The 288,358-nt window shown below is 40.3% G+C and overlaps 15 protein-coding genes across 32 annotated transcripts in view; 9 read left to right on the top strand and 6 right to left on the bottom strand.

Annotated features, from left to right (window-relative positions):
• The window catches only part of foxn2a (forkhead box N2a), a 37,893-nt gene extending 34,471 nt beyond the window's left edge, over nt 1–3,422 (bottom strand). Inside the window, exon 1 of the mRNA XM_077496408.1 lies at nt 2,652–3,422. Within this exon, the coding sequence (XP_077352534.1) occupies nt 2,652–2,667 (16 nt within the window). The 5' untranslated portion in view covers nt 2,668–3,422. The remainder of the gene's footprint in view (nt 1–2,651) is intronic.
• Nucleotides 2,691–12,361, top strand: fbxo11a (F-box protein 11a). 3 transcript variants are annotated; one of them, XR_013278608.1, is made up of 22 exons: nt 2,691–3,092; nt 4,704–4,828; nt 4,919–5,000; nt 5,426–5,570; nt 6,325–6,454; nt 7,058–7,141; nt 7,217–7,349; nt 7,434–7,540; nt 7,622–7,733; nt 7,822–7,928; nt 8,092–8,229; nt 8,333–8,550; nt 8,864–9,044; nt 9,165–9,287; nt 9,537–9,622; nt 9,723–9,799; nt 9,892–10,035; nt 10,213–10,323; nt 10,399–10,506; nt 10,580–10,630; nt 10,775–10,873; nt 10,968–12,361. XR_013278608.1 is itself a non-coding variant. In XM_077496405.1 (22 exons), exons 1-22 carry the CDS (start codon nt 2,999–3,001, stop codon nt 11,095–11,097), a joined length of 2,643 nt encoding a protein of 880 aa, XP_077352531.1. In that variant the 5' UTR covers nt 2,692–2,998; the 3' UTR covers nt 11,098–12,361. The 3 variants fall into 3 exon arrangements, 2 of the variants coding, with proteins under 2 accessions (XP_077352531.1, XP_077352533.1); XM_077496405.1 differs by having other exon boundaries at nt 2,692–3,092; nt 10,580–10,688; XM_077496407.1 differs by lacking the exon at nt 2,691–3,092 and adding an exon at nt 3,505–4,192 and having other exon boundaries at nt 10,580–10,688.
• msh6 (mutS homolog 6 (E. coli)) lies at nt 11,630–19,498 on the bottom strand. Its single transcript, XM_077496404.1, has 10 exons — nt 19,130–19,498; nt 18,529–18,734; nt 17,838–18,010; nt 15,184–17,752; nt 14,535–14,821; nt 13,417–13,534; nt 13,251–13,340; nt 13,024–13,178; nt 12,724–12,923; nt 11,630–12,641 (listed from the first exon to the last, which is right to left on the bottom strand). The coding sequence occupies exons 1-10, from the start codon at nt 19,387–19,389 to the stop codon at nt 12,560–12,562; spliced, it is 4,140 nt and encodes a 1,379-aa protein (XP_077352530.1). The 5' UTR covers nt 19,390–19,498; the 3' UTR covers nt 11,630–12,559.
• Nucleotides 19,499–31,513: 12,015 nt separating this feature from the next.
• kcnk12 (potassium channel, subfamily K, member 12) lies at nt 31,514–66,488 on the bottom strand. The gene is made up of 2 exons (XM_077495412.1): nt 65,489–66,488; nt 31,514–33,780 (listed from the first exon to the last, which is right to left on the bottom strand). The coding sequence occupies exons 1-2, from the start codon at nt 65,826–65,828 to the stop codon at nt 32,903–32,905; spliced, it is 1,218 nt and encodes a 405-aa protein (XP_077351538.1). The 5' UTR covers nt 65,829–66,488; the 3' UTR covers nt 31,514–32,902.
• A 20,648-nt stretch (nt 66,489–87,136) lies between these two features.
• golga4 (golgin A4) lies at nt 87,137–113,603 on the top strand. Of its 6 annotated transcripts, none has more exons than XM_077496083.1 (26): nt 87,137–87,356; nt 88,277–88,354; nt 89,036–89,065; nt 91,090–91,191; nt 94,260–94,328; nt 94,677–95,003; nt 95,076–95,123; nt 95,200–95,256; nt 95,350–95,448; nt 95,576–95,720; nt 95,813–96,000; nt 96,878–96,961; nt 97,121–97,268; nt 97,362–97,540; nt 97,688–97,786; nt 97,877–98,032; nt 98,350–102,026; nt 102,200–102,321; nt 103,017–103,147; nt 103,370–103,456; nt 108,551–108,577; nt 108,962–109,030; nt 109,366–109,441; nt 111,244–111,341; nt 112,404–112,490; nt 113,017–113,603. In XM_077496083.1, exons 1-26 carry the CDS (start codon nt 87,279–87,281, stop codon nt 113,032–113,034), a joined length of 6,279 nt encoding a protein of 2,092 aa, XP_077352209.1. In that variant the 5' UTR covers nt 87,137–87,278; the 3' UTR covers nt 113,035–113,603. The 6 variants fall into 6 exon arrangements, with proteins under 6 accessions (XP_077352209.1, XP_077352208.1, XP_077352210.1 ...); XM_077496082.1 differs by having other exon boundaries at nt 95,810–96,000; XM_077496084.1 differs by lacking the exon at nt 89,036–89,065 and having other exon boundaries at nt 95,810–96,000.
• Nucleotides 113,604–114,934: 1,331 nt separating this feature from the next.
• Nucleotides 114,935–171,920, top strand: itga9 (integrin, alpha 9). Its single transcript, XM_077496095.1, has 28 exons — nt 114,935–115,359; nt 115,544–115,671; nt 117,349–117,455; nt 119,089–119,212; nt 121,360–121,427; nt 124,486–124,615; nt 124,696–124,781; nt 124,862–124,924; nt 126,037–126,174; nt 126,364–126,469; nt 127,920–128,014; nt 129,129–129,219; nt 129,515–129,560; nt 129,657–129,808; nt 132,080–132,240; nt 148,101–148,253; nt 148,798–148,874; nt 150,468–150,615; nt 154,846–154,932; nt 155,035–155,114; nt 162,200–162,283; nt 162,685–162,793; nt 162,870–162,977; nt 164,939–165,064; nt 165,140–165,259; nt 165,358–165,453; nt 168,077–168,196; nt 169,219–171,920. The coding sequence occupies exons 1-28, from the start codon at nt 115,184–115,186 to the stop codon at nt 169,315–169,317; spliced, it is 3,078 nt and encodes a 1,025-aa protein (XP_077352221.1). The 5' UTR covers nt 114,935–115,183; the 3' UTR covers nt 169,318–171,920.
• Nucleotides 171,921–172,336: 416 nt separating this feature from the next.
• Nucleotides 172,337–184,159, top strand: LOC144001607 (uncharacterized). 3 transcript variants are annotated; one of them, XM_077496090.1, is made up of 8 exons: nt 172,337–172,626; nt 172,724–172,907; nt 173,256–176,495; nt 176,774–176,944; nt 177,024–177,196; nt 177,308–177,425; nt 177,508–177,718; nt 183,781–184,159. In XM_077496090.1, exons 1-8 carry the CDS (start codon nt 172,433–172,435, stop codon nt 183,804–183,806), a joined length of 4,317 nt encoding a protein of 1,438 aa, XP_077352216.1. In that variant the 5' UTR covers nt 172,337–172,432; the 3' UTR covers nt 183,807–184,159. The 3 variants fall into 3 exon arrangements, with proteins under 3 accessions (XP_077352216.1, XP_077352215.1, XP_077352217.1); XM_077496089.1 differs by lacking the exon at nt 183,781–184,159 and having other exon boundaries at nt 177,508–183,458; XM_077496091.1 differs by lacking the exons at nt 177,308–177,425; nt 177,508–177,718; nt 183,781–184,159 and having other exon boundaries at nt 177,007–177,186.
• On the bottom strand, nt 178,012–187,081 carry zc3h6 (zinc finger CCCH-type containing 6). 3 transcript variants are annotated; one of them, XM_077496093.1, is made up of 13 exons: nt 186,794–187,080; nt 186,585–186,695; nt 184,902–185,127; nt 184,710–184,832; nt 183,725–183,968; nt 183,507–183,655; nt 183,310–183,435; nt 181,688–181,802; nt 181,500–181,609; nt 181,191–181,414; nt 180,698–181,101; nt 180,439–180,624; nt 178,012–180,364 (listed from the first exon to the last, which is right to left on the bottom strand). In XM_077496093.1, the coding sequence occupies exons 2-13, from the start codon at nt 186,668–186,670 to the stop codon at nt 178,938–178,940; spliced, it is 3,420 nt and encodes a 1,139-aa protein (XP_077352219.1). In that variant the 5' UTR covers nt 186,671–186,695; nt 186,794–187,080; the 3' UTR covers nt 178,012–178,937. The 3 variants fall into 3 exon arrangements, with proteins under 3 accessions (XP_077352219.1, XP_077352220.1, XP_077352218.1); XM_077496094.1 differs by lacking the exon at nt 186,585–186,695 and having other exon boundaries at nt 186,794–187,081; XM_077496092.1 differs by having other exon boundaries at nt 186,585–187,080.
• A 665-nt stretch (nt 187,082–187,746) lies between these two features.
• Nucleotides 187,747–202,892, top strand: fbln7 (fibulin 7). The gene is made up of 8 exons (XM_077495609.1): nt 187,747–188,091; nt 188,829–188,991; nt 190,382–190,558; nt 194,052–194,177; nt 195,164–195,301; nt 197,247–197,384; nt 197,722–197,860; nt 202,209–202,892. Exons 1-8 carry the CDS (start codon nt 188,017–188,019, stop codon nt 202,579–202,581), a joined length of 1,329 nt encoding a protein of 442 aa, XP_077351735.1. The 5' UTR covers nt 187,747–188,016; the 3' UTR covers nt 202,582–202,892.
• A 5,697-nt stretch (nt 202,893–208,589) lies between these two features.
• On the bottom strand, nt 208,590–217,435 carry tmem87b (transmembrane protein 87B). 2 transcript variants are annotated; one of them, XM_077495646.1, is made up of 19 exons: nt 217,248–217,435; nt 216,188–216,248; nt 216,000–216,091; nt 215,787–215,921; nt 215,640–215,693; nt 215,384–215,552; nt 215,213–215,274; nt 214,955–215,138; nt 214,787–214,886; nt 214,607–214,700; nt 213,137–213,207; nt 211,914–212,023; nt 211,754–211,812; nt 211,581–211,684; nt 211,432–211,505; nt 211,277–211,344; nt 211,135–211,187; nt 211,012–211,042; nt 208,590–209,934 (listed from the first exon to the last, which is right to left on the bottom strand). In XM_077495646.1, exons 1-19 carry the CDS (start codon nt 217,413–217,415, stop codon nt 209,893–209,895), a joined length of 1,731 nt encoding a protein of 576 aa, XP_077351772.1. In that variant the 5' UTR covers nt 217,416–217,435; the 3' UTR covers nt 208,590–209,892. The 2 variants fall into 2 exon arrangements, with proteins under 2 accessions (XP_077351772.1, XP_077351773.1); XM_077495647.1 differs by lacking the exon at nt 213,137–213,207 and adding an exon at nt 212,903–212,974 and having other exon boundaries at nt 211,914–212,022.
• A 510-nt stretch (nt 217,436–217,945) lies between these two features.
• Nucleotides 217,946–233,708, bottom strand: mertka (c-mer proto-oncogene tyrosine kinase a). The gene is made up of 19 exons (XM_077496021.1): nt 233,448–233,708; nt 232,277–232,595; nt 231,368–231,468; nt 231,126–231,296; nt 228,297–228,383; nt 226,783–226,898; nt 226,517–226,706; nt 225,765–225,910; nt 223,276–223,411; nt 221,592–221,742; nt 220,970–221,058; nt 220,678–220,773; nt 220,508–220,588; nt 220,332–220,424; nt 220,136–220,254; nt 219,945–220,054; nt 219,669–219,828; nt 218,831–218,967; nt 217,946–218,740 (listed from the first exon to the last, which is right to left on the bottom strand). Exons 1-19 carry the CDS (start codon nt 233,533–233,535, stop codon nt 218,299–218,301), a joined length of 2,832 nt encoding a protein of 943 aa, XP_077352147.1. The 5' UTR covers nt 233,536–233,708; the 3' UTR covers nt 217,946–218,298.
• Nucleotides 233,709–234,916: 1,208 nt separating this feature from the next.
• On the top strand, nt 234,917–246,355 carry sft2d1 (SFT2 domain containing 1). Its single transcript, XM_077495681.1, has 8 exons — nt 234,917–235,177; nt 236,022–236,108; nt 237,202–237,284; nt 239,258–239,339; nt 239,548–239,583; nt 239,668–239,726; nt 242,694–242,723; nt 244,650–246,355. The coding sequence occupies exons 1-8, from the start codon at nt 235,112–235,114 to the stop codon at nt 244,687–244,689; spliced, it is 483 nt and encodes a 160-aa protein (XP_077351807.1). The 5' UTR covers nt 234,917–235,111; the 3' UTR covers nt 244,690–246,355.
• A 1,157-nt stretch (nt 246,356–247,512) lies between these two features.
• Nucleotides 247,513–249,094, top strand: prr18 (proline rich 18). The gene has a single exon (XM_077496098.1). It carries the CDS (start codon nt 247,685–247,687, stop codon nt 248,393–248,395), a length of 711 nt encoding a protein of 236 aa, XP_077352224.1. The 5' UTR covers nt 247,513–247,684; the 3' UTR covers nt 248,396–249,094.
• A 14,420-nt stretch (nt 249,095–263,514) lies between these two features.
• tbxtb (T-box transcription factor Tb) lies at nt 263,515–267,656 on the top strand. Of its 2 annotated transcripts, none has more exons than XM_077495519.1 (8): nt 263,515–263,730; nt 263,805–264,069; nt 264,154–264,288; nt 264,428–264,489; nt 264,772–264,833; nt 264,938–265,123; nt 265,405–265,531; nt 267,036–267,656. In XM_077495519.1, the coding sequence occupies exons 1-8, from the start codon at nt 263,522–263,524 to the stop codon at nt 267,301–267,303; spliced, it is 1,314 nt and encodes a 437-aa protein (XP_077351645.1). In that variant the 5' UTR covers nt 263,515–263,521; the 3' UTR covers nt 267,304–267,656. The 2 variants fall into 2 exon arrangements, with proteins under 2 accessions (XP_077351645.1, XP_077351644.1); XM_077495518.1 differs by having other exon boundaries at nt 265,402–265,531.
• A 2,575-nt stretch (nt 267,657–270,231) lies between these two features.
• The window catches only part of pde10a (phosphodiesterase 10A), a 60,105-nt gene continuing 41,978 nt past the window's right edge, over nt 270,232–288,358 (top strand). For 2 of the 5 annotated variants that reach the window (XM_077494963.1, XM_077494966.1), the window contains exon 1: nt 270,527–271,140. In XM_077494963.1, the coding sequence (XP_077351089.1) occupies nt 271,068–271,140 (73 nt within the window). In that variant the 5' untranslated portion in view covers nt 270,527–271,067. Of the gene's footprint in view, nt 270,357–270,524; nt 271,141–288,358 lie in introns of those variants that run through there. The other 3 variants (XM_077494964.1, XM_077494969.1, XM_077494965.1) reach the window with 3 other exon arrangements.

Raw genomic sequence — 288,358 nt, 5'->3', positions numbered from 1 at the left:
AGCATTTATTAAATAACTAAAACTAATAAAAAAATAACAGAACCACCATCAAAACTAATTAAAACTAACTAAATTTAAAAAACAAAATTCAAAACGGAATAAAAACTAAAATGAAAAATTCCAAAACTATAATAACCCTACTGCTATATTACAAATAAATTGGTTTACATACTGTAGCTTCTAAATATGCAACAGCAGAAATACATTATTTGTACAATTATTTAGGACTAAACACAATTTCTCTTCATAACATTATGTGGCCCTTGCATCCTTCTGATTTTCTGTATGTGGCCCTCAAATGAAAAAGTTTGGACACCCCTGCCCTCAGGTGACGTGGAAGAAAAAGACAAGAAAATAAAAAAGAAAAAAAAAGAAAGAAAAAAAAAAGGTTGGAAAAAATGTTTGGTTAGGTTTTATTTTGGGTCCCTCGCCCCCCCCCCCCCACGTCCCTTGTTTGTGCCATACAAAAAAAAGTAAATTAAGTTTTGCAGCTAAGCAGTCATCAGGTGTATAATAAAATTGTAAATCAAACAGGCAAAATTAATTTTAGACTAATCTGGAAATTTTTTAAATCTGTCATAAAGCAGTCGAGCAGTAGTTACAATAACAATAACAATAATAACAATATTAATAATAATAATAATAATAATAATAATAATAATAATAATAATAATAATATCACTGAATCCTCATCTTAGGAGAGTTTTTATCGATCACCAATAAGGAAGGCATCTCCCAGACAATAGACTTTCTCGATTGGATGGAGAGCTGGCGACAAACACATTGTTGGTTTGGACCACAGCTACCATGTGACACTCATTTCATTCACAACATCTGGTGAAAAGCGAGAGGAGACATCTAGTGGGCAATGAGTGCACATAAATTGAGCTATGGAGAATTAGAGCGGCGGTTGTTTGTTGGTATAATGCCGTTAATCTAAAGAAGGAACTCGATTACTGCACTATAGAGCTGGATCTGTTTTTAACATCTGGCATTAAAAAACAAAAAACAAAAAAAACCCGACATATTTAATAGTGTCCCATGAGCAAGCATAATAGAGACTCTCTTGTTAGAAGACCATAATTAAGTTTCCCTCCCCCAAAGAAATGCACACAGTGAGAAAAACATACACAGAAAGTGGAAAAACAAAAACAAAACCCAATACAAGTTAAATAAGTTACCAAAACTAAACGTGAATAACACACAATGAATAAGAGAAGTACACTACTATCATCTGGTGACAGTATCTCTTTGCTCTGGGTTACATGCCATCCACTCAGGCTCAAGAGCGCCACCATTAGGACAAAGCAACATCTGTTTCAATACAATCAGGCAGATAGTTTTCCCAATTCACCAGTTGACACCTTTCACTAAACAGCACATTTTCAACTTGACATGATGATCAAATCAATAAAATTGTAGTAGATTAATAAAATTGTCACTCCATGCCACATGACGAAGACTACATTAAGCAAACTAAAACCTATTCTAGCTTACTTAAGTCGAGAGGTGGGGTACACCCTGGATTAGTCTCTGGGCACAAATACACAGGAATTCACACTTAGATCTGTGCCTATGGAAAATTTAGAGACATTAAGTAAACTAATGTGTTTTTAGAATGAAGGAGGAAGCCAAAATCCGCACAGGAAGGCCGAAGAGGCAGACCTTCTAAAGAGCATCAAACAGTTGCATCACATTCAGAATGCTGCACCTCAGGTTCTAACCAAAACAAAGAGATCAACATATCACTCCAGTCCTAAAGGCCTTACATTGGCTCCAAGTCAGATTTCAAATTTATGCTACTGGTCTGTAAATCACGGAATGGTTTGGCTCGACATTAAATAAATGCTGGTTGAATATATAAACCTAGTAGGGCTCTGAAATCTGTAGACTTGGTCAATTAATGGAGTCTGTGCACAGTTCAAACATGTTGAAGCTGTATTTAGCTGTTATGCTGCAAACAAATGGAATAAACTGCCAACAGAAGTGAAGCCAGTCCAGAGTGTAAATGCTTTTAAATCCAGGTTAAAAACATTGCTTTCCCCCCAATCATATTTGATCAAGGTCTTCTAAAAATGTTTAAATCATGTTTGTATTTTAATGTTGTCAATGTATGCTTTTTGTCATTTTTGTAAACTACTTTAGTCTTCTCTGCTTTGCTTCGGAATGTCATATTTGTTTAAGCTGTGTTGTGATTTTGCTTGTGTAAAGCAAAATGAGTTGCCTTGTGTATAAAATGTGCTATAGAAATAGAATTGCCTTGCAATGGCATATATCCATTAGACTACAGTGCAGTCCAAAACTAAACAGCTTGTAAAAAATGACTGGTCACAAATTTATAATGTGTCCTGAAATTGTAATTGACATTTTACAAATATAATATATTGGTGCAAAATCAGCCATAATAATAGGTACACCTGAATAATCCTACAAACAGAATCAAAATGATTTTCTTTCAAGTGATAATAATCAAGTAGGATATAATGGTTTGTTATATTTGTCTGCATGCAGCGTAGTATTGTTTTAGACTTGGCAACAGCAGCTTTATTTTTTCAAGGTTGAGTACTTCATTCGACTTCTGTATTTAGATATCTTTAAATTGTTAAAATTTACTCAAAATAATCACAATGACGTTGAGCAAGGCATCTTACCTCCAAACGGGAGCATTCACTTGAGCTTTGACTTGAACTTGGATGTAGTTGGTGCATGGATGTGAGAGGACCATGTGACAGGGAGAGGTTGTCCCATGTGATGCGACCGATTCCTGGCGGACGGTGCTCGTCTGTTATGGCTCCTCCTGCCCCAGTGGTTAGGCCGCCGAGACGTAACACCAGCGCAGGGCACCGGGAATAACCCGACCACCGTGCGATTTTGTGGAGCCCAGCGCGGAAGATGACGGATCTCGCAATGCTCCTGGAAGAGGCATAGACTATGCGCTCGACGTCGCCTCTTCTGCTGTGAAGGCTTCGACATTTCTTCCCGATTAACAACACCCCAAATGAACTCCGTCAGAGCAAGTAACGTTAGCAGAAGACCAAGACGAGTGTCGAGGCCGCGCCCGGTGCAGCCGGAGAGGAACCACCGGGAAAGAGGTAACCTCGATATTGATGTGGGAAGCGTTAACCTTACTTCTGTCACTCGGTTAATACTTAGTTGGAAGTGTATTTATTTAATTGAATGGGTAAGTTCGTCACTGTTGTTTCAGATCCACAGAATGTCGGTTGTTGTGAAACGACAGGTACCATATAGCAGGCGTATACGTCGGCTTTTGTTGTCAGGAAACACCGAGGCTTTTGTGTTCCCAGCTAGCATTCAGGCCGCGCTTTGTTTTGCTGTCTTTTTTCGTTCTGCGTGGGCATTTATTTGACTTTCCTTGGTTACCGATGTTGAAAAGTGTGTTTTCCCACCGACTAACGTTTGCTATGATGGCGAAATGACGAGTTTGTTGCTGGGGTTGCTTGTTTCGCGAGAGTCAAACGTAGGAAATGGTGCACAAAGTGGTTGTCGTAGCATACTCAAATCAACCCAGCCGTACCAGATGCTATTATTAGCATGTTTGGCTAACTAGTTGAGCCCAGGTGTTTCGTATCAGACCAGTTCTTGTCAATGAAGGAATACAACTTTTGGGATTTGATGTTTTGACTACTATGGTTTGGCTTAAATTTACACCAACGTAAATTGACTGTGTAATGTAGTGCATGGAGTACGTGCTGCGATTGTGAAACGTAAACATTAGTTGGTTATGCTCTGGAGTCTTATTTTGTTATAGCTGAAATGCGTTTGATAGAGAGGCCACCTTTCGGTAGTGATATAGTAATTAGGTGCTAGTGGATACCATTTAACGTCATCTTTCACCTTGTGGGTCTCATTAGATGCTCTCATAAAATATATTGAAGGACATTTATTGCCCATTACACATTGTAACAAGGTGTATGCAGGTTAGTCTGCAATTTCTAGCTGCTTTAACTGACTGATTAGTTTGTTTGCGTTTTTGGTGGTTACTGGCCCACTAGCTTGGGAGAGTCATCTTTGTAACCAGAGCAACAAGCAGACAAGGCTTTGCATCTCCCTTCTGGGGTAGCTAACAACCCATCATTGCTTAGCATATAGCTCTGGGTGAATGCTCTATTTAGGCTTGATTGAATCCCCTTCTTGATGGGATCTGTATTAGTTTCTGGAGCGCACAGAGTAGGTAACTAAATCTTTTTGCTACCTATGTTTTCATTTGTTTGTTTGTGCTGTTGCTAGCGTTGGAGAACTTGACAGAACCTTTGAGACTGCATCAATATAACTGTTTACATAAATGTTGTGCCACCTGCACTTCCTATCTGTCAAAATTTGGTAAGATCAGCTGATATCAATTCTGATACCGATCACACGCTCAAGTCACATGAAAGCTCCACACGGCAACATGTTTGTTTGGTTTGCCGGCACCCTTGCATTGTTAAGAAAAGGGGGAGGGGCTTCTACACTGCACAGGGTTGACTTTATAGTTGGCTGCAGGCTGCACAAGACAAGCTATGGGTGATCAGTTTTTGTGATCGGCAATGAAAGGCATTCATGGACATATGTCGATCACATACGATTCCAAGGAAATCGGCTGATCACGAGTGGAGCTCGATCCATTGGAGCACCACGAGTCAATACCCTATGTGTGTGTATTGTTGAATAGCTTGATTAAGCTCTATCTCTACCTTTACCAGATGAGGACGTTCCTGCAGATATGGTTGCAGAAGAATCTGGTCCAGGAGCTCAGAACAGTCCATACCAACTTAGAAGAAAGTCTCTGCCCAAGAGAACAGTGTGTCCGACAAAGACAAACATGGAGGTAAAAAATAAAAATAAAAAATCACTATGCAATGCCTCATGAATGCAAGTTTGTTTACTAATGTTTCCTTTTGTTTTGTTCTTTTCATAGGGTGCTTCCACTTCAACCACAGAAAACTTTGGTCACCGACCAAAGCGACCCAGGGTTTCAGGCAAATGCCAAGATATACCATGTAACTATGCACACTTGAGTGTACTGCATTTTTGTTTTTATTTAATTTAGTTTGAATCAGGCTAAAATACATTTTAAGGAACTGATAATCAACAACTTTCTTTTTATTGGGTACTATTATTTTATAGCATAATGACATTTTCTTTAACCATTTTCTTTCTTCTTTACTTGCGCTCAAACTTGGTCCTAATTTCCAACCGTGATAAACTGAACACTAAATCAAAACACCTGTAAGTAAAATGGCATTAAATCATGCTGAATTAATTTAGCTTTCAAGTGGGAATGGCATCTTTTGATTTAAAATACTGTTATATTTTCTGAAATGTGACAACCTGGCATGTCGCTCTTTGCCATGTGACAACCTGGCATGTCGCTCTTTGCCAAACAGCTCATCACTTCTCCATTTGGTTCATTCCCTCCTTTCAGCAGCTCCAGCTGAGCAGTATTTGCAGGAGAAGCTTCCGGACGAGGTGGTGTTAAAGATCTTCTCATACCTGCTGGAGCAGGACTTGTGCCGCTCGGCATGTGTGTGTAAGCGCTTCAGTGAGCTGGCAAACGACCCCATCCTATGGTGAGTTTCTGGTGGTGTGTTATATCATTTAAAACACTTTTTTTCTAGGATCTTTTTTTTTTTTTTTTTTAAACATTGGATTTCTTAAGGAAATGTACTCATAAGGATTTGTTAATATTTTAATCAAGTTTGTGCTAGTTTATGATATTAATTGGTCTTTTTGCCACACAATATTTGCACAATACCAAACTTATGATTAAAATGTAGACCTTCGCATAACTTGAGGTCCACCTCATTTGCAGCCCCCCCCCCCCCCCAATATTTTTTCCAAACATTTTCTACAATATTTTCATGAAAAACACATATTTGCAGTATATCCACACCAATTCAGTAAAGTTTATTTTTTGTTTTTTTCTCTCAATGCAATTGTAAGGTGTCAGTTATTCATGGATTTGCGCAATACAGTATGTAGCCCTGTCCGGTCCCTGTCCCTCATGGGGTACGCTGTATGAAGCACTTCCATATCGATACTAAAACTATACCATGACAAATCCCCCAAAAAATAGTAAAATCAATGGAAATGTTCAAATTCTTTGTTATCATAACTGGGACTAGGAATTAAAAAAAAAAAAAAGAAAAAAAAAAAAGCTTGTTTTGCTGCTAATTTGGAGATTTTTTTGTTTGTTTGTGAAGACCAAAACGCGTGATTTTGTTGCATATTAGGTGGCGAGGTTTTGCGGTACTATTTTAGTAACTATAAAGTTCAACCCTATGTCACGCTGATGATTTTAAACAATTATGCATCTTGTTTCAGGAAAAGACTGTACATGGAGGTTTTTGAGTACACGCGACCCATGATGCACCCAGAGGCAGGGAAGTTCTACCAAATAAACCCAGAAGAATATGAGCAACCAAATCCCTGGAAGGAAAGTTTTCAGCAGCTGGTATGGTCTCATTTCATTAGATTTTTGCCTTGTCTTTTTTTTTTTTTTTTTTTTTTAAAGTGTTTTTATTTAAAATATTTTAATTGCATCACTGGCAAATTCAAATGCAAATTCGTCCTTCATGGAATCTATGGCCACATAAGTCCAACCACACTATTTTCAATGATATTAGTTTCACTTGCTTCATGTACAGTAGTTAAAGTGAATGCCTTTCAGTGCAGTCCAGTGCACTTCAGCTGGCACAATATAGAACATATTGTTAAAGAAATGACAGATATGCTTTTAAAACATGTCTGTCTTGCGCTACGTTATTGAGTCCTCTGTGTTTGGATGGCGAATGTTATGTACAAGGACAACATTTGTCGACTTCCATTTGCAGGGTGAAAGAATGACAGTTTAATTTGTGTTCCTTTGGGCTTCATTAACCTTGAAGGTTTTCCTTGAACAAAAATATTTCTTAAATATTTTCATGATCGCTTCACCCCAGCTCATCTTAATCTTAATACTGTCATACTTCGACTATGCCTTTTTTTTTTTTTTTTCCCCGTAAGAGATCCTAATTCCATAATGGTTAGTAATTGTGTGATTTTTATTTTTTGGCAGTATAAAGGCGCTCACGTTAAGCCAGGTTTTGCAGAACACTTCTACAGCAATCCGTCGAGGTATAAAGGGAGAGATAACATGTTTGTAAGTGACTTCACGCCAGTGTTTCTTGTTCCTTTTCACTATGTAGCCATTCATCTGACTTATTTCTCCCCCCAGTACTATGACACCATTGAGGATGCCCTTGGAGGGGGCCAGGAGCCCCACTTTGACGGCCTCATATTTGTTCACACTGGTATTTACACAGATGAATGGATCTACATCGAGTCACCTATCACAATGATCGGTGCTGGTACGCATCTCTTACTTTTCACATTGTGTTCTTTTTTGTGAGTCTGCACTCTACTCTAGTTTGACCCTTTCCGTCTGTTTGTAGCTCCTGGAAAAGTGGTAGAGAAAGTCATCATTGAGAATACCAGAGACTCCACGTTTGTGTTCATGGAAGGTTCAGAAGACGCCTATGTCGGATACATGACCATAAGGGTGAGCTTACTTGTTTAGTATTGTTGTGTTTCCTGATGTCAAAGACGAAGTGATAATCTGCGCTCTTGTGTCCACTTGTAGTTTAATCCTGACGATAAATCCGCCCAGCATCATAATGCACACCATTGCTTGGAGATTACTGTCAACTGCAGCCCAATTATTGACCACTGCATCATCCGCAGTACATGCACAGGTGATTAAGCATTTACTACTTTGATCGGCTTCAAGTGTGCGTTCGTACATTACGTTGGTGTCAATCCATGTTCATTCTGTTTTTTCAGTGGGATCGGCAGTTTGTGTTAGTGGCCAGGGTGCTTGTCCCACAATCCAGCGCTGCAACATAAGTGACTGCGAAAATGTTGGGCTTTACATCACCGACCATGCACAGGTACTATATTCACACAAGTCTGAGAATGAACTTCTCAGTAAAGTATTTATTGTAGTGGTAGACCGATTATCAGCCAGGCCGATTGTCAGGGCTGAGCAATCAATTGAAAAATAGGTCATTTTGAGATGTAAAGTACTCCACTGACAATTTCATGTTTTTCCAGGGAATATATGAGGACAATGACATCGCAAACAATGCTCTGGCTGGCATCTGGGTGAAAAACCACGGCAACCCAATCATCAGAAGGAATCACATTCACCACGGCAGAGATGTCGGAGTTTTTACATTCGACCACGGCATGGTAAGTGGTACATTTTCAAACAACAAATCAATCCCAGTAAGCGGTGTTCTCGTACCATTACTGCACATTGGTTGTCGAGGTAAATTCTCTGCTCTGTTTCCAGGGTTACTTTGAGAGCTGCAACATCCATAGGAACCGCATCGCTGGGTTTGAGGTGAAGGCGTACGCCAACCCGACAGTGGTGCGCTGTGAGATCCATCATGGCCAGACGGGGGGCATCTATGTGCACGAAAAGGGTCGTGGGCAGTTCATTGAAAATAAGATCTATGCAAATAACTTTGCCGGCGTATGGATCACCTCAAACAGCGACCCGACAATACGGTCAGTATGGCCACCTCAATATCAAAATGTTGACATGTCTGTCTACTTATTCTTTTTTTTTGTTCTGTTTTGTTTTTTAGTTGTATCGTTTTATTTCCAAATAGTTCAAGACATCACAAAAATACTGTATACAGATAGAGTTCCAAAGTGTAATAATAAATCAGACAATGATGGCACAGCACTCAGTTTCATTATTCTTATTTTCTTCACTTGGCTAAAAGAAACATTTCACAGGGGGGTACATCACTGAAAAAAGGTTGAGAACCACTGTACTAATGTATCACATTCTAAAATGTGCTGTGTTTTAATACAGGGGAAATGCTATATTCAATGGCAACCAAGGTGGCGTGTATATTTTTGGTGATGGAAGAGGTCTCATTGAAGGAAATGACATCTATGGGAATGCCTTGGCTGGGATTCAGATCAGAACAAATAGTTGCCCTATTGTACGACACAACAAGATCCACGACGGTCAGCATGGGGGCATTTATGTGGTAAGATAGAGATTTTGAAGACTTTGAGGCTTTTGAGACTTTGAAATGTGGATGCGATTATTGAGGCACACACATTTGTTTTGTTTTGTTTTGTTTTGTTTTGTTTTTTGCATCACACAGCATGAAAAAGGACAAGGTGTCATCGAGGAGAATGAGGTGTACAGCAACACGCTGGCCGGAGTGTGGGTCACAACGGGCAGCACGCCGGTACTGCGGAGGAACAGGATACACAGCGGCAAGCAGGTTTGAGTATAAAGCAATGAGTCGTAAAGACCAAATATTGTCTTAAAGGGTGGGGGTCAGTGTATTTTTTTTAATTTATTTTTGTATTTTTTTGCCATCTAGTGGTGAACTGATAGAATGCAAAAACCTAAGATTTTATATGTTATGTTGATATGGAACTTTTTTTTTTTTTACAATTAAAAAAAATCTACACAGACATGAAATGATCTTATCAGAATATTGAGATTCATCACTCTTTCATTCTGACAGGTCGGTGTCTACTTTTATGACAACGGCCATGGTGTGTTGGAAGACAATGACATTTACAATCACATGTACTCCGGAGTTCAAATCAGGTTTGAATGAAGATAAATACTTCACATGCTTCTCCAAAAACTTGAAATGTGTTGTGGAAGTGAGCTTGAGCCCTAATTTTCTCCACCCTCCCAACACTAGAACCGGCAGCAATCCCAAGATCAGGCGGAACAAAATATGGGGAGGTCAGAATGGCGGCATTTTAGTTTACAACTCAGGTGAGAAGGGGACTTAATGTTTTTATTCATTTCTTCTATTTAATGGTATGATGACCCAAATATCCTTGAAATTGAAACGTTTTGTTTTGTAGGCCTGGGCTTTATCGAGGACAATGAGATCTTTGACAATGCTATGGCAGGCGTGTGGATTAAGACAGACAGCAACCCCACCCTGCGAAGAAATAAGATCCATGATGGCAGAGACGGCGGAATCTGCATATTTAATGGTGGAAGAGGTAATGTATGTATGTTGTAATGTAAGATGAGTTTGAAATGATATTCAAGTATTTTGGGTTTTTTTTTTTAAATGTCATCGAATTTTATTTTGTAGTTGGAAAGAAAATTGTGGAATAACAATAGCTTTCTTTGGTATTTTAAAAAGTATGTAAATTGACATTTGTGCCTCCTCTCAGGATTGCTTGAGGAAAATGACATCTTTCGAAATGCTCAAGCAGGCGTCCTCATCAGCACCAACAGTCACCCCGTCTTGAGGAAAAATCGAATATTTGACGGCTTTGCCGCAGGTCAGTTCATCTGAAATCCAGGTTTGAGTGTTAAAAAAAGATTATTTATATGTTAATCCCGTTTGTGTTCACCAGGTATCGAGATCACCAATCACGCCACAGCGACTTTAGAGGGCAATCAGATCTTCAATAACCGCTTCGGAGGACTTTTTCTTGCATCTGGTGTCAATGTTACGATGAAAGGTACTAGCTTGGACTGACAAACTTTCATGATCAACTGTTATCAAATGACAATTGTAATCTTTTTACCCTGCAGATAACAAAATAATGAACAATCAAGATGCCATTGAAAAGGCTGTGAGCAGAGGTCAGTGCCTGTACAAGATTTCAAGTTACACCAGCTATCCAATGCACGATTTTTACAGGTAATTTCATGTTAGAGAGCCAGATAACGACATCACCCGCTGTTTTTGTTTTGTTGACTTCACGGCTCCCATTTGGCTCGCCACAGGTGCCACACCTGTAACACAACAGACCGCAACGCCATCTGTGTGAACTGCATCAAAAAGTGCCACCAGGGACACGATGTGGAGTTCATCAGACACGATCGGTCAGTGTGCCCAACACAATTCTTTTCGTAAACAATGCTTCCTGTCATTCCCCGATTTGTGATTTTCATCCTTTTCATATCTCACCACCCGTAGGTTCTTCTGCGACTGCGGTGCAGGGACGCTGTCAAATCCTTGCACTTTAGCCGGAGAGCCAACGCACGACACAGACACCCTCTACGATTCCGCGCCTCCTATAGAGTCCAATACGCTGCAGCACAACTGAAAACCACACCACGAGTCCAGTTGCGCCTCAGCAGTAATGGATGCTTGGGACCGCAGTAGAGGACGAGGAACCCAAATTTAAATACAGACTCTCACAGAGCATTTACAATGGAAAAAAAAGGCTTGGACATAAAAGATGCCTAGCTTTTCTGTTCCTTTATTTTATAATAAAAACAGGTGACATCAATGAAATAAGATGCATAGAGGGTTTGTGGGCATGTCAAATTGCCCAATGAGTGGCAATGACAATTGGAGTGGATCATTACGTTGGAGGGGGTTTAAAAAAAAAAAAAAAAAAGGCAGTCATGTAGAAAGTTGTGGCAACGAGATGCTGCGTTCTGGTGGAGTAAATGGCGCGAAAGGCCACAATGCTTCCATCGCTGGGTGACTGAGCAGCTCATACGATAACGTATGAGAATATATGAACTAGCACTTCCGCCTCTCCAACATCCAACTCAACTATTCATTTGATTTTAATGCTTTTTGTGTAGTTTTGTATTTTCATGAAAAAAAAATCTTACTGTACTTGAATGTCTTTATTTTATTAAATGTTATTTTTTTTTGTTTTATTATATCCCAGAATTGCTGTAATTATACTCATGTCGCAGTATCTAACTTCTTTCTGTGAAAGAGCTGAGAAATGAGAGGGAAACACTAAGCCGTTTCTCCTGCAGCACTGGCACATTTGCAGCACAGACTGAAATGTATTTTCACAAACCATGTATTACTTCACATCACTGCATGCACCCCCCAATGAATTGTTCAGGGGTGTCTGCATTTTAAGTAGATGAAACCACAAAGAGAAGTCTGCTTTTTTTTTTTTTTTTTTATTCTTTTTTTTTTTATTTACCCGTACAGCTATTTGTGGCTTTTACATGACCAAAAATCCCAACTATTCCACCTCGTAATTTAACCATTTCCTTGTTGCCACTTAATTGGGTCCCAGGTCTTGTGAAATCGTTTTCAGTTTATTTCACATTTGTCAATGTTGCAGGAAAAACCAATAGGCTTTTTACTCCATTGAAGCTGAGACCAGTATCGACATACAGCACTATATAATTTCATTATCCCTCCCCAATTCATGTGTACTGGTGATTGTGGGTTCTAATTCAGACTGAAATGTATGCATGTATCATAACATCTAGACTTAATATATTGTGAAGTATTCAATAACCGTTAAGTAGGCGCTAGCTTGAATTAAAAGGGTTTAATTTCCTAGGTGAACATTGTCTCTTTTTTTTAATAAACTTTATTAGATCACAGAAGTAGTGTTTTTTTTTTCTCTTACAGAACAAAGGATGCCCTTCACAAGTGCTGTTTGACAAGTGTGAGCACTCTCGAAATAATCCACAATGTCAGAACAGTGACATAACTGCATATGCAAATATGATCAGGAGGTCAGTGCATCGTAAGTGTGATTTGTACTGAAGCAATGTGAGTGAAAAGAAAAACAAGTTTCCGAATTATGTGGTCTGCATCATCTGAACAAGTGCAGCAAAACGGGTCTTGTCCTGCGTGGTGTCTTCAGCAAACTGACAGAGCTTCCTGTTGTGAGAAGAGAAAAGACATCACAGTGAGCTGAGGAATGACAACTTTGAAAAAAAATAAAATTACACTAAGAACATACTTGAAGAGTCTAAGACTGATGGTGCTCTTCTCAAACTCTCTGGCCTTCCTGTGCCCGGACTGGATGACCTTTTCTGGTAGGCTGGCAAGTCGAGCAGCGTTGAATCCGTAGCTCTTGGGACACGCCCCAGAAATGAACTTGTAGAGGAATGTGATGGTCTCTTGGCTTGGATCTTCGCACTCGTTTTCCACCATGCACGCCTGAATGAGATGTGTTGTACAGCATGTAGGCGTTGAATTATGTGCATGTGACTGAAATTGCGTACAAATTCAGGTTACGATTACATCGCTAATGACATACCATGTGGCCGAGGCGCACCGCTGGATTATTGGCATAGTCCTCCACCAGGGAGTGGTAGTGTGTGGAGAAGAGTGTGCGACAGCAGATCTTTTCAGCAAGTTCCTTCACAACAGCGCAGGCGATGGCCGTGCCGTCATATGTGGCCGTGCCCCTTCCTGCACAGAGTTCACCATTGAACGGTTACACAAATGCATGCAAATACTAACGTCAAACGAGCGAACGTTTACCTAATTCATCCAGAAGCACGATTGAGTGTTTGGTGGCATGGTGCAGGATACACGCAGTCTCGCTCAACTCAACGAAGAAGGTGCTCTCTCCTATAGTGGACAAGATGATTAACAGCCATAAAAAGCAGCAGAAGTGGAAAAAATGTCAAGTATTTGGATACTTTACCAGCCATGATACGATCAGAAGCGCCGAGCCGAGTGAAGACTCTGTCGACCGGCGTGAAACGCAGACTCTCGGCAGGAACGAAGCAACCCAGCTGAGCGAGAACAATCACGAGTCCACACTGCAGAAAAGAACAAAGTGTTGAGTGCATATGCAGCATGGCATCAGACTGGGTAGTGAACTGGTCAGAAACCTTTCCTGTCAAAAAGAGCCATTTTAGGCCAAATAAATAAAAATTCTGTCTGAAGCTGCAAAACATTTTTTTAGATTGCGATGACAGAAACAGTGTGTTAGTGTTAGTCTAATTAATGTAATGGGAGTACAAGAGCTAATTAGAACTGTACCATAACAAAAATATGACGGCAGGAATCAATCTTTCATTTATTTATTTATTTATTTATTTTTTGGTAATTTTTCATACCTATTTGCACCTGTTCTGCCTTTCTGTCAAATTTCTGACATTTTGGTAAATTTTCTGAATTTCATCTTCCTTTTTTGGTGGACATGTTATGGATTTATTTTGCGTTTATAAATGTACTTTTTTGCTATTAATTTTCTGTCATTTTTGGCAATTTTGTGGACATTTTATGGTAAATTTCAGGATTTCTTCTTTTATTTTTGGACATTTTATAGTTACGTTTGGAATGGTTTCTTATCTGCTTTTTTTTTTTTTTTTTTTTTTTTTAAATTAAGCAAATCCAAACATTTCCTGATCATTTTCTGCCAAATACTTTGAAATTTATTTTCTTCTACCTCATTTTCTCTTGTCTTCAGTTTATTTTATTTTTTTGTGCGTGTGTGTAATTTTTAAGCCTTAGTTTTATTGGAATTTTTTTTTTAAGGTAAAATTTTACAACTTTTTCATCTACCTTTCATCTCTCTTTTTCTCACAACTTAGAATTGTGGAGTCGTTTTTATTTCAAATCATTAACTGATTTAAACAAAACTGCAGCTAAAAAATACAATTAAAGTTGTAAGAAAATTTCTACTAAACTTTTTTTGAAGCTCCACAGGGACCACATGAGAAGTACTAAAGAGCCACATACGGCTACAGAGCCGCAGGTTGCAGACCCCTGGCGTTGTGTCAATTCCCTCCCAGCATGCAACCACAAGTGACCCACCTGTCTCATGAGAGTGGACTTCCCGCCCATATTGGGCCCTGTGACCAGTACGCAGGAGGCATGACTTTTTTGCTCGTTGCTGTCCTCGCTGCCACTCGGGCAGCCGATGTAGATGTCATTAGGGATGAAGTCGTCGCCAAAAAAGGTCTTGGTAACACACGGGTGCCGAGAACCGGCGAGCTCGAGGAAGGGTGCTACTTGTTCATCGCCGTCTGGGAGAACAACCTGCGGCCTCGTCATTGGGCCGTCTCCCCCCTGGCTGTAGCGTGACAAGGCCAACAGAACGTCTGAAAACAAAATGACGATTAGGTTAGTTAAAGGAAACTCATTTGTTTAAGGAGTGTTTTTTTTTTTTTTAAACCAAATTTAATCTGTACAAGACCCAGAGCCTAGTTATTACATATTCTCTATGTTTTTTGCGGTATAGTGATAAAAAACGGATAAATTAATAAACACATAATCTCATTCACTGCCATTGACGACTATAGACGTCAAAGATTTAACTCGGCTCTTAAAGCAAATTTAAAAACAAAAATAATTTCACTAACACAACTTGGGAGAAAGCATAACTCAAGAGTTCCTCAAAATTTGTTCTAAAATCTGATTTATCCGTTACTAGAATTCTTTATAACTAAATAAATGTTTATACCAAGTACAGCCATGCACTCCACCGCAATCTTCCAGTTGCTGTAGTTCTTGTCAAAGTTGTAGAAGAGCCTCCTCATGCAGTCTTTCAGGGCAGCATCTCTCTTCTCCTCAAATCCTTGTAACTCACCAAACAGTTGCTCAGACTCTTTGGTCACGTAACGTTTGTAGCCTTTCTTTGTCGACTTCACCTCATACTCCTCGGGAATATTCCTCTCAGAGACGCTGTCGGGCACTTCCATCTGAAATCGATTTCGCCCGGTGCCCCAGTACGTCATGTTCTTGCAACCAATTCTCTTTTTCTGTCGGTCCAGATAATCCTGTAGCTTTCGATTGCAACTCTGGATGCCGACTAGAGCCTGGTCGTATTCTGGGTCGAAGCCCTCCTTTGGGGTAATGACACCGGTGGTGCGAGCTTTTTGGTGGTCAAAGGCCATCTCCCAGCGCTTGAGTTCAGCAGAGAGGTCAGGAAAGAGACCGTCATTGTCACCTTTAAGACTGACTACTTGGCTGAGTAATTTGGACTGAAAGTCGGCAGTAACCGATGCGAAGACATTCACGATCTCTTGCATTATTTGGAAACCTTCGAGTGCTGAAAGAAAGTCTGCTATTTTCCTCTTGCTGTAGGTGACCTCCTCGTAGAGAACCGCCCTGCTGTCCGGGTGGTCCTGACCCTTCAGCGGTGTACCAATGCTGTGAATTTTACTCAGGAGACGCTCCAAATCTGGGAGCTTCTTAAGCAGGTCTGAAACTTCGGACACTTGTGCTTGCGCAGCCATTAGGTCTTCCAGCGCATCAAGTCGGTCCCTGATTGATGTTGGGTTACAGAGAGGAGCACAGAGCCACTGCTTGAGCAACCGCTTACCAAAAGGGCTGGAGCAGGTGTCTAGGCGCTCCAGCAGCGTTCCCTCCGTACCTCCAGAGCCGTTCTGAAATATCTCAAGGTTTGCCAGAGTCACGCCGTCCAAGACCATACGCTGGCGAGTCCGGGCAAAGAAACTCTCCTGTCCGGGTGCTTTCTCCATTTCCACATCGACAGGGATGTATTCTTCAAAGTTGGCCATGGAGAGAAGCTCCTGGTCCACGAGACACTTCTTCAAGTAGAAGATACAAGCACCCAGTGACGAGAGTGCCAGTTCGTAGCCCTCCTTGGGGGTAAGACCGAGCGAGTCACTCTCTGAGGTCATTTTTTGGAGAATAGCAGGTAGGAAGCTTCTCCCCGCCTGGTCCTTATCGGCACTCTCTCTGAAGTAGTCCTCCTCTGAAAGGTGTTTCAGCGTCTTCTGAGCATCCCAGAACTGAGTGCTCGCATTCAGTCCCTCCTGCAGCGCCGAGGACAGCGAAGCCTTGAGTATTTTACGCGATTCCACAGACGGGTTCCCCTTTTCGAAAAGCACTTCAGCGGGCGCAAAGTGCGCTATCAGGGTACGCAGACGTGAACAGTGCCGGTCGTCTGGAAACTGTCCAACATGGAAGAAGCCAACCGAGGTATCAACAAAGCAGACTCCATAGGTGCGGCAACACCCACCCTTTGCTTCGTCTTCAGCTTTCTCCTTTAAACTTAGCAGAAACTTGCTCTGACTCTCAGCAGGAGTCCCGTCCAAGACGCTATAGGTTTGAGTACCTCGCGTTATGATCCTGCACACTTCTCTTTTCACAACACGGTCAAACTTGGTGGGCTTGAGTAGAGTCTTGCATCGCGCTTCCATCATCTCTGGGGTTTCAGTCTGCTCCACACGTGCCACCTTGTAGCCCTTCTGGACCAGCACGTCTGAAAAGCGTGCAAAGCCAATCTCCGGAAAACCAGAGTGCGCCCAGGTCCCTTTCATAAAAGTCAGTCCAAGCTCATTGACGCCGATCACAGCATCCATATGGTAGAGTTCGTAGAACTTCCCAACCTTATAGAAAATAACAGTGTCGAACATCTGGGACTTGATGAGCCACCACTGACGCATACCAGGAGTGTTTCGGTTGATGAAGTCTTCCGGCACATACAGGGTGGTCGGATCATATCCTTCATCTGTCACTTTCCGCCTTTGACCATCTTTCCTCCTATGATCCTGTAACCACTCCAACTTCTCGTGGTCCCAAATTGTGGATCCTCCACCTGTGGCTGACGCGTTGGCTTGGCTTTCAAAGGTGTCAGGAGCTGAAAAGGCGGATAAACGGGACTTTGTGTCGACAGATATCGATGCCGGAGGACGTTTCAATGCACTGGAAGGGGTACTGGTTATTTTTGGTTTTGCCGTGGCAGGCTTCTGCACAGGACGTTTACGCTTTACAGGCTTAACTGGGCTTTCTGCTTCAGACTCTTGCGTGCTCTCTGCTTCTTCGACATCACTGCTCACCGTGGGTTCTTCCTCTTCATCCTCACTGCTGCTCGCGGCTTGCTCTGGTTTGAATTCGTCGTCAGATCCATCACTATCTGAGGCCACGATTATACGCCGGCGCTTGGCTTTATTTCCCTTAGATCGGGTTGGACCTGGACCGACCTTGGATGAATTTAATTCCTCATTTTTCTCTTCATCCTCAATGCTGACCTCATCATCATCAGTCACTGTCGATTTGTCAAGCTGATAAAATTAATAAAAACAAATGTACATATTGTTAAAAAGAAAGGCACGGGATTACATCCAAGAAGAAAACAAATTGTGTCACCTCCATTTCTTCTTCCTCCTCTTCCTCATCAGATGGATCTGTGCAGAGAGGCGTCTTTAAACGTTTTTCTGGGCTATCAAACAAGACTTTGTCAGCAAGCTCCATTGCACGGCGGATTTCAGGCTTCCCACTGAAAAACAACCCTCCGGTTTTAGAGTCACTACTGTCAGAACCTGCAACACAAATGAATGAAAAGTCATCATTTCAAATGTAAACATTAACAAATTTTCAAAATCAAAAAGTACAGCGAATTCCAAGTGTCAAGCGGCAACTTTATAACATTTAAATAACTACATAAAAAAATAAAAAAGTTCCCTGAGGTTAACCCAGTTTAAAATTAATCTCTTAAGCTGGTATATAAGTGAGCAACAAATGCACGCGAACATAGTAAAGGCATAGTAGGTCTGCTCTGAACATGTTTAAAATTTATTTGCGACAAGTAAAAAATGTCTGTAAACATCTTTACCTTCTTTTGCAAAATTTTACAAACCCTAATGAAAAAAACAAATTCTCTATTTTGGCAAGCAATTGCCACAAGATACCAGCTTTATCGGCCTCCAGATATGTAATAACCTGATACTGATATTGGTCAAAATACCAAATATTGGCATCGACCCGTCTGTAATTATTCTATCTGCACTAGAGAACCAAGAGTCACAAAATGTTAATAGATAGACCAGTAATGGCTAACCTTGGTACTCCCTAATATATTTGGTGCTGACCCAACCCCGTGTGGGCGGTTCGTCAAAAAAATGGACATGTAAGCGCTGGGCAGGACCACGGCCTCGCATCTGCTGTCCAGTCAGTGGTTGGGGTACCACCATGCATGGCCACCACGGATGTCCCTCCAGCTTTGCCCACACAAGAGAACCAGCACTGAATGAGCATGTGGCGCGCCTGAAAGCAAAAATGGCACAATGATACCTAATCATACATTTGCGTGTCTCTGTCATTCAGTGTGGACAACTATAAAGATTTAGGATGGTACGCTTATAAAGCGCACCTCCTCAAACATGTCAACAATATTGTTTGTTGTTGCTACTTTTATTCTGAAACGATGACGAGTAGCAAGTCATTTAGGATCTAGAGAACTAGTGCGCTTGTGATCTATTACCTAAATGTGAAAATACTATATTTTACATAATATTCATTCGCAAGTGCAGCATTGCATATGTGAGTATAAAAATAGAAATGCTTAACTTTCGTGTATGTTTTGTTTCCTTTACTAAAAGCATACACGAGCTAACTGGAATTTGAATAAGCCAAATAAAACAATGACAATAATAACTCACACGTCTTTTGCTGTTGACGCCTTGTCACCGAACAGCTTGTTGAATCCTCCTTTCGCATTCTCCTTTCGCACACTTTTTGATTTAATTTTGGTGGCCTTGCTCGGAGGTAGTTTTTGGTTAGCTTCTTCTTTTGGAGACGAGTTGAACTTGTCGACAGAGGAAGGCAAGTCGGCCTCCGCCGGGTGAGGGCTGGGCTTCGGCTTGGCCACCGGCGGTGGAGACTTAGAGAAAAAATTAAAAAGTGAGCTTTGCTTCGCCATGAAAGAACCTTGTTGGTTACAACCTTTAGCTAGCGCTAACTTAAGCTCCCTACGCCATAAACACGCAGCATGAGCCGCCTGTGTTCGCGGGAAAGAAGCGCGTCAGGAGGAAGGCGCGGCTACAATCATTCTCATCCAATGACAAACGAGTACTGGAGACCTGGGTGATCACGTGGTCCAAACATCACTGTAACCAGCCAATGACATGCATGAAACACGGAATCAGAAAGCGCGCCATGCTTGACTCAGTGGTCACAAATGAGAATTGCAAGCATGATAATAATAGTTTGAAATACTCAGCATATTTTTTCATCCATAAATATCAAAACCCATTTATATTCATTATATTAGCCTCCACATGAAGATCATGACATTTTACACGAAAATAAATAGGTTGGACAGGTTGTTAATTCTTTCATAACGGCACTAGTTAAAATTTTCTTAATGGAAATTGAAGGTTCCTTCAAATTGTTAGAAAATCCATTAGAGAAAATACAAATAGTAGCTCATCGTTGTGGACTAGGGCTTTGAGGGTTTCACTCCAAGTCCAAAATAATGGCAACTAGATGTTGGACAAGTGCTTGCTCCCTGATCACTTTCGAGATTCCTATGAGCAAGGTTGTCACCATCCCCAGAACTCAAGATGGGCAGCACCGGACCCGCACAAGTCTGACATGTGTAAATGAATATGTTGCCTGCGTGGTGTGCAAAATGAAATTTACCTTGGGGAAAAGAAAGAAAGAAAGAAAGAAAGAAAGAAAGAAAGAAAGAAAGAAAGAAAGAAAGAAAGAAAGAAAGAAAGAAAGAAAGAAAGAAAGAAAGAAAGAAAGAACCGGTGTTGTTGTGTCTTAACTGTGCTAATAGTCGACTTCCAGAAGAGGGCAGCAAAATAAAATAATACACCAAAAGATGAGCTTCACTTTTACAAATACAAGTTCTAACAAGAGCTGTCAATTTTATTTTATTTTATTTTATTTTACGCGCAACTTTTAATTTTTTTTTATTTATTTATTTATTTATTTTTATTTATTGATTTATTTATTTATTTATTTTTACAGCAAACCCATTAATAACTTGGGCATTCGTAACTTAGAGCACGTACCATAAGTGTACTGATTGTTTTCAGGACCAGTTTGAATCCACTTCAATTATGTAATGGTACTGGGCACATCTCTAATGACATTATCAGAGTGACGGGTTTTACCCCAGATACTCTCACACACTTGTGACACGGGGGATCAGGTCCTGAATTGTTCACAGATCCTAGGACCCGATGTAGCTACTGGCCTGTGAAGCCTCTACAACCCACATTAATGGACTCACAGGGGATTTTCCACCAATTCCTCTGACACGCAGCCACCAGGTCAGCATACTTGGCCTTCTTCTGTTTCTACACTATCTGAGTTTCCCATGGGACAGTTGGATCCCCTTATACCACCTGCTTGCTTGCCTTAGACACAAAGAATCTAGTATTATTTTGTTCTTCCCCCCTTTTTTTTTTTTTTGCACAAATAGTGACATAATTTTGAAAAAGCAAAATAACCAAATGTCCACCCACATCTGAATTTTTTGGCATGGGGTGTGTGTGTGGGTGATTGAAAGCGTCTAATTAAAAGAAAGGATTATGAAACCTTACGGAGAAGTTGTTTCATGAAGCTGCGTTTGGTAACACTGCGCTTTAAAAAAAAAAAGACACAAAGTCTCGCTATCTTATAGCTTTCATGGTCGGCGTAAACATTAATTGACTGCCACAAGTCACACAAAACAAAGACTCCTAATTAATTTTACGCGGCTATGCAGACTGAAGAACACAGATAATACTAGCGTTCATGTATAAGAAACAACAACATTAAAGTATATACATCCGTTAGTCACTGTGTTTTACTGCCAACACAAAATAAAGTGGTTGCTGAGTTGTTTATGGGTGACATCCTGTGTCTGTGCTTGTGTTCTGTTTAGTTGGACAGCCTGATAAGATTGCTAAAGAATTATATCCAGTAAAGTAATAGTAGTCTCTAATCTTAATAGAATCCTGTGTGGGATTAGTTGAGCCCCGGAGCACTTAACAACATTCCTCTAAAATGGCAACATTTCCTCACTGTATGTATAAGTAATCATGTGGTTCTGTTGTATTAATTTAGTCCCCAAAATGTGCTTGAGCAAACCCGCAAATTAATGAATAGATCGAAGAAGGTCAACTTGTTCATGAACGCTGTTAATTCATGTGCTATTTCTCTTTGTCCTCTTCATTGCAGACAAAAACAACTGCAGGGCCCATTGCACTCGAGCTGCATTAAGTATTTATACTCAGGGCATACATACATTATTTCCTGAATTATACCACCGTGTCAAATGATTTAAATGAAGTAGGTAAGCAGGAAAAGCTTCAGCGGATCTTAAATGTCCAGTCAAGTTGCACCAAGAAATATTTGTATGCAAAAATTCTCATTAACGTACATCACAAATTAAATTTACAGAAGCTGATTTAAATGTTTCTCCCCTCTCATTGACCTAATGCAGAGAAGTGTAAACATGGCTCACTTGTTTCTTATTGGATCTTGTGAACAACTTTCGAGAAGCTACGCTCGGCACCTTTACCTGTCATGTTAATGACAACAACATCTTGGTGAAGAATACCACATTTGCATTTTCCAGCAAATTTAGTGGTGGAGCTTCAAAAAACAATTTACATAAACAGACTTTCTTATTGAAGATGCTGCAACAATCTTGGGGGAGGGAGGAAGGGGAGCTCCTCTTGTGGTGTCTTTTTTTTTTTTTTTGTCTCTGAGGAGCGAAAGCAAAAAAGCTGATGAGGGCAAACAGGACTGCATGTACACTGCTCAAAAAACTTACATGACATATCCAGGAAATTAACTAATGTAATTTGTGTCAAATATTCAACTCAACTGAATCAGGCTGTGAGCAAAGTGGTGGAGATTCTGTTGTCCAATCTCTGATAGTTTGGACAGAAGAATGCACCTGAATGACCTGCTGAGAGTCTTTTTTTTTTTTTTTTTTCTTTTTTAAGGCACTGGCACCGATCCACATGGTCATCCCAACACATCGGAGCAGATAGCAGACCGCTCCAACTCTTCTGTGGTACTTGCCTTTCTTCTGGTAATGTATGGCACAGAAAAGAGGCGAACTAACATGGTTCCACTAAAACCAGAAAGGCCAGAAAGGAAAAGACAAAGTCATTCATAAAGCAGAAAATACATACAACCTTTTATGTATTTATGTATTTATTTATTTATTTATTTAAACATTAAAACCAATATTAAAAGAAATATTACTACTGTATAATTTATAGATCAAGCAGATGCAATTTCTTCTGAAAAAACAACAACCTTGTGTTCTTCTGTATTAAATTAATGTATTTTGTGTCCCTTATCACTACTTGATGCACAGTATATTCTCATATTATTGCAATATTCTTTTGTAAGTTTGCTGGGGATGAACTCAATTTCAAATGTTGTTTTGGAAACTTCCTGTAGGGCATTTGTCACCTGTCTCTGCTGCAAACTCACAGGACTCTTCTAATGAGGAGTGTGCATCATGCTCATGGAAAGTGATCCCCTGACCAGGTTTGGGAGTATATATTGAGAAAACATGAAATTCTACTCTACTTAACTTTTCCTTCCTTCCTCATACTTTATTGCTTTGGGTAATGATGATACAGTGGAATCTCGGATTACAAATTTAAGTCGTTTGTAACGCAAAATGTTTGCAAATTAATGGAATGTTTCCTGATTGAAATGAATGGAAATATAATTCATTTATTCTAGGCCCAAATTGACATAGTCACCTTATTTTTTCTCAGGGTCATACAGCACTTTAGTGTTTATATTCGGATACAAAATTGCTGACGGAGCATTGTGTTGTAGGATGCAGTATGGATATTTATGGTGAGTATACAATTGTGTCATCACACAATGAAAGATGGCAAATTAAAATGCAAGAAAGGGAAGAGGATTTAAGGGCAGACTTTCACTTTTCTGGCTGGGCTCGGTGCTTCCACCTTGAGCTTGTGATTTGTGAATTTACGACTGCCCCAGCTACAACCATAAAGGTTCATGTGGTTGTCCATGTTCAGCTCGTTGATGGCTTCCTAACAGTATCGCCTGCAGTGTTAATTTTCTTACAGTATGAGCCTTTCTGAGGGCTAACTAAAAGCAAAAAGATACAGCAAAGATACAGTAGCTTATTTGCACACAGCTGTTTGAGCCGTCTGCGTGTCTATATTAAAATGGTTCACAATCAAAAATATAGGGTAAATAAAAAAAAGGGAAAAAATTGTTCATAAACCAGGTTGTTTGCAGCCTGTATTTTATTTTCCATTCATTTTCCTCTTCAATAAGCTCGAATAAAGAGAGATGGATGAGCATGACATTCTTGCAACCAACCATTTTCTTATTCTTTCTTCCTTTCTTCCTTTCTTTCTTTCTTTCTTTCTTTCTTTCTTTCTTTCTTTCTTTCTTTCTTTCTTTCTTTCTTTCTTTCTTTCTTTCTTTCTTTCTTTCTTTCTTTCTTTCTTTTTATTTTTAAATGACATGTGACCTAGGTTTAGTTACATCAATCTAGTGCCAAAGTGGGGACAGCCACTAATGGTTGAGCTATGGTTCAGTCAGCAAATAAGAGACTAACAGAAAAATGACTCCTTTGAGTAGCCACAGATTGAAATTAAGACGGGCATTAAAATAAGCAATGCTATATACTATCTGCTCCGTAGTGCTGAATAGGGAATTTGACCCATATGGAGATGTATTTTGCTGCAGTGTTAGGAAAAAATCTTATGTTTGCCACCCCCACACGCAAAGCAGGAAAATGTGACCGTACTGCACCAATTCCATGACAATGTATTAAACATTTTCCGCAGTAATCTACCGGAAGCATGTCTTTAATGCTCTTAAGTGTTTTCTGTTTGTTTGGCAGAGATAACGACAAGCAAATTGAAATTGAGTTCATTTCCGCATTGCATGTAAGTGAGAGAGGTGTCCAACGCTGAAAGCTTTTCCTCTCCAGCCTGATCAGTATTCATTCGAGTTTATCTGATGCAAACTGCGCCGAGGTTTTATTGCATTTGAAGCTGGCTGTCACTGAAGAATTTATGCAATGATAAACACCCCTGTATGCCGATCAGTGAGAGAGACAAATCATAATATACTTCATTAACTGAAATGGTGAGTTTCCCTTATCTATTAACCCCTCTCTCCTCCCTATCTCTCCCCATGGTAATTGAAAGAGCAGATGTCATAAGCTAATTGGCTCATCAGTCTCAGGCTGCTCAGTCCGTTTACATGTGAAAGTTGGGTTTCCAAATGACTTCACATTTTCACTTTAACCTGCACACTGTATGAGCTCTCACCAGGTACCATGAGAGCTGCAGGGAACTGCCAAAGTTGAATCTAATTTCAAAATCTTTAGAACAATTTTTTAAGCCATTTTAAGGCTGTAGTGTATCATGACACTGCTTTTAAGAAATTGCCCTTTTCACCTCTTTTGTGTACATTGAAAGCACACTGGATTTCTCTTCTAGCAAAAAGTCATTAGACCCCTTGACATTCAAGCCTCTTACACAGAGATACTGAAAAACTGCCGTGTTGACTTTGTCCCCACCTCAATTTATGTTGAACATTAACACAAAAAAGGTGGGGGGAAATGCCAGCTTTTGCACAGCCTCTAAATGAGGCTATATTGACATCATTCCACTTATGTCATGGCTCTGAAAATGCATCAGAAGGCAAAATAAACTGCCGGGTTGACTTTCTCCCGCCGTCCCGTGTCAGTGTCGTTTAAGTCCATCATTGTAAAAGGTGGAAACAATACTGGCTTTAACAGTAGCATAAAAGGGGCTACACGGACACCACCCTGCCTCTGTTCAGACTTCTAAAGGACAACAATTGACAAACTTTGTCCACTATTCCTTGTAGAAGAGTGTCAATAAGTAAGTAAAAGGGGGTACACAGCTCTGATGTTATGTCGTGTTGACTTTTTGCCACCATTTGTAAAAAAGCAGGAAGTGCAAAAGGCTCTTTTATTATAACTCTTCCAGAGACCCTCAAGCCAATTTAACTGTGTTAACGCTGGGACTGATCTGTTCAGCTTGACAAGCTTTTTATTAAGAGGAGATTATTTTTAACAGCTTGGCGACCTAATCACTTGCGACAATCTTAAAATGAAGATGTATTACAGATGGCCATGAGTGTGGTACGTTTTAGTACGGCGAACAAACTCCTTTGTATCCTTAATGCAATGCCAGTAGTGGAGCAAAACCAGCAGTGGCAAAGCAAAGTGAGAAGAAAAATGGCTCTTATACTTTGGGGTCAGATTATCACCAAGACTAATTTACTGTGAGCTCACATGTGGGAAACATCCATCCATTTTCTTGACCGCTTATTCCTCACAAGGGTCGCGGTTGGTGCTGGAGCCTATCTCAGCTGGTTCTGGGCAGTAGGCGGGTGACACCCTGGACTGGTTGCCAGCCAATCGCAGGGCACACAGAGACGAACACACATCCACACTCACAAGCACACCTAGGGACAATTCGGAGCGCCTAATCGACCTGTATGCATGTCTTTGGAATGTGGGAGGAGACCGGAGTACCCGGAGAAGACCCACGCAGGCACAGGGAGAACATGCAAACTCCACCAGGGAAGGCCGGAGCCTGGACTCGAACCCGAGTCCTGAGAACTGGGAGGCGGACGTGCTAACCAGTCATCCACCGTGCCGCCCAGGTGGGAAACAGAGAATACTTTTTTTTTTTTTTTTTTTTTTTTTTTTTTTTTTTAAATAGCTCATCTCTATAATCAAGGAACAATTTTTGGTCATGCCGAAAATTGGATTAATAATCAGTTTCTGGAAAATGACATCACTGGAGATCGTCAGAGAGCATCAATGTGTTTATTCATTAAAAATGTCCACTTCGATGTTCACAGTGACATTGTGGGACACTTCATCTGCACACTGCTTTTAACCCCCCAGCATTATGATAATGTATGCTCGTCCACATTATTTGCTGAGATTAGACTGATTTTCTTAATGAATGCAACTACAGAGCCCTTCTTTATGACTAAAATTCTAACTGGCCCATTACTGAAGAGTCGACCCGTAGCTTTTACTCCTTCAGCATACTTTTTTTGTTCTAAATGTAAATTAAATTTACAATTTTCGATTATATAGGTCGACAGCAATTTTAGGCACATGGCAACAGTGTAATACAGTTAAACCATAAACATAGGCGAATCATCATCATGTCCTTAAGAAAGAAAATTTTTGATCATTATATAGTCATATCCCTTATCTTGTTGAAAATTTCTCAGGAACCATAATCATTCGCACAAAATGATGGTAACTGGCCATATTATACCAGGCTGCACAGATTGAACCAAAAATATTTTCTTGATCATCCAGATCTGAAAAAAGCTTTTGTCAAGTATCATGGCTCATTTGGTAGAGTGGTTGTCTCACAGCCCGAAGGTTGTGGGTTCGATCCTCAACCCTTGATAATGTTGAAGTCTTGTTCAGCAAAGTGCTGAACCCCCAGTTGCTCCTGATGCTGCTTTATCAGTGGGTAAAATGAGGAGACAGTATAAAAGCGCATTGAAAACTAATACAAATGAAAGCCCATTTGCCATTCAAGATCAGGTGCATCCGCCTGTGCCTCTGTAAACATCTCAAATGGCTGATAATAAGATAGTAACAAGAGTAAGCCTGCACGCTAGCACAAATGTGTCTTTGGAGAGCATCTTCGGAAGGGAAAAAGAACAAATGATGGGAAAACAAACGAGGAACTGTGGCGACCGGCTCTTCAAATGAGGCAATAAAGCCTACAAAACTGCTTCGTCACATCGAGACCATCAAGACAAGCCTGGGATTCAAATCTAATGCCTTGCCAAAGATGACGATGACGGAGACCAAAACAAAAACACGGACCAGACAAGTTACACAATTCAGATGATGAGAAACAAAGGCAGGACTCTCACTGCATTAATTGCTGGTTGATTGTGTATTTAATATTTTGTTTTTATTTGTATATATCAAAAACATTGGTTTATGTTAAACTGTTATGTATTACTGTATTATTAGAATTTTAATCAGTTGTAGATTTACAACATTGGATGTCCCTGTAATGCATTTGCATGTAATGTCTTGTGAAAATGTAATAAATGAAAATAGTAGTATTGTCAACATTTTACCACCCTTTCTAACTGACTTGTGACATTTATGAGACAATATCTATTCATCACTTGAACAAACAAGGCAAAGTTTGGCTTAACTATGCATAAAATGCAACAACCAAGCTCATGTTTTCATGTTAATTCACAACCAGTGGCATTACAAATTACTGCATTTGTGGCTTAACTTTGTTGTGAGCTTTCTCTGGAGAATTATAGGATCTATTTACTCATAGAATGTTAAAAACATGAGCCAAACATAAATTTTGTTGAGCTGACATTATCCCAAACATTTCTAATTAATAAGCTCAACCACCAAGATCTCCTTAATTTGATGAAAACGGATGCCAGGAAGATGTTATTAATTAATCAGCTTTATGCTGCTATAAGTCATTTTTGAGTAATTAGTCAGTAAACGTGCCTTGCATAACAACACCACTGAAATATATGATGCAAATGGAGTTGCCAGAAAAGTAAATACTGTTGATAGTAAAGCTTCAGCTAAAGTGTATTGTTCAGTGTCATTAAGCCGTAATGATGAATGCTCACTGTGTGCCTTTTAAGACATTCTGTTCATATAAATTGATGATTCAAGCATGGGCTCATTGGCTATAGATGGTTTCTTTTTAGAGCTTTTATTTTTTATTTTTTTTTAATTATTGTTATTTTACGTACACTTCTCAAGGTCACCAATTAAGCGAAGAATCAAAGAAACCTCACTGGCTAGCACTGATTAATGGAACCCAAGAGCATAGGTCTTGTGTTTAATTGCATAAATATAAAATTGCAATCATTTGTATAAATGTGCAACTTGTGAACATAAATCATTTGCATACATGAACTGGATGTTACGCCGCATTACAAATGACACGAGATGAGATGTAAATTTCATGTCAATAAAGGTGTCAACAAATTGATGGATCACACACATTTCACCGGAAGAGTCTCTCCTGGATGATTTCATTCATTGGCTCTGTATCATTGCCACTGCAGCTCTGGAAATCAAGTTCCAGATCAAAAGGTAATGCTGAGATTACAGTCACACAGCAGAGGCAAGCAGACAATAAATACATCATTCTGTTATTGAGACGTTTCCCTGCCTGCTGCTTTCAAAGCGCTTCAGCCAAATGAATCCTGAAACAAGTGCATGCAACAGGGTTTGTACAATGTATCTCATACTGTGATCATCAAGGAATAACATATTTATTGAATTAATCAAAAAGTAGATAGAGCAAGCTCAAGAAGAATATTTAAATGCAGATTCGACTCCTTTCCAATTTGGGATTGGCTTTCAGATATGTTAAAGTCCTGCTTCCTCGTTAGAAGATGTATGTCTCGAGTACAAGAGAAACTAAGGGGGTTGATCTAAACAATTTATAGTAAGACAGTGATGCAATGCGAGCTTGCAGTGTTCCCTTTTTATCATGGAACTCAACGTCGTTTGAAGTGAATTCTGGGCAAGAAGATGAGAAGAAATTGTTTGTAGCCAGTAAAACAAAAAGACACATTTTTAGGAGCGTCTCACAAATTCGCTTTACAAGCTATGAGCAGCAAAACTAATAGATCTGTCTCCTCCTACAGGTAGAGGACAATGCAGCCCTTAAATCCTTTGCAATCAAAATGATGTATAATGCAACCCATGGGTAAGATGAATTATTTAACTTTGTTTATGCATGGCTGTTGATTTCAATATGTGCAATGCATCCTTAAGTGAGCTTAAAAGTCACTAACACTATTGTTAAATTTTATTTAAAAAAGCTTGATGTGTATTTTATTGAATCAAATAACCTGTGGGAGACTTCAGTTGTGGGAAGCATTCCATTGTTTCACTGTACTATACTTTAATTCTCCCTTCCAGCCATTTTACGCTCATGCGTCTTGCTGAAGGTTAATGACCGACTGAATCCAAAAGCTCTGCGGATAGCTTGTAATCCTAAAACCTCTGGCCCTGTAGACTGAAGCCGCATTGGGGAGAAACAAGGTTGCATTATGTAGAATGTAATACTGACTTGTTCAGGGGCAAGAAGAAGAACACGGTTGCTATACGACGCCAATATTGCCGCTTATATGCCTCCGGGACAAGACATTTTTCCATGTCCAAGGTCACAGCTGTCAGAGGTGCGTCAACACAGCAGCAAGCTTAATTGTGTTAAGGTCTACGAACCATCTAGGACTTAGATATTCTTACATAAGTCTTGTCTGTGTGCCGAATGAGCATGTAACGAGCATTCCTTGGCAAAACGTTTTTTGTTATTTAAATGACAATTGTATAAAAATACTATATATCTAAAAAGACCTTCTTATTTATACTGCAAATATTGACAGCATGAAGGAAAACACAAGACGTGCATGCAGTTTTTACCACCTGAGTCATTTTCTGCATTCTTTTATTCTGATATTAAATAATCCATAAAGTAAAATTATATGCAGATAGGAGCCTGAGTCAACGTTTGTCAATTCAAATTGCAATATTTCCTAAGGGAAAAGTATGGTACACTAACTTAGATATATGTAATTTTTTTACATGACAAAATCCCATTTACTTTTTTTTTTTTTTAAGATAATTTTAATACAAACCTACCAAGTAAACCTTATATGATACATTTTAATTATATAATTACTCTAAATTAATAATAATGAGAGAATTTATTTTAAATACAAAACATATATTGTTTGAATTGCATAATAATCAGGCTACCTATGTATCATAAATAGCACACCGTCGCTGCTATGTAAAACAAACAACAACAACAACAACAACAACAACAAAAGTCCACTTTTTCACTTTTTACATTTTTATGTTTTTGGGATGAAACTGAATGCAGACATCCCAAAAACGTAAAAATAAAAAAGTAATTATACTTTATTAATACTAAATACATAAACATGAGGATTATGCATTTCAAATAAATAGGCTTTATTAGACTTGTGAATATGAATCATTTAAGGTTTATTTGGTAGGTTTGTATTGAAATTATCTAAAATAAAAGTAAATGGGATTTTTTTTTTCGTCATAAAACTACATAAATCTTCAAAGTTAGGCTTAAATATTTCTGTGCTGTATTTCTGTCAAAATTTGAATTTTTGCTTAATTTGCTACATGCATGTGCACTATAACATCAAACTGAGTTTCTTCCTCATCTGTTTTAGACTGTACATTAGAGAGAAATTTAAATCTAATATGAAACAAAAATACATTTAAATATTCCAATACCTTTAGACTATTCATGCTAATCTAATCAAGTTATGAAATGTGCTTATGTTCGCAGAAAGGCAAATGAGCATGAGATAGGTAAGACAATGAAGTGTTATGGTGCTATGTGTGTCAATGAATATAGTGATACATGTGGCCTATGATTTTACGTTGACCAAATGCACCAGAAAAAAAACGAGCCTGTGGCTGTTGATTTGCAGTGGACATGAATCTAGAACTGACAGGAATGTTTTACTGCACTATCGCCCCCGCTGCCACTGCCCCCCCGCCACTTCTGTGTAAACCTCTTCTGTGTCTGTCTGCGGACATCAAACATAATCGCGCAGCTTTAAATCACGGATGCCTTGGAAAAGACACTCGGCGGCAATAAGGACATTGATCGTGAAGTCTGACAAGGTGGCACAATGTACTCTCCAAACATCCTGAGCCATTAATACTTTGCAGCACATTTACACTGAAATCAGCAGGAACAATCAAGCTCTGCAGGCTTTTGGGTCATCTTTCTTTGAGAGAGAGAGAGAGAGAGAGAGAGAGAGAGAGAGAGAGAGAGAGAGAGAGAGAGAGAGAGAGAGAGAGAGAGAGAGAGAGAGAGAGAGAGAGAGAGAGAGAGAGAGAGAGAGAGAGAGAGAGAGAGAGATGTATCTGCAATGATACCTCCCTTGACGAAAGCAGCAAATACCCAGAAAAAGAGAAATCAATGCGAGTGAGAGAATCCTTCAGGGTTTTGCTTCCCACTTTAGACTGGCCCAGCTTCTTTCAATCTGCATCATTCAGCATATAATGTGCCCGCAGCATAAACCCACTTACCTCCTCATAATCTCCTTCAGACAAACAAAAACTTATACATGTCATTTATTCTTATACATTTCCTCGGTACAAAGAGTGATTAATACATTGCAAGTCTTTAACATTTGTTTTCCTTTCAACACATCGCTGTGAGAGGACAGAAGCAACATTGGAAGGTACCTCTTACCCTTCAAGTCAAAGTCTTTGGCCGCAGAAGCGTGTTTAGAGCTGATAAGCAGGCTGGTTACTCTCGAGAAATGGACTTTCGTTTTTTGTTTTTTTTAAACCGCGGTCTTTTCTCCATTGCGAGTAAGAGAGAAAAGCAAGACGTCTCTTTGTTGCCTGTTGGTGTTACACACTGTAAGCCCGCTCAATGCAGCCCCAACAAATATGCTACATCATGCTTATAAAATGCTTTCCTGCCATTCTTATGTCAAGATAACATGTGAAGTCAAGAGAATGTAATAGACAAGTTGCAAAAACAATACATATGATGTATAATGCATAGATTGGTATGTGCTGTATCATCCAGTTATTATGCTCATGTAGGGGAAGTCAACTAAAATAAATAAATAAATAAATAAATAAATAAATAAATAAATAAATAAATAAATAAAAAATAAAAATAATAATAATAATATTTTTATCCATCTCAGGAGGCGGCCATTTTGCAACTTGTTGTCCATTGAAAATGACATCACAGTTCTTTAGGGTTCAGGTGACCAATCACACGGCTCACCTGTTTTCTGAGTTTGGTCATGCGACCTTTGCAAGCTGAGCCGCGATTGGTCGTTACCTTAGCCCTAAGCAACTGTTACGTAATTTTTAGTGGACAGTGCGTGACAAAATGGCCGTCCTCTGAGATGGATAAAAACAGTTGGATTTTCCTGCTTAATTCATGTCCCACAAATACAATATTTATCAGAATATTATGTTTAGATGAGTTGGGCTGCATAGAATATAATATTGTAAAGAAATCTTTTGGGTTGACTTCCTTTAAATGTTAATATCACCACTGATTATGGACATTCATATGTATATACACAAACAAACAATAGACATTGCTCCAGATGATCCCCTTGGCTCTATTACAGTACATGTCAGTCTCATAAACAGAGCGTGCGGATTCCATTTTGGGTGTTTGGCGGTTGTCACTTGAGAAATGTACCCTGCTGCTTGATGTTTCTTCATTCCATCAGCATTCAATAGTCAAAAATCCCTGTCATCACAGTGGAGATTTGAACCACATGAACCCATACATGTGCATTGGGCTTAGCATGTTGACTTCACAATAGAGTTTCTTCCAACGCATCTGCTCCCACAGTGTATTGGTAATCCTCTACCTGGAGTTACTGGTCTCTGCCAGTCTGTTGTTCATGATGCCGAGGGCACCCACACCCCCAGAGAAACCGTTATGGCGCGAACTGCCGCAAACTGTCCTGGGATACCCGTTGGCCGACTCGGAAAGCTGCTTCTGCATGATGGCCAGCGACACCTTGTTGGAAGCAGCCAAGTCTTTCATAGATATCATCTCCCCGGACATTCTGCGTCCCTCAGTGTCACTGTCACACTGTCCGTCCATGTATGTCGGATGGCGACCCTTGGAACCTGGCCGGATGGCGTTCCGTCTGCCCAGGAAGGTGCTGGCCTTATTGCAACGCTGGCAAAACAAGCAGCTCATCTTCTCCAGCATCCAGTTGAGCACCTGCTTAATAACAATGGAGATGACATTGAAGAGCGAGTAGATGCAGCACACTCCTGTTAACATGAAAAGGAAGTTGGCCACCCGGTAGAGGCCTTGGTATTCGTAAGCTGCAGTTTGACTGCTAACAAAGTCCCCAAAGCCGATGGTACTGAAGGTCACGAAGCAGAAGTACAGTGAATCTAAGTAGGTCCAGCCCTCCACGGGGGTGTACATCGCCGAAGCACAGCAGGAGATGGTGATAGCCGATAAGCCTAGAATCAGCATGACATGGTAAACGGAAGGTTTCCACCCGGGGAGGCAGAAAGCCGAGAAGTCCCGTTGAACTCCTGGTGGGAGGAGGCCACTGTTTCTGATCCGCCTCTCCCTCACAGCCTTCATGACAACGGCCAGCAATGTGATTATGCGCTCCAGGAAGAGATTAAAGAAAAGGATGGTGGCAGCGCAGCCCAGGAGCCCGTAGAAGATCAAGAACACTTTGCCTGCAACTGTCACAGGGGTTGTCATCCCAAAACCTGCAGAGACAGAAGAGAAATTCCACATTAGGAGTCGAATTCTTTCTGCGGTTCGACTCCTGGGTAGTGTTAAATCAAGTCCTTCCGCAGGTCAGAATGAGTTTTAAGAGGCTTAAAAATCTTTGTGCTTTCGAGAAAATTAGACTACAAGGTCGGGGAGGTGTTGAGTATTTCAAGTAGATAGACGCCGGTTGAGATCCCTCTTAATTACTCCTCAGAAGTTTAGGAATAGGAACTATTAGCTGTAAGGCCCTCTGTTGTGTGGCCCTTGGGATGGGGACTCCTGTGTAATGGTCCCTGTAAATGGTTGAGACATGGAATGATTGGAACAAGGCATCTATGTGTCAGCTTGAGGGGCATGATCTGCCGATCATGCCAAGGCTGTTTGGTCTTGTGTCAGTGCACAGGTTTTTCAAAATCAATGAATTCAAGCTCAAATCCGGATTGTTTTCATAGTTCATTTGGCACTTATCATGTAGTTTTGATCTGCATTTATTTTCAGACTCCCCCAAGTTTAGATCATATTCATGTTTTTTCCTGTCCATCTGATGTCACGTTTTCTTAATCTTGTCTTTTAAGTTTCATCTGGTCATTTCAGCTATCGTTCAGTATCTGACGAACGACTCGTGATGCTGTGGCTGCTGAATGTACGCTTATACTATTGGTGGGAAGGCAAAATTCAAGGACAAAAGGTCAACGTGGGGAGACAATAATGTCTGTAAAACGTCTTAGCTAAGCTTATTTCCCCCCAGTTTTAAAGTATGGCTCCCTACTATCATCTGATTTCTGAGTCAATTACATTAAGTGTTCAAGCGGAGGAGACGCGTGCTTGTCATTCTCAAGTGTCACACTTAGGTAACCTCTATGTGACAGATTTTTGAGAGCAGAAATGTTCCTTAAAATTTCATTGCTAATTTGTCTTCATACTGTTGTTGAACTTAGTCGTGTACTTGAGGATTAACTGCAAAGAAGAAGAAAGAAAGAATATTAGTAGAAGAAGAAATAGGACAGGGTAAGCTAAATGTTTGCTTATCTGGTAACTACACTGCGGCTAAATTGTTTTATTGTGGCGAATATCATCTTTGATTACACCTCAGCATGGTGCTGTAGAGTATCGAGTAGTCTGAAAGAAGAAAGAGTATTAGTAGAAGAAGAAATTGTGCAGGCTAGGCTAACTGCTTATCTCGTGGTCATACGACACTGTGGCTACAAACTCTTTGTCATTTTTTGCTGTGGTGAAGTCTACACAACCAAATCTTCTATTTGTGTCCAGCAAAAGCACGAGTCAGGGCACTGCCTTATTGGCTAATGCTGAGTTCACGTCACAATCATGGAATCCGGTTCTCGATCGAAATAGGTGTTGACCAAACACGCATTAAGACTTGGATGAGCGAATTAGTGTGGTTTAACATTTAGCTCCAATTGGTTTCTGGGCACCAAAAGCCCAGGATGTTCTTTCAGATACATCCGACACTCGGGGTATTGCTGAGCTTTGACTCATTGTCAAGGTAAGTGAGGGAAAATGGTCAAATTTTGGCTAATTGTTGTTATGAGTGTACCGCACTAAAGGTGCGAAACAAGCTCACAAACATTGAAGGGTTGAACTTTGAGAAAGAATTAAAAAATAACATGCACTCTAATCACAGTAACCTTAAATTATTAAAATCACATCTGCGAAGTTTTAATAAAAGCAAACGTCAAATATCAATTGGAATATACACGTATTGAGCCTTTCCATTGAACAGCACACGGTACATTTGTCAAGAAATAGATCCATGTTTTGAAATCAACATTACCTTGATCTTTATCACTTCTGGGCCAAGGTCAAGTGTCAGCTTTTTCCATAATGGTGATCCTTCATTTGACTCCCCTTTTAGGGAAGCCTTTTTTTTTTCCTTTTGGCATTGAACACCTTTATAACCTCCCTTGGCCAGTCATAAATGACATCTATATCGAGACAGCGCTTACTTTATGGTACCCAAAATGGCTTTTTCGACCTTATCTTGCTCAGCGACAAGCACTCTCGTGAGGGCTGTTGACATGCTGGGTCATTTAGATCACTACTGATTGACACAGATGGTTTCGAAGATATAACAAGGAATAAAACCTCACACGGAACACATGGGTTAAGTGTACATACTGTATTGCGGAAAAGCAACAGCTGAACTAGTCAGCAGTATGTTACTGGTAAAGTCCACTAACAGACAATGAGGGAAGGTAATGGCCAGCTAGCTATTCCCTAAATTAACCTCTGAGACAAAAACCTTTTGAGTTCCATATTTAATTAATTAGCAGCCCAATTCTGTTGCAGCCCAAGTGAAAACTTAACATCTTCTTCTAAGCGAGCAGAGACCATCTTGCGCACCGTCTCTCATTACCAAGCAAATGACCTAAGAGAGGCAAAGGCACCAGGCATCGATTGAGCATAGCCTTACAGAGCTATTACTCCAGAGTAGAGTGTCAAGATGGATTAGCGACAACAGAACAAAAACAGAACGCAAAGGACAGGCATGCTGCAGCTACACCTGAATGCTTCTGGATGACTTTATTCACCAAGATTACTGATTAGATGTGGAAGTCGACAGCAGAGGCTAATGATGCTGCCGACCTCGGTATAGTGGTAACATACTCTCTGCACCAGCCAACAATGAACCGTTTCAGAACCCGATAAGAAAAACACAAGTGTGCTAATTCCACCAGAGCCCATAGAAGCATATTTATTCATTACCATTAACTATGTTCATCTCCACAAGAGAATTGTCATGGTTTGGCTCTCAGGCCTCTGTTTGTTTCTTTCCAGCACCCAAGTGATTGGTGGGCGTTTCCCACCTTAATGACCGCACCTGTTCCTCGTGGACAATCAATGGACTTTAAAAGCCACTGCGCCACTACTGCTGACTGCCAGATTATTCATCTTGCTCACTGCTGTGCTGCCAAGTGTTTATTCGAGCGTTTTCATAGTCTTTCATAGTTTTTCACGTGTCATGTATTACTACGTCGCCCTTTGTTGTACTTTGTAAAATGTTTGGATTTTAGTTTCCGTTCTCTCACCTAGACTTGTAGTGTTACCTTTTACGTGTGCGCTGTTGGCCACGTTTTCTTAAGTTGAACTTTCTATTTCGTGTTGTATGATGTTTGTTGTGAATCCTTGCTTTTTGTAAGCAAGTGTTTTTCGTTAATCACAATTTTTCTCCTTGCCTTTTGCAAGTGTTTTCGGTTGAGTTGTTTTTGTACTGGTTGTCTGACCAGCTTTTTCGGTTGTTTGTTTCCGCGCATCTCAGCGGAATAAATTCCTTATCATCCTTCCTCTGGTCTGCGTATTCTGGGATCCACTCTCGCCGGCTACCCCGGCCCCCCATAACAGAATAATCTGGCCATGGATCCCGCAGGCCCGGAAGAGGTACGTCACGCTTTGGCCAGTCAAAGGAAGTTGGTGGGGCAGCATGACAAATCGCTGCGTGATATGCAGGAGGCGATTTCCACGCTGGCCCGCCAATTTGGGGAGCTTTTGACCCGGGTCGGTCAAGCAGAAGCATACGCTTCTCCCCGAGCTAGCTCGACTCCTGACTTAGAGCAAGCGCTGCCTTCTAATGTTGCTATTAGCGAGCCTTCTCTGCCACATCCGTCACGTTACGGAGGAGAACCCGGTATGTGCAGTACCTTTTTGCACCACTGTTCCCTGATTTTTGACCAACAACCGCTTACGTATGCCCTTGATCGCTCCAAGGTAGCATTTGTTATGAGCCTTTTGACTGGCCAAGCAGCCTCTTGGAGTATGGCCGTGAGCAATTCAGCACCTGAGCTCCGGTCTTCCTTCCCCGATTTTGTTCGTGAATTCAGATGCGTGTTTGATCATCCTGTGACGGGGAAGGAGGCCGGAGGCCAGTTACTTGACTATGTGCAGGGCCGGCAATCAGTCGCAAACTATTCTATTGGATTTAGAATCCTGGCCGCAGAAAGCGGGTTTGACAATCGAGCGCTTTGTTGTATATTCCGGCGAGGACTTTCACCCGTATTGAAGGACGAGTTGGCAGTTCGCGACGAAACCACGAACTTGGAAGAACTCATAGCCCTGAGTATTAGACTGGATAATCGTATCCGGGAAAGACGCCGAGAACGGGGCTGCGAGCAAAGCAGCCAACGCAGAGACATGTCAGGATCCGTGACTGACGCCGGAGCGGACGAACCCATGCAACTGGGGAGTGGTCGACTTCACCCAGCAGAGCGGCTGCGCCGATCTCGGAGTGGGGCCTGCTACTACTGCGGTCAAGTGGGACACCGCGTCGCCGGCTGTCCAGCCAGAGCTTCACGGGGGCAACAAGGAACAACGCTGCTCCGCTCTCTACAAGCCCCGGCTGATACCCCGGTCTCGTCATCTACACCACAGCGTGAGTGCATTCGGACGGGGGTAGAGAAGAGTATGGTGGGTTCTAGAACTGTCAGCCACACTAGGCTCGAACTTCCAGGGGAGGTAACGGGGCCAGGAAATACTGTTACAGTTATAGCGCTTATTGACTCTGGGGCCGATGAGTGTTTCATGGATCCTGGTATTGTTGAACAGTTGGGTTGTCCCTTAGAACCCCTTAGGGAATGTAAAGAGGTGCTGGATCTTGACGAACGCCTCCTGGCCGCTATTGAAAACGTTACGGCTCCGGTTGAGTTAAGGTTGTCAGGTAACCACGTGGAGCGTCTTCGTTTTTTTGTTATGCCGTCCCGTTCGGTACCCATTATTTTGGGACTTCCGTGGCTTAAGAAACATAATCCAGAGATCGACTGGTCCAAGCCGGCCTTGGAAAACTGGAGCGAATTCTGTCATGCTAACTGTCTAGTATCCGCCGACCGCGATAAACCTACCTCTCCGCCTATGTTTCTGGAGGCAATCTGCCTTGACAATGTACCGAGAGAATATCATGATCTTAGTAAGGTTTTCAGTAAGGACCGAGCCCAGTCGTTGCCACCCCATAGACCCTACGATTGCGCAATCGACTTGATTCCCAATGCGCCACTTCCTACCTCCAGATTGTACAGGGTTTCGCAACCGGAACAGGCGGCCTTGCATGACTATATCTCTTCCTCCTTGGCCGCCGGCTTAATCCGTCCGTCGACTTCACCGGTAGGATCAGGGTTTTTTTTCGTCGAGAAGAAAGATAAGTCGTTACGGCCCTGTGTTGATTACAACGGTCTCAATGATATTACTATAAAGAATAAATACCCCTTGCCCTTGCTTGATTCAGCGTTTGCGCCACTGCAAGCCGCCACAGTTTTTACAAAACTTGATCTTCGGAGTGCATACCACTTGGTTCGGATTCGGGAGGGGGATGAGTGGAAAACTGCTTTCAAGACCCCGCTGGGACATTTCGAATACCTAGTAATGCCGTTCGGACTAACTAACGCACCATCCGTGTTTCAGTGTTTAATTAACGACGTCTTACGAGATATGCTGGATCAGTTCTGTTTTGTTTATCTTGACGACATCCTGATTTTTTCACGCGATCTCAAAGAGCATAGGATTCACGTACGCAAAGTACTCCAGCGATTACTGGAGAACCGGTTGTATGTAAAAGCTGAGAAATGCGAATTTCACTTAGACTCGGTCCAGTTTCTGGGCTTCATAGTGGAGAGAGGACAACTTAGAGCAGACCCAGCTAAGATTCAGGCTGTGGTGGATTGGCCCTCTCCATCGTCTAGGAAACAGCTGCAAAGGTTCCTAGGGTTTGCTAATTTCTATAGGCGCTTTATCCGAAACTATAGTCAAAGGGCACAACCACTTACACGGCTTACATCTGATAAAGTTCCATTCCAGTGGACTCCGGAAGCGGAATTAGCTTTTTCTGAATTAAAACAATTGTTTTCTACTGCACCAGTGTTGAAGCATGCTAACCCAGAACTTCCTTTTGTGGTCGAGGTCGACGCATCCAGTTCAGGAGTGGGGGGGGTCCTTTCCCAACGCTCCCCGGATGACCAGAGGCTGCACCCCTGCGCGTTCTTCTCAAAGAGGCTTAGCCCTGCAGAGGTCAACTATGACGTTGGGAACCGCGAACTTCTGGCCATCGTACTGGCTCTACGGGAGTGGAGACACTGGCTGGAGGGAGCGAAGGAACAATTCATAATCTACACAGACCACAAGAACCTGGAATATATTCGTGCAGCCAAAAGAAAGAACCCACGGCAGGCAAGATGGGCTCTGTTTTTTACTCGTTTTGACTTTGTGCTGACTTATCGCAGGGGAACTTTGAATCAGAAGCCAGATGCCCTTTCACGCATCTATGACCACGCCACAGAAGCCATGGTTCCTGAACCTATTCTGCCCGAACGCTGCATCGTGGGAGCATTGCAATGGACTATCGAACGGAAAGTTACCGACGCACTGGCCGGTATCCAAGTACCGGAAGAGGTTCCTCCTGGGAAATTGTTTGTGCCCCCTCAGGTACGCCCGGATGTTCTACAATGGGGACATGAGTCCAACCTCGCGTGCCATCCTGGAGTCCACCGCACGCAATACCTGGTGGAACAACGGTTCTGGTGGCCGGAACTCAGTAAAGACGTCTCAGACTTTGTGAGGGCTTGTGTCGCATGTGCCTGTGGAAAGGCGTCCCACCAAGCCCCTGCTGGGCTACTACGGCCCCTACCGGTACCCTCTCGCCCTTGGTCCCACATTGCCATGGACTTCATCACGGGGCTGCCGGTGTCAAGAGGTAACACTGTGATTCTGACCGTAACAGACAGATTTTCAAAGCTTGGCCATTTCGTGGCCTTATCAAAGTTGCCGTCTGCATTGGAGACGGCAAAACTGTTGATCAAGCACGTAGTTCGGCTCCATGGCATCCCCCTCGACTTGGTCTCTGACAGAGGACCACAGTTCGTGTCCCAAGTCTGGAAGCGGTTCTGCAGGGCATTGGGAGCCACCACGAGCCTGTCATCGGGCTACCACCCGCAAACCAACGGCCAAACGGAACGCCTGAACCAGGAACTGGAAGCGGCGCTTCGCTGTGTGTGCCTGCAGTCCCCCGCATCATGGTCATCACACCTAGCCTGGGTTGAGTACGCACACAACACGTTGGTCTCCTCAGCGACAGGTCGATCTCCGTTCGAGGCTGCTTACGGTTACCAACCCCCGCTGTTTCCATCCCAAGAGGGACAAGTAAACATCCCGTCCGTGCAAATGCACCTTCGCCGAGCCCACAGAGTCTGGCGGGAGACCAGAGCGGCCTTGTCCCGTACTGCTGCCCGGAACCGGGCCATCGCTGATCGGCGCCGCCGCCCAGCACCGACCTATGCCCCGGGAGACAAGGTATGGCTATCCACCCGAAACTTACGGCTAGCAGGCGGGGCCAAAAAGCTGGGGCAGCGGTATGTTGGCCCTTACGAAATTGTGACTGTGGTTAATCCCGTGGCCATGAAACTTTGTCTCCCGCCATCCATGAGGGTCCACCCAGTCTTCCATGTCTCCCAGCTCAAGCCTGTTGTCTCCAGTGAGTTAGCTCCCGCTCCAGTGACTCCGCCGCCTCCACGACTGCTCGACGGTGACCCTATCTACACAGTCAGAGAAATCCTGGACTCCAGACCTCGCGGCAGGGGTGTCCAGTATCTGGTCGACTGGGAGGGCTACGGGCCGGAGGAGCGGCAGTGGGTCCCCCGCTCCTGGATCTTGGATCCGTCCCTCCTGCGGGACTTCCATTCAGCTCACCCCTCGAAACCAGGTGGTCCGCCAGGGGGCGTCCGTTAAAGGGGGGGTACTGTCATGGTTTGGCTCTCAGGCCTCTGTTTGTTTCTTTCCAGCACCCAAGTGATTGGTGGGCGTTTCCCACCTTAATGACCGCACCTGTTCCTCGTGGACAATCAATGGACTTTAAAAGCCACTGCGCCACTACTGCTGACTGCCAGATTATTCATCTTGCTCACTGCTGTGCTGCCAAGTGTTTATTCGAGCGTTTTCATAGTCTTTCATAGTTTTTCACGTGTCATGTATTACTACGTCGCCCTTTGTTGTACTTTGTAAAATGTTTGGATTTTAGTTTCCGTTCTCTCACCTAGACTTGTAGTGTTACCTTTTACGTGTGCGCTGTTGGCCACGTTTTCTTAAGTTGAACTTTCTATTTCGTGTTGTATGATGTTTGTTGTGAATCCTTGCTTTTTGTAAGCAAGTGTTTTTCGTTAATCACAATTTTTCTCCTTGCCTTTTGCAAGTGTTTTCGGTTGAGTTGTTTTTGTACTGGTTGTCTGACCAGCTTTTTCGGTTGTTTGTTTCCGCGCATCTCAGCGGAATAAATTCCTTATCATCCTTCCTCTGGTCTGCGTATTCTGGGATCCACTCTCGCCGGCTACCCCGGCCCCCCATAACAAGAATGATGTCAATAGCTAATGATTCTTGCAAATGTAATTACACACCAGAGGTTTGAGCAGGAACGGCGATTGGGCCATTTGTATCAATAATTTACCATTTGACAGATTTAACAGCAAAAGAGGATGCTGCTTTGCCTATCAGGCACAAGGAGGTGAAATGTAGTGTTGGAAAATAAAGCACTTTTCTGGACTGTAGTGATTTGGTCATCACGTGCTCAGCAGCAATTCGAGAGACTAAGCAGTTTACAGCAGTTCTCCCTCTCGCTAGCCTATGGGAGCAGAAAGGAATTACACACCTTCATCATCTTTTCTCAGATAATAAGTTTATATCGTATACAAACTTGGTCCAGAAATATGAAATAAAAAAGGGAAATTTCTTACATTATCTGCAAGTTAAAAATATGGTTAAGAAACAAATCCCAACACTTCAGGATACGCTCCAACTGCCTGTCTTAGCTAAAGATATTATAAAGCTTTCTCCAACAACAATAAAGAAAATATCAAAAATATATAAGTTATTTTTATACACAAATAAAACGTATTTACCGACTTTAAAATGGGAAAAAGACTTGTCTATAGTTCCGGAACCAGACTTTTGGACCCAAATCTGTGAAAATGTATTTAAAATGACCAAACAGACAAATTTGCAACTTATCCAATATAAGATACTTCATAGAACATATATTACACAATATATGATGAAAAAAATGGGACTCTCTGACTCCGACATTTGTCTCCAGTGCTCACAAAACACTGCCGATACTTATCTTCATGCTTTATGGTCATGTACTCCAGTGCTGCATTTCTGGACTAAAATCTTGGAAAAGCTCGCTGATATATTAAACTGTAGGCTTCCTTTATCTCCAAGACTGTGTTTACTAGGTGACTTAACAATAACTGAGCTACCATGTAAACAATCTCAATCTATACTTATAGCCCTTACTATTGCTAAAAAAATAATCCTTGTCAATTGGAAAAATAAACAATCTCTAAATATCGACCACTGGTTAAACTTACTAATAAATTATATCTCAATGGAAAAAATCTCTGCCTTAAATAAAAATCAAGTATCAAGATTTAAACAAATATGGTCTATGTACATAGAATATTTTAATCTCAATTTGGCAACTTAATCCTGCCAAGATTCTGCCTGTTAACGAGAGCCACCACATCGTTACAACTTCTGTTTTCGCTGCTCCTGTATTTGGTATTTTGTATCTGATTGTTTTTATTTTTATATAGTCAGGAACCTAGTTGCTGCTAGTGGGCTCGAGCATACCACACTATACGACACTATACTCAATAACTCCTTAAGATCTATTTCTAGTGGGCACTAAGCATCAACACTTGGTGTTACTGCATGCTAATTAGTCAATTTTCTTGACGCCGTCCCCTGTGGTCGGGCGGGGGTGGTTCTGCCCCCCCCCCCCCCCCCCCCCCCCCCCCCCCGTTGTCTGCTCGGTGGCGGTTGCGTCTTGGCCGCTCCCTGGGCCCCCTGTGGGGTGCGGTGTTGGGGTGCTTCCCCTGGTGCCCGGGGCGGTGCCGTCCCGGCGCGGTCCGCTGCTCCGTGCCCGGCGGCGCGGTTCGGGGTGGGTGGGCCTCCGGTGTGCCCCGTGGTTCCCTCTCCCCTCCCCCTTCCTCCCCCCCGTCGCCTCTCCCTCCTCGCCTCCTCCCGCCCATCCTCCTCTGCCTCCCGGTCCCTTTTCCCTTGTCGCCCTCCCTCCTCCTCTCCCCCCCCGCCTCCTGCCCTGCAGCCGCCCTTTCGCCTTCTTGTCGTCTTCTCCCCGCTTCCCCCGCCCCCCCCCCCCTTCCCTGTCTGCCCTGCGGCCCCTCCCCCTCCCTCTCCCTGGGCCTGGGGCTCCCTCCCCGGCCCGGGCGTCGGGCTCCGGGGGCCGGGCGAGGGTTTGGGGCCTGCCCCACTCCGGTATAACTCCTGGCGCCCCGGGCGGGCTCCGGTGGCCGGTGGGCTGTCCGGTAGCCCTGCTGCGCTGGCTGTCCGCCCATTGTGGTGCCGGGTGGATGAGGTGGGGGGCGGCAGGGGGTGGGGGTGCTGGGGGGCGGGCGTGCCACCTACACCCGCCGGGTTGGGTGAGGCCCCGCTGGTCGCTCCTCTTACTCACTTCACTAGCTTGCACTATACACTTTGTAAATATACACATAGGGCACACAACACATTTCTTGGTGGGGTGGGGAAGGGTGGAAACACCGTCTTCACCCTTCAACTCCCCTCCAATTTTAATGCACCTCACGTCCAAGGGGAGGGGTGAGTTGGGGCGGGGAGCCATCAGAGGGGATGGACTGCAGTGCCTGGCAGCGCTGTGGTCCCCCCCATTTGTGTCCCTGCCCCACCACTTTGTCCCTCCATTCCCTTTTTTAATGCACCACACATATACATATTCATTTTTTGGGGGGGGATACGGGTGTGTCGGAGTAGGGGAAATTTTTTCCCTCTGCTCCGACTCACCTGCTCCCAATTTTAATGCACCACACGCACACACTTGTATATACACTGGGTGGGGCCACATTCACGGTGTAAGGGTAGAGCTCGCCAGTCGGCGAGCTGGCGGACTCAGTAACAGGGTTAGGTGTCACTTGTACTCTGGCGTGACGACCGGGGCCTCTCCCCACCGGGCTCGGTGTTCTGGTGTTCCGCCTTCTCCCCTGGTGCTTCCTCCTCTGCTTCCCCCCTCCCGCCGCTGTGCAAATCTCGCGCGGCTGGAGGTGGGGTGGGCACATCTTCCCTCTCTGCGCTGCTGCCCGGTGCCGGTTTCCGGGGGGGGGTGGGGGGTTCTCGCGGGGGGCCGGGTTCGCGGGGGGGGGGTGGCGGCCGTCGGGGGGGGGGCGGCTTGTTTGGGGGGGGGTGGAGGTATGGGTGGGTGGGGGGTTGGGTGCTGGGGGTCGGGGTGTGTTCGGGGGTTTGGGGGTCGGGGGTGGTGGGGCCTGGGTCGTGGTGGATGGCGGGTTTGGGTGGGGTGCGGGGGGGGTCGTGGGGGGATGGGGGCTGGGGACCGGTGGGGCGCTGTGGGGGCCCGCTGGGCCTCGTTCTGCGGCCTTGGGCTCGGGGGTGTGGGCCGGGGCTGGGGCGGGGGTGTTCCGGGTGTCTGGGTCGGCTCGCCGACCGGTGTCCGCTCGGGTGGCTTGGGGGTGGCCTTGGTGCTGCCGCGGCCTGGGGATTCCGGGGGGGGGTGCTCGCTTTGCTGGACCGCGGTTGACGGCTTCTTTCTTTGGTGGTGGTCCTTATGCATGCCAGATCCGTCGCACCAGCATCTACTGAAACTCAACAGAAGTACCCTCTCCCTCCCACAGCCCCTTGAATCAGTTGGTGCTGGTGTCTGTGGTTCTCACTTTGCTTTATCTATCCTTCCCTCCTTCCTCTCTTTAGTTTTTCCTCTGGTCACTTGAGATCTTAATTTATTAGAAGTATGAGGTTTCTGGGGTTGGCATAAGACTCCGGTTTTGTAACCACGCAGGAGGGGTCTTGTTGGTGCTGGACTTCACTTTGATGGATTGGATGTACTGGCTTCTATTGATCTCACTCTGCCTTATCGATCCTTCCCTCCTTCCTCTCTTTAGTTTTTCCTCTGGGCTCTTGAGATCTCGCTAAATTTGCTGGAATTTAGAGGCTTCCGGGGTTGGCGTAAGACTTTGATTTTGTAATCATGGGGAAGGCAGGAAGTGTTTGGTCGGTGCTGGATGTCACTTTGATTTACCTTTCTTTTCTCTTTATTTCTTTTTTTTTTTCTGACCTTTTCTCTGGTCTCCTGACCATTTAAATCTCACGACTCTGGCAAGATTCTGAAGTACCTGGTTAAGGCGAAGGGTAATGGGATATTTATAAGGTTTTAGGTGAATGAATGAGTATAAATTTATACGTATTTGCACGCACGCACACGCACGCACGCAAACGCACGCAAACGCACACACGCAAACGCACGCACGCACGCAAACGCACGCACGCAAACGCACGCAAACGCACGCACACATACACACACAAAAAAAAAAAAAAAAAAAAAAAAGAAAAGAGCAATGATGACAAGACGTTGAATCGGTAAGACTACCGAATGAACAATTCTGAGCTCTTAAAAGAAAAAAAAAAAAAAAAAAAAAAAAAAAAAAAAAAAATATTAAAATCACATCTGCGAAGTTTTAATAAAAGCAAACGTCAAATATCAATTGGAATATACACGTATTGAGCCTTTCCATTGAACAGCACACGGTACATTTGTCAAGAAATAGATCCATGTTTTGAAATCAACATTACCTTGATCTTTATCACTTCTGGGCCAAGGTCAAGTGTCAGCTTTTTCCATAATGGTGATCCTTCATTTGACTCCCCTTTTAGGGAAGCCTTTTTTTTTTCCTTTTGGCATTGAACACCTTTATAACCTCCCTTGGCCAGTCATAAATGACATCTATATCGAGACAGCGCTTACTTTATGGTACCCAAAATGGCTTTTTCGACCTTATCTTGCTCAGCGACAAGCACTCTCGTGAGGGCTGTTGACATGCTGGGTCATTTAGATCACTACTGATTGACACAGATGGTTTCGAAGATATAACAAGGAATAAAACCTCACACGGAACACATGGGTTAAGTGTACATACTGTATTGCGGAAAAGCAACAGCTGAACTAGTCAGCAGTATGTTACTGGTAAAGTCCACTAACAGACAATGAGGGAAGGTAATGGCCAGCTAGCTATTCCCTAAATTAACCTCTGAGACAAAAACCTTTTGAGTTCCATATTTAATTAATTAGCAGCCCAATTCTGTTGCAGCCCAAGTGAAAACTTAACATCTTCTTCTAAGCGAGCAGAGACCATCTTGCGCACCGTCTCTCATTACCAAGCAAATGACCTAAGAGAGGCAAAGGCACCAGGCATCGATTGAGCGTAGCCTTACAGAGCTATTACTCCAGAGTAGAGTGTCAAGATGGATTAGCGACAACAGAACAAAAACAGAACGCAAAGGACAGGCATGCTGCAGCTACACCTGAATGCTTCTGGATGACTTTATTCACCAAGATTACTGATTAGATGTGGAAGTCGACAGCAGAGGCTAATGATGCTGCCGACCTCGGTATAGTGGTAACATACTCTCTGCACCAGCCAACAATGAACCGTTTCAGAACCCGATAAGAAAAACATAAGTGTGCTAATTCCACCAGAGCCCATAGAAGCATATTTATTCATTACCATTAACTATGTTCATCTCCACAAGAGAATGATGTCAATAGCTAATGATTCTTGCAAATGTAATTACACACCAGAGGTTTGAGCAGGAACGGCGATTGGGCCATTTGTATCAATAATTTACCATTTGACAGATTTAACAGCAAAAGAGGATGCTGCTTTGCCTATCAGGCACAAGGAGGTGAAATGTAGTGTTGGAAAATAAAGCACTTTTCTGGACTGTAGTGATTTGGTCATCACGTGCTCAGCAGCAATTCGAGAGACTAAGCAGTTTACAGCAGCTCTCCCTCTCGCTAGTCCAAAACAAATGCTTCGGGTAAAACACAACTATCGATTAGAGATTATTTGTAGCTTGTGAAGGTTAATAGCATTATTGAACAATGTTGTACCATTAGGAATGTGTAATTATGTGAGCAAAAAATAAATAAAATAAATCCAAGTGCCCAAAGATAGGCGTTTCATCATGTGAGTTAACATACATTCACAAAGGAAATCAACAGTCCCAATATTAGTTACATTTAAAAACTTTCTATACTGTTTTTGATGAAGCTGTTTTTACATTCTAATTTGTACATGGTTTTTATTCAGTTTTTTTTTTTTTTTAAAGCTAAGTGGCTGCAATGGAAATACCTACAGGATTTTATACCTAGTTTGCATTTTGGCATATGAAGGGGACTACAAATGGACTGGGAAGGCAACCCATTGCTAATTTATCTCTGTATCTCCGACAACCAGCCGTAAACTGTATTTGTGGACACATCTGACTAGAGCAGTGTTGGGCAAACACGGTCCTTGAGGGCCGGAGTCCTGCAGGTTTTGGATTTTTCCCTGCTTCAATGGAGCTGATTCCAATCAACAGGATTGTTATCAGGCTTATGCAGAGCTTGCTGATGAGATGATCATAGATCAGCTGTGTCTGAGAAGGGAAACATCCAAAAACTGCAGGACTCCGGCCCCAGAGGACCGAGTGTGCCCACCCCTGGAGTAGAGGAAACATTCCCTGTCAAGGGAAGGGAATAATTGATAACATACTGTAACTAGTTTCTCATTTGGATGTATTGAGCCTGGAACTTTAATGTCTTAGTTCCCTCTTTCTTCCATTTATGTTTATTTTCAGAAGCAGCAGGAAGCTCTTTAGTATAAAAATGGTGCCGCAGAACCTGCTGCGTCTTAATGCACCACATAGAGAAACAAAGTGCAAAACATTAACTGGTGGTGGAGTACTTAGAAGGTAAAAATGACAGACTTTTCCCTCATGTATAATACCAGAAAATGGTGTTCATTGCTGAAGAAGTAAGAAAAACAAAACAAAAACAAAAGAAAACACTTCTACATTATATATAGTTATTATGGGAATGTTTCTTAGACACAGGTACTGTATTTTTGCAATTGGCTTCTGAACACTGTTTAGTTTTTGTTATCAAGGGTGAATTAAAAACATCCATCCATCCATCCATCCATCCATCCATCCATTTTCTGAACCGCTTGCTCCTCACAAGGGTCGGGGGGTGCTGAAGCCTATCCCAGCTGGCTATGGGCAGCAGGCGGGGTACACCCTGAACTGGTTTCCAGCCAATCGCAGGTGAATTAAAAACATGAAAACAATTTTGTTAGGGTCTGTTCCCAGTTGGAGTTTATTATATTTTACAAATTTACATCATCCAACCCCTGGCTGTCAGCTGTGTTCACGTCCACTATGGCACAAAATGCCAATTTAAAATCATGTCAAACTGGGCGCTTAAATACCAAAACAAAGTCTAGCCCGCCCCTGTGCAGATTTTCACTGCACCTTTTGCCAGACTTACGCTGTTGATGAAAATAGCATTCTAAATGTTCATAATGTCTTTCAAAGTCCAACATTAATGCTAGATGTGAGTTTCCGACATCTTATTTTAGAAGCTAAAAATAAAATTGCACCTACCCTCACCATACAGAAACAGAAAAAAAAATATTAAAAAAAATAAAAATAAATAAATAAAATGATTTGTTAACAAACTTTAAAAACAATAGGGAAAGTGGCAGCACGGTTAACTCCAATGTATTTGGACATGCTAATAATGTGGTGAAAATGGGAAAGAGAACCAAGAGTGACCATTCAAGGGTTTTGCAACAAACTGTCCAAATTGTTCCTTTCATTGGCACCCTGTGTCTTAATTAAAGAGTGTTGCAAACAAGCTCCCAGTCCAACTGGCTGCTCCCACCATGCTCCTTAATTGGTCCGAAGGAAGAGGGAGAAGAATACGGCAGGCGTGCCCACTACTCTGATGATTTTGTTTCCATGACAAACAGGAAATCATTAGTCATGGGGCAGCAAAGTGGGGGTCCGTGGTGGGGACAGGACAGAGTGGCCAAGGAAGAGATGACAAGCGACATTATTACCAGACCATCTGCGGAGGAGCTGCCAAGATTCCTGGCACTGTACTCTATTTAATAAGAGGAACATTCATGCAATGCTAGCATATGTAATAGGTCACAATAGGATGTTTTTTTTGTTTTGTTTTTCAATGAAAATACAAGGAAACTGCAAAAGTCAATCAGTCAGTTTCATGATCCTGGGTGATTCCAAACACACTGTGTAATGAAAAATATATAACATTTCCAGTTCTAGTTCTGTTTCTTAGGTTATAAACCTGTCCACCGCAACACAGGATTGTTGAATGAAAACACAAATTGTCATTATTTTGGTATTTGCTTCTAAATTGACCTTGATTTAAAAACAACAACAACAACAACAACAACAAAACTGTTGTACTTTTTTGTATAAAATGATTATTCTAGTGCAAGATCTGCAACTGCAAATGGTGACATGAATGTGTCCTGAAGAGCAATTCAGCCATCAGATTAATAGCTTCCCTCTGATAGATCCGATGGCCTTGTCCTTGGCTCTTTCATGACACCATAGGTGCCCTCCATGTTTGAATATGAGCCGACTGTCATAAAGCCTTGTGCTATTATCCCCACACTGAGCAAACACACCTGTCCTGATGGAGCCTTTGAAACACTGGCACGCTGAGATCATATTCAGCAGAAAAGTCGCTGATACAGCATCTCTGTGATCATACATAGAATGTGAAGACTTGCAGGAATCTCTTGAACAATATGAAAAACAGGCCTGTCAAAACTTGCTCATGTAAGAAACAGACAATGACCGCTAACTTTCAAAATGATTTTGTGTTGTAATGGTGAAAAACAGCAAGCTGGCTCGGATAGATTATACGGCAACGCTCAATCACCAGTAAATTGAATTTTAACTCTCTCATTACTCACTTTGTTTTATTCCCAGTCCGCAAGCTGGAAAATATCCAATAACAGATTTGCTGGCTGCAATGTTAGATTCGCCTACTACACAATCTGAGCAGAACCGATGCAAAAGCTGTATCAAAAATTTTCATTGGCTGTAAGTTTATTTACATACAAAGTCAAGTCAAAACTTTTCTTCACGATATGTTCTACGTGCCCCCATTTGTCTAAATATGATGGTATCCTGATTAATATTTTGTTCGTGGATTATGAATTAAGCAGAAAAATCCACCCGTTTCATCCATCTCACATTCCAAAAACATGCCTGACTTTAAATTGTCAATGGGTGTAAATGTGAGTGTGAATGGTTGCCTGATGTATCGCCCAGCGATAGCTGGTAACTCGCCCTGGGAAGATCTTGCCTCTCACGCACAGTGAATTGAAACATCTCCAGTGACCTGCTGAGGAAAAGTGCCATCTAAAGTAGATTGATGGAAGCCTAACACTACTGTGCCTCCCATGCGCATGTTCTAAACTTTACAGAAAGAACTGCCGCAACACACTATACAAACATTTTCCACTGACAATGCTATTATTCATCATACTATAAAAGCAATTGTTTTTTATAATATCCATCAATACAACACGGAAGCTTCTTCAAGGAATCTTAATCGACTCACTTGACATGTTGGTAATTTCTCACGGGAAGAAGCAGACTTAATTACAAAAATTAAAATGCCTTCACTCTGAATCCGTTTACGGTCAAATGTAGAGTCTTAAAGAGTTTAATTAATTTGCATTGTTGTGTGGGAAGAATGCTTTCAACTCCTGCTACTGCAGCTGAGCTACACAGTATCAAATCACAGAGAGGCTGTTTAATACAATCACTGATTTAAAAGAAGAATAAATACAGCGACCAGTGATGTTGTTGTTTCTTTTGATGCAAACAGTTACATGCTATATCAGCAGCTGCACTAATATAGTAGTTTAACTGAAAACGTTCTCATGCATAAAATTCAAATGCCAAAGCAGTGGGCACAATTCATCTCCCTGCTACAAGCAAAAATGAATATGTACTTCATCATGAGGCACAATATTGACGGAAAGTCCCTCCCTCCGCATTACATTTTAATGAAACAAGGGCCTGGGAAAAAAAAAAAAAAGTGGAAAAGTTCCACTTTTAGCAGGCAGTCTCAAAGGTTTTTGATGAACTATGTCTGCAGATTTTCATATCTGTGTAATGATGTTATGGAATATGATCCACTGCTGAACCCACAACTACCAAAATATAGCTCAGGTGTGCTTATCCTTTTATGGGTGTGTATTTCAAATTTAGAACAGTTTTGCTTTCTGAATATGGATTTCCCAGCTCCTTTTCAGCAAGTCCAGGTCCAGAAAGTAAAAACCCTTCCACAATTGGGCTTTTCACGCTTTTCAACAGTTTGGTTTTAACACATGTGCTTCTACTCAACCAACAGGTAAACAAGCTTTACCTGCTGGTTGAGTACAAACACCTGTGGCTAAGCCACCAAACTGTGACAGTTTTTAACTGGGCCTGGATTTCCCATCTCTCGTTTTGAGACAGTTGAAGAAAAGTTGTTAACAGTAGTAGGGTTTTTACTTTCTTTACATAGACTTTATGAACCACAGATGGGAAATCCAGGTGGTAGTTTTTACTTTCTACACCTGGATTTCCCATCCTCCCAAAACTGTCACCTAGATTTCTCATCTCTGTTTCAGAAAGTCCAGGTCTAGAACATAAGAACCGAGAACAGCCAAACTATGGCAGGGAAAGTTAAAACCCTTACCACAATTTGGCTTTTCATGGTTTTTACTGGACTTTGTGAACCATAGATGGGAAATCCAGATCCAGAAAGTAAAAACTCACCTGGATTTCCCATCTCTGGTTTGCAAAGTCCAGGTTCAGAATGTAAAAACCCTGAACAGACAAGCTGTGGCAGAAATTTCCCATCTCTGGTTCACAAAGTCGAGGTCCAGAATGTAAAAACCCTGAACAGACAAACTGTGGCAGGAATTTCCCATCTCTGGTTCTGAAAGATAAGGTCCACAAAGTTAAAAATCTTGCCACAATTTGGCTTTTCAGTTTTTTTACTGGACTTTGTGAACCAGAGATGGATAATCTCGGGCCAGAAAGTAAAACTGTCACCTAGATTTCCCATCTTTGGTAGAGAAAGTCCAGGCCCAGAACGTAAAAAAACCTAAACAGCCAAACTGTGGCAGGGATTTCCCATCTCTGTTTCTGAAAGATGTTCAGGAAAGTTAAGAAAGTTGGCCTTTCGGGATTTTTACTGGACTTTGTGAACCAGAGACGGGAACTCCAGGTCCAAAAATTAAAAACGGCCACCAGGAAATCTCATCTCTGATTCAGAAAGTCCAGGTTGAGAAAATAAAAAACCTGAGCAGCTGAACTGTGGCAGGGATTTCTCATCTTTGGTTCTGAATGATAAAGTCCACTAAGTTTAAAAAAAAAAAAAAAAAAAAAAAAAAAAAAAAACCTTGCCACAATTTGGCTTTTCAGCGTTTTTACTGGACTTTGTGACCCATAGATGGGAAATCCAGGTCTAGAAAGTAAGAACTGCCACACTTGAGCTTTAACCATAGATGCTTCTACTCAATGGGCAGCTAAAGAGCTCTTTTACCTGCCGGTTGAGTAGAAGCACCTGCTGATGCGCTGTATTGCACTGAATTGCAATTATATTGAAGGATTGTTCTATTTAGTTGTTTGTTTTGCCTAGAGGAAAGTACTTGTCTGTAATTGTTTGGCTTGTTTCAGATCATTTCATAAGCTATCTTCTGTTAAACTACACTGTTATTGTTGTTTTCATCAGCTGGTCGCGTCACACAACCGCTCCGTCTTTCTCATTTCAGGGCAAATGGATGACTGCCAAATAGTTCTGTTTGGCAACAGCTGCTGCCTTATTACCACTGACACCTATTAAAGGTGACCCAAGGAGGCAGTTGTACTCACTTGGCGTTCTTGTTTTTTGTAAAGGCACATTTTTTAGATAAAATATCAGACGAGAGTGTTTTGTATCATTTGAGCACAGCTGTCCAGATAACACAGAAATCAGCTTGCATCTCAACCTCCAAAATCGTCCTCAAGTCTGCAGAGATTACATTTTTTTGCTTACTATGCAAAAGGTCATGTGGGCAACTCCGCTTTATGATGTGGACTGCACCATCTATATTGTTCATGAGTCCCAGGATAGATTAATCTTGAACAGCAGAAAAACATCTTAACTTGCTGTCCAGATTAGAATGGATGAGGAAAAGGGTCAGGTGACCGCGGGGTACAAAACACACACAGAGAAAATTGTCTCTGCGCTCTGCTGATGCAGAAAGCAGAATCAGTGAAACTCTAATCATTTCGAAGAGGAAGAAATTCAGAAAAATCTGCTGTGTCCTCTAGTCTAAACTGTTCTTGGGATCACTTCACTGCCATGATTTGAGTCTATGAGTTACAGTATGTGGGCGGGTGGACGCCCTCACTAGTCAGCATAGATTTATGTCCCGCAGTGATGCTGCAGAGGTGTGTGCAGATGCATATAGGGCTTTATTGTGGAACATTATTGAGTCCTTTAAGGTGGCGTCCACAATTTTAATCTATTAAACGTTTTGTCATTTTCAGCATAGATTTTCCCAGGTGCATCCTTTGCTTCCTAGCTGTGATTTATGGGGATGCCCGACGCCATTCCAGCCAATCAGGAGCAGAGGCCAACATGATTGCAGACGGTTACATGATTATTGCTACTTTATTTGAGTGGTTGCTGCCTTAGAGCAGAAGATGGTTTGATACTCAAACCATTCTGTGTGACTATCTGAAAACTGGCGGTTTTGGTTCAAGATTTGAACGTGAGTGTGAATGGTTGTCTCTGTAGGGTGTTCCCACCCCACCAACCTAAATCAGCTGGATAGATTTAAACTTCGTAGACAGTACATGACATTCGCTAACAGCTTTAATGCTTTTTTTTCTTGTCGTAATGAAATTTTGAAGACAAAACATTAAAAGATTAGGAGAACCTCTGGCGGAACGTTTAGCTCATTTTCTCCCAAAAACGTGTAAACACGTTCTATTTTAAACATTGCTATGGTCCCCAAAATGTATTTAGATGTTTTTTTATTTACATTTTTTGATCCTTTGATGCAGCCTCTGACCTAAAGAGGTCGCTTAAAGCAATGGTAGTTATTACAAAAACGGCCAGCAGGTGGCAGCAGAGTATAATAGATCAACCAGGGCCATATTGCAACAAGCTTTTTTCCAGTGTTTTCAACAGGTTTGTGAATAATGATGATACTTGGGTTGCTTCAGTGAAAATGGTTGGAAGTGAATGAGTTAGAGATTGTTTAGCGAACATTGCAACCTCGAATGAACCTGACAACAAATCAACATTTGCTAGCTTTGCAAATGTTTATCTCTAGGTGGGATACGGACTTTAGATAATAGAAAAAGAAAAAATGGGGCAAAACCAGACTCAAGCTTTGTCCCTTTAAAGAGGGGCAAAGTGTAAACCTGAAAGAAAAAAAAACCTCAGGGGTATATTCACTAAGAATATGCTGCGTCCGGTAATAGTGCGAAATATTGCACCACAACTGCACCCGCAGTCTGCGCCCAGTTACCCACCTATTCACTAAGGATATTGCTCTAATCATATACCGGCGCAAAACTGACAGCTTGGAGCAAATTTGCACCTGATTTACCACACATGGCAATGGATTTGCGCAAAAAACATGGTTGTTATAGTAACAGTTGCGAGAAAGATGATATTATCAGAAAACGAGGTTGGACCGAGAGTAAGCGTTTAGAGCGCCATTAAGCTGTACATAGCAGAGAGAACGACAACGACGTCATTCATTCATCCATCCATTTCCTTGACCGCTTATTCCTCACAAGGGTCGCGGGGGGCGCTGGAGCCTATCTCAGCTGGCTTTGGGCAGTAAGCGGGGTACACCCGGGACTGGTTGCCAGCCCATCGCAGGGCACACAGAGACAAACAACCATCCACACTTACAAGCACTCATTCATTCATAAAGTACAAATTATTGGTGCGATCATTTAAAAAAAAAAATAATTTCAGAGGTTGGCCGTGGGTGTACAGTATGCATCTGGCACGTAAAAATGATTGTAAAATGCCTCCCCGCCATTGCCGATCAGCCCGGGTTACGTTATGTGTCCTAAACCAACATAGAAAAATCTCTCTCTCACTCTCTCTCTCTGCCTTGCATCTTGTGCTACAAATGGCATGCACTGCTGTCATGATCCCGGGATCGAGGTTGCGGCAGGTTTATACATGCTTTCCATAAACGTTATTTGCGTCACGCAAACTACATGTGGCTATTTGCGCTGGCGTTAGTGAATTAGACACTGTATATCAATGAGTCTCATTTGCATTGGGGTGGGCATATTTTGCGTCAAATGTATGCAAATTACCTAATTTCATGTTCACAAATAAGACTGAAGCACCGTGGCGCAATCTGGAGCAGCGCACTTAGTGACGGATTTCCCCATCTGCGCGCGTGAATTAGGCGCTCCCAGATTGCTCCATTTTTACCGGTTAGCACCGTGCAAAGGCGACGCAAACCTTTAGTGAATAGTACATGAAGCCACAAAATAAGACTTTACAACAGAAGACTTGCACATGTGGGCTGGGGAAAAGGGCGTGGGGGAGTGGACAGCACAAAAACTAAGTTATCAACCAAGAAGATAAGGGCAAGAGATCAAACTCCTCTTAGATCAGGCAGACATACAGTAGTATGTACAGTATTAGGGGACAAAATGGCTGACAACTTCAGATACGTGCAGTATTTATTCAGATACATCCTCATACTCCATACCACATACTTCTTTTACTTGTTAACGTAATCTACTAGGTGTTCATTTATAATCCTTGTCATCTGTGATGGTGCACACTTGCTGCTGATCAGATGGTTTGACGGAACTCTGCATTGCACCATTGCACACGTTGTATTTTTTCCATGAATTACTGATGGCTGAAGTTGTTCAGACTTTGAACATTTTCACTTGGCCTTCCAGCAAGATTGATTTTTATGGCCTGCTGTGACCCTTTCATTGGCTTTTCACTGCACGTCCATGACTTTAACATGAGTTGGCTTTTGTTGTCATAGTTACAATAATAACTTTTTGCCTGAAAAGTCACACATGGGCTTCGAAATTGCACTGTCATTTCATTTTGTCTTTGATTTGTTAGTCAAACAAGAGCCCACCCGCTGTTCGAAATGAATTAATTTACTCAATAGTCTTATTGTAAACAGAAAATATATTAATATTTTAAGTTAACCAAACAATACAGCCATCTTGGATTACTACACGTACTATACTATTTCATTTTGTCTGTCGTGTTTAAAGTTCACTTCAGAGAAGTCAGCTTTAAAGCAAACATTTATTATGCCTAACTCTGATGAATTCTCCTTTAATGTAGTTGCTGTTCTTCTTCATTGCCTCCTCTATACGGAAAGTATTTTATGCTGAGCTCAGGACTGCACACTATCTAAAGAGACCCCCAGTGTTGTTGCTGCGACTGCAGGTCCTCTGTTGTCCATTTTTAACAGTGACATTTCGTCTGAGTCTGTCATTTCACAGAGCAGCATGGAACATCTAAAGACACTGGAGGGCAGAATGACGTGCGCCAAGAAAAAAAAAAAGGTAGTTCATATTGAGAAGCTTGTTAAAAGGAACTGTAAAATGTACTGTACTGCATGCTGGAGTATACTAAGTTAGTTCAATTTCAATTCCATTAAACAAATGTGAACTTTTTGTTATTTAACTTTTTTTTTTTTTTTAATTGGCTCTGGCCTACCAGTAACCCATTAACTCATCCACTCCCAGCCCTTTTCATCCCGGTTATTTTACTGGACTTTGACTGATTTTGCAAGGCCCACAGAATATTGTGTTCTACTGCTATAAAAACATGGAACATACCAAAAGAAAGATTAGAATCTCTTCTTTCATCAGGAAAAATATTATATTTGTATATGTTTACCTTTTGTAGCAATTAGCATTAGAATATAGTTATGTTTGATCAATATTCACATTCCTGGTGAAAACACTGTCAAAAAGAGCTTGTTGCAACATGGCCCTGGCAGATCTCTTATACTCTGCTGCCACCTGATGGCCGTTTTTTTGTAATAACTACCATTGCTTGAAGCCACCTCTTCACATCAGAAGCTGCGTCAAAGCCTTCTGTATGCTCTTGCAGTAAAAAATAAAAAATAAAAAATAAATAAAATAAAAAAATAAATAAATAAATAAAACAGTGTAACTATGTTTTTGGGAGAGAAGAACAAAATGTTAAAAACGTCTTTACACCTTTTTGGGTTAGTTCAGAAAAAGTAGTATCGAAAATTTGTTTTAGAGTCTAACAGTTGTATTGCAACTCAGTGAGGAGCAGATGTACTTGCATCAAGACAAATCCAAGTTGGAAATGGCCTCTGGGATTGCAGATTACTGTTAAAACCTATCACAAACCACATTACAAAATCACCTCATTGATCACAAGCACCGCCAGTAATAACCACGTAGTTGCTTTATTGTCAGCAAGGAAGCGCTGGACCGTTTAATCTTAATCAGTACATGAGTCATGTGACCTATTAAATTGCTTGAGTGCCAAAATGCACGAACATTGAAACCATTCCGTTTTTTTTTTTTGGAAGGCCCTGGTCATGCAAGCGTGTAATTGTCACACATACCTGAGTAAGCCAATTCATTGCTTTTTAATGAATGTGGATAACATTGCTTATGTGAGCGCTCTCATTGTTTACTAACTGTGATGTTCCTCATAAATGAAGTATTATGATAGAATATACATAGGAGTCGAGTAACCATTTTATGTTGGCACTATTTCTACTCTTTGGCATAATCGTGCATTTATGGTGTCAGTGTCACTCGATATATCATGTGCCATGTCGGCTTTTATTCGTCCAGTTATTTTTTTTTATTGGCGTTGTGAATATACTGTAATATATATGATAATTAGTTTTATTGCCCTGTCAAACTATGACATGAACTCATTTCCTTAAACTCTCTAGTCGTCATCTTTATATGTATGGATCGTCTTAGTTGTGTTTTATTTTCGCCAGCTGCTGAGCGACGCGATACCGGTGACTCTTTGTGGCCCAAGAAAACACAGCAATGAAATGAAATACATTTGTCTGTCATCGCATGCCCCAGTTAAGTTGGTATTTCCATGATTTTGTCTTCCAAAGTCAGTGCCACTGAAACGCTCTATACACATCATCATTTACACATCATTATATGAAATGCTATATACTGCAGTTGCGGCACCGTGCGCAAGCCACAGGAACATAAAGTGCACATTACAGTGAGAGCCATTAGCCCGATGAGACCACCTTAATTACTTTATTATAGCATCCACCTGGATTCAGCTGACTGACGTGCCGAGCACCTGGATTCCAGAAAGGCTCCGTCATTATGCGGCTGCATCACATCCCCAAACAAGGGCTTGTTTTACATGAGCTTACCTCCTACACTCCATTAGGTACACCTGCACTGCCTATTGGGATCCATTGCAAATCCTTGGCATAAAATTGGCTTGAAGTTTTAATGTTCACTGTCAGACAGGTTTTGTTTTCACACTGATGGCTGTGTTTGTAATTTGTTGTGATGTAGGATTGAGAGAATAATGCTCACTCAACTCATATTTATTTATATGGCAAAGCATAATAACATCATGTATTTTAATAATGACATATTTACCAATTAGATGATTGGTTCATACATTTTCAAGTATGCCTCTATTTGTAACATTCTAGGCCCCCTGATTTGGTATTTATCAAATTAATAGATAGCTATTTTATTTAGAGTAAACTTTTGGAGCTATTGTTTAACTTGAAATTGTCCAAATCCTTTGATTTCAGCCTCTTAACTGTAACAATTCTCTGATTTCTGTCCTCCTTCATGAAAGCAATATAAGTTTCTTTTGTGTTTAATCTGTTTTTACTTCACTGACCAAACCAGAAACTGAATCATCTTCATTAGTTTGGTGAGTACATAAGTCTCTTTCATGTACTATTTTTTATGATTGTGTTTTTGGGTTGGGTCATGGAGTCATTCTGTTGATTTTTGATGTTATAAGTTATTATGCAGTTGCTTTGTTCCTGTATTAATCACTATTTTTTTATGTAGTTCATCCTATTTTGTCACATAGGCCTTTATTGTGTCATATAGAATAGTGTGATTAAAATATATAAATAAACCTAAAACTAATCAGCTCATAAACCGCAATCAGGGAAAAAAAAAAAAGATTTCTAATAAACCTTAATGCAAAATAAAATTGCATACATTTATTCAATTTCTCGATGGTATGACAGAATAATCAATTCTAAAAATATTAAATAGTGACAGCAATAACCACAAAGTTTGTAACTCTATTGCCTCTAAGTAGAAAACAGAAGGCGGAACTATTGATAAAAATTAAAATTTACAGGGCTTGGTATTTGTGATTGTTTGTTAGCTAGGAAGTTGCTTAGTAGCGATATCGAGCACAGAAGCACGACGCTATTATGATTCTGGGGGGGTTGCACAAATGTACTTGGTTGTTCCTTTATGCACCATTCCTCTACAAAATTTAGTGGATGTTAGTTTTATATTCATTTGTCAAAGTCTACTGTGGCTTATTATGTTTTATAAGTCATAATGGCTGATGTGAAAAAGGGTCATTTATATAAAACTAAAAGCTTGCGGTGACTTTTGTTCAGTACTGTAGGCTCAATTAATACCACTCTGACAGTGTCAAGCAAAAGGTAGAATTTTGGATACTCTGTATGTAATTGTGCATCTGGCCAGTGAGCCCTTCGATGCTTTTTGAACTGCTCATCTGTCCCTTGTCTGCACTTGTGATTTCTCAGCGTGGGTGGGTGGCTATAGTGTGACCGAGTCTGCAGCATTAGCCTGCCAGGGATAAAAAGAGGAAGGACAATACGCCAATGTACAAACCTGCAACTGATTATGATATGGAAAACTAGTCTAATTGGTTTGACCCTGCTCATCACCCAGCACACCTGATTCTGACTCTGAGTACTTCCGAATGACAAAGAACATCTCCTGGATGCCACTGAAGCACGAAAATGAGACAAAATTAGATCTTGAGCCCCATAAACAGATTTGAAGAGCTGTTCTAATTGGCAGCCATCAGCTATCAATCAGTCTCAAAGGTTATAAATAGCAGATGTATTAATAGAAATGTCTGTTTACCGAACACGCTCAAGTGGCCTCGTTAATGAACCGTGAATTCTCTTTGAGTGAATTCAAGGTGGGGCAACACAAATGTGTTGGATGTAGAATAAACAGCAACTCAGGCTTATATAAGAAATTCTATAAGAGACAATGAACTTGAATAAGTGTTATTGTTTGTAGAGCTGTTAGCTCTCATGTAACTTCACTTATCGTTATTATTTTTGCAGAACTGGGGGGCGTAAACATTAGTTACTGTTTGGGAGCTTGGTGGACTCCTTGGCTGATATTTTTATGGAAAATAAGCAATGTGTTTGCCACAAGGACCAGAGAGAATGCTGCGATTTTAACTCATCCTAAGGGGAACACCAGCTTCACTGCCAAGACGGAGAATAGTTGACTCTGCATTGCCTCCTCTGGGTGCCATGAATATGTTCTTATTTCCATGGTAATGCATCTAGTATGAATTATTTGCTGCAAACCAATCATGAATCAAAAGAACACCTGGCATTTATTAGTCATTGCGCCTTATTAAAGCCAATCAAATTGTTCTGTTTTAAAGCAGGTCTGTGACATCTTTTAGATGAAACTCTTCCAGTTCCTCTTCCAGTACACTTCCTATTCAATGTGACAGAAAATATCAATATAATCATTTACGATTTCATCAAAAGAGAGCAGACTAAATCACAAGTTTACACCTCGAAATGCTCTGGAGTCTTGAGCTTTTCCTATATAAACGTAAGGGGTACCAAAAAACTATAAATGACCATAATTATGAGAAAACTTTGGAAATGTGGAACTGCCAGTGTGGATTAATCATTATTGACTGGCTAATACATTTGAAACTTATCTATTTCATACATTCCAACATATGTGCATGTCAAATGTACTTATGTGTAACATACAGGGATGGACTGGCCATCTGTTATACAGGGCAGATGCCCAGTGGGCCGGTGTCTTTTGGGGCTAATGCGGTGCTATTCAATTATTATTATACTCCATTTTACCAGACCACAATTTAGAATATCGAGAAGGGAAGCAATAAACATCAGTGGTAGAAGCTTTGTGGTAACCAAGGGCAGTCGGGAATCAGGCTAGGCCGGCGGGCCCAAGTCAAAATGCCAGGGCCGATTATTTGTGCCAGTCCAGTCCTGAGTACATTTGAATGTATTTGTTGGCTAAATGCAGGGGAAAAAATTATACCGATTATACAATCCATGACACCAACATTATACCAAGATGTTCGACAATTTAGCAAGTAAACATTGTTTATTCATTTATTATGTGTTCAGTGCGTGGCATTTTTTCCCCATACTACCATGGGTTACTGACATGTACATGTACATGTTGAATGTATTAGTAGGCCAAATGCTAAAAAAACAAAACAAAAAACAAGCATTTAGCCTACAAGTATTTGTAAGTATGGTAAGCAAGTAAACACTGTTTATATGTAATTTTTATGATTTATTATGGCTCAGTGCATGATTTATGTTTAGCATTTTTTCCCAGAAAATGGGCATTATATGGAAAAAAATGCTAAGGTATTAGCATTTAGCTTAAAAGTATGTTTGAATGTATTTACAAACACGTTTAATTAAACGTACTTGCAAAAATGTTGAAATATTTGCAAGTATGTTTAATGTAGTTGCAAAGATGCTCAAAGCTATTTCAACATGTCTGAATGCATTTGTGAATACTTATTAATATATTTGCCAGTCAAAAATGTTCACTCCACATTGGCAGTTCCACACTTCTGTAGAACATTAAACTCAAAGGGTTTATTTAAAATTCTTTTTAGACAATATTCAATCGAGTTCATTGGTATTATGAAAAAATATTGTTTTTATTATGAGTGACACATAATCGTGGTCATTTAGGCAAAGCAAGTGTGGATGCATGCAGGCACAATGATGCATGTCAGTCCATCCATCCATCATCCATCCATCCATCCATCCATCCATCCATGGGTGCCCCTCAATCATCAAATGGCTGTGAACAGCCCAATGACACACACAAAAAAATGGTCTGTGATGTTCATTTTGCTAACAAATAGTCCGCAAATGTGTTTTGGCCTTATTTGTGACAGCTTTAGCAGAAATTCTTTATTCCATAATTGTGCTATTCCCCCAACTTGGCAAACGCACCAAGTGCAGCTCGAGTGTAGGCTGCCCAAATGTAGGCAACTTTCATCCAAACTGCGGTGCCACACGAAGGTGAGAATCACTGTGGAGCCGAATCCTCTATGACAACAGAGTAGGAGCCGAAAGTGCTTGTGAGGATTGTCTTGAGCTTCAGGGGGATGCCGCTGTGATAACACCTTGTGTGGGGAGGCCCCATATCCCTTTCATATCAGCATCTCATGCCGCACACCAGCCAAAGGGGTAGGGGGTGGTATGCAGATCAAAGCGAGATGGAAATCCAAACAGAAACCCATGCAAGCCCATGAAACACTTTGGAGAGAAACCTCCGAATCACCTCTTTTTTTCCCCCCACCGCCAGACAGAGACGGCTGAGTCAGTTTATGGGTTCTGTTTGTCAGGGGGAAGCGTGTGCGACAAATGAAGCACAAAGGATTTTAAGCAGACACACACAAACACAGCGAGATGAGATGAGATGAGTGCACGTACTACCCTGGAGCTTTCGCTTTGTGTGTTTTGTGTAAGAAGTTGCACAAGAAGAAGATCGGATGAAAGTAAACATCTAATAAGTTACCTTACTGTGTGTGCGCTCTACAGTATAGGTATGTGCAGTGCAAGGTCAGACAGCGACTGCCCCCCTGACATCACCCGAGCTCACCTCCTCCATCATTTAACTTTATGCTCCGGGTGGGACAGGAACAGCCATCACACATGCAGGCCATCACCACAGCATTGGCCCGCGGGATATCCTGCGAGGGACACTTGCTCTTTTCTGACCTATTGCACGAGTAAATGTTACAGGGGGTGCGTTGGGAGGGGATGCACTTGATGACATTCCAGTTGGTTTGAATGGAAATGTGGCTGCACCCATGGGTGCTGTCCTATAGCTCCAAATTAGTGCGCTGTTCCAAATGGCAGACAGAGTCAGATGTCAGCCCCTTGCCAAAAGCCCCTCACAGCCAAAATGTAACACATGACTTGGGGAAATGACAGCAATGCTTGCATCTGTTATATTCTGCATGCAAGCCAGTTTAAAAACAGCCGATGGGACAGAAGCCCATACCGGTCAATAATGACATTCTTATTGTTGTTAGCATACATTGAATATAGTCATTTGTGCCATGAGGGATATTTTTGTTTGCATACCTAAGGCTCATTTGGGACAAGTTAGTGTTGCTGAATAGTTTACAGACAGCATGCTTGATTGTTTAATTAGATAGATAGATAGATAGATAGATAGATAGATAGATAGATAGATAGATAGATAGATAGATAGATAGATAGATAGATAGATAGAGAAGGAGGGATGTTTGTTGCCACATTTTTCAGATCAACACCATTAGCAGTAGTAGTAGTAGTCACCGATACGATACCAATTACCGATAACACTAACACTTTTGATACAAAAATTTTCCCCCAAAAATGATAATTTTAAAGAAATAACTATTAAAGAAAACTGTATAAATCCAAATATAGCATTTTTCCTTAAATTAATGGCAATTTTTGATTTTTCTGATTATGAATTTCTAGTCCCTGATCAGAAAATGGTCATAAGAGAGAGGCCAATTTTGTTATCGGCCACCATCGCAAGTACCAAAAATGGGTAAGTACCAATACCAGATATCAGTATCGGACCAATACCCAGCCTTATTTCAAGGTATCCGTACTTGTGACGCCATAAAGAATAAACTGCTATAATGGGATATATAGGTCTTTCTATATAAAACTATTCATTTTTGGGAGGCAGAATTTAATGCATCTTGTGGTATCGGTTAGTGTTGTTCCGATACCGATACTGGTATCGGCAGAGGTGCCGATACTGCATAAAAACAGTGGTATCGGTATCGGTGACAACTCACAAGTAACATGCCAATACCATTAATTCCAACGCTAATATAGGATTTTGGATGCAGCATCTTGTGTCTTGCTTGTGCACAACATTCACTGATATATGACATGTTCACTGCATGCCAATCTAAGATATCCTATTGGCCCATGAATGCTCTGAACCAATGGCAGGACAGCTTTTTCATGTTGAGGGAAAAAAAACAAACTCTTAAGTATCGGTATGGTATCAGTATCGGCCGATACTGCAAAGCTGGGTATCGGTATCCAAAAACGGTAGCGGAAACAACACTAGTATCGGTACTTGGTATCGTGGCCAATCAAGAGTTGAGTACTACTGAACCTCTTCGGCAAATAATTTAATTTCATTGGTTGGAAAAGTATTTATTTATGAAATATAATTTATCTTATCTATGAGCAATGTATATTGACAGGCAGAAGAATTACATGCTCTCCAACTAGATGGCAGAAGGTGCACGTTAATCTTATTTTCACTTTTTGTACTATTTTTGTTTGGTGGCATTCCATGATATTGTTTAAATGTAAAATACCTGCCTTGGCTTAATTACATTTGGAGAAAACTGGCCAAAAGTGCACAATAATAATCTCACATTGTTTCTTATTGATGTGTTTGTCAGGAAGTTATGAACCATTTAGGATGCAAGGGTCAAGGAAATGACTTGATTCCGCATAGATGATCAATCATAGATCATAAAACACCCACCTATGGTTGACACCACAGTTCCAACAAAGTAAAAAGCCCCTGTAAAATCCCATCGCGGTCGAAGCGCATCGGCTCGGATCCCAGCGGCGATGGCTGCCTCGTACTCCCGCAGGAAAGAGTTAAGCTCCCCCAGGCTGATATTGAAGGTGTCGCTGAAGTTGCGGAGCGTCCCGTTCCAGCGGCCGTGAGCCCGCAGCTCGGAGGGCCTCTCGATGGCCGAGAAGACCGCAGCGCCACACAGCAGGTAGAAGATGATGAGGAGGGCGAGCAGCGCGAAGCGGCCGTTGTCCTCGTTCAAGTGCAGGGAGCGGCAGCCTTGCAGACGACGGCCAGGCATCATCCAAATTTCAGCACCACTCGCGCGTCGGACAGCGACAAGCTCCACATCGGAGGAGGCATCAACAGCAGCGGGTGCGGGCGCTCAATGCACCGCCGTCACTGCACTTCCCCGGGATGCCTCTCCTTGAAGTGCTTCGGCACCCTGTCCCATGGTGGAGTGGGCACCCAGGAGGCTCCACTTGGGGAAATCCACCACTTTGCACGGAGCCACCGAGGAGCAAGAGTTAAGGAGGAAACACGCCGGCGCATTGTGTCATGCTTGATACCCGCACGCAATCGTTGCACGAATCTAAACGGGTGTCCGAATAAAAGCGAGAGCGAGAGAGAGAGAGAGAGAGAGAGAGAGAGAGAAATGTTGAATATTGAGGAGCTTTCCACTGCGCAAATGTTTCACACAGTCTCATATGTGGGGAAACGCAGGAGCTGCAGACTGCACACTGGGGCGCAAATGGCGAGTTTACTCCACGTTGCTATCTCTCCACATCTCTCCACTATACTCAATCGCCGTTTTACTCGACTGTTTTGTTGTATGCAGGTGTGAGCACTCACCACCCTTTTAACCACCGCGGGCAGAAAACAGGAAAGTGAGAAGTCTGCCCAATAAGCTGTTTCAAAGTTTTGCAGGAAGCTCAATTGGATAAATCTAAACTATTCAAGTAGCTGAAAATGACGAAACATGCCCAATTTATACGTTTATATAAGTAATTGGAATTGAAAAGTGATTTTCAAAAATGTGGTAGGGTTTTGTTCAACGTTTGAAATTGTGAAAATGTCATGTTTCAGTTTTGCTTGGGTTGGGTTTTGCTTTATTGTGAGAGTTTGTCTGGTGTTTTTGTGTATTTCACCTGTTTCGTCACCGTTAACCTTGTCCACCTGCGTGTGTCGCCCCTCCCTGTTTGTGTGACCTAATTAGTGCTCTCTGCCTGCTGTGTTTTCCAGGTGTGTCTGGTTATTGTCTCGTTAGTGTTGGTATAAGGAAGTGGTGTTTGTCTTTTCTTGTTCAAGGTTGGCATTTCCTGTCCAAGTGTGCTGCTAGTTTACGTTTGTTCCAGTTTCCCTGTGGTTAGTTCTCCCCACGTCTGGTAAAGTTTTACTCCGTCATGCCAAGCCTTCATGCCCTGCCAAGTCTGTCCACATTCATCTAGCCAAGTCATCTCCACGTCATGCCACATCAGTCCACGTTCAGTCTGATCAATAAAGTTCTTCTCATTCCTGCCTTTCTACCTGCCTGGTTTCTCCGCTTTTGGGTCCATCCACATCCGTATCATAACAGAAAACATGCTATAAGTTCTTGTTTAATGTCCTTTAATGTTTCTAAAATTAATGAAATACTGTGAATTAGATACTGATTAGGTCATGTTTCACATCTTAGGTTCAGTTTCATTCCACTTGAGTGGCGAATGGTTGTCTGTCTATAAATTGACGCAACCAGTCCAAGGTGTGTTAATCGACCATTTGTCGGATGTAATCATAGGATAGGTATGAAAATGGGTGGATGGCTGTTTTTTTTGTTTGTTTGTTTTTACTGTCAATAATTAAATATTCAACCAAATAAATAGTCCAGTGAGTGCATAATTAATTCTAAATATTCTTCTTGCGCTCTCGGATGATTTTTCTCTGCTTACCTACTGCCTTATCTTCCCTGCTTGCTGCCTTAATGTGGCTTTATGTGCTGAAGTTTTTTTTTTTTCCATATTCATACTATGCCCCCCTTTTAAAGGGGCAGAGCTTCAGCCTTGTATTTTTTCCCCCCTCCTATGTTTTTTTTGTGGTTTCATCTAAGAAACTTGGCAACCCACCAGGCTTCCTGTTGGTCATTATTTTTGTGTTTCTTTGTGTTTGTTGGCTGGGAGAATTGCCCTTTAAGGGAATAAATAATTAATCTGAATCAGAATTTATTTGGAAGGGGGTTTCCCAGCCACATCCCTAACTATTACATTTTGATGTATTTAATTTGAGGTTGTACAGCTATACTCAATGGAGTATACCTAGTGGTTACATTAATCACATATTTTTGTTTGTCTCATATGCAGGAAGACATGCAAGCTATTGCTTGTCATTCTACTATATCATACCATAAGAATATGATCCAACTTCTTACATTGATTGTCAAGTAACATAATACAAGTGAGCCACAATATCAGAGTGAGATGAGTCCTGACAAGATCAATGGTGTCCCCAAGTGGCTGATCCTTGAAGATGGCCATGAAACTATTGATTATTGCTTTCAAAAGTGTAAGTGAAAGCAGTGGGTGTATCTGTTCCAAGAAACTCTCACCAAGGAACGAGATGATCAACTATGCAGTGTGTGTTTGGAAGAATTTAGAAAATTGTAGAAAATTATAGCTTGCACATTTGTAAACTCTGCTTTCGATGTTAGGAGTCTCTTTGAATAAGGAATGGACCTGAGTACTCAGTCAGGTTGCATAATAGGTGGTTAGATTGATTGCATTTTCAAATCTAATGAATTGGCTTGCACAAAACAAAGCAGAACATAAAGAAAGAGTGACACACTTGTCTTGGCTGTGCATTGCCACTGTCTATATCAATTCATTTCATTGACTTAAAGTACTGATGCTGATATAGTGAGTCATTTGGTAAGAAAGGTGTTCCATATTTACTTGTTTAACTGCTGCATGACTGTTTTGGTTTATACCAAAAGATTACAACATAACATGATGATGATGATGATGAAATGATGATTAATCTACATGTCATGTTTAGGTTTTGCCGTTTTTGTAGGCATTATTCCTTTCGCCATTGTTCTCCATTTGTCATTGGAGCAGCGTTGCAAAATTGCCACCTGGCAAAATCTCAGCGCCAGGTTGAGAAGTTTTATGGCTGTAACAGTACCAACGCAGAGTATAATCTTTCAAAGGCTTTGAGCGTTATGATGCTCAACAACCTGAAGTTGGTAAGCTTTTTGTTCATTCCGAGTTCCAGTGGAGCCTTCAGGATAGACCTTGCGTGAATGCCTGCTCTAGGAGTTCTGTGTTTCTTTAGTAGTGGTGATAATATTTGATTTATTTGTTCATTTTTCCTTTCGGACAGCATTGTGACAAACAAACATTTCAACATACAATTTTAACATATGATAACCGAAAAGAAAAAGGGCTGGCAGGAAGAAGCATAAAGCTTATACAATATGGCTTCTGATGCATGGTTTCTCACCAACAGATCCTGTTGAGAGGAATCTACCATGGATAAGATAGGAACACTGTGGCAGCCATTTCTAAACTGCCACTGAACTGGCTCAAAATTGTAATAATGGAAGCACACGTGCTTGCTTACAAAGTTACTCATTTTAAACTTTGAATATCAAACCTCCAAGACGGTGAATGCACTACTGTTTATTTTTCCAACATAGCCTATCAAAATTTAGTCACACACAGTCCATCAAAGTAAACTGGTATCGGATTGGAATTTGCTTAGCAAAGTACTTGACTATTCTCTGCTTGGAGCTTTGACACATGTATCAATATTTGTTGAGAAGGACCCATTTGCAAGACGCATCTTTCAGCAAGTGCCAACGCAGGCAGCTGTAAGCAGCCCAAGCACCCGAACCGTCATTCTGCACACCTTAAGTGTCTCTGATAACAGGAGATACAGAGGACATGTGAGCTTGACAGAGGAGAGGCTATCCTTCAAAATGCAGCAGCCCCTCCACTGCATAATGATGAGGAAACAAGGAAGGACGGACACACATGCACTTACACTGAGAAATGAAGCAGCCGAATGAGTGAGGGATTTCCTTTCACCATGCTTAGCGAGAGCAGCCTCGCCATCATTTAGAACATAAGGTGGAAGCGATCCTTTGTCATGCTCGAAATACTTGTGAGACGGGGACGTTCAGCGGTGGAATGCGATCTGATGAGTCCCATGAAGTTCTCTGATGGAAGGTTAGGACAAAGCGCCTAGTCACATTAAAATAAATGGGAGTTTATTGATTTAGATCTGGCTTGACAAAGCCAATTAAGCCAGCACAGTCCTCTGAGTCGCAGGAAGGACCCCACACAAAGTAATTTGTCACAGAGCTTTGAAGTAAAACGTTAAATAGAGGTGCACGTATGAGTAAATAAAAAACAATAAAAAATCATGTGCATCATTATTTTCCTTATATGAATTTAAACCAGTTTAAAACGTCATTTGCACGTATAAAACCGCCTTAAGAACGGTTCTGAATCTAGTGAAATTGTAATCCCGCCATCACAATGTGAATGATGTTCCTCATTTCTGATTCAAGATGAGTTTTAATGTAAACAAACAACTGTAGTTTCCTGACTGTCAATAATTTGTCAGGTTCATGAGTAACACATTTTTCCACCATCTGAACATTTGGAGAACTTTTCAGTTTCCCTTGGTAAAATTCAAGGCCGTTTTTCCACCAACAACAATTACCAGGGTAATTAAATTCACCAGGGGGCATCCAAGTACTATCTCAGCAGCAGGGTCTTGCTGAGCCAGGCAGGAACTTTGAGAGGGCGGGCTGCAATGACCATGGCTGATTGGTCAAATTTGGGGGCGTTGTTTTTACATCAGCCAGACTCAATCAAACTCATTTGAATTAATTACCGAGAACTCGAAGGCGCTGTGGAAACACAATTCTAAATTCCCTGCTGAACTTTTACAACCAAGAACTCCCTTTACCCAGAACTCAAAGTTCTTGGGCTTGTTGGTGGGAAAATGCCTTATATACAGAAGGACTGTTTCAATTCTCCTGTCATGTTTAGTCCTCTGTCTTGCTTCCCTTTTCTTAATTTTAGCGACAGCCAAAAGGAGTTCTCAGCTTCAAAAAGGTTGGTGACCCCTGGTGTAAAGTGTAAAATCAGGATGAAGAAGTACAAATTCAGGAGAAAATTAGGGGTAGCTACAACTTGAAGGTAATGTTTGCTTCCTTGAAGACTCTAAAGTGGTCTTATATGTGATTGAAAGTGGAGATTGTCTACTACTTCTTGGGTACTAATTCATGTGAAGGACTTTTTATAATGAATGATACTCATTTATGTGAAGACATTTATCATGTTTCTGATTTCTCACATTAGGAAACATAAATATCAATAGTTCACATTTTCAAATGATCACTTTTACAACATTCCTGGAGCACAATGCCCCAGTAGTGACTATTTTTAGAACAAGCCCCCAGGCTACTCATGTGGAACGTGGGAACTACTTGGTGCTGCGGACACAAATTTATGAGGTACACAGGTTTGACAGTCTGGATCCATCCTGCCATCCACTAATGATTCACGTTGCTTCTGCTGATGAAATGGTGACATGGTGTGAGGGGCATTTTTGACACTTATCACTAATTAAGCCTCTTTTAAATCAACAGAGTCGAACTGAATATTATTGATGTTCGTTACCGATATGACAAGATGATGACTGTTTTCCTGGGGTAAAAACATATCAGTATGTAATCTCAAACTATTTTTTAAATATTAAAAAATGTGTCAAAGCCAATTAATACAACTTTTGCAATCTGTAAAACATTTTGCAATGTAGTATAGCATATTTCCTATAAAGCAACCATCCAAGTGGGACTTGAACCCTCAATCCTGAGCTTAAAGTGACAATGTGTTTCATTTAGCGCCATCTAGTGGTGAAATAACAATTCATTCATTTTTCACACAGGTCTAGTATTATATAACATAGGTAGCGCTGCGCCTTACAGGAGGCTGACATGGTTCACCGGCGTCTTTCAGCTACGGATAGGCCTACCCGGAGGAGAAGAACTTTGCGAACGTAGTTAGCCATTAGTGGTATTTGGAGCTCGTGTCGGAAGCAATGGACCGACCACCGCTTATCTTCCACAGCTGCGACCTGCAGATGATTGTTGCTGAGTCCTGTGATTCAAGCTCCCGCTGCTTGTCTCCCTCGGCTTTGCTCATGCTAGCTTCTCCCGCCAGTTGCGCTTGTTAGCCGCTCCAGCTAGTTCTTGCTAGCAACTCTTGCTTCTACACACTGTACCTTTAAGGGACAAATTTTCCACTTCACATATGTTTTTTTTGTTTTTTTTCCTTTTCTCATGGAATGTCTCTGAAGAAGGACACTGGATCAGAATCAGTATTCAATCAATATTTAAAGTTAATTGTTGGAAAAGTGTAGCTCACTATCACCAGTTACACTTATAATAACGAATTGGTACACCCAAATGCTATGTTATTTGTCCTAATTTCTAAGCAGTGAGCACTCATAAGTTTGAAGGCCACCTACACTCAATGTGGGTACATTCTTTTCACTAACCTTTAAATGTAGAACTATTGAGGGAAAAAGACAATCTAACAACCTGGCCTGTTTTGTGGAGTAGTAACACTTTGTTCCTCTAGTGGCAACCGTGATTCATCAGCGTGAATCAGCTAAAAATGTGTGACTGCATCGCTCATAGGTTGTCATCTCTTCCTGGAGCTTCTCACCTGTCAAAGAAAATGAAATGAACGTTCCCTGGTGTGTGCGAATTCAGCCAAGGAAGCAAAATTTTGCATTTCTATTGAGTTTCTCACGAATCTATGCCTGAATGCAGCATGTGTGTTTTACAGTTTTGTGTTAAGCGTCTCTTGATGACACACTGTGCGACCAGAGTCCAGTGAAAACATGGAGGTGGACATTGGAAGGTTTACTGCAGTGTTACATCTTACATCCACCCACCATTTCTACAGCTCCCAAGAGTAGCCCAGAGGAGAGGAATTACAAAACTAAACATTTCTTGACTTCCTGACAAACAGTGGGGAAGCAGACATATACTGTACTGATATGCAAGCTGAGTTGTTGACAATGGATCAGCAATGATTCTTTTTTTTTTCTTTTCTTTTTTTTCTTAGATGTGATTCAAACTCACTTTGATGAAGCACAGTACCTGGGCTAATTTGCATATTTTGAGCAATGCGCGCAAAAGAGGTCAAGTAAGGTTAAGATGTACCCTGAGATTTTTCTAATTTGAGGGAAAAAAGCTGATGGGACAAGTTTACAATTCCCGGGCTGCACCAGTGGATGCTGTGATTTTCCTGAAGCAGCAAATGTCTCAGTCAAGTAGTTTTAAGTGGCACTTTACGCAGACACAACAGCGCAGCTCTCCACTGGGTCTTTATTTGCCTACAAATTTAATACTAAGCATCTGTATTAGTAATATTGGATGAAGCAGGAGCATGCTGGAAACTGTTGGGTATAGCTGCATCTAACGGGATCTATCACAAGAGGCAGTTCAAATATATGACCTGCTAATATATTATAATGCTGAATTTATGACTGGAGCTTTTAGTTTAACAATATTTGTAATGACAGTTGTGGTTTGTAGGGTTGTAGAAGTGTATGACAAACTGAGTACTGTTTCTAATCTTTTGGTTACCTTATTTAGCTTACAACAACATGCCATTCTTAGTTTTTACATTAATACTATTCTATTCTGCATATAGTTATTTAGGAGTAGAGGTATATTTGTAATACAGCTTGTATTGGAACTAATGAGATTATGCTATTGTATCTAGATTTGTTTCCCTCTCACTTCTTTTTCAGAATAGGGAATTGCCCACGGGAAAACAAAAATCAATTGGAACCTATGGATTCTTCACGATGTGAGAAGAGTTTCTATAAGCTTCGACTCACTTATCCTACAGAGACTTTCAGTTGTACAGTGAAGGAAAACTAACTTGGTCCAATGCATTCATCATGCTGACAGATTCCAATAGGTTTCCTCCCCTTTCCTTCTACGGGATTTTTCTTTCTGCACAACTTTTCTCATTTAGATTTCCAGAAGTGGTAAAATCAGCTACACTCTCTGTTTCGCCGGAACATCAGGCAGAATTAATGGCAAGTCTCAACCTAGGGTTGTCATACTATATATTATCATGAAGTACCATTTTTTGATCTGCTGCTTTCATCCATCCATCCATCCCTCCATCCATCCATCCATCCATCCATTTTCTTGACCGCTTATTCCTCATAAGGGTCGCGGGGGGTGCTGGAGCCTATCTCTGCTGGCTATGGGCAGTAGGCGGGGTACACCCTGAACTGGTTGCCAGCCAGTGGCAAGGCACACAGAGACGAACAACCACACGCACAAGCACACCTAGGGACAATTCGGAGCGCCCAATTAACCTGCCATGCATGTCTTTGGAATGTGGGAGGAGACCGGAGGACCCGGAGAAGACCCACGCGGGCACGGGGAGAACATGCAAACTCCACCCAGGAAGGTCGGAGCCTGGACTCGAACCCGAGTCCTCAGTACTGGGAGGTGGACGTGCTCATCACTCAACTTCTTTCAGCCAATAAAAGAGAAATTGAAGGGTGGCAAACATTTACAGTACGGACATAATAGGATATAATATAGTGTAATAAAATACTGTACATACGGTATATATATACTATACATTTTATGTTTTGAGACTTCAATAAATTTATAACTTTTATCAATACAGTACTGCCAAATACTAGTGATAAAGTGCTATAGTAAATATACTGCGGTTTATACCGTAAGTCATAATCTGTCAGGGTCCGGTTGGTGGAGGGCCCAAATGCAGAGAGAGACAACAGGTGGATGGAGTGATGAGGGTTTATTAAACAGAAAGCGCTGTAGAAGGTAGCAGTCCAAGGAACGAGTTGTTGATTGACGAGCAAGGCCAGAAGCGGAGGGAGTCTAGGCAGGCAAGCGGCAGGGTACACAACTGGGGAGAGCAAAGATCAGGTAAGTCAAATGCAATAGGCACGCAACAAATGACTAGATAGCTAGAAGCACGAACTCTGACGGAGTGTGTTGATCTGGCGACGAGGTGGAGTTGGGGACCAGCTTAAATACACAGCACTTGATGGAGATGATTGCTTGCACCTGGTCCCAGCTCCACTCGCCGCTCCAATCCTGCTCAGGGACACACCCACACTAACACGCTCAAGGGGCAGAGTCAGGAGACCTGACAGCACTCCCCCCCCGACGGGCGCCCCCTGGCGCCCGACCCAGGCGACCAGGATGCCGACGATGAAAGTCGCGGATGAGCGACTTGCACAACACCTGCCGGGCGGGGACCCAGCTCCGCTCCTCCGGCCCATAGCCCTCCCAGTCCACGAGGTACTGGAGGCCACGTCCCCGACGTCGCACGTCCAGAAGCCTCCGAACAGAGTAAGCGGGATGCCCGTCGATCACCAGAGGTGGAGGAGGGGGCGGCATAGGGCGGGACAGGGGACAAGAAGACACAGGCTTGACCTGGGACACATGGAAGGTAGGGTGAACCCGAAGAGAGGCAGGTAGGTTGAGACGGACCGAACAAGGGTTCACCAGGGCAACGATTTCAAAGGGGCCAATGAAGCGGGGCGCCAGTTTCTTAGACTCCACCTTGAGTGGAAGGGTACGAGAGCTGAGCCAAACCCTCTGGCCAACACTGTAGACCGGCGCAGGAGTGCGACGGCGATTGGCCTGGACCTGCGACCTTGCTGAAGCACGGAGCAGCGCAGCACGAGCCAACCTCCAGGACCTTGCGCACCTGCGCAGATGGCTCGTGACGGACGGGACGGCGCAATCTGCCTCCTGAGAGGGAAACAATGGGGGTTGATAGCCCAAGGAGCACTGAAATGGAGACATGCCCAGGGAGGAATTAGGCAGAGTGTTGTGCGCATACTCGACCCATGCAAGCTGAGCGCTCCAAGTAGCCGGGTTCGCCTGGGTCATACAACGAAGGGCAGACCCCAATTGCTGGTTGGCCCGTTCTGCTTGCCCATTCGTCTGTGGATGGTACCCAGAGGATAAGCTTACACCGATGCCCAGACCTGTGCAGAAGGCTCTCCAGACTTGAGAGGTAAATTGGGGGCCCCTGTCGGACACAATATCAGAGGGAATTCCATGCAAACGAAATACATTGTTTATCAGAAGCACAGCAGTCTCTTTCGCTGACGGAAGCTTTGGCAGGGCAAGGAAGTGAGCAGCCTTGGAAAATCGGTCCACAATGGTAAGGATAACAGTATTACCTTCTGAGGGAGGGAGGCCGGTGACAAAGTCTACCGCGATGTGCGACCAAGGACGGCTGGGAATGGGGAGTGGATGGAGTAAACCGGAAGTGGGTTTCGAGGAAGTCTTACTCCGAGCACACACCGTACAGGCCGAGACAAAAGCTCTTGTGTCTTCATCCATTGAGGGCCACCAGAAGCGCTGTCGGAGGAATGCCAATGTCCGGCGGATTCCAGGGTGACAAGTTAGGCGTGATGAATGTCCCCACTCAAGGACCTGGGCACGGACAGAGGCAGGAACAAACATGCGGTCACTGGGCCCCCCATCTTGGTCAGGTTGTCCCTGTTGGGCCTTCTTCACCACCGACTCAATCTCCCAGGTGAGTGACGCCACAAAGCAAGTAGGAGACAAGATGGGTTCTGACTCAGACTCCCCGCTATCCGGTGTGAATTGGCGGGACAGTGCATCAGGCTTGACATTTTGGGAACCTGGGCGATAGGACAATGTAAATGTAAATCGGTCGAAGAATAATGCCCACCTTGCCTGCCTTGAGTTCAGGCGTTTAGCTGATCGGATGTATTCAAGGTTTCGATGGTCCGTCCAAACAATGAATGGCTGGTCCGCCCCCTCCAGAAGGTGTCGCCATTCCCCAAGGGCAAGCTTGACCGCCAAGAGTTCCTTGTCTCCAATGCTGTAATTGCGTTCGGCCGGGGATAGCCTCCGAGAAAAGAATGCGCAGGGATGCAGCTTACTGTCCAGTTCCGCTCGCTGCGACAACACAGCGCCCACACCCACGTCTGAGGCGTCCACCTCAACAATGAATTGCCGGGTGGGATCGGGGTGGACCAGGATGGGAGCCGAAACAAAACGCTTCTTCAGTTCTTTGAAGGCCATGTCAGCATCGCTGGACCACCGGAAGGACTTTAGGGAGGATGTGAGGGCCGTGAGAGGGGCGGCCACACGGCTGTAGTTCCTTACGAATCTACGATAAAAGTTTGCAAAGCCAAGAAAACGCTGCAACTGCTTACGGGAGCAGGGTGTGGGCCAATTGGCTACTGCGGTCACCTTGGCTGGGTCCATTTGAAGCTCCCCCTTGGCTATGACGTACCCCAGAAAGGTTGTCTTGGGGACGTGGAACTCACACTTCTCAGGTTTGACATATAGTTTGTTCTCCAGAAGCCTCTGAAGAACTCGTCGCACATGTTGCTCATGTTCAGCCCGGGAACTGGAAAATACAAGAATGTCATCTAGATACACGAACACAAACACACCTATCATGTCCCTCAGGACATCATTAACAAATGCCTGGAAGACTGCAGGGGCATTTGTGAGACCAAATGGCATGACTAGATACTCATAGTGGCCGCGATGGGTGTTGAAGGCGGTCTTCCACTCGTCCCCCTCCTTGATGCGGACCAGGTGGTAGGCTTGGCGAAGGTCCAGCTTAGTGAAGAAAGTAGCACCATGGAGTGGAGTAAAAGCAGAGTCAATAAGGGGTAACGGATATCGGTTCTTTATTGTAATACTGTTAAGTCCTCTGTAGTCCACACAGGGACGCAGTGTCTTGTCCTTCTTGTCTACAAAAAAGAAGCCTGCTCCAACAGGCGAAGAAGATGGTCGGATGATTCCTGCAGCCAATGATTCGGATATGTAGTCCTCCATAACTTGTCGTTCCTGCCGAGAGATATTGAACAGTCGACCACTGGGGAGTGGTGCACCGGGCTTGAGGTTAATGGTGCAATCATATGGTCTGTGTGGGGGCAAAGAAGTGGCACGATGTTTACTGAACACAGGCGCTAGGTCATGATAACAAGTAGGAACGTGAGTTAGGTCTGATTGCACTTGTTGATTGGGGCTACTGGAGGTTCCAGCAGCTGACCCCAAACAGTTCTGGTGGCAGAAGTCACTCCAGGAAGTGATCTTGCCTCTTGGCCAATCAATGTCGGGGTTGTGGAGCTTTAGCCAAGGCATACCAAGCACTAAGGGAACTTGTAAATTATCAAATACATAAAAACTGGTGACCTCGAGGTGGTTACCTGACAGTGTGAGGGAGACCGGAACTGTCTCTTGGTTTATGCTAAAGAGTAGCTGTCCGTTGAGGGCCCGGGCTTTGATGGGGGCCGATAGTGGCAGGAGGTCGATGCCCATCTGCTGCACTAGACTGCGGTCTATTAGGTTGTCATCTGCACCGGAATCAATAAGAGCAGAGAGAGGCATCGAGATATTTTTCCAACAGAGGGCAGCAGAGAGCTGGAAACGACCTGGGGACGGGGAGTCAGAAGACGTCAGACTCACCCTCCGTTCCTTGTTGGTGGATGGACCATACCGTCTCGCGGGTAGCGCGCTGCATTTTGCGACAAAGTGCCCGTCTCCTCCACAGTAGAGGCATAAATTGGCAGCGCGTCTACGCATTCGCTCCTCTTCAGTGAGTCGAGCACGCCCCAACTGCATCGGCTCGCCGTCAACCGCCGGGGGCGATATGGGGGCTGGAACCGGTGTGCCAAACGAGGAAGCGGAGGACGTGCGTTGACGTGGGAGGGGAAGTTCAGCAGGCGAGGACTGATATCGCGAACGTTCCCTCTGGCGTTCACGAAGCCGGCAATCCAGTCTGATGGCAAGGCTAATAAGTTGATCGAGGCTCGAGGGCTCATCTCTAGAGGCCAGTTCGTCTTTTAGTGTTTCGTTTAGCGCACCCCTGAAGACCTCTTGGAGCGCCTCGTCGTTGAAGTGGCTTTCGGCTGCAAGCGTTCTAAAGGTAACTGAAAATTCGGCCACGCTGCGAGATCCTTGCCGCACTGACATAAGCCGCCGAGCAGCCTCCCTTCCCCGGACTGGGTGATCGAACACCTTCCTCATCTCCTGTGTAAAGGAGGAATATGACGCGCAAACTGGGGACTGTCGCTCCCACTCTGCGGTGGCCCACGATAGCGCGGGACCCCGAAGGCAGCCAATGAGGTAAGATATTTTTGCTTGCTCTGTAGAATAAGACAGGGGTTGCTGGCCAAAAACTAACGAGCATTGCACCAGAAAATCACGGCAGGCGCCCAGGTCGCCATCATACGGGGCCGGTGCAGGTACGAAAGGTTCCTTTAGCGTTTGCGTCGGGAGTGTGGGTGGTGGCGGCGTGGGCTGGTCCTGTTCTCGGATCTGCAAGGAGGCCAGTTGTTTCTGTAGGGCAGAAAAGGCTTGTGAGAACTCCCGTACCTGGCTCATTAATAAGGTAATTGCCTGGTCGTGCTGGTCCAGGAGGGCTCCTTGCCCAGCTAGCCTCCGGTGGACAGGATCGGTCTCTGCTGGGTCCATGTGGCCAGATCAAGCTGTCAGGGTCCGGTTGGTGGAGGGCCCAAATGCAGAGAGAGACAACAGGTGGATGGAGTGATGAGGGTTTATTAAACAGAAAGCGCTGTAGAAGGTAGCAGTCCAAGGAACGAGTTGTTGATTGACGAGCAAGGCCAGAAGCGGAGGGAGTCTAGGCAGGCAAGCGGCAGGGTACACAACTGGGGAGAGCAAAGATCAGGTAAGTCAAATGCAATAGGCACGCAACAAATGACTAGATAGCTAGAAGCACGAACTCTGACGGAGTGTGTTGATCTGGCGACGAGGTGGAGTTGGGGACCAGCTTAAATACACAGCACTTGATGGAGATGATTGCTTGCACCTGGTCCCAGCTCCACTCGCCGCTCCAATCCTGCTCAGGGACACACCCACACTAACACGCTCAAGGGGCAGAGTCAGGAGACCTGACATAATCATATTATTATATTATCATTGCACTTTGACTTACAGTATAAATTTACAATAAAACCCTATAACATGAATATTAATAAAAAGTGTAATGTGGCTGTAAATGCACAATATGCAACACTGTCCATAAACTTTATGCATGACAGTAAATAGTGTAGCTAGCAGTTTTTAATGTTTTTTTTTTTTTAATTGCAAATTGCACATGAGAATGTTGAAAATGTCATGCAAGCAGCTCGTTTATTCTAAATTTGGATGACTGTTACTCAGCGGCCAGAACAGCTCAGAATCACAAACTGAATGTTCAGCAGATGTGGAGGATCCTGAGGGAGTTGAACAGTATGTCATGTCGCCGTGGCATGGACACTGTGTCTTCATCAGCCGATTGTGAAAGCTCGCTGCCCAAGGGAGGAAAAAAGATTTTGACAAAACCGTCAGTGGGATCAATTCACAAAGCAATGAGTTGGTATTTTACACGGTGCTGTGAAACGTGAAAACGTCACAAAAAGACCTCTATTCAGAATTCAGTTTTTACAAAGATTAATTGTAGGTATTAATTATAAACTGCATTCATTACTGTCAATTACTTTATGACACTATGAGTGTCCGTCAAAATGGGGCTTTTTATCATTTACAGCTTCTTTCTTTTTTGTATTAGATATTAGATTTTACAGGAGGACCCATTGTCAATATTATTTTGCAATATTATTCACTGCAATTGACAGCTTATACATCAGAGATTCATTGAACAAGGCTGGCAGTGAATGAGTTAAGTTGCAGTGTTGAAACTGTAATAGCAACTGTTTTAAAATGTCATGCTAATGTAATGTTAATAGCAGCAAGAAATCTTTGAATATTTTCTCAATAATAATGTCCAAAAAATACCAAACTACAGTAACTTGGATTAGTATAACATTATGCATCTCAAGAGAGTTATACTCATTATAACAAAACATAAACACAAGTATGGCATCTTAATTTGCGCAATCACTAGCACTTCTCTGGGACAAAACAAAAGGTTTTCAAACAGGTGAACGATACGGACAATAAAATGCCATCAGAAAGAGTATTGTGGTTCTTCTTCCAAAAAGCGCTCGCTTGTAATTTTTTTCCCATTGAAATGAATGGGAAATGCCATTAATCCATTCGATGCTCCACAAAAAAACCCACACATTTTTGTAATGTGATTTTTAATATGAAAAATAGCACCCTATTTTATTGTACTTTATTGAAACAGAAAATATATAATTATATACAATGTATAGAATTATTCAAGTGGTTACCAAGCCCATTCGTGGCCCACCAAACATTTTTAAGCGGCCCATAGCGTACAGTAAAAATGACATCTGCTACTACTACATTTGTTTTATATAATGTAGCTTTTCTAAATATGCTAATGAACTATTTACCATTAAACAATTAACATTTTCTTCACAAGACTGTGGTGAATAAAGCAAACATTTTTTTTCACATTTCACTCTTAGCTCTGTTAACGGTCCAAATTGTGAAACTATCACATGAATGATTTCCCAAGTAACTGTTTTAAAAATCGTCAGCTTACGATAGATAGCCCCTGTTTTGGTCCTGAATGTTGAGATGCTGTTCAGTTCAGTGGCTGATATTTTTTGGTGGGTTACAGGTTCTTGACAACACCACAATGTTGCAAAATACTAAACTATTTGCCTTTTTGAAAGCTATTCAGGTAGCAGTTAAAATAAAATACCGTAAAATATATAAATATGCAATTAATTGAGGGAGTGATTTTGGTGTGCTTGATAAATTAATTTCAAAGTGACCCTTGTGTCTTTTGATTTTTCTGAATGTGACCTTTAGAAGAAAAAGGTTTGGACACAGTTTAAACAGTTTTGTACAATATTTACTTCAATTCAATTGGCATTGTGCTGCTCCTTCTGCTGTGCACCTTTGGCTACCTTGGGGTATTTTTATGAGTATTATTATAGTAATATTAGTCATCATTTGCATAAGTTAAATAATAATAGCTTGAAGAATTGTTTATTTTCACCAAACTGCTGTTAGTTGAGTTCACTACCACTATACAGTGCCCGTTTTTAAAAATTGTACTTAAAAGTCAGAGTAAAAATTTGATCAAACAACGACATGTATCGCGAAAAACTCAGGTCTGGTCACTCATATCTGAAGTACAAATGTAATAAATCAAATATTGGGTATGTATAGTGGCAGCAATGATGGAGAGTTAAGATTGTGACGGATGTTTTGTTTGACCCTACAGGACTAGTGTCCCTCTTCTTATTCAATAGTTTCTCCGTCTCACAACCGTTGTCAGAAGGGGGAAGGTGGAGAAAGAATCTGTTATCAGTGGGATTGACTTTATCCTCTCGCACAAAGCATCATTTTATTACCACTGGCATGACGATGAGGGCACAGATAAGAACTCTGCTCTACCATTCCAAAGCCACAAGTGCAGATGTTCTCTCTTTGTCCAAGCCGTACTGCAACAAGCACGAAAAAGAGTCAAGACAAGTGGAGACGTGAGGTGGTGAGAGTGACGGCTGGCCAACAGACGAGCTTGTATCTTTGGTGGCAGATGCCTCGTCGTATCCCCGAACATTGGAGTGTATCTGTTTGGACATGTGTTCATGTCCTTGTACAAGCTAATTGGCGCTCTCGTCCTGGGAGATAAGTACAAGCCTGAGGCCAGCAATCATTTTAGTCAGTTACTTCCTCCTGTCACACTGTCGTCACATATTATGTCCATGTTGTAAAGATTTCACGACCCCATCTTTCACTTATAGCATATTTAAGACAACAATCAGCACACTTTTTGCTGCAGACTTGTCACTGATGACTTAAAAACAAATATTACGTTGTTCTTCCTGGTAATTCCACGCAGAATTCAACTTTATTGTGTTTTCACAAGCATAGCTAGCTGTTAAGAATTTTAGGGACACATTTCGGAACCAATGCAGGAACTCTTGCACTTCCCTTCAGGTCATCAAAGGTGTATATGCACTATTTATTGCTTTTCAGTTTTATCATCATTTAAATTACACTTGTATCATTGTTCAAAATGTTAAAAGTTGTGTAAAAATTGCCTGTACTATAAATTTAAGTTTAATGATGGTGAGAGTTATACCCTTGAACTGAATTTTCATAATTTCCTTGGGGAACAATTTCCTCTAAATCCAAACTAAATCGAGAGTGAAAGATGAAAATCAATAACTTGGGCGAGGATGAAGGCCAATGAATTAAAGTGTTTTTGTAAAATGACTATGAGATTAAAAAAACTTTTATTGAAGGAGACTGTCTGATAAAAAGTGTCAGCTTCACACGGCGAATTTGTGTGAGTCGAGTTTGCGTTGATCTTTAGGATGATTAGAAACATTTGGGCGACTGTCCAAAGTGAATGAGACAGAGTACACAAGTGAAGATTAGCGCTAATAGAAAAAACAAACGTTTGACTTTTGATACTTGATTTGACAAACACACTGACATGGTAATTTAAAAAACTGTGTCTATTTTTACTTTTGTAACTATTTTTAATTTAGTGATCACAGATTTTATAATTTAAAATAACATGTGCTGTCTATGTTTAGTCTGTTATGTAGCCAGTAAGTGTATATGCACTATGCTAATGAGTTTGGTGGCTGAGAGAGGCGGGGATGAATATGCAGCTTTTATGCACCATGGTGTTCATGCCATCTGGAAATGCCACTGGCTCTGTCCACTGAGGAGGATGGCAATCCAACTGCTAGGAATGAGTGTATTACTGTGACGAGTGCAGCCTCGTGAGAAATTGATCCCTGCTTCATAAAACATCTTCATTTACCCATTTCTTCTCAAGAAACTGAATATTTTAGCTATGCAATGCATATGCACTCCATCACTCAGAAATCCAAACAATTCTGAGAAAAACAGCATCCTTGTATTTTTCAGCTCTCTCTCTCTCTCTCTCTCTCTCTCTCTCTCTCTCTCTCTCTCTCTCTCGCTCTCTCTCTCCTTTTTTTTTTTTTTTTGCCCTCTATTACAATGCACCAAGACAGCAAATTGCAGTAGCCAACTCAGCACTGCCTATGAGGAAGAGTCATCCTTTCTTGCGTCCCACTGGAATTATAAAGAACGTTATTCTCCTGATTGATGACACAAACGGTAGAATCTTAAAAGGTAATTATTTCCTACGGGGGGAAGAAACTGAATATTGCGAGAATCCCCATTGTGGGAAATGCGCTCTTCCATTCCTGGTAAAAGACTGTGATTTATCAGTTCACCATCATAAGCTCCTGATTAGTTTTCGTGAGCATTTGAGACTGGCAAGTTATAAAGATCAGCAACCATGTGAGGTACAACTTATAGTGAATGTTGTTCCTTCACATACTTACTTCCTCTCCAGAGGGGGATTTGCCTGTGAACATTCATTAGAGTTGTCATACGAAGGTGTGAAAGTAACAATAATGTGTCCCGGTGGGACATGAAGCATGACAGTAAGCCAGCATGAGCAACAAGACGGCACCCTGAAGCTCAAACAGTAGAAGTCATTACGGGTTGTAAGATATATAGTTGTGTTACTATAACTGTCACAATGAAAAATACTTTAAAGCAAGTATTCATAGAAATTTAATAACTGAATCTCACAGAGCGGAATCGTCGCCCCCAACTTTTAACACTGTGTGAGGAAAGAGTTTTTAGTCTGACCTTTGTTTTTTTTCTTTTCTTTCACTGTTGTGATTATGCTTCTCGTCACCTCTCTTTAACAGTGGGCACGACATTGTTGGAAAACATGTTTACATGGTCTTCTAGAACAGATGCCATTTACCGGTATTGCAATAGTTTCATGGCGTGTCTAATATTCGTTTGCTTTTCTACTATGTGACTAGTGCAAAATGTGCAATCTGCTTCTCTTCAAAACTTCATGGCTTCATGGCGTTGGAAAGGAGCTTTGTTGTTTGGTAACATCTGTGATGTCCCAAAATGACAAATTAAAAATGGTTACAGACGCAGTGGAGTTTTTTTTTTTCTTTTTTTTTCTTCTGGATGACAATGTTTTTGTGTTTATTTTACTTATCCTGACTGGCAACAACCACCTGCACAAATGAATAGAAACCAATGCAGTTGATTGACAATTTCTGCTTTAAATGATAATAATATCAATTTCTTTATTGTGATCATGGTTTGTTGTGGCACAATACATTATACTGGGAGTTGTCTTTATGTCTATACTTTGATCCTCAGGCATCTAAATGAAGTTGCAGTAGTGCAAAAACTACAACCACACAACAAAAACACTGCTAAGATACAACAGTATCAATCAGAACTGAGCATTATTATATTTTTAAGGGTATAATATTTGATTTGGCTATTGTATTGGATCTCATTAAGTTGTGCAAGCAACCATAATGTTGTGGACAGACATGGACGGTGTATTTATTTATTTATTTATTTATTTATTATAAATATCTGTATTTTTATCTCCTGTGAACATGCACTGTGATAGTCTACTTTGTAGTTCAAATAGTAAAAACAAAATCACATGTCCCTAATAAAGCTACCAGTAGTTGTTGTATTTAAATTGTTTGTCTAAAAGATGCTTCCAGCGGAAATGCTTGGCATCAGCCTGCTAACATTTGGCCTCCATCAGTGATTTCCATTTGGCAAAGGCCACATGAACATTTATCCAAATTAACATAATTAGTGTTTGCACCCCATTTTCTCACCCACCGCTTTCTTGACAATGAGAATGATGGCCTGCCAGTCACAGGGCATAAACTGGATAGACAAACAACCATTCTCACTCATATTCACAACTTTGAGCAATTTAGTCTTCAATGAATTTCAGTGTGCATATTTTTGGAATTTCAGAGAAAGCTAATGTACCCGGATAAAACCCATGTAAGCAGAGGGAGAACATGCAAACTCCACAAAGCAAGCCCATATAGATAGATAGATAGATAGATAGATAGATAGATAGATAGATAGATAGATAGATAGATAGATAGATAGATAGATAGATAGATAGATAGATAGATAGATAGATAGATAGATAGATAGATTATTTTACTTTTACTAAACGCGCAGGCATACCAGAATGCAAAAAAACAAGTCACTCTGTTATGAAGTCCAGCATGATACCGCCATCTAGTGGACCTTACTACCTTCTCCTCAACTACCAAGTTACCTATGGGAAACTACATTGCTCAATGCTCACAAATAATAGACTTGCAATAGTGCATTTGAGGTCCACAAAAAAATGGATCAATAATAATAGTCAACACATATCATTGGCGTCTCTGGTCTGGTTTTCATCTCAAGTGGCTTTAGTTTCATGCATTTCTATTTTTCATTCACTTTTCATTTCATTTTTTCAATATAGGATAATTTGCTACTTTAATATATTAGTAAAACTACAAACTATTGACTCTGGTGTCAAACCTTTAAAATAATATTTCGTGAGAGAGGTGTTTATTGAACAATATCTTTATCACTGTAATGAAGAGCAAACCTGAGTATTATTATCATGTCAGGTATATCAGGTTGCCATTCGATTGTGCAGGTGCACCGGATGTTTTTTTCATGCTAGAGAAAAATATGGGACAAATGAACAACTGATGAAATCCTTGGCTTGAATCGCAGTGACAGAAGGCACTGGCACTTACCAATGATGACGCCATATGAGATGCTAAAGAGTTGGTCAGTGTATCTTCCCTTAATTACTAAAATAATTTCCAAAACAGTTGGTGTGCAAACTTGAGCAACAGATGCTTGCAATTTGTTCCAACCACAAAGAAAAGCATCGAATAACAATTTGGAAATACACATGATTGTGCTTTTGTGTTTTGTGTACACAAATGTTTGAAAATCATTTATTGTATTTGTATGAATCTCTGTTTAGGCCTTCTTGTGTGGAGTTTGCATGTTCTCTCGGTGCTTGAGTGCTCCCAATTTCCAAAGACATGCATGGATCCAAATTCTAATTTGACCAAAAGTGTTAATGGTTGTTTGTGTGCCTTGCAACTGACTGGTCACGATGTACCCCAAAGTCTGCTGGGATAGGCTCAAGCACAGTGAACCAAATGCCAACAAGTGGCATAGAAAATGGGTGGATCTATATGAATTGTGGATAAATGAGCAACATTATATTGTGATAAAACACACTTGCATATCATTTGACAGAAGTTGAAAACAAAAGTCATAAATCAGACATGAAGCAGACGCATTTTATATACTTCAGCATGGTACATTAAGTGCAGCATGGTGCAGCAGAGCTCCTTCATTCAGCCATTAACCACCCATTGTTCAAACAGACTGTTCCAAGACCCTATAAGTCTTATGTATAAGAACGATATGCGAATTAGACATAATGTGATGCCTTAGGGCCAAGAAATAGTGTAATGTTTTCCCTACTACAATGAAGTCACTATGTTTGCAGATGGCCAAGTCTAGATCAAAATTATTTTCTTTCCCACCAGCTTCCTGGCCGAGTTTATTAACACCCAAGAACATTATGACGGAGATGAAGAAGAAAAGCACCAAAAAAAAAAAAATGGTTATAACTCCGCCCAGGGCGTTTTCTTTTTTTCTTGTCTTTTTTTTTTCTGTGTGTGCGTGGCTGACTTGACAGCTGGGACTAGTCCTTTAAATCTCTGACGTGTCAATAGTGCTCCACGTTGGCCGCACATGCGCAGTAGGCTCTGTCACCTGCGCGAACAAGGAAGTCAAGGAAGCAGCATTGAATGTGAAATCAAAACATATCTCCGACAGATAGTCGTCATCTGCTCGGCAACTTTTTGGTAACGTCGACGTGGCAAGATGTTCAAAAAACTCAAGCAGAAGATAAACGAGGAGCAGACGCCGCAGAAGAACGCGCAGACTCCTCAACAGGCCCAGGTTAGTTGTTGTGCCCCCGGGAGCTAACTGGCTAGGCTAACATCTGTTTACTGTGTGGACTTGTGGCCTCCGCGAGATGTTGAAGAGAAAAGCGTTCGTGGCACAGGGATTACTATTTTGGTTATCTCCCTTGCTAAGCTTATTAACATGTAAACGTTTCCCTGAGCTGTATTTTTAGATACCCTGGTGTTTGAATGTTAACAGCATGCTAACAACTCTCATGCTTACTTACAAGCAAGTTATTTACTAGTTTTGCACGCACCAAAAAAAAACTTGTAACTATTCAGTCTTGTTGTTTTAAGTATCAGGTAGTGCGTGACTCAGGAGGGAATACGGGATGGGGGCTGGAATGTTTGTGGGCGTGGCTGGTGCTGTCAGTTGGCTGCAAGTGGATTTTTAGATGGCCAGTTTTATTTGGTTCATTGAAATCCCGTCGTTGCACGACAGCTGTGTGCTTTTGAGTATGCACGAAGATGAGTGTAAATACTGCAGTGCATAATATTGACAGTATCAACAAAGGTGTTGGCAAATGATGAATATAAAATGCAAACGTCGGCTCCAAAGCTTCAGTTTGCCTGTAGGAAGTGGGTTACTTGTCTGTTTGTGTGGTTGAACTCCTGAATATGGTGTTTTCACATTTATTTGGTTGTCTAAACTGTTGTTTTGCGATATGAAAAAAAAAAGAAAAAAAAAGGCTTTGTCATGCTGGACATTACGATTTTAATCCAAGCAATAAACCGTGCAACTTTTATTTAAAGAACGATCCTAACAACAGCAGCCTTTAATAATCCAAAAGGAAAATGTATTTATTTATACACAACCCGATTTCACGAATTAGCTAATTTTGAAATTGAGCTTCCTTTTTGTATTTTGTATATTTTTTTTTTTTTTTTTTTTTTTTTTTTTTTTTTTTTAACCAGGCCGTGTCTGTAGACCGCAGGAGCAGCCAATCCCATCCGCTTTACCATGATGGTGTTCCTTCTCCCAGTGACAGAGAGGTGAGCATGATGATGATGATATCTGATCGATGGTTACAGCTATTTTTAACATCTCCCCTGTTTTCTGTGCAAGATAATGTTCAATATTTTTGTGAGTTCAGTCTGTGTTAATAACAACTCCTCAGCTAATAAATGTAACCTCGCTACCCTGCAGTGCTTAAAACTTTTAAAGATGCAGCCATTGAATCATTATACTACTTATCCTCAATGATCGAGTCATGTTTAATTAAAATCTCTCCATTTTAATGTTCCACACGTGTCACAGTTTGCTCAATTAATGTATGTCATTATTTTCTGTATAACAGCCCCTTCATTACTTTAACCCTGATGACAAGCATCATAATGACTTCTCCCTGCTGCAGAGCAGAATTATTGCAATGGAAAGTCATATGATTAATTACGACTGTTATGATGTTTGACTTTACAAAATGAGGCCAATCATAACAAAATATAATGCAACAAAGCTCGCTAATATCAGTGGATGAACAAGTTTTTGTTTTGTTTTTTTGCATTGTCGTACCAGATCCACCACAGAAGGTTTCTGACTTGGTAGCATTGCAAAGGATGTTGAATGGTGCAAAACAGACCACCTTTTAGTGTATACATTTTCATGAATAATTAATGCACCTCAAGTGATTTCTTTCCCTGGTCAGTTGTTGTGTTTTCTTTTCTCCCGAGCAGTCTCAGTTTGAGGATACGGACAAGACTGAGGTAGATGATAATGCGATGCTGCAGCATCCTGTTAAAAGGACATTAGATGTGTAGAATACTGTATTAGTCCTATTTCCATCATAGATTGTCTGCACCAAGCATTAGATTAGTGATGGTGCCTTTTAGAGTTGTGCTCCTGCTCTATTTTCATACATCCAGGGGAAATCAATTGGAATTTAGGTCCTCCAGTCCTCCATTTTGAGGCATCTCATATTGTCGGTGTCATTTTCACCTCATGAATCTCCAACACTTTGACATCCGTGGGAGTGTGTTTTCATCTTTATCACTGAAGAATTTTGTTGATTTTTGTTTTCTTCCAAGAATAATTGCACATTTCCAAATCAAGTGCAACAATGATCAATATTGTTTTCCTGCCAAGCCCTTCAAATGTTTTCCTCTGAATAATTTAAATCAGTTTGGCAGCTGATTTATTATCCACCATGAAGACCACACACTTGGATGTTAAACTGTTAGTCGTGACATTAACATTTACGATTTCATGTTCCCGCTTCTCTTGTTTTTCTTGCTCTTTCATTCTTGCTTATACTGTGGAGCCTCTTAGGTTGAGAACCATCCAAAATCCTGGATATGTTCCAATTTGTTTGCCTTTTATTTTAGTGTCAAACTGTCAACATCATTGTAAGTGTAAAATTAACTGTTACAGTACGGGCAAGCTCTGAGTAACACTGTTTTTAAAAAAATCCCAACACTGTTAATAAGACTTAAAAAGAATAAAATGGTCGTAATTGTGCAATGCTTTTCAGGTATGCCTCTGCCTGTGTAAAAGTCATACTAGTGTAAAACAAGATGAACTAGTACTGTAGAATGTAAAATCAATAGCAAAAATAATTGGTTAATTGATTTTAATGGGGTATATGCCACGGAAGAGGCGGGACTGTTTTTGCACAAGAGTTTGTTTCCGGTTCCTGTTGTGACGTAATTGGCCGCGTCCCAAAACTAACGACACGACCTTAGACGCCTGAACGCGCAATGGGGTATATGCCAATGGACTTCTGGTGGAAACAGTCAATCAGAGGGGAAAAAAAGGTAAAAATGAAAAAAGTGAATAAATATAAGCATAAGCATAAAACAACCACTTATACTCAGTGTTGCTGTGTCCCGTTGTGTGACGCTACCGCTAGATATAATGGCATACTCTGTTTTTTTTTTTTTGTTTTTTTTTTTGGGGGGGGGGGGGGGGGGGGGGGTTCTCCCCCCCTCCGACGCGGAGACACAACGTCGGTGGCTTGTCGCCATCCGCCGGGAGCAGTTTGCTATTACACGCCACACATGCGTGTGTAGTCGGCATTTTTTGAAAGAGGATATACTGGAGTCCACGTCAGAGAAAGGACGGCGTTCGTTGACAAGAAGAGCCATCCCGGGGTTGTTTGAATGGAACACACGTATAGCTTAAATCCTTACTTTTTTTTTTTTTTTAAAGCTGACGTGGATGAATGTGCTTTTATTATACGACTTACGTCCGACAAAGCAAGGTGAGGTAAATCGAGCAGAGAACGAGTGAAAAATAAAGCCATTTTGCTTGGATAGTGGCAACCAGAAACTGCAGTGCACACGTCACACTTTTGCCGGAAGTGCGTGAAGGTAGAAATGTGAGTATTGGGACGCGGCCAATTACGTCACAACAGGAACCGGAAACAAACTCTTGTGCAAAAACAGTCCCGCCTCTTCCGTGGCATATACCCCACTATGTTATCATTATTTCCAAATTAGCCCTGTGGTGTGTCTGTCCATTTTAACAATTTTATTTGAGCATGAAAATTTGCCCCCCACTGTAGGGACCAAAAAAAAAACAGTCAAATTATGAATTACAAAATTTCAAGGGCATTCAACTGTAGAGGTTTCGCTGTAGCTGTAACGAGATTCCCTCTTTCTATCATTCTTTCTCTTTCTCACACTCCCCACAGCGCTGTTCCACTCTCATGGTGTTGTTTTTTCTCATTGCTCTCTGTGTTCCTGTCGTCCCCCCCCACCTTTCGGCCCGTAACTGCACTGACGGGGGTCAGGTGCTGGCCGGGATGATAGCAGAGCCCGCTTTTCTCTCTGAGTATACTATCTTTGCTCTGGACCATTCAAAACGACCCAAAACGGCCCAGGTAGCCAGTGTGGTGAGTTTGTCCTCACGTCCTGCCTCTTCTTCTTCCGCATCGCTGCTCCTTCTCCTCCTCCTCCTGCTCTTGTCCTTCCTCCTGATTCTGTCCCCATTTGGAAAACCGGTAGAGGGCTGCGGCCAACTTAGGGTTGGCCGGCTTGTTCCCTGCTCTTCTGTCGCCCATTTCCTTTTGGATTTAGCAACAGGAAGGCATCTCCTGTCAGGGCTAACGCCGCATCTGATTAGAGTTATGGTTTTATATTGTGGTATAGAAGCCTGTCTGCTTTTTGCTGTATGTTTTATGCCCTTCTGTTGTTACCACTTGTCCCAAAATGTGCCCCTTGTCTTTTGCCCTCAGCTGCCTGCCTTCTTTAGACCCCCATCTAAAGCATAGCATCCTCTTTGGTTGCCTGAACGACCTTGCCCCTTTCTCCTTACAAGTGTTTATTGAGAATGGAGAGTTTGTATATTGTAAACCTTGGATGGGAAATTGGCAGCTTGTGGGCCATATGCAACCACATTCTGAGTGGCCCTTTGATTAATTAAAAAAAAAAAAAAAAAAAGGAAAGGGAAAAAAAAACCTGTTGTTTGCTTTCTCTATGACAGTGGACCCCCAAATACTCTAAGAATACCGTTCACAGATTTTTTTTCTAATAATAATAATCATAATAATAATCATAATAATAATAATCATAATAATAATCATCATAATTATTATTGTTATTATTATTGTTATTATTATTGTTATTATTATTATTATTGTTATTTTTATTTTATTTTTATATTAGGGGGCGGCGGTACGATCATGGAAATGTATATTTAAGCGGTTTATCAGTGTTTTTTGGTAGAATTTTGGGTGTTTCCAAAATATAACATTCCAATGCATACAATGGGGAGCAACTATATGCAGATTTTTTATTTTTATTTTCTATTGGCTGGCTGGCCTGGTCTCTAGTCTGGTCACCCAACGAAAAGTCGGGTTCCTCTGTGTAGTTATAGGTTGTAATATCACCATTCACCAATAGATGTCAGACATGACTTTAGTTGTGCTTCCTTTGCCAATTTGGAATGATATGTCTCAATAATAATATTGTAATTTTAAGTCAATTGATTTTTGTGAGAGAGAAAAAATGCACACAGTTGCACTTAATGTTGGTTAGCTGTTAAATTAAGAAGTTTTTTGTTTTCATTGTATGGTATGGGAGTGCCCTTTACATTGGGGAAAAAAAGAAAAGAATGTTTGTCTGTAGAGATCATTCTATTTTCTTATTCTATATTTTTGTTCACATACTGCACCATTTCAGTCATAAGCTCTTTGCAATGGAAACTATTTAACCGCCTTAAAATATTGTATAAAGCCTACCGTGAAATTCTACCAGTTAATATAAAAACTAGATTTATAAAAAGGGAAAGTGAGTATAAATTAAGAGGAATATATATTTTCTCTAAACCTAAATACAGAACAAAACAAAAAGAACGATGTATTTCAACTCAAGGTGTCAGTCTATGGAACAATTTGGATTGTAAAGCAAAATCTTCTCAATCTATTTGTATTTTTAAAAAAATGTATAAAATCATATTTACTGCAAAAATATATATCATAAAAGTACATGCAGTTGAATTATTTTTGAATTGTTTGGTAGTATTGTAACACCAAAAGCGTCTTGACCTCTTATTGATTTTGTGTTGATTCTTTTTTGTGTGTGTTGATTAGGGCAGACAAAATAAGTTTTACTTCTTTCTGTCCCCTTTCATTTCTTTTATTTTAAAGAGTGAAATAAAGTGATTTGATTTGATTTGATATTTAGCGATTCTAAATATTCAGTTATCTTTAAGCTTATTAAGGTTGCTTGCACATTGTGGGGCTTGAATGACTCTTTGGAATTGGATACTTAAATGTAACCTATTAATGTTACAAACAACAATTAGGAGCAATTAAATATGCTCAAATTCTATTCATATATTATATTATATATTATTCATATATTATATTGTACTATGTGTTTTCTTGTATTGTGGGTAAATGTGAATCTAGTCAGAAAGGCTATTGAATGAATGGTGTTAATTGTTGTGGCAGGTAATGATTTACCTATTTCAATCAGAGATCCTCCAAAACCACATCAAATCTATCAGAGCCCTTTATACCCGTCAGTGAAGTGGGAGATTGCTCTTTCACACATTGAGATGGAGAAAGGCAGACATTCCAACTTTTACAGGCGTTGTAAAAGGGGCTGAAGGCTGCAGTGCTCATGGCTTGGCTGTGATTAGTACATCCATTCATCCATAATATCTATCATGTTCCATCTGCACTGAGTCAAAATGTTGTCATAAGGGCCACTCAAACTCTGCAAAAGTATGCACGAAGCTATTCTTGCGATCGACTTGGTTGACTTTTTTTTTTTTTCCCAGCCATGCTGTAGATGTTAGCATGCACATTGGAACACACAGTGAAGTACCATAGTGAGTGCATCTACATTTTCCCAAATAGTTTTTGTTCAGTTAATTCTTTAAAGCTTTAGCAAATCATGTGTTCACGTTAACAAACATTTGCACATTGTCAGAAAATTGCTTTTCTCGCACACCTCTCTGTACGTAGCATCAAAATATCTACTACACCAAATTTGTGGCATAGGAGTTTAAAATGTTGTGTGTGCCGAGGCCAGGGAAGCTTGGAGCTGGACAAGTGAGGAGAGATTAATTTGCTTTGCTGAATCTGCTTCTAACCAGTTGACTAAACCAGCTGAGCTGCTGAACGTTCAACTTGGCCCAGTTATTACTCTCTTGTGCTCTCTTGAGGCTGACTCTGACTTGAATGTAACTGTCTGTCTGTTCTTACCTCAGTCGAGTTTTAACCCTTTTGTTTTGTAGAGATGCCTTCGTTTTATGTCTTTAACTCCTCAGTTTTCCCCCACCGAGTTGCATGAGGGTGCCCAATGCCCCTGCATTGCTCCCAGCAATACTAATATTGCGCCCTTCAGAGTAATCAGGGAGTCATGCGGGATGTGGATAACTAACTTACCCAGGACACCAGTTCACATGACTTACGAGGAGCCACTCTCTTTCTAATAAATGTTATCTCTGCAGAGTGCCTCGAAAGGGCCAACCAGGTCTCCCGGAGGAAGTATCAATGGGGATGGAAGTGTGTCTCCTCCTGTGCGTTAACACACTCTTCACTCATCTGCATAAATATACTCAACAAAAATCTAAACACAACACTTTTGTTTTTGCTTCAATTTTTTATGAGTTGAACTCAAAGATCGAAAACGTCTTCCACATGCACAATGTCACAATTTCTTTCAAATATTGTTCACAAGCCAGTTTAAATCTGTGACAGTGAGCACTTCTCCTTTGCCGATATAAACCATCCGACCTCACAGGTGTGCCATATAAAACAAAAGTGTTGCATTTATATTTTTGCTGAGTGTATATTTATTTTAAGTACACTTTCTTACATTTTCATATCTTTAAGATCATTTGCCATTTGGACCAACTTTCTGACAGAGAGAAGAACCACAATCCTTTGCCCAAAAACTACAGCTGAAAGTACCCTCAATGGAGTCCATAATTCGAAGTGGCGCCAGTAGGGCTGAACACCTCTTCCGCTCGCCCTCTAAAGAAAGCCTGGTTCGGAGCTCATCACGCGAGTCCTTGACACATTTGGGAGAAAGCGAAGCCTCTGGTGCCCCTACATATGACCCACCTTCAGACATTGAGAGTGAGGCTGAGGAGGCGCCAGGGAATGCAGAATCTCTCTCCAAAGAGCAGCTGCTGCACCGTTTGGTCAGAGTGGAGACGAGCCTGGGGAAGTATCGCGGGAAGTACTCGGAGGTGAGTCACTTTCAGGTAATTCAATTGTCTAACAGTTGATTGGTTTATTAACTCAACTTGTTTCCCTTGCAGCTGGTTACCGCATATCGTACAGTGCAACGAGATAAAGAAAAAACACAGGTTACTTCTTGTAAAAATCTGTCGTCATGTTTTCATTTCACAATTTATTTGTACATGTCTGCTTTCCTTGTTGAAGGCCATCCTCAGCCAGTGCCAAGACAAAGCTCTGCGCAGAATAGGAGAACTACGAGAGGTTAGGCCATCTTGAAAAATTGTGTCTAGGTTTTCAATTATTTGTTTTTAGTTTTGTCTGGTTTAGGGATATTAAACTCTAGCATGATTTTAGGAGTTACAAATGGACCAGCAGGCAAAGAAACACCTTCAAGATGAGTTTGATGCCGCCCTGGAGGAGAAAGACCAGATGATTACTGTCCTGCAAACTCAGGTAACTTCCTCACTATGTACGGTGTTTTGACTGTTTTTCTATTATATAAGCATACTTCTTAGCCAAAATAGGTTCACTGAACACTAAATTTTGAGTTTGTTTTTTTCCTTCCTCCTCTTTGAAACAGGTTGCTCTGCTGAAGAAACGAGTTAAAGGAGTGCCTGACGGTCCTTTGGGTGCTGAGGGTGAGCTGCCCATTTCTACAGATACTGCAGAATCCAAATCCACCAGCCCTTCAAAGGACCAGGAAGTAGAGCCTGAATTACCTGAGGGTGTGCATACATTTTTATCTTTATAAAATCAAGTTCAAGTGTAGTTGATCATAAACCTTTTAAAAATTGTGTTTTATATGTTATGACAGAAGAGGGCGTCAGTGATCCAGCTAAACTTATGGAAGCGCTGCAGAAGCGAGTGACCAGGCAAGAGAACCTACTGCACAAGTGCAAAGAAAGGATACGTATGCACCAGGAGCACAGTGATCACATTAGTAGTGAGAATGAAACTCTGCAAGAGCAGCTGCAGGAGAGACTACAAGAACTGGAAAGAATGAAGGTGGTGTATATATTATGTATGACTTCAACTGTATAAATCAAGCACCTAGCTATTCTCTCTGCAAATCTCTTTCAATGAATGGGTCACTCCAAATAGCTCATAGCTCATGTCACAGTTACAAGTTGGTTTGTTAATAACCATCCCAAAATATTTTCCCACGTAATATGTCTGTCAGGTTTATGTAAAGCCACTCAGTGCAAGTAATTAATAGTTTCTTGAGAAATGCTCCCTGAGTCAATAGTACACGGTCTTTTGTGGGTGCTATTATCTTGTTGACACAGTGTGTGTGTTGCTTTGTCGGTCAGTTTGAACACCCCTGGGTTCAGCTCCAGGATGTTTGCTAATGGCATGTCGCTGTGACATGCCTGCAATGTCCCCCACCCCCGCCTAAATTTCACAACATGATGATTGCTGGTCATTTCTCGGATGTTTTCTAAGTGTCTAATAACAAACAACAGATGATTTTGCAAGAAGTATGACAAAGGGCAGTTTGCATCGTTAAATTATTTTTAAAACCGGATTCTATTAGTACTGCACACCATCAGTGTAGCTCTTAATGCTCATAAGCTCAAAGTTGGGATTCAGTCCTTCCTGAATGTGTGTAGGTAGCCACTGAATGCACAGCGGTGGGAAAAACGCATTTCTTCTACAAGCCACTGCCACTAAACTGGGCTGTAATTTGGGTCAATGTTTTGGGTTTATCTGGTTTCATGCGGTGGTATGGCTTGTGGGTGAGGCATTGTGGGTGGTGGAGCAAGTGAAACTTATCAGAACAACTTAGATTTTATAGTCCAAAGATCAAAAGTAACTGTGAACAATTTAGGTGGATTTTAAAATTACACTACTTGTACATGTATTTCATATTTTTTTTTTGTAGGAGCTGCACATGACTGAGAAGACGAAGCTGATCAATCAGTTGCGTGATGTCAAGAACCAAAATGAACAGCTGGAGCAGGACAAGGTGAGTGTAATGCTTTTTGATTCTTGAAGATTAAAGGTTAACTTTAAAATACAATTGCAACATTTCTGGTTTTGTTTTTCTATCAACTTTTCCACTCATTGTTGGCATTAACTTTGAGACAAGTCTCTTCAAAACATTACTGATCTTAATGGCTTTCAGGGTATGGTGATTGCTGAGACAAAGCGGCAGATGCACGAGACTCTGGAAATGAAGGAAGAGGAGATTGCACAGCTCCGGTCCAGGCTCCAGCTGGCTAATGCCCAGAATGAAGAGCTGCAAGACCAGAAAGAAAGGGCTGAGAAATCTGGTGAAAGAAAAAAAAATAGTTCCTCTTAGCACATGTTGTGGAAAATATTTTAATAATCTATTCATGTGTTTATTATTTGTGCATTTACTGTAGCATTTGAAGAGCTTGAAAGGGCATTGGGTTCAGCACATAAGGCCGAGGAAGCACGAAAGCAGCTCCAGGTTCAGATGGAGGAGCAAATGAGTGAAGCGGAAAGAGTCAATGAAGAAGAGAGGAAGAGTCTACAGCAGGAGCTTACACGGGTCAAACAGGAGGTTGTCACAATCATGAAGGTCAGCGCACGATATCTACACATATTCAGTTCCTCCATCCACATGCCCAATTACACTTGATTGCACCTCCATCCATGTTGTGGTAAATCAATTGAATTACTGACTTACTGAGTCATAGAGTATCAAATCTATTTTTCTCAACATAAGAAATCATCGGAAGAAAGAGTGGCCAACATGCAAAAATCCCACAGTGAAGCCCTGGCTGCCAAAGAAGAGGAGATAAGTGGCAGAATAAGCAAAGCTGTGGTGGGTGTCACTTGATCTTTTCTCACAATCAGTTCTAATGATTCACCACAAAATGTCAACATGTCTTGGGATTGTGGCATGCCTTTTCAGGAGCAGTGTAAAGAGGAGTTTTCTCAGCTAATTAAGGAAAAAGAGCAGCAGGCCGGTCTTGCTCTGGAGGATGCAGAGTTACAGAAGACAGCTGTTACTGCAGAGGGCGAGAATAGAGTCAAAGAGATGCAGCAAGAGCTGGAAGTAGCAAAGACTGTGAGTCCTGTTGTTTTGATGATCTATATTAAAGGTTGTGATATGCTAGCATAAATCTTTTATGCAGGACAAAGCACTGAGGCTCAAGTCTTGATTCAATCGTCCTGTTTTTACATTCTTATCTGACCAAGGCATTTTGGTAGTTCTATGCATCCAGCTCTATGGGAACAGAGAGGTCCTTTTCTGCTCCACCATGGCAGTGCCCTTTAATGTATAATAAATAAGTAAAGTGTATCATTATTGACACAACAATATGTTGTGATTGATTAATTAACTATATTTTTTTTATATGTAATAAATCACCCCTGTGCCGTCAGAGAATCATGGAGTTGGAGAGCTCCCTGGAGAAGATGTCCCAAGATGGATCAATGCTGTCCCATGAACAATCCAATCTACTGGACCAAATGAAGGATAACCACAAAGAGCAAATGTCTACATTAGAGAGAGAGCACCAGGCACAGCTGGAAAAGCACAAGGACACCTTATCCCAGCAGCGCAATGCTGCTCTGGAAGAGCTCAAGGAAAAACAGAGGGCTGAATTGGAGACACTTCTGAAAGAGAAAGACCTGCAGATTCGTACGCACGCAGAGGAGATGAATCAGAAATTGGATGCAAAGCAAGCAGAGCATGAAGCACTTTCAATCGAACTTTCTGAACTTTTGAAGAGTAAACAACTTTTGGAACTGAAGTTTGTTGAAGTACAAGATGCACATTGTTTAGCTCTGCAGGATCAGGTGATAAAGCACAATGCAGAAATGGAAAATATTAAGCAGGAGCATGAACAGTCACTTGGAGGAATGGAGAAAACACTGAAGGAGGAACTTAATGCTTTGAAAATTATTTTAAGGGAAAAGGAAAATGAAATTAAAGAGATTATTCAAGGTGAGAAAGTGTTAAAAGAAACATCACATTCCAATGTAGAAGAGCTAGGCGTCAGAGCAAAACAACTGGAGGATTTGCAGCAATCATTATCACATCTCCAGCTGGAAAATTCAAACTTGAAAGACGCTAAAGAAGAATCAAATAAACTCTTGAATGATCTTGTTCAGTCTAAGAATGCCTTGGCAGATATGCAGCATCAGCTTGAAGTAGCAAAAAATGACTGTCAACACAAACAATTGTTACTTGAAGAATTACAGCAGCAATTACAGCAGAGCAAAAATGAACTCTCTGAGCAGGAGAAGTTGCACAGTGAAGAGCTTAACACTAAAAAGGAAGAACAAACACGCCTTCTGAAACAGTTGGAGGATGAAACAGCTGCTCATGAGAAGAAGCTGAACAACACTGTAACAGAGATGCAAGATAAACTGAAAACACAGGAAACAAAGATGGAAAAGATCAAACAGAAAGCCAAAGAAATGCAAGATCGCTTTAAGAAAAAGATCCAGCAGATAGAAGAATCCATGAAGATGGCACTTGCAAAGAAAGATGCAGAGCTTCAAGAAAAAGAGCAGCAAGTTCAGGAGAAAATTTTAGAAATGGCCCAAAAAAATTCCCAAGGCTTGAGCAATACATTATCAGAGCTGCAGGCAAACCATTTGGCGGAAGTGGAGAAACTACATGAAATCCAGAAACATGAAATATTGGAGTTGGAGCGCCATTGGCAAGAGAAATTAGGACAGCAGGAGGAGGAATTAGTGGAAAAACAGTCGCACATACTGCAGGAAAAGATAGAAGAACTGCAGGAATGTTCTCTAAAACTAAACGGGAGCAAAGAAGATAATGAGCAACTACTTACTGTATTGAAGAACCAAAAGGAGGAGCTTGCGATTCAAGAAACAACTGTGCAAAAGCTTAAAGAAGAGCTTCACGATGCAGGGGTAAAGCTTGAAAGTTTGTCAACAAGTGACACTTTGCTTAGAGAGCAAATGGAGTCTGTAGAGCGAAATCTCAGCCAGGCTATGAATGAGCGAGACGCCCTGCAGGACAAGCTCAACGTAACAGAGGAAGAGAGCCGAGAGAAATTAAAGACTTTGTCAGACAATTTGGTGGACATGGAGAGGCAGCTTCAAGCCTTTGACAGTTCCAGACGGAAGGAATGTGAGGACTTGCAAAATAAATCTGAGGAAGATGCCATTCAAAGAAAGCTTTTGGAAGCCCAGTTTGAACAGCAGTTTGTTATGATCAGCAACCAAATGCAGAATTACTGTAAGGACGTCCAGTGCAAAATAGTGAATGGAACCTCTGAACTTTGTCAGAAAGTTGAATTTAGAGTATCTGATTTAAAAGAAAAACTTATGTGTAGCCAAGAAAATATTGTGCACCTTAAAAATATTGTCTCTAGCAAATTAGACAGAGTTTGCACTTTAGAGGAGAATCTTCGCCAGAAGAGTGAAGAGAATAACAATCTATGCATTTCTTTAGAACAGATGACTGCTCAGGTAAATGCTCACATGGAGCAAATCAAAGCCTTAACAACTGAGAATGAGGACAATTCTCTTACTCTCGGTGAAAAAACTCTGGAGATTGAGGAGCTGGGTGAATTAAACAGAGTATTATCAATGAATTTGAAAGAAAATGAGTTGCAGGTGACTAACTTGGAAAGCATCATCAGTGACTTGAAACATCAAATAGAAGATAAGGAGAAAGCCATACTTGAACTGAAGCAGCAGCACGAAGAGGAGAGGCAAAAGGCCTTAGTTCAAATGGAAGAGACCATTCATCAGGCGCGAGAGTCCACTTCCGAGCAGGCAAATGCTCTCAGAACCAGTCTGGCCGAGAGTGACAGCAATGTAGCATCTCTGAAGACCAAGCTCGAAGAGCTGGAGCGCGTCGTCGCGGAGAAGAACGAAGCTTTGCAAAGGCTCACGGTGAGTTTTGACAATCAGTCCATCAGCAAGTCTGAGATGGACCAAGTTTTAAGCGAGAAGGAGCAGAGGGTGAGCGGGCTGACCGCGGAGCTCGAGAACTCCAACCGTCGTCTCTCTGAGCTTCAGGAGCAATTGGCCTTGAAGATAAAAGAGTGCGAACAACTCACATGTGACCTCAAACAGCAGCACAGCATCAGGGAGAACGAGAGGAGAGAATTGGCTGAAAACCTGCAGCAGAATGGCCACTTGGAGCAAGAGCTGGTGGAAAAACTGCACCACCTTGAGGAGGAGAACCAAAAGTGCAAAAGTCAACTGAAGACTCAGGAAGATGAATTTGAAAGGTTGAAAGATGAAATGGTGAAAAGCAAAGAGGAGTGTGTGAAAGAAACCGAAGAGAGGTTGACAACAGAGAGCAATCGTAAAGTCTCAGAGCTAAAGAAGAAAGCGGAACAAAAAATCGGACAAATTAAGAAGCAGTTAACTTCGCAGCTTGATGAAAAAGATGACCTCATTAAGAGTCTTGAGGCTCGCCACGAGGAGTTCAAGAAAAACGAAATCTCCAGTAAAGAATGCATTGACACGTTAGAGGCAAAAACCAAATCCCTTGAAGAGGTTCTTGTCAAGCTCAAAGAAGAGCAGGAAAGCCAACTGGAACAGACTCAGGCTGACAACAGGCGGACAATGGAGATGTCTTTAGAGGAAGTGAGAATTATGTATGAAGAGAAGCTGTCTGCTCTTCAGCAAGATTCATTACATCAAACAGAGCTCAAACAAGCGGAAACACTTGAAATTGAACCGAGGCTTAAAGATGCAGAGAAGCAGAAAGAAGAGCTCCTTGAGGAAGTTAGTACTCTGAAAGAAGAAATTAGACAGAAGGTTGTTCAGTGTGATCAACATCAAGCTTCCTTGATGCAGGCCCAAATGTCAGTTGAACCTAGCGGGAAGATGGAGCAAAATAGTCTCCAGCAAACAAACAGCATGTTGGAAAACGAGTCAGCCAATCCAGATGAGGATTCTCTTCATTCTCTCAGGAGCAAACTAAATCACATGAAGAATGACAAGGAGAAAATTCAGAAAGATTTCACCAGGTTACAGAAAGACATCAGATTAATGAGGAAAGAGCACGAGCAGGAACTTGAATATGCAAAGAAACAGTTGTTGGAGGAGAGTGAACAGAAGCTTAAGTAAGTTTTGGCTTCAAAACGTCTGCAAAAAATGTTAATTGTACAGTATATATGCACCCACCTACCATAATATATATATTTTTTAGCGTTTATATTGAATTTCATTTGATTGTTCATGTGCGCCATGAACTAACTGTACTGTATACATATCATGCTCCTTTTTGATCCAACAGATTGGAATTAGAAGACATTGAAATGAAGCACAACTCAGCAATCAAGCAATTAATGAGGGAGTTCAACACACAAATGGCCGTAAAAGAGAAGGAGATAGACACAGCAGTGAAAGAAACCATTGGTAGGATCAATTCGACTTCTTTCTTACGACATGTTGTTACCACTTAGTGCACCAATGGAAGAACTTAATTGCATAGACAAATTTCAAATAGGGCTCAAACGTGCATTGAAATGTAAATGAGAATTCTCTTCCCTTCCCTTGTCTAATTTAAATTAGCAGGTTATTGTTGGTCTACAGTTTCCCTCCATTATTAAAGAGGAAGTCAACCCCCCAAACGTTATTGACAATATGCTCTATGCAGCCCCTCTAGTCTAAATACAGCATTCTGGCTAATATTCTGTTTGTGCAATATGAGTTAAGCAGCAAAATCCATCAGTTTTTATCAATATCAGAAGGCGGCCATTTTGCTACTTGCTGTCGAGTGAAACTGACAGCACAGTTGCTCAGATCTCAGGTAACAACCAATCACAGGTCAGCTTCAGAAAACAAGTGAGCTGTGATTGGTTCGTTGCCCGAGCAACTGTGATGTCAGCTTCAGTCGACAGCAAGTGGCAAAATGGCCGCCCCCTGAGATGGTTAAAAATGGCTGGATTTTACTTCATAACTCATATTCCACAAATGTAATATTAATCAGAATGATATGTTTCAACTAGTGAGGTCACATCAAAAATATTATTGTCAAGAAATGTTTAAGGTTGACTTCCCCTTTAAGTAGTGTTTCATGAAAATATAAATCTGCTTGTTACCCATTGCAGGTAAGGCACAGGTTGTGGAGGCAGAGCTTCTCAGTAGCCATCGAGAGGAAACCATCCAGATGCAGAAGGCGATTGCCCAGCGGGAGGATGAATTGAACAGAACTGTTCAGAAATATGAGCAGGTCATACAGGTACTGAAGACCATTCAAGAATGTCTTTCTATTCTAATCAGATTTGCACACCACTAAACTGATTTAGATTTTAACAGATTTTGTATGGGAAAATATTCATGATCAGGATGTTTTAGAGGGTGGGAGTTTTGAAATAAAGCAGTGACGTGACCAACATACTTGATTTATGATGCTTTATTGATTCATAGGAAATGACTCAGACGTTTTTGTTGTTTTGTTTAGAGTCGAGAGGAGGAGATGGGGACTCGAGTGTGGCAGGTCCAGAAAGAACTGGAGCAGCTACAAGCTAGGAGTCATGGCACATCTGAGGTACTTTATGTCTGTGACCCAAAAGTGTCATGCGTTGGTCTTTAAAACTCTCAAATACATTTACTGTATGTTAAAAGTTGCCAAGTAGTTTCATTACATTTTCCTTTAAGTTCATGGACCATTTGCTCTCATACTTCAGTCTGATCCGTTTCTTTGGCCTCAGTCAAGTGGCGACTCGCCAAAGTTTGCCGGAAGCTGTGGAGCTCATTTGAATTGTTCAGGAATGTTCATTTTTGCAAAACAAGTGATTCCGAGGCTGAGGCCAGACTCTGTCCCTGCTCTTAATTATTATTCTGTGAGGTGACTCAAGGCCCGGGCCTCATTCAGCAACAAGTAAATGCACATTGGAAAGCAGCCAGGTAGGACAAAAGCACCTCAGGGAGATGATTGACCCAGGTGATGTTACATTGTGAGAGCCAAGTGCTGATTTCTCTATCTTTACCACACATGCTCAGATACACAAGAATTATTTTCTCTATGGCGTATTTCCCCTGTGAGGTCATAGCTTTATGGATGGATTGCATGGCTTTATGCTCAGGGAGGCCTTCTCCTGTAAAGGGCCTCAAAAACCATTTGTCATCGGAAGAGTGGGTCAGTGTGTCTTTCCGCAGAGACTGCACACCATCTCCAGTTTTCAAGACTGACTTAGTTCCAAAACATGCCTTTTCAACATTCCTTTTAAGCAGAATGTGCAAATAAATAAAGTTGGTGAGTCTGGAGTAGCTTAGTCACAGATGAGTTTAGCAGGAAAAAAAATCTACTTAGCAAGCAGCTTACAAACCCACCGATTTCCACTCAAGATGTGCATTGTGAAAATGGATCACGACAGTATGCTCGGGTTGTTAAAATAAAAGCAGCTGGACCCTTAAAAAAAAAAAAATCTGCACATATTGTAACGTGGGATGTTGTGTTTGTGTGTGGGACTGTCTGCAATTGTGGCACTTAATTGAGGTTTTACAGCTGCAGAATGGTGCATTTGGGAATGATTTTATGGCTCGTCTGCAAGAGTTGAAGTTGAGTTTGTGGTTGTGGTAGAGATGTTAAAAGGAAATTATAGTTTATCAGTATTCTTAAAGGTTGGAGAAAATATGCTGATTAGATAATTCTTTTGTATTAAAATGTATTATGAATGATGCCTGTCTTGACAAAATATTGTACTTTTTAATACAGTACTTTAATATTTTATTTTTAATTTTTGGTAGTGCATCAATTGAAAGCTGCCAGTTTAAAAAAAAAAAATACATTTTGGGCTTGAAATTAACTGTGAAACATTTAACACCCCCCTCCGTGAGCCGGCACCTTAACGTGGTGGGGGGGTTTGCGTGTCCCAATGATCCTAGGAGCTATGTTGTCTGGGGCTTTATGCCCCTGGCAGGGTCACCCATGGCAAACAGGTCCTAGGTGAGGGGCCAGACTAAGCACGGCTCAGAAGACCCTTTATGATGAACGAGATTAATGGAGGCACGTTTCCCTTGCCCGGACGCGGGTCACCGGGGCCCCCCTCTGGAGCCAGGCCTGGAGGCGGGGCTCGCTGGCGAGCGCCTGGTGGCCGGGCCTGCACCCATGGGGCCCGGCTGGGCACAGCCCGAAGAGGATACGTGGGTCCCCCTTCCCACGGGCTCACCACCGGTGGGAGGGGCCAAAGGGGTCGGGTGCAGAGTAGGCTGGGTGGCAGCCAAAGGCGGAGACCTTGGCGGACCGATCCCCGGCTACAGAAGCTGGCTCTCGGGACATGGAATGTCACCTCTCTGGCAGGGAAGGAGCCCGAGCTGGTGTGTGAGGCTGAGAAGTTCCGACTCGACATAGTCGGACTCGCCTCCACACACGGCTTGGGCTCTGATACCAGTCCTCTCGAGAGGGGTTGGACTCTCTTCCACTCTGGAGTCGCCCACGGTGAGAGGCGCAGAGCAGGTGTGGGCATACTTATTGCCCCCCGGCTCGGCGCGTGTACGTTGGGGTTCACCCCGGTAGACGAGAGGGTAGCATCCCTCCGCCTTCGGGTGGGGGGACGGGTCCTGACTGTTGTTTGTGCATATGCACCAAACAGCAGTTCAGAGTACCCACCCTTTTTGGAGTCCTTGGAGGGTGTGCTGGAGAGCGCTCCCCCTGGGGACTCCCTCGTCCTGCTGGGGGACTTCAACGCTCACGTGGGCAATGACAGTGAGACCTGGAGGGGCGTGATTGGGAGGAACGGCCCCTCTGATCGGAACCCGACCGGCGTTCTGTTATTGGACTTCTGTGCTCGTCACGGTTTGTCCATAACGAACACCATGTTCAAGCATAAGGGTGTCCATATGTGCACTTGGCACCAGGACACCCTAGGCCGCAGTTCGATGATCGACTTAGTAGTCGTGTCATCGGATTTGCGGCCGCATGTTTTGGACACTCGGGTGAAGAGAGGGGCGGAGCTGTCAACTGATCACCACCTGGTGGTGTGTTGGCTCCGATGGTGGGGGAAGATGCCGGTCCGACCTGGCAGACCCAAACGTATTGTAAGGGTTTGCTGGGAACGTCTGACGGAATCCCCTGTCAGAAAGAGTTTCAATGCCCATCTCCGGCAGAGCTTCTCCTTTGTCTCGGGGGAGGCGGGGGACATTGAGTCCGAATGGGCCATGTTCCGCGCCTCCATTGTTGAGGCGGCCGATCGGAGCTGTGGCCGTAAGGTGGTCGGTGCCTGTCGCGGCGGCAATCCTCGAACCCGCTGGTGGACACCAGCGGTAAGGGATGCCGTCAAGCTGAAGAAGGAGTCCTATCGGGCCTTTTTGGCCTGTGGGACTCCGGAGGCAGCTGACAGGTACCGGATGGCCAAGCGGAACGCGGCTTCGGCGGTTGCTGAGGCAAAAACTCGGACATGGGAGGAGTTTGGTGAGGCCATGGAAAGCGACTTTCGGACGGCTTCGAGGAAATTCTGGTCCACCATCCGGTGTCTCAGGAGAGGAAAGCAGTGCACCATTAACACTGTGTATAGTGGAGATGGGGTGCTGCTGACCTCGACTCGGGATGTCGTGAAGCGGTGGGGGGAATACTTCGAAGACCTCCTCAATTCCACCGACACGTCTTCCTTTGAGGAAGCTGAGTCTGGGGACTCTGAGGTGGGCTCTCCTATCTCTGGGGTCGAAGTCACTGAGGTGGTTGGAAAGCTCCTCTGTGGCAGGGCCCCGGGGGTGGATGAGATCCGCCCGGAGTTCCTAAAGACTCTGGATGTTGTGGGGCTGTCGTGGTTGACACGCCTCTACAACATCGTGTGGACATCGGGGACAGTGCCTCTGGATTGGCAGACCGGGGTGGTGGTCCCCCTTTTTAAGAAGGGGGACCGGAGGGTGTGCTCCAACTACAGAGGGATCACACTCCTCAGCCTCCCTGGTAAGGTCTATTCGGGGGTGCTGGAGAGGAGGGTCTGTCGGGAGGTCGAATCTCGGATTCAGGAGGAGCAGTGTGGTTTTCGTCCTGGCCGTGGAACAGTGGACCAGCTCTACACCCTCAGCAGGATCCTTGAGGGGGCGTGGGAGTTCGCTCAACCAGTCCACATGTGTTTTGTGGATTTGGAGAAGGCGTTCGACCGTGTCCCTCGGGGAGTCCTGTGGGGGGTGCTTCGGGAGTACGGGGTACCGGGCCCCCTGATACGGGCTGTTCGGTCCCTGTACGACCGTTGCCAGAGTTTGGTCCGCATTGCCAGCAGTAAGTCGGATTCATTTCCGGTGAGGGTTGGACTCCGCCAAGGTTGCCCTTTGTCACCGATTCTGTTCATAACTTTTATGGACAGAATTTCTAGGCGCAGCCGAGGCGTTGAGGGGTTCCGGTTTGGTGGCCTCAGCATTGCATCTCTGCTCTTTGCAGATGATGTGGTGCTGTTGGCTTCATCAGGCCGGGGGCCTCCAACTCTCACTGGAGCGGTTCGCAGCCGAGTGTGAAGCGGTTGGGATGAGGATCAGCACCTCCAAATCCGAGACCATGGTCCTCAGTCGGAAATGGTGGAGTGTCGTCTTCGGGTCGGGGAAGAGATCCTGCCCCAAGTGGAGGAGTTCAAGTATCTTGGGGTCTTGTTCACGAGTGAGGGTAGGATGGAGCGGGAGATCGACAGGCGGATCGGTGCAGCGTCTGCAGTGATGCGGACTCTGTATCGGTCTGTCGTGGTGAAGAAAGAGCTGAGCCAAAAGGCAAAGCTCTCGATTTACCGGTCGATCTACGTTCCGACCCTCACCTATGGTCACGAGCTGTGGGTCGTGACCGAAAGAACGAGATCCCGGATACAAGCGGCCGAAATGAGTTTCCTCCGCAGGGTTTCCGGGCTCTCCCTTAGAGCTAGGGTGAGAAGCTCGGTCATCCGGGAGGGACTCAGAGTCGAGCCGCTGCTCCTCCGCGTTGAGAGGAGCCAGCTGAGGTGGCTCGGGCATCTGGTTCGGATGCCTCCTGGACGCCTCCCTGGGGAGGTGTTCCGGGCATGTCCCACCGGTGGGAGGCCCCGGGGACGACCCAGGACACGCTGGAGAGACTGTCTCTCGGCTGGCCTGGGAACGCCTTGGGATCCCACCGGAGGAGCTGGTTGAAGTGGCTGGGGAGAGGGAAGTCTGGGTTTCCCTCCTGAAGCTGCTGCCCCCGCGACCCGACCCCGGACAAGCGGAAGAAGATGGATGGATGGATGGATGCATTTAACACCAAAATTTTAACACCCTAATTTTTGCTGTGCATGTATGTAACGGTCTTAGCCTCAAAACACAAAATGTAGAACTTTAGACTGAAAATGAATATATATTTGTCAAGTTTTATATTTGTTTTGAGAAAGAAAAGCCCCACCTAAAAATGTAATAAAAAATGTTATCACAGTATCAGTCAAGATTTTTTCTTTATTGCATAATTGTTGAAATGATTACATAGTTTCATGACATTTTTGATTGAGTTAAATGCAAATTTTATTACATTTTCAGGAAATTATTACATTGTAGGGTGCTACACACCAGATTTACCTGAGCTCTTAAAAATTTCAAATTATTTGATTCTACATTTTACAACTACGGTAAACATAGTGTTTTTAAACGCATAAACATTGTATTCCATTCCAAACTGTCTAAATATTTGTGTTCTTTTGTCTTATAGATGCAAATGAGCTCAGAGGAACTACAGGTATGTGGTGTGTTTCACTGTGTTTAGTATTATCTTAGACCCTGGTTACATTTTACATTCCGCCAAGAGTATGAATATGCCAATATTTGGACACACATTGTACAGAATATGGCAGCTTTATTTGCATAATCAGTAAGTGGTTTTAGCTGTTCCCAATTGCATTCTTAATTTTTTTTTTTTTAGTAGATGAGATGTAAATCCTTTATATTATTATGGATTTTTTTTTTTTTTTATTCGCTGTATCAGTTAGGGTTAAATAACTTGCTACCAGCTTTTGGCTTGGCAGTGTTTTCCATTAATGAATAAACATGATTATAATAACACACATGGCCTTGCTCCCTGTTCTAATGTGGAGTTCCATCCTCTCATCCCTGTGCTCTGCAGGCGCAGCTTGCCGAGAAGACGACTTTGCTGAGCGAAGCTCGACTAAAGGAGCAGGGCTTCATCGAGAGGGTGACTATTTGGTCCAGCGTGTGCTCTTTTTCGGGACGAGTGAAAGGCAATAAGCTCGTGCAGTGTGTTCCCATGCGTTGGTGGCCTCCAGCCAGCGCTACTTGCTCTCCTGCTGCATCATCCTAATTAACTGCACATCTGTTTACATTTGTTGTCGGCCATATAAACAATCAGAGCGACGCCTCCCACAGTTTCACTCCCATACATCATCTTTCTCACAAACATCCCCAGGGATGTGATTCTCATTACCCGACATATCAATTAAGATAATGGAGCGACTTAGACTGCTGAGGTCAAATAGCTTCTTTTATGATTATTTCTGTGCTTGTTTTTAGATTCACTCGCTCGAGGACAAGATTAAATGTTTCCACCGGAACTCAGTCGTAACTCATCTGGGGAGCACGTACAAAGGTAACACTGTGAATCGCTTAGTTCTGCTTCTGGAGTGCATTTCCCCCTTTTTTTGTTCTGTCACCCAAAGCTTTCAAAACTGAACTGCAGCACCTACACTGGAGCATATGCATATAAGCTTATCTGCTACCGTCTCCTTAAACATCAAACCGGACACAGGATGTGCAGAGGTATTATGTGGGGGTGTTGTGGCGCGTTGCCACGTGTTCTGGTTTAGCTATGCTTCAGAGAGTAATATGGTCAAGTATGATTGAGGCCTCAGATGAGCTCTGCGGTTTGAGCTGGGCTTTGGTCAAGGTTAGCACAAGGTATTAAGGTTCGACATACAAGATCTGCGGCTTAAACCCTTGGGATTGTAAATCGGTGCCATGTCTTCATGTATACTGTAATTTAAACCTATCATGGGATGAATTACTCTCGCCTTTTAAACTTTCCCTGCTGCTGCTGCTGTAATAAAGTGAAGCTGCTGTCAGAAGGTGAAAGGTGGAGGGGGTGTCTGTGAAGCAGCTATACATGGAAATAATGACTTTTGCAGGTTGGGATGTTAAATTATTGTACAACCGCTATTTTGTCGACACACATTTTATTAGAGTCTTCATTCTGGACTGTGTTACCTTCTGGATTTGATTATTTACTTTTTTAAGGTACACAAGCTCAATGATGTAATCACATTTAATATTTGTCAGTGAATGCACGTTTTAAAAATCATACATTAAATATGAAATGCTTAGTACTGTATGTGTTAAATGTAATAATAATGTCACTAGTGTACTTAATAATTAAATGCTATGAGTATATAGATCGATACCATAACATATTGGTAATTAAATCCGCTCTGACAATGACCTTATTGCACAGGTCAATCTAATGTAGTTGAAATGAAAACATTTGAAATATATTTGTAAAATATTACATAGCTTGCAAACTCAATCATGTTGCTAAATGAAGGTCCACCATGTGCTCATTAAATGTTAGCCAGGACTATCCACCATATTAGCATCTACTACTTAAGACAATGAATAGGAAGTTCAATGGAAAATCTCGACTCTTTTTATGGTAAAATGGAAAGTCCCAAAGGCACATTATGGTAATATTGGCTCCTCTACTGGCACCATTAGTTGCACAAAGCACACATCCCTTTTTCCAATTCTGTCCCTGTCTTCATAAATTTCTTGTGCCGGTGGATGTCTTCCATGCTTAATCATGTCGTTTTGCTGAGTCTGCATAGGCAGTTTTTCTTTTCCTTTTTTTTCTTTTATTGAAAGCACCCGTAATACACAAATATAATTTCATTAAAAACTTTGATAACCACTGTGTACAGTATAAAAAAAATCTGACCAATATATCTCATAAGTTGCTTTTCTGATATATTATTTTGTTAATTATAAAGCGACTTAGTGGACACCCTGAATGTTGCCATCTAACTATTACAGACAGGCACAGAGCAAGTGAGTGACAACTGAACTGTGCTCATAAAAAATATTTGTATGCCAGTGGTAAAAGTGTTAGCAGCCTGCACCAACAATAAGCCTTCAATGATTTTAAAGGTTTAATGTATACACCTTTAGGCGAAGACTTAAAATGCTCATTCAGTCTGTTCACGCTGAGCTTGGACTCACTAAGCCTGCATTTTTATTTAGTGTTTAATTAGCAGCCGTGCCACTGTGCAAAGTGGCCCCATTAATTTGGCCGTGCCGGGAGGACGGGGGTCTCTAACAAGCTAAATTTGTAACAGCTTAAGGCATGTCATCAGATCATTAGTCTCAGTCACGTACTGTATTCACTTGACTTTCTCCACCCAGATGCTGCGCTCAACCAACCTGAGTCGCTCTCAGAAGCCACTGAGATGGAGTACCTGAAGAAGGTGCTGTTTGAGTACATGATGGGACGAGAAACAAAAGTATGATTTTATTTTTCTTTCTCTCTTACATAATTGTGCACAAACTATGTGAATCAGTCTTTTTCCGTCTGCAAATTGTTGCTGGACTGAGTTGTTGGCACTGAATCGTAGTTCAGTTATTTCCTTGTTTTCTATTGCTGAAGTGTGGTTTGTTGTATTTTATGGATCTATAAAAATATTTGAAATAAACCAAACTTTACAAATGTGGAAACTATAAAATGTGGAGATTAAAGGGAAAAAAAATGAATGCAAACCCCCACTGATATTTCCAGTATTTGTTTACATGCTTTGTTTTTTTTGTGGTAAGGAAATTTCACATCATGGTAAAAATTGGTAATTTAGTTATTAAACATCAACTTACGAAATGTGTGCAAAGCTGTACACAACAACAAATAGACATAATATGTAATCAATACCAAAACTCAACATTTTCTTCAAAATGTTGACAAATTCGTCCAATATAGCAAGTTTTGACTTTATAGGAACATTACGTAACAATCCAAGATTGCCGGACGGCCGTCTGCAGCACACAATATGTAGCAACATCTAATTGACATTGATCTCCCTAATTAACTGGGTCCTAAAGTCAATGGGATTTTCCCAGCAGATCCCAGAGAGACCATGTTAATAGCAGCATGGCGGCTTTGGTTGTGTGCAGGATGTCCTGCAGGCAGACCGCGAGCTCATACGTGTTGCATGACGCACACGTTTAAAGACGTGCTGGCCTTGTTTATTGTTCACGAAGCAGTTGGGCTCCTCTGTGCAGCAGCCCTGTTCCTGATTATTCCCGTGTTTATGGTGCGGTGCATGCACCCTGGTAGATAAACCTGGTGTTGATTAGGCACATGAGTTTTTCTCATTTAATCATCTCTGAAATTTTGTTCGGGGTTTTTTTGTTTTTTTTTAATTGCATGAGTGAATCACATGCATTTTATCTTGTGTTTATGGAAAATCTTTTTTTTTTTCTACATGTAATATAAAACATAGATTTGCTGTTATGCCAAACTAAAAATCAAATGAGTTAAAAAAAAATTATTTATATTTTTTTGTTGTCACTCACAGACGATGGCCAAAGTGATAACGTCCTTGCTCAAGTTTCCTCCAGACCAGGCTCAAAAGGTTTTGGACAAAGAAGAGTCCAAAGCAATGGTAGGGCTGCTCTTTTATTTTTATTTATTTATTTATTTTTAACTTAACAACTGGTAATATTTCTAACTTGTATATGAAATAAGGCAATCAAGAGCACAGATCTTCGCCAAGTCAGGCTAAAATGTGCACATCTTATAATTATTGTTGTATACTGTATCTGACAGTGGTGGGAAGTAACAAAGTACAAATACTTTGTTACTGTACACCAGATAGTACTTCATACTCCTTACTTTGTTTAAATAGTCTCATTACTTTTTCCAACCTCTGCAAATGACGTGACTTAAAAAAGGACACAAATTGAGAATTATTTATTTATTTATTCATTCATTCATTCATTCATTCATTCCTAACTCCCCCTTTAGGTACAGTGTGAGTACTTTTTCCACCTGTGATGTGAATTGTAAATGACAAGAGCCTGATAGTAGCTTGTACATGACTGTAGACATACAGGACTATAATAGATGCCAAATGCTTTGTTACAGGATACAATACACATACTGTAAATAGAATTTGTTTGTCTCTGCAGTATTGGTTGAGCGTCTGATGCTTTGAGATGAAAATCATGCTGTTGCTGCTGCTGAAGGGAAAAGACTGCCAAGGATTTGATCAAGCCCTTCTCTCTGCATTACTTATGTATTTGTATGTATGGGTGTATGAATGGCTGCACACTGAGATTTTAGTGTGATTTGTATAGTTTGGAATGTGTCAAACACTACAATTATGAGGGAATTCAAATGCAAATCTTCCATAAATCTGCATTTTATTTGAGATTAATTTGTGTTTTAAGAGCTTTGCTTTTTATTCCTTGTTTATACAGATTGGCGTGTGCAATAAATGGTACTCTTATCACATAGCAGTTGATTAATAGGTTTTCTCGTACTGTGTTGTCGTCTGGTTCACTTCCTCTGCAAACCTGTAAATGACCCTTTACCTCTGCCCTCACTACATATTTAAGTTAACTACCTGTTGACCACTTTTTTCTTCCACAAACTTTCCCTCACCCCTACCCCAACGACACTGTAATTTGTATTGAAATGGAATCTGTACTATAGGGCTCTATATTACTTGCTATACGTTTTCTGTATAACAAATTAAAATCTTATTTAAAGAATATCTTTCTGCCTGGCTAGTCTCTTGTTCAACACTTAGAATAATTTTACAAAACATCCATGACGTCCATGTCAAAAAGGTCATTGTTTACTGTTTTTTCGTCTCAATCGACCTGAGAAACAAAATTCTATAGCTCAAGTGTGTCATCATTGAGAGAATATGACGCTGGTTCTCAGCTGCCTTCGATATAGGCACTCACAGCGGGGAGCAAATTTACAGCAGGATATAAATAAACCCATAAAGCTTTTATAGAAAGTATGCACTGAAAAGAATTACACCCCAAACACCTGTATATTATTCAGGCTTGAGTTCACTTGGTGGAAGAGGAATGCATGTTTTCCAGTGTCTGCAGTATATAGTTCAGAAGTGCCTTAATATGTAAAAGCAAACTAAATGTACCGGTTTTAGGTGTTTTATAGCAGTCCACTGCTCTTTGTCTTGCATTTGTAGATATTCAACCGTTGGACTGCCGAAAGTGTTAATACAGTATTTCTCTGCTGTTGTTGTCATAATGGTCTCTTACAACATTTAATACTGAGTGTTTATATAGGAATTAAAACAAGTAGGTAACATAAGGTCCTGCTCTGTTCTTTAAACCAACCTGCCTATCCACTCATTGGTAAAATAAATCATGATAGCTTTCATTAAATAATCTGTTTATAAATTATTCTGAGAAGTCCTTGTCAGAGGAAGAATTAAAAAGACCGTTATCAAAAACCTTATGCAGAGGAGACCATTCCATTATTAACATTTGAGACTCCCAAATTGGGAGAATTATTTTTTTGTTCATTATGTTGCACTTGCGTAGTTTCGTGTAAATGAGTGTGTAGTGTAGTCATCATTCCTTATTGTGGGGTGGGTGCATTTTACAGCGGAAGCTGTTTTTGATCCTCCTGGTTACTGGTTTTAGACTTGAGTATTCTGTGGCGTTTTTAATTCTGCATTGTGACATATCTCTCCCATCCATAGATCCCACTCACTTTCATTTTAGTTTCAATGGATGGAATTACTGCAGTGAGTTAAGGGGAACGTTCACGCACAGTCAATGTATAACCGTTAGAGGGCGGCATTGCGCCCTCAACGCTGTGCCAAAGAAATGCACTCCCACAAATGCGACCCTCCAAAGCTCACGTGTGAAACTAAATACGAAGGTACACGTTCCTTTTTTTGTCCTTTCAAAATAAAACTAACCACGACAACCCACCGTCGTCAAATTCACGAAACACTTGTGCTTTTACTTTGTTAAAAACTTGTGCTACTTCCTGTCCCGCCTCTACTAATTCACGTAAGTTTGACGTTAGATGTACCGCGTTTATCGCCGCGACAGGCTGCCAGAGTGCAGCAACTTTATCAGATGGACTCAGAATGGAGAGAAGCTGACGCACCGTTATTCTGTGGACCGTTAACTTTCCTCCGAGAAGCTTTTCCTCATGCCATTACAACTTACGTGCTACGGTAGAGCGGGGAAAACGCGCCACCTTATTTTGGAAACTTTTTGACTCGCGTACAACCGACATATCCTGATTGTTTTTCCACTCTATTTGGACACATACTGCGTAATTACGCACGATACGCAAAAAGGAATGGCTCCTCGTCGAAGGCAAAAAACGGGAGTACAAACAATTTTTCATGTATGCCTCTCTATTTATGTGGTTTTCTCATACAATATAGACTTGGAACATCCCTTGGTGTTCCGTGGACCTAATTCTAGTTTTTTTGGCTATTCTGTGCTGGAGCATTATCATGACAACACACGCTGGTGAGTCCCATTTGTTGCCAATGCTGCTGTTTTACCTTCAGGTGAACGTAAGGAAAAAAAATATCACAGCTGTGGCTGTATTTTGGAGCTATTAAAAAATGTTAAAGACACAAACATTTCCTGCATGCTTTTAATTGGCGGTGTAATAACCATTCCTCATCCTCCCCCCTCTTGGTGCGTTCAGGGTCATAGTAGGGGCTCCCAGGGCCAACTCTACCTACAGTAGTTCTGTGCACGCTCCTGGTGCTGTTTTCAAGTGCAGAGTCCACAGCAACCCGGAGCGCCGCTGCACGGAGATGGACTTGGGAAGAGGTCAGTTAAGCTTTGCAGCATCCAGACCACAGCCACGTGTTAAGTTGGGACAACATGCACCCACACAAGAAAATCATCCACCTTCTCACCTTTCAAAATCTACATAAACTCCCCCAAACATCTGTTTTGTTTTATCATAATAATACAGCTCTTTACTAGTCTTTTCTTTTTAGTACATAACCTGCGAATAATATTCGCATGAGATTTCTGTGCGGAGGTTTTCTCACTACTTGGCTGGATAAATATGATTTATTCCCTGGCTAATATTTCCTGTGCGTACAAGCCATAAAAGCTGAGCTTCCACCACCCACCGTCTGCCCTCATTTTCTGTTATTGTGGAGAACACCGGGGTGAAAGAATGACTTTGATGTAATCAGTGTGTCACTAAAAACACATGCTGACTTACAGGAAGTATCATCTTCATCATTTTGGACATGAAAGTGTCAAAACATGAGTAAACCTAGCATTATTCTCAAGAAATTTGGATGTACTTTATTTACGTGGAAATGTGTTTGACGGACAGGAGAACACAGCAACACGTTTTGAAGCAGTTTTATCCATCAGGAATCAAAGTTAGCCACTAGGGGTGTTAAAAAAAATCGATTCGGCATATATCGCGATATTACATCGCGCAATTCTCGAATCAATTCAATAGGCGGCCGAATCAATTTTTAAATATCCATTTTTGATGGGAAAATATTCACGAAAACGTCTTAGGGTTCACACCTTAAGCATGGAAGAATGATATATTAATGGAACATTATGCCTTAATATTTTATTTTAATGCTGTTCCAACATGAAACAGATTACAACCTGTATAAGACTGAAGTTTCAGATAAATAAATGATAGATTTTCATACAAATCTTACACTGTACAAAATTACTGATTAGAATTTTCTAAATAAAAAAATAAAAAATAAATCGCAACAATCGACTTATAAATTCGTATCGGGATTAATCGGTATCGAATCGTGACCTATGAATCGTGACACAAATCGAATCGTCAGGTACTAGGCAATTCACACCCCTATTAGCCACTGTTGAAGAAAACAAAAATAAAAATACCCTTCAAGAAAGTCATATATGGAAAGAAAAAAATGAATCATTTGTGTCCACGCTAAGCTGACATGTGGTCATTAGTTTCGCATTATGCTTATCTTCATGCTATTTATCTTTGCATCTGTTTGGTAAAATTAGCTTGTGGATATAATGTAGCATATATTTGGTAAATTGTGTTGCTCATTTTCTACCGCACAGACATTCATTTATCATCATAAGATTCATTTAATTCATAGCCTTCCATAGCATCACAAAAAACTAAACACACTTTCGGAGATAACTTTTTTTTGTGCTTTTGTGTTGACATCTTAGATTGATGTTAGATATGATGATGATTTAAAGTTTGAACCCATACTGTCTTATATTTTGTCTTAAAATTGTGCCACTTTAAGAGATACTAATATTGTACACGTTATCTCTTGGCTTGCAGCTGTGCAGCTACCTAGCGACTACATTTAAACAAACAACTTCCCTGTTTTTTAAGCGTCATGATATTGTTTGCCAAGCTGACAGGACGAGACCCAAAAGTCTGACAATAGCGGACACGTTTTTTTTTTCTGCAAGGCATCCTTTGTCCTGATGTTGTGACGTCTGCAAACTGCTCTCATTGTCCACCAGGAAACAAGCCGCGAGAGTCGTGTGGGAAGACGTGCCAAGGGGACAGAGATGACGAGTGGATGGGAGTGAGCCTGGCGCGTCAGAACAGAGCCGACGGCAAAATTCTAGTGAGTTGATGAATGAGAACTCAGCCTGATTAGTACAGCAACATCATTGATTAAAAAAAAAAGTAGTCCCAGCATGTGGTTTCTTATCACTTCTTGGGATTTTCTCTCATTAAAACAACAGTTGCTTTCTTTAAGTTGCTTTTTTTTTTACATGCCTGAGGCGGTTTTAGTTCAAATCAATTTTATTTACAGTACCACCGATTCATAATTAAATGTATTCCAAGGGACTTTTTTTTTTTTTTTTATCATACGGTGTATATGTAGGACTGTGTTCCTTTTGTCAAAATTTGAACTAAACCTCAATTTGCGCTAGTACTCATCTGAAAATGTGTCTTTTCTCTATCCATTTCTGGTCTTATCTTAAAAAAAAAAAAAGACAAATGGAGTTAGCCTGCTCTCGTTCTCAGTGGTTCAGATATTGTTGCTTGCCTTGACAAAGCTTAAAAATCCTTCTCAGCTTGGATGCATGAAAGAGAATGAGAGGATCCAATTTGATGGCGATGATAGAAGTTGCCTGTAACCACTCCCACACCGACACACTGGATCCACTAGCTTGTGCTCGTCTGCAAAATTACCAACACTGGGTCTAACATGCCTCTGCGCAGATATGCCACGTGCTGGGCAGGTGCCAGTCACAAAAATAGAGACCAGTTGGGTTGCTACAAAAAAAAAAAAAAAAAGTGAGATTTTGCCATTCAAATTAGAGTAAGGACGGTCAAAAAATAATAATTTTGTGTCTGTACACAGCGGCAATAATGTTTATTTTAATAATCAGTTAATCTGACAATTATTCGGCAGTTAATTTATTAATAAGTTTGACAATAGAGTGTTTGTCGATTAACCAACCACTTCCCATGATAGGTAAGCAGCTTTGTGTAGGCTTCAACCTCTCTGTGGTGGTCCTAATTAACCTCGAGCCGCTCTCATAATGGGAGGATATCAGTTAGTCAAGCAGAAAAGTTTCAAAATCATTGTGAGTCACTCAGATTTACTGTAAATACTCATTGGCTCAAAAACCCTTCCACCTCACTTCCTCCTCAGGGAGGAAAAATTACAGGAATCATTTCTCTCTCGGAGGATTTCCGGGTCCTTCTTGGGACTGTTTAACCTGTATGAATGTTTTATACAGTCTGGCGGAATGTATTGGCATGATTTTGCATCATCCTATTACTCCTGGCCCCAGTGTGAGGAATGCTAGTGAGAAGTTACGCAACCTTTGGCTGCAACGTGTTTCGACTGTCTCCATCGGTATATGATAAAAGAAAGGTGCTGACTTTTCATAGCTCACGTGTTGCTTAACTGCTCTAAATCCCTTTTTTCACGTTTTTTTTTCGTTCTTGTCATCTGAATGAGCTCACGTTACGACACATGACACATGCTTGGCAGATGTTTCTTCCGAGGCGCTCACTGAACACGAACATGACAGTAAACTGTGGCGTCATTTGCAATGTCTTCTTTTAGGTCACTCTATTGCCACAAGCAGAAACTCTACTACATGAACATGCTGGTGTAAAATACAAATTTTTTCAATGTTATTTTAAGGTCAATTTTTTTTTGTTGCTTTAAGCTTTTGTATTCATTAGATGCAATTTGTCCACACTGCATGTTTAAAAGTAGTATTTTATTCCCACAGGCCTGTGCCCACCGCTGGAAAAACGTCTACTACGACTCGGAGCACATCCTCCCGCATGGATACTGCTCAATCATCCCCTCGAATCTCCAGGGCAGGACGCAGCCCCTCATCCCGTGTTATGAAGGTACAGCGGAACAATTGACATGATGTCATTTCTGTTGCAACAATTCTCCCCGAGTCAAAACGTTGCCATGATAGGCCAAACATTTTCTTTACAATAATATCTTCTGGTGTAAACAGTATTCTGATCAATTTTGTGTTATCCACCTGTTTTTATCCATCTCAGGGGGCGGCCATTTTGCCACTTACTGTTGACATTGTATAAACTGCCATACCAGTATTGAGGCCATTTAACAACGTTGTCATAAAACTAAAATAAAGTAAAACCACCTATCAATTGAATACACCTGACAGACACTTAAAGGGATACTTGACTCATTTAGCCATTTTTTGCAGTCAAAAGTTAACATTTTGTCCAAAATGAATTTCATAACTTCATTATTTTTCGTGTACTATTAATACCTTAAAAAATAAATAAAATCCACTTGCTGTCAATTGAAGATGACCTCACCTGTGCTTAGAAAGTAAGTAACGACCAATCATGGCTCACCTGTTTTCTGGGTTTGGTCAGCAAACGGAACCATGATTGGTCGTTACCTACTTCCTCAGCACAGGTTATGCCAGCTTCAGTCAACAGCAAGTAGAAAAATTAGTTTTTAAAGTTATCAATCGTTCATGAAAAATATTTAAATTATCACATTAATTCTGGACAAAATATTAATGTTTTACTGCTGAAAATGACTCAATGAGTTAAGTATCAGTATGGGTTGATTTTGTTACTTTTGTCATAGCTCAGATTTAATTTTGGTTAAGTTTGATTTTGTCCTCACATTTCTCTAACTTCAGTCATGAGCTATGTTTTGCGTTGTTGCCCTTGTGCGCCCCCTAGTATTGTCAAGCCTTGTCTAGTTCACCTGTTTGCCTGCCCTTCCTCATGTGTCAACCAATCAGCATCCTCTGCCTCTTGTGTCTTGTCCAGCTGTGTCTAATTGTGTCAATTAGCGTGTGTGTATTTAGTTTCTTGTCTCCCCGCTGTCCGTTGTCGATTCATTGTTATTTCCTCCTGACATGCTGCCGGATTTTTGCCCCTTAGTTCCTCACAAGATGGCCTTTCCTGACTTTGTTTGTTGTTTCTGACTAGTACCTCCTTTACCTCCTTGTTTTGTTATATTAAACCCCTTTTTGGCTTCACCTCTGCCTCCTTGCCCTGTTTCCCTGCATTTGGGTCCACCACCACACCTCAATCGTTAACAGTATCTCTTTAAGAGAGGAAACAGGAAGTTGATTGCGTTGCAATACTGTCACCTAGTGGTGTTTCATAGGTATTGCTTTTGGCTACATGCTAGTTCCACATTAGCATCTCCTTGCTGAAATGATTTGCAATGTGTACGTAATTGATGTGTAACTCATTTGTATGCACAGCTATAAGTTCTATTGAAAGTTGTATGGTTACCATTACATTTTGCTATCGTTAAACTTTGCTTCTATGATATTGTTAGACGGTTGATTTATATTCTTCCAGAAACTCTGGGTTGAACTCCAAATTGTACCATCTCTGGATTCATTTACCACTGTATTGTACTATGATAATTATGTGATTCGTGTAATGCCTCTATTAGAACCCAAGGGTATTATTTATTTATTTTTTAAACCCCTCAGTCGTCTTGGGAGCCAACTTGTTTACTACTCGTGAGCGTGCAATTCCATTTTAGTCACGTGAGCCGTCACAGAGCCGCACATCTGCTTTTGAGCTTCTGAAAACCGGTAGCGTGAAGTTTGATCTCCCCTCCGCAAGTCCAACAAAAGTACACTTACATAGTTGAAAGTATGTGTTGGTTTGGTCAGTCGTTGATGGAGATTTGATAGCCCAGGGAAAAAAATGTCATTCACAGGGTCTCTCGTCCTTCCATAACTTCCAATCTGCAGCGACAGACTTGTGCTTTGTGTTGTATTCAACTTACTGTGCATTTTACGCTGATCCAAGTTGAGCTTTTTTTTGTAACCTGAGAGCGTCCCCCCTCAAAGTGAGTGGTCTCCTTGGATGTTGCACGGCTCCTTTCTGCCTACGCTCTGCTCCCCCAGATTCCTCTTGGATGTGACCAGCTCCTTGACTAGCTCCATATGGAATGCCGGCAGAGAGAGAGAAAACTCCAGTAAATGTTGGATCAAGCACACAGTGAAATAATTTGTGGTTTGTTTTTTTGTGTTCAGATTATAAGCAGAAGTATGGGGAAGAGCACGGCTCCTGCCAAGCTGGGATAGCGGGAGTTTTTCGAGAGGTCAGTAACAGTGCTTGTTCATCTTCTTAATCTTCTTCACACATCCAGTGGCCAAATGATGTGTATTTAATGTTTTCATCGTGTATACTTAATATGACTCCTTACCTAATTGCTCTCCTGTAAGCGTTTTATTTCAACATTGCAACAGTCTATTTTTACTCCTTGACTCTGTGGGATCATGAGAATATTTTTCTGTCTGTCGTCTTTTAAGATGTGAAATGATGTGGAAAATGGAACATGTAAGAAAGCAAGGCACAAATGTTGCCCAACAACTGCAATCTTGTGTTTCCTTTGGCTGCATCTTCACCTCTGGGGTCCTTCCCCGAGATAAAACGATTAAGAAAACACACGTTTCCCTTTTCTGAATGCAGAGAGGATGCACTACTGACCGATGACATCATCCACTGTCGTACAATAGCTTTTTGTATAGCACTCCTTTCTTAAACCCATGTGGCAGAAAAAATAGGATTTTTATATGCATACTTGTTACTGAGTGAAAATGCTTTAGTGTGTCACTTAACAAATCTTAATTGTCATACAAGTTTACCATTAATATTAAAACTACGCTTTACACGATCAGGATTTTTCAACTGATAAGTGATCATCAACAAGTTTGAAAAAAACGCTAACCGATCACTGACTCAATCAGAAGATGAAGCAATATAGCAATTAAAAAATTTTTTTTTTAAATGTATATTTACCGCCGACATTTACAGTGGAAAGGGACTGTAATAGCAAAAATTAATTTATACCAATTGAAATGCATGGGATTTTTTTATGTTTTAAAACTCCAATAAATGCTGAGAAACTTGAAATACAATATGAACGCCGTCATTTTTTCAGATTTTTCAGGAAACACCAAAAATTGAACCATTGAATGTAAGATTTAGGCAAAAAAATATTTTTGCAAAAAAAGACTTAGGCTATTATTTTAAGAGGGCGACGATATGTAATGTCTCATTGCATGGAGTCGATGACCGGTTTTGCATAAAATACAAAATGTCGGCCAATCTCGATCCAGCCGATGAGATTGGTCTAAAGCTTGGTTAAGTCGCTTTTTATGTCATTTTTAACATTCATTTTTAAGTGCAACAAGAATGTAACAGTGGCATAATGAAAACAACAATAAAACATCCTACAATAACATTAATAATTGACTATTTTAATTGAGTATTTTTCCAACTAAACCTAACCAGGTCCAACAATAAATTTGGAAAAGAGTGGTTCAGTTCCATGGAAGACAATACAGATTCATGTGTGTATATGCAGTATTTAGATCAAATATTTTACTGTATAATATTTCACAGATGCAATACGAATAGTATTGTTTCGAAAAACATTGTTCATTTTGACTTTTTGTGTAAATTCATACGAAAAATGTGTTTTTCAATTAGAAATTGGAAAGCAGAAAAAGCACAACTGCTTACGAAAAGTTGCTTGAGCATGTTTTCGATATTTCTGATATCCATCTTAAGGTATACACTCTTTAATCGTCATTAGTAAGAATATTCAGCATACTAGTAGAACAACTGTGTCATACGAATAAAGTTGTTTTTTAATTTTTTTTGCCCCTCCTATATGTCAATACTGCAGACAAGTACAGCGTTGGCATACTAGTAGGACAACTACATGTTACTATCGTGAGGCAAAACTAATAGTGCTAATAGTAGGTACTGGGATGCTACTAGTGTATGACGCATGACTATTAGGTGGACCTAGTGCAGCACAGTAGTTGACTAGTAAGGTTTAATTGCATACTAGTTAGCCAAAAGTAGCTCTAGTAATGAAAGAGTCTGCCCTGCTCATTCTACTAGTGTGCTGAAGACCGTACTAGTACACACACTGTCAAACATTTTGGCCATGATTGTACAATTTGTGTTTTTATTTCATATGAGAGTGGAGGATGTGGTTTTAAATGAGAAAAGTGAAATCATCAAGTGCTTCAGTCGACAAAGGTTCGCTGTTGAGGCATTTGAATGGCACTAACCCCCCTACCGACAAGCCCTCACTCCTGAAAGAATGTATGGAATTCCTTGAAAAGATGTCCAACTGTTAAATCTTGGCCTCGTCTGCACCGAGATCCGTGGGCTCACCGGTCGCCAGATGTTTGGCATCTGTGACTGATTGCTATGACCGTGTGTGTGCGAATGTGTGTGTGTGACTGGTCTAGCGTTATGTGGTGTCATAGGTGACACAATAAGGCAGGATGTTGCCTAATTCAATTTAAAAAAAAAAAGCGAGAGACTGGAGAAGAAACATTTTAACCCAAAACGTTTTTTTTTTTTTTTTTTATAATTTGTCTTGCATTTCCAAAAACGCATTTATATTTTTTGTTTTGTTTTTTTCAATGCTAGCGCATACAGAAGGCTTTTATACAGCTTCTGACATGAAGAGGTCGCTTAAAGCAATGGTAGTTATTACATAAAACAGCCATCAGGTGGCAGCAGAATATCAGAGCTCAGCCAGGGCCATGATGCAACAAGCTCTCTTTTTCCCAGTGCTTTCAACAAGTTTGTGAATAATTATGAAACTTAGCTTTGATCTAATACTAATTGCTGAAAAACAGAAACAGATACAAATATACTTTTTTTCCTGATGAAAGAAGAAACTCTAATCTTTCTTTTGGTATGTTCCATGTTTTTATAGCAATAGAACAGAATATTCTGTGGACGATCTAATATCAGTCAAAATCCAGTAAAACAAAGCAAAGGGGGTTGCTGCGTGTGAATGAGTTAGAGTAAAGTAAATATATCTTAATTTTCATTCACCGATCTACACTCTGCTACAATGGCATCAAACTGTCACAGGGCAAAGCTGTGAGGAAACAAGTCATCCTACTACAGCTGTCAATTTTGCACGCGCTCTGCATTCCTCGTCACAGTTCCTGGCGTCCGGCCGGGTGGCTTTTCACAGCAGATAGCACACAACCGTCTGTGGCCTTCGGTTAACCAAAATTTCCCCCTGTGGCACTTGTGTGCTCAACTTGAGCTGCCCAGATGAAAGGTAATTCACGGGTGAGAGAAATATGTGAATGAACGTGGTGGGGGTTCATTTTCAGGAGCTGGTGGTGATGGGGGCCCCGGGGTCTTACTACTGGACTGGGACAATTAAGGTTTACAACCTGACGTCTGACACCTTCTACAGTCCAAACAAAGATGATGTTGACTCACACAGATACAGCTACCTTGGTGAGAAGCTGTTCATATGAATTATTGTGGAAAATATAAAAAGGTTAACAAACCAAAGACCTGCATGTGTGCATGTGCAGGCTATGCTGTGACTGCTGGACACTTCTCCTCACCTAATGTGATCGACATAGCCGCGGGGGCCCCTCAGCACAACGGCAGCGGGAAGGTAGTGACCTCATCTTTCTGCTTTAATTTCTAGCTGGTGCCGATCACAATTTATCATGTCTTTTTTTCTTTTATTTCCAGGTTTACGTTTTCAAAATTGATGGCATGTCTTTGGTGAAGAGTTTTCAAGCCTCAGGGAAAATGGTATGGCTTCAAATGTGGTTTAAATGCACACACTGACAGGCCTGTTTTAAATTATGGTGTAGTGGCTACGCGTCATGAATTTATGTGATGTTTTTTAGACAATCTTTTGCTGCAATGGTTAGATCTACATTTAAGTGACTGGCTAATATTTTCCATACAGAGACCCTAAGTCTCCTTAAACACTCAAATTTGAACCGGTGGATAAATAAATGTAAATTACAGTTGTTGTTGTTGTTGTTGTTGTTGTGTTTTTTTTTTTTTTTTTTATCTTTTAGCTGGAAATGACACAAAAAAAGTAACAAAAGCCTTTTCATATTATGTATAACTTTATCGAATGATAGCTATCTACTCACCAAATAAAAATTCAACAAGGTTTCTGCGGGTCTTTAAAAAGCATTAAAAGTCATTAAATGGCATTATAAAGCATTATAAATGATGTCCAGAGGCATTAGAAATTAAAATAAAATTGACGGTCATGCTTCATTTAACATAGTGTTTTGAAAAGGAATCTCAAAAATGCAATTTAGCAATAATAAATATGATAATTATATATTTATTTGTGGGGACGAGTGACTAGTTGCAATTTATAATGAACAAAATGGCCTGGTCATCTTCCAAATACCAATTGCTCTGAATTGGAAAGGAAAAACATACTCTTCCTGTCACCATGTCCAACATGAAATACAAATGACACCTAGTGGCAGAAAATTACATCAACACAAATGTATGACTCAATGTTTTACACTCCTTTTAACTGTTTAGTGTATCTTTTTAACTTCAAAAACTATGAATTACTAACTATAAAATTACTGTATCAGTGGTTGAAAAGATACAACCGCTTTTGTATTTGGTAATCATATTTGTCCACTCATATATTAATTAACAAGAGTATGAAAAATTTACAGGATGACATGGGCAAAGTTGAAAAAAACCCAACAACTTTAAATTAGACTTGCTGATACCTGCAGAAATCCTGGTGAACTATTCCTTTGATGTCAGTGCACCTTTGCGAGTGAACATACATCACTCAGACTGTCTGCATGTCAATGATGAAATAGAAAGAAAAATGTCTGTGATCTGACCCAATGCTCTGTGGCTCGGCTTGGTTCCAGATGGGCTCTTACTTTGGCTCCTCATTGTGTGCAGTTGATCTGAACAAGGACGGCCTGTCAGACCTGCTGGTGGGGGCACCCATGCACAGCCAGCTCCGGGATGAGGGCCGCGTATTTGTGTACCTCAGTAAGGGCAATGTAAGTTGGCGTCTCCTGGATTGGCATGCAGCTGCATGAGTTGTTATACATTTTTAAGAAATCTGACATTGGTTCCACAATGTAGGAATTCATTGCAGTGTTTTTTCCTACAACCACATATTTTGTTTCGGAGTGCTGAATGATCCCATCATGAGCTTCCGTTTAACATCATGAGCTCTGTGTTTTCAGGGTGTGATGGAGGAGCAAGCCGTTTTGAGTGGGGACAATGCTTACAACGCCCACTTTGGAGAGTACATTTCCTCAATTGGAGACATCGACGACGATGGCTATGAAGGTCAGTGTAAAGTAATAGCATCACGGTTCACTTACTCGGTGGCTCCAGGGCCACCATAGGGCAGCAAGGCTCAGGTGGTATAGTGGCCATCAAGTAATTGCTACTTGATCCATATCACTTTTCTGACAGTGCAGTTATGTATGCTCATTGAAAAAATAACAAATATTGTGTTCTATTGCTATCAAAAACATGGAACTTACCAAATGAAAGATTAGAAAAGGTCTCTTCTTTCATCAGGAAAAAGTATATTTTTATCTGCATATCTATTAGAATATAACTAAGTTTAATCATTATTCACAAATCTGCTTTGAATTGTGGGAAACAGCTTGTTTTCATCATGGCACTGGTTGATCTCTTATACTCTGCTGCCACCCGCTGGTCATTTTTGTAATTACTACCATCTCTTCACCCGTTCTCTGCAGTTGAGAGGCTGCATAAAAGCCTTCTGTATGCTCTAGCATTAAAAAAAAATTAAAAAATAAAAAATAAAATAAAAAAATAAATAAAAAAAACGTATAAATACGTCTTTGGGACACATGATACATTTAAAATAGAACGTATTTATACGTTTTGAGAAGCAAATGAGTTAATTGTGCAATTGAGGAAGTATTTCACTAACTTTCAATAACTACTCTTGTTGTCCTTTGGCCAACGTACACGTTTCTAAAAGTGGGTCAACGGGTGAGAGTTCAGAACAAAAAAAGTGTTTGATCAACTCTCAAAGTTGGTTATATTGTCCGGTTTTGTTGACTTAAAGGCAATACGATGTCATAAATGTCGCTCAAACAGTCATGACATTTTATTAATCTGTACAAGCTGTCCTTTTTCCTGGCTCGGCTCTACGGGTTTGACCCGACTCACACCATACTCATTCATAGACTCGGCCTGCAGCCTGGCACAGTTTTTGTTTGTGAGGGGAAAATGGCCGCGAGCAGTTATAAGTCATGTTATAACCCATCATCATTATAAGCCTCTTAATGGTAAAAAGAGCCAGACTGACTGACAGAGTGACACAGTTACCATTTAATTTCAAGGAACATATGTAGAAATAAGAGTTTTTTATTAAAATAAATGCCTTGTTGAGTCATAATTAGTTAATTATTGCATGTTAGAGACTCAGACGTGCCATCTCCTTTTATGATTTCTGCTTCAATATGCTTCACTGCACATTGAAGCTTATATGTGGCTCTTTTTCTGTGGAAATGGGATATGGTAATGTTATTTAACCGCTCTTGCCAGCACTTTATAGTCTTGTTTCCACTCTCTCAGAAGTCGCACAACTTTATGTAGCCACTAACAACATTTAATTGTCTTTTAGGAGTCTATAGCCAGCTGTTTGTGAACCTAGTGTGTACTGTACGGCCAAAAGCAAACACACACTAAAGCCTCAATGCTTCATAAGCATACAGTCTGCCATTGTTGTATTTCATTGTCATATATTCCCCGGCAGATGTAGCCATAGGAGCTCCGAAGGAGGATGACTATGGAGGAGCTGTTTATATCTATCACGGGGATGCTACAGGAATCGTTAAAAAATATTCCATGGTAAGACATTGCCATTAATGTGCACACATGCATGTGTAATGTAGGCTACATACTGAATCATAAACAGAAAACATGTGGTCACCATGCATGTGTGTCGAGTAACAACTCTTGAGGTAACAGAGAATTGTGTGGAGAATGTAGTCCAGGGTATTAATGGTAGTCCTCCAAAGCTTTCCACAGAGCTATGACTATATGACCCACAATACATTTCCATGCTGAAAATCTTGTGTAACCCCACAAGCCATTTTAGACAATAAAACTGTAACCGTAATACTGCTGAATAGTTACAATATCTTTACACACAAATGAGTGGTGTAGGCTACCGTATTACAGTAATATTCAATTTGTGGATTAGACTGACAGTTTTCATTTTAGTGATCCTAATCACGACTAGCTAGCTTAGCCTAGTGTTAATACTTGTAACTAAAAAATGTATGGTGTGTTTTTGTTGACTCCTTACAACAGCATAATGTATTTATTTTTTTTATGTATGTATGTATTTATTCATTTTATTTTATTTATTTATTTTTTTCACACTGATATGCTGTGGGGTTGTCAGGAATGGATGTAGCATAGGCTAACTAGCACAAATGTGTTTCCTTGCTACAAGGAATAAGCCAGACCGTGAATACAAGCCTAGATTCTAATGACGGTCATGTAAATATAAATGAAACTCGGGATTTATTTTGCACATAAAGATTTTTTTCTTCAGTATCAGGGTGAACTGTATTAGCATGGTGTATGCCTGTAAGTGATGTGAGAGTGTTATTATTAGCTGCAACAGTTTGATTAGCTACTTAGCCTGTCCCTTGCTGAAATATTGAACTTCATGATGGGATTTCAGTAAGTAACTAGAAAAATATATGTGTGTATAATTTAAGTACTGAATTTGATCTACCAGTTGTTTTGGAGAGAAATGTAAAAGGCAACTTTGAGGACACTCCAAATTTTGACATGTTTTGATAATTATTCTTTATTAATGACTGCTCTCTGACTCGACCCCAAGTGCTTTTAAATCTGTCACTGTGGAAAAACAAACACAAAGCAAAGTGGTCTCACAGTGTTCATGTTAGCTTGAATTGTGTATTTTAATGGTTGCTATCTTGTGCTACAGAAAATAACTGGGCGTAGCGTCAATCCTGGTCTCCAGATGTTTGGACAAGCAATATCTGGCGGTTTGGACATGGACGGCAATGGATACACAGGTAGGGTCATATCAGATGGGATTGAGGTTTGCCATATTTCCCCAACCTCAAAAAACAAAGAAGAAGAACATTAAATATTTGGGGATTTTTTTTTTTCAAAGTCACAAGTCTCCTCATTCTCCTACAACAGCCTCACGAAAGACTCGTGACAAAGGCATTTTGTTGACAACATTCCTCAGACAATGTTCAGTCTGAATCAGAATGACTCTTTCTTCAGTGCTTCTTGGTTTATCAGTTGCAGGTGTATCGAGTGATGTCATACACAGTATTTTGCTATGATCAATCTTTGTTACAGATGTCACAATTGGAGCTTTCGTGACGGATAGTGTGGTGCTACTCAGGTGAGGAATTGTTCCACATCAATATAATATAGGTCAAGCAGCAATGTCTCATTTCAATATAAACTCACTCTTAATCCCTGTCCAATGCGGCGCAAGGTCCCGGCCTGTCATTACAGTGGACGTCTCCATCTTCTTGCCTGTGTCCATCAACATTTCTGTACCTCAGTGCCACGAAGGCCATAACATAAACTGCTTCAACATCACGGTCTGCATGCGCTTCCATGGAAGACAACTTCCTGGACAAATAGGTGAGGATCGATGATTAGTAGGTTTCACTCACACAGTCCACTTACCAAACAAATGTCAGCTACTTAAAACGCTTGGAGTTGTTTCAGCTTGAGATCAACATTTTTGCACCCTGCCTGCTTGCAATTCAGCACATAATGGGAAAATAATGGAGAAAGCCAAAAATTCCATTTGGCGTTTCCTGGTGCTGTTGCTCAAGTAAAATTCTTGCTTTCTGACCTTTTGATGGTCATTTAAACAGAGGAACCTTTGAAAGAAGAATAATACAGGAAGAGCGTCTGTGTGCTTAGCCTTTGCTGAGGTAGAGCGCTGAGGTGCTGTCCTGTTCCAGTGTTTGGGTGCGGTCTCTCCCAGCTCCCACCCCCTGGGGAGTAAGAGCCGTGTTGCATAATGACCGCGTACTAGCTTGCCGGAATAAAGCCCCTCTGTTTGGCCGTCTGGCAAAACGCATGGAAAGTGGGGCGCCATGTGTTTGGTGACGTCCACAATGAAACCCTCCTCGAGAGTGAGCTCATGTGGCTCTACCTCGACCGGATGGCGGAAACAGGGTGGTTCGGTCCTACCTGGGTGTGTTTGCCACCCCGCCCAGTGTTTTACCAGCGTAACACCCTGTGAAGCAATTACTACATACTGAGGCTGATTCATTCATGGTACTGGAGTTTGAATGACAAGAGACCTCTCACACTTGTGATTCCTCTTCAAAATACAGTCGATGTTCATTTTCTCCATCACTCAAGCCAGGGGTGGAACCAGCAGGGGTGCAATAAAAAACATGGTCTGCTTGACCAGCTGGAGGATCAGTTTCCTTTTTACAATGTTTTTCATCATCTTCTCACCTTAAAATGTAATATTACACAATGTTCTGCTTCATTCATTTTGGAATAAAAATAACTCCTTTTGTAAGCAACCTAGAATTTGGCTCCTGTAGATGGATATCTTAAAATAATATCACCACTCCCTCACCAAGGAGGGTTTTTCCTGCTTACTACTTAACTCATTTGCACAATACCTTCTGAATAGGTGGACTATGGGTGAATGTTATCTCACATTTGTGTGTGCATTTGGAGAACTTTATTTTCTCAGTAAATGATAGAGATGTAACGATAACGGCAATATCGTGACATTGCGATATTAAAACTGCCACAATATATCGTCGTGGTCATGTCACGATATTAAAAGCGGCATCTGTTAAAAAAGTCAGCTTGATTTCCATTTGTGCAGTTCTACCACCCTCTGGTGGCTAGTTTTGTAGTGCAGTTTAATTTCACAAGGCATGTTTTGGCTCTTCTATGTTTAAAATCCACACTAATGGTCAGATGAAGGGGAACGTAATATGCTTATGAATAGGGGTGTTAAAAAAAATCGATTCGGCGATATATCGCGATACTACATCGCGCGATTCTCGAATCGATTCAATAAAAAAATCGATTTTTTTTTTTTTTTTTTTTTTTTTTTTTTTTTTTTTTTTAATTCAACAAAACGTCTGACTTCGGGGTTAGGATTCACACCTTGAGCATGGAAGAATGTTATATGAACGGAACATTAAGCCTTAATATTTTATTTTAATGCTGTTCAAACATGAAACAGATTACAACCTCTATAAGACTGAAATTTCAGATAAATAAATAATACATTTCCATATAAATCTTACACTCTACAAGCTTACTGATTAGTATTTTCTAAATTTGAATGAAAAAAATCGCAACAATCGACTTATAAATTCGTATCGGGATTAATCGGTATCGAATCGAATCGTGACCTGTGAATCGTGATACGAATCGAATCGTCAGGTACTAGGCAATTCACACCCCTACTTATGAAGCAAGACAATGTGTGGAGGAACTCAATGTGTGCTTGCATTAGCAAGTGCCTCAATATTAAGTGTTTTTAGAGATTTTAGGTTGTTTATATGCATTGCTGTAATGTACAAAAGCACAATTTTGTGTGTGTGGTTTTTGTTAGCATGAGCTCGTTTTTTTTTTTTTTAAATAATATTGTGACATTTTTTGTACCCCCAACCTCCCCACAATATCGTGATAATTATCGTATCATGACTCATATTGTTATAATATCATATCGTGATGTTTGGATAACATTACATCCCTAGTAAATAAGTGCAGGTCTTAATGCCCATTTTCATTTTATGTGCTCAAGTCTTTTCTGCACTCTACAGACTGCCATTCACTTGCCAAAATGACATTCAGAAGTAAACCTAACCATTCAAAGCAATGCCCACTGGATTCAATTGAAACTGTGTTTGTGATCCGGTTCAGAGCTGCTGTACAACCTGACAGCCGACGTGGACAAGAGACAAAAGAGCCTGCCATCACGGGTCTACTTCATTCAGAGCGGCTCTCAGATCAGCCAGAAGAGCCAGCAGCTCAACCTGGACATCAACAAGGACGAGTGCCAGCACTACACTGCCTATGTCAAAGTAAGTTTAGACTGTCTGGTCTTTTTGTTGGCTTGTTTTCGTTGCCGCTAACTCCCTTAAATAGTCCCTCAAGTTTGTTTTGCTTCCCATGACGGAAACACTCATCATGTAATGTGACATTAGAATTATTTGCCTCAGAAGTTTGTTTTTTTATCTTCATCTGTTTATTGGAGAGGCCAAGTGCACACTTTTCCAGTTAAATTGTTTATGCTGGTTAATACAAACGAGCAAAATACACAATAAAGGAAGCAACGTCACATGAGAATATTGGCGCCCTCCCTACCACCAGTTGCTGAGGTTAATGTAACAGTCACGCGCCTGATGGCTGGTGAAATCATGCTGCGCGTTATTAGCCTCAAGTGTACTCATCTCAGAAAAAAGACAGAAACAAAGTCTCCTTTGTCATCACAGTCCCTCTATTGTGTTCCGCTGTGATTAAGCAGCGCAGCCGCAGGGAGGGTCCACGTCCTGAGGGCACCAGCCATGCTTTCCTTCCTTCATGGAAGCCTATAGTGCATGCTTGTAAATTTCACGACCATTTTTTACGGAGCACTCCTGGTACTTTCTCTCTGGGAGGCTTGGCCACTTACTGGGGAGGGGGCGGGGAACATATTTCTCCTCAGTGACCCACGGACACAATAACGAGCATCACAAACTACAGGTGGAGCAATGAGCTCCTTTATCAACTTTATTTTGATGTGTTCAGGGTTTCCCACGGCTCATTAAAAAGCTTTAAAAGTCATTAAAATGTGTTGTGTGTTGCTAAAATTAAGGCCTTAAATGGCATTAAAAATCATTAAATACAATGTTCAGAGGCATTAAAAAATTAATACAATTAAAATTAAAACGTTATTTTACTACAATGTTGTACAAAGGAGTTACTAAAACATAATTTAGCAAATAATAAATGTGATAAAATAGTGTGTGTGTGTGTGTGTATATATATATATATATTTGTGGGGACTGGCAACTAGTTGTTCTTTCCAATGAACAAAATGAGTGCACGAGTTTATGTGCTTCACGTTCCAAATACCAATTGCTCTGAATTTGAAAAGAAAGACGTACTGTTCCTGTCATCAATGTCCAACATGAAACACTAATCCCACCTAGTGGCAGAAAATTATGACTCAGTTATTTACACTCCTCTTAACTGTATAGCATATTTTAGTAATTTCAAATAACTTTATGGATTACTTACTATAAAATTACCGTATCAATGAATGAACATAGGATGGCTAAAATGTTGATCCTTGTTTATGTATAGTCTACTGTAAGAGTAAACAATCCATACTTCATAATCACAATGTTGATATTTTTTTCCCCGGCTATTATTTTGCTTGGTTTATTTCTGCTGTATCTGAAACATATAGCCTTTGGTTGTTTGTTTGATGGGATTATCACCAGTTGTGCTAATTTCTCATAAAATGCTAACGATGGTCATATGAAGTTGTTTGATTATGATTATGATATATTGATGTGTCCACTCCTAAAGGTCAATTAGGTCAGTGAGGGATTGGTAGAGGCGATAGTTCGGTGTAATGAATTCTATTGTAGTGGAGAACTGAAATGACAGTCTTAGCTAGGCTAGGTTAGCTAGGTTATGTAGGTTGCCTAGGCAAGCTAGGCTAGGTTAGCTAGGCTTAGCTAGGTGTGGCTGTGTTGAAAATGAAGATGAAGAGATCTATGACTTGCTGTGACTCTTTATTCTTTTCCAGCATGTGTTTGCCCTAAACTTTAAAGAACTATCATTATCACAGGTGATGTAGTTGCCCTTTCAAGGAGCCTTCCTGACCAGGGGCATCATTTATCTTTTTCACATGTTTCCCCACATCAACCAGTCAATATTCCCATTCCCCAGCAAAGGTATGCTAATAGAAAGCATCTGGTTTCCCAGTTGCATCCTTATGGCTGTTTTTTAAGGCTCACCAGGGAGTCTTTGTATACAGTAGAAGCGCCGAACAGGCGTGAGTGCCTCAGCAGGGTGTAAGACTTGGGTTGCTTTTATGTCGGCTGCACGCCAAAGTTGATTTCTTGAGCTGTGATGTGTAAGAGTTGCTGGACATTGACTTCAAGCTATCAAATGAGAAAAAAAAAAGATACTTGCAGCTACTCAAATCGTCTGTCAGCCTTTTTTGTTGACCAAATAAATTTGTTTTAAAGGCCGTTTAAATGAAACATAATAATACGCTGTTAAAGTTGAATTTGTTCAGCAAAATGCACACGACTGGAACACACATGCTCAATTTCTACCATCTGAGTTCAAGTGAAAGTCTAGACCTAGTGGCTCAATAAATTACACTTTGAGAAAACATATAACATAACAGCAGGTATGCCGCACGCAGAGGCTCATACTTCAACACATATTCGGTATTACCTCCTGAAATTATGCAAGTCTTTCATGTTGACCATTTTCAACATGTTTTCATTGGCATGGACCTGCGGCATACCAGCCGTCCAGATGGTCCATGTTTGGTTATTTTCGGCGAAATCAACCGCTCACTTGCTTTTGCCCCTGTTGGAGGGGAAAAAATGATTTTGCACAGTTATGTTATGAGCAATTAGGATTTAAATGACCAGAGGTGCTGTGTGCCACTGAGTCATTTTGTCAGGCAAGCCAAAGTCTTCAGTGTGATTTGGAATAATGGACATCGTTTTCTGGTGTGGTGAGGTTTCGATGTATTGTGCCAGAATAAACTCTTCTTGAAAGTTTGGCAGAGGAGGACATAGAACTAACAATGAAGATATTTTTTTCTTTATGAAAGGTACCGGACATTTTAGGTGACAACATACTTAGACATCCAGCATGTTCTTGTGAACATTTAGTAGGAAACCCCATGGAAAGTTGGACACAGTATTTGTCCAACTGGATTATTTTACTAAACCAGTTTTGTTAATGCTTACTGGTAGTTCTGTGTGCATGCAAAATAGCGTGCAAATATAGTTTGAAATATTAGAGGGATGATTTTAAATTATTATTATTATTATCATCATCATCATCATCATCATCATCATTATTATTATTATTATTATTATTATTATTATTATTATTATTATTATTATTATTATTATTATTATTATTATTATTATTATTATTATTATTATTATTATTATTATTATTATACCAGGTATCGGGCCTTATTTCAAGGTATTGGCTGTCCTTTTGTGTACAAGCTACGCTTAGAAACTACAAATTAGAAACAAGAAGAAAGGAAAATTGCCATTAATTTACTACTATTTTAAGGAAAAATGCTATATTGGGATATATAGGTCTTTCTATAAACTTCTTTGGGGGGGAGGGGTATCTGAAAAGAAACAGGTGCGGTATTAACATTACATTGTTATAAACAGTCTCACTATGAGATAGTTATCATTCATTATGTCCATGCATAGAGTCAACATGGCTTGCTTTGCTTTGATTCATTCGATTCATAGCTCGTCCAAGTAAACAAAGCCCTTAAACAAATCCCTTTTTAGGTATTCTGCACTTCTGCTGAACTCTGTCTTCGGTCGCATGTCATGCTTATGGCTTGTTTACATCTACTGTAAAGTGTCCATCGTCATATATATGTTTTTATTCCAGCATGTGTGCCTTGAAATCACAGCAAGAGCATTTATGAACATTGACTGGCATTTTGTAGTAGATACATCTCTGTCTCTAAGGAGGAGCTAAAATAAGCTGCTAAAGCCCTGCCTGCAACAGTTGTCCGTTTAATTTAGCTTGTAAGTGTCCTGCTTTCAACACCCCAAACACGTGCACTTTACTCTGGCCTATATTCCACTGCCCCACTAACATTTGCCTGGAAATTGTCTTTGCTTCTGGTCACGCGGATGTTGTCTCATCACTTCTCATTGTTTTGAGTCACGATCAGCTCGTGAGCAGCTTTTTTCAGGACAAAGCACTGCATGCATTTAGCTAGTAGCATTTTTTTTTAATAAACGGTAAAGGTACTTGTAGCAGCTAAAGAACTATAATCAGGATCTAGCGTTGGCAAAATAGAGTAAAATAGGAATTGGTTTTAAATTACTGATAACCACAAAGTTTATGATTCTCAACATTATTTAAATAACTTTTTAATTTTGTTTAATCTCAGTTTATTCCAAACGGCAATTGCAGCTTTGATTCCTTTTGTAGATAATCTAAACAAACTAATGATTCTCATTTCATACTCCAAACCAAAACATCATATTATGTGGTACAAAGTAGTAATTGTTTTCAGTGATCTGGGGTGTATGTTTTCCCTAAGCAAGAACATTCTTACTTTCTTCCACCCCAATCCACCAGTAGATTATATTGCAACAGCCACGTGAAAGTGCTGATAAATGAGTTTTCTCTGTAGGGTGACTGGTCTGTTTTACTTCCCCATCATGCCGGCATCTATGGTATGTGACGCGTTGGGACTCTCGTATCATTCCGTTTTCCCCACTGTTGATGAATGAGGGCCTTTGGGAACAGGCGTATGATAAACTCCATTAATTTTGACATAGCCACTGCTTATTCTCACCGCTTTGATTTACTGTTGGTTCGTGATTAACAATATGATATTACGAGCAAAGACAAGACTTCATCAGTAAATGATCTCTGATGTTAGACATAATTCTACCTTCAATTTGTCAGATTTGTAAAGCATTTTCCCAAAGGAAAATATAAATAATCTATTAGCAGGTCAAATTGTTGCCATCATAAAATCTCCTTTTGATATTGGTTTTGGGAATAGCTGTCACAAAAAAAAAAAAATCTGCACTGCAATCTGTAGCAGATTGCACTCTGACCCTTGTATTCCGCATCATTTGACCTTAAGGGACTACTTTCACTTTTGGTGCTTTTAGGCCATGTCTTTTATTGAACAAAAGCACCATTCAAGGCAAAACTGTAAAGTGTAAGGTAAAAGTTGAATGCGTGACCTATGGATTTACCATCTAACTCATTGTGTATAGTTATCAGCATTGCCACAGTTACCTTAAAGAAATCAACTTAGTTTTTACTGATTACTTCATTTTAAAGGTAACTGCATTAGATTGCAATTTACTTTCAATTTTATATTATTAGTTATATTCAGCAAATACCAACAACCCTGCTTAACATAAAAATGATACACACTTAATTGGAAGTGCATTTTTAACTGAGGTTAAAGCATACAGTTTGCTTATATTGAAGCTAAAATAAAAACAACCTTTTTGACTTTTGCGTGCGTGAAAGAGGCGCAGTGTGTGAGAACTTGAGAAGAGTGTTTTTTTGTTTTGTTTTTTTTTTCCCATTTAACTCTGGTCAATTTTCATCACTGGTGCTTTTGTCAAGTGTAGCATAATATTGTACACTGTCCCTTTTGTAGTAGCCATTTTTTAAAATTAATCAAATTCATAGACACTTTGAAATCCTATAATCCACTCCTTTAAGTGAGTGTTCAAATGTTCCATGTCAATTGCACCTGGCAGCTTTCTCTTGACAAACAGGAAATCCTGGCGAGAGAAAAGCAAACCAGGAGTTCCTGTAACAACCCCCCAAAGAGTCCCCCCGTGTGGATAAAGTCCCAGAGACGCCATTGTGCGGCACGTGGAAGCCCGGAGCTGGGCCTGCTGTCACACTGCCTGCTTTGTTTGCCGCTTTACAGACAAAATACAGACTCGCCCGAAACGTGCAGTTCCCTTGATGGTTTCATTTACCAAGAGAGCTGATAGAGTGAAAGTACATAGCTTGAAAGTAATCATATCCAGCTGTCTTCTGTCACACGCGGCTGCACGTCAAGCATCGTGTCAAAAGAATATAATTAAAATGTGCTGTAACAATATCGAGAGTGGAAAACGTTAATGGCTAATACTCGGTGCTTTGTCCTGAAATTCCGGCTGTTTATATCACCAGGTAGTAAAAGATGAATTATTCCAGTTAAATTTAGCAAAGACTAATATTTTCATCAGGATTTCCCTACATGGTCGTGCCAGAGGGAACGTGAGACAGTTCGTCTTCAGCCTTGTTTTGGGAGTGCACAGCCAGCAGACTTTTTCTTACAGTAAAACATCTAAAGTTGTTCTCATAAACGTGTAATCGAGTCATTAATAAGGTGTTGTTACTTCCATGGATCATTATACTGGCTAGCGAGTCTGTTTATAAATCCGTCGCCATATCGGACTGACCAAAGGTTGCACTGATTGGATGATTTGTTGCCTTTGGCAGCCCAGCACACCGGGCAAAATGGTTATGCAGGATTTTGGCAGTCTCCCTACCACACGATGCCACCACAAGGAAACATTAGGGGTGGCTAAGCCTGACCGCAGTGAAGGGGATTCTCTAGCCATGTTTCCCCAACTTCCACTGCCGAGGAAAGCACAGCGTTGTTATCCTATGGAGGGGAAAGACAAAAGGCTGCCATTACTTCATCACTTGGCGTCTCCGTGACACTTCCCTGAGAGACCGTGTTGTCATTTCCCACTTGTCTTTCTTTATGGTTGTTATTTTAGACGTCAACATCATCCTCTGCTTCCTGCATTAATAGCCAACGTCTGCAGCAAAGTGAACATAAAAATGTATACACTAGATATCTGTTTATATCCAGCAGAGAGAGCTCATTTAGCGCACAATTGGGTTTGTGTGTTGCAGCTCTATCGGGGTTGGGCCCGTAAATAATGTTTCCAATGACAACGGTAAAGCAGAAGTGGCCAAAGGCGTTTGCGTTGAGTGACGAAATCAGCTGCAGGAAGCATCTGGAGCCTTCTTCCATCATCAGGATGAGAACAGTCTCAAACACAAACACTGCACTTTTTAGGCCGCCCCTCCCTGCTGTTTGCTCTTGCATTTGAGAGCTGTTAGTTGTTAGATTAGTACATTGAGGCGACTTTCAAAGAAATTCAACTATAGCAACGGAATCATTTTAACAGCATTATGGGACCATCCTCAGCCGAGTTTAACTGGGTGCGCGAGTATGGGGATAATAAGCTTCCTGTTTATGGATGAAAGTTAATTGCTTTGTTGGAGGAAGTTAATTTCTCAAAGTGAGGAAGTCTTTAGAGGGCTCCTTTTCTAAACAACAACACAATCTTGGCTCGCTCGGCGAATTATTTTACAATGAAAGTGCCTGCTTGCATGCACATCTAAATGTTTATTTGGATACAATTATTTAGTTTCCTTTTTTATGGGGCTCTTTGAGATACTTGCTGCAACGGTGACCTGACTATTTGATTACCCGTTGTTAAGAACCCAAACTGTTTCCTTAAAAGGATTGCAGCTGGACTCAGCTTTTTTTTTATTTTTATGAGGTTTTGTTTAGTTTCTTGCATGGGACTCCACAGTACACCAGCCATGTTACTGTAGCGATAATTCAAAGGTTAAAGGTACTAGACTGATGATGATGATGATGATGACGGGTAAAAGTTGAGTTAAGAATTTGTGGAATGTAGAAGCTGTAAACGTAAACCTTTTGACTAGCCCACCTCTTGGTTCTGCTACTGTGCTGCTTTGGGGTCATTTCCAGAATTAAATCCTGTGATCCTGAAAATAGAACAGAAAGAAAAGTCTGATAGAAAATAAAACAATGTGGGGAGGATCGACTGAGAAATCTGTGAGAAAAGCCATCTGTGTATTTATAGGCCATTGGCAGGCTTTCACATTCAGATAGTACACAACTGTGGTAACTGGCGTTGAGTCAAGTAGCTGTTGATAGAACGTAGTAAAAATAACAACACAGATGATTTTGGTATGTTTGACCGGTAAGCTTATTCCATCTGCCTTTTTCAAGCAACGTGACGCACCTATCTCTCCACTTTTATGAAACCCAGCTGTGGTTTTCACTATCCGAGGGTCAAATGTTGAATGCCTTTTTCATGATGCATAAGAGTAAGGTGACAGACATCCTGGGTTAACCGGGACTGTCCCCCGGTTTTGAGCCTTGTGTGCCAAGTCCTGGCGGATTTAGCCAGCCCAGTTGTTTTGGCCATGTGTATATCAATCCCACTGTTTTCAATACCGATCCATATAATAAACCAATTAAAAAGGAATTTAACAGTTAAATTCCTTCATATTTACTTTCACATTCATGTCTGCGTTCTCATTCTCACCTGCGTCTAATTGCCAGCAGGCATGTTTTTGTCATACTGGAACTAGAACTACTTCCTGCTTCTGTGTCCCACGAATCATTGGAAATTTAGCCTTACTAGCCTAATGCTTTGGGCGTCGAAATTGAAGCTGAGCTTTTCTGGCAGCATATTTCCAATGCGAGATCGGCACAAGGTAAACAGCACAGACAGTTTCCAATAACTGCCGGATAATGGTGACTGCATTGACTTGTTTAGCGCTGTTCAACTCTCAACGAAGATAGCATTTAGCACTAGACTAAGTGCAATTTCTGGAGAAATTGCGTGAGAATGCTGAAACATGAATGCTAATCTGAACGCTTATGAAGTAAATTGAAAAGATAAATTATGTGAAAATTACAAAGTTTGAATTGAAGTTGAAAGATAAATGAATACAAATAAAACTTGAACTGCAATCTGTCTAAGGTGGGAGTGAATCATTTCAGAGAAATTATAATCCATTTCCTGATTTGATAGTCATTCGAAATATCGAATGTACTAAAATGTGGTCCAGGCGGGGTTTGATCCAGGTCCTCTGTGGGGGAGGCAATTCCTCTAAAGGACTGAGATAACTTGGCTGGCAACCAGTTCAGGGTGTAGCCCGCCTACTGCCCAAAGCCAGCTGAGATAGGCTCCAGCACCCCCCGCGACCCTTGTGAGGAGCAACCAAGTGCTCTACTGAGCAGTATCAGAGAGCTGGTAATGATGTTCAGTTGTATGTATGGAAGTGGGCGTGGAAAGTGGAACTTGGAAAAAGTTTGTCAGTCCCATTGAAAATGAATAAGGAAAAGTTGATATTTAACGTTAAATTGTGCGAGTACTGTAAGTAATGTGGAATCTGACGATATATACCCCAGAAGGCGTGAATTTTTTAAACAAGTTGATATTTGAACGGTGTAAATCTTAAGTATTATGTGGGAGTTGTTTCTCTGTAAAAAAGTGAGAAGAATAAAAATCTGAATAACATATTTGGGATGCGTTCATCATTCCTACAATTAGCTAACGTGATAACACAGCCACTGGTCACTAGATTGACTAGCAATTATATTTGCTATATTTTCTGGTGAGAATTTATTGTATAGTTGATTTTCTGTAGCATCATGGTTTTTATTGTAGAAAATCTGGTGACCCAATAGAGGCAATAAAAGTTAAACGTTTGCATTTTTTTACAGTCATCTTAAAAAGTGAAACTGACTTTAAATTGCTAATTGGAAGTACTTTTATAAACTAACAATGTGACATGCCTGATATTTCACATGTTGAACGGCTTCTGGCAGATGCCGTCTGTTTCCCGTCTGTTCAGTGATGGTCGTCTGCCGTGCTAGCAGGAGGAAAAATGTTTGCTCATGGGATGTATTTCAACACAGCTATACAGTGATCTGTTTCGCAAAAATTTCATTTGCAGTTTCATGGATAATGGCAGCCAAATGAAGTTTCTAAAATGTATTTTGTTCTGTCTAAAAAAACTAAATATGTTATTTTTTGTTTTGTTTTGTGGGGAGTGCAAAGGTAGCAGGACTGTGCCACAGATCAAACCTTATTTGGGTCAGACAATGATTTAGCGCAACATAATTTAACTGCGCAAACAATTCAAATGAAAACAAAAGCATTCCAAGAGCACATACCGCCACTAATACATAAACATTTGTCACAGTGATGACTGCGGAACTGGTTATAATCTGCGGTTAGGTAGTGGTAATTTGAAAAGTGCCAAACATTTAAGGAAAGTGAAGACATCTCCGTCATATTAAAGGAAACAAGAGTTTGTATTTAAACAAAAAAAAGGCGAGGGGGAGGGGGGGTATCAAACAACCCCAGTTTGTGTTATAACGGGCTTTCTTAATCATTTTTACATGATCTTTCAAACAATCATATACAAACAAACCAACCATTGTGGGTTGTTTTTCTTGTTCAAATTTAGAAATTCCCTAAGTTAATAAAAGGATGTTCTCTCAAAAATAAATTGCCTTGATGAGTTGATTTAATAACACATTTGAGAAGCTAACAAATTGACTTTTGCAAAAGGGACAATGTGCAATAACCTCTTCAATGCTGTGTTTGTTTGGAGTGTGTCAGGTTTGCTAGTATGTTGTGATGGACAGCAGGTTGTGGAGGTTATCAGGTTAATGCCTGAAGCTGGACAAACATCTCTGCCTACCACGGCCACTAACATCAGACAGACCGAATGTTTGATCGCGTGTTGGATGTTTGTTGAAGTTTTTCCCGGCATACATCTGGTGTGAGCTGTTCTTTCCAGTGACTCTCAAGCTTCCAAAGTCCAAATGCATGTTTTGCTGGCTTGTAAGCGTTTTTGTAATCAGACTTGCAATTAGTAGCAACATTGTGATTCTGCAGACATGATTCTTTTCCTTGAACTTTGCAAGGTGTCATGTGAAAATTTCTCTGCTTTGTGTGGAGTTGTCTTGTAATCAGTACCACTTTATAAAGTGCTTTTAAAAGGGAAATTCACCTTCCAGACATAATATTTCCACAAAGCAAGTAGGAAACTGAGCGGTCATAAACTCATACAAATGTATGTGCAGAATTTGGAAATATGCCATTATGTCACAAACAATAAGCGGAATAAGGTCATAAACAGCTTGAATATAAGATGTATCCACCCAGTCGCTCTGTCCTTGACTCTGACAGGACCGCCCAACTGTTGCGTGCAGGTGGCTGCTATTTGCTTTGACATGTATGTCAATTCATACCGATTATCGTATGTACTGGCACAAAATGAAACAGATCACAAATTTATGGCTTCACTTCATTTTGAGTGGCATGTGGAATTAGCAATGCGCAGCACTGTGATCTGACATTTTCTGGAAGGTGACTTACATAAATGTGTATTTTCTGTAGCGCTGCCATTGGGTCATTGAAGTAGAGTGTTTCATGTTGGCAGGAGATCCATTCTCCTTAGAATTACTGGTGAGTAGTCTGGACTTTGTTTCGGGACAGAACTTGCCACTGTAGAGTGACAGGGTAAAATGGTGAAATTTGATCATACTTGACTATTTCCTAGTGAATTCTCATGAGCACAACTTGGCCAGTCAGTTACACACCTAAAGACCTTCATAAGCCGAAATTCATTTTCCCAAGACACCACTTCTCATTCCTACTTTAGTCCCGTCCAAACTTCTCACCTCTTCAAACCCGACTGTGGTTCCTGTGGAGCAAACCAATTCTCGTCACATTTCTGGATATTGTGTCATAGTACAGTATATGCTGGAAGCATTCTTGCAAGTGATGCCCGTCTCATCAGGCCCACATCTCATGCGAAAGTTGGACAGGCTGGCTTCATTCATCACTTAACTCAAAAGGTTTTTCCATTCGGGCTAAGATTCCCTGGCGTTCAGCCGTCCAATGAAAGGGCCTCAAGCTGCAAGTCATCCAAACGGCTATTGTCCTAATAAGGAGTAGCGTGTGTGTGTGTGTGTGTTTCCCTTGCAAGTTAATAAAACTTCCCATGAGCAGAATCCAACCATATGCTTTTGAGGGTTTGGCTGAGAGAGGAGCTCTTGTGCATTTCAGGCAATCATGAGGCGTTTAAAGATCAGAGCCCCTTACAGCCTGACGTCACTCCTCCCATAGAAGCACTGCGGTGGAGCTGCACTAACCAAAGGGGTCCCGGGTTATTAGGTGGGGGGCTTGGTTTGTTACCATTATGTTGATTAGATTAACATGTGAGTATCAGCGCTTCTAGAGAAATTTAATATTGCATTGATCTAATAAGTCTCATTCATTGAAATCTTCTATGTGCAAGCATACATTATGTTTACATATGGATGTAGAGTGAGCACATATCAAAATTCTTGGCGCGGAGTGTGAACATAAACACCCAGCATTGGCTCACACTTTGTTCCAGAGTGAGGTGGTGTTATCGATAAAGCTCTGTGGCACAGCTGTTTTCTTTCACAACACAACGACTGGCAGGCTTCACTACATGAATACAAAGATGGCAAAGAAAGGAAAACACAACTGTAGTAACATGTACATTTGTCATTTTATATTTGAGAATGTACAGTCGCCAAAGGATAGTGGGAAAGAAAACACTTCCTATTGGGTTACAGTGTGACTGGAATCTTAAGAAGTCATTTGTGAGAAGGTGATAGGGGATTACTTTCACCATGTATTAATTTAATGATTTATTAATAATGTACGGAAGAATGAATGTTAAATTAATGTTTTATAGTCATCTTGTTTGGGTGTAAAGGTTCTTCAAATGGCTCTACATTTGGAACAATTGATGTCTTTTTTTTAATTTTGTTGTGGTACTCCCTTGATGAAATGTCAAAATGTCAGCAGTGTCGCTGCCTCTGCTCAACAAGCGATGGAAGTCTCTCTCTTCCTCTCTGTCGTGTTTGCATGCTGCTGTGTCAGCCAGGGATAAAACGGTCATCCTATTGACTGAGGTCAAGTACCATGTTGCAGGAGTTGTCAGATGATCCGGCAACAAAATACCCCCCAAAAATTCCGACACGCTACACTTCCTGTGCTAAGATGTTTGAGAATGTCATATATCATTGTGTCACTACTGAAGCTAATTGGCAACAGAAGTTCTTCTGTAAGGATGGTCATGGTTTGAGTTGTGAAAAATGGCAAATGCTAGTCTGTTCTTGAGCAAGGCATCACAAGCTCCTAGCTCAGGATGTGCAGCATTGTTTGTGCAGCCCTTCATGGTTACGAGGCTTTATTTACATGATCAGAATTTTGGAGCTGATCATTAATCAGCAAGTTAGAAACAAAAACAAACGATACGCGATCCAATCAGAAAATGGACCAGGTTATCCAATCTATTTAAACAACTTGTTTATGTAGTATTGGTGGGGGATTGGGTCCTGGCCTACAAATAGAAAAAATTTGCTTTTTTTCTTCACCATACTAGAATCAAGTGTAATTGCACATCCACTACGTTAGGTGGCAGCGGCACTCCCATTCTCAGAGCGTGTGTGAAGAGCATTAGCGCCTCTTCACAAGTGTACTTACCACAATTTTACTGACAAATGATACTTTTTATCGTCGCGGTGGAGAGGTGGGTGGCCACAAAATATTATTGTTTCTTTTGGGGGCTTAAAAATAATTGTGGAGCCGATCAATGACATCATTGATTTATGGGCAAATTATGACATGACAATTGATGACTAATTTTGCTTAAAATGCTAAATATCTGCCAATTACATCTCTCCTTGCATCCATATGTATGATCTAGTTATCTGTGTAGTGTACAACAAAAATTATGTACATTGAATTTCCCCTTGAGGTATTATGATCAGAATAATAAATTATAAATGACAAATTTCATGACAACCAAGTCATATCAGACCAAGAAGTATAGGAGCCTTTCAGTCTTTGCATCTTTTAACTTTTTCAATTCCAACTTATTTCCAACTTATTTCATTTAATAATAAAAAAAAAAAGAAAAATTCTCAGGAATGCTGTCATCTGACCTTTACGGAGTCCTTTGATGTAAGAATGGCCTCTCACAAGATTTCTGTTGTCAACTGTTTGGAGTCAAACAGTTGTTGATTATATTTCCATAAACCTACCCTGCAGTTAACACGATGCGAGTTGCCTTTTTCAGTTGGTGGTTTTCATTCTTGTGTGTGATGTTGGCGCAGGATCCGTGGGGGGAAGGGCTGTGGAGGCAATTGGGAGCATTGATGAAACGATACATAAAATACGGAAGACTTGCACAGTATTAATGAACAGCCTCCAGCACGTATGATGTGGGCCTCCATAAGCACTGGGAGTTAAATGTCGTCCGGCTTGCGTATCGTATATCAAATTGCCTCTAGTTGCGAAATAAATGCATGTTCTGTTAAAAAGAGATGTGCAAATCCCTTTCACAGCTCAGTCCTTTAATAGAATAATTAGGCCTATTTCGTCATCCAAAATTCACTCCTTCACCAAGCAATTGCGCAAAAGCTGAAGTCATTATGGCCCATTCCCCCTTAAACCCTTCGTTCTCATGTGGCTTGTGAAAACGTGAGATAAGCAGTGAGATTTTAGGGGCCTACAAACCCGAGCAATGAACTCCCAGGGGGTTCAGTTCACGCAGGGGCCAGTGGACAGGGCCCATTTGAAGCATGCTGCTTTAATGGCTATACTGGGGTGGAGACTTTTGCTGGCAAGTCTGCCGCCATTTCTCGTGCTGACTCCAACGCTGGTCATGTTACCACCACTTCAACTTGAACAGCAGCTCAGTCCGAACAACAAAATCTCTGTCCAAAATGGCCTGAATCTTCGTCCACTGATGGATTGGAGTCTGACCTCTGTCTAGGGCCAGCTGCTTTATTGTTATTGATCAGTAGTACTATGGAGTGTGCGCCAACATTGAGGGAGGATCAATCACTATACGAAACCCTTTTTTTGCACTAGCAACTCAGTGTTGTCGGCAACCAAATAATGACGTGATATCATCTCCAAGGCCAGCGCTTTATCTACGTGCTACAGCGCTTCCCAAAGCAGACCCAAATCGTCTCATTCTGTCTGTTCGCGTCCTGCTCTAACGAGCGCTGTTTCCTGCTATTACTCTCTCACTACTGATGAGCTGGGTGGGTTCGCCACTCGTGACGCTCCAAGCCCGAACTGGCTGCGTGCCTGTCTGAGTAAAGAGGATGGGTGGGTGGTCAATGGAAAATGTTGTGAAAGTTTGTAAAAGTAAGTGTGCGATGCCCGGAAACGAAGGGTGTTTTCATTGTGGATTTTGGCTCACTGTCGTTAGATTACTGATGAAGCCTCTGCGTGGTTATAATGTTGACTTTGAGGCGGTGCGACCTGACCCACTCTTTATATATAAAACGGGCAAATGAGATAAAGTTTTTTTCTTTTTTTCCGTATTATTCTGTCATCTAATGAAGATATGAGACTTGATCAAATGTAGCACTATTTTCTTTTCTCTCAGCATGTTTCCAAAGCCGATGCCAAGGCAAACTGTCCTCCCATGGTTTCTGATTAAGCCTGCTGAATACTCAAGGATGGTTCTCATAGGCACAACTATCTGAATTGATCCAAAGTGAATATATTACTTGATATATTCACTTTGGATTAATGTAATTCAATTGTGTGTTACCAATTGAAGCATTTTTTTTTAACATTGGTCAACAATTCTGTTTTTAAACTTGATTTGGTTCAACAATTCTCTTTTTAGAGTGTACCCGCCAAAATCCAACAGTCTTTACAGTATTTACGTGTAATCCACATGTACACATGGCAAAACATAGTTGCTGTAAAATTTACAGTATTAGACCAATGATTATACATCAAATTACTGTACTTTGTTTTCATCCATAATGCACTTTGTTTTACCCATAATATATTGTGGTTTACAATTAATTACTGTAAAATTAAAAACAAGATAATGCTGTAATATTTTACTGCACATTTTACAGAAATTTTTTTACAGTGTATTTATATTATTAAAATTCAGAACTGTGAGGGAAATAATTTTAACAATAAATCAATTAATTAAAAAAAATATCCTTAGTTTGCTGTATCATGAACATGCAAAGTGCAAACATGTCTCACTTATACTGTATTTGTTTTCTTTTTTAAAGCCAAAAAGGTTTTGTTTATCTTGAGACTAGTTTCGGCATCGACTGCCGCCTTCCTATGAAACCTTTTTTGTCTTTAAAAAGAAAAACAAAGACTGTATAGATTAGATTAGATTAGATTAGATTAGATTAGATTAGATTAGAAGACAAGATGTTTTTTTGTTTTTTTTTACCATGTCTTACGGTCGGACAGAATTTACAGTAACATCCATTTATGCTTCTTTTTTTGTTTTGTTTTCTTAACAGAAAGATGTGAAGGACGTGTTCACGGCCATCACGTTTGAGGTGGCGTACAGCTTGGGCAAGCATGTAATAAGTGGACACCAGGAGCGAGACTTGCCTGCTCTCACCCCCGTGCTGCGATGGAGAAAAGGAAATAAGATCGCAGTGAGGAACGAGGTATGACTAAGACATTGTAGTATTTGGGCATTCTCACCACAGTCGACTTGAGCTAGTCAGGAAAAGGGCATCTGGTGTAAAAAACGATGCCAAATAAATAATATGAGTGACTGGTTGTAGCAAAAGGTAGTCACTTCTACTTTTTCTTCTTCTGTGGTGGTTACCAACTTGTTATTGTCCGTGTTCGGTTTTTTTGAGGGGTATCCAAGAGACAGATTCATTTATTTTCACTGTCACCACCTCCAACCTTCCCCACATGTTTCCAAGATGGGCTGCTTTTCTAAGAAAAAGGAAGGATTTGCATCTTTCAGCACCCACAAATTCCATTTATCGGAAATTAATCAATACTGTAACATAAAAGACCAACTTCTAATCTGCTTGTCTTCTCAGTATGGATTATCCCGACTATAGAAAGATTGATGAAAAAGTTAACGATCCGGAGTAAATAACCTGACCTTCCTATTGATGACAGTCCAACATCAACACAACACTGCCCCCTAGACGGAGTAGAGAGTTATTGTGAACTTTTGTGTTTCCTCCTCAGACTTGGTTTGAGAAGAACTGCCTGTCAGACGACTGCGCTGCAGACTTGCGTCTCCATGGGAAGCTGTTGCTTTCTGGGTAAAAACAAAGCTACTACCTCATTGTTCTGATTCAGTCTGTTTTGGACTTAAGCAAGCGGAGACATCAGCCCTGTGGGTGTGGGTCCATGACGCATGTTTGGAAGATGTCCATATGTTTTTCCATGCACAGGGAGTTCCCTCTCTTTTTATGGAGTATTACTCTATGAACACTCACTCACAGTCTTTGGGGTTGATTATTATTATTTTGTTTAATTATGAAGTAATCGCCACTGAAATGTAATGAAACAGCCCTACATCAATAGTCTCTCCGAGAGCTCTTGCTAACTTTGCTTCAGATGTTCTTTTTTGTCATTTATATTATTTATGGAGCTGTGGAAATTTTATTCCGATGGTCAGACAGATGTTTTCTTACTTTCATCCTCCCTTTTTTTACATAAGTGGAAACCACCTGTTGGCATGCAGGAAGATTAGACACCTCCACAAACTGGAGCCTTCTACAATGTTGCCGACTTAGATTAATGCCATTGAATTACCATATTTTTCAGTCTAAATCACACTTCCGTAGTTTGGCTGGTCCTGTATACAGTATATTAAAATTAGAGGTCTCAAACCCAAAGTCCCTATTCCCTAATGATGCTGACGGCAGCAATCGAGTTCTGGTTGGATTGCACGCTTCTGCTTCTAACGACCTAAAAGTATTTCTTTTTAGTTTAAAATGGCTTACCTTAAGGTGAAGGTTGTGGTAATGCACCGAAAGTATTTGCCAACTGCCCAAGGAAAGTACAAGAAGAAATGGAAGAAGTAGTAGTCATGGAAACTAATATGTGACGTATACAAAGCTAGTTTCACATGTCCATCCATCCATTTTCTTAACTGCTTGCTCCTCACAAGAGTGAGTGCTGGAGCCTATCCCAGCCGGCTTTGGGCAGGAGGCGGAGTACACCCTGAACTGGTCGCCAGCCAATCGCAGTAGTTCCGCATGGTACAGTCAAAATATTAAAAAGGGCACTGCATTGCAAAAAAAAAAAAACTAAAACCACAAAAATATACATAATGTTAAATTATGTTTAAAGTGATTATACATTGAGAGCTCACATCATCCATCCATCCATCTATTTTCTGAACCGCTTGCTCCTCACTAGGGTTGTGGGGGGTGCTGGAGCCTATCCCAGCTGGTTATAGACAGGATACACCCTGGACTGGTTGCCAGCCAATCGCAGGGCACACAGAGACGAACACGCATCCACACTCACAAGCACACCTAGGGACAATTCGGAGCGCCCAATTAACCTGCCATGCATGTCTTTGGAATGTGGGAGGAAACCGGAGTACCCGGAGAAGACCCACGCAGGCACGGGAGAACATGCAAACTCCACCCAGGAAAGCTGGAGCCTGGACTCAAACCCGAGTCCTCAGTACTGGGAGGCGGACGTGCTAACCAGTCAATCCACCGTGCTCACATCGTTATCTTTGTAAATTATCCAACTATTGTATTGGCTGTCAGTATTGTGCATTATGCAGTGGCTGATGAGAAGTGAATAGCCTTTCACAAATCCTGTGAGATTTCTCAGAGTTGTTGAGACAATAGTTTATTGGCTGAGTTACATTGTTTACTTTATGTTTCAATCAGGACACACAGCCTGCCCCATTTGGCCCTGGGAGGAGTAAGGAACGTCTCGTTGAACTTGACCATCTCCAACGCTGGAGACGACGCCTACGACACCAACGTCTATCTCAACTTTTCCCGAGAGGTTTTCTATATCAACTTCTGGCAGAAGGTCAGTTAATCACCTCACACTTGAACATATATATATGCTTTTTTTTCTCCCCCACTTCTTCCATTTACCTGTCAGGCTAAAACATACAATAAAAGGTAGGGTAAACAATAAGAGATAAAACAGACCATATTGCAGATGGCTTTGCTTTATATTCCCATGGTGCTTCACAATATACTGCATCATCATGTAAACGAATATAAATTAAAGAGCTATTACACATAATGGAAATTCATCTCCTTTACAATAAAATTCAACCCACTGCCATCTCGTGTGATACCTGGCGAAGAGATTTTCTTCAAGGCAAATGGCTTTCACAGTGGCAACCTCTGCACTACCTCCGCTCGCGTCAGTTGGAAGAGGAAGCAAGCAAGTCTCCTCCAACTCAGAAACGAACCATCAGTTTGCTTTTTAGATGCTACTAAAGACCACATCCTGTCAGCAGGCTCACATCAGATCCAAGTGAACGATGAAAGCTCACATCTGATGACATAAAGATTAAATTAAATTTCAACAGACCCTGATGTATAAATGAGTGTTATTAGAAAAGCAGATTTGGAGTGCCCTTGTTAATTTAATGTCCCCTGCTGACGTCATTTATCAGGTTGCCAGCATCCACAGAGTCTCATTTGTTGCAGGAACCCGATAGTTCGGGTGACCGGCTGCACAGAGGAGACAGGAAGCCAACTTTATGAAGAGATGACAAACAATCCATTGACCAAATTTAATGCTCCTTCCTAGAGACATTTCTAATTACTACCGGAGAAGACCAAAGTGATGATATGCGCTCGATTTATGTGAAGCTGAGGCCAACTCTGTCCTCCCCAGAGGCAATTTCCTCCTGTAAACCCAGCATGAACTTGTCTGCCCCTCAGATTGAAGAGTGTGGGGTCTTAGCTGGCTGTTGTTGTTGCAATGAAAGCTGTCAGAAAGCCTGTGGAAGCCAATTGCTTGGACGAGGCTGCTGGGACTCCTGTGGGGCTGCAGCAGCTTCACTGTTTCTTTTTTTTTATTAATTAACTCTTGGAAATGTTTGCGTTGTCAGTTGTATTTTATTGCATTCTATACAATAGGAAGATTTGTCTTAATCCACCAAGATTAATTTGTAATCTCTGTCATGCTTTTTTATTTTATTTTATTTTATTTTTTTATTTATTTATTTTTTTAGGTAGGCCTATGCGGTGTCAAATGGAAGATGTGCATTTAATTTAAAACTGCCAGAGGAAATGTAACAAATTTTTAATGAAAATAAAATCTTAATTTAATAATTTTACGAATTAACACAGAGAGCCCTGTATCAACAACTGACAATGCTGCATTTTCCAGATCAATATAATAAAAATAATTTGTTATAGTATCTATTTTATTGATAGGCACTTTTCTGAACATGTTGTCCATGTTGCGGATGTCTGGGCAGAAGTTATAATTGGTGTTATATTGACAGAGAATATTGCCAAAGAGAAGAAGATACATTATAAACACAAGGGGGACATTATAAGAACCCTGTGGAACACCAAAAGTGATTGGAGATATGAAAAGATATGAAAGATTTGAGCTGGATGACCTGAGTTTGATAAGACGATAGATTTGAAATAGTCATAGAGCATGTCTACAAATTTGTCGAGGAAGATGCTGCACTTAATTTTTAAGAGTCTAGAGTGAACTGCCATGAGGAGGTCATATAAGTGATTTTTGCAAGGACTTTCACTGTGCTATGGAGGGGCGGAAGCCAGATTAAGAAAAAAAAAAAAAGCATAGCAAAAGAACCAAATGGTTTAAAAATGTCCATGCTGGGAACGTGACACTAGTTAGGAAATCAAAATGTATACACATACCGAGGCTGATGTGATGCCAATAAACAGCACCACCTGTGAATTGTCATCCTGATGTCTTTCCTCCATTAGAAATTCAGGATGAGACTAAAGAACACTAAACAGTCCCAGTGACACTTATGGACCTGACATTTGTGAGTGTGCGCGTGTATGTTTTCATATGAGCCCCCAAAAAGTAAGCCAGCGACAGAAAGTGAACAAGTGCTGAACAAACAGTCTTGCCATTATTCTCCCCATGGAGGCACCTTGCGCCTTAAGTCTGTGCTTTGCTCTTGCTCAAGGACTGCCAGGTGGGTGATGAATTAAACAGACAGTTTTCCCTAGTGCACTGCATGAGCAGCCTTACGGGATGGGCGGTGTTTGCAAAGAGGAATACAGGAAATAGAGGACATTCCATCATTGCCAATTGTGATTGGTCCTCACCCAACATCATCTAAAGAGAGAAGCAGTCCTAGTTAAGTTGCCTTAATTAGGCGGGGGTACCCTGATCATAGATATATGTAATTATCATTTGTAGAAGTGGTTTCACTGCAAAAAGGACAGTAGAAAATTTAAGAAAAAAAATATATTAAAATAAGAAAATTATTACTCCAAGTAAGCAAAATTATTTGCCAACAGAACAAGAAAATTTTACTTAATTTATCTGGAAAATTTTGAAAAATAAGAAAATAATACCCATATCAACCATAACAGTCTTGAAAATAGTATTTTTAAACTAAAAAAAAAAAATAAATAAAAAAAAAAAAAAAAAAAAGTAATATTGATTTTTTTTCAAGCTGTAATACATAGAACACATTTCTTAAAATACATGCATACTCATTAATGTTTGGCCAACTTAGCCAGAGTGTCAAGCAGAGATGTAACAGGTCCCATTTTTATTGTATTTGGTATAACTCAGCCAGGACTTGAACCCACAACCAAGTCTGAGGCTAGACGCTCTACCACTAGACCACTGAGCTGCTACTGTACTTACCGGAAAGAGGAAAAATAAGCTTAGGAAATATAACGATACGAACCACACACTGATGATTTTTACAAGAAAAAAATAGCTATAAAGTGACAATAAAGACTATAAAGTGCTATGTTGCACTTTTGTCTGATTCTTTTCACACGTATTTTTCACATTTATATTATTACTAGATTATGCAAAAATCTTAACGTAATATAATTCAATTTATGAAACCCCAGCTCAGGGCCTTTGACGTTGGTTAGTCATTTTAAAATGTGGAAAATGTTTGTTTTAAGCCTCACAGTTCTTAAAACTTACTGTTAACATTTTTCATTTCATTCATTTCATTTGTTCATTTATTTCAGGCAATAATCAACATTAACAATATATAAATTTTTTATAGACAAATTTTTCTAAACGTAGCCTGAAAAGGAGTGGGAGGAAGAAAAACGTATTAAGTCCCACCCCCAATATCGTTAGTATCAAAACAAATTTAGCTACTTTCCTACAAACCTGCACTAACCAACAGCGGTTGGTTCATTCAATGCCATTCAATGCCAATACTGCTCGATCAAATATAATTAAATAATAAGTATCTTAAAATTAGCGGAATGATCTTGTCTGACAATCTTATTTTAAGTCAAATAACTTGGAAAGCTTACTTAACATGTCAGTTTTTGCAGTGAATTCAACAAGCTTCTTAAGCCGACATCCTCCAAGGCTACACCCCTGCAGAATGTTCCGGGAGGGCCAGGATGTCTTAGTTTTGTCTCTCTGCCCTCGTCCACAACACAGGCTCGGCCAAAAAGCCTCCCAGTGAACCTTTGGTTGAAAGAATCCTTACTGCTCGCAGGGTCAGGGCCTGAATGTTTACACAGTACAGCCGGTCGAGCTCCATTTTGTTTAGACAAGCTTCCAAACACGCAGCCTGGAGCTTGGCCAACTTACCCACCCGCCAAGATTAGTGTATGTGTGAGTGCGTGCCATCTCTGCTTTGTACATTCTTTGTACAATGTAGGACTTGTATAAAATTAAACAATTCATGAAGAATATACAGCATACCAGCTAAACACAAAGGGGGCCAAGATCAGAACCTTGTGGAACTCCCAAAGTGACTGGAGATGAGTGAGATTTGAAAGATGTCAACTGGATGAGCTGACTTAGGTTAGAAAGATACCACTTAACGAACAAAGATGACCACTGACACACTCTTCAAATTTGTAGAAAGTCTTCCAGAATCTTTTATTTTCACTTGCTGAAGGTGCAATGTGCAGGTGTCCCAACACTATTGTCTTGCTGCCACTGACAAACTTCACCCACTATCAGAAGCGATTGCTCTGTCACGATTAGAGTCTTGCCTTTGAAATGGCTTCCTTTTCACAATTCCCGTGTCACCTCCTCTGTCTCCAGCCCGTCTGGCTTCCCAACGACTCTGTCTATCTCTTTTTGCAGGAAGAGAAGGGCATTTCCTGTGAACTTGTCGACTCGGACTTCCTCCGATGCAGCGTGGGATTTCCCTTCATGAGAGCACAGACTAAGGTGTCTCCTAGCAAGTTGTGATTAAATTCTCAGTGTCAGTGAAGAGGTTCACGGAGTCAGAATTCTCAAAATATTTGTATTCTCTATGCTTGTCTTCTTTAGTATCATTTTGCGGCCCTTTTTGACACAAGTCAGATCTCTGGGGAAAATGACACTTTGCAGTTCTTGGTGCAAGCAAAGAGGTATGTTCCAACCAACCATCAGGATAGACGAGCTGTATCAAAAATGGTGGCATTTGAAAGAAGTAATGATCATGTATTAAAGTGGAAGTCAATCTTAAAAAGTTTCTTGACAATAATTTATGTTATATGTGACCTCACTAGTCTAAACATGACATTCGGATTAATATTCCATTTGTGGAATACGAGTTGTGAAGCAAAATCCAGCCATTTTTATACATATCAGTGGGCGGCCATTTTGCCACTTGCTGTCGATTGAAGATGATATCAATCCATCAGTGCTCAGGCTGTAAGGACTCGACCGAGTCGATAAAGAACAGATCCCAAAAAGGCAGGCTCGGAGGAGGAAAACAACCTCGATTTATTCTTTTGGAAAAACCGAAAGCACAAAGCTTGCGCGCAGGCAAGACAACGAAATTTTCAGCGGTGCCCCTGCACACAGGCGAGGGACACGGCAGTAACAAAGGACACTTGCAAAAGGCAAGGAGGAATTGGAAAACACAAAACTCCTGCAAAAGGCAGGGAACACGAATGTAACAAAAAGCGCTTGCAACTGCAAGGAAAACTGACATAACCAAAATCGCTTGCAAACGGCAAGGAGAACTAACGTAACAAAAAACACTTGCTAACAGCAAGGACTAGAAAAACTTAAATCACTTGCACCCGGCAAGGACGACACGAAATGTACACGGAATCAATCACACGAGAATAACAACAAAAGGCGACGCGGAAACACACACGTGAATATAAGTAAACTAAAGACGACGGCAGATTCAAAAAACTTTACCAACAAGGAAACGCGGAGAACACTTGGACACGAAGATGAGCAAATAATAATCCGACAGCGTGCAGTGCTGCTAGGAGTCCTTTTAAAGTCTTGATTGCCAACTTGATGCAGGTGTGGGGCTGGGAAACGCCCCCCTCGTAATTGGCACTGAAAACACACACACAAGAGCACAACAGGGCTGAGAACCGAACCATGACAGTACCCCCCCCTCAACGGACGCCCCTTGGCGGACCACCTGGTTTATCAGGATGCGCAGCGTAGAACGTGTCGAGCAGAGACGGGTCAAGGATCCAGGAGCGGGGGATCCACTGGCGCTCTTCAGGTCCATAGCCCTCCCAGTCGACCAGGTACTGGAAGCCCCGGCCCCTGCACCTTGAGTCCAAAATTTCTTTGACCGTGTAGACAGGGTCCCCATCGACCAACCTGGGAAGAGGCGGAGCAGGAGCGGGAGGATTCAGTGGGCTGGGGGTCACAGGCTTAAGGAGGGAGACGTGGAACACTGGATGCACTTTGAGGGAGAAGGGCAGTCGGAGCTTTGCAGTCACAGGGTTAATCATGGCGAGAATCTCGAACGGTCCAATGAAGCGTGGACCCAATTTCTTAGCCCCACCAGCCAGTCGCAGGTCCCGGGAGGAGAGCCAAACCTTGTCCCCAGGTCGGTAAGCCGGCTCTGGCCGCCGCCGGCGATCAGCAATCTCTTTGTTGCGGTCAGCCGTGCGGGACAACGCCGCTCTGGTCTCCCGCCACACCTTGTGAGCCCGCCGTAGATGGTGTTGGACCGATGGGAGTTCTATGGAGCCCTCCTGTGAAGGGAACAGGGGTGGTTGGTACCCGTAGGCCGCCCTGAAAGGTGAGTGTCCCGTAGCTGAAGACGGCAAGGTGTTGGTGGCGTACTCAATCCAGGGTAGATGCGTGGACCAGGATTCGGGGTTGTGCAGGCAGACACACCGGAGGGCGGCTTCCAGGTCCTGATTGGCCCTTTCTGTTTGGCCGTTAGTCTGTGGGTGATACCCCGATGACAAGCTGGCTGTGGCTCCCAACAGTTTACAAAATTTTCTCCAGACCTGGGCTATGAACTGCGGCCCACGGTCAGACACCAAGTCCACCGGCAGTCCATGTAGCCTGAACACGTGCCGGATGAGGAGTTGTGCTGTCTCCCAGGATGAAGGCAGTTTGGAGAGAGCTATGAAATGTGTAAGCTTGGAGAACCGGTCCACCACGGTCAAAACTACTGTATTCCCTCTTGACCTAGGGAGGCCAGTGACGAAGTCTAGGGAAATGTGGGACCACGGCCGCGAAGGAATGGGTAGAGGCCGCAGTAGTCCCGCCGGAGGCTGGTGGGAAGATTTCCCGCATGCACAAGCGGTGCAGGCCTTGATAAACTCGGTGATGTCCTTCCTCATTTCCGGCCACCAGAACCGTTGGCCGATTAGGGCGAGAGTCCTATGAATACCCGGATGACAGGCGACTCTCGAATGGTGACCCCATTGCAGGACCTCCGCCCGCACTGGGTCCGGGACAAACAGTCTCCCGGCTGGGCAGTCCTCCGGGATGGTGATTCCCTCCAGTGCCTCCGTGACCCTCTTCTCCACTTCCCAGCATACCGCGCCCACAAAACAACGTTCTGGCAGAATAGGTTCCGTCCCCGTCTCGGGAGAAGCCACGTCATGCATACGGGACAAAGCGTCCGGCTTCTGGTTCCGGGAACCCTGGCGGTAGTCCACGACAAAGTGGAATCGGGTGAAGAGTAGGGCCCAGCGTGCCTGTCTGGAGTTGAGTCTCTTAGCTGACCGGAGGTACGCCAAGTTCTTGTGGTCGGTCAGTACTTGGAAAGGTTCCTTTGCGCCCTCCAGCCAGTGTCTCCATTCTTGAAGCGCCAGGACGATCGCCAATAACTCCCGATTCCCCACGTCGTAGTTGCGCTCTGCTGGACTTAGACGCCTGGAGAAGAAGGCGCAGGGGTGGAGCTTCCCAACTTCTGGCGACCGCTGGGACAGGACCGCCCCCACTCCTGAATCCGACGCGTCAACCTCGACCACAAAGGGGAGATCAGTATTAGAGTGGATCAATACAGGTGGATTTATGAACAACTGCTTAAGTTCAGAGAAAGCCTTCTCGGCGCTAGGTGTCCACCTAAACGAAACTTTGCTCGACGTTAATCTAGTCAGTGGGGCGGCCCGTAAACTATAATTCTTAATGAACCGGCGATAAAAGTTGGCGAAGCCCAAAAACCGTTGCAACTGCTTACGAGTTGTGGGACTCGGCCACTCGACCACGGCCTGTGTCTTAATCGGATCTGCTCGCAATTGCCCCCCCTCAATAATAAAGCCCAAGAACTGTACAGACTTCGAATGAAACTCGCATTTTTCCGCTTTGACGTAGAGTCGATTCTCCAATAGGCGCTGGAGAACTAGGCGAACATGTTGTCGGTGCTCGTGCTCGTTTCGCGAGAAGATTAGAATGTCGTCTAAATAGACAAAACAAAAGACATTCAACATGTCCCGGAGGACATCGTTAATTAGGCACTGGAACACCGCGGGCGCATTCGTTAACCCGAAAGGCATGACGCAATACTCAAAATGCCCTAGGGGAGTCTTGAACGCGGTCTTCCATTCATCTCCGTCTCGGATGCGAACTAAGTGGTATGCACTACGCAAATCTAACTTGGAGAAGATTCGGGCAGACTGTAACGGAGCAAATGCCGAGTCCAACAGCGGAAGCGGGTACTTATTCTTAATGGTAATATCATTCAATCCCCGATAATCCACACAGGGACGAAGGGTCTTATCTTTCTTCTCTATAAAGAAGAACCCCGCCCCCACGGGTGATTTGGACGGACGGATCTGACCATTGGCCAGCGAACTCGAGATATATTCCCGCAGGGCTTCTTGTTCCGGCTGGGATACTTGATACAGGCGCGAACTCGGAAGTGGCGCATTGGGGATCAGTTCAATCGCACAATCGTATGGTCTATGGGGCGGCAAAGCTTGGGCACGGTCCTTACTAAACACCTTCCCTAAGTCATGATATTCCTCCGGAACCTGATCGAGGCAAAGAGCTTCTGGAGCCGGACTTACCGGCACCGTGGTTGTCCCTTCTGCCGACCGCAAACAGTGGGCGTGGCAGAAAGGACTCCAGTTCTCCAACGCGGGCTTATCCCAATCGATGTCGGGATTATGAGTCTTTAGCCAAGGGAGCCCCAATACTAGCGGAGCAGCGCGGGATGGCATAACGAAAAAACTCCTTTTCTCAACATGATTCCCCGACAGTCTCAAGGTAAGTGGACCGGTAACATGACGGACCTGTGCTAGTAACCGCCCATCGAGGTCAAAAACCTCCTTAACCTTTTCTAATGGTTCCACCGTGCTCCCCAACGCCTCGACCACACACGGGTCGACGAAACAATCGTCGGCCCCCGAATCTATGAGTGCCTTAATCTTTAGATTCATACCGCCATCGGACAATTCCCCTGACAATTCTAACCGTCGAATCCCACCACTAGTCCTACACGAAAGGCTGGGTTCGGTTCTCCCCGGTAAGTGCTTACCCTGGTTCGAGTCAATTCCGGACTCCTGGGTCTCCTTGGCACGTCCCCCCAGTCGTGTGGTCGGTTGTGTCCGACGTTGTGGTTTCGCGGGGCAGGAAGCCACCCGATGCCCTGGTTGACCACAATAGAGACAGGCTCCCGTGAGCCACCGACGGCGGCGCTCCTCGGGATGCAGGCGTCCACCTCCGACCTGCATGGGCTCCCCTGTGCCAGCTGGGGTGCCCGGAAGGGAACGTGCTTCCGCGTGGTCGACAAGGCTGAGTCCAGTCATGCGGGGGTTGGCGGATGGCCCATGCCGCTCACTGATTCGCTCTCGGTGCCGCTCTTGTAAGCGGTTGTCCAACCGAATGGTGAGCTCAATAAGTCCCTCGAGAGAGTTCGTATCGTCACGGACCGCCAGTTCATCTTTGAGTACAGAATTCAATCCCCGACGAAAGATACTTCGCAAAGCACAGTCATCAAATCCGCTCTCCGCGGCCAGAATACGAAACATGATCGAGTAGTCAGCGACGGATCTTTCTCCTTGCACTAAGTCTAACAACCGACCTCCGGCCTCCTTCCCCTTGACTGGATGGTCGAACACACGTTGAAATTCAGAAACAAAAATCGGGAAGGAGGACCGGAGGTCTGGTCGTGAGTTGCTCACCACCATCGCCCATGTAGCGGCTTGACCAGACAGGAGGCTCATAATAAAAGCAATCTTAGATGGGTCACGAGCGTAGGTATACGGTTGCTGGTCGAAAATAAGCGAACATTGATGCAAGAACTGACCGCAACCACCCGGCTGTCCGTCATAGCGCGACGGGTGGGGCAAAACGGGTTCCCTTGGAGCTGCTGGGGAAGCCAACGTGGCTGAGTCCGTTCGCAGAAGTTCCGAGTCTAGTACTCCGCGGGAACCGAGCTGCTCGAGCCTCGCGAACATCTGCTCGCACCGGTGAGCAAGCCTGCCTACCACCTCTTGGAGTCCTACCAAGGTGGTCTCGGTTTGCCCAACCCGTTGCCCCTGGCTGGCCAACGCCTGTCTCACCTTCTCCGAGTCGGCGGGATCCATGGTCGGATTATTCTGTAAGGACTCGACCGAGTCGATAAAGAACAGATCCCAAAAAGGCAGGCTCGGAGGAGGAAAACAACCTCGATTTATTCTTTTGGAAAAACCGAAAGCACAAAGCTTGCGCGCAGGCAAGACAACGAAATTTTCAGCGGTGCCCCTGCACACAGGCGAGGGACACGGCAGTAACAAAGGACACTTGCAAAAGGCAAGGAGGAATTGGAAAACACAAAACTCCTGCAAAAGGCAGGGAACACGAATGTAACAAAAAGCGCTTGCAACTGCAAGGAAAACTGACATAACCAAAATCGCTTGCAAACGGCAAGGAGAACTAACGTAACAAAAAACACTTGCTAACAGCAAGGACTAGAAAAACTTAAATCACTTGCACCCGGCAAGGACGACACGAAATGTACACGGAATCAGTCACACGAGAATAACAACAAAAGGCGACGCGGAAACACACACGTGAATATAAGTAAACTAAAGACGACGGCAGATTCAAAAAACTTTACCAACAAGGAAACGCGGAGAACACTTGGACACGAAGATGAGCAAATAATAATCCGACAGCGTGCAGTGCTGCTAGGAGTCCTTTTAAAGTCTTGATTGCCAACTTGATGCAGGTGTGGGGCTGGGAAACGCCCCCCTCGTAATTGGCACTGAAAACACACACACAAGAGCACAACAGGGCTGAGAACCGAACCATGACACAGGCAACGACCAATCACAGCTCACTTGTTTTCTGAAGCTGTGCTGTGATTGGTTGTTACCTGAGCAACAGTGATGTCATCTTCAGTCGACAGCAAGTGGCAAAATGGCCGCCCCCTGAGATGGATAAAAAGGGCTGGATTTTGCTGCTTAACTCATATTCCACTAATGCAGTATTAACCGTCCATCCATGCATCCATTTTCTTCATTTCATTTTCTTATTCCTCACAAGGGTCGTGTGGATGTTGGAGCCTATCCCAGCCAGCTTCGGGCAGTAGGCAGGGTACACCCTGAACTGGTTGCCAGCCAATTGCAGCAGTATTAACCAGAATACCATATTTAGACCAGTGGGGCTGCATAGAACAGATTATTGTAAAATAAAATAAAATAAAAAAATAAAAAAAATGGGGGGTTGACTTCCCATTTTAACAATACATTTGTTATGGTTAGATTGCAACTGCTATTTTAGTTTGTAATGTATGCATGATGTGTTTTAAATTCTTAAAAGGGGAATTAAACACAAATGAATTCTTTACAAGAATATATTGTACACACTCCCACTAGTCTTAATATGACATCTTGATAAATATGTTTGTGGAGTATGAATTGAGCAGTCAAATGCACCCATTTTTAAACCATCTCAGGGAGAGGCCATTTTGACACTTACTGTCAAACTGAAAATGACATCACAGTTACTCAGCGTTAATGATCAATCACGGCTTACCTGTATTCTGAGTTTAGTCATGTGATGTTTGCAGGCTGAATCATGATTGGCCGTTAGCTGAGCATTTGTAATATCATTTTGAGTGGACAGCAAGTGGCAAAATGGCTGCCGAGATAATAGTGGGTGGATTTTGATGCTATATTCGTATTCCACAAAGGCAGTAATAAGAATACAATCTTTAGACTAGTGGGGCTGTATAGAACAGATTATTGTAAAGAAAATTGTTGGGTTGACTTCCCCTTTAACTGGATAGCATCTTTGTTTGTTTTAGTGCCAATCCGGAGCACAAACTCAATGACAACTTTCTGGATCTGTCCATCCCACTGATTCATGAGACTGACACGACAATCACCGGGTAAGAACAATAAAAAATAAATGAAAAACACACAATATTAATTCTAATACCTTAAACTTGCAGAATAGCCATATAGCATGAGTGCCTGCTTGCTGGCTCTCAGGAAATAAGGGAGTACTGACTGTTGTCACACATCAACATGAAAGGCCTTATCTGGGAATGTTTTATCACGGGGCGAAAGGGAGAGAGATGTAAAACGGCTTAAATCCGCCAGAACTTTGACATCTGATAAGGCTGCTTTGTCTGCTGTATGTAACGCAAAGGGAGGCGTCAGAGCGCATCTGGCTCTTATCTCAACTACTACAGTATACAGGGGTGCTCATATAGCGCTAATCCTGCTATGAATCACACACTTGTGTAAAAAAAAATAAAATAAAATGTAAACATGACTTCTCCTGCAGTGTGGTGACACCGAGCTCGTTTGTGTATGGAAACTCCATCGACGCCTCGCGCTTCGTCCAGCTTGAAGGCATGGAGTGCAGCTTCCAGCCTCTCAATGTCACTTTCCAGGTACACACGCACACGTCATCTGTGTTTATTTATATTCCCGTGTGTGCTCATGTCTTTTCTTCTCCATGTGCTCCAGGTGATAAATAACGGGCCCAGCCGGCTGCCAGGCTCCACTGTGGACATCAGAATACCCAACCGGCTGGCTGGCAATGGCGCTGATATGTTCCACATTGTTGAGACACAGGTGCATGGCGACACTGATTGAATTTCCAGACCAAACCATTGATTGTTTGTTTATTCACCTGCAGCCAGCCACATCTTTAGCTCATTGTCTGTCTGACTTCTTGCGGTGGCGCAGCTGGGTGTTGAGGCGAAAAGTCAAACTGTTGATGTTGCTACTGAAGCTAGCCAATCGTTTGCTTTCACAACATTTTGCATTTAGATAAAGGAACATAATATCCCCAGTTGGCTTGGATATTTTCTTAACCCTTTCATTGAGGTAGATCATGGGGTAGCTCAAGCTGTTAATTTACTATGAATGGGTGGACGGGGTTGGCTATATCCCACCCTGCTTGAGCCCATCTGGAATCACTTGTAAGGGATCAGACAGCCTGCACGGAATGGGAAAGGGACACCTGTGGAGCGGGCTACTGCGCCATACCATCCTTAGCTTGGGACCACATATCAAAACACCTTCAAATTGTCGACCAGACAAGTTGCACACTTGTATTTCCTGGCCATATATGATTACTTTTTACACATCCATTCGTTTTGATTATGACATCCACTTTCGTAGCTCCTGCCCCATCCATATGTTTCGAGTTTTCCACGCAAATCCCTCAATCTTGCTTATTTGACGTGTAAATAGGGTTTTCCCGGGGAAGAATCCAGCAGGTTTAGGGCCGATGAATCATCCCGGCAGCGATGGCAGGATGAAGGCAGCACATGAGAAAGCGATGTCGTAAAGTGCGCGGTCTGGCGTGCTGGGTGGTAGCAGAGCGCACGTTTGAAAAAAGGGCTCATTCATACAGTATGTTGGATTTTATATATAAAAGCGTCTAGTATACTGTGCATTGATTGTGGTGGGGTAATTGAGAGTCTGCTATATTTATTATTAAGTCAGTTTTAAGAGTTTTCTTGATGATTCACGCCCTGACAATGGGAGAGGTTCACCTGAAGAGAGGGGAAATGGGGACGTATTCCCTGAGGGGGGCTTGAGCTGTAAACCAGCTGCTTCTAAATCACTCTATATAAGATACATTATGTTTAGGAAGGGTGCAGCTTGTCCTTTGGGAAAACATCCTACTTTCCCAATGGAGTCATGCCAAATTACCCATTTGGTTTAACCAAGCAGATTTAGATTTGAGTGAAACATGGTGTACTTGTTGATAGTGACGGCACAACACTAAATCTCAAATTTTAGGTCAATCGGAGCAGGGGTATGGGAGCTGTGGTCCACCGAATTTTGAAATTTTTGTCAAAAAGGGGCGTGGCCACCTTCCTTTGAACCCTAATATCTCAGAACGACGAAGTTAATCATCACAAAACAGGTATTGTTAGTAATTCTACAAGGATTCCAAATGTGTGCATATAGTTGCTGCTATTTGAAAAATACCAATGTCCATTTTATTTTTTATTTTTTTTAAATGTTTTTAGGATGTTTGCATTCAGTTTCATCTAAAAAATGTGCCCATTTTTTTTTCACGTTTTTGCGATGAAACTGAACGCTTCATCTAAAAAATAGAAATAAAGAGTTTTTCACATAGCGCTGACGATATATTAGTAACCTTTTGACCTTTTGTTAAGGTCATGTGTTCATCTAGGTGAACTTAAATAAAAGGCTACTAAAATCTAAAAGACTGCAGATTTGGAATCCTTGTTGAATTCCCAACAAAGTTCCTTAAGGTACAAGGGTTCAATGGACGAAAATGTGAAAATTCGTCTGGCCATAGTCCCTAAACCCCTTCTCCAGTTGACCTACAATTTGAGATCTAGTGTTGTGTCATCACTATCGAATAGTACACCAAGTTGAATTAAAACCAAAATCTGCTCAGTTAAAATTTTGGAAAGCTTTTTCGGAAAGTTTTTGCAACTAATTGATTCTAGCTCATTTCCTTCTAAGATGATATCAATTTGATTTTCTGATGCTCAATAAGGAAACATCTTCCCTTCCCTATTAATCTTTTTTGTCCCTTTCTTTTTCAGGTGGCTGACAACCGAGGAAACTGCACCCCACATAAGAACCCGACACCTTGCACAATCCCTCAGGATCGTGAGAGCATCTTCCACACTATATTTGCCTTTTTCACCAAATCAGGCCGTAAAGTCTTGGTAAGTTTGCACCATGCTCACAATTACATGACTCATCTTGTCTGTTCAACCAGTTTCCTCTTCTATCTGTATCAGGACTGTGACCGGCCGGGAAGAGCGTGCATGACCATCTCCTGCAGCCTGGGGCCGCAGCTGAAAGAAGAAGCTTTGAATATAGACATCAAACTTTTACTCAATACTGAAATTCTAAAGACGGTAAGAAGTGGTTGACCACCACAAGTCAGTCGCTTGCAAGTTGTTGTGACCTTCACCAAATGCTCACTACAATTCTGTATTTTTTATTTTTTTTGCAGGATAGTTCCTCTATGATCCAGTTTGTGACACGAGGCCATGTGCAAGTAAATGACAGGACGGTGGAGGTGCCCAAAGGCCTGCCAGAAGACATCTCTGTGAGTATAAATATGCTGAACATATACCATTTTTTTTCCATTTCATTTGTTTTTTTATAACCAACAGAAGAGGCTGCTGTGAAAATATGTTTACTTAAACTCCAATGAGAAATGTTCACAGTGAGGTTTGTGGCTTTGAAACTCTCGGGAGATGCATACCTTCAAACCTCACCAAAATGAAACATCGGTTCATGTTGTGGGAAATGTTTTAAGCGAATTGTACGTTTGAATAGCAACCAGTCTGGAAATGAGGACAAACGCTATAGAATATGAATGGATGGACAAATAAATAGACCTTTTCAATTGATAGCCCTCTTATTTTTATATATTTGTGGTCCACCATCTATTTTTAACTCACTCTCAGCAACCCCCTCCATTCCCAGCTGTTTTACTGGATTTTGACTGATTTTGCAAGGCCCACAGAATATTGTGTTCTATTGCTATACAAACATGGAACCTACCAAAAGAAGATTAAAGTCTCTTCTTTCATCAAGAAAAAAAGTATATTTCTATCTGTTTCCATTTTGCAGCAATTATCATTAGAATATAGCTAAGTTTCACCATTATTCATAAATCTTATTTAGAATTATGAGTAATTACGCTTTTTTCAACATGGCCCTGGTTGATCTTCTTTGCTCTGCTGCCACCTGCTGGCCATTTGTGTAATAACTACCATTTCTTCAACCGTTCTTTGCAGTTGAGGGGCTGCATCAAAGCCTTCTGTGTGCTCTAGCATAAAACAAAAAAAACAAAACGTAGAAATACATCTTTGGGAAACTTAAAAATTTTTAAATAGAACGTATTTGTACGTTTTTGGGAGCAAATGAATTCAGAGGCCCACAGCATATACTTAAAGTGACATCTAACACAGCCAGTAAGGCTAAGGTTAAAAAAAAAAACGGAGGAGGGTAGAGGGAGACGGCAGGGTGTTAAAAAAAAAATGCCACTACTAATAAAATAATTTTTATACTACAGAGCTTTTCTATTTGCTTTTCTATATATCCCAACTGGCTTCGAGCAGTAGGCAGGTTACACCCTCGACTGGTTGCCAGCCAATCTAGGCAGAGCTTATCTAAATATGCAAAAATATACACAAGCTATTTATAATAACACAATTTCTCTTCAAAGCACTGATTTTAGAAGCAAAAAATAGTTTCTCAAACTTTCTGTGCTGTGTCAAAGATATCACATTATTGATCCTCAAGTAACTATAGACTGTATCCACCCCAAAATCTTGAAAAATTCGTAACTATCAAATGAACTAGAAAATATAAATAAGATATAATTTTAAGAATTTTTAAGTTCTATATGTGGCCCTCAATCCAAAAAGTTTGGACACCCCTGGTCTAAATCCACATAAAAATCTAAGTCCTCTGTCAGATATAATGTGTTGAGCCGTGCACACAGCAGCTGGGGCCCTTCAGTATGTGGTGGTCGCGTACATAAACAAGGCGCTTCCCCCCGCTGTTGGTTGCTGACTGACTGAATGGCTCAGAAGATCAGTCATGATTAAATTGAGCACCCAGAATGCTCTAGGTAGCATCTCTCAAATCATTACATTAGTGCCCAAGCAGCAGGCTTTCTGACCCTGAGCTTCAGACATGCTCACATCCAGTACAAAGTCTGATTGGTGGTCACAGGTTGCATTATTTGCAGCTGGTTTCACGTCACTTATTTTATGTAAACACACCAACGTAAACCCGTGATGTATGAACTCGACGTTGAACCTCACATTGAGCAGATTGCAGGTCCAGAGAAGAGCATTTTTCTGGCCATGCAGTTGTTGAATTCCAGCACTATGAGTTGGGGGAAGGTGTTAATCTGAGAAATTTTTCAAAAGAGATTATCTGCATTTTATGTCCTCTCGCCATCTCGCACTTCAGAGGCAGGCAGCTGCCTTTATGATGACGTCTTGCTGATCGTTCCTGTGGGCCTGGCAAAATTTGCATTTGTTTGAGATCATTTTTGCATAAATAAATAAATGCATCTTGTGAGCTTCCATTTGATGCCTGCATGCTAACATAAACACAAGCTAAGTTGTTTCAGAAGAATGCTATTTTTCACTCAAGCTAATGCAGTGTAAATACATGAAAGCAATCAAAGTAATCATGTTGGAAATGAAGCAAACACTCTCATCTAACTGGTGGAATCAGAAGTAAATATGAGACCATTAAACAACATTCCAAGAATTGGTTTCTGTTAAGTCCATGCAAAAAGCAGCTTTTTGGACTTGCTGACAAAGATGGATGATCCAGGAGGTCAATGCAGTGGGACGCAACCTAAACCTATGAGCTGGAAGGAAAATTTAGTTTTGATATGTGGAGACTCTAAATTTAAAAGGGAGTGGATGATTTAGAGATACTCTGACCTAAGTTGATGAACGTTCATGCCCTTAACATGTGTGATCATTTCGATGAAACATTGAAAATATTAAGTTACATATTAGGAAATGGTCACCGAAAACCACCTTCATTTATCAGAAATACTTTTCAGCTCAAGAACTGTCTTTGAACATGAAAATACATCATGTACTGATGTAATATTGATACGATGCACATGAACTAGTAATCTTTATTAACATCATTAACAAGCTTGACCTTAAGTGCATGAACATGTGTTACAGCTGATCTTCGAGGCGTTGCACAGTCAGGAGCCCCGAGGCTACGTGGTGGGCTGGATCATTGCCATCAGTCTGCTGGTGGGGATTCTCATCTTTTTGCTCCTGGCTGTGCTGCTCTGGAAGGTAAAAAACTTCATGATTGTACTTTCTGTCAAAGGCATTGTCTGTGTGTTTTGTTATTATTAACTCGTGTCAGTATTAATTATATATTTTTGTATCATATCACCAAGCAGAGGCATGTAGATGGTAAACAACAGAGGGACAAGTATTGATCCCTGCGGGACTCCATAGCTAATATTGCAATACTCAGAGGTCATATTGCCATAACTTAACCTGTGGCTCTTTAGTCCCTCTCCTATGGCTCTTTATGGCTATTTTTTTTATTATTATTTTTTATAGATAAAACATTCTTTAAATTAATTCATGATTTAGATTTAAAAAATAATAATTAAATATTCAAAAAGGTCAGACTAGTGCAAATTTCTCAATTGTCAGAGACAAAAGGTAGTTGAAAAAGAAAAAAAAAATGTCAAAAAACTAAAAAAAGTGACCATAAAATGTCCAAAAGAGGAAAAGCAAATTAAAAAAAAAATATATATATATATGTAATTGGCAGAAAAGAAAACGTTTAAAAAAATAACCATAAAATGTCCAAAAACAAAATCAGAAAGGCAGAAAATTTCCAATAAAACGTCTTTGGAAATGAAAAAAAAAAATTACAAATAAATAAAAATAAAATAAATAAATAAATAAATAAATAGATAAATAATACAATATTTTAAAAAAGGCAGAAATGAAAACGTTCAAAAAGTAACTATAAAATTTCCCAAAACAAAAGAAGAAAGCCCCCAAAAATGACCATAAAATGCCCTCAAAATTGCCAAAAATATCAGAAAATTGATAGCAAAATTTAGCCACAATTGTAAAAAAAAAAAAAAAAAAAAAAAAAAAGCCATAAAATGCCCCAAAAAGGAAGAGAGGCAGAAAATGACCATATCTTCATAAAGTTGCCAAGCTAAGATCTAACCGAGAAAGTGTAATATTTATATGTGTAATATTTGTCAAATAGTTTGCAATTTTGTAAGTACTGTAAACGTAAATAACACTGCAGCAGTCCAACATGAATATTTGTTGTTTTTTGACAGATGGGCTTCTTCCGTCGGCGGTATCGTGAGATCATCGAGGCCGAGCGGAACAGGAAGGACAGCGATGATAGCTGGGACTGGATGGAAAAGAACCACTGAGACTCGCGGTGGCGACAAAAAGATTGTGCCGCCCTGGTGGCACCAGACCCATCAAAGCCTTCCATATGTGGAAGAAGAAGAATATTCTCCATATTTTTTGGAGACTTGGTATGTTTTTGAGGGTGGGGGTCCAGGAACTTGCGAGGTGACAGCATGGCATGGCAGAGGACGAAGAATTACGATGATGTCCGGCTGCCGCTTGAAAGTCCCAATGTGGATACTGGTGGACAACAAAAACCTCAGGGCTGTGTTACATAGCAACTTTATTTTTGTACACTTTAAGCCATATTGTGCAGAAGTGGTCTTGGAGAGGAGTGGCGGCCATTTTGTCTGTCCGATGTTTTCCTAAAAGCACTGATGTCTGATACGCCTGAACGCCTCCGCTACAGAGTATAATCCTGCCCACAACAGATTGGACATGTTCCTCACATTGGGAGTGGACGATCATTGAAAGCTAATGTTGTCTTTGAGACACAAAAACACACACATGGTTTAAAACACTGTATCCTCTGTTGCTGCCTGCAGAGTTGGCCCACAAGTGCAGTGAATATCCTGGCTGAGGTCATTACAAATATTAACACTTTGTGGGTCATGTTTTTTCATCTTCTATGCTCGTGTTTGACAACATTTATTGAGCCAAGGCACATATTTGACATTCATCTTTAATGACATCACCATTGCTAATCAAGTAGTTCACCTTCATTTTCCATGATGTCTCATGTGAAGGATTATTTTTGAATCAGAATCAGATGTATTGACTAAGTATGTGAAAACACAAGGAATTTGTCTGCAGTCACAAACAGCCTCTACTCAGCGTCACGAGTTTCTTTGACAGGAAAATAGGACAAAGATGAAGAAAGGGGGAGAGAGCCCAATCTGTACTACTTTAAAGGGGGCACAGTATGAACCTGGAGAGGAAAAAAAAACTGAACATAGCAACACAATGATGACATACATTTCATACCTCAATATGAAGATGACTGACCCAAAAATTAGTAAATAAACTCAATGGCCACAACATTAGGTACACATGTATGTATGTCCATTCTAGCTGCTTCTGTGGAACCTCCAAAGTCCGTAATATTGTTTTTTGTCATTTATCTGGTGGTGACATCATAAAAAAAAAAAAAGACTAAATAAAAAGCCAGCGATCTTCCAAATTCTTTAAATTCTCACAAATTGTTTGGTGAAATTCGAGTTTGGAGGTTCTGCTTTATTAAAAAGTGCTGCCTTATATTTAGAACAAGCCAGTTTGGATTCACTGTATTAGATTAGTATTAGATTATAGTGTAGGACTAGGGATATTATCATCTAGTCCTACACTATAATCTAATACAGTATGAACAGCTGTCAGCGCAAACAACGATAATAAACAGTTTCTTTTGTAAAGTCAGATCAATTTCATTGCGCTGATGTACCTAGTGTTGTGTACAGTACATCATCTAAATTCTCAATGAAATGTTTGACTCAAGGTCATGAGATAAAATGTGATGTGCGAGCTGATCCCAAATCGACAACAGCTGTGAGTATTAAGTTTTGACTATGATGTTATAGTATACTACTGTATACTATAGTTCCAGTATCATATGGCCACTGGAGTAAGAAATGTGATCTGCAGGGACCTCCACAGCCAGATGTATGCTACACTAAATCACTACACATACTGGAAATGAACTTTTGGGGACTTATTGTAAGAAACCGTTAACCTAACCGTTAAGTCATTGAAAGTCAAATTGCCTCAATTCTACACTTCATGACTACGAATTCGAAATGATAAACTGAATGAAAATGGGCTCCCCTCAAGTGTTTAACTGCCCCCAGCCATGTCATTGTGACCTAATGAAAAATACAGTGAAAGGAAATATCCCACAAAAATGGTTATAACATTTTAAAGTATTCTAAAGATTTGAAAATCTCTATTACAAACCGAAATGTGGAACTCTTGTCTACCCAAAAAGGCTTTGTGCTATTTTTCACAGGTTAATGACTCCCTTTAAAAAACAAAACATATCCACTGTATTTGAATGAAATGGTTTGTGGAAATTAAACGTGCAATGCCAAAGATCAATGTATATAGTTAGATGCAATTCAGACTTTCACCAAGACTGTAGTGCTGAGAGGCTCACATGATTTTTAACTTCCTGTTGTGTTGTATTGATTGGACGGGCCACTTTTTTTTATGTTACAAATGAATTCCACTGGCATGACAGCATACTTTGTAAACCTAAATGCAGATACAAGCGACACTTGACATTTTATTGGGGGTCAATTTGAACTGTGGTTTGCTTTCACCATTAGTTACACTTTTGGGGGGGTGTTCTCAATATACTACTGTCACGGATTGTCATTGCCATTATAAAGTGTTGGGTGTTTTTAAAATGGTGTTGAAGTTGTGTATTTATCAAATGATAAAAAAAATTTAGAGTGAAAAATGAATGTTGTTTTCATGTAGTTGATTCGTGGTGTGTGGCGCCCTCTACTGGTTGTTGCACTTTAATCGAACAGAACACACGTTCACGTTTCATACTGAACCAACCACGTTTTAATATATTTCACACTTCCTCAAAAAAATAAAATAAAAATAAATACAGCTCATTTCAAGAGATACTTGCAAACAATTTTTTGATTAACAGAAATAATCGTTTGTTTTACTTTTTAGGGATCAAAGCAGTACTAAATTGATGAAAAATATAACACTTTACAAAGTAAACAAATAATGAAGTCCATTAATGAATATATAAGTATAGTAGTGTCAAAAGTAACATAAAAACAAATAATTTGAGACTGATTAGACTGCTAAATTGTTTTGTTGTTGTTGTTGTTGTTGTTTTGTTTTGTTTTGTTTTTTGTTTTGTTTTGTTTTGGATGAACATAAAATTGTGTATTAAAAATTTCGGTATCTGCATAAAGAGCATGCAGTGACCAAAAAAAAAATCTTTTGCACATTTTCACTATTCAATTGGGGGGGGGGATCTTTGGCTGGCTGTTTGGTCATGTGACCCCCGTTGCTTGGATACACTGTCATCGAACACATGCTGCTAGCTAGCTGCACTAAATTATTAACAAACCACATATAACTTTAATGGTTGGACCAGCCAAAAGCTCTCTGTAGGCTATGTCTTCATTACTGGACCACGACCTGATAAGGACAGCGGTAGCGGACCAGGTAGTCGCCCCATTTGCATGTCACCTGTGTCATCTTGTGCTGCTGTGTGACAGCCTAGAGGAGGCTAAACACTTCAGCCGGTTAGAGGAAGCAGCTCGGACTGTGGCAAAAGCTACTGGCAACATGGCTGCAGTGGCCTCCAGGTGTGTATTTTGTGGATTTATTATGCAACTGTGGATTGGGAACCACTGGTGTTATGTCCAATCACCACTAAATTAGCGCCAGTTTGTCCATTTTCAGGCAAGTTAGTGACACTGATGACGATGTGCTGCGTAAGGAGATGGCCTCCCTACTGGACCACCTCACGGTGTCAGGCCAACATGTGCTGCTGGCGGCTCAGAAGCTCAACATCCAGCCCAGTTTGACGGCACACAAAGAGGAACTCATTGCTGCTGCGCAAACAGTTTTCCTGGGAGTTGTTAAAGTAAGGTTGGAATAGTTGGATATAAGATGAGAGCCATTTCTAAGAGAGTAGTATCTTGACTTATAAACGACTAGACTTACGAGCTTTTTGAGACATGAGTCATTGCTCCACCGAGCAAAACAGAATCTTCCAAACACGTGGAGGGAATTATGAAGAGTTCAAAATACAAGTCAGTATTCATGCTTCAGATTGAAAGGAAAAAAGGGGTTAAAGGTAATCATATGCACATTAAATAGTCTCAAGTGTTGTTAAAAGTGAAGACAGTTGTCATCGTGGGCCAGATCTGGCCCCTGGGCCTTAAGTTTGACCCCTGCGATTTAAGTGATCTTTTTGTTTTTCCTCCCTCAGGTTCTGTTAGTGCATGATGACTCTACGGTGAGAGAAGTCCTTGCAGCTGCTGCTGAAGTGTCCGAGCAGCTCTCCGAGTTTGCCTCCTGCTCAGACATTCAGTCCCTAGTCAAAGTCTTTCAGGCGTTCTCTGATGCCTTGCTTCTCCTCAGCCGCCTGACCGCGGACAGAGCAGACTCCTTAAAGGACCCTCGACAGGCTCAAAAACTTACAGACTCCCTAGAGACCTTAAGGAAGTGCATCCCCATGATGCAGACTGCGACCTGCACCACCATCAAGCACCCGACGAGCAAGGAGGCTCAAGCTGCCAAGAGTTACGTACTTGACAAGGTGAGGAGCACGGTGGATGAAATTGTTAGCACCCTTAAAAGTGAATGTCAAAGAGGACCTCTGGGACCTTGTGGCTTTTATTCCGAGAAGAGGGAAAAATTGTCACAGCTACTGGAAAGTTGGTCCAACTCATCGGTGCTGCCAGGTCGTGACTTGGACACCCTGGTTCGAGATCTTGTCTTTCACTGCATAACCGTGGCCAACTGTTCTCAAAGAGAATTCCAGCAAAACCTAGTGCTCCACAGTCGACACGTTCTCCACTTGTGGTCTGACATAAAATTAATCTTGAAGTCCCCAGACAATCATGAGGGGCAGCTTCAGAACATCTGCTCTTCGTTGGAGGAGCTACTCGAAGATCTCGAGAGAGCAATGATGGCCGCCATTCTTCGTCAACTATTAGACACATTTCTGGTTGCAGCATCTACATTCGAGGAACTTTCTCGAGTGGTGAGAGAAACTCTGGTTGCTGATACCTCCATAGAGACCGATCTGAGCTTTCTTCAGTCACCAGTGGAAGAGCTCATATCCTACTTGGATAGAATGATCCAAGTTGCCAGCTTTTTCTCAGCTGCAGCCAAAGATGCAAAGAGCCTGGAGAACATGGAAAACTCCCGAATGGGTCTTACCAGACTTCTAGCCCAGATTAGTCCTCTATCTCTGGAACTGGCTGACAACTCAATGGAAACGCTTCGAAAGCTTCATGAAATGTTTCCCATATGGGAAGAAGAGATTAAACAACTCCAGGATGCTCTCAGTGACGTGATGGATATCAAGGAGTTTACTAGTCTCACCATTAAAGAGATAGCGAATGACCGTAGTGGTTGTGACACCGCATATAGACAGCAAAGCTACGATCTCTTTCGTGAACACGCAACCAAACTAATATGTCACATGCAGATAGTGACACACTCAGTCAGGACACACTTGGACCACAGTGAGGACCCCATCTACAGGAACGGCCTCCTGGTCCTGCTGAAACAAGCTCAGCTTTGTCAAAGCAAAATGAACCAATCGGTCAGTGACATGCTTGTTGGTGGCAGTCTGAACGTGGAGCACTATTCGACCTTTTCTGACAATGCTTCTGATGCTATTGGCCATTTCAAAGTCCTGAGGGAGGGACTGGATGGCCTCCAGCACCCGCATCTACTCAGTCCTCTACGGGAGGGTGTCCGTCTGCCTGATTTTTCAGACAATGAGTCCTGTGATCTGAATGAGGATCGTGGACTGAGAAGTTTGGATTCCTCAATTCTGGACATGATTGAGACAGAAACAGAACATGAGGAGGAGTCAGATGGAGAATGTGTGGAACTGGAGATGTCACCTAAATGTGATGATGGTTTAGACATAGATAACATCTTAGAGGAGCCCAAAACAATCCAGATGCCTTTCAAATTTGAACTTCTACCCCTCCTAAATGAAGTTGTGACTGTGACTAAGGAAAAAGATGTTGCAGTCCTCAGCCAGGTGTGCACCAGTGTTCTTGAGCTCTCAAACTGCTACTCCCAAGCAACCAGGGAAGCTTTAGCCATTTTAGATGATGTTGACGGTAAGACTTTGGAAAGCTTTCGGGCTGAACTGGTATCACTGACGCCTCTGCTGGTCCAGACGGCTCAAGAGAGCGCAATGAGCTCATCGCCAGGCACAGAGACTGTCTCCAGACACTGTACCCAGTTTTCCGACCTCATCAACAACATTCACAAGGTTCTGCTACCAGGAAGTGAACCCTGGTTTCACGTCGTTTACACTGAGCTGAGGCGTGCTCAGTCAGCTCAGACAGATGTGAAACAGGAACTCAGTGAAGTGATGAACTGGTGTGCTGACACTGTACAGCTGCTCACGTCATCACATGTAACCCCTCAAAGTGAAAACCAGGAGACGCTGACTCTTTTACACAACAAACTGAACAAAGCCCAGAACAACACAAGACATCTGACAGAGTTTAAGGCCTCGTCAGGTGATCCACTAGATCAGCTCGAGGGTCTGTGTATCCTCTGGGGTCTATCCGTTCGCATTTTGTTCAATTCTCTGGACAGAATTTTAGGAATGTCCGGCGCTATGAGCCACCACACTCCTCATAAGCAACTTTCCATCTTATCGGAGAGCTCGCTAAGAATCCAGGAGGCTGCGAGGCTCACCAGTCTAACTTGTAAAAGTGCTTTTAGGTCAAAAGAGTTGACGGCTTACCAGGTTGAGGTGAAGACGCTGACTGAGCAGTACCTTCAAGCTACGGAAGACCTCGGTTTAACACCTAGTGTCATGCAGCTCACAAAGCCAGAGCTCCTTCAGAGGAATCTTATCATTAAGATGAGAGAACTTTTGGGGCTTTTGAGTAAAGCAAATACATTTTATGACACTCCACTCCATAATATGGTCAGCATTGCTCATTTGGCAGCAAAGCAAAGTGAGGAGAACAAATCAGATGAAGCACAACAAAGACTTGAACATTCTGCTACCTTACTTCTTGAAAATGTAGAAAACGCCACCAAAAAAGTGGAGGAGAGCTTCAATTATATGCAAGATTCCCGTGAACGTGCCAACCTGCGCGCCATTAACACACACCTGTCATTTATGATGTCCGATATCATCAGCTTGGTGCGCCTCATGGCGCAGACCTGCTCGATTAGTGACACTTTCAACCTGGAGGTGAAGATTCAGTGCTGGTCAGCCAAAGCTCACTATGTGGTGGAGGAGATCAGTAAGCAAGATGGAATCCGCCACCAGGTCAAGGAAAACATCAGAGCAGGTCTTCAGGGCTCTACAACAGGTGGATGTATCCAGAATGTCTTGATGACACCCAATGAAAAGAGATATAAAGATACAGCTAAAGGTTCTTGGCTAGCATGTGACGATGCTGCAGAATCAAAGATGTCAGCTTGGATTAAAGGTCGATCGACAAGTACTGAAAAGGATGTAAGTACAGTATTTCATTTTCAGGTCAGATTCTATCTAAACTGAAAATAACCTCAGGAACGTTTGTATTAGTGATTGTAGCCTAGCTGTTAGCACAAATAGCACACCTACCTTACAGTTTTGAGACTTGAATCTCCCCATTTGCCTTGTGTGGCGTTTTCATGGTTGTACTTTAGTGGATTTGCTCTAGATACATCGCCTGCCTTCCTCCCACATTCCAAAACTGTAACTGTTGAGGGGCTCTCTTCAAGATTCATGTCCTCATCATTTCTCTGCAGGTTGCTTCTGGTCCCAAAAAAGTGTCTTCACTGACCTCCACCTCCTTTTTGCTGAAGCAAGAAAGCACCAATTGGGATCCCCAAGACAACAAAATAGTCCAGGAGACCAGGAAGATGGCAGACACACTTTACCACATGACCCAATACTTAAGGAAAAGAGGCCCAATACTGGTAAGGGCCACTGCGGGGTCCCTTTATGACTTTTGATTTTAACTATCATGTCATTGTGTCAGCTTTGCCCCCCCTTTAGAACAAAGCAGAGTTTGTGAGTGCAGCCAAAGATGTGATGTCAAACGGCCAGTCGGTGACCAACTTTATTCAAGTCATAGCCAACCACTGCCTGGATGCACAGTGTGCACTTGAGCTTTTCCTCATAGTTGAGCAGATTCTCACCATCACCAACCAGCTCAGCATCCTTTCAAGGTCAGATTATGCAAAGTAAACAGGCTAAAAAATAAATAAATAAATAAATAAATACATTAATAAATAAAGACTGAAAAAGACAATGTAATGAGGTCACCTTTCATACTGCAGTGTCAATTCTGTAACACCTGGCTGTAAATCGTCTGATGAGATCTTGGTGAAGAACACACAGAATCTACTCCACACAGTCTTGAAGGGGGTTCACGCAGCAGAGACCGCCTGCATCACAGTAAATCGGACAGACCTGCCTGCATGCATGTATTATGGAAAGACTTCAAAGGTGATTTAATGGTGCATCATTTCTGTTTGAGGGTTTAAAGCAGCCAGAGCCAAACTCGGATGGGGCTGAAGCGACCGCTTTGTGTTTCCAATGGAAGAAGAACCTGGAGATCCATCGAGCCCAGCAGACATCAATCCCAAAAACGGATGAGCTGGGTTTGAGGAAGGTTTCATCGCACTCCGTCGGACCGAGTCTCGCGTCTCCGGTACAAGATGGCTCCAACTTGATGCTTCAATGGAAAGGTTACTATACAGCTGTACCACAATATATGCTTTAAGGAGATAATACCTCCTTTGACACTGTCCCAGAAGGAATTCATGTTTTGTTTTTTACAGTGCTGCATTGATTCATAGCAACATAAGCATTTTTTTTTAATACAGTGTAGCTAGCTAACCAACAAAACAATAAGCCTTAAAGAGACTTACATACTGTATGGAGAGAAACAAAGTATTTCATGTTGCAGTGTAGTGGTTCACATAACCAACTGTCACGTAGCTGCAGTGAAATTGAATCCATGCAATTTTGTCAGGTTTGGTGTAAACATTTAATTCATAAGATATGGACAGAACACTGTATTTAAAAGCCGATGAAATGTACACAGAAAACAAATACACAATCCACAAATACATGTTTTAAAAGGTTGTGAAAATACAAAAAAAATCTCCAATATGGCTTAAAATACTCACACAAGCTCATTTTGCGGATTGATATCAAAACACATTTAAAACAAGTGTTAAGCTGTTATGCATAAGTACAGCTCAGTAAATGTAGTACATACTTCGATGAGGTAAACAAATTCATGAAGCACAGGAAAATATCTTTAAAAAAAAAATAAATTTGACGATCATACGTAATATTCCCATTTTTTTAGTTAGTGACTTGGGTTTTCATTGGCTGGAAGCTAATGTCAAAATTTTCAAACTTTTGGATCTGAACTACAGAGGGATATAAATGTATTGAGATACACTATGGTAGATTATGCTTAGCGCTACTTACAAGCCTGTCACTAGAAAGTATTTTATGAAACATTTAATGGACTTTATAACCCGATTGCATGTAAGTAAGCAACCTTCATTGTAGACAAATATTAACAGAATAATCTTTAAAAAAAATAATAATAATAATAATAATAAAAAAATCAATTGAGACACAAATTAATGTAGTAAAATGTCACCTCACACTGTATTTGCAAATACGCTGTAGGGAAATGGAAAAACAAACTGATAAAAATCTTTTTTTATTATTTTTTATTTTTTTATTTATTTTTTTTAAATTTGGCGTTTCTATCAACCCATATTAGCTTTGACAAATCAACAATCAGAGTTGAGTATTTTACAAAAATAAACAAAAACACAGATGTTAACAAGTGCACTCCCATGACTGTGTATAAAATTAATGGACATAAATAGATTTAGAGCTAAATGACTGGCATGTGTCACCAATATAACAATCCTATGCAGTTTACTGGGAGAAAGGAGAAGCTGTGGGGTCAAAGGTCTTGAAGACTTCTTTGAGAGTCTTGTCTTCGAGCTCCTCCTCGGTCATGGGCTCGGGATCCTCCATGAGACCATCTTTCTGCTCCTTCTGTTCCTCTGCATTCTCCTGTGCCCCTGCAGAACCTGCTCCTGCCAGTTTGGCCTGCCGGCCGTCAGCATACTGAGGTCGGATCAAGCCTGCCAGAGCTTGGACGGGCAGATTATGCACTGCGTGGGGGGTGGTGATGGAGTCCTGGGGAGGTAGTGGTGGACTATCGTGTAGGGTCTGATCGTGATCAGAGCCAGCGTCTGTGGTTTTTGTCTCCTCCAAAGAGACACGGCCTTGACTTGGTGAGGTGGATTGTGTTGGAGGAGTGTCCTTCTTCGCTGGATGTTTGAGAATGCCCGCTTTTTTAGGAGGGTCGACCTGATCCTTTGGAAGCGTCTCGGTCTGATTACGCGGATCGTACAGACTGATGCCTCCCAGGATTGTCGTGGGGCTTTCCAGGACCCCGCCAGAGGAAGCTAGCCGTGGTGCGTAGGGCGGTAGCCTCTCAGAGAGGGAGGAGCTAGCGCTCGTCTTTTGTAACCCGGGTTCTAGAACTTCCTTCTGACCCAGCTGCTTGGAGTCCAAGCTTCCTGTACGCTTGATTCTGGGGTCTAAATTCTTTTGCTGACGTGGATCTACAGGTCTGTCCATTGAGGATCCAGACGGCAGACGAACACGACGCTCCTTTAAACGGGCAGCCGCCAGTCTGGGGTCAGTCGGCGGCGGGCTGGAGGTAGGGGGATGGTCGGGCACACTTGTTCTGTTCATCTGAGCGTCAGCAATTAGCGGTGGAAGGGGTAGATTGATGGAATGCTCCTGTTTGGGTATCAGAGATGGGATCAGGTCTTCAGGCGCCCAGACCACCGTTTGGGCGAAGGCCGGACGTTGAAGCAGAATATCCACGCGAATGTGGCTGAACTGCTTCAGCTGGCAGCGGGGGTCCCGCAGCACCACACCCGGACTGGCCTCCAATGGGATCAGGACCGCTCTGTCTCTGAGTTCCCTCTCCCCTTCATCGTCCTCATCTCCAGGGGGCTTTTTTGGGCCAGTCTGCTGGTTTTGCTGCCGGTAGGAGCTCGACTCCGTCGGTCTCGGTTTCCTGGGGTCCCTGGACAGTCGTGGATCCAAACTGGCATCAGACTGCTTTTTCATATCAGGAAGTCTCTGGCGAGGGTCTGCTTTCACACGCGGGTCACTTGGTTGAGTTCTCTCCTTGACAAGTCGAGGGTCACCAAGAGGTGCTGCAGGTGCCGGTGTTGGCGTCTTGGACTGCTGCATCTCACTCTGCCTCTTGAGAGATTTTAGGATGGATACGACACTACTTCCGCCCTCTTCGTCACTGGAATACCAGTTTGTTGTTTCATCTGTAGGAAAAGATAAAACAAGTTGGATTTAGTGCTTTCGATGGAACATCTTACGGATCAGAAGGGACACTTGCCTCGGTTCGTATTCTTATCATCTTGACTCTCTGCTTTCTGTGCATCGCTCTCATGAGGCTTTGATTCTGCTTGCTGCTGAGTCAGATGTAGAATGATGGCTTTCTGTACCGCTGCAGGTAAAGACTGCAACTGGACATCTAGACCGATCTGCTGCTGTAGGTTCTGGACCTGGTTCATTCCGGGTTCTACTAACAAAGAACAGTAAAAAAAAAAATCCATCGTACTTTAAGTAACAAAATTCATACAGGTGATACAAACCATGATGGCCCACTGGTTTGTTTTGGAGCAAGCTGCTGAGGATCTCTAGTGGGTTCTGGCCCAACGATGGAAATGGGAAAATCCTCTGCAGCATCTGTAGTTCTGGCATTGCAGGTAATGGAGGCCTCTGCATATTCATCTGCTGGTTTATATTTCCATGAAATGCTGGCGGCTGACCAGGTGGAATTGCCTGCTGCATTGGGTGTCCGTGTGGCAGCTGCTGTCCAGGAGGGCTCTGGGCGCTCATGGGTGGTCCTGTTGGGTAACCCACAGAACTTGGTGACCCTAAGGAAGGGATTGTGCTCGTCTCAGAGCCTGAAGACACCAAAGCTCCACTTTGGGTTTCCTCTGGTCCGCCACTAAACTGGTCATTGCCTTCATTGGGATCCTGGTAGTTGGACTCACTGGGAATGAGATCAAATGTACTTCAAATTCATTTGAATTTGACTGAGAAAAAAACAACAACACTTTACCGGCTTTTCATTTGCCTTACGTTAAGGCAATTTTCTGTGCCAGGTCGACTGTAGGTTGAACCTTGATTTCGAAGAGGGAGGGGATCTTCCCTGCCTGAGACTCATCTGTCGGGCTGCTCTGACCCGGCGTGGGGAGCAAACCCACACCTGGAGGTGGCTTCGGAAGTGGGGCGATGCCTTGTTTTCTCAGGTCCTCTAGTTCCAACTCATCCTCGCGGGCGTTCTCCTCCTCAGTATTAATGATCTTATCAAGTGTCCAAAGAGAGAAACTCTTTATTTTTGGATTCCCATTAGTTGTGGTTTTGTTGCGTTTTGAATATATGTCTCACCTTACTGAGCAAATCTTTTGTCACATCAGTCAAAGCATCATGGGAAAATTTGCAGTTTTCCCCTTGATAGCATTTGGCTCCGGTGTGAAAAAACTTGCATGGATATTCACGTTCAAACGCAAGTTAAGGAAGATGAATGCAGGCAGATTGCTTTTACAAGGTTATGTATGATTGTGACTGAAGGATATTGTGCATGTAAATGCAATGGTCTCCTTTGCTGCAGTATCCCTGGAGGTAGAACTTACAAAGTTCCTTCTTCTTATCTGGGATGACCAGCTCATGCTCAAACTTGCACTGCTCCCCCTACAGGAAGAGAGGAGCACTTAACTTTTCAGTTTAATGTTTTTGACCCTCCTGTTATGTTGCGGGTCAAAATGACATACCACTTTCAAGTTAAAGAACAAATATTAGCTATGCACTATCAAACTTGACACCAACGATTCAGTTTCAACAAATTTGCAATGAAGACAGTTACTATAAGCAATAACAATATTTCTCTTAGATGCTTTTGTAACATTGAGCATATAACGGCTCAAACTGACCCCCAGGGACCCACTTTATTTTTATTTATTTATTTTGTGCTATAAAACTTCACAACAAAAGACTATCAGAAATGATTCATTTTGATGCAATAAAAATGGTGAATAATAAGCTATAAACATTATTTATTGGGTTAGTTTTGGAATGTTAAGCATTCCGGGTCAAACTGATCTATTTAAAACTGAAAAAGTATGAATATGTTTTTTATTTTGTTTTTTCCCCGATGAAACATCTCATCAACAGACAATTACAATTGTTCACTTTGACATTTGCAATTAAAATGTTAAATATTTATTGGAATGCTTTTGGAATGTTAAACATAGCCTTAAGAAAATTCTCAATTAAAACAGTTGACTGACATATTTTCAGTTAAATATTTACCGGAAAGCTTTTGGAACATTAAATATCGTCCGGGTCAAATTGAAATTTTAAAAAGAATAAGATGAAACATTTTGTCAACTGGTAATTAAAATAGTTAATTTTCATATATATTGAAAACTGTTAATCATGAGCTGTAATTCATTATCAGGGCACTTTTGGAACATTAAACTTAGCCCGAGTCAAACTAACCCCATTAAAATTTAAAGAACTACAAATAGCATTATGTCATGATGATTTTTTTTTTAAGGTTAATTTGAAAGATTTGCAACAAAAGTGGTTAATAATAACATTTATTGGGATGCATTTTTATCATCAAATATAGCCTGGGTCAAGCAGAACCGGGAACAATTGCTGTTAACTGTGTTAACCATACAGTTAGTATACAGTAGTGAACCCCAGCATGTTCACACTTTGGCATTTACAAATTTTGGGTTGTAACCAATCCTTCACTATGCATTGTTTTTGTGCTTGGTGTCAATGAAGTACAGTATGTGACAAGTAAGTTGAGGCGTTTCACCCAGACATTCGTAGTACTTTGTGGAATCAATAGGCAATTACAAAACTTTTTTAGGGGGCGCTGAAATCACTCGCAGATTTTTGTCAATCACAGCAGAGGTTGATCTATATCCATGGAAATAGCTGGGGCTCAGTATACATAATGAATGAAACTCAGTGGAAAAGAGGCTAAGCTGAACTACGTTGTTACAACTGCAATTGTCTTTTTAAAGTGTTGTATAAATAAAGCTGGGTTGAGATTATTCAAGTGCACCAAGAAATAAGGAACTTTCCATGCTGACAATGGTAGTTAAGTTATAAAATAAAAAGGAAATAGCAAAAATTTCAAACAAAAAATATGGCAAAACATGCTTATAAGAAGTAGGTAGCATACCTTGATGCATCGACCCTCCAGAAAGTACTTGCAAATGTATCTTCCATTGTGTTCCACTGTGTGTTGACTGATGAATTCTTTGCTCATAATCAGTCGCTTCTTCTGAAAGCCAGAATTTTTTACATCCTGTCAAATAAATGGAAACATGTTAGCGCCACATGACAATTTGCTGCAAATCAAAGAGTTTCTGGGCATACAGGAGCAGCATCGTCCATGTCTTGGTCTCCCCCTCTGCCTCGTCCTCCGCGTCCCATCCAGGGTTTCCCCCCTTTCTTCATCTTGTTCTTGTTGAGCATCCCTCGTCCTCTTCCAGGTCCACTCCCTCTACCCCTCCCTCGCTGCCCAACTGCAGAGAAAGAAAGTGTTGGTTTTTTTGCGAATTAATGTGTGTTAGATGAAAGAAATGTTTTCTCACATTGTTGTTTCATTCCCCTCATGTTTCCCCTTTTCCCCATCTGCTCCTTGGAATAGCGGCCCTTTCCCATGCCAGATGTTGAATCTTTGGACTGGAGGTACTCGGACTCATCGTCATAATGATCCTCCTCATCTTCGTAATCATAGTTGTCATCGCTGTAATCGCTGTATTTGTCAAAATTGCTGCTTTTGTGAGGCGGCGACTTGTGCAAGTTGCTGCGTGACGATTTCTGTTCTCTTCCATGCTGGAAAACCGACAGTGACAAGTGACAATTTTATTTATTTATTTTTTTAATCATAGACCAAGATAAGCATGTTACATATGACACAAATTCAATTAATGGTAACACAAACAGATATGACAAGGATTAACATCCTTATAACGTCATTAACTCATTTGCTTCCCAAAACGTATAAATGTGTTCTTTTTTAAATATTAAGAGTGCCCCAAAGACGTATTTGTACGTTATTTTTTATTTTTTTATTTTTATTTTTTATGTTAGAGCATACAGAAGGCTTTGATGCAGCCTCTGAACTGAAGAGAACTCTTGAAGCAATGATAGTTATTACAAAACCGGCCAGCAGGTGGCAGCAGAGTATAAGAGATCAACCAGGGCCATGTTGCAACAAGCTCTTTTCCTCAGTGTTTTCAACAGGTTTGTGAATAATGATGAAACTTAGCTATATTCTAACACTAATAGCTGTAAAACAGAAACACACAAATATACTTTGATATTTTTGATGAAAGAAGGGACTCTAATCTTACATTTGGTTGGTTCCATGCTTTTATAACAATAGACCACAATATTCTGTGGGCTTTGCAAAAATCAGTCAAAATTCAGTAAAACAGCCGGAAGCGAAGGGGGTTGCCATTGTTTTTAAATTATATACCATTATTTTACCGATCCGGCCCACTTTGTAATACATTTTCCTCCATGCGGTCCCTGATCTACTATGAGTTTGACACCCCTGGTGTAGGCACTCACCTGAGTATTCTGGATGTCACAATCGCGTCCAGATCCGTGACTTGGCCTGTTTTTGGGCTTCTCTGGACGGTCGTAATCGGAGTCATAGCTGTCAGAACTGGAGCTGCTTGAAGATGAGTGATGCTGAAACGGGAACAGCAAAATGAAATAATGGAGCCAATGCAACTTACACTGTGAGGTCAAGTAGCTTACTTTCTGTCTGTCCCGTCTCCTCCTTTTCGACCTTCTCTTCTCTCTGGTCTTTTTGTAGCGTTTCCTGGAGTGCCTGTGAGACTTGTCTTCTTTTTCTTTTGCTTTGTCCCGTTCCTTCTCCTTTGCTTTGTCTTTATCTTCATTCACCTCTTGGCTCTCTTTGTTTTCTTCCTCTATCCCGATTCCCTCATCGTCTATTTCCCCATCTTCCAACTCACCATCCTCTCTGAAAAGTCATTTAAAAGGTGAGTACTATTTAATCATTCAATTCTAATTAGTGGGATTTTTTTCTGAACTTTTCCTGCAGGTGATAAGTGTCATTAAGCTTTTGAGGAACAATACAAATAGAATAGAAAGCTGTAAATTTGCAAAAGACAAAATTGTATGACATGTTTTTTGCTGGACAGCAAGGCTAGAAAAACCAATACAATGTACAAAATCATTTGCAGTCAATTACAGGGCACAAATAGAAAAACAATAATTCATAGTCACATTCACACCCAAGTACAATTTTGAGTCTTCAATGAAGCCTCGTAATTTTGGATTGTGACAAGAGAGAAAAGCCATACAAGCACAGAAACATGCAAACTCGACACAGGAAGGCCAGAGGCAAGATTCACGCACCATGCGGCCTGTGCAAAACACACACAAAAACTCATCAATGTACCATGTGTGATAAATACGAGTTTTATATTCTGGGTGTAATGGTTAAGATATCGGTACTCAACGCCGGCTGATACTAGTATTGGCCGAGAAAAAAAAAAAAAAAAAAACATACAAAAAAACCCCAGAAAATTGCCATTAATTTCATGCAATTTTAAGGATTTGGACAGATTTACATTGGGATATATAGGTCTTTCTTTAAAATGATCTGTCATTTTTTGAGGGATTTATTATTATTATTTTTTTAAATAACTATTACTGGTATCTGTGACTACTCAAGTCTGAAACGATTGAAAAAGTGGTATTGAACATTCCTTATTTTACGTGATTGTGTTTGTCTAATAATTAAATAAATCAGATAGATATTTGGAGCTCCTATTTCATTCAACGTAACTCCCACGTTCAATGAGCAAAGGGGAAAAGCTTGATTATTAATCCTATTAAGTAAATGTATCTCAACATATTATGTATTGCACAGAAAATGGTTTGAGCGTTTATCCAATATGACCTTAAGTTCCATGACTATTCATCAGCCCCAGTAGAACATCATTGTATGACATTTCTGCACTAGTTGACATTAAGTGCTCAAACATCTTTCCATCATCATCATCATCATCATCATCCCTGAGTAGACATGGCTCCCCTGCAGTACCGCCTAGCGGCCAGCAGCGGAACCTCGTTACTATAATGGGCGTGTCATTACGTCATCTCTGCCTGCAGATTGCAACAACGCAGCAATGGATTGGATTCATACCAACATTACACATAATGATAATAATGTCTGCCATCGCATGGACATGATCGTGAATGAGTCGTTTCGACAGAGGAAGGCAGGAAAGCTACAGGCGATACTTAAAATGCACTAAAAAGACATGCAAGGAGTGTAAAAAAGGGGGCACCAGGAAATGTATAAACTGCAAAATGTATGATGCGGGGGGGACAGAAAACAAGCATGTCGAGGCACAGCACTGAAACGCACAGATGATTGTGTTAAGAATTGCATTAAGATTGTTACTCGACCTTTCGTCCCCTGCCAGCTCAGAGTCTGTCATGTTTTTGTCAAAAACGGGGGCTGGGGGACTGGAAACAAGGCTCACAGAAGCCATTGGAAATCAAATCTGCTTCACTTCTCTGTCCAGTACAAGAGTGAATTTAAGTCAAGCAGTCAATGAGACGTTGTGTTGTGACAGATGCTGGAAGATGTTCAGTCTGCAGGAAAAAAAACTCACGGTGTTTCATGTCTCGACAGAGACAGTGTACAGACACTCTCCTCTTTCATACCAATGACGTTTTAACTCTGTGAGCACAGCTCGATACCCCGCTTTGCTAATGTCCCGTCGGTTGACAGCTGCCATGGTGAAAGAAGAGAGGAGACGGGAGAAACAATCTGTGTTGTAACCATGTTCGTTGATTTCAGCATCTTCGCGGGATTTCTCAACAGCGATATCATCTCAAAATGGCTACTTTGCCCCGTCGCGCACATTCCCAATCCCAAATAGTGTATTCGTCCGCACGTTTGAAACCCATTGCGGATCTAACCAACTGGAGCATACAAAGCGCCGTCTGCGATTGGTTATATTTCGATGGCGTCATTGTTACGGCGTTTGTCATTGGATCAAATTGCTGTCAGTTATTTCCCTCATATTTTCCACGTGAATGCGACGCTAAAACTTTAAATTGTTCATGGGGAAATGTGTATTTCCCTAAGTTGATTGCAGTGACAAAGTTTGATTTTCGTATTGTTTTTATTTTGTATTTCTTTTTAATTCACAATTACGAATGTGTACGTGAACGCGAAGACGCGCCCTATTTTTTTAGACGAGCTCGGCTGCAGGCACTTGCGCATTACACTTTGACCACTAAGTGTCGCTGTAAACCTCCAAACGACGTGAATCGCATTGTATCGCAAGCATCAGTCGGGTTGTAAGCCCCAAACCAGCCGGAAAATCTAATAATTAAATAGAAACTAGTAATGAACCTTTTTTTTATTATTTAACTTTTCAGAATACACAGATATAATTGGTCCTACTGGGGTAATACCGAATACCAACTCTAAGCTCTCATCAGATGTCATCATCACACACAAAACCTTAACGTTAAAATTACAAAATATATATTACGTTATATACGAAACACCTCCAAAGTTATTAACTAATCATATGAATGTATGTCCATGCCGTAAGAATGCTAGAAAGTGAAGATTGTAGCCAACATTAGTGGGAGGGATTCTTGCAGCAGCAGGCGCAGGCGACGTGTAGAACTCAAGAGACCAAACTTTCCAGGAGCACCGATCCATCTTAGACACCTGATGAGCATCCCACTAAAACATTCCGAGTCCAACTGAAGGACGCTTGTTATAATTGTCATAAACCTAACTGTTGGGTGCCGTAGGGTCTGCCTAAAAGAAGAACTTTTTTTTTTGTTTTTTTTTTTTTACTGGACTTGTGGAGATATGGGGCTGTCATTTTGGTGCAGGTGTTTGCTTTTGCTGTGTTTGACAGCTGTTCATGGTCGTGCCGCAGTTCAGGTAAGGATAGATTTATCTGTTGTCTGTCATGATGTTTGGAAGTATTGGTTTAGAGCATCTTTTTGTGTGTGTGTACACATTTGTGAAATCATACAAGTGACAGTGACAGGCAAAATTAGGTTTGCTGCAGCATCTGGATGGAAGATTGGGAGTCCTCATGTCTTGTCAGCTGGAGGCATTTCCCCTTAGGAATTTGAAGCAAAGCATTACCAACTGCACATTTCAAAACTATGTGCATAATGATTTTTTTTTAATGTCTGAGAGCTATAGTTGCTGTTGTAGCAAGCCCCCCTCCTTACAAATAGGAGTAAAGGAATTCAAGGTATGCCGCTCCTGAGAAATTGCTTCAATGAGCATGTGATTAATAAACCTTGCAGGAAGGATTAAATGCAACTTTGTACTGACTTGGCATCTTATTTTTGCTCAACTAACTGTGGCATCCATGCATTCACCTTTGATTTTGGTCATTCAGGATCACCCAATAAGCTTAAACTGTCCTGCTGCCATGTAAAATATACAAAGGAACAGCATTTGGACTCATGTCGTACAGACATCTGCCAGACAGATTTTGTCTTGCTGAGTTTTGGTTGCACTTAGAAAAGGAATAGTTTGCATTTGTATATCTTTTATCTGATTGAAAATAGTGGATTATGTTGAATACAAGGCATTTTTGTGTCAATTACAAACATAAATAACGCACATTTCCCTCAATATATAATCGCTCGCTCGTTCCACAGACTTGCATGGATAAACATCAAGTTGTTGGGGTGCTGCGACAGATGGAGAAGTTTCTGAAAGGCCAGGAGCTTCGATTCACAGAGGGCTTCCGAATCATGAAGTCAAAACTGGCAACTCTACAAAATTCGGTCTCAAAGTTACCTCAAGCAGACCAGTCAGCAGGTTAGTAATAAACCGTCACATCATCATCATCATCAAATCATCTCTAATTGTAGTTTGTAAAATCTGTAGAACTGTACTGTGCAATTATGACATTTTGGTTATGAAAAGGGCAAAATATTAGAAATATCTGGGGACCATATAGGTTCAAACAGGGTTATTATTATTCCAGGCCTTCTCATAGACTTTATAGTGAAATTTCACCAAGGACACCCTCATGATCCAAATGCCAATTAGACATAGGAACATTAAACAAATTCTAGTTCAAATTAATTGCAATATTTATCGATTGTCGCAAGCTAATGAATATTGTTTGCACTAAGAACATGACTCTGAACAGAGAGTAACTAGTTTACAAAAGCAGTCGTATTGCCAACTTGGGGTTTTACCGCTACATTTAGCGTTCTATTTGTCTTTTCAAAAGCATCTAGCAAGTTTATTTCCACATATGAAACAGATATGGAACATTTTTTTCAGTATAAATCACATTGGAAGGCACAGTCATGTTAAAGCTTTTAGTTAGCCCAAATTTAAACCAGAAATGAGTAATTGATTACAACATTATAGCATATAAATAAAAGCAAATGTGAATGTTGCATCTGTTTTCAGCAATTTGTCAACACTATCAAGGGAACTCTTAAAACAAAGTCGACATTCGGTTAGAGTCATTTGATGTGCAAATGGCGCAATAGACATTCTGTGTTGTGCTAAAATGAAAATAAATCATAGTATAGAAAAGGTGCCTAACAATACGGAATACACATTACAGTACATCATGATGTATGATGCATTCATTATTTTGTCGGCTATGATAGCAGATGCCTGCTATTGTGGGAAGTTCAAGGTCATCTGTCACTACGGTGGGATTGATCTCTGCATAGTTTTTAACCGAATGCCAAAATTAAAAAGGAAAATTGTTGAAATAAGGTAGGTAAAATGTTGTTTTAGATTCAAGCATTCACAATTTGAAATGTAAACACAAAAACAAAAGCTTTATGCCTTCCCTTCCTTTTTTTGTGCACACATTTTTCTCATGTGGCGTGATTCCTGATTCATGAAGCTTATCCTGTTCATCTGGAAAACATTGAACTGCAAAATTGGTCTCAAGACACAAAAGAACAAAACTCCGAGTTGTTATTAAACTCTTTCTCGCAATCTTCGGTGGAGGAAGCATAAATGTGCCATAAAAGTAAAAAAATTGGAGTCCATTTCTAATGTTTTGTAATGTTGATGCTGTATATTATGAAGGCATTCAACTTTCCAGTCTGCTGCTAATGATGCGTTTGAGACTGGCCAGTGACACGTGTACTGTATATCCTCAGGCAGAGAATGCCAGATGATGTTGGGAGCCTTGTTGTTCTCCACGTGTGATCGGCCTTCTTCTGCTTTTCAGCCCCCGCCACCTGTCGGCCCCTGGAAGAATTGGAGCACGGGACAAAGTTTGGATCCAAACATGTGGCCGGACATGAGGTGCATTTTGCTTGCTCGCAGGGCTACCACCTCGTGGGCTCGGCAACACGCGTGTGCCAGGATAATGGCACCTGGAGCGGAGTGGACGCCGTCTGTAAAGGTGAGCCCGACCGGTGCAAAATTTTTCATCAGTGCTACTGGGGAACTACATAGGACCGCATATTTTCTAACCAGATAAAGGGGGGGGGGGGGATGCTATTTTAAATATGGACAAAATAATGTCTATGTGCAAAATATGTGATTTCATTTTTGATAAGAACATTTTTCAATGCATGCATAAATGATCCGCAATTCCTAACAAATAACAAGAGATTTGAAGCAAATAACAAAACAACCACATACTCTATTTTTGTCACCAGTGGGGGGGGGGAATCAAGGATGGCAAATAATCATTTTGTTCATGTTTTTCAAAGAACAAGAACTCACTCAAAATTTTAAAATTAGTGAGGTAGTATGTTTGTACTGCACATCATTCAAAATTGGCATAAAATACTCATGTTATACAAGACCCAGTGTAAACAAGACTAAGACATGTCTGCCATCTAGTGGTGAATGATAATATTACAACTTAAAACCTCAGTCGTACATAGTTCGACACCCACGTCTTCGTTTCTTTCTTTCTTTTTTTTTTCTTTTTTTTTTTTTAACCAATACTTTTTTCATTTTGGATGTTATCCCTTTTTTCCTGGTATTTTTTCTCAATTTCCCCTCATTTATCTTGGAAAACATTATATATATATATATATATATATATATATATATATATATATATATATATATATAGAGAGAGAGAGAGAGAGAGAGAGAGAGAGAGAGAGAGAGAGAGAGAGAGAGAGAGAGAGAGAGAGAGAGAGAGAAAACAAAACAATGTTGTTGTTTTTCTCTATGGGAGAATGCAATAAAGTTCAATTTCAAAGTGCCATTCAATTACAGTTCTGAATTCAATTCAGTGTATTTCTTTATCAGTTATATTTCTTTATTTTAAAACTTAGAAAGTCATGTGAATGAACCGTTTCACTATCAGGGATCATCATTTCAGTTCAGTCGTCATTGTTGTGGATAATGATCACACATGAAACAGCTGTGCGAGTTGGAAGCTCATTCATTTAATGAGAAGCACAGTTTATATATCTTCACAAGTGATATGATAGGCATCTTATCAAATGCACAAGGATCACATCAACCCGAGCAATAGACAGGAATCACCCTCGAGCCTACCGCAGTCACCTTTGAACCGAACATCTCTCGTACCACTCATACCACAATGGTTAATCATATCCTTGTCTCAGTGGGCCCAAGTTGAGCATTCATTCTTTCTTTCATATTATTCACGTTATTTATATTTCAAATTAAATTCTATTCAATACAGATTGCAACTCCTATGACGGTTTTACTTCAAATACATTTCACACTCAAATTCTTTTTCTGCAATACAGACTTAGATTCCTAATCCTAATAAAATCCCTTTTCTATTTTATTCTATTCTATTCTATTCTATTCTACTATATTCTATTCTATTCTATTCTATTCTATTTAAGATTAAATTCAAATTTGCAACTTTATTCGTCCACAGTCGTGTGTAAAGAAAAACACTGCACAGATCAACCCAAAAAATCCAGAATACAGAGAAGCTTGGACCTCTTTTACATTCTGCTAAATGGCCCGTGGTATCTCATGTCCGAGAACACTACAAGCCACCTTTATTTCATTCCACTGTGGGTTGGATTCCCCAGCCATCTTTGTGCTGCTCCTGAATAACAGATTGTTGATGACTGTAAGAAACCATTCCACTCGTCTCCTCCTCTTACTATCTTGCTCATGTTTCTTGACAATGGTGTCCCGGCTCCCGCTAGATAAGAACCCGAAATGATATCCCTACTCTAGTCTGATAGCGCGGAAGTATGCTAAGCATGCTGTTCATAGCCCCATCGGACTGCAGTGGCAACACTTTTCCTCCACAGAAATCCCAATTTTTTTCCAACGTGTTTCTTGACATTCACTTTTAGAGTAACTTTATGGCACAACCCTACAGTGGTACCTCTGTTCGTGTTTATTTGGCATACCTGGCATCAGCATTCTAATTATAGCAACATTTAACAAACAATATTGACACAGTGTGGAAAAAAAACTTGAATTTAAATAAATGAGTTTAAAAATATCCAGCAGAGTGAAGTGGGCTCTTTAATGTTTAGCCCATATGGAGGCCACCAGACAAGCCAAACAAAATATTAAATGAGTTGGTTGTCATCCACTATTCTGGCTTCATTGCTCAGTTTTGAACATTCTTAGAATTTGCAGAGCGCCAGACAGTGATAAATACAGTATCTTGATTTGATACTTGCACAGGAGTGTTAAAAAAATCTGATCATATTTGCACGTAACCTCCTGACTGTCAGCAATTCAAATTTGTCCTCTGTAGTGGGACTAACCTGAATATCTCCCACCCAGTGCATACGTGAATTAACTCCATTAGGACATTCAGAGCTTTCCAATGATACCAAATGTGTAGGGCTTTGCTACCTTTGATTGCATCATAAAAGAAAATGGCTTCCCTCAGTGCAAGCACTTTTTAGGGAAGAGAAAAAGTAAGTGTATAACACTTTTTATTGAACAAATTTAGGCTTTAAATGTTGTTAGCATGTTTTCTATAAGACTCTTAAGAACACATTCAAGTACTGTTTGAATTATTTTAACTGTATTTGAGCCTCGCATTTAAGTTTTAAAAAATGTCCTCTGTAGTGGACACATCATTAAAAAAAAATAAAAAAAAAATAAAAAATTTTTTTTTGTTTTTCAAAAATTTATTTTGCAGTATTCCAGTTACTTCACAAAGATTGGAGAATATCAAAATAAACATGATTGGACAATATTTTTTTTTCCTGGTAGTCAGGAGGACATGTTACTTTGAGGTAAAAGTACTACCCATTAAAAAGTGGTAATTCTTAATTGGTCAAGGCATTTTTTGCCCACATCCCTATGACAAAGAATATTTTTATGGTGACTGCTCTGTGATTGGCTGGCGACCAGTTCACCGTGTACCTCACCTCTCGCCCAAAGTCAGCTGCGATAGGTTCCAGCACAAGCGGTACAGAGAATGGATTTTATAGGGATCTGTCTAATTTAGTTCTTTGTAGCTCATGTCCATGTGTATTTATCCCCCCTTTTTACAGCCTTATTATTATCTTGTCATTTTCTTGTCTGCGGTGCTTCAGCTGATGTAGTTTTTGCACGTTTAAGCGGAAAGAATCACGTGTCAGGAGAATTCACCAATATGGACGAGTCCATTTGTCGACAGTGATGTGGCTAGACAGTTTAAAAGTCAATGCTCAAAGAACTTTGAGTTTGAAAGTAACAAAATAGTCAGTGTTTCCATCATATCAAACGTTCAAGTTTGCTGTTTTTAAGATTTCATTTTGGAATATTGGACCCGGCACTAAGTGGTGGAAATTAAGGACTTTTTGTTCTGTTGTTTTTGTTGCTGGACCATAGCTGTTTGCAACATAACGGCGTAGAATTTTAGCTGTTGGGATATTATCGATCAGGGTAGAAAAATACTTCATATTTGTGTTGACTTCTGTCTCCTGTGACTTCAGACATCAGCGAATGTGCAAGTAACCCCTGCCAGAACGGCGGTACCTGCATAGAAGGTGTCAATCAGTACAGATGCACCTGCTCACAGAGCTGGAGTGGCTCTCACTGCCAGCACCACACTCAGACCGGTAGGTCACTCTAAATCAGGGGTGTCCAAACTACGGCCCGGGGGCCATTTGCGGCTCGCCGTCCATTTTTCAGTGGCCCGCGACATATGCTAAAAATGGCATTTGACTCAGTTCAAATAAAATAAAATAAAAACAAAAATGTTTGCAGATGGTCAAAGTAATAAGGGAGGGTGTTGAAAAACACCGGTGCTATTAAGGGTTATTTTAGTTCACTAAAACTAACGAAGAAATTAAAATTCAAAAAACAATTTCGTTAAGGAAATAAAATAAAAACAAAGAGGCTTTTTAAAAAAAAGAAAACTAACTAAAACTACATTTTATGTTTACAAAACTAACTAAAATAAAACTAACTATAATTATAGCAAAAATGTCCTTCGTTTTAGTCTTTGGTAATGAATTTAATGCATGAGCCTTTGGGGATGATTTTAAATGTGATTTTTAGTAGATTTATTTTGATATAAACCGGAATCGCGCCCATGGTGTTTTTTAAATATTGTGCACAATACTACACATTAAAAAAATAAAATACAAATAAAACTAATACTGAAACTAACTAAACTAAAACTAAGAAAAAAACATTTATTAAAGAACTAAAACTAATAATTAAAAAAAAAAAAAAAAACAAACAAACCTAACAGAACCACCGTGGAAACTAATTAAAACTAACTAAATTTAAAAAAAAAACTAAACCCAAAACAAAATAAAAACTCAAATGAAAAATTCCAAAACTATAATAACCCGACTGCCATATTACAAATAAATTGGTTCATATACTGTAGCATTTTTTCTAAATATGCAAAAGCACAAATAAATTATTTGTACAATTTAGGACTAAACACAATTTCTCTTCATAACAGTTGTGGCCCTTGCATCCTTCTGATTTTCTCTATGTGGCTCTCAAATGAAAAAGTTTGGAAACCCCTGCTCTAAATCAATCACAACTGCTCTTTGTTAACCACACAATTATTCGGTGTTCTTTATTGCAGCTCCTCCTGAGTGGAGCGTAATGAACGACCCGGCATTCAGTCGAAAACCTCGCTGTGCCCAAGTGAACCGGGCCCAACACTGCAGCTGTGACGCCGGCTTCCACATGAGTGGCACCTCTGACAACAGCATCTGCCAAGGTGAACTCTTGTTGAGTGTCATGTGTCACTTCATGACTGGTGAGATTGTGCTGACAAGACAAGGCCAGCATAGCAACTGTGCCCCAGCATGAAATTTTCACCAATTGCACTTGTTGATCTGTAAACAGCTGAATCTTCTACTACTAATCAGTGGAGGCCAGTCTGTAACAAACAAAATAATCCTCTCGAGAGGTCACGAGCTGATTAGCATCCATTTAGGTCACAGTTCAGGTGCTTTTAGGATGTGCAGTAATTATGTGAATGGTAAGAAAAAAGCAATCACGGTAACGTTGACATGAATGTTATTATGAACAAATCTAAAGTATTTAGCTATTATGCATTATTAGCATCAACATACAGCACTTACTAAACTTCTAGTCCAGTACTCTGAAGTAATCTCTGTCGGGGCATATTTGCACACTTTCTGGAATATCCGTAGTTAATAATTTCCTAATTATTTTAATTCCTATGATTCTGAGTGAGAGCTGTATAATGGAGTAGAGGTTAACACGTTTGCCTCACAGTCAGTTGCCTCCCACATTCCTAACAGCAGGTTAGGCTAGGTCAGGGTTCAGCAACCTTTACTGTCAAAAGAGCCATTTTATGCCAAATGAATAACAAAAAAATCTGTCTGCAGCTGCAAAACTTCATGTGATGAAGGACACAGTGTATTAGTGTTTGTCTAATGTACTGAGGGCCCAAGAGCTACCGGTAATTGGAGATGCACCATAACACAAAAATATGCAGCATCCAATACTTTGACTTTAATTTGCTTCTACCTTACGTCGGTAAATTTCTGCCTCTATTCTTCCTTTTTTGGACATGTTATGGCTATTTTGTGACCTTTTTTCCACCTTTTTTTCCTACCAATTTTCTGAATTTTTGGGAAATTTGTGGATATTTTATTGTAATTTTCAGGATTTCTTCTTTTGTTTTTGGATATGTTATAGTTACTTTTTGAATGTTTTCTTTTCTGTCTGTATTTTTTATTAATTTTTTATTTTTGTTGACTTTTTGGGCAGTTCTTAAAATATGTTATGGTAATTTTCTGTCTTTCTTTTGTTTTTGGACATTTTATGTTAATTTTTGAACACTTTCTTTTCTGCCTTCTTAATTTAATTTTCTAATATTTTTGGCAGTTTCACTGTTATTTTATAATAAATCTCCTCTTTCCTTTCCATTTTGGACATTTTGTGGTCACTTTTGGGAAATTCTTAGGTGATTTAAAAAAAATAATTAAAAAAAATAAACGTTTTCATCTAGTTTTCTTCTCATTTTTTTCTGACAACTTAAAAATTTGGACACTGACATTTCTTTTGAATATTTAATTATTTATTTGTAATCTAAATTTATTTGAAAAAATACTAATTACTATTTTTTTAAGAGTTCCACAGGAAGCTAAAGACTCAAATGCTTCAGACCCCTGGGCTAGGTTCATAAAAGAATCTAACTTGTCCATAGTTCTGGCTCACAAATGACCCTAATGGGGACAAGTTGCTATAGAAAATGTATAGATAGGGTAGTAATAGAAATTGAAACTACCTCTAATTTTATAATGTTACAACATTTGTACATTACATGCGTTGCTCCTCAACTGAATTTGGCATTCAAGAATGATGACGACAATCTTGTTATATTGTCATCGCAATTTCAATGCTATTTTTGTCATTTTGTCAATACATTTTGTTTTTGTCTCAGAGATTGAGTCCGCTATTTTTTGTTGTTGGTTGAGTTATATTTTGAAATAAGTAGATTCATGTGTATCTTTCTAATGTGAGGAATACCAAGGCAACCCGGTAGACAGAAACAGTCTTCCCATATGTTTGTTCCAGAATGTGATTTTAATATGGTGAATTTCCTCCATCCATCCCAAACATTCCTGCAGTCCTGTGTACAACAGCCCTGCAAAGGTCCTGAGATGCCTGCCTTTTCCTGTTTTTAACAGATGTCAACGAGTGTGAAGTCTACCGTCTGGACCAGGGAGGGACGTTATGCGTCCATGAATGTGTCAACGTCCCGGGTTCATACCACTGCTCCTGTCCCAGTGGCTATAAGTTGCTCCCAGATGGGCGGAGCTGTGAGGGTGAGTGACAGGAGGGCACGGGGGACAAAGGCCCATTCACGAGGCTTCACCAGCTGCAGATCTGACTGGGAGTGTAGGACCAAAAAGGGGGTTGGTTACCTGTGATTTACCATGGTGCCAAACTTCTAGATTCTTCTCATGATCACTTTTTTGGAGCAAAATGTTAGTCCTGGAATGAATGACCTCACAATTTCCCAGCAGAAAGGATCTTTAGGACATGAAGCATTTATGTGAGACTGACCCGAAAAACCAAATAAACAAGTGGAACCCAGACTGCGGACGGTCTGGCTGCCGGCCCCTCACTCTACTTACATGCCACTGCTGTTTTGTCTTCCAGATGTGGACGAATGTTTAAACCAGCAGCACAACTGTAGCCGAGGAACAACATGTATCAACACTGGGGGAGGCTTTCAGTGCGTCAACCCAGACTGTCCCCGTTCCCATGGCAACATCACCTATGTCAAAACATCGCCCCTGTACGTGTACCTTTTTAACTTTTTTTTTTTTTTTTTTGCTCGTGGGTCATTCCACCTCAGTTCACCCAATGAGTGAAACCCTATTTTGATTTTTTTTTTTTTTTTTTTTTTTTTTTTAAGATTTTGCTGATATTTGGGCTGGAGGTATATCATAGCATGGAAAGAAGTCAAAGTCAATTTACTAATTTCATCCTGATTGGATCATTGGTTTCTAAGCTTTATTTTTTATTTTTTATTTTTGGTACTTTTTGTTTTTATGGAATGCAAATCTTCGTTTTTGCATGAGCATAAGTTTAACAATTTCCTTTGTCTTATATTTTGACCTTGAAATGAACAATAAGTGACACGCCCAACCTCACAAGTATAGTACACACTAAATTCTGTAGAGTAAATTTGACTCTATTGAGAGTGGGACCGAATACACAAAATTTCAGAGTAATATTTACACTTGGAAGAGAGTAAAATTAAAAAATAAACGTCACTCAAGGGTAGAGGAACAAACTCATGACCTTCAGCTTGGGAGACAGCCGAGCTACTCCCTGAGCTACACAGCTTCTGCTGTCAGTATATTGCTCGTGTCAGCTGGAATCTTCGTAAGTCCAAACAAACTAGGAGGGGCATAGCTCAGGCAGTAGTGTGGCAGTCTCCCAAGCTGAAGTTTGTGAGTTCATTCCTCAACCCTTGAGTAACTTTATTTTTATTTTTTTTTTCAATTCTTTATTTTACTCTTTTCCAAAGTGTAATTATTACTCTAAATCTGAGTCTTATTTGGTCCCACTATAAATAGAACCAAATTTTCTCTACAGAATTTACTGTGTACAAAAAATGTAGCCCTAATATATATACACTCCTCTAGTTGGTGTTAGTTGGTGCTCATGCTTTAAAGAGAAAGGCTAGTACAATGGAAATAGATTACATTTCCACTGCACCTTTAATCCAGTGTCTTGTAGAGGAGTCAAAAAGTATCATAAGTGTTTCATGAAGCTTCATGAAGCTTTGCAAAAATAGTGAGGAAAAAAAATGAACTGCAATATCTCAGAAACCCATCCATCCATCCATCCATCCATCCATCCATCCATCCATCCATCCATCCATCCATCCATCCATCCATCCATCCATTCATTCTCTTAAACGCTTGCTCCTCACAAGGGTCGCGGGGGTGCTAGAGCCTATCCCAGCTGGCTTCGGGCAGTAGGGGCGGTACACCCTGAACTGGTTGCCAGCCAATTGCAGTATCTCAGAAACCGTTGATCAGACACACACTAAATTTCATTTAATTTGGAAGGGGTGTGGTTTCAAAAATGCCATTTTTATGGGTGATCTGAGGTGGAATCAACTGTCCTGGTCCTGTTTTATCTTCCGTGTTTCAGCAGCATTCAATGGGGTCGGAATGTAGTACTGCTAAATGAGAATTGGTTCCTGCGGGAGATTTTGATTAATAGCAGGAAAAAATAGAGTAAAGTGTTAAGGTTTCATTCGGAATTATTTATTACCCTCAAATCATGTCCAAATTCCCTTTGTAAATCAGGTCTGAATGTGGAGATTAGCTCAAGAAGAAGGTAATAGTTAGGTCGAAGAGAATGATAGATTTCATTCATGTTGGCTCACTATTACTTTTGGTCAATACTACTTGTAGTTTTAAAAGGCTGGAGCTAAGATGTACAATGCAATGAAATTCATCATAGACTGCTGAGATGCTTTATGTATTTGTATGTGCAAGTTTTCTACTTGTGATAGTTTTCATCACCGTCTAAAAACTCAGCATAACACAGGAATGCAAACTGCCCTAAATCAACCATGAAAATAGCTTTCCCCTTCCTCTCATCAAGTTAGGGATGAAGGTTAAATGAGGTCATCCGTAACCTAGAAACATTATTGCGACAAATACCACACTTATCATGATAAAGGCAGCGTTTTCGATGAACTTTTGAATGGGATATGGGACATTACCTTGTGCGAGTGTACCGAATGTTGTGACTGCAGAGTGTATTTCATCATTATTAACCTTGGAGTGCAACTCAAAGGAGGATGACAAGATGATTGTACGCACACACACAGAAGCCACATGAGAAGCCCAAAACTACAAAAATAAGATTTGTGGTTAAAGCTGTATAATAGTGAGGCAAACCATATGTGACAAGCGCATGCATACTCAGCAGAACAGCAGCGCCAAACATTATTTTCTCTTTAATGTCGTCCAGTTGCTGAGAAACATTACATTGTCGCTGTCAAGCCAAGCTGGCTTGTCTGAAGGACTGAAACATAGCACTGTGTGCTCTTACTGAACCAGCAGTGTGGTCGAACAGAGATGCCAGCAGAGGAGATGACTGAAGCTTTTGGCAGACATTAACACGGACAAAGCACAGCATTGCTTAGCACTGCAGCTTAGCCCAATCAGATACTCCATTCCAAAATGTACAGTCTCAACAGACTAAAAATAAATAAATCTACCTTTACAAAAAATAATGCAATGACAGAGAGGTGTTGTTTCAAAGATATGCATACCATTACATGTCATTGTAGTTTGCAGGTGTGTAAAACTGCACTACACAGAAATATGTGTCAGTATGACGCAGGTTTTTCCCATACTGGAGCTCATCAGATGCAGCTGTACCTAATGAAGTGTCCAGTGAGCGTATAATTTATGTTGGATGTCATTGTTGATTCTGCATAACCGCATGTTCATTTTCCACACATTCCAAGTGATACCAACTGAAGGAAGCAATCATCTTAAAAGGAAACTGAAAATGACACACATTTCCCAAAATTTGCCAGATTTTAGTGCTGCAAGTATTTGTAGCCACAATGTAATTGTAACTTTCCTATGAAAAACACACATTTTCAAATGTGTACAAAACACAAAGAAATGTGATTTCTGTTGCCTTTCAGTTAAAAGCACAACCATAACAAAAAAAACTTTAATTTGATAGTGATGTGATGGAACTGATTTGGAATTTTGAAATGTTTGTACACATGTTAATCCACATTCACTTTAAAATGTACTTGAAACTTGCACTAAATGTAGCTGTGAACTCACTAGCTCTATTCTACACCATAAAGGGAACAGTGGCTTGCCACTAAGGTGATTACAGTAGTCTATAATATTAAAAGTGGCAAAAATTACTGAATATTAAAATGTAAAAAATATTAAATAAAATTAAATTAAATTAAAACTAAAGGTGAAGTCAACCTTAAACATTTCATGACAATAATATGTCATAGTTGACCTCACTAGTCCAAACATGACATTCTGATTAATATTGCATTTGTTTAATATGAGTTTTGAAGCAAAATCCAGCCTTTTTTGTCCATCTCAGGGGGCGGCCATTTTGCCACTTGCTGTCGACTGAAGATGACATCACAGTTCAGGCAACGACCAATCACAGCTCACCTGTTTTCAGAAGCTGCGCTGTGATTGGTTATCACTTGACAGCAAGTGGCAAAATGGCCGCCTTCCGATATTGATAAAAACTGCTGGATTTTGCTGCTTAATTCATATTCCACTAATGAAATATTAGCCAGAATACCGACTAGTGAGACTGCTTAGCACATATTATTGTCAAGAATTTATTTTGGGTTGATTTATCCTTTAAAGAGATACTTCACTTATTTAGCCCATTATAGTAATAAAAAGTTAATATTTTGTCTATAATTAATTTGATACTTTCATTATTTTTCATGTACAATTAGTACCTTTAAAAACACATTTTGCAACTTGCTGTTGACTGAAAATGACATCACAAGGGCTCAGGTAACCAATCACAGATCACCTGATTTCTAGGTTTGGTCATGTGACATTCACAAGCTGAGCTGTGATTGGTTACCTGAGCCCTTGTGACGTCATTTTCAGTCAACAGCAAGTTGCAAAATGTGTTTTGTGAAAATGTCACTATTAATTTGCAGCTAATTGCATTTACTGTATGTGCAGCATAACAGCTAAATGCAACTTCCCCATGTTTGCTTTGAATTCTGTGCTCCGCTAATTGACCCGGGTCTGCAGACCTCACAGCCTTACTGGGTTTATATTCAATCAGCATTTATTTTATTGTATTTAAGACCAAAACCTAAACTGTTTATATTAAGGGCAGATGACACCAAAAACAATACAACTACAGTATTTTGATTAGTTCATTTATATATAATAAACTTTTCATACTTCAAGCATTCTTTATTAAATATGAACAGCATAATGGGAAAAGAAAGAAAAACGTTCGGGTAAAAACAGTTCCTTTGGTTCCTGAGTGTGAATGTCACACTCTCAGAGGTTAAGGTTCATGTAAAGGCCCTTCAAATATGAAATAAAACACTTTCATGTGCGTGTAACGTGATGTGTTTGTGTCTTGTGCAGTCAGTGTGAGAGGAATCCCTGCCCCATGGAAAGCCGCTCCTGCCACCTCGCTCCCAAAACCGTCTCTTTCCACTACCTTTCGCTCCCCTCCAACGTCCAGACGCCCGCCACCCTTTTCCGTATGGCCACCGCCGGGGCCCCCGGGCGCGCCGGGCCCGACAGCCTGCGCTTTGGCATTGTGGGAGGAAACTCGCGGGGCACCTTTGTCATGCAGCGCTCAGACAGACAAACCGGCGAGCTGATACTGGTCCAGCAGCTGCGCGGGCCGCAGGAGATCAACGTGGACGTGGACATGTCGGAATACGCCGACCGCACCTTTCAAGCAAAGCATGTGGCCAGAGTCCACGTGCTGGTGTCGCCCTACAACTTCTGAGGAGGAGGCGTAATTGATCGTACTGACCACCTTCATTCAATTGCGGCTGGTCGCATGTTTCACTTTAAGATTTTCCAGAGAAAGTAAGCCAACAATTGTGCAGATGTACTATTAATATTATAAATGATAGAAAAATATGGCAGCACTAGAATGTCACTCAATGGCAAAGCACAGACCTCCACAGGGGCCAAATTGCCCTGTTTTGAGTCACCAAAGATTCCCATAGCCTTGCATGGTTTGCTGTCTTAAAGGGATACTTGACTCATTGAGCCGTTTTCAGCAGTAAAAAGTTAATATTTTGTCTAATTAATGTGGTAACTTCATTATTTTTCATGTACAATTAATACCTTTAAAAAGTGATTTTTCTACTTGCTATCCACTGATGATGACATCACCTGTGCTGAGGAAATAGGTAACAACAAATCATGGCTCAGTTTATTGACCAAAACCAGAAAACAGGTGAGCCATGATTGGCCGTTACCTACTTCCTCAGCACAGGTGATGTCATCATCAGTCGACAGCAAGTAGAAAAATCACTTTTTAAAGGTATTAATTGTAAATTAAAAATAAAATTCTGGACAAAATATGAACTTTTCACTGCTGAAAATTGTTGAATGAGTCAAGTATCCCTATAAGACGGAGAAAAAAATTGGAAAACATACCCTGAATTTGAATGCATCAAATATGATGATAGAGGTGCAAGAAGGAATCATTTTTCTAGTTGATTTTTCAAAACTTACAGGACACTTTCAGTGGGAAGATTGATTTGTGAAAATACTCATTTGGACTAGCAGGACACTTTCCATGGCACTCAATGCAAATTATTTGTTATCAAGTGGAACATTTGGATGATTCTTCCTTCAAATAAACAAAATTGACGTATAATCCGACAATATACATCAATAATCATGGCAAAAGATGTATATGATAAATAGAACCCATAGGCATAAAAAAATAGGATTACAGAGGATTATATTCAATCATTTTCAACAAGTGCTTAAAAACTGTTGTTCTTTCAAATTGACACCGTCTCAAACTAGTGTGACACCATCTAGTGTTTCACAGTGGAATTGCACCCAACAGACGAGAGCTACACCAAAATAGCGTCACCACGATTAAGTGGTGTTTACTGTATATTAGAAGTCTAATGTAAAACTATTTGAATCAGAAAATCGACTTTGATTTAAAAGATGTGAGTGCATCACTATTAATCGCTTTACTTTGAAATGTCGAATCCAATCGCACCTCATGTATCGATATACATATCGACTCATAAGTCTTTGAAGGAAATACCACATTTAGAGTACTGACAACACAATATGACCCTCACGACAACAATCAGAAACTCTTTGCATCATGCGATCTCAATCTGAGCAGTACTGTTACCGCAGTGATCTTCCCTGTTTTAACAATCATTTACCAGCAAACACAGGCACCTGTAGTATTAAATTTGAGATATTTTATTGCTGATTTTTGCATAATCTTCCATCATATACTGTATATTAGCACGCTATTCATTCCTAGTAAGTGTATTTTGTTCTTTTAAAGAGTGACTCTACAGTGGCAATATATTTCATATACCACACGTGATACATATATGTATTTTGAGGATAATAACTGGACAACTTAAAATATTGTCTCCACATAAATAATAAAACTCAGTGTAACATCTCATCTTTTGTTAGTTACCTCACTCAATGCTGAACAGTGTGCCCAGTGCTTGTTTTGAAGTAAGAGTCAGGCAATGAAACCAAAGCACAGGGGACTAATAAATCCTGGACAGTGATAAAATGTTCTCTGAATGGATGACAAGGGAGGCTTCAGTACACTTACAAAGCAGTTTGGATCTCAGTCGAGACGTGGGAACTGTCAAATTTGTAAAAACACATCTCACTGTGTCTTTTTTTTTTCTTTCTTTTTAATAAGACACTATAATGTTCAACACGTGTTGTCTTCCTTCCCTTTGTCCTCACATCTCCATCCAAGGCTTTACATTTGCACTAAAATCTTAAAGGGGTCTTCATTTGGTTACTTACACCACTTATACCAAAAGATGGGCTGACATCTTGCGTGATTCAGCAAACATTGTTTGACAGTAACGTATAACTCACAAGAGCTCAGTTCAGCAAAAATAGTATTGTGGGTGGGTGAGTGTTTTGCTTTTTCTTTGGCCGTTTATTTTTATTAATCTCCAAAAGATCAACTAGTGTAAATAATTGGCGTCAAACAGAAGCAGAGAGTCGGAGAAGACAAATACACACAGGAAGTTTTTAATGGTGCAGCGTAAACATACACATCACTTCCTGTTGAAGTTAGGGCAGTGCAGTTTTTATGGTTTGAATATTTTACAAACTTTGTTTTAAACTTGTGAGGTGAATTAAAGAATGGGGAAAAACTGCATACGTTTACAATACATAGAGCTTTTGTTGTGTTATTAAAGATGAGTTTTGTTTGCACTCAAATGTTTTCAGTCTGAGACCCTGTAATGCGAGGTGGCTGATCAGTCAAGGAAAAGTATTCTGACTAGTCTTTTTGGGGAGCTTTGTTTTTTGAGTAATTTTTTTTCTGTTTTTCTGAATATTTTTTCCTGTTTTACTGAATAGTTTTCTGTCATAAAAAAATAAATAAATATATATATATATATATACTGCGATTGGTTGGCAACCAGTCCAGGGTGTCCCCCGCCTACTGCCCAGAGCCAGCTGAGATAGGCGCCAGCAGCCCCCGCGACCCTTGTGAGGAATAAGCGGTCAAGAAAATGGATGGATGGATATATATATATATATATATATATGTATATATATATATATATATATATATATATATATATATATATATATATATATATATATATATATATATATATATATATAACGAAAAACAGGGGGGAAAAATATTCCAAAAAAACAGAAAAAAAAATTATTACAAAAAAGTAAATATATATATATATATATATATATTCATTCCAAAAAACAGAGCACCAACTTATAGAGCAAGCCATGTTCCACAGAGAGTCTCCACAGCGTCAGATGGATCTCATTGTTCAAGGACATCAGTTACGAGATGTCAACAATTTCAAAAGTATTAAATATACCTTGGAACATAGTGGACAGTCATCATCATGCAGAGAAAATATGGCATAACAGTGACATTACCAAGAACTGTATGTCCCTCCAAAATTGATGAACAGCCGAGAAGAAAACTGTCAGAGAGGCTGCCAAGAGGCCGACAGCAAGAGCTGCAGGAATCTCTGGCAAGTACTGGCTGTTGAGTACATTTGGCAACAAAAACGTAATTTGCATTCAGGCTTCAGCTTGAAAGCAAAAAAATCTAGGAAAAGCCTACTAGAACATCAAAACTTTATTTGGACAAATCCTTGATATTGTGACCGCTGTATGTTAACTCCCATTTAATGAGTTTGAATGTGATTAATTCTGTACACAACCTCATCCTTATTTAATATAAGAGGGTGTGCAACCAAATTATCTGTTTATTTTTACTTCCCCTTTTAGAAGCATTTTCCCCCAATTCATTCAATTTTTACAGACTGCAATGTTAGTCGATTTTTTTAAAGCTCAATTTCAAGCGTTAAAAATGTTAAAATCTTACGTACACATACAGCTAATAAAGGACATATGACAGTGACAGTTTGACCCTCAGAAGGTTTTCATCTTGCAAAACTCCAATCCAAATCTGAGTTTGAGCATCCCATAAAGAATTGTGTGCAACCTCAAAGGTTTTACTCTATTCTCACTAGTGTGTTTGTTTTCATGGCTTGTCCTCAGGCACATGTTGCATCCATTCTGAGGGAGAAGGAAGGATGTTGCCAGAGACAATTGGAGAATGTCAGAGAGAGAGAGAGAGAGATGGAGAAAATGCACAAGGAAGGCCTTGAGCCAGAGCCAGCTTCCAGTGTGTTTTGGCCTGCGGGTCTCAAACCTGCGGTGGCTTGAGTGCTTGCAGCGGGCCAAACACGCAGGGGAGGGCGATATAAGTCAGAAGCTACTAAATGCCAAGTTGATGCAGTTAACACATTTGAGGAGTACTGCAACTCACTGACCATTTTCTGACGTTTAAATATGTTAATTGCCCAATTAAAAATGCACATTTTAAAGTTTTACTCATAGCCAATTTTGCTGACAAAGAAGAGTTAACAGATGGGACCTTGGCAGTTTCTTTATTTCAGTCACTAAATCAGAAACTCGATAAAAGATGTGAACACATCCATCAATATGCTGATGTTAGTATTCTGTCACAGCCTGGTCATGCAGTGGCCCAGGATTTCCTATCCATTATCATTTAATTATAAATTTAACAGCTCAAATGTTTCTGTTGTAAAACAGCTCAAATCACGAGTTTGAATTGACGATAAAATTCACCCTTTAGGAAGCTTAAATGAGGAACTCTCAAACACGTTCAGAATGTGACACGGGAAAGAGAAAATTCCATCCGTGTGCCATTTCGGATGCTGCATAAATGAAACAGACCATTGAATATGTTTCTATTTTATCTATTATTTTCTTGTCCCATGATTTGGCAATGTACAGGTATGTCATACAAAGTACAGGGGCCAGTTATATCACGGGTAGGTTGTCACATTGCATTTCTTCTCCACCAGAGGGGGCGCAACGGAAAAGTGGAATACTTTTTCTTCGCATAAATGGTCAAGGGTTGTGTACTGTCTGAGAAGAGAATAGCACATTGTGAGCTGAGTACCAGCTATCTGTTTTGCACAAATCAAAGCAAAATTTTTCACCTTCATATATTTTGAAACAGGCGTTGTACATAGACTAATTCTCGCAGCAAATCATGTGGACTCGTTAGAGGAGAGATTCAGGCATCTTGTCATGTTAAGCTAACATTAAACTAGAGAAAGATAGGGCAACTTGTCTCAGTCATTTTGGGGTTTGTTGTCACATATGGAAAGAATGGGCAAATAAAAAAATGCACCTCTGGCAACTCTGTTTCCGTAGGCCTATGCCAGAATTGTTCTTTAGATGATGAGTCTGAAGAGTCAGGAAATTACTTTGCCAGGTTTTGTTTAAGTATAAAAAGTGATACAACCAGCCCCGGTCTCCCCTACACCTGTACAATGTGATCCAACTTAAAGGTAAAGTGTGTAGAATTTAGTGCCATCTAGTTTTGAACTAATAGAATGCAATGATTTTGAAGCATGCACACTATGGTGCCTCAGACAGCGCACACTTTGCAAGCCTACCACCAATTACTATTTGGAATGAGCGAGCGAGCAACCTGGCAAGCAGGAGCTAGCATGAGCGGCTAACAAGAACAGCTAACGGGAGAAGCTAGCAAAAGGTAGCGAGAGCAAAACAGAGGGAGACAAGCAGCAAGAGCCCGAAACACGGGACTCAGTGACGACCACCTCCAGTCCCCAGCTGTGGTAGGTATAAGAGGCAGTAACCCATTGGGTCTGACACGAGATGCAACAACCACCAGAGGATAACTACGTTCACGAAGTTCTTCTCTGTAGCAGAAAGATGGAGGCGAAATATATATATGTATATGTATAAAATGTGCATTGTGTGATTGGACCTTTTTTTTTCAAAATTATTGAAATTATTAGTGGGTTTTTAAAATGAATTATTAGTTCTACAGTAGATGGTGCTAAATATTGCACTGTCCCTTTAAGAGTTGCCATCTTACAAAAAAAAGACAACTCATACTATCAACACCGTGCCAATATTATGCTTTTCAAATGAACCCAAATTTCAAAGTAACTTCACTGTCTTCCAAAATGGATAGTTTATTTTAAATAGACTAAAGTATTATATGTCAGAATTTGTAGTAAATTGCCAAATAAATGAGATTGAAGTGGCAAAGCCTTGAATATCAAACTACTTTTGTGAAGTTTCAATTTTCACAAAGTGATCTTCTTTCAAACACTTCTGTGTTTCATTAGCATTTGTCGTAATACTGAAGCGCTTGTATCGGATTTCTATTTGAAACCACTTCAGAAAGAAACACATATGGGATGATGCAACCTGACAACCAATGTAAATATTCATTTTATTGCAATATAATAGCAGAGCAAATTAGTCCAGGAAACCAACCTACTGCTGTATATAATAATTTGAACACTAGAAAAGGTAAGAAAAAAATGCATGAAAAATATTCTTAATAATAATAAACCCCCATAACTCAGGCAGAATTATGACATTACCAAATAAAAATATTCAAGGTGCAGGTGTAGTGTCTGTATATTATACAACCCAAGGACTGCTTGCCATCATAAACACACTGCTTCCGACAAGTCTTGAAATAGAAACGAAAAGTCAACATTGACATTACAGTTATAATAACCCTCTCGAGATGATCAGCTTGTGCTTTTGCTAACCACTGAAACATCCCACACAGCATGACAACTCCACTACTCCAAACTACAATGATACTATCCAGCAGACATTTTCTGACAATAACTGGGTGGAAAGAAAATACTGAGAACATGAGCACAGAAAGCAAGCTTGGTCATGAAAAAGAAATTGCCGTTTGCCCAGAACATTGATTGGTCCAGCTCCGAAAAAGACAGTGTAAACAAAATAAGAGTAAACATGGTGAACGCATTACTTTTAAGTACACTTTCATTGCAAATAAAAAAGAACGACACTACAGAATTTCTGTCTGACACTCAGTATATTGCTCCAAAGACACACACATACACACATAAAACAAACACAGGGACCCTCTTAGTAACTACCGAACACAATTGGTGGTTTAATCGTACAAATGACTTAGTAGTCTTCTATCTTCCCACTCACACGCTGATTAACACTGAAATTATTGGAATATCACATCAGGCTTCATACAAGAACGTCATGTAGGCACAGATTTGATGGTGGAAGTGCATAGAAGCAAAATGTTCTCTTCCAATGTCATCACATCATTTCTCATCGTTACATGCTACCTAAATCGAGACAATAGCTCAATTAATCCCTGTTTCTGATTTCACTATCCCCACCTTTATAAATAAGCATCGCATTTGAAACCACCATTGTAAAAAACAAAATACATATATATATATATATATAGAGAGACATAATGCAAATAAATACAGCACTTAATATTAAATTAATTCATCTCTTTGGAAAGAAAGGCTCAAATTGATTCTGTCAGGAAAAGATGAACCAGTTGTTGAGAGGAAAAATAGGTTGGATGGTGGAAGAGCATTAGTCGATCCCCACAATGGCCTGCCACCAGCAAAAAGGTGTCACTCTGCACCAAAGTCAAACAGAGTCACGTCTGTTTGCTTGTTTGCGCTCCTCATCCTCGGCTGACAGCTTCAAAGGTTTCCCTTCACTCCAGTTTGGACAGCTCATACTTGGTCGTCATGATTTCCTACAACAGTGATAATAGATGTGTAAGCTGTCGTGCAAATTTCATGTTTGAACTTAGGGCTGTGCAATTAATCGAAATTCAATTACAATTTCATTTATTACACGCCACAATTACAAAATCAGCGTAATCATAAAAAAGATTATTAATACTAATTTGTGAGTTGTTTAAATGTATATGTACATTTGCGTGTTTTTTAAATCTTCAAATAATTTAGTAAATTTTATTTAGTCCAAAAGGAACTTGCATAATTATTGCGTTTCAAAGAATTTTACTTGTCTTAATATTTTTTATTCGTTTTTTACGTTTAAACATTTTCTTGTTTTGCACCAAAAAAAATAAAAGATCATCCTACTGCACGGTGCACATGCTGTCCTCCAACTTCAAGTTTTTGCCAACATAAAAAAAAAAGAATAAATATATATTATTATAAATTTGGTTTGGTCCAAAAGGAACTTACATAATTATAGTATTTTATTTTTTAAATTGGTCTTAATATATTTAAATGTGTAAACATTTTCTTGGTTTGTTCCAAAAAATAAATGATCGTCCGACTGCACAGTGAACAAGCTGCACTCCAACTCCAAAGTTTTTGCCAACATAAATAAGTATTATTAGAAATATATATTATTATACATTCTGTTTGGTCCAAAATGAACTTATATAATTATAGTATTTCTGTTTTGTTTTAATTAATTGGTCTTAATATATTTAAATTTGTAAACATTTTCTTGGTTTGTTCCAAAAAATAAACAGTGAACAGTGCACAAGCTGCACTCCAACTTCAAGTTTTTGCCAACATAAATAAAAAATAAAGAAATAAAAAAATAAAATAAATAAATAAATAAATAAAGCATTATTAAAAATTATTTTTGGTCTACAAGGAACTTACATAATTATAGTGTTTCTATTTATTTTAATATGCTAAAACGTGTTCTTGTTTTGTACCAAAAAATAATAATAATTTCAATTATTGTCAAAATAATCATGATGATTATTTTTTCATAATCGAGTCCTATTTGAACTCTGTAATTCATTCCTGACTATAGCTCAACAAAGCGCCTAGATTTTAAAAGTTACCTCATCAGAGTCAAGCAAGACCGGAAGCGCTCTGAAACAGACAAAACGACAGTTTGAGTCTTGCTCAAATGATTACATCTCACTTATTCAAAAGCAAATAATTATCAATGTTGAATGGCTTACACATCAGTGAGCGAGCTAGGAATGTTTTCCTCAACCCACTTCAAGTCTTCTTCCTGCATGGACACAAAAAGAGAGCAAACACTGCCGCCTGTAGGAAAACGCTTATGACTACAGTTAAAACAATTCCACGCGCATCACTGACCAGGTTTGTTTCTGGAGATTTCACGACGCCGTTCGTCTCATTCTTTGTGGCTCTCAGTTTCATGCCAGCTGAGGAGGGGGGGAAAAAAAGACGTTAAGAGAGGAGAAAAGTCTGCACATGACACGATTAAACCAATCTCAGTTATGTTGTCGTACCAATGTTTGCAGAGGCAATAAATTCCTCGATTTCCTCATCATCCGAGTCGTCAATGAGAGGTGTGAAGGCGTACCTGTGGGGACTGACATTCAATGAGGAAAGAAAAAGTGGCGGAAACAGGGTAGAGCGGTGTTGTCTAAGAACTTGCCTTTGGTTGTTTGCAGACGGTCTCCATAGGAACATTATGACAAGTAGAATGAGGGAGAACAAAAACCTCCAGAAAGCATCTTCCACCCACAGTTCGATCCAATCCTGAGCACAAATTAATTTCTTGTTAAATAAACAGATTATAGTGAATACAGCTACGCTAAGCATACTCACCGACTGGCAATCTGCTAGACGGAATTTCTTTGCTGTCCAACCCATGAAAATGATGGAAGCTGAAGGACAGAAAAAGAATTAAATAATAATAATAATAATAATAATAATAATAAGTCACTCTAACACATACACATTGACAAGCGTTGTGCATTGAACTCACCAATGACTGCAAATATGAGCGTGTTTGTGAAGTGCCTGTAGAGGGACAACTTGACTGGGTTTTTTCTCAGCTTTAGCATCTTGATGGTTTGAGCCAAGCTCACAAATATGTAACTGGCAGTCAAGGCAAATGCACAACTCAAATAAAATAAACATTTATGACAGTTTTAAATCTGGTAGATAATGATAATGTTCTACGACCACAATAATAAACACAATGTATGTGAATATACCCCTCAATAAAAATTGAGTATTACTTGTAAATGCAGAATTTTTGACACAGATCTAGTATTTAAACCTAAAGTCCAAAACTTTCTTTACAATACGTTTCATTCACACCCACTAGTTAAAATTATTATTGCATTTGTTGAATATGAATTAAGTAGCTAAATGTACCCATTTTTATCCATCTCAGGGGGCGGCCATTTTGTCATTTGCTGTTGACTGAAAATGGCAGCTTGCTAACATCACATGAGCCGTGACGGTCGCTACCTGAGCCTCTTGGCAACATGATGTCATTTTCAGTCAACAGCAAGTGGCAAAATGGCCGCCCTCTTGATTTTTTTTTCTGCTTAATTCATATTCCACACATCAATATTAATCAGAATACTACGATTAGACTAGTGGAGGAACATATAACATTATATTGGGGGAAAAAAATATTTCCTTGACTTCCTCTTGAAGCATTTGAATGCGTTTTGCGCCTCGGTGCCAAGGTTGTGGTCAATGAGTGTTAGTGGCATGCGGAAGCAATTTAAAGGCAGCAGAAGAATGCGAGCAAATTATTTAGACCAAGAGATGTCATTAGTGGCAACAAGGGACAATACATTTATGATTTAATACCAATTTGAGAGAGCACACTGGCTTGTAATACAATATTTGTTATTTGAATGTTTTATTGAGACAAAATCATACATATGCTACTCTTGGTCTAAGTGCTTTGAAAGCTAGGGAGACAGAGCGGAAGGAACATGTACATGGGAAGGATATCCACCAGCATAGAGAGGAGTCAAGCAGAGCCAAAGGAATATTGGCTAAGAGGGCCAAATCAGAGTCTTTTGCCTGGAAAGAAGGACAAAACGGGACAATCACACGTGGACACAAGACAGAGGAGTAAACAGAACCGTAACGGTAACCCGACGAGAAATTAGGCCACAGCAACAATAGATTAGCAGAGATGAGTTGATTTTTTTTTTTTAAAGAGTAAAACATTTAAAGGATATGAACCAGATGATGATGGAGTCTAAAACAGCCAGGACAATTGCTGTAATGAGAGCTGGCCCATTGTCTCGACCCTTAAATACATAAGCACATGAACACACATTTGGATTTACATGACCTCTTATGCCATATCTTTCCAGTTTTCCCATACTAAAGGGAAAATTGTAGTATGGGAAAATTGGAAAGATATGGCATAAGAGGTCTGTCATCAAAATGGATTAAGAGTTGTTTAGAAGATAGACACCAGTATGTGCAGTTTAACAATTTCAAATCAAATCAGTTGGTGTCCCCCCAAGGGTCTGTGCATGGTCATAAATTATTTATATTATATATTAATGATATTTTCTGTGTCTGTAAAGCTTTAAAAATAAAAAAAATAAAACGTTCTATTTTCTGATGACATAACTGTTGTTCTGGAGAAAATCTCGGGCAGCTTCTGAGTACTGTGGAAAAAGAGCTAAATATACTAAAAAAAAACTTTAAAAAAAACTGGTTTGACCACAAATTATCTTTGAATCTAGACAAAACAAAGTTTATAATCTTCGGTACCAGACAAATTAGACATCAAGTTAAAATTATTGTTGACTCCAATGAAATTGCAAGAGTAAATGAAATAACATTTCTCGGTGTAGTAATTGATGCAAAATTGTGCTGGAAATCGCATATAGAAAATGTCAAAAGAAAAATATCCAAAATCTTGGGTATTCTCTACAAAACCAAAGATTTTTTTTTTTTTAAATAAGAAGTCATTATATACATTATAATGTATATTATTACTGCCATATTTGACTTATTGTGTTGAAATATGGGGAAAGACATAGAAAACTAACACTGCACTTTATTTTTTTAGCTACAAAAAAGCCACGACTTAATCACTCACATTACATTGAACCAACAAATCTGTTATTCATTAAATATTCTCAAATTTTATGACCTAGTCGAACTTAAAACAGCACAAATTGTATACTTTATACAATAACCAACCTTTTCCAGAAGTTGTTTGAAATCAAAGAAGGCTGCTGCTATGGGTTAAGAATTGAAAAACTGTGAATCACTTGCTGGTATAAAAATATAGTGCTACAAAAATACATAAATCAGGTATAAGTATAAATTTATCAAATTATGATTAGATTGTTTATGTAGGGCTTTTATCTTTTATTTTTTTGAGTAAGCGTTTATAACACACTAATATTGGTAAAGTGCATGTTCGGTTTATTTTCCATTCTTTTTTCCTTCATTTGCTTTTTTTTCCTATTTTAATGATACATTATTAAATATAATAACTTATAGTACATTATGAGTTAGCTGGATAAGTTATTGTACTTTTATTTTCTTGCCTCCACTTTTATTTTATAATTTGTATTACATGTTCGATGTTCCATAAACCAAACCAAAACAAAACATGGCATTACCTGAGGTGATCGTTGCCAAGTGTATTGATTATTAATATTATATTTGAGGGCAAAGTCTCACCCCAGTTATCCTCAGTACACCTTCAATGGCAGCAAAGACAAAGTAGAGGACTCCAAGACCAACCACTCGGTGCATCACTGTCCCCAATCGAGGCCTGTGAGGACAAATTAAGAGCAATGGTCAACTCTTCATAATAAACTAAAACTTGCTCATTTGAAATCAGCAGCACTGCATACATACTTAACAATGCCATAGCCAAGGCTCACGATGATGACGAGCAATCGGGCTATAGTTCTCTTGAGGGCCGAGACCAGCTCGGCAAAAATCAGCAGGCCTGGAGCTGAAGCACCCAAACAACAATGGTTGGAAATGTTTACCTTTCAATTAAGAATGTCAACAGACACTCACAAGCAGATCCGACAGTGTTGGTGTTTTCATATTCAGCGCAGAAGACCGCCTTCTCCACCATCCCCAGGAAGATGACCCCTGCGATCCAAAACTGGATCCTCAATATATCTTTCCAGTAGCAGGCAGCCCAGACGAACCACAACAGTGCGAACAGGATGTAAATCACGCACATGACCATGTAGAACTGTCAACAAATTGGAGCAGGAACGTTTAGCAAGCAACAACGTGATCATAATTGTAAAAATGACGTCGACTTACAATCATGAGAGGATATTCCGTGATGGAAATGTAGCCATGCTTGCCTTTCATCACCACATTTACTGAAAAGAGATTTATTTATTTTTTTTATTTAATCAGCATTCGGTATTATTCTATTTTTAATTTTTAGGGTTTTGGACTATTATCAATAAATAAGGTAAAAATCCTCACTAGTTAAATTCCAGTTAGTATCTTTTTTATCCGGCACAATCTTCACCACGAGTAAGTAAGGTCCATCCTTCCACGTGGAGGCTATGACATTATTTTTGACCATTGTACTCCTGTTTGTCACTGTGCCACCTTCGTGCTCTTCAGTAAGCCATCTGATGTCACTTTGATCCTGCAGCGTTGTAAAAATAATACACAGATAATAACAGCATGAAAGCCACTATCAAATATGTACGGGAGACTTCACACTTCTACTAACCAATTCTTGTCCCTCAACTGGAGGACTGACAGCTCGCGGCTGTGCCTTGGTTTTCTGAAATAAGTGGAGGAGGTGAGATCACAAGATAATTACAACTATGTGACTGACTGTGCCGAGGAAGAGTAGGTTAATGTATTAAAAACCTACTTTCAACATTGGAAAGGAGTGCAGCTCGCTGTTACACGTTATAGGTTTGTGTTTGTGTTCGATGTACTCTCCTTCTATGAGGGGATTCGGGTCAAGGCTCTGCCCACGACTCAGTGGGGTTCGCTCGTACATTTCCTGTACATAACAAGAACAATTTATCTTGTTATCAAGCGAGGACAGCATCTATGAGTGTTTAAATACAGTCATACTTACATCAATATTATTGAAATCATTGTGGCAGGGGTAGTATTTCAAATACCACTGAATGGTGAATGTTACCTCCTCGGGGCAGCCAAATGACACAACTGCAACAAACAAAGTTAAACAAACAAGCAAGCAAGGGTAAGCAAGAGTGTGATATTTGTGAAAACCTCAAGACTGCCATTTTTTTGACGTCTTACCTTTCAATTCAATATTAGTGTCTTTGAACATGGACTTTCTTAACAGTAGCGGTCTTGAGGTCTGTTGATGAGAAAATTATTTTCATACATAGGATGAGTCATGCTTACCATTAACAAAAGAGTTTAAAAGACTTATGGGTGAAATTTCAGGATGAACCTCAAATGCAATTAATAATGTATCATGTGTCTGACAAATCATTGCTAAGGAATGATGGTTAGTCAGAAATCCAAACTTTCACATTTCATAATTGTACATGATTGTTTGTAGGGCTGATTTATATCTGCTGAGTTGTACATTTCTCATAAAAGACGATCTGATACGCATCTCAATACATGGGGGGTGCGATATGATTCAAGGATGTAACGATTTTTAAAATGTAACAATTTGATTCGTTTTTTTCAGAGATTTTCTTACACAATTAATGTGTACAATTGCACAATACATTAATATGAATCACGTTACGTCAGCCAGGACCTCAAGTAAAAATAAATACATACATAAATCTTTAAGCCCTGTCTTTTTTTTTTCTTTTTTCTTTTTTTTTTACATGACTTGCTAGACAGCACACCCTTCCCAGATGAATAATACAGTCTACTTCAACACTAGCGACTGCGGGTGACATGAACTCTGCATTTCAATTATTGATTATTTAGCTTCAGCGGGAAATTACTGATCTGTAAGTGTAAACGAATAACCATAAATGATACGCTTCTCTCCTAATGGTGTTGACATTAAAGAAAGTGGCAGGCAAACATGAAAGTTTCTCCAAGGGATTCAAGAGACCAAAATACAGTCCTGTACACTGACATGGCTATCTGGAGCTAGCTAGCCACCCACGAAAACACCATTTCTCTTTCACAACAACAGCTAGTTTTATGTCCCACGACATATACATATAACCAAAATAAGACCAAGCTTTTAAATTATTTGTGTATCTGTAAATTGTTGTAGAATTTTAACCACCGAACGTCAGTCTTAGATGACAGCAAGCTAGCATCACACGGCTAACACAACTAGACGTGTCAGAATTAAACCGGTTACTTGTGATTCTTTACTTACACTTAAAGCGGTAATTTTCCATAATCCCGTCTCTGGAGCAGCAGCGGCTAGTTCTATACTAACGAGTGAGAGTATATAAAGAAGTGTCCATGTACAGAAACTCTCCTTGGTAAAACAGCTCCACGAACTCCTTGGAACAGCTGCCATGTTGTCGAAATGCGTGAACATTCCCTGTCCGAGGTGTCATGAACGCACCACCAAAAAAAAACGAACTCACTAACTAAATAAATAAATAAATAAATACTGTAGACGTGACGCACATGCCACCAACATTCACTGACAGTTCTATAAATTAAATCTTTATCCCATTTTGAAAATTGGAAAGCCTATTCAACACAAACAAATTCACTTGGTAGTAAAACTAGTTGGAGTAGGGGCACTCAAACATGCATAAAATAATCGAGAATGAACAAACACGCAATGTGTGAGAATACATAGTAAGCAATAAAATATAGCACATTTATCAGGCCCTTAAAATTCAGTAACGTTACACTAACGGCTATCAGTGTGAACATTAAATATCTTGTCTTTGTATTGTATTCAATTGAATAGGCCTATAGGTTAAAAATAATTTGCAAATCATTGTATTCTGTTATTTACATTTTAGACAACCTCCCAATTTCATTGGAATTGGAATACATTCACCACTAATAGCACTTTAAAATTGTTAAATGATCAGAGGAAAAGTAGTCTCGAAATACTCTATAAATTATTTATTCTTACAGCATACAATATGCATTTATGTTCGTTAATTCATTACAATATTCACAATATGCAACAGCAACAAACACTATAGTAAACCATTTCACAGTCTAGTGAATTCTAAGCTTATGTGCAAACATGTTTTTAGGTTGACATCAACACTGACATATACTGTAAAAGCAAGCTGACCAAACTATAATTTGCTTATGAAACAAAATACACTATGGGTGCTTCCAGTCCCAGTGCAACATAGCAAAAATGTTTAGTAATAACACAACACAACACCACACAATACAATACAATACAATACAATATATTACAATACCTTAAAACTTCTTGATACCAAATTTTACAGCAAGCGGGAAATATCAGTGGAGTTGTGATCTGTTCGCGTACCATCAGGAACCATGTTACTATCTGAGCGACTTGACGAATCGCTCGACAAAAGAGGAGTGTCCAGTGTTGTTGATCTCAGTGAAGTATCTGGGGAGATAACCACCACGTAACGACCATCGTCATCCTCATCCGCCATGCTCTCGTGAACCTCTGCAGTCACTATCGAATTCTCTGCTTCCTGGTAGCTGCATGAAGTAGAGGAGGTGAGCACAGGATGTTCTGTGGCATCTCCATCAGGGCTCTCATCCTGGAAGCTGGTGTTGATGTAGATGATGTCCTCTTTGCTAAAAGACTCTGGAAACCTTTCCATGATTTTTTCCAGCATTTCTCGCAGGTGGGAAAATAGGGGTCGGTCCAGAGGATCGGCCCTCCAACAGCTATACATGATCTCATACCTATTAGTCACAATGACATAACTTTTAGACAAAACAACAAGAACACAACTGATTTCAAGTCAGAATTTTAACTAAGCAGGAAACACTCACAGGTCGTCCAAACAATCTGTTGGCTGCTTCAACCTGTGCCCTTCAAGGAGGTAGTCATAAATCTCGTGGTTCTGAATGCCGGGATATGGTGTCATCCCGCGTGTAGCGATCTCCCACATGGTAACACCGAATGCCCACTGTGGGAAGGAACGGAATATACAGTTCGATTTTATTTTATTTATTTATTGTATTTTTATTTTTTTTATTTTTTTAACTCCAAAGATGGTTGCATCATCTATTGACAGGATGAAAAGAGTAAAGAGCAGAGGAGAGCGAGATGGAGATGGAGATGAAATTATACTTTACAGCAAGGCTCACCAACATGGTGCCCGTGGGCCACAAGAGTAGCCGCGGGTCTGTTTTAAAAATAAATCACCATTCATGGGACATTGCGATTTCCTACAAATCTTGTAGTAATCATTTGAAAATGTAAACAGCTGGAGAAATAAAGTGTTGTAATTGGATATGTATGTTTCCTACCTTCTTAAATCATTACCAAAATCAATATTTACTTTGCTGAATATCTATTATCTGCGATTTGCTGGCAACCAATTCAGGGTGTACCCCGCCCGCTGCCCATAGCCAGCTGGGATAGGTTCCAACACCCCCGCGACCCTTGTGAGGAGCAAACGGTTAAGAAAATGGATGGATGGATGGATGGATGAATATCTATTATTATTATTATTATTGTATTTGAACAAATGTGCTATTTCAGAAATGTGTAGGTAACCCTTCAGCATTAATCAGTACCCAAAAAGTAGCTCAGTTTCAAAATGGTTGGTAACCCTCGCTCTACTCTAAAAATAGATTTCTACTGCATATTAACTGGGTTACTTACCACATCACTTTTGACAGTAAATACTCTGTCCGCCAGACTCTCAACTGCTATCCATTTGACGGGCATTTTGGCGATTCTGCCCTGCCTGTAATAATCTCCGCTGTAGATCTTCTTGGACAATCCAAAGTCGGCTACACATACCGTCAAGTCATCTCGCAGCCTGAAAGGGAAAACGCAAGCACAAAAGAACAACATATGCGATTGATAAGTAAATATTAGACACATTATGTATTGTGTTGTGATAACACAAGTACCACAGCCACACAAATAACTCACATGCAGTTACGAGCGGCCAGGTCACGATGCAGAAAGTTCCGACCGCTGAGATACTCCATACCAGAGGCAATGTCCACCATGAACTTCAAAAGTGTCTGTGTTGGTAAAAACTGTGGAACAACAAGAAAGATTTAGTGTGGCGAGAAGTGCTCATATTATTCCACGATTCATTTGTTTGTCAGATTCCTTACTACAGGATTCTCTCCCAGGCGTGAGCGCAGTAGGAAGGTGTGTAGATCTCCGTATTTCATAAAGGGCAGGATGACCATAGGCTTGGGGAAATGACCGGAGCTCATTTCTAGGCACACGCCTATAGCGGACATAATAATAATCAAAACGGTAATGTGTTTTTACAATACACAAATGGTGTAATGTAGATGTCCTAACCGAGCAGCCTGATGACATTCGGATGGTGGAAATCTTTCATACAGGCTGCTTCATTCAGGAACTCCTCAATTTCTCTTTGGGAAAAGCTATCCACTGTTTCAAAAACATGAAAAAAAAATACTTCATTTAAATTACTACATAAAAATTTCTGTTAAAAAAAACAAAAAACAACTTGCATTTCATTGTCTTCACAGCAACTTTTTCTGATGTCCCATCTGGTTGTCTTAAATGGCCCTCCACCACAGATCCAAATTCACCTGATAGGGGGATAAAAACCTCTTAAAATGCAGTCTATAATAAATATATTTTTTTGTTGTAGTTGTTTTTTTTTTCTCCACCCAATCACCTTCTCCAAGAACCTTTCCTATGGATAGCAAGTTCCTCATGATCATCACATCCTGGAGTTTGGCATGGAGCTCATCGCTGACGCCGAGGTTTACAACTGCAGAAAAAGTTAAATATGTTTAGATGGATCATTTTAGATTTAAAAAATTCAAATATCAAAAGTCAAATCAATGAAATCACTTAAATGTTTTTTAATGTTAATTTTCCCATTCATTTAATTTAAGGACTGCTGCACTGATAATATTTTTAGGTACGGTATTTATTTATTTAAATTAGTCAATTTGTAAACATACGTGTTATTCCAACAGCAGAGCGGTTGTAAGATCTCTGAGGCGTGTACTGGACAACTGGCTGTTGCTTTTGTCCACTTCCCAAAAACCGCCTGCAGGGGGAGACAGTGAAAAACAAAAGCCCATGAGAACTAAATCATTACGCACACTTCGATCATTATGCTGTTGTAGCCCTATGAACACAGAGATTCAGTACAATAGACAGTCAAAGCATGGAAGCTTTCTGAGCTTCTTCCGGTGGTCAGCTGCTGTTTTCCTGAATGTGTGAGGTGACAAAATCCTATCTGCATCCTGAGAGGCAAGACTGACTCACTGACTTTGAGAATGTTCAGCTACTTGTTGTGAACGTTTGCAAACCAGCAGCTGCACTTACTCTCAGTTCAGGTGCAAAGGGTAGTGATTAAGAGGAAACAATGACACTTTATGATCAGGAAGCATCACATTTTTTTTTTCCAAGTCTCCTGAAGTTCATGATTGTAAAAAGATGACTCAGCTCGTCCTGTGAGCTACTGAGCAGAATCATTTTACAAGACAGAAAAGCAAAGCCATTTCCATGATAGGTTCATCAACTTTGGAGAAAGGTTCTTGATTAAATCGGCTTTTGAGTGTAGAAATGTCAGCATACCCAAGCCAAGAGTCCGAGGTCCTGTTGTGTACACAAATAGCCATCCAGAGGACAAGTATCAAAAGACAGATTCCACACACCACACCGAGAACAACACTGACAGAATCTGGAATCTTGGTGCCGGGGCTTGAGGACGGTGATGGACCGGATTCTAAAAAAAAAAAAAAAAAAAAAAAAAAATAAAAATAAAAAAAAAAGACATTTCAAAAATACTTATCAATTTTCTAAACCAATTTAAAGTCATACAGTACATTCATCACACAACAGTCATATTAGGGAGGGATGCGTTAAAAGCACTGCATGAATAGGCCAAACAGAACTCATCCCGGGGAAAATGGTTAACCTCCCATTTGTCCAAATTTAGAATCAGATTTTTAAAGAAAGTAATGGCCATTTAATTAATCAAAACTATTGCTATCTTTACAGGCAACAAGTACCATTTAACATTCTTAATGGTCATACAAGTGTACAAAGAAAGCTAAATAGAGACTATTCACCCTGTGATGACATGATAAACATGTAACGTATAACAATCAAGTAGAGAGGCTTCAGGTTTTTCTTTTTACATTATAAATATAAACTAGGGCCATTTAATTCAACGTTAGTCTATGTGAATTACATCCGTCTCAAGCCTCTTATATGCCCATTCTATTCATGCTTAGTATGATTTCTTTTTTTTGTTGTTAAAATTAGCACCCGTCAGTTGATATCTTTCTTTGTATGTCATATATTTCAAATGCAACTCCAAAGATGGTATGTTTTGACATATGTGAAATGTATCTCTGGTTATTTTGAAGTCATTACTTAATGGCAAAGAAATAAATGGAGATTAACACTTAACAGGCATCATGTATAAGTCACGTCACTTCACTCATTAAGTTGCTTATGTGCTGCACAAATTACAACCTAAATCTAAAGATCAATTCATCAGTTCAAGATTTTTTGAATATACATTTGAAATTTCCTCTCCGTTGTAAGTTTAAAAAATACTGAAGGACATTTTATATTCAAATTGTTGAAATGTTCTGAATGTAATTCATATCTTTGCTGTTGTAAGTGTTGGGGGACCAAAATGAAGTTGTATTATTCATTACATATTGTTTAAAATAATCACCCAATTATCAGATTTTTTTTCTACCAAATATTAGAAATGGCAATGGCTTTTAAAAAAAAATAAAAATGCATATCAGTCACTGACGAACATGGTGACAAACATACAGAGAAAAATTTGTACTTGTGCCAAGGAGGTGTGTCTCACTTCGCATAAAGAATATATGGCTGAATTTTACTCCCAGTTTCCCAGTCCAGTTTCCAAGCCCATTCCATTCATATTTTTATTCCCAGTTTGACCTCTGAAGATATTTTTTTTTCTTATTTTAGAGCTATTATTTCCAACCACTATGTTGTGTGAGATCTTAATTTGTGCTGCGGAATGTTAATCTATTTTGAAAATGATCTATTTAATCACAACAAATAATGTGTCTTTGTTTGCCAAGCTATGCCAGTGATGTATAGAGGCATGCAGGCAGAACCAGTAAATGCTCTTCTGCTAGATGGCAAACGGTACAATATCTTCCACTGTTATTTATTTATTATTGTATTTATTTTTACTTCTAATTTATGTACAACACAATTTCTGGGCAGTTCATCAAGTAAGAGGAAATAAATCACGAGAGTAGCTTACTGTCTTCTGGCACAAACAACCAGACTCGTGGGCTGACCATCCCACTGCCAGCACGCGTGCACGCAGCCACCTCCACACTGTACGTGGTGTTGAAATCGTGCACCGCCACGAAGGCCGTGTTGGTGTAACTGTGGATCTGAACAAGATCATGACATGAATAATGGGGCCACAATCACTTTATAATTTGTTTAGGAGTTATCTTTGAGAGTTTAATCATTACATGAGAAGAGATAAAAATCTGGATAAAATAAGGTCAGAGGTTTAACGGTTCCGTAAGGAAAGTCACAAATGTGCTGTAAAAGTGAGGAACAGCCTCATTTACTGGGCGAAACCTCATTATCTCCTCCAAAATTCCCTATCAAAAATTGTGAACTGGCTACCAGTAATAATGTCTTGAAAAAGGAAACTTTTTTTTGACCTGCTGCAATGGGGGTGACCATGTGACAGACAGAGCCCTGTATTTCACAACAGTGCATGGTAGCATCATCGGTTCCTCTGTGCTCTCGATATGCTGACTGTCCGGCGGTCAACGCAGAACACATGATTCACACGATCTGTCGCGTCTGTGGCACCAAGCTGGGCATGTGCTTACGACATCAATAAAGTGCCGTATACATTCATACTAGGGGTGTGAATTGCCTAGTACCTGACTATTCGATTCGTATCACGATTCACAGGTCACGATTCGATTCGATACCGATTAATCCCGATACGAATTTATAAGTCGATTGTTGCGATTTTTTTTCATTCAAATTTAGAAAATACTAATCAGTAAGCTTGTAGAGTGTAAGATTTATATGAAAATGTATTATTTATTTATCTGAAATTTCAGTCTTATAGAGGTTGTAATCTGTTTCATGTTTGAACAGCATTAAAATAAAATATTAAGGCTTAATGTTCCGTTCATATAACATTCTTCCATGCTCAAGGTGTGAATCCTAACCCGAAGTCAGACGTTTTGTTGAATATTTTTCCATTAAAAATGGAAGTTTCAAAATCGATTCACACACACACAAAAAAAAAAAAAAAAAAAAAAGGCAATGATGATAAGACGTTGAATCGGTAAGACTACCGAATGAACAATTCTGAGCTCTTAAAAAAAAAAAAAAAAAAAAAAAAAAAAAAAAAAAAAATAATCGATTTTTTTAAATTGAATCGATTCGAGAATCGCGCGATGTAGTATCGCGATATATCGCCGAATCGATTTTTTTTTTAACACCCCTAATTCATACGCACGCATTTCCAGTAAGCGGTGATGTCGGAAAGCTTTTGTATACTACCGCTGTTGTGACGTCAGCAACAATGGACAACACAAAGGACATTTAAGCCGACTGTGCACATCCTGTTGTATTCAATTCCATTGACTTTGAGGTGACTCACAGCCACATGCCAAATGAAGAAAAACATTGAAAATTTTTTTTTCATACCCGCTTCCTTAACATCCACGCAGAGAGGAAGGCCAGGAAGTATACCATTGTCTTCGAAAGCACTACTGCAGGGCCAGAAATGAAGAAACTCATGGGGGGGGATCACTATAAAAAGTTAATAACTGTGCGATACAGTTTATAACATTGCTTGAATTCTTTCTTTTCCCTCTTCCTTAACTTGTTGACAGTTGACACAGATAAATAAGCTGACCTCTGGCTCAGACGCATTGTCTTCATATTAGTCATTCTTAGTCATTTTGTTAGTAAAGAGAAACTAACTGTTGTTGTTATGTAAGGCTGGGATATTTAGTGAAAATACACAATGTGGCGTTATTTGAGTGGTGGGCACACATAAATGTAGAACCTGTTGTATCTATAAATATTGTTTGCATTCACGAATACATTCAATATGTGTAGTGTATAACTAGGGGGAGTGAGCATCTAATCTAGTGTCCTTGTGCAATTATGCAGGTAATAATAATTTCATTAATTAGTAGTTGGTTATTTCACTCATAGTTGTGTAAAAATTACTTTAAATGGGACATTTTGAATGCTCTGAACAGAATAATACTGCCTAGCAGAGTTGCCAAAGCAGAGGCCAGCCTGTATGGATGTACTACCTGGACCTCACTTTCCCATAGCTGACGTCTTTAATCTGAAAAGTTGGTGAGTACCGATAAGAGTATCGGTATCAGGTCGATACCAGGCCTTAATTCAAGTCATCATTACTCCCGACAGAAACCGATACGCATGTGGCCGTTTTAAAATCAGAAATTAGAAGAATAGAAAATTGCCATTAATTTCATAATTAAAAATGATCCATCATTGTTTTCGCTACTTTGGTCAACTTGACACAACTTTCTGGTTTGTTTTGTATAAAACAACCCTTTTTTTTTTATACAAAACAATCCCAAAAGAATTGGGTCATTTTGATATAAAATAGCTCAAAGTTGAGTTAAATTGGCCCAAATAGCGGTTCGATCCAATTTTAAAAAACAAACAAACAAAAAAACAAAAAAACAAACAAACAAACAACATCCCTATACAGAATCACTTACTCACCTTGTTGACATGTGCTCCATGTCGGACAATAATGTCATAGCCTTGCAGGATGCCGTTTATTTTATCATCCGGCGGAGGCTTCCACCTGATCACCAGCCATGTTTCATTCAGCTGCATGGTGACATTTCGAGGATAAACTGATGGCACTGCGAAGATTGGATAAGAGAGGGATTATTGTGTTACTGCATATTGTAATATAATAGTGTTTATGGGAGGAAAATCCAATTATATGAAGAATGTCCTGTTTAAACTTTGATAACAGTTTGGTATGTGGTCCTTTCCTGGCTAAAATAATCCCCACGGTGGCCCTTGAAGGGAAACTCCACCCTGTAGGAACTCTTTCAGTCAGACCGCTCCTATTTCCTATATGTCTTTTTAGGAAAACTGGAGGAACTTGTCAGAGGGAAACCAGGTAGTACATTCCAGTCCCCACATGCTCCTTCTGCAGGCTATTTAGAACATAAGAAATGCAATGTGTTTCGGGAGTGGTAAAAATTCAGATGCTATCGCAACTTAATCGCTTTGAGGTAAATGGGCATCAAAGTGTGATCCAAATTCAAAACTTGCTTCATGTGCATAGTGCCTTGAGGTATCTTTTTGTGGATCGAAACAATAAAAATAAAATTACCATTTATTGTACCCTAATTATATCCTTAAAGAAATGGCTGAGGGTACCGCTGACATTTGCCTTTTACCGAAATTATATTTGCTACTAAATAGATAGGCAGAGGGTTCCAGGAGTGGTCACACACCTCCCTCTGTTGTGTTGCTCTGGATCCAAGGTGAGACCGGAGAAGCCCCCAACTCATTGCTGCAGGAAACGCTCAAGTTGTAAGACGTCATCGCTTGCAGCCCGGGGACCTCACACTGGAATGGCGGCACCGTGACGTTGATGAATCTGGTTATAGTCACCTCCCCTATCCTGCGACTCACTTCTTTCAACTTGGATAGCACAGAAATCATGCAGTGATCTATCTGAGGGGCATTAAAACAATCAATGAGCAGACATGAAACTCACCCTGATGTGGCACTTGGACAATGGAGAGAAGCCGTCATGTCCAGGCACCCAGCTTAGCTTCAACTTATTGGACTCCCTCGCCATCACAGTAACGTTAGACACAGCCCTGGGAAGCACTACAGAACACAATGAAATCCATTTTTAACATTGGTAAACACACAATATAAAGGATATTAAAAATACATCGGAAACTAGAAGTGTATTTTAATGTGGGGAAATATCCCCATTTATTTTAATGCTCTGGAATAAAGTGTAATTATACATCCAATACAGTAGGTGGCAGTGGCGCTCTAATTGTCCTAGAGTGCACAAGGATTAGCGCTCCTGCTAAAGTGTACTTACAACATATTTATTTTTAAAAAATAATAATAATAATAAAATAAATAAAAAAATAAAAAAAGGCACTGGCTGTGTCCGAATGTGCCCACTACTCCCTACATAATGTACTAGTAAGGGGTCACGCCATTTTGTAGGGGTATCTGAATGTCCCAAAGATAACTGCAGTGCACTCAAAATTACGCACCACATACGACTGCGTATTTGGGCTATGTACAAATCAATTTTTTTATAGAGGGTGGGTGCAACATTTTGAGAATTTTTTTTGCCACTTTATAAAGTGGCAAATTTCCGACTTTATAAAGTGGCAGATTTGCAAGAAAAAACTCAGAAAATTACGAGAAATACACGTAGTGTACAACTGTTTGTGCCAATACTTTTTGGTTGGGTTTTTAAATAAGGAGATAAATCATTAAGCATTCACACTTTGAAGCATTGGGTGCTATAGCAACAAAGACACCTTGCTTTGCGAAGGTCCTGGTCCACACCCTGAGGATCAAGCATTTAAGTTAATTTTTTAAGATGTATATTTAGTTATACATTTACGTTTCCAGGGAAATTAAATTATTATTTACACATTGATGCATTTTTATTTATTTCTTTTTTTTGTACAAGTAGCTAGATTGATGTGTCAAAAAAGTATGCTAGCTTCTGATTGATTGGTGTTAGTCAGCTGATAGGAGATCAGGAAGCATTGTCGCTCCATCTAAATCTAAATAAATCCATCTCCAGACTCCATCCTGCCTTTTCATTTTAAAAACAGTTTTCCCATTAACCACCACCAAATCCTCACATTAGACTATAGCTACGCTACGTGTAATTGTTGTAAGTTTAGGAGTTTTTTTTTTTTTTTCTCGGGATATTACCGCATCCGAAAAAATATATATATTTATATATATGTGGCCCTAAAACACCATTGTAACCACAGATATTTATACATTTATAAATTAAATATATAAATATTTATTGATTTCTGGCGGAAGGGGTGAGGCCGTAAAAAAACAAATAATTGAGAAGCACTGCATTAAAACCTTAGTAATAGTAACATGTCAACACATTTTTCTACAACGCTGCAACACACAAATATTCAAGGATAAGAGGAAAAAAGTTTTGACTCATCAAAGAGTTCCAAAAAACATTGGTTGTTGTTAAAACATTTATCATCAGCCTTTAATTACCTTTAATGTTGATGTTTGCCTCTTTGGATGTACTGACCCCCTTCAAGTTGTAAGCTTCGCAGTTGAACTGAGTGTACTTGTTGACACCTGCAGTAGACCCAATAAAAAGGAAGAGTTATGGTTAGTGTCAAGCTCAGCATGTGCTGAGGAAACACAAAATGCCAAATAACGCTTATCTTGACTATTCTCTCGGCTACAGACGAAAGATGGAACTTGTCCGATCTCATCTCTTCTGGTTAGGTAAGAATGTGATCAACACATAAATTGACATGCAAATATTATGGATGAGTTAATTCATTATAATCAAAGTTTAAAAAAAACAAAACAAAAATATTTTCCTGGCTTTCTGTCTATCAAACGCCTCACACTTTGCTCCGTTGCAAGATTACTGGAACAAATGTCCCTTTTGTCCTCCATTTCGGAAGCCAAGCTAAGCACAACACAGCCAGAGACAAAGCATGAGATGTTTTGTTTATATTTTTAAGAGTATCTTGACCTTCTGTAGAGCAGTAGTGTAAACAGTGCCACACTTTTTACACAAACACTAACTGCACCACATGTTTCTGCTTTTAACTTTAAATGACAGTGACTCTCAAAGTATGAGGTGCAATTAACTGAGGAGTTACACAATTCAGCGAAGCTTTTGGGAGAAATGTGCAAATGCCTTAGCAAATTTCTAGGCAAGTTGTAAAAGTGCCATGGCTAAGTGCCTCACTCTTAAGGTGCACAGCAAACAGATGTTGGAGGGAATGTGGGAAAGTGAGCAGGTTTAACTTGTGTCACAAATGGAACAAGTCGTTCTTGTCAAATGTGGAGAAACAAAAAGGGAAACTTCAATGATGACTGGTTTTCGAGGAAGAGCGTATTATCTGTGCTTTACAAGCTTCTTACATTTTCAAGTTTGTTAAAGTTCCTGATTAAATAAATGAGAAGTGTATTATGATCCAGCATTAGTTTCATGAACTGATGCTCCACCCGACAATTACTGGAGACCTGTTGATTTACCTAAAATGGGTTTATTTGGGTAAAATAATAATAATAATAATAATAATGTTTTGTAAGTACATAAAGACTATGCACTTGTATTCTGGTTTTACGGCAAATTAAATAAACGGCAAATTAACTAAACAGCACGGGTAAATTGATGATTAAGATGAAAACAACCAGTTTAGAGTACCGGTAGCAATGGTTGCCTGTGAATACAGTACAGTAGAAGGAAGTCTTGCAGAATAGGTCAAGCAACCTATAATTTGGAGGTTTTTTTTTTTTAAAGCTGCCTGAAACAGTAGGTTTCCATTTATAAAGTGAAGAACTGGCAAATAGAAAGACTTCATTTTGCTGCTCTGTACCACCACATTTCAGTGAACCCAACTAGATCTTGCTTCATGTGAAGTAAACTACAGAATTATTTTTATGATGCATTGTTGCCATGACTCAGACTCTCTAATTGATTAAAATTGCAAACTTGGACATATGACATCTCGCTAGACATTAGTGTCCCTCCCTATAGCTTAGTTCAGTGAACATCAAAGGAGCAGCTATTTTCGTTCGGTTTTTAAGCTATTTGGGCCTTGTTACTATTATTATTATTATTATTATTATTATTAGAATCAGCTGTGACTCCAAAAGGAGAGAATCAGCTGTGACTCCAAAAGGAGCAGCCCCAAGATGATGAGAAGGAAAAAAAAAAATATGCCAAGAACATTATGTGCACTGATACACTTTCAAAGCAATGGCCTCAATGACACGAGCATCATTTAGAAAGTGCAATTTTCAACAAAACAGATTGTCTTGTAATCTTAAAGGGTACATTGATGACACTTGACATGAACCTTTAGAGGAAATAGGAGCACTTGTTGCGTAAGACAAGTGCAACGTGCGCACTATGCAGTGAAAGTATTGAGTTCTGGTAGCCTGCATCCCGCAGCCCCTCCCTACTTGGGCAGTGGGCTGTCCTGTGAATGAGGTCTTTGTCTCCGGAGCCAACCCCCGAACAGAATGCCTGTATAACCCCCCTCTCCAACCCCTTCCTGCCCCGGCCCTTGCACACACTGGACCAAAGCACAGCTCTGAACCTTTAACCCATTCCGCAACTGGTTGTGTTGCCACACAGCAGGAGCGTTTAGCCTGAAGGACACATTTGAGATAAGAGGTTATCCTTCTCATAACAAATGCTTTTCAGCAAAGATGCTCCATTGAATACATCATGTGAAATTTTTCGAGTATTTTCAGTAATTCAAAATAAATATTTTTTTTTTTACACTTTGATTATAAAAAATAATAATAAATTATACTTGCAGAAATAGCTGCTTTTTTACAATTGTATAATGTTAAAATTTTTGGATTTCATCATGTCAACATGTTCACCTCAGAATTTTTTTGGGGTGTTGAGCATGTCATTTTCCTCACCAAACGTGGTGGGAAAAAAAAAAATAATCTTCTTGTATAAGCACAAGTATGTTGCTGAGGTAGCAAAGATGAAGCAGAATAGAAACCACCAACAGACCAATGCAACCTGACTACACACCAGCTAAATTTGTCTCCATTATAAGTCGTACGTTTCTGTGGATGAAGACTAGAATTTCTACAATGAGCTACTTCAGCACTGGTCCAAGATTCGTACAGTTATGTGAACTCTAAAGGCATTAATAGTACCACTCGTTTTTCCTAAGCACAGACTACTGAACAGACAACCTCTTTGGACATTATTTGACTGTTAAACCTCATAAAACACATCTGAAGTTCAAGTCTGAGTCTCAAAATATTGTATTCTGATTTGTTTAGCCATCATAATCTCTCAATGTTAACAAAATGGACATTTTTTCTCACCTTCCACTTTATAAGTGCTGGGCGATGTCTGGTAGTCACCATCAGGTATTCCATCACGCAGCCAGCGAATCTTAACTGGGTCTGGAGGTCCTATCGCCTCACATGTCAGAGTAAAAGGAGTGTCCTTTGTTATGTTTCGATCTTCAGGTTGCTGGATAAATGTCGGAAGACCTACAAAGGAAATTCATGATTTTCATACATGTGGAGCTCTAAACAGGACCCCAACGCCACTTCGGACTTACCTTCCACACTGATGGTGATAGGTTGAGATTCTACCATCATGTTGCCGATGCTGAGCCTGCAGCGGTACTCGCCAGCATCTGCCCTCTGTACCTGTGTAATGCTGTGACACAATTCAAGATGTCACCTTGGAAGCTCAACATTTCCATTCAAACTCAAATTTTAAGTAAAATGTAGTCTAAAATCCAGAAAGAAATGCTGGTTCCAAACAAGCTCTTCTCTCACTCTCTCACCTCCTAGTGTGGATTTTTCCAAGTGTTTTTTGCCTTTTGTTTATATATCCTTTCACAACAGTATCAGTCCGATAAGTGAAAGAGGAAAACAACAATGGCAACAATAGAACACTTATCACTTAAGTCAAGGCAGCCTTCTTTTTCAAAAACAAGCCACCCACCACTTTGATTTGTGGCTAAAATCACATCAAAAACAATTAATAGCAAATGGTGACTATACTTTCAATGTTACTAAAAAAATAAATTACTTTTCTAATTTCATTTTATACTTTCATAAAAATTAATATGCCAATATGTTACTTTAACTTATAAGTAGTGCACACTGAGCAGTGTGAAGTATCTAAAAATAATAATAATAATAATAGTAAAATATTCATTTGTTTATTTTCAATCATTTTCCTAAATATTCTAAAGAAATTGAAGGTCGAGCAGCTTCCTGATTTTTTTTTTAGAAGAACAATTTTAGAGTAATCAGATTGGATGTCAGTCATGACTCCTCAATCATCTTTGTTGTTCTGTCCATGATCTCATCTTTGAGTATGCAGAAAAATATCAAATATTTCTGAACAGATATGTTTGGAAAAGAAATACAATACTTCCCATCCCAAATGAGCTGGCTTTCTTTTCATTTCAGTGCACCAACAGAAGAAGGCTAAAAACAACTCCAGGGTCACATACCTGACAGTGGAAAGCAGTGTTGTTGCTCTGTCCGTGATGGTCTGCAGTTCATTGATCAGTACCTGCATGTTAGTAGCCAGATCCTGGCCGTTCTTCATCCACAAGATGGTGGGTTCCAGCTGGGTATCGGGAATATCAATGGAGCAGCTGAACTTAGCCTCATGTCCTTCCGACAACTGGACAGAGTTTGTGGTGGTCTTAAAATGGAGCCGTTTTAGCTCATCCGGGCTGAGATACATCTTTGAAGCTGCATGGCCCGGCACAACCAAGGGCTCAGAGGTCCTGACAGGCCGCTGGAGATGCCTGCTGGATTCTTGAGCTGTTTACAAAGTCACATTAGGTTGGCATGAAACTGGTATACATATACCATCATCATTGTGTCACCTTATGCTTGATTGTGGTACTGTGACAGTTTTGAACACTAAAATCTAATGATTTTTTTTTTTTTTTTTTTTAAGACAGAAGAGAAACACAATGTGAGATTGGGGGGTAATACATAAGCCAATATTTACTTATTAGCACAAAGCTGTTGTTATACTTTTTATTTGGTTCAAACAGTGGAATGTCAAATATGCTCTTGATTGAGTCCAAGCTCCAACACAGCAACTAGTTTGGATCCAAACTTCGACATGTGCCCAAGACTGATTTTCAAACCAACATGTTTAGAATTTTATTAAATAAAATAAAATAAAACAATTCAGAAGAATGAACCTGGTGACTGTTAAATCTGGCTTTCACGAAATGTTTGAAATTATTATGACAATTAAAAACGCAATCTTTCACTTTCTCGTTCACTACCACTGACAGCTGTACAAGAAATGCCTATACTGAATAGTAACTGGGAGGATTTGCAGTCAAATAAAGTAATAAGAATGTGGTCAATGTTTAAACTCATTTTCACGAGTCAGCCAAAAATGTGAACAAAATTTTCGGCTATTTATTACACAGAAACAATCAAGATTTGATTACATTAGTGGGATGAAGCACAGATAAACTCATCTAAGGAGAAGGTTTTGCTCTTAGGTCTTCAAAGTTCTCCTGCTCCTACAGGTTAGCACTTGGAAAAGCATTTAAATTGCTTCCAGATGCAGTCACGTATATTATTCTCGGATCGAGTAAAACATGTTTGTGCAAAAGCGTGAAATAAATAAAAGGGAAATAAGCACATTACCGCTGCTGGAATTCCACACAGTCAGTGCCATGGCTGCGGTGCAGAGTATAAATCCAAACCAGCCATCTGAAGTCCGCTTCTGTGCCATTTTTCCTATACACTAAGTCCAAGCAGGCGAAAAACTACCCGCTCAATAATTATGCCAGCGTAGACTCGGCTGCACGACGACTGACCCACATCTCACCAGTAGAGCTTTGACGCAGTTTGTGTGGAGAGTGGAGACTTGTTGATACCAAATCAGGTTGGCCTCTGGCTAGAAAAAGTTTACTTATGGCGACGTCACAGGCGGGATACCATGGGGGCGGGACGGATAGGAGGAAAGAATGTAAATAGAGGGGGAAAAAAACACCAAAACAAATATCTCATATATATGGAAGGCCATTCCCATTTAAAAACGCAATATGCATAGTTAAAAAAAAAGAAAGAAAAACCCCCCCCAAAAAAACGTGAGAATTGTGTCCCCCCCCCCTCCCTTTTTTTATTTTTATTTTTTATTTTTTTTAATTATTATTGTCAAGACATAATCAGTCGGCAGGCCTACATGTTACTCTAAACCTCTAAACATGAAATTAATATTCAAACTCATATTATTTGTCTCTCTCTATATATATATTTTTTTCACCCTAAAACAAACCAATTATAAAGTGAATACATTTTGAGGGGAAACTGGCGCAACTGCGTCACCGTGTGGTTGATATTAGCTACTGCAGTATTAAATCTAACAGCAAATAAATAAATAAATAAATAAATAAATAAATAAATAAATAAATAAATAAATACGACCAAAGCAACATGTCACTTACAGCCTGAAATAATAGATTATTAATCTCAATAAGTTTCTTACCTGGTTAAATAAAGGAAATGAAAAACATGCACTGTCACCTGCGGGACCTTATATAGACGTACGTGTGTGCATTTTCAAATCATGTCCAATTGGATTTACTATAGTTGGACTAGTGGACACCAATTCAGCTGTAGGAATGATCAATGATCAGTGATGATCAGTGATCAATGATCAGTGGAAACATTATAGACCTGAGCGCAATTTTGAGCTTCGTGGAAAAGGCTGTGCATACAATACTGTATGTAACAAATATTATAATCAAATTAATTAGTTAATTAAAAAAAAACTCTAAAACTGAGCATGGTTATTAATGCAAGTGTATATTTAATTGTGACACCACTTTTGTACACTAGGAGGAGACAAAAGAATGGACAATAAACAAATAGTGCTCGACAAGGACTCTACGACAGTGTAATTGATCAAATCATTTTATTTATCAATATAATATAAAATTAGTTACAACAACGGGAACGTCACATCGAGATTGATCTTAATGGTCAAATGTCACAACAACAACGTTACATTTTCAAACATTTCGTGCGGACGTTTCACAGGAAGTGGATGAGTGTCTAAGAGGAAGTTGCCTCCCTGGGCTTTGCCTGGCTGATCTGGAATCTGTTACTGTACTATGAAGAAATCCCTAACTAACGTAACTCTGCATCACTATTGACCTCAAATCAGTTTGTAAAAATACGGTAATTCGGGGAAGCCAGGAAGTCCCTAGTGCCTCTGTCAATATTCTTCAAATATGCAAAAGTAATTGTAATCATTGGAATTGTGTTTTTCCGACTTCTAATTAATTTGTCATCTCTCCGAGAAAATGGACAAGCTTCGTCGTGTGCTAAATGGCCGAGAGGAGAACGAAGAGCTCGGTCTTACGACTCAGGTACAGCATAGTTCCAGTAAACGACAGCATACGATGCTAATGCTAACTGTCAATAGTTTCAGGTACAATAACGAGCTTTTGGTTTACTGAAAAATAAATACCGTATTGGTCTGCCAATAAATTACCAAAATTAGTCATTATATTTACTATGGTATAAAATGTGTTGTCATAATGTCAACTGCTTGTCCAAGTTGTGAAAAACGACTGGCAAAGTTTGTCCATTCAATCGTTGTCCTTTGAACTTGCTTTATACTTCTGTTATATATTTTAGTGTTTTGATGTTGTTAATATTGCTTGTGCCTTGATGCTTTTACACGCTATTCAAAGGAGGATAAATTAAGGTAAGAGGCTGACATTACACTCATTTTTTCTCTCGACATTTTCTTGTTGGTGCTTGTAGTTAAAATAAATAAATAAATAAATAAATAGTTGGACTGGGCTACCTAGTCCAAATTGAGTTCAGTTTAAAAGTCTTAGGCAATGACCTCGGAAAGAAATGGAGGCCAAGTTTGGTAGTTCATCCTCGAGTTTATCATGTGACAAACGTGATGATCGATAATGCAGTTATGTGATTGAGATAACACAACCATTCTCATGTATCCTATAAAAGATAACTTGTCTAAAGTGAGACTTGTACACTTCCACACCATCTCAGCATCTCAAAGTTTGTAGAATCTGAATCTTGTTAAATATGTTATATAAATATCCCGTGACTTGAAGTCAGCTCAGCACAGTGTGTGTTATGTATTGGCAAGTTCAACATGTATAAAACATCAGGAAATGTGTCGGTCTCTATGTGGGTGACATGAGCTTTTTTATGACTTCCTGCCATTGTTGTCACTAGGTCCTCGATGCGACCTCACTCAGCTACAGCACCAGGGTGAAATGGTTTGTCATATGCTTCGCCTCAGGCATCTTGTGCTCAATACTTGTGAGTCTGCCGCTTTGCTTCCATATTTTATTAGCTGTCTGCCGTGTAATGTATTTATAAATTCCCTGGGGGGATGCAGCACAAAAAGTAAATCAATGGTCTGGAGAGAACAGTCCTTGTGTGTTTGTAGTAATGTGTCCGAGATCTTCGGGTCGAGGCCCAAAATGGGTCGTGGTTTTATTATTTATTGTGTCGTCTATTGTCAATTAAATGCTCAAAGCCATTTCATAATCCATTTACACCCAATTTGTTGGTTAATAGCGTGTTATCAATTCACATTTTGTTTATCTTTTTATTTGGTTGGTCCAAACTACCAAACCAAATTTCCTATAGGGGATTTTTAACTGAGAAATGAGAATCCATGAGAACAATTAAGATGGTTAGTATTACCATTGCAATTTTGAATAAGTAGAACAATAGTGGTCTTTGGGCTTCTCTCTAGAAACTGTTACTATCCCACAGCAAATTAGAATGTAAGTCCATGAAACAAAAAACTTGATTTTCAAAATTCCTGGTGTGTTGCACTCAGGTTGCAGTGGCTATTCCAACCAAACTCAGCATTTTGACAGACGGTCATTTTTGGAAATTCTTGTCACATTGCTAATAAAAATTAGTGTTGTTCCGATACCATTTTTTGGCCCCCGATACGATACCCAGCTTTGCAGTATTGGCCAATACCGATACTTACGTTTTTTTTCCTCAACATGAAAAAGCTGTCCTGCTATTGGTTCAGAGCATTCAAGGGCCAATAGGATATCTTAGATCGGCATGCAGTGAACATGTCACATACCAGTGAATGTTGTGCACAAGCAAGACACAAGATGCTGCATCGAAAATCCTGTATTAGCGTTGGAATTAATGGCATCGGCATGTTACTTGTGAGTACTCACCGATACCGATACCACTGTTTTAATGCAGTATCGGTATCGGAACAACACTAATAAAAATATCCCTTTATATATAACCAGTGTAGTAATAATATATTCTTGACTCATTTTGACTCAATTTATGAAGGCTTAAGGTAGCGATTGCCTCTAATTTGTGATTTACAATATGTTCTGTAACTAACAGAAATGATTTGTTTTTATTTCAGGGCTCAGCTCTGCTGTTTCTTCCAAATGGAATCAAACTCTTCGCAGTTTTCTACACACTGGGCAATGTTGCAGCTCTTGCTAGGTAAAACATAATCGTAGGAAGACATAAGGAAATGACTAATGAATAATATTGCCACACCTTGTGGACATTTGGTATCTGTACTTGACTGTATAGTTTTTCCTGCCACAAACTTTGGAAAGCAGGGAATCAATATTTAAATATGTTTACAGTTGTCCCTCCCTGTTGAAGTAGTCGGCCCTCTACTAATTTTTGTTAAAGGTAGCTCCAACCCACAATACTCTGATGCCATTTGTCATTTTAATTCATAACACATACATTTATTGCTTGATGAGCTAATGCTCTTAATTGTTAAAACAGGGTCATTCAGGTTCAAAGCTTCACACTGACACTGATAGTCTAAAAATGACAGCATATGTCATGGTTTTCAATATCACATGACTCTTTAGGAAAATCGGTCATAGCCAAGGTTACCAATCCCTAGCAAGACAGGATCATGCAAAAGATTTTTGACATTCTTATTATTGTATGTGAGTGAATTTAATGAGACCCATTTCGTTATGTGACTGATTGATGGAAGGTTTCGTCATAGTGGGGGCATCCTTAACGAGGGATGAATAGAAAATTATGGCTTTCATCGCTGTAGCATATTGTATACCGTCTCTATTGCAATATTATCAAACATTTTGTTAAGAATTTAGTTTTACCAACAGCATACTGTATACCATGGTGTCAAACTGAATCCCTCGAGGGCCGCAGCCCTACAGGTTTTCGAGGCCTCCCATTTTTCAACACAGCTGATTCATATTTAAGCTCATCAGCAAGCTCTGCAGGAGCCTGATAATTATCCTGATCATTGAATCAGGTGCGTTGGAGTAGAGAAGCCTAGAAAACATTCAGTGCTCCGGCCCTCGAGGATCGGATCTCGACACATGTGCTGTATACTATACTGTGCACTATTTCCCTGATCTCAATGCAGTATAATGTGTAACGCAGCTCAGACGTCGTCTCATCTAACAGACATGACGCTCCACAGGCACCATCCTCCCACTCACAGCTCAGCTGAGCACAGAGCTGTGCTTCCAACAGTGGGGGGAAGCTTCTGTCAGGTTACTTTCACTGACGTCACCGAAGTATCAGGAAGCTTTGAATGCATTCTCCTGACATTGGGTTTCAAATATTGATTGCCATGTATGTTATGTTGGCCAGCGCGCATGTTTCTAATTGTTTCTTCCAAAGTCCTGTGCATGAATGTTGTTTATTAAATTGGATATTTATACACCGGGTTTACACCGGTTGCGTGTGCGGTGCGGCTGCGGTGCGTCTTGACTGCGTGCTCCAGACGCGTCAATTTTTTGGCCAATCCACACCGGCTCCGCACAGCTGCGGTCCGGCAGCTCCGTCGCCGACCACTTCCCGCCGTGTCTTGCGTGACCGCGCGCGATCATGTGGCATTAAAAACAACGACAAACACACAGAAAGTCTGTGCTCAACAGAGAAGCAGAAAGAGGTGGACTTTTATTATTTTGTGGTTTTCTACCTCCAATATAAACCTCTCCTCGTCCATGTTCGCTGGTGTCTAAACCGTGAATGAGCACCTCCCACGTTAACTCCAAGCCCGTCTACGCCCACACCACGTTTTGCTAGCATGCTTGCGAAATAGGAGCTGGCCAGTGTTTTATCTTGAAAGGTAACCGGAAATTTATTTTGAAACTGCGTCGGTCTTCCTGTCCCGCTCGATGTGTTTTGTGCTAGCTTGCCATTTGCCGGAGGCCTACCGCTGCGGCGTCCGGCAAAAATAGAAAATAGGCTATCCTTGCGGAAGGGTTGCGGCACGCCGCAGCTGAGACGCAGTCGACACGCAACGCACCCGCAAGCGGTGTAAACGGCACCATTCGAATGAATGGAATCTAATTGCTTGCGTCGCCGGAACGCACCGCAACCGCACCGCAACCGCAACCGGTGTAAACCCGGGGCCTTAACATTTGATTGATTCTTTAAGATATCGCATGACCAGCCTGTCTTGTCCTCAATAGCACCTGCTTCCTTATGGGACCACTAAAGCAGTTGAAGCGCATGTTTGAGCCAACAAGACTTATAGCGACCATTGTTATGCTGGTAAGCACATTATTACTAGCATGTGTAGCTTAATGTTTTCAGTAGGATTTAATTCATTTAAATGCTGCATGCCTCAGACTTAAAGTATTAGGTTTAGGTAATAATTAAGTAATTGTTTTTTTTTTTTACATTCTTAATCTTGTTAAAACATTTTTCAATAACAGTGTTTGCAGATGGACTGATAACATCTCTTTCATTTCCTCAACAGCTCTGCCTCGTCTTAACACTATGTGCAGTGTTTTGGGTCAGTTAACATTAGACAAAACAGTTTTGAATTTTTGGGAGTCTTTACATTGCCTAAAATACACATTTATCTTTTTTTTTACAGTGGCACAAAAAGGGACTGGCCATAATTTTTTGTATTCTCCAGTTTCTAGCAATGACGTGGTAAGTATGAATAAAGTGTGAATGTCAACAGTATAGAAGAACTAAAATAAATAAATGCTGCTGAAATTTTGATTGGGCTTGCTAATGCTAACTGCTGTGAGTTGGGCTTGCCTTGTAAAATTAAAACTTTGGCCTCAACAAAAAGGACAGTCTTTACAATGTCCAAGTCAGAATGACTGTTGCTAAAATGCTTACAGTTGGTACGCTAACATGTAGCAAGATAGCATGTTGGGTACAGACGACACATTCGCAGATCGATAAAGGTTTAACTTTGTGTCCTGTGGTCAAGTACTAGTGTCAAAGAGAATAGTCAAATGCTAACATTTTGCAAGATAGCAACCTGAGCTAAGAAAGCGGTGAAATACATAGATAAGGATTTTACATTGTTCCTTGTGTTTGCATCCTGTTTGTAATGTGGATTGATACAATGCTAGACTTAAGTTTGTATATAGTAAAGACTGCAACTGGAGTACAGAAAGTGCTGAGACAGAGTAATAAAGATTTTACATTGTCCCCTATGGTTAGAAGTTACAACCATTTTAAAGGAGATTAGCTCAAATGATAATATGCAAACTATGGACATGCTAGCATGTAGCTTAATAACTATAAGTTATAATTTGTTGGTCAATTGCGTTGCAATGGTAACCCGGAATTTAAAAGAAGAAATGCAGATCTGAGCGTGGCCGAGATATCAATACATCAGTAAGTGGTTAATTCCGTAAGGTGTCAGTGTAGTTAATAAGTAGATTTTACATTATCGTAGTCAGAGAGTAAACATCAACACTTGAGTGAAGCTTCCGGTAGGTGGAACGGAAGTAGGCTTAGTTTAAGTCTTGTCTGTTTGCCAGGTAGGTCAGCATGGTTTTGGCCAGGTGGTGCCTGACTCAGCTTGGACCTACATAAGTCTCACTCAGACAGTATGTGGTCCTGGCAGGAGAAAGAGACCAGGTTTTTATCTATCTGTGCTGTTTAAACACAGGACAGTATTGACCAGCCTTTGTACATCTGCCATCATCACTTTTTATACACATCACCTCGTGTTTTTTTTTTTTTTTGGCACTCCATTGTTTCGTTTACTTTTTACACTGAATGGCTGGTGTAATTAATATAGCACACTTTTTTAACATTCTTTACTGTCAAAATGTTTAACTACCGGTAAATAGAACTAAGTAGAATAAAATCACCTACTGTTGGCATGCAGAATTAAAAGTACAATATGTTAATTAAATTAAATTAAACCATTGGTTGAGGGCTGATTTTTATCAATGTGCACATGGTCAAAATTAATGACATCTCTAACATGTTATCACTATTGTAATGTTCATGTCTCAGAAATGCTTTACACAAGCAAATACACAACAGGGGAATCAGGTCAAAACCACCACATTATTTTATATATATATATATATACACACATCTGTAGCATTGTAGTATTAAATATCATATTGGAATGAAAATACATCTTTTGCACAACCCCTAGGTACAAGTAAATATCAATAAAATAATGTTAGTTAGTTATTTGCCAAAACCTACGTATAATACACCACTGGATTTTGAATGAATATTTATTTATTTACATACATTATCTTAAGCAAATGGGAAAAAAATGCATGTTCATTTTCACTATGTTAAGTGAGAGTACACTAGACTAATGAGTAACCTTTTATACTTTAACCCCTACATACTAGTAAATGTCTGTAAGATAATATTAGCTTGAACCCCAGTCAAATACACCAATGGATTTTGGATGAATATTTATTTATTTATTTTACTTTAATTTTAAAAATGTTAATTTTGACTACGGTAAGTGAGATAGTACACTTGACTAATGAGTCACCGTTCATAGTTTTGACTACTTAAGGATCACTGAGGAGAAGGTCTAGCCAGGCACTACATGTAAAATCCTACAAGTGATGTGAATGAGCATGCCTTTGCCTGCCTGAGCATTAATGAGCATATTTGCGCGCTGCGGACAAAGGATGTCAGTGAAAGCCCCTGGGCCACTCTGTGGGTGGAAAAAGAGAGAGCATTTCGTCAGCATGACTGTCCGCGTCGTAACAGCTCTCTATTTCACCTACGTATGGGTCATTCACTTCCGCTCTTGCCTGCGTTCCTCAAGCATCACCACGGAAACCACAAGTCACACATCCTCGGCTCATTCTGAACAGACGCTGTGGCAGAGTACACGCCTACGCGAGAGCTGAGCCGTCTGGGTGAAGCAGTTTTGCATTCAGACCCCACACACTGGACTGAGCAAAGTTCAGACTTCAGGCTGAATGCTATAAACCTAAGAAAGAATCACATGACTCTAAACAGAGTGCCTATATATATTAACTAAATACAGTCTTTGCTGGAGGACAACTAAGACAAACATTAGGGAAAGGACCAGTGTACTTAACCATATTGTTCCTTGACTTTATTGGATTATTTTACTGTAATTGTGCATAAAAACCTTAATTCTTAACAGCTTAAACAGTTTCCTGTTCATGGATAGTTCTTTGCAATAGTGATCTAGTTCCAGGTTGCAGATTCCTCTCATATTTTCGATATATTACATTGTTAATCAGGGAGCTCTATGAAATAGCCAAACCACACACTCTTTAGCCCAGGATATCACCCCTTAATGTCTTCAGTGTCTGTCTGAAATCTCTTCATTGGCACAAAGATTAGTGTTAGCCTGTTAAATTAAGATGATGATGTGACTCCCTCATTGCATCACACATTTCAATTCAGTTACAACTATATTGCTTTGTTTTCTTTTGAGTCACATTGAACTTGACAAACTCACAAGATACCTACTTACATCAAGTATATATAGTAAAATGTCAATTTCTGTTGTGAGGTATTGTGTGTAAAGGGCATTTTGTTCGAAATTGTAGCCTACTCTACTACCACCTTTCTTTTTTTTTCTTTCTTTTTTTTCTTTTTTTTTTTAAACTTCAACGTTCTGTTTGTTTTGTCTTTCAGGTACAGCATCTCCTACATTCCTTTTGCCAGGTAAGGAAATTATGTTAAGTACTGTTCAGTTGTCCTCATAAGTTAATATACCATAGGGGTTAATTGATGAGCACAACTGTTAATTTGAGTAAAATATCGGCTCTGAAAGTGTGCTGCTAAACCAATCCTTTTCACTTGACGTTTTTTGTCAAGACTACTGAAAAACATGTTTTTGTTTACTTCTAAACATCCCACTGTTTGCTTTACCCATTTGGCGATAATCCTCTCTCCCTCCCACCACTCATTCACCCCTCATAAGGTCAACCAAATTGCTGCTTGTTGTTTCACATGCACTTTGTTGCGCTGGAATGTTTTTCTTTTGTCACACTAACAAATAACATTTTTTTATTTTTTATTTTTTGTCCCAATATTTTGGGACGGATTTCCCTCAATGCCCTGCCCAGCGTTGACATCACTGTGATTAGTTTATCCCTCGAAGGGGGGATAGGGTGGAACATTTTCATTGGATCTGGACATGAATACTCAAATTAATATTTATTCTCAATCTCTTAATCACATGAATCTGTTGCCCTATTTTAGATATGAACAATGGAGATACCTTGAACAAATACTGACACTGAATTTTTGGGTATTCCCCTATTACTGACACTGAAGACATTACTTGCTTCACATTCCTCCATGCGGCCATCCTCCAAGCACAAGTATGAGGTGCGATGTTGTTTTGTCAATCCAGATGCAGGAAGGATTATTTGTCTAATTTGGAGAGTGGACCCCTGCACCCAACAAAGCCCGGGTGCCGTGTGTGTTTTGGTGACCCTATAATCCATCCCAACAACTGAGAAACCTGCTATAACCTCCCCGTAGTCCCCCTCCCCCCATCCCAAACGCTGACAACAAAACAAAGACAGTCTTGCACACTGCCTTTCCGCAAGCCAAATTCCTGAGAACAAAAGTTTCACATTCTGATGCTCATTTATGCCTTAATTTTATTAATTGTCTTAATGTTTAAACATGTCAGCACATTAGTGTCTTTTATCGGCAAACTTATCTATTGTTAACTGTTATCGACATACTTTTTATTAAACACTCAAACTGAATTAGGGCCAACCACAACACCACATGGCAAGAGGACTTGATCCTTTAATGTATTTTACCTGGGTGCCTGTTTATAAGCTCCCTCACTGAAAGTAGGTGAAGTACAAAAATGTGCCTGATGTGCCATTCCCACAGTGCTTTGAGGCAAATGTTGCTCTACATTTTCATAAAAAATGGGGGAGTTGTCAGAGCTGTATGATTTATTCATGGAGTTGATGCAAAAAATAGCATCAAGAGAGACTAAAAACAAACCTGAGGCGGTTACAAAAGGATGCTGGTGAACGCAGCCAAAGCTTGAGAAGGAGCAAGTCTCCTATCTTGCAAACTGACCTCCCCTCCCCCCAAGCCAGGCTATGATTCACCCCCCCCCCCCCCCCCCACCCCCCCCCCCCCCCTTCCATTTAACCTTGACGGGCTTCACACCTCCTCCACTAAATGTAACTGAGGCTGCAGGCAAAGTCTGCATAGCAACACTCTGGTGGCAAGAACAGAATGTGGTGAGGGGAACGGCGATGGCAATGGTTTGTGGTTGTCATGGCAATGACTCCTCTTGCATCATTGCTCAACACAGAGCACCTGCCATCGCTATGAACATGTAGTGCTTCCCCGCCAAAACACGCTCACTTATTTATGAGATGCCCCACCCGAATCGTAGTAAGAAAGGCTGGAAGTGCTTTTTTGTCGCTTTTCATTTCATATGCATGATAGCATTTTGTCCTCTGGGATGTCAGCCTATTTATCTCTGGATTATTATTTTTTTTGTTCATATGTGCCATATCCAGCATAGCACTTGGCTGTCTCAATATATTTTATTCACTATGAAGTATATTTAATCTAATTAGAATATTTTCTATTTCCCTCCCCCTACAGAGATGCTGTGATGAAATGCTTCACTACCTGTCTAAGCTAGGAATCTGGAGTTCACACTTTGATGTGAAGACTGGTCCTCATATGCAACTGCATGAACAATATATAATATATAGTTGTTGTTTTTTTCTTTCTTTTTTATTTTTTTTTCTGCAGCTCCTTTATACTGGCCTCTTAGTTTGAACTGAAGGTCTATTATTTTCATCAGATTTTACTTTGTACATTATGCTGTGAGTGCCTTTAATGCTTAATATATTTAAAAAGATACTTCAGATTTGTTAAGGCTGGTTTGAGTACTCATAAATGAATTTAAATTTGCTGTGCATTGTAATTTACATGAGTGCAGTGCAAAATACACCCATAAATACTACTAATACTATTTATGTCTTAAACAGTCTTGCATGTCGTATGTTTTCTTCAAATCTGTTCAAATTAGGACACAGACATTGCTGCCAAAACACATTTTCCATTTTCTCTTTATATGTGTCTGCCATGTTTTCATAGAAATCACATTATTTACCCTTGGGCATTTCAGGCACTGCTTCACTGATTCTGCATTGGTATGTTTCATATTCGCTTCAGCTCTTGATGTTTTCTGGTTAAAACCGTGTAAAAATAGCAGCCTATGTTGGTAGCCTTTGTGTACATTAGCCCCTTCCCCCACACAGTCAATGACATTAAAATCGAGTATCTTTAAATTAGATTTTCTGCCAGACACAACAATGATCCAGTTAATTACGCTTTTCTGAGCAATGTGGTTTTGGCGTGACCTAATAACCCAATATAGCTTCCAACAGGATCTCCGTATGCTCCAGCGTGATGGCATCATAGCCTTTGAGAATTGCGTTGTCATGACAACCTATGCCAGAAGATTCATTACTTTAGCGCCCCCCCCCCACCCACCCCCCCACCACCACCACCATCCTAGATGCAGATGTTCATGTTATGGTGACGGGAAGAGCTTTTGTATAAAACACGGCCATGCATTTGTCTTACACTGAACTCATGATTTTGTGCTTTATTTGAAGCCATCACATTGCATCTTATGCTCTTTAATTGAACCAAACAACTGCATTGCAATTCCTGTTGTGCAATATCCCTCGTCGTTTCAAAGAAGGATTATGAACAAAGTCTCCCTTCAATACAACTTGTTCAAGTAACTTGTTAAGTAACAACAAATCCCTCTGGACCATACCCTCTTCGTGTAATCTGAGGGATCAAATAATGCTGGAGAATGAAGGAACGCGGCGCCCGTTTGTTTTTTTTAGGGGGGAGGATCAGTTTTCTTTACACGCCATGTTTGGATTAAAAGTTAGAGGATGTGGCAGATGTGCAGTCTGCCAGAGTGTCCCAACTGTTTTCTGCAAAATTATGTTTAATCCGGAGGTCAGAAAAAGGCGGAATCCCGGACACTATTGTCCTTTGAAAAAGTTACTCTGCTAAGTAAAGCGGAATACAGTACATATATAAAACACAGCACACTGTTTTTTGAATGTTAAAATCATGATAAAGTATTATTGTAGTCGCAACACGTTTTGTGTGCCTTTTCTTCGTCATTCCTGTTTGTAATGTGATCATCTGTACACTGAAACATTATAAGGTTATCCATTCAACAATGAGGTAATCTATGATATTGAGTTCAAAATGTCTTGCAAAGTGTAAAAATAAACAAAGATCAAGTAATTCTTAATAAATGATCTACATACATACTTGTAGATGGAATGTTTTTTTCCCCACACACACAGACTGTCAGGGGAAAAGTGGTAAAATCTGTGAGGAAGAGAAATCAATGTTTTGACATTACTTTGTTTTTACATAGCACCACAATAGACATTATTCACTTTAGTGAATTGACATTTAAGATCGTATTGACAGACTGAATTGTTCCAATCAAATGACCGCGTAGGACATATTTTGCTTGCGTACCCGCCCACCCACTAAAACAATTATTGCCAACATACCTCTCAAATGAAAACTAAGCTTGGAAAGACACAGAGCTCAAGTATTGGATCACAAGTTGCAAGGGGTGTGTAGCCATTATTTCATAATCAGTGGAGACAAAATGTCCAGGAGCAATCCCATCTTTTAGGAGTCAATTATCATCCTCTTGAGTCCTCAGAACCGAATGATAAACTGTCAAACTCTAAACTGCCAAAGACGTTTCATGATGATTGGTAAAATTCCAATGAATGGAATGCGATCTTTCATTGAGTAGCCACATTGTATATGTAGTAAAGGCAAACAATATTCTTTTTGCCTTGAAAGATGAGTTAAAATGCTCAAAAGCGGCTGACACTGTGGATTTTTTTGTTTTGTTTTTATAACGCCTGGCAGTCAAAGAGTTAAATTGATGACAGTTGAAGCAAAAGCAGGGGAATAATTAAATGCCCCATTGCAGCACTCGCAACACTGGACACAAAACATCGGTAAAATATCATTTTTGCAATGAATAAGGAGTAGTAGGTTTTGAAACTTTTTTTTTTTTTAACTATTTTTTAATTTACACCGTCTCTCAAATGTGAAAACCTCCCTCCCCAAGCTCTCTATGAAAGGAGACACAAAACGTCATAATGACATTTTTTTTTTTTTATACAAACATACTTTCATTATAATTCCCAAATCTGTCTTTTTCATCAACATATCTACGTGTGGCGTATCTAAACGTTTGGCCTGTAGTGATTTCTTTCATGTACTGATGACGACTAGTGACAGCACCAGAAATAAAGCGGACCCCACTCACTCGCACTTAAGTGTGTATGATTCATATTTTGTTGCGTGTGTGGTGTCTTTCATCGGAAGTTATTAGCTGTATGACATCAGCGCCTCCTCTCCGTGTCTTTGTTTGGCGTTTCTCCTGACCACGCCCCCTCGCTTTCGCCACCATAAAGGCGTGGGGCGTGCGTTCACAGCGGAATTCCACACTTCTCTGGACAACAGGTGCACTCGCTCTGGATGATGCCCTGAGAGCACTGGTGGTCGCTTTGCACTTTGGAGCACTTTTTGCACATTTTTGTATCGCGTTTTTTTACATCCTGAAAATGCCTTTCCCACCGATTAGTCTCCAGCACAAGATCCCGTCTCCTGCAAGGGATCTATTCGGCAAAAAGAAAGCCAGTGTCGAGAAGAGGGACTCCGCGAAGGAGAAGCAGACTTCAACTTGGACAACTACTAATTTAAGGAATTTGGGCCGCAAGGCGCAACAAGAGAAGAGCAAAAGCCCGTCGCCGAAAGAGGTGCCGGCAAAATGTTCGTGGCTGACCTCGGCTAAACCTCAGGACTCAACCCCGGCAGTGAGGCGCTCTGCCCCCGCAGACTGCGGCAGACCGCCCGCAAGCAAAGAGGACGCAACCAAGAAGGAGTTCACGCTCAGCCTCACGCCGGAAGCCATCCTCGTTATCCAGAAGAGGAATTCGGAGAAGCAGATGCTGGCGAAGCAGCAAAAATGTTGCGCGTCCGCCGACTTACGGCACAGACGCGTCTTCCCTTCCAAACAAGCGTCGCACGGCAGCTCCAAGGGTGCTCAGGTGAGCAAACCGGAGGAGGCGGAGCAGGACATAACGGCCATCGTTAAAATCTCGCTTTTGAATGACCAGCACAAATATGACGATGTGGAATATGAAGAGGAGGACGGAGACGTGGACGAGACTGTGATGAGGAAGTGTAAAGAGTGGCTCAAGGGGGTCGAAAGTGCCGCAGCTTTGGGAAAAGTTGACAAACTTACAGCACTGCCGCAACTTAAAAGCTGCTGATAGCTGGATTCAAGCCATCAAATGACTCGTCTTGATTAATGTTCAGCGATGCAATGAAAACTCAAGACTTCAGGTTATTTTAACGTCCATGTGGAATGAAATGTTACCTGAGGAAAAGTCTGTTTATATGAAATACTTCCGAGAATGACTTGAAAGATCTGCATTTGAAGCTTATTATGCCTTTTGAATATTTGTTGCAAGTTTTAATTCATTGACTTTGCACATGCGGTTTTTGTTTCCAGTGAGGCGCCTCCTATGGATTAAAGCAGGGATTTTCGCTAAAGAAACCCTTTGTTTGTGAGAACAAAACAATTAGGTTTTATGCTCGGCTGCTTCCCATCAAAATGAGAATTTCCATATTCTGATTGTACATTATTTATTAATATTTGTACCTGAACATTGATAGTTGGTGCCATTTAAAGTAAAGGGTTTTTGTACTATCCACGCAGCTTCTGAATATGAACTTGATTGTGCCTCTTTGTTTTCTGATGTTCATTTTCAGTCACTTTTGACTTTTGTTGGATATCAGAGGCTCTTTGTTGCCATTGTAGCTACCTGTGGGCATTAGTGTACTAAGCCTCTTAGATTTCCTGCTAAGCAGGGTTGACCAGTGTACTGTAGGGGCCAGGTACTGGAGCGCCATCAGGAAATTGCCTCTAATTTTTGTATTACCCAAGTAAACAATGCACCTCACCATGAGAGTGTCTTGACTTTTATTTCCCTGAAGTCTGTGTGTGCAATTTCCAGCAATCAAAGGACCAAAGTATAATTCTACTTACCATGCATGACAGTGTCCATCAGTATGTCATAACTGCAAACAATTTCTGTAATTGCATTCGAAAATACATATTGTGCATCAAAATAAGCTTTCCTATTCACTTGCTTGGTAAATGCTGTCATATAGGCCTACTCTCTTTAAATGAATAAGCTGCATTGAGATGTACTTGAAGGTCTGTCACACCAACAAATGGTAACGTTTTTATGGTATCATTTTTATATACATCATTAAATTCTGTAGAATAAATTTTACTCTAAACCCAGTCTTATTTGGTCCGACTACTCAAAATTGAGTAACATTTAGTCAAAATTGAGTAAAATTTACATTTGGAAGAGAGTAAAATAGAGTGAATTTTACTCCAAGTATTTTTAGTGTGCAAGAAAATTTGCCTATCGCTGGAAAAAAAGCTATTAAAGATTTTTCACTCAATTCTAAGTACATTTTGCTAGAGATTTGGCTAAATTTTGCTAGTTTATTAAAAAAAAAAATGCACAAGAGTCGAAAAGCAAACACAACTTTCAGCTTGACCAGACTGCCACTCTACCACCTGAGGCATGCCACTCCTACTCTTTGCTTATATCCAAGAGGAGACCAAAAGAGTTACGAAGATTCCAGCTGACATGAGTGATATACTAGCACACTGCAAACACTGTGTGGCTCAAGGAACCTGAAGTTTTGGTTTTGTTCCTCAACCCTTGAGTGACCTTTTTTTTTTCTTTTTCTTTTTTTACTCTCTTCCAATTGTCAATTTTACTCTAGAGTGGGACCAAATAGATTCAGTTTAGAATAAATGTACTCAACAGAATTTACTGCAGATGTTAATGAATTTTTGGCCCAAGTACCACCTCTCTACTAATATTCGTGGAAATTGAAGTAAGTAATATTAACAGGAACTGTTCCATACCTTCTTTTTTTTTCATCCATCTATTTTCTGTCAGTTGCAGGTGAGCTGGAGCCAATCTGCTGACTTTGAGCAAGCGGTAGGGTACACCCTGACCTTTTTGCCAGCCAATCACAGGGTACATTAGTGTTTTTGGACATGTTGCCCCTCTGTTAATGAAAGAAAACCCCACAGTCTTGTCGGTCTTTCCTTCCTTTGGTCCATGTTCAGTGTGGTAGGCACCACATCATTAATTCACCACAACTCAAAACAATGTTGGATTTTTCATTAGTTAATTTTTAGTTTATTTATTTTTCTTATATTGTCCAATTGAAGTTATTTCTCTGATCACGTTGAATTTTTCTTTCATTAACATGGGGGTATTAAACAATTTTGTGTGTACATTCCCTAATGTGACAGATTCACGCTAAATCTAGCTACAAGCTAGCTAGATTTAGCGTGAATCTGTCACATTAGGGAATGTGTGCTAGCTAGCTAGCTAGCTATATGTTGTACATACACAAAGTGCATTATTGTAGCTTGAAACATGCAGGCTGAGATCATGGCTGAGCATTCGTACCAAGACTTAACTGTCCCTGTCCCCATGATGATGATATTATCATCTGACTCGGCGACCCAAAGTTGTGTAATCCTTTGCTATTGTGCTCTTTCAATTGGCCTTGTTTGTAGGCCTCACTGCCTGCATTTTCTAACACTACTAGTATTCATTGCTGCCTGCTGGGGGCTTGAGCTAGTGCTATTCATTTGCCTTTGCTGGAGATGAAAACGTCATTAGTTCTCAGGTCTACAAACAACACGCCCATGAATCTTAATTCCTCATCACACCGAGACAATTTGGACAATTGTACGCTTCAAAACCTTCCATCTGACTTTATGGCGTTATGGCAAAAGGTGGTGTCACGGGTGGAGCTATTTTGGTTCCAAACAGCCAAGTTCCGGCTTGTGACATTTATGAAAAAATGGCAAGGAGTTGTGGCAACACACCAAACCGTGTGAGACAGGTCAGGTTAAACCACAACACGAAATATGTGGCATGAATGATAAGATGTAGTCGTTCAGGTGCTGCAGGCAGACACAATACCAGATAAGAGGGAGGAAATGCAGAGCTTCAAGCGGTTCTAAAAACTGTTGCTTTTAGTGTTGTCCAAATGAATAAATGTGGTTATGAAATCAGGAACAAAATAAATCCATGGTTCAACAAATAGCTGCATGAGTTCATCTTAAAGTAGATCACTGAAATAATCTCAAATAGGAAAAACTAGATTTCATGTAAATTTTCCTCGAGAGTTCATCATTTAAAAAGGATGACATAAACTAGGTGTCATTAAATTATACAGAGCAAATGCCACAGAAATGTAATAGATGCAAAATTATTAACTATCAGATAATGTATTGTAATATTATTTACAATCAATATAATGTGCTTTCATATTTAAATGAATATTTTTACATTATATCGACACATTTGTGTAATTGATTATTAAAATTAAATATTTACTGGCAATTCCAGTCATCACCCACTATTGTTGTGATTGTATTGTATTGCTGTTAATGTTTTGTTGTTGTTGTTGTTGTTTTTTTTTGTTTTTTGTTTTTATTTCTATAAAGCGCTTTGTGACAACTAAGGCTGTTTGAAAGTGCTATACTAGTATAAATAAAGATGACTTGACTTGACTAATACAAAACAGGCAGCGTTTGACAACATCCTCAATATAGGTCAGAATTTCAAATTAATAAATTACTCTTGTGTTCTTTATGAAGCTGTGATTTGAAATAAACTACATTTGTTTCAAATTAGTTGTATTTACAAAAAGTGTATGTATTGGATCAGTATCATTGACAATAGCTTATATTTTAATCCGTATTGGAAAATAAACCATGCAGTGGTATTGAACATATCGAACATCACTACCCCAACTCCTCACAATCTTACTTTTTTCTTTTTTTTTTTTCTTTTTTTTAATGACCATCTTAATGTGTTGTCGTGATCTGTCATCATGACATATTACACCATTATTCCCCAACTGATGGATGGTGGCATTGGAGTGTAGATAGTTGCTGCCTCTGGCTCCTCATTGACACCCAGCAGACAGTGTGTGCCACTATTGCTCTGGCAACCCGTTTGATAAATACCATGCCTGGAGGAGCCGTTGTGGCTTAAAAAAAAAAAAGAGAGAAACAAGTCACTACAAAAACAGGCCTCATTGAGCAACATCACAAGTTGAGATAGATGAATGATCAAATACAATAATAAAGCCAATACATTTGTCAGTTGACTTTCATTATCTGATGCATTGCATCTCATTGTGCTTCACAGGACGTACAAATATGGACATGGCAAGAACATGCATCGGTGCTTCTGCATGACTGCTTTTTGGAAGATTACTGGAGGGGGGAAAGTATTGCCCACTCAAGCACAGGCAGGAAAATAAACCTCAGAACTGTGGTATCTACAACACAAGTACAGTCCAGTATATTTCTTTAGAATTAAAGTTTATTGAACGTCCCTGTGCTATCTTAATAATCTCTCCTGCAGCGCCACCGTGTGGCTTACTGGTGTGTGCATCGCCCCAGAAATGCTGTCCACAATTTTTATGCTATCTTGGAACAAACGGTCCTTTGACAAACCGAGCTAAACAACACAATGACAGCATACAGGTTAAAACAAACAAACAAACAAACAAACAAATAGGAATTTAATCAGTGCAGATATAGTTGAGCTTTAAATTACTTTTTAGCAAACAATTAAGATTTAAATTTCTTATTTTAAAACAACCATACAATAATGACCATAAATGTCGATTCAAAACTCTTGATAAGAGCGAAATGTGAAAACACACAATAATACAGAATAAGATTAAACAGCAGGGGTCACTAACATGGTATTCATGGGCACTCAAGGACCATATGAATAGCCCGCGAGTTTACTCTTGTAATAACTCGGTAATGAGGTGATCGTTTGAAAATTATCACATTTTCCGAGATTTCTAAAGTTAAATTGCCACGTATTGATATTTATCTATTTTCCTATGGTACCACATTAAGTCATTGTTGATAATTATTGTGACAAATCAGTATATGACTTCACAAGGATACAATAATTAACAATTAACATATATATTCAAAGTAATTTAATCAAAGTTGTTGTTTCAGAAGTATGTATCAAACTTTCGCATTAATCAATCCCCTAGAAGTACCTCTCACTTTCAAAAAAGATGGTATACAGGCTAAAGTTTCAAGGGTGACACTTTATAACCTGGCCAAACCTCATTTTCCTGGTAACTTTTTATAAACTATAATATTAATGATGATGATGATTATAATAATAATAATCATCACTATATTATTATTATTATTATTATTATTATTATTATTAATAATAATAATAATAATTATTATTATTATGATAATAATAATAATAATAATAATAATAATAATAATAATAATAATAATAATAATAATGGCGATACAACAGTATTTGTAGTCAGTATTGAGATAATATAATTATTTGTTTCATTATTTTTGTACAAAATTTCAGAATATATATATATATATATTTATATATAAACACCTCAAAATACACTTTGCAAAAATATATTCTATGCAGCTCCACTAGTCTAAACTAAACACGATATTCTGATTAATATTAACTTTGTAGAATATGAATTAAGCAGCAAGGGTGTCCATTTTGCCTTGGTGTCGACTGAAAATGACATCACAGTTGCCAGAGCCTGTTTTCTGAAACTGAGCTGTGATTGGTTGTTACATGACCCCTGAGTCACTGTGATGTCATATTTAGTCGACAGTAGTTGGCAAAATAGACACCCCCTAAGATGCATAAAAACGGGTGAATTTTGCTGCTTAACTCATATTCCACAAACACTATATAATAAAACAATATAATAATCAGGCTGCCATGTTTAGACTAATGGGGGCACATAGAACGTGTAAAGAACTTTTTGTTTTGTTTTTTTCTTTTGGTTGACTTCCCCTTTAGCTTGTTAATAGCAAATGCTCACTCATCTACTATTTGCACATTCACAGACTCTAGTAGTCACATTATCCATCCATCCATCCATCCATCCATCCATCCAAATAAAATAATAATAATATAAAACATGCTTGTAGTTGTCTTTAAATAAGTGATTCCGGAGAAAAGTCAGATGAGCCAAACTACCATAAGACAGCACACTCACAGTGAATTATGGGTGTTTACTGTAGGTCACTAGCTTCCTGAATGACGAGCCAGACTTACTGCCCCTCTCCCCTTGACACTTTTACTAGGCTCAAATACACAAAACTCCAAATCAAAGTGCATCTGTTTTGACTGTGATGCTGACACGTTCCCCTTTAAAGTAGTCCTCAAGTGGCATGAATATTCATGAAGACAATCAGATCTGCAACTTTGCGTTAACTTAGAAAAGTGAAGAAAATGATTCCATAAATCAACTTTAACTTTACTTGGGTCAAACATATGTTTTTGAGTGATAGTTGAGCTTGCTCGTAAAGGACTCTCATGGGATTGACTTTGATTTTGACTCTCTTGTTGCAGTTCTGATGAGGTGTGAAGACAGCAATAAGCTTCAGAGAGGATCCACTTTGGGGGGGGTCAAACATGAGAGAGATCCTGTCTTATCTAGCCCTCCTGTAAAAGCAAGACTTCTATACAAAGGATGTAATTGTCCTCTCTAATGACTTGCACTTGGGGGAGGAGACAAAGAGAATGCCATAAAGAACTTTAGAGACCTTTCAGTACGAAAAACCTTTGCCTTAAACTGCTCAGCAAATGAAACCGGCCGTTGTTTCCTCACCTCAGATGGAGAGGCTCCGTCACACAGACGGACATTGAAGTGAAGCAGGACCAAACAAGACGAAGGCAAGGACACCTGCGGAGGCCTAATTGGTCCTCGCTGCAATTAATGGCTTCCTGTGGCTGCGTGTTTACTTCTCATTTGTTCTGTGTGCTCAGTTTCCCAGCCACTGATACAAGGGGGACTCACTTTAAATCACAATTTCCCACCACCGGCTGACTGTTTTCTGTCTGTTCTCTTATTGTCTGTCTACCATCTTTGATAAATGATAATTTGGCATCCATTGGCTCATACCATTATTTAACTTGTATTTAACCAAGCAAGAACCAATGAGACCAAGGTCTAGCACTAAAATATGGCGATGGAGTGAAATCTGTATACAGTAAGTATGGAGTTTGATATTGGGAAGATGGACACAGCCAGGGCTGGCAATGAGGATACAGCAAGGCCATAACCACCAGCCCCTCTGGGCCTGTGTTTGCCCTGACTTTAAGAGCAAACACAGTCTCCAGTAGATTCTTGTTTGGCGTGGACCCTGGAGGAGCGATCTGATTACTCACATAGACGTGAGATGGCCAAACACACTTTTGACCCCCGTCCTCTTCTGGAAATGCACCTCTTCGGAAACTTATACAAACATCATCCTTGGGAGGAAAGTGTTGTGATTATATCCACCATATAATTGCCATGGTTATGGGGCTAGTGGTGTCACGTCATCCCAGCACTGTCAGCTGATGTACTGTAGTGAAACAAATGATTATCCCCTTTGTATGTAATATGAACTTGCAAAAAGATAAAAATAATATGTTTGCATTGTATTGGGGTATCCATTGAAGTATTACCACTGCTACGAGTTATCTTTTGTGGCTAAAAGAATAAGAGCAATTTCTAATAATTAAGTCATTAATGAATGACTATGATCACCTACATAAATACAAGCAACAATCAGATAGATTTGAAAGAGACAGAAATGTACAGACATTTAAAATAAGCTTACCCCTGTTAAATGTAACATTATTCCACTTAATCACAACAAATTTTGCATTTTTCTACCATTGGAGAGGATAACAATGTACAAGGAGTGTAAAAAGGAAGTGACACATTAATAGTTAGTACATTTGCCTGTCAATCTAGAAGTTGTTTTTTCTTTCTTTGAGTAACGTGGCAAGTTAAAACAAAACAGTTAAAGCAAAAAATATATATTTAAAATGTAATACTCAGTGATCCTACCCTTTGGTGTGAAGTTTGCATTTTAGCCCAGTGCCTGGGTGGATTTTTATTTTTTATTTTTTTTGCTAAAAATAAACAGTATTATTTTTCGAAAGGCTGATTTTATCTTATTTTATTTTTCTTATTTTATCTTATTTTTTTATTTATTTATTTATTTATTTATTTATTTTAATTATTCATTTTATTTATTTTAGTATTGATTCCTATGGGGTATATGCCACGGAAGAGGCGGGACGTGATTTTGCACTTCAGTTTGTTTCCGGTCCGGGTTGCGAACACGCAACCGATGGGCACAAAGTCGGAAGCACAACTATTTTTGACGCAGCCACTTCGCAAACTGAACCGGAAACCAACTGATGTGCAAAAACAGTCCGCCTCTTCCGTCCGTGGCATACACCCTATTAGACTGTATAATATGATCAGCGTTGGGGAATCCAGGTTCAGAAAATAAAAATCCGGCCACAGATTGACCTTAGCCACAAGTGTTTCTAATTAATTAGGTAAACGAGCTCATAGAACCACCTGTTGAGTAAAATCACCCATGGTTAAAGTCAAACTATTTCAGGGTTTGTTCTCTCTGCACCTGGATTTCTCAACCATGAAAATAATATCATTTGAGATGTATTTTTATAATCAGTGTTTGCATAGCGTCAAGAATATAGAAAAATGTCTCCCTGGTTGTTGACTGTGACAGTGGTAAAATCATTCTGCGCAAGGCATGACGTTAGGACGAGGCCCCCGCTGTGGCCACCACATTGGCTCCGAGACATCAGGAGCTTGCTCACAAAGCGAGTGAGGTCTCGACACTGACAAGTTTTCCAGCCGTGCGAAATCCCACCACGGCATGGACAAACATGGCGAGACAGCAGCTCCCGGTGCTCCACCTCAATCCTCCCACAAAAGTACATTCCGCACATCCTCGAGAAATACTCAAAATAAAAGCAATTAGAGCGTAAGCCAAAACATGTCGACGACTGGCATCTTGGAAATCAATCTGTCTAAAGTCCTATTTATAAACATGATTATTTGTAGCAAATGATTTATTCAAGTCAAGATACAGTAATTTGTTGTGTTTGTGGCCATCTTGTCATCATCTTCAGCATGTTGAATTTCACAAGTATGCATCACTCACCTTCAAAATTAGATTGACCAAAACATATACAGTACACACATGTACTGGATATTACTAAAATTCCTACTGCATAATACATACTTCAAGGGGAAGGCAACCCCAATTTCTTTTCACAATAATATGTTTCACGTGCCCCCACTAGCCTAAACACGGCATTGTGTTTGTGGAATATGAATAATGCCGCAAAATCCACCAATTTTTCCATGGGGGAGTGTCAGCCATTTTGCCACTTACTGTCAATTGAAAATGACATCACAGTTGCTCAGGGCTCAGGCAACAACCAATCACGGCTCCCCTATTTTCTGAATTTGGTCATGTGACGTTGGCAAGCTGAACTGTGATTAGTCTTTACCTGAGTCATGAGCAACTGTGACAAAATGGCTGCCCCTAAAATGGATAAAAACGTGTTGATTTTGCTACTTTATTCATATTCCACAAACACAACATTAATCAGAATACTACAATGTTTGGATTTGCGGTGGTGCATAGAACACATTATTAAGAAAAGTTGGAGGTTGACTTCCCCTTTGACAAGTGCTTTTTCTTATTCTTTTTTAAAACTAGCAAACCTGAACTTTGGCTTTAGTCAGCATACAGTACCTATTGTAGTAATACACTAATATTATTTGTCTACTAGTGGTATTAGGCACCTCTCACATATAATTCAATGAGATCCAATACAAGATCTGTTTCAAGCTAGTTATGCTAACAATGCTCAAATGTTTACATCAGTGGTGTCCAAACTACGGCCCAGGGGCCATTTGCGGCCCGCCGTCTATTTTCCATTGGCCCGCGACATGTGCTAAAAATGGCATTTGACTCAGTTCAAATAAAATAAACAAAACAAAAATGTTTGGAGATGGGTCAAATTAAGAAGGGAGGGTATCGAAAAACAGGTGCCATTAAAGGTTATTTTAGTTAACTAAAACTAATGAAAAAACTAACTAAAATTCAAAAAACAATATTGTTACCGAAATAAAATAAAAACGAAAATGCTTTAAAAAAACGAAAACTAACTGAAACTACATTTTATGTTTACAAAACTAACTAAAACTAACTATAATTATAGCAAAAATGTCTTTCGTTTTAGTCTTTGGTAATTAATTTAATGCATGAGCCTTTGGGGATGATTTCAAATGTGATTGTTAGTAGATTTATTTTGATATAAACCGGAATAATGACGTTTGAAAGTATGTCACACAGAAGTGACGTCATGTAGCAGCAGCCAATAGAAAAGCACCTTCAGAAGACGTTGCGCTCGTGGTGTTTTTTAAATATTGCGCACAATACACATTTAAAAAACCAAACATGTAATACTAATACTGAAACTAACAAACTAAACTAAAACTAAGCATTTTTAAAGAACTAAACTAATAAAAACTAACAGAACCACCCTGAAAACTAATAAAACTAACTAAAATGAAAAATTCCAAAACTCTAATAACCCTTCTGCCATATTACAAATAAATTGGTTTATATACTGTAGCATTTTTCTAAATATGCAAAAGCACAAATAAATTATTTGTACAATTTTTAGGACTAAACAATTTCTCTTCATAACATTATGTGGCCCTTGCGTCCTTCTGATTTTCTGTATGTGGCCCTCAAATGAAAAAGTTTGGACACCCCTGGTTTACATAATATACAGTACAATGTTTTCATTCCCTCTATTGAAGTTTTTTTTTTTTTTTGTCTGATAACTCTGCTATTAAGTGTGGCAATAACTAGTATTTTTATTAATAGTTCATATAATCTACCTAGATGCACTTTAGTGTGTGATTTCCAACCCGTGGTACAATATGACATTTCTTGAGATGTGAGAAAGTCTTTCCATCCATTATTACAGCGCTTGTGAATGATTCCTCAAATTGAGTATAAATTTTCATTTTAAATTTATCTTCAAATCAGGTAGGGGCATGGACTTGCAATTTCTACTGCTAGCATGTGAACAATTAGTGCATTATAGAATAACACTTTGTGATACTTAACTGTACTCTTATTGAATCTAATCAGATTGTCCAAGTGTACCTAAAGAAATGGCCACAGGATTGTTAGAGGCTCAGGTCCAGTTCATGTGGGGTTTGTATAAATCTGTTAGCTGCTTCACAGTCCTGTGAGTAAACGCTGCCTTGCTCAGGAGTCTACTTAGGAGCCAGTTTGCACCCATCAGACAAAGTGTGCTGTCACCCGAGTGTGCAGTGTTATCGGGTGCGAGTTGCACCACACTAAGGCTTCTCTTGAGAAGTCGCACACCATTAGGAATATATTAACAAGTTGACATTTTGTGTACAGGTCACACATCACAGCAGCGAGCGATAGTCAACCAGGTGATGAGGATGTTTTTACATGTGTGGAAATGTTTTATTGCTTTACCTCTGTCATTATTCATTGGCAATATTGATTAACTCATTGGTGTCTGGTTGCAAGATGTTAAAGGCACAGCAGATCTTTGATGACAATCAAGAATAGGATGAAAATGAGCAATTATTTCACGAATTTAATATCAAAGTCACATTGGCATTTCTTCAAATCTTTGTTGAAAGGTCTGTGTCCTCCCCCTTCGAACAAAAATTAAACGCTACTGTAAATATTAAACTTGTAATATAGCAACTGCAGTAAAGCCAGAAATAATGCAGCCAGCTCAACCTTCTAGTCATCTCTCCTATTTTGTATAATGGGTTCAACACAGGCGTACATTATTTCATAACGCAATTTCATTAACGGTCGGCAACGCCCAGGAAACATCCTTTAGCTGACCTTCAAAATAAAAGCATAGTAGTTGTTTAAAATAAGTTTTGTTGATAGGGCACAATTTAGAAGTTACTATCCACCCGATAAAAGGCAGTCTGACTCAATATTTTACTGTTACAAGAAAACAATTCTGGTCAAGATATGAAACTTATTGGCTAACTTTAGGATTGATAATAGCATGCCTGCCAGACAGTAATCAATGTTATTTACAGTTTAAACTGAGTTCCTGAAATTTAGTGTATTCTTCTCCATTGCTTTTTGTTTATAGTTGAAAATGACGTGACACTACTATTTAGTTTATTAGTTGGTGCACATGTATATACAGTAGTATTTATTTACAAGTTACAACAATAGGCAATGTAATGTGAGAACATTTGGGCAACCTTTGTCATCAGTACAAAACTTGTTAAACTTGCTAAAATAAAATAAATAAATAAATAAATAAATACACACTGAGAAGAATACATATAAGAGGTTCCTACTGGGTCATCATTGTGTAAATGTACTATAAAGCAAGGCATCAATCCCAGACAGTGAACCAAAGCTGACATCGCGAAAAATTGACTCAGGTGGCTCTGGTTGACATTTTCATATAATGTCAGGAGCTTGGGGGTGAGTGAGAAAAGCGCAAACACTGGATGTGAGGTGAAACGATGGTGCTGAGACAAGCACACGCATACACGCACTCACACAGGCATGCGGGGCTAATCTTTCTCTCACCTTCGTGCCAAAATGGGCCAGGAGAGGATGAGGCTGTCTAGAGGGAGGGAGCACAAACATTGGTCAGAGAGACTTTTAGCCACTCAGCTCGGTTGAAGTCTATCACACATTCAATTATGAGTATTGTTTTGTAAAAAATACCACTTTATTTGCGCTCACACATATATATATATATATATATATATATATATATATATAAACATTTTTCATGCGGCAAAATAAGCAACCTTCATGTAATCTTAATTAATTAATTGTAATTATGTCTTAATAATTTTCAACTATTGGATGGCGATGCACATTTTAGTTAGCATCTGACTGGTCAAATTCATATAAAAAGCATAAAATTCCATATAAAACTTATTGCATGCCTTTGCGATATGCATATTGCAAGGGCCAATATCGCGATATCGATATTTTTTCGATATATTGTGCAGCCCTAATATATATATTTCTTACAAACGCCAAAACAGCGCAAGTAAATATGAGCAGAATGTAACAAATTGTGTTAATTATTTGCCAGCCAATTGCAGACAAATAAATAACTATGAATGTAGAATTCCTTTAAATGTAGTATTTGTACCTAGATTAGTGCAAAGGTCCTTTAAGATGTAAAATCAAGGATGACTGACTCCAGACTTGAAAGGTATTTTTTTTTTTTTTAGTTGCACCTGCATTGTCCTGTGTGGGGCCATATAGCAGCATACAGACCAATAACATTAATTCACAGTGCTGCAGCCCCACACAGGAAGTGGCCTAGTGTGACTGTCAGGGGTGTTGGAGGAGGACAGCAAGGCGCCAAATGAAACACTGAGACTGTGGGAAATGACGCTGGCTATTACACCTCCGGCTTTTACATCTCACTTACCTAAGCTCCTGTAGAAAAAAAAAAAAGGCGGGGGCGACTTTTTCAATCACTCAATTTTCACGTGCGTATATGTTGCCACCCACAGATGAAAGTGGCTACATTTGAAAACTTACAGACAAAGTTTATGAGAAACTTATGATGCACATTGAATACTTTGGCCTGAACCAGATTATTTCCCATGCAGTCCCCGCTGAAAAACTACAAAACAAAATTAACCAGACAGGGTTGAAAAATGTTCTATATTTATCTGAGCATCATGGTGACCATAGTCCAAGGTGGATGATTTGACCCATTTAAACGGAATCTTGTGTAATATTTACAACAATTGAGGACACACTGAAAAAAGTCTTTTAACTGCCCCTTAAATGACTCGGTTTGTTTTTCTCTGCTTGCTGTGAACTCGGGTCCAGACTTCTGGACATGGAGACAGACTCTCATCGCTGGCCGCAGCAGGAATCAGGCGTCCAAGATTTGGTTAGTAACACAAACCAGCCACAACGCAACATCACAGAGCTACGGAAGCTTGCATGAAGCTGTTACACGCTTCGGCCTTTCATGTTTATTTTTGTTTTGTTGCGTAACTGTGGAAACGGGGTTTTCTAAAATGGAATTAGCAAGTCACTCACCTGTACTATTAAAATGTAACACAGCATTCAGTACATGTGCGGTATACATAATTAACATCTGAAATGTGGTGTAAAACTGCAAAACAGCTGTCACATTCATTATGCGTTTAAGAATGGTGTCAACAATCTCATGTGGAGTCAATCGTTTTCATTGAATTGCACTCTAAAATGTTATATGTTGTCTTTTGCATGCAGCAGATAAAGCTAATAAAACCTACACTGATACATGGATCACAAACTGTATTGAAAGCTTGAAGATATATATATATTTTTTACTTATGTTTGCATTGTTTTTTATTTTATGCTGCATTCACTGCCTTTGACAAGTATACTTGTCAATTGTATTTTTTAGAGCGGTGCTAAATGGGGGCGAATCTGAGCATGCTCCACTGTAAATATCAAACTTGGAAACAACTTTACTGATGCCCAACCACCGGTAGATGACATCATTGCCCCATTTTATAGGAAATAAACACAGTTTCAGAGTCCATGGGAGAAATGGCTGTATTTTGGCAAACCTACATTTTTCGACTGTCAATTGGGTTCATGTGGTATATTGAACATCCCTGGTTTTTATGATCTCATTTTACACCTGCAACACTCAACTAAATTGTGAATTGTATTCATGAAATTAAATGCATGGGTAAGATTTCAAATGTCATATTCTAACTTTTTAATTGAATCATTTATTCTAGCAAGCTGTATGACGACGTAGATTCTAACTGTCATAAGGTCTGTTATAAGGAATTGCAGGCAAGACTGTGACCATAGGAAAGGTGATGCAGGATGGTCAAAATATATTTGTAGCCAGCCATGTTTATCAATATTAATTGACTTTTGATAAATTCAGCTCAAAGAACAGCTTCTTCATTTAAGATTTGTGATTTTTTTTTTATATCATGTTTTAAATTAATAATATAATAATAAATAAAGATACAATGTCTGTAGGCAGTCGGGTAGTTTGGCTTGTGCAGGTGAGCTTTGATCTAAGTGTCAATATTTACTAGTTCTTGTAATCAAGTGGGCCAAGCTCCTTCATTCAGGACGGTGGGTTCCTGTGGATTCAATGGACTCCTTCAACCAATCGGTGCCAAGCCGCCAAAGATCAAAGTAATGAAGAGCCAACCAATTTTGTTCCGCGCAGCCATCCTGAAATGGACCTTCTTTTCTGTCTATATATTTGACCTTCTCATCCCCGAGAGAGCTCCCACAGGCCTACTGCGTAAATAATAATAGAGTGTCTCTTTCAGATTTACTCGTAAGATTTATTGGTGCGATTTCACGTTACTCGGCCCCGCAGCGGTTGGAAAGGATGTCCATGGCGGGGGTGAGCGAGTGTCCGGGGAAGGCCGGCCAGTACCGGGTGGATCACCTCCTGAGCGCCGTGCAAAGTGAGCTGCAGGCCGGCAGCGAGAAGGGCGACCCCACGGAGAGGGAACTGAAACTATCCTTGGATGACAGCGAACTTTGGGGCAAATTTAAAGATCTCACTAACGAGATGATAGTGACAAAAAACGGCAGGTGAGCGTAGCTTGGCACTGCGTGTAATTTGGACATTTAAACTTTAAACCAATTTAACGGTTGTTCTCTTGAAGGCGCATGTTTCCGGTGATGAAAGTCAACGTGTCCGGACTGGATCCGAACGCCATGTATTCTTTATTGCTGGACTTTGTATCTGCGGACAACCACCGGTGGAAGTACGTGAGCGGGGAGTGGGTCCCCGGGGGGAAGCCTGAACCTCAGACCCCCAGCTGTGTCTACATCCACCCGGACTCACCAAACTTCGGCGCACACTGGATGAAAGCTGCGGTCTCTTTTAGCAAAGTCAAACTCACCAATAAACTAAACGGGGGCGGTCAGGTAAGAACGGGACTTCTCATTTATTTAGTTTTTGTTGTCTTTACATTCAAACAATTTACAACCGCCATTTTATTGTTTCGATAGATCATGTTAAACTCCTTGCACAAGTACGAACCACGCATCCACATTGTGCGTGTTGGAGGCCCACGCAGGATGGTCACCAGCCATTCTTTTCCAGAAACGCAATTTATTGCAGTTACAGCCTACCAAAATGAAGAGGTTGGCGAAATATCGTTTTAAATGAAATATAATAGCTTGTACGTGCATGTGCATAGTGGTTGTGCGTAACTTTACGTGTTGCGTTTACGCACACGTTGTTTCTTCTATTTTAAAATATTATTTTCATTTAATTGTATAGATAACTGCTCTGAAAATAAAGCACAACCCATTTGCCAAGGCATTCCTGGATGCAAAGGAAAGGTAAGGACGTTTTAATAAAAAGCAAAGCTTTAACCTGTACATTTATAGCTACTTGCAAATCCCAAACATGTACCGAACGATTTTTGTCTTTATATTTACTTTAATAAGATTTTCAAAATGGTTACCCATAGCATTTTATTCAGTAATTTTGTTATATTTTTGTTGTAAGTTCTTTAAGTTAGATATAAATACACTCTGACTTCAGCTTAAGTTATATGGTTATTTTTCTTTTGTCTTTTGTTTAACTAAATTAAGACTTTTTTTAAAATATTATTTATGCAGATGTGATGAGAAAGATATCAAAGATGAAACAATTGAACACCAGCAGTCAACATATTCACCGTGTAAGTGTCCCTTTACAAATGTATTTTTTATGTATTCACATTTATATAAGGCTGAAGGATGTTTTATGCACCACTCACAACCAGTGTCTATTCTTTGGAGCCAGTAGGTGGTTGGTTTCTCCCCACATCAGGCTCCCTCTGCCCTCCTGCAGCTGCAAGTCCTCACAGTCAGTTTGGAAGTGCCATCTCCCTCTCACCATCCCACGGTTGTGAGCGCTACTCCACGTTCAGGACCCACCGATCGGCGCCCTACAGCACCTCTTCTTACAGCCATCGGACTAACTCACCCAGTGAGTCATCCCTGCCTTTCATACATAACACATCCTCTCCGACTATTAACAAGAAAGTGAAACAAATGTTACCGGTCGTGGCATGGTCTACATTCCACTTGCTTTTGTCTGAGTGAAGCCCAGAAGTTGTAAAATGTTGTGACTTCAGACGAGGAATGTTGACACCTTCATTTGAGGGGGTAAAGGCCGAGTGGGTCATGGCACAGAAGCTAACTGAAGTGACTGACCTTATTTACATTAAAACCACTGTTAAACCTTACTGCTTGTGTTTATGTTAGCAGGTTACACAGATAACTCCTCAGCGTGTCTGCCAATGCTGTCAAGTCAAGACAACTGGTGCGGTCTGCAGATGCCAACACACTCCAGCATGATGTCCATGACACACAATCCAAACTCTGCTAACTCCAGGTCAGTTTTTTTTTTTTTTTTAATTCTCTATTTAGAAAAATAACATTTATTTGTGGTCACATTTAAAGAGCCACACACATTTGTGCATGTGGACACCTGGACGCTATATGGATCAAACCAATCTTTACGAAACTATCAGCTCACAGTCTGTGAAGACTATGATTGTGTACTTAGGGAGATTTTTTTTTTTCTTATATTTTGCTTCTGAAGCTGGCATCACTAAAATTAAAAAAAAAAGTGCAAACAAAAGAAATGAAATGATTTTATGTAAATATGAAGGAATCGGCATAAATGACTTGCTCGTGCATAACTTGTAATCTAAATGTTAAAATCACCGAATTTAATGCAAACTGTTGAATTTCTGCCCTGCACTCGAAAATAATTGGGTCAAAAAAGTGTCTTACTCAACTTTTTGGGTTATTTATTTAACTCATGAGTCAAGCGAATAACCTGCAAAATAACCCAATTTTTGTTTTGTTTTGTACAAAACAACGATTTTTTTTTTTTTTTTGGAAGATATGTGAAATCTTTTTCCTGCTCAGTTTGTGGTTAAAAATTCACTCAGAAGAGATACCGATACCAGTACGAGTAATCAACTCTTTAATAGTCACTGATGCCGATACTAAGTACTGATAACACTAGTACTTTTAATACATAACATTTAAAAAAATATATACAGAGACAATTAAAAAAAAAACACACACATAATTTTAAAATAAGGCCTACAGTATATCCCAATATAGCATTTTTCCCATAAAATTGCATGAAATAAAGGCACATTTCTAATCCCTGATTGTAAAACAAGAGGGCAGCTGTGTCACGAGTACCGATACCAATATATAAGGCAGGGCATCATCCCAATACTGATACATGGTATTGATACTCGCCCATCATGCCTTAAAAAGAAACAATTCGGGTTGTTTAGTGGGTAATGTATTTGGTTCAATAAATTAGCCCAAATTTTGTGTCGGTCACTTTTTGACCTTTTTTTTTTTTTTTTTTCGTTTTGTTTTTTAATCCATCTGTTTTTAGAGTGTGTATTTTGTTTGACGTTTATGTTATTTGTCATTGAATAGTACAACTTATATATTTCACATGTGAATCAGTCAAAAATGTATTTTGGTGGGTTTGTCTGCATTGTATACCTAGCTGCCTATGACAAAACAAAACATTTAATATATGCACTTTAAGCTATACATTTCAAATACTTTCTTCAAAATATTTCATCCAAACTTTTTCCCTTCCAATTTCAGTTCGTTTGGAGCCAAAATATTGGAAACATCTCTTTAGCACAATAATAAACAAATGCTATGGCAATAACAAAATAACATTTAGAACTATAGTATTGGCTTGTATTTGATTACACAAGTGTTCCTAATGCTGTGGCTGGTTAGTATTGAAGTTACATATGTTCATCTCAACGGCTTGGCCACTCATTTCATTGCAAATTTGTTTGGAAATGATGTGTAAACAACCTGTCTTATGTTTCTATTTCTTCATCAAGTCAGTACACCAGTCTGTGGTCTATGAGCAACACACCGCTGACCCCAGTGACCCCGGTGTCCCACCATTCGGGGGAGATGAACCTGAGCTCCCAGTTCCTGAGAGCGTCCAGCAGTCACTATCCCAACCTGGCTCACTCGGTCACAGCGCCCTCCTCTGGCTCACCCATGTATGACAGCAACAGCACGGAGGGGCACGACTCCGCTTATGATGACTCTCTTCAGCGACATTCACCAGCCTGGACTCCTGTCACGCTTCCCTCCATGTGATGGAGCACACAGATCGCAGTTGAATGTTTTTTTTTCTTTCCTGAAATCAAGACTCTTTTAAAATGATATTTCTCAGGCTCAAGGAGATTAATTTTCTGATATTTTGTTTATGTTACTAAGAAGAGGCAGCAGGTGACGTTCTGTGCTTTTAAGCTGAAAGAAAGATCTCTTGGTTTTTTCCAGCTTGATATTTATGATCGTTAGATGCTTTACTTTGCATAACTAAAGTTTTATTATATTTTTGGAATTTCAATTTCATTTTTCAAAGTGCTTATATTAAGTGCAAGTCCATGATAAAGTGATTGATGCATTTTTTAAAAATAGGTTAAAAAAATGTTTAGTGCAAATGGGAAAGTGACTGGTCCATATACCTCATAGCATATATGATGTAAATACTTTTATTAGTAGTAAAAAAAAATAAAATAAAATAAAATTCTTCAAATGTCAAAATTAAAGGAAAACTGCATCCAATTTCATCAACTGGGGTGGTGACATTTGATATGTATTGCCCTGATTTTTCCTCAACATTGCTGACATTATGACACAAAGCACCTCCTTAAGGCAACACGCACCTCACACAGGATAAATAAGATTCTAAAATGTGTCCATTATAGAAGTCGTTAAACATTTTGTGTTTGTGGAATATGAATTACGAAACCAAAATCCACCTGTTTTTATCCATCCCAGGGCGGCCATTTTGCCACTTGCTGTCGACTGAACATGACATCACAGTGGCCTAAGGGCTCAGCTTGCGAATGTCACATAATCAAACCCAGAAAACAAGTGAGCCGTGATTGGTTGTAAGTTCGTAACCTGACACCTGAACAGCTGTGATGTCATTTTCAGTTGACAGCAAATGTCAAAATGGCCGCCCCCTGAGGTGACTAAAAATGGCTTTTTCTTTCACAACGTTTACATTGGAACATTTTACGTCATTCTAATTACCGGCACTGATTGTTTGGGAGACATTACGTTGTTCTGCCTTGTAGTAAAATGTGACCTTCTTTTTTGACTTGTTTAAGTTAAATAGTCAAGGAAATCATTTTGGACACTTCAATAGCTGTGCACAGTTTCGGTCCAGTGGTGCTGAACTGCATTGCATCATACTGCGGGGCATCTCGAATATTTTGTTCACAGAAGAGGGTAAAAGTATTAAAAACATCTGTTTGTAGAATGCAGTGTTCTACACCACTTGACTAATCCCTATGACAGTGTCAATCAAAATGGAGAATAGCAATTTTTGCAAAAGGCAGGATTGTTGTTGACATTGCTTTTGCGCAGGGGTGCCTAATTAAATGGCCCTCTTATATTGTGCATATTCACAGTGGCAGTTGCTGGCATGTGCATTATGTGTGGCCACAGAGGGCGCCAGTAATGGGTATGTGCAATGGTTTTCTATTGTGTAATGCATTGTATGCCAATCACTGACATTGGTAAGGGCAGTTCGGGCCTACTTCGCATCAATAAGGGGGCTTGCCCAGAGTGCAATTGAAGTTGATTTATTGACAAATTCAGTTCAATGAGCAAATTTGGCTTCTTACATTGCTTTTTGTATTTGGATACCAAGCCACAGAGTAAACACTGTTGCGAAAAATCAGATGACTGCTCAAGTGGAGAATTGAATATTTGAACACGCAAGCAGCCAGTGACTCAAAGTGTGCACGTAAGTCGACGTGAGAGACTGTAGCAAATCCATTCATTCATTCATTTTCTTGACCGCTTATTCCTCACAAGGGTCGCTGGGGGTGCTGGAGCCTATCTCAGCTGGCTGTGGGCAGTAGGCGGGGTACACCCCGGACTGGTTGCCCGCCAATTGCAGTGTAGCAAATCTATGGGAGGTAAATCAAGGCCGTCCGACAGGAAGTAGAGTCCATTCATTGCAGAAGGTCAGCGTTTAAGGACATCATAACATACTGCTGCACTGCTGCATCTCACGCAGTAGTTTGTTTTTTTTGTTTTTTTAGCATCTCAACATGATCTGAAATGTTTATATGTATTATACAGCTACTGCAACTTCCTTGTTTTGCATTTCTATAATTCCTTTTGATTTGTCTTTCATCTCTAAAAAGATGTAAAAGAGATAAACAAAGAGATCATGATTCCTCTTTGATCATAATCATATTTAGCGTGAGAAGGAAGGAAAGAAAAAGATGGGCCATCGATCATGTTTTTGAAAAATGTGTGTAAAAAAACATGAGGCAGGGTATTTCTCTAAATCTAATAATCCCATTATGATCACAATGAAAAAAGCCTCTCTGCCAAAGCAGGCAGCATTGACGCAAGCATGTGTTGACGTCAGCAGCTGCAGTGGAAGAGGGAGGGAGGGAGACAGAGAGAGAGAGAGAGGGGGGGGTTGCATTTAGAAAATACCACCAAACACCAACGTCAGCAAATACAAGCCTTCTCAATTAAATATAATGTGCAAAGTAGCATCAACAACTGAATTTGTTATTAAAAATAATAAAACACTAAGTCCTCCTGGCCACAAATGTGAAGCTATATGGGCGTTGCACTGTAAATGTAAACCAGATGTGAAGAAAGGAATATGATCTAGTGACCCTCATGGTGTGTTCATGAATAAATCAGGATGTGGGAGAATTGAGAGAGTGGGGAGCGGTAGGGATCGTATGTGTGTGCGTGTGTTTGCGCGTGCATGCATGTGTGGGCTCAACTGGTGGCACCCATCTGTGACTTTTTTGAAAGGAGAAACAATGTGATATGTTATCGCTGCCTGTGTTTTAAAACCAATCGGATCAGCCACACATTCGCAGAAACCCTCCCTGGATGTTATTAATATTATTTAACCATTTGTATTTAGTTTGTCAAAGCTGATTCTTTTTAACGACACAGATTTTGCGCCATAGCACAATTGATGCATGTCATCATTGTATTAATTTTGTGTAGTTGCTGTGTAGCCGGCAAGTCAAACAAAAGGCTATTCCTAAATGGTCCTCATACACAATGCGTGTTGGGTCCATTTATGTCATCCTCACGCATGGATTAGTTGTTCGTCGACCACAAAGCTTCGTGGGATTTATGGACCCATAGAGAAGGTAGAGTATACTCGCGCGCACTCCACGCCATGAGTTCACCAAATTTGCGCACACGTGTCCGCCTGTACCCACGTGACAGGTACAATTGACACCAATTGCGTGTTTCATGTAAGTCAAGGGTCGGTGCATTTCCAATGAGCGAACACTCTTTCATCGGGATAGCCAAGAGTTCCCGCGGTGTCCGCCGTGCGTCATCCACGCATGATTAGAAGGGTCGTCTGACGTCGCCGCAAGCCATTCGCTTAAAAAATAAATAAAGCAACGTAACATTACCACTTGGGGATCGATAGTTTCAAAGAGGAAGCGGGCACCAATGACGAAATCCACTTTTGGCGCGGCAAACGCGCGCGGTAGAACAAGTCGACCTCGTGCGTAAATTCACATTTGATCAAGCCCCGCATTGTAATCCGCCGCACACGTGAGTGACAAATCGCTTCATATTTTCCTTCGCGTGGACCCACGCGGCCGCGCACTGAACCGGATCGCGACAAAGTGAGCAGGCTGGCCGGATTACGCACGGCGCGGCGGACTCTTGGAAAGACGATGCACGCACGCACACGCCTCTGAATGAGCGCCTCTCATAGTGCTCGTCACCTCTCTTTTCACCCGACGCAGACTGTTCCACTTCCACGTGTTGTGTATCCCGCCGGCTGACAAAGGCGCCCCGAGTTGTCCAACACATCGGCGGGGGGATTCTGTGGCGTCCAGCAAATGTCGAAGAAACGGAAAAGTCTGGACGATTTGGGATTTGAGGAATCTCCCCTAGAAGGATGCAGTGATCCAGGTAGGGGGCACAATTTCACCCGGCATTGTTCACTTGCATTGGAAGAGTGACTCGCACTATTTAATCATCCCTCCCGCTATTTTTAATCTCAATCTTGTGTGTGGCTGCAGATTATTTTCTATAATCTCTTATCTGTCAAGTCACATTTGATGTGTCTTTACGTTTGGAGTATTGCAGACTTGGCGCTGAGTGGATACATAAACAAACTATGCATATATTGTGGAGCAATAGTAAGAAGTAAAAATGTACTTTAGTATATTTTTCAGGTAACTACAAAACACACTCATAACCCTCATGCTCAATGACCTGAAAGTATAATGACTTTTGAGGGATATTTTTCCAGAAATAATTAGTTGAATTCCAAACTACTTGTAAACCTGAGACGTGTTTCTGATTGTTTTGCAAATATTTCGCCACTTTCAAATCTTTAAACTCCAGCAAATATTTCCCCAATTCATGAGTTTGACCGTTGGGTGCAAGAAGTTCCCTGCGTGACAATAACATCCTTTCTCCATGTTTGTGCCCTGGAGGCATGTCATTTCTTCACAATATGCTGAATGGGGAGAGGGGGCCTCAGATTGGCTCAAACGCTTGATGTCACAAGTCATGTCCATACAGGCCAGACTGAACATTTACGTCAGTGCTTGTGAAACTCATCTAGTGGTGTCAGACTGCACAATGGAAAACTGAAGGATGTTGATGTAGTACTTTAGTATACTATTATTATTGTTCACTCAGTAGAACTTCTGTATTAAATCAACTGGAGCAAAATTACACCATTACAAAGATGTACTCGTGAAAAAACATCTCATTGTAACATGCACTTGCCAGCTATTGCTAGTTAGCATTCTACTTCCTGTTTCCTGTTGTGGTTTGTATTTGCTAGCTATGGGGTATATGGCACGGAAGAGGCGGGACTGTTTTTGCACATCAGCTTTGGTTCCGGTTCAGTTTGCGACATGTGGGCTGCGTCAAAATACTTGTGCTTCCGACTTTGTGCCCCTCGGTTGCGCGTTCGGAACCCGGACCGGAAACAAACTCATGTGCAAAATCACGGAAGTCGGAAGTACCGCCTCTTCCATGGCATATACCCCATTGCTAGTTAGCATTCTACTTCGTATATGGATTATTTGCTAGCTGTTGCTAGTTAACATTCTACTTCCTGTTTCCTGTTGTGGTTTGTGTTTGCTAGCTATTGCTAGTTAGCATTCTACTTCGTATATGGATTATTTGCTAGCTGTTGCTAGTTAACATTCTACTTCCTGTTTCCTGTTGTGGTTTGTGTTTGCTAGCTATTGCTAGTTAGCATTCTACTTCGTATATGGATTATTTGCTAGCTGTTGCTAGTTAACATTCTACTTCCTGTTTCCTGTTGTGGTTTGTGTTTGCTAGCTATTGCTAGTTAGCATTCTACTTAGTGGTTCATGGAGGAAGACAAAAGATGTTATGAACATGCAGGTTTGTTTGTTTTTAAATGTATTTATTTATTTATTTATTTTATATCCTGGACAAGGGGCGGCGGCACAGTGGTGAAGTGGTTAGCACGTCCACCTCCCAATCCTGAGAATAGAAGATCGACTCCAGGCTTCGGCCTTCCTGGATGGAGTTTGCATGTTCTCCTCGTGCCTGCGTGGGTCTTCTCCGGGTACTCCGGTCTCCTCCCACATTCCAAAGACATGCATGGCAGGTTAATTGGGCGATCCAAATTGTCCCTCGGTGTGCTTGTGAGTGGTTGTCTCTGTGTGCCCTGCAATTGGCTGGCAACCAGTTCAGGGTGTACCCCGCCTACTGCCCAGAGCCAGCTGGGATAGGCTCCAGCACCCCCTGCGACCCTTGTGAGGCAAAGTGGTTGAGAAATGGAAAAATATCCTGGACAACCTATAAGGTTCAATTGTGACTCAAACAAACCACAAAACTAAATCTGCAACTTAATCAAAACGTCATTAATATATGTCAAACCCAAATCTCAAACTACATCTTTTCTCGGTCTACATCTTGCCAACAACCTCATGATACAAGGCGTATCATGATAGAGGTCACCATACGATACGTATTACGATTCATACAGGCCTTCAAGGTGACACATAACTCAATATGTTACATTAGTTTGCATACACCTCAATGACAAAAATATCTTAAAAAAAGATCATAATATTGTAAAAAAGAGAGCTCATACTAAAAAAAAAAGCACAATATTGTACTTTTGTAAATAACAGCAATGCATATAATTTAAACCACCTACAATCTCTAATAATAATATTGAGGCACTTACTTGGTAATGCAAGCACACATTGTTCGCTTCACAAGCAAATTAGATTCGTTACTATTTGTCAACTGTGGGCATGTGAAGTCCTTTGAGACTTTTGTGTGATTAAGGGCTATATAAATAAACTTGACTTGACTTGACTTGATTCCCCTTCATCTAACAATTAGCATAGATTTTAAACATAGAAGGCCAAAACATCCCTAATGAAAATAAAATTGCATTAATAAACTAGCCACTAGAGGGTGCTAGAACTGCACAAATGGAAATCATGACTTTTTTTTTTTTTTTTAACAGATGTGTTCCTTTTAAATATTGTGAACATGATGATGACGATATTGTGGTAGTTTTAATATCACGATATTGCCTTTATTGTGACATCCCTAATGAAAACTGCCATATGGATACCCAAATAATATTTTTATTATGCTGGATAGCAAAAATGTGTTCTTCTAATGTTAGCAATGCTTCTGCATAGCAAGGAGCAGCTTTCAGAGACACGCTGAGAAACTTTATGAATTAATGTGCAATATCAATTCTGATGAGTGAATTGTAAAGACTAAAAAGGCCCACATATTCCCGTATTAATTTTTTTCGAGCACACCCCTAATGTTTTCCCCTTCAAAGTAATCCTCCTGGTATCTATAGCACTTTCCCAGCCTTACTGGAAAGATACTTCTGGGATCCCCCACAGCTCCGTCATCACAGCTATCGTGATGTTATCAACTAAGAGATCCCCTTGATGGTCACCTTAAGCTTTTGGAAGAGGAAACAAAAAATAAGAGAGAGCCAGATATTTTGAGTAGGGAAATTGCTCCAGCATGGCGATATTCTTCCTCGCCAGGATCTGTTGAATTGTGAGCAGGCGTGTTGTCAGGGTGAGACAGTCACGTGTTCTATTGTCACGTCTGACCTCTTCTCGCGCACCGAACGAAGCAAACACTGCAGGATCTTTTTAAAGACTTGCTAGTTGGTCGTCTGGCCCACTTTGAAGGAGGAAATTCATACAATATGTTTATTTCTGTGGTTGTGCATAATTGTCCTGGACCACACTTCAATCCAATTCTAATAGTTTCCCGAATATGTATTCATTGTGGCAGATTGCTTGTACCTATCGTGGCCGTTAATTGCACTGTACAGCTAATTTCGCAATTCAACCTGTTTCATTCTGTGACATTTGCGTCACGATTTGGATTTTTCTGGGCCCTCGCCCAAGTGAGAGTTTCCTCTGGCTAACACAGAAGGAGAATACGGGCACTTCCTTGCCACGACTGTGCCTGACATCTGTGACCACTCAGGGGGTGCACGCCCACTCAAGATGTTACTATCTTGCATTTCACATGATGAAATAGAAATGGAAATGTTGGCTTCCTGCACATTGGCCGCAACGACACTTTGTTTGCTTGCTTGAATACATCATGCATTTGCACTGATGGCGAAAGACACAGAAGACCGTGTATTGTCATTTATCACCATCATCACTCCGCATTGACCCATGTGGTCCAGAATGTGGAATTTCAAACTAAATTCATCCATCATGAAATTTCAAAGTGAATTCTAACAACTATAATTTGACTTTATTAAGAAATAATGGGGAATCTTAATGGAAAAAAATCAGTAAATTAAACATTTTGTGAATAATGATGAATGACAATTATTATATTTTAGTACTTAAAATATCATGAATTACACAACCATAAAATGATTTTTTTAATTAAATAAATACAAGTTAAAGTTATTACATTTAGTGCAGCGGTTGCATAAACCTTCTAAATCAAAACTACACTTGTATTACTATACTTGTCAGGTGTTCATCTCTGTTCGATATATTGTTTTATAAAAGCATACATTTCACAATGATAATTATTATTTTTTGTATTTGCATACAGTCTGGTTTAGCGTGAAGTGTGTGCGTGCGCGTGTTTGCATGTGTGTGTGTGATTGAACTGACTGTGCTCTCAATACATTTTTCCTTAGACTACATCTTTTTTTTTACTGTGGAAAAAAGGCACGAGTGCACACAGAGAGATACTCATGAACATGATCGGCTGATTGATTGAATTTGCTGTTCCGAAGATGGATGAAAATAATAGAAAAAAAGAACAACAAAACAGACGAGACTGCATAAAAAATAAAATAAATGTAAACATATTTAAAGAAGAGTATAAAAGCTTATTTAGTAGCTACTACCCTCTTCCTCCAGGAAACAGGAAAGAGTGTGGTGATTTTGTTTTTCCAATCTAAAACGTGCCTTGCTTTAGAGATTGCAGAGATTCTGCAAAATAATTTTAGGAAAATGTGTTTTATGTGAGTCTTCCAGCATATGTTGACATGTAGTTTATTGCCCAAAAGAATATGACTTTGTGCAACTGTGCTTGATGAGTTTTTTGTTTTTTTTTTGTGTGCTACCAAATGATTTATACTACTTGTTGTTTTGAATAACTTTAATACTTTGATATTATTGGGGAAATTGACTGGCTTGTTGTGATAGTTTAGCTTTTAAAGATGTATGTCATCAACATACTGTGAGTGTCGTGCTTATCTGTGTGGACAAATCCAGTTCCCATTTACGTATTCATCTTAACACTGCCCACTAGTGGTCTTGGTGTAACTTGCAGGTGCCTGTCGCGCTTTTGGACACAAAGAAATTGCTCAAACATATTCATTGTTTCATACCTGTTGCATTTAATGAAACTGCTGACCTTTCACTATCTATTCAACCTCATAAAATGGCCACATTATTATTCAGAGATTAACAACACACACTAGGTGGCGCTAGAGCATAAAAAAATGAGCAACATGAGGAAATCCACATTGATGTAGTCGGTCAAAATGAGAAGACAGTTTGGCTCTTGAAAGGCGCCACAGAAAAACGAGATAGATTGGAATAAATTACAAAAAAAAAAAAAATAGAAACAGTGAGAGTGAGAGAAATGTATTACACCACAAAAGAAAAAGACACATGCTTTTCATTAGACATTGCATGAGTGAGGTGGCATGGCAAGTGTGAGCGTGAGCGTGTGTTTGTGTGTATCCATGTGTTATCGGTAAACAAGCAGAGCTGACGTCTGGCCGCTCGTCTTATTTGGCAGACACACTGACAAGCGTGGACGTCAGCGCCCATATTTCTCACCTATGATTCATACTCACTTTATTTGGCTTGTGATGAGGGCTGCTGCCGGTACCGGCAGCCGACTTCCACTCGTCTTCTCAACCACTCCCTCGTTTCTTGGCACATGACATCCTGAAGGTCTCCCTATCTTTACTCTCCGAGGCCCGTGATGAACTTTTATCAGCGTGTTGAGATAAGTGCTCGTTTTCAGAGTCTTTCTATTAACTTCTTGACGTCACTCACTGGGCTTTATCCGGAGAACTATGCAAACATTTAGCAGCCTACAATGTGCGTTTGTTTTTGTATTATTTTGAGGGAGTTTTAGATGTCAATTTATGCTTGAATTTTATTCATAAGTGACTTTGACATTTCAAATCAAATTACAGCTACAAATTTGTCACATTATGACATCAAATACATGACATATAGTACAATATACACATTCTGGTGTGTATTTAAATGATACTAATCTTCTGCATGTACTGTAATTTTATTTTCTAAGAATTGTTCACTGATTATTAGTAGACAAAATGCTATGTTTGTTTTGCCCTTGCCTGATAGGAAAACGCATAAATAACTAGACTAAGTGCAATTTTTTTCTGGAGAAATTGCGTGCGGAATTGCGGAATTGCGGAAATTGCAGAATGCTGAAAGCTGAATGCTAATATTTGAATGCATGTAGAATGCTTATGAAGTAAATTGAGAGATAAATTGTGAAATTTTACGTCTTGGTTACTGGACAATGCACTTTATCAACTGTGCCACCGAGCACCTGGTAATTATGATAAGTTATATTTATGAAAGTTGGCGTGGATTGGAAAGTGATACTTAGAAAAATTCAATGTCTTTCCCATTGAAAATGAATGGGGAAAAGTTTATATTAAACGTTAAATTGTACAAATACTGCAAGTAATGTGGAATCAGACGATATATATACCCCAGGAGGCGTCAATTTTTGAAGCTAGTTGAAATTTGAACAGTATAAATTGGAAGTATTATGTGGGAGTTGTTACGCGGCAAAAATGTGTGGAGAATAAAAATCACAATAACATATGCGCTTCAGCATTCCCACAATAAATACATCACAAAATTGTATGGTGGAATGGATTACAGTAATTCAAAGTAGCTAATGATCATAACAATGGAAATCTTAATAGCCTCAGTTCATCTTATTTTGTATTCTTAGCCAATCGGATTCAACTTCATTCTGGTCTAATTGTGTGCTCGTGTGAGGTAAACAGTCACATGACACAATCACTTGACATACATACAGGACAGGACGTCTTTGTGCGACTAAACCCTTGACATCACATCTCCACTGTGGGGTCATTACTATAATTTTGGGACAAGCTTCTTTCAACCCCATTAGACTGTGTGGGTGTGTATGAGTGTGTGTATTTGTGGTTAGTGGTTTGAAGGAGGCTACCACATGTCTCTCGTGTTTGCGTCATCAAAAAAATAAAAAATCAAAATCAAAAGGTATTTCATCCCACAGGCCACTTGAAGTAATATTATGTTCGCAGCACAAATCTCCACATATGTAAATGAGCAATCGTGCCCAATTGACTGTGTTCTTGAGGAAGTCTGTTACACACGCACACGCATACACTTGAAATTCAGATTTACAAGATTGGACAGTGAAGCGTTTGCTGCGGCATAGTGACGTCAGCAAAGCAAAAGAACGCTCGTGAACCACATGCTCGCCGTCATCGTCGTCTTCCTCTCCAATTACACATGCACAAATCTAGGTCACAATTGAGCAGCAATATAAATGGGCAGGATTTTTATTAGGGGGAGATGCATGAGGGTGTGTATGAAATTAATTTTGTGCTTTTGGTATATTACAATCAGCATTAGAGATGGCCATTTGACTAAATTTCTTCCTCCTTAGACTAAATCAACAGGATCTCTGTTGGTTGAAGCATTTCAACAATCGCTTCCACTCATTGTGCATGACCCCAATTAGCACATATAAATAGTACAAATGCAGTAGTTACTGACATGCTGACGTACGAAATGATTAGTCATGCTTTCATTATTGGTTTACTGTAAGTGGTTACAGGCGCATGATACATATGGATTATATATAAAGTTTCCAAGTCAAATTGCCTCCCTCTCGTCTAATAATCTTAATAGATCATAATGTATCATCAACATTTAAGGTCAGCAGTTTGTTTTTCTACATCATTATGTTTACCTCTTGCACAATGTCATTCAATCCCATAAATGAGATTAATGGAAAATTCTGTTTGCTAGCATATCAAGTGAAGTGCTCTTTAGCAAAAGCCATACATTCAATTCATTGCAAATTATACTAGCATTATTTTATCCTGATGAAACAATAAAACAAGAAAAACTTTATTTAATTTTTTATTTTATTTTTAGCTGGAGGGGTCAGAAAAGTCACTCTATAGCGACCAAATCAGTATGTTGGCAACACTGACTGTGATTTTGTAAATTGGTTAGTCTCTGTCTGTGGTCATGTTGTTGTTAGTGAGCTAAGATAGTAAGTTAGTAAGCTACTAACAGATACATTTATTCAATTTTATTCAGTTTGGAATGATGGATGGATGAATTTGGCTCTTCTCTTTGCGGCTATGCTGTTAGTGAGCTAAGCTAGTAAGCTAGTAGATGTAAGTAAGCTAGGAAGCTAATTATGGAATATTCAGTTGAATTTGGTTGCTAGCAACTTATTTTATGTTCAACAACATAAATATTTAGGTTGAAGCATTGGTAAATTTCTGGTGACATTCATGGGTGCGCATAGTCGTAGTTATGTAATTGGTGTTGAAAAAAATTTCTCCCTGTCAGGGGCTTTATCTAGGGTGGCAATACTCCATATTTCATTTCCAAAAATTACGACACTTGGCCCAGCCTCGACAAGAGACTTAAATTATACTCCAAGTTTACTCAAAGATGCCATACATTATAACTTTTTAAACATATGCGGTACACTCTGTCTCTCTTTTGCCGTGCAATGAAAAACGGACATTTTTCATGAATTTTCATGGCCAGGATGTAAAAAAGTGGACGTCCATGCAAAAGATGACATTGTTATTTTTATTTTATTTTATTTAGTATTTTCAGGTTGTTGTTTTTTTAAATCCCACAGGTAAAGTAAAATTTTCAGAGTCAAAAGTCAACCTTTGTTTTTAAGTAACATTGTGCCATTACTAGAAGTTATATGAGTATAAGAAATTAATCCTCATAGCATTTGATGACATCATAATTGTCAATGTTCGTAGTTTAAAATACTCAACATTGTTGTTGTGAATTATTAGCTTATAATATAATATTAGCTTCTGTTGGCTAAAATTAATATTTAATTAGCTTACAGGGCAGTCAGACAGAGATGAGCATATAGCTTTTTTTATGGTAATATCACATTTTCCTCTTTTTGAAACCACACTGACAACTTATGAGGGCGCTCTACAAAACAAAGGAAAAAGCCAAAAACACATCTGTGGTTTTAAACGATGCCCAGTGAAATCTCACGTATCTTGCTGACGCCTTGTATGACATCACACCGTTTTATGGCCTAGTTTTTTGACTAAATTGTATGATAAGGGGAATTTGCCTTGAGACCTTCCACTGTACTACACGTAATCTGTAATATCCAAATACAAATGAGAAAAATCCTCTTGACATTAGTGCATTTCGACAGACCAAATGCTTCACTTTAGCTTACTTCCAGCGGAATAAAAGACACGACGCTGATGTAATTGAATGGTCATTAAAAGGTGTAATGTGTGTGCGTGTAATGCACATAAATTCCATCCTCCATCATGTGTGCATGCGTGCGACACAGTGAGCCGGGCATAATTAGTGGCAGCTCTGTGACGTCGACGACGTGAGGCCCGAATGTCTGCTGTGAGTGGCGGCAACAGCATCTCCTGCTCCAGCCCGCCTGCCCCCGTCTCTGACTTCATTTCCTCTCGTGCTGACGCAGATACACCCCCACCCCCCGCCCCTACGCCCAACTTACACACACAACCTAGCCTCCCCCACCTCCAGCATCCATCTCCCATCATGTTTTTTTTCGTACTCCGTTAAACATCTTTTTCTCTCTCTCTTTTTTTTTTTTTTTTAATTCATATGCTTAAGCCTTGCACTGCAGTGCTCCACATACCTGTGTGATATATTTTGTCTTCACAAGCTTTGAGTCATGCTTTCAAATTGCAAACACGTTCTCTCTCATTTCTAATTGTGTTGGTTATCTAAAAAGAAGTGTAATACTTCACAAGCATATTTAAACTCTTCAGGATTTAAGAAAGCTATGTACTCAGAATGATACTCAAGTTAGAGTAAAGCAGACCCAAACCGGAGATAAATGATGGGTCCCAATTTATTTCATGCAGGATCCAACGTATCCCATAATGCCTCATGATGCAGAGAACAGTGTTTAAGAGAGGATGTATGACCCCACGGCAAAGTTAGCCACTCTGATCCTCCTCAGGTAGCCATAAAAGGCAACCCTTCACTTGATCAGACTTTCCTCTTGACGAGTCCGCGCTGCCTGCACCTTTGCTGCAAGTCATATTAATTCAATCAGGGATGGGCAACTTAAAGTGTACCTCTGGTGCCCCATTTCGAGGTATTGATAGGGAAATGGAGCAATATTGTAAAATTTGGTGTTGATATAATTCTGCTGGTTAATTTCAGTGTCCGTCGCCATATTGGGGCGGATGTGACGTCACCACTTTGATAGGCCGTCAATCGCACCCACTATTGAGTGATACGCCTGATCACTTCCATATGGATGTAAATCAATCATCTAGACTCAAATATTTAACTGTATTTATGATTGTTTATTTAAATGGAACGGATATAACCTGACCCGAGAGATTTGCATACGGCGCGAGATGACTTACTGTACTTGCGCGTACAGCACCTCGTCTGTCATGTCTCATTTCTCAGCAAACGGGAGTTGTCGGTAATGAATTGACAGACCTTCCGTCAGTATTGATTAAAGATCCACTATGTTAACCCAACAACAAAGGGTGTGAAACAAACATTTTGTTTCTAGTGCAAAGGGATCTCCTGCATAAAAATTGACATTCAAAGACGGCACAAAATTGCTGAACAAGAAACCGACATTAAGCGCAAGAATTTATTTTACTCATAAAAATCAACTCACTCAAAGTTTGAATAGTATTGATGTACAATATACAACCTGCATATCATTCCAAATCCGCAAGAATTTTTAGGCCTGCTCATGTTGTAATAAATGACAGTCCAGTGTAAGTGCAACCAAGAATGCCATCTGGTGGTGATTGGTGATATTACAACTTAAAACTTCAGTCGACCCCTTGCATATTCCCAGTGCGGCACCCGCAGGTTTGCATATTTGTGGATTCCTGCCCTATATTGTTTTTCATATTTTGTACCAACCCCCATTATTTCAACCCGTTTCTCATGGAAAGCATATATTGAATGTTTTTCAGTGTTTTTAGAAGATTTTGTTTTTTGAGGTGTGTAAAATAAAAAAAAATAAAAACGTTAGATGCATCGTGTACTGTAATCAGTGTAATACCCACAATCAGAATGTCAAGCATGCAGTATTATAATCTCAAACAATGAAATACAGTTTTGCCTCATTACTTGGGTTGTGGATTCACTCGATTGGAAAACTTCAACGCAGTTATTATGTAGACATTTTTTTTCTTCGTCATCCTCATGCACTGCCAGGGTGCAGAGCGCGCATCCTCTCACAATTTATACATTATATATATTAAATGTACATATATAGATTTTAATTTATACATACATTTGTCATAAATTTATTAATTATCGCAAAAAGTGAAGGAACACTGTATTCTTGTATGTTCAAAGTTCTTCAAAATGTCTCTTTCAAAATTAAGATAATTCGTAAAATAACATCATGCAATATTCTAAACATTTATTTAATATATATGTATATATTTTATTAGCACTGAAAACATGCAAAGTCTACTAAGAAAGGCCACCGCCCTGATTTGAACACCAAACTTGAGAACTGTGAGGCGGATGCGCCACATCCACTGTTGCTGCCTTATTTTCTAATACAAGTAGTAAAATGTTTGGTTTCATAGCAGAAACCAAATCATCTGCATTATTATCCTTCTCACAAACACTCACTGTTTCCTTCATATTTGACATTCCCAGGCAAAATTATGGTACTTTTGTGTCCATTTCATCATATTTTAGTAAGTTAAAAAAAAATAAAAAATAAAAAGATTTTAGCATACCACAAAGACCAGTAGAGCCAAGCAATGACTGTTACATAATGTCAGATATACTCTAGATGACAGGAGAGAGAAGTGCAAGATGAACGCCTCTCAAATCCTAATGGCGACTTTGCAGCAAAATCCAAACAAAGCTGTCGAGACCGTCAAATTATAAACAAAGATGTCATCTTTTCTCCGGGGCCTGCGCGTCTCCTTTGGGTGTGTTCATTTACGCCAGGCCGACAGTCACTCTTACAAGGGGCAGCTACTTTATAATGATGTGCTGTGATGTGTATTCCCATTAACCTAAATTATGTACTTATCTCACATTTTCTCCTAATGGATCACGGTGCACGGTGACGTCCATTGACGTCACGGTGAGATGATCCGCAATGCAGTCGCATGCAAATGTGTCCACGCCGGGCTTTGTAGAAATGGGGCTCTTCTTCTACTTCTTCTTCTTCTTCTTAAAGGGCCGAGCGTAAGAGTGATCCGCCGCTTGGTTGTCGAGCTAGTTACGAGCCAAGCTGTGAAGATGTGCATAGCTCCCTCAGCCCCCCAGGGACCCTGTATTTTCATGGGCCTGCCTCTGACGTCAATGTGCCGGCTGTCCTGTGGATTGTCAGTACAGACTATTCAGTTGGGGGGGAGGGGACTGCAAGTCTCTGTGGTGTGTGCGTGTGCATGCGTGTGTATGTGATGTGTAAGAGTGCGCCTGTGTGCCTCTGTAAATGTGACCATGCACCTCTGTGTGTGTTTCTATGCTCGCATGTGATCTGTAAATGTTTCACTCACATCTCAGGCCTGTGGGTGAAAAAAGCAGCTCGATTTCCTTGAATCGGAAACGTACTTAAGGGGATGAGGTCGGTAATAAGGGGGTAGGGGGCAAATGTAAGTGTGTGAACAAGCGCTCGCGTCTGGGGATGCCGGGAGACAGAGGTTGCAGTCATCAGTAGGATGTTTGTTCGAAAACAGCCGAGAGGACAGAATGTTTCATCATGGCCGCCGACCACTTTAAGTCAGATGGTGACTGTAGGCACTACTCAATACATGTGACAGACGCACTGTGGCTAAATGATGATGTAACACGTAATACTGTATACCATTTAAATAACACACACAAATGCACTAACTTGCTTGAGAGCTGTGGATGAGAATGTCTTCACTAGGGGGTCAGAGAGTTGTGGCGTCCCTTGTGATCTCCCACATTTCCCTTTAGGTTATCCATGCAGAACCGTTTCGCATAAGCTTATAAACACCCAGTCACGAATACTGCAGGGTATATTTGAAAGTATTTGTTTTCTATTTTAATCCAATGAATAAGATACTTGAAAGCCTGAAAGAACTCGTCATCTGCATTTTTTAAATCGATATCCAACTTGTGAGTCACTGAGAGTTTAGTATAAAGTGAAGTGAATTGAAGAATACGATGCCGTGAAAAGTATTTTCCATCTTCTGAAAGTCTCTGTTATGTGCTGAGGTTAGATCCCCAAAAAAATAAGATTTTAACTATTTATTCACATCGAGAGGCATGGAACAAACTTGACTAGACGAGAAACAACGAGAGTTGCACAGAGGGACAGAGGTAATAATCCGACAAAAACACACAGACCGGCTTATAGAGACAATGAATCGATCTGACCACACCCAAGTCAGATTATAGTATATATTTTTTTTAATTAAAGACCCTTTAAAGGCAGTCTTTTTCATGAACATAAATATTACCTTCCTCCGATTTGCTGGTTACCTTCTCTGTCAGTACCTAAAACTCTCCGGACCATAGTACAGGGTAAACTGACCTCTGTGTTCAACTCATTCAGCTGGAAACTCGCTTCTCTTTGTCCGGTACCTTCAAAGGTGCAGATGTCTAAACAAAATAGACAGAATGTAGTCACGCTCATTAAACTGGAGGTTTTATTCCATCTTTCAGCTGCACACAGATGATAATGGCCCGTACACATATACTTGTGAGTCGATTTTTCTTCTGTCTTTTTGTCCCTCGTGCCCTTGTGCACTCCTCTTAACTGTCACACACCTTCTTATCCCGCTGAGGGTCAAACATTCGCGAAGGTAACGAATGTTGATTTCACGTCAGGGTTTATCAGGGTTCTTTCAAGGTCTCAACTTTTCTCAAAACATTCTCAGAACATTCTCCAACAGTCGAAATGTTTTTTTTTCTTGTCGCAAGGAAATTATGTACATAAAAGCTCGCCTTACGTTGGCAAAAACAACATGTGAATCATTCCCAAGACTTATCGGAGATTCTATGGACTGATGAGACAAAAGTTGAACTTTTTGGAAAGTGTGTGGCTCTTTAAGGTTAAGGTTAAAACCTCATTAAGGTTTTGGAGAGGCCAAATGATAGTCAGGGTTTGAATCTGATTGAAATGCGGTGGAATGAAAAGCTGTTCATGCTTGAAAACCATCCAGAGTTGCTGAAATAAAGCAATTGTGCACGTAAGAGTGGGCCAAATATCTCCATAGAGATGTGAAGGAATCATTGCGAGTTGTAGGAAACACTTGATATCAGTTGTTGCTGCTGTGAGGCGTAACCCAACCAATATGAAGATGATTTTTTTCCCTTGATAAATAAAATCACCATTCAAAAACTGTATTTAACTATACTTTGGTTATCTTTAGCTGATATTTATATTTGAAAAAAACTGGAATTTGAGAAGAGTTTAAAGATCTTTTCATGTCATGTTTACACTCACATTTTTCATCTTTACCTTCCACAAAATAAAGTAACAACATTATTGTGTTAATCCTTTAGATGTTCACTGTGCTGAAGTCAGTTTCATATTTAAACTCCTTATTTTGACTAATGGGGTGCAATTTTGTTGTACAATTTTAGGGCATTTAACTCTGGTATTTGGTAGGGCGAATATAATATGTAAGTCGCACTTAAATACAGAGGCAAAATATTCAAAACAACTGTCAATATGATGCTGTGAAGTTCTAAAAATAACTACCTCTGGCAATCAGAATCGAAACTGAGCATTACAGTGCTACCTTGACTGACGAGTTTTTCGAGTTACAAGACGATTTCTTGCTGTGAATTACAAGCAAACATTTGAGATACGAGCACTATAAGGTGGCAGCAAACTCAAGAACTAAATTTGCCCAATTGCACCTTTAATGAAATGGGAAAAAAAACTCACAAGTAAGTTGTTTGAACGTTCTTCTCTCCTCAGTGGAAGTGAAAAGCGAGCGACAGAATGCGTCACAGAGAATTCATTATGTTTCTACTGTACGTGACCTCTGAATGGACCAGCTGCTGGAGAGTGTAGGAATGCCAGTGATTGATAGCGCACACGCTGACGTAACTCGCCGCCGCTCCCACACCTTCCTTTCTGACTCTCGATATGATCAGAATGTAGCGCTGCGGCACACAGGGTTTATGCTGGATCATGTTGCCTGACCACTCTGGCGAGCTGCTGTAGTGCACTCAGCGCTTAATAAGTCAAGTGTGCATCTTTGAATGCTGGGCGTTCATTTTGGATGACAGGACCTGTTCACTGATGAAAAAAATTATTTATTTATTTTTTTGCATTGTTAAGACTTTCATTTATAAGTCCATCTTTTTTTTGTTGTCTTTTTGAATACCCTTCATTTGCATGAATGTGATCCACTAAATCAGGGCTCAGCAACTTTTACTGTCAAAAGAGCCATTTTAGAACAAATAAATGACATATATTTTGTTATTTATTTATCTTAGGCCACAAAACATGTGAACATTATGAAAGAGGAAAACTGTGTTAATGTTAGGTTAATGTACTGAGGGCACCATAGCAGAAAAATATGCTGCATCCAATACTTCTGTCTTCCGTTTTTTTTAATTTATGTATTTTTCATGTTTCATTTTTATACATTATTATACTTTTCTGCCTTTCTGTTAAATGTCTTATATTTTAGACAATTTGATGGACATATGGTAATTTCCTGCCACTTCTTCCTTTTTTTGGACATTTTCTGCCTTTTTTTTTTTTTTTACATTTCTTCTGTCATCTGTCTTTTTTGCTATAAATTATCTGCCATTTTTTGGGCAATTTTGTGGACATTTTATGGTAATTTTCCAGATTTCTTCTTGTTTTTGGACATTTTATAGCTACTTTTTGAATATCCCCCCCCACCCCCACCCCCCTTCCCCCTTCCTTTTCTTAAATCAATGTTCTGACTTTTTGGGGGGCAATTTTTCAGTAATTTGGGGGATTTCTTCTTTTTGACATTTTACAGTTACTTTTTTAAACATTTCTTTTCTGCCTTATTAAAAATACATTTTCTGACTGTTTGGGCAATTTCATGGACATTTTATGTTAATTATCTGCTATTCCTCTTCCTTTTTGGACTTTTTTATTTAATTAAAAAAAAAACTTTTTCATCTACTTTTTGGGTCTTTTATTTTATTATTTTTAAACATTTAATTATTCATTTAAAAAAAAAAAAAAAAACTAACCTGGAAATAGCCAGATTGATAATTGTGATTCACTCAAGGGAGTTCTTCACAATATCAGTCTGGGACTGCTCCACAGTAATTTGCTCGTGAAAGGCGGGACGATCTTTACAATACTTTGATCTGATTGGACGATGTGGCATCGTTTGTTTTTGACCAATCACGGAAATGGCTTAAAATGTTGTCTGCGGTCTCGTCTTTGGGGAAAAGCATGAACATCTTTGTATTGTTTCGAACTGAACCCACCGAAGTCACGTAGTCAGAGTCCTTTTATTTCCTGCTTGCCAACATTCACCTCCGGTGACTCAACACACTTCCTAGTCGACACTGACATCTAGGGGCAGTTAATGGAAACAACATATATCGATACAATCTTTACCAGATAAAAATGCACAAAGCGCCTCTTGCTATTCAACATTCAACAAGGAAACGGTTCGTAATTCTGCAAGAATTAACTGCAGCGTCCATTTGTCGTCTATGTCAGGTTTGTTTGTTTCGGCCGGCGTCAGTGCTTCCTGGTTTCGTCACAGCTTCATGTCCCGCCCTAAACAACGCCTGATTAGTCCGACCTAAAAACGGTTGCGTACAGATCCATGGGAGCAGTACGACATGAGACTTGGGAGTTGTGCAAGCCAGGCGAATGTTTTTCACATCACACAAGAGAACTTTACATGGAATCTCTTGGTAGATAAGAGACAAATAATAAGACCTTGATATATCGAATATTTAGACTAATGCTCCATGCACTGTCACGCCATCAAGTGAATGTCTCACACAACAGCTGGCTTTCCACTGCAGCTTGTTCCCAATACCAATTTAGGACCATACTGTTCGGGCATGCATTGACAGGGTATATCAGATCTGTCCATTTATGCACCAGCCCACTGGCAGTTCTATTCAAACAGACTGATTGTAATCTAGAGATATGTGATACCATGCAAATCCACCACCCCCTCCCTCTTTTTACCCAGCCTCAATGCATATTTGAAGTGTGTCTCCTGGGAGAAAAAAATAAAAATCTGAACACTGTTGATTTTCCGAATAATATTTAAAAGGTCCTTTTCCAATAATCGCCAGAAAGACAGACAGTTGCTGGCACATGTGTGTAGTTTCTTTGCATCACGCTAATGGTCTGGCATGCTATCATGTTGTTAGCTTTATTCATTTCTGTGCGAGTGCATGGC

This window comes from Festucalex cinctus, chromosome 14, assembly GCF_051991245.1.
Source record: "Festucalex cinctus isolate MCC-2025b chromosome 14, RoL_Fcin_1.0, whole genome shotgun sequence".
Classification (NCBI taxonomy): Eukaryota; Metazoa; Chordata; class Actinopteri; order Syngnathiformes; family Syngnathidae; genus Festucalex; species Festucalex cinctus.
Note: the sequence above shows the minus strand (reverse complement) of the source record. Positions and strands in the feature narration are given on the sequence as shown.

Bases quoted from the DNA above. Each gene is read 5' to 3' on its own strand.
- itga9 (XM_077496095.1), top strand. From the start codon at position 115,184: ATGGCTCCTCGTCGAAGGCAAAAAACGGGAGTACAAACAATTTTTCAT. The intron at 154,933-155,034 runs GTGTCTCCTAGC...TGTCTTCTTTAG, and splicing joins TCATGAGAGCACAGACTAAG to TATCATTTTGCGGCCCTTTT. The intron at 165,454-168,076 runs GTGAGTATAAAT...CATGTGTTACAG, and splicing joins GCCTGCCAGAAGACATCTCT to CTGATCTTCGAGGCGTTGCA.
- tbxtb (XM_077495518.1), top strand. From the start codon at position 263,522: ATGTCCATGGCGGGGGTGAGCGAGTGTCCGGGGAAGGCCGGCCAGTAC. The intron at 264,834-264,937 runs GTAAGTGTCCCT...CTTTGGAGCCAG, and splicing joins GCAGTCAACATATTCACCGT to TAGGTGGTTGGTTTCTCCCC. The intron at 265,532-267,035 runs GTCAGTTTTTTT...TTCTTCATCAAG, and splicing joins CCAAACTCTGCTAACTCCAG to TCAGTACACCAGTCTGTGGT.
- prr18 (XM_077496098.1), top strand. From the start codon at position 247,685: ATGCCTTTCCCACCGATTAGTCTCCAGCACAAGATCCCGTCTCCTGCA.
- fbln7 (XM_077495609.1), top strand. From the start codon at position 188,017: ATGGGGCTGTCATTTTGGTGCAGGTGTTTGCTTTTGCTGTGTTTGACA. The intron at 188,092-188,828 runs GTAAGGATAGAT...CTCGTTCCACAG, and splicing joins ATGGTCGTGCCGCAGTTCAG to ACTTGCATGGATAAACATCA. The intron at 190,559-194,051 runs GTGAGCCCGACC...CTGTGACTTCAG, and splicing joins AGTGGACGCCGTCTGTAAAG to ACATCAGCGAATGTGCAAGT.
- tmem87b (XM_077495646.1), bottom strand. From the start codon at position 217,415: ATGTTCACGCATTTCGACAACATGGCAGCTGTTCCAAGGAGTTCGTGG. The intron at 211,685-211,753 runs GTGAGTATGCTT...ATTTGTGCTCAG, and splicing joins GTCTAGCAGATTGCCAGTCG to GATTGGATCGAACTGTGGGT. The intron at 211,188-211,276 runs GTCAGTGATGCG...GTGTCCATGCAG, and splicing joins AATCTCCAGAAACAAACCTG to GAAGAAGACTTGAAGTGGGT.
- fbxo11a (XM_077496405.1), top strand. From the start codon at position 2,999: ATGAACTCCGTCAGAGCAAGTAACGTTAGCAGAAGACCAAGACGAGTG. The intron at 4,829-4,918 runs GTAAAAAATAAA...TTCTTTTCATAG, and splicing joins CGACAAAGACAAACATGGAG to GGTGCTTCCACTTCAACCAC. The intron at 9,623-9,722 runs GTTTGAATGAAG...TCCCAACACTAG, and splicing joins TACTCCGGAGTTCAAATCAG to AACCGGCAGCAATCCCAAGA.
- kcnk12 (XM_077495412.1), bottom strand. From the start codon at position 65,828: ATGATGCCTGGCCGTCGTCTGCAAGGCTGCCGCTCCCTGCACTTGAAC. The intron at 33,781-65,488 runs GTGGGTGTTTTA...CTGTCTCTGCAG, and splicing joins AACTGTGGTGTCAACCATAG to GTTTTGGGATGACAACCCCT.
- golga4 (XM_077496082.1), top strand. From the start codon at position 87,279: ATGTTCAAAAAACTCAAGCAGAAGATAAACGAGGAGCAGACGCCGCAG. The intron at 96,962-97,120 runs GTGAGTGTAATG...AATGGCTTTCAG, and splicing joins AACAGCTGGAGCAGGACAAG to GGTATGGTGATTGCTGAGAC. The intron at 98,033-98,349 runs GTGAGTCCTGTT...CTGTGCCGTCAG, and splicing joins AGCTGGAAGTAGCAAAGACT to AGAATCATGGAGTTGGAGAG.
- mertka (XM_077496021.1), bottom strand. From the start codon at position 233,535: ATGGCACAGAAGCGGACTTCAGATGGCTGGTTTGGATTTATACTCTGC. The intron at 228,384-231,125 runs GTGAGAAAAAAT...GGTCTACTGCAG, and splicing joins CAGCACTTATAAAGTGGAAG to GTGTCAACAAGTACACTCAG. The intron at 219,829-219,944 runs GTGAGTTATTTG...TTTCCCTTTCAG, and splicing joins CTGGCCGCTCGTAACTGCAT to GCTGCGAGATGACTTGACGG.
- msh6 (XM_077496404.1), bottom strand. From the start codon at position 19,389: ATGGCGAAGCAAAGCTCACTTTTTAATTTTTTCTCTAAGTCTCCACCG. The intron at 18,735-19,129 runs GTGAGTTATTAT...TTTTGCTTTCAG, and splicing joins GCGTCAACAGCAAAAGACGT to GCGCGCCACATGCTCATTCA. The intron at 13,535-14,534 runs GTGGGTCACTTG...TCTTTTCTGCAG, and splicing joins AGTCCACTCTCATGAGACAG to TGTGGACTCGTGATTGTTCT.
- zc3h6 (XM_077496092.1), bottom strand. From the start codon at position 186,670: ATGGCTTCTGTGAGCCTTGTTTCCAGTCCCCCAGCCCCCGTTTTTGAC. The intron at 185,128-186,584 runs GTCGAGTAACAA...ATGACTTTTCAG, and splicing joins GAGCTGGCAGGGGACGAAAG to AGAGGATGGTGAGTTGGAAG. The intron at 181,610-181,687 runs ATATCCTTCAGT...TTGCGTTTGAAC, and splicing joins CCATTGCATTTACATGCACA to GTGAATATCCATGCAAGTTT.
- sft2d1 (XM_077495681.1), top strand. From the start codon at position 235,112: ATGGACAAGCTTCGTCGTGTGCTAAATGGCCGAGAGGAGAACGAAGAG. The intron at 235,178-236,021 runs GTACAGCATAGT...TGTTGTCACTAG, and splicing joins AGCTCGGTCTTACGACTCAG to GTCCTCGATGCGACCTCACT. The intron at 239,584-239,667 runs GTCAGTTAACAT...TTTTTTTTACAG, and splicing joins CACTATGTGCAGTGTTTTGG to TGGCACAAAAAGGGACTGGC.
- LOC144001607 (XM_077496089.1), top strand. From the start codon at position 172,433: ATGTCTTCATTACTGGACCACGACCTGATAAGGACAGCGGTAGCGGAC. The intron at 176,496-176,773 runs GTAAGTACAGTA...ATTTCTCTGCAG, and splicing joins CGACAAGTACTGAAAAGGAT to GTTGCTTCTGGTCCCAAAAA. The intron at 177,197-177,307 runs GTCAGATTATGC...TTCATACTGCAG, and splicing joins CAGCTCAGCATCCTTTCAAG to TGTCAATTCTGTAACACCTG.